This window comes from Ciconia boyciana, chromosome 6 (genome assembly GCF_034638445.1).
Source record: "Ciconia boyciana chromosome 6, ASM3463844v1, whole genome shotgun sequence".
NCBI lineage: Eukaryota > Metazoa > Chordata > Aves > Ciconiiformes > Ciconiidae > Ciconia > Ciconia boyciana.
The window spans coordinates 51,674,365-51,908,283 of record NC_132939.1 but is presented as its reverse complement, the minus strand read 5'-3'; the positions used below and the strand labels follow the sequence as shown (position 1 = coordinate 51,908,283).

Genomic DNA, 233,919 nt, shown 5'->3' with positions numbered 1-233,919 from the left:
CCGTGCTGGTGCAATGGCTGCTGCGGCAGATTAACTTACCACTCACCTGTTTGCATATCACTTGCTTTGCTACTTGGAATAGAAACTGAAGATGGTTGTTTCTGAATGAAGCAGATTTCACTATTGATAAAGGAAACAGGAAGACTGGACTGCTTGTCAGTATCTGGTTTGGTTGTTTTGGAGAGTGAGAAATTGTTTTTATTAACATCACTGGTTGCTGTTCTGTTCCTTGTAATCTCTGTACATACCAGGTGTTACCTCCTGAGAACAGCAGGTTAAACCCCTGGGAAGTGCCAGAGAGAAAGGTTTGGTGGCTCTAGAGACATCACGCAGCTGCAGTGCCCTGCACTTGCTTATCAGCGTATGCTCCTGCCTTGGGTGGTCAAACTAAAGTACGATGCTGGAGTTTCCCATACCTCCCTGAAGTACAGTTTTGTGGTTTTTCCCCTTTTACATTAATTTTTAGGTTTCAAATACTCAAATACAAATACTACAATACAGAGGTGGAAAAATTGAGGGAGCTCTAAAATATGTTTGAAGACCAACGTTAACAAGTGGCATCTCAATTTCTACTCTGCACCGGTTCTGCCTGATAATAGGTCTCACCATTTTTTTAAAAGATGGAATAAATAACAATTTCCCTTTCCTCCTTTCCTTTCTTCCTATATTCCCTTTAACATTCATTTTCCATTGCTATTTCTCCTTCCCCTAGGCTGTGGCCTGGGACTGCTACCTTTCACTGGTGCTCAGGCACAGAGGAACAGTAGCAGTGCACCAAAGGGTGTTATTGGGGTGTCTTGTTGGTTAGAAGCTGTGCTGTCACTGCACTGAGACAGCTTGCATTAGGTGCTACAAATGAAACTCCTGGACCTAATTTTTATTTATGCTGATGCTCCAGTACTCTTGTTCGTACTCCTTGCACACATCATTGCTGAGAAAAAAGTAGCCCTTTTTTCCCTCGCTCTCTGATGGAGCCATTTGTACGTGAATTATGAAACGTTATCAGGTGAGCTGCATCATTCTATAACTACTATTGCATAGCTATAAATGATGTAGAAATGTACAGAAGTGCAGAGAAACAGGACCCTGGAGTCATTCTGCAGCTAAGCCTAAATGAAAAAGGTGTAGGTGTCTTAGAGATGGGGTCGATCAGGGATAAAATGATAGCTTGGGTTTTGCTTGCAGGTTTTTGTTTTGTGGTCAGCCCTAAGACATCTAAGCACCTTTTTCTTTCATCACATTAATCTTTACTTCAGATGACCAAAAGCCCCACTTTGCTTTGTAAATAAACAGAATCCTACCTTTGAAAACAAGAGCAGTGATGACAAAACTGTAGGCTTTAAAGATAAGAGACTGGTTTGTTACAGAGCAAAGTAACAATAGCGGGCTTTTGTCCATCTGAAGTAAACATTGATGTAGTTATGCTTGTGCCCATCACTCACATAAATCTGCGCAGAAATAAGTCTTTACGTTGCAGATCACAGCTGCCAACTGCTCCTAAGTTTGTTACTTCTGAAGCATTCAGATTTGTAATGGCGTCGTGACTACCTTGTTCTGCTATCGCTTGTGCCAAGACCTGAGTGTATCACCAAGTAAAAGGTGATGAGACAAAAAAAACCAAACCCAACCAACCAACCAAAAACCAAACCAAACCCCGAACCCTGGGAAAACAAACAAAGCTTGCACTGTCAGTGATGTGCGTCAGGCTTGCATATCAAGCTGCTTAAACAACTTATGTTGACTGGAGCTGACTGCTGACTTGCTTATGGGGCTGACTGCTCCAGCTGCTAGCATACTGGAGTGCATGATCTTCTGGTTCTTTACCAGAAATTTCACTTGGGATCCAAGAAATGTTCACAGTTATGGTTTATTCAGACAGATGCTTTCTTTGTGAAAGGCCTGTTTCAATGAATTTATTTACTCTTTTAAGCTCCATCTACCCAGAAAAAATGTCATTGATGTCAGACAGCTCATCAACAGGAAATATGGTCAAGGAACTGTTTTTGTTTATTTTGGTGTTACTCATACTACAGGAAATGACTGTGTCATTATTTGCATCTTTCTGTGAGGTGATGTCACGATGACTTTCACCACTGTGGTGTTTAGTTTCTTTTTTATTTGTGGAATTTAAATGTGAAATTCTTATTAATCTTTAATCAGACTCATGTTGACCACAAGACAAAGTTTTCGTGTGATCTTTTTTTATGACATGCAAGTTATACAGTGTAGTGAGAGGTAGGGAAGAAAAACCCCTAAATTCCTTTATTGACCAAGATTGGAGAACTCAGACTGGAGGGCTTCAAGCATGGGTGAAGTCCTGGCTGAGGAGCAAAGAGGCTTTATACTTGGATACATCTAACCACGCTCTTTAGTTTTCTAACCAGTCTCTCTGTGTTAAAATTGTTCATACAATAGAAACAATAGTTCCCTAGGTGCATCCTGTCCTTCAGCTCCGTGGGGTAAGGAATAGAGAGGGAATTTCCTTTGAAAGGAAAGGGCTTTGATTACTTGTTATTGAGGACAAACCATCCCTGCACTGTACTGAATCAGCCCTGTGGGTGTCTTTTCAACAAGACAAGCTCTGATGGATGGATGCAAAATCCTTACATTATCTTACCAGAGCACTCAAGCTGCAGGCCAGATCTACAAGACAGCCAGCTGAGTGCAGCAGACCTGCACAGCCACATGTACATGGCTGAAATAAATCCTAGTCTGCTGTCACTCTCAACAAGTGTAATTTATTATTGCGGCCAAGGCAGCCAGGAAAGTGCCTTTTGCTTTTTTTGGGAATTATGTTCTGCACTGCAATGCTGATGACAGTGCCAGAAATGTTGCTTTTGTTTGGCTTTCTCTAGAGTTTTTTTGAGATCCCTGCCCCCCCCCCCCAAAAAAAAAAAAAAAAGTTCATACTTCACAAGTGAAGCAGTGGTCTATGTCTATTGGAGCTACTTACAGCTGCAATCAGTCATCTAGCTTACAGAATCAATAGTCTTTGGTAGACACTCATGAACCACAGGGGAGGCAGGTGGTAGCAGTTGTATGTATGAACTGTAACCACTTGGGTTTGCCCTTGGAGAAAGCAGATTAAGACCAGCCCTAAGAGGTATTTGAGGACAGGCTTTATCTGATTCCTAAGGCTTCTTATAGTTCCTCACCTACAGCAAGACAACATAACTTCTTGGCATTTCCTCAGAACCTGTTGAGCTCATTCTGCAGTAATGTGAATGCCAGGTAATAGCTGTACTCTGATTAGACAAAGAAATTTGGGCTGATTTTGTGCAATGCATGTGTAACTTCAATTTAAACTTTAATCATAACACAGACCCAACTTTTCTCCATTTGCTGTATGAGATGCCTGATGTGTGTCTTCTACTAGACAGTCCTAGTCATCAATCAGTACCTAACTCGATCTTTTTTCAAAATCAAAGCTTGATGCAGAATGCTATGCCAAGGTTGTCATTAAGGCAAGAAATTGAACTGTGTATTTTAGTGTTGTGCAGTTTGAAAATTGTTGCAGTCTTCACTTTCCAGAAATAGGACAAGTAGGTTGTCATGGACAAGTAGGATTAAACAGCTCAAGAGCTGCGTAAAAAAACCCAAAAAACAAAAACCACCAAAACAAGAGCTGTGTATTAAACAGCTCAAGAGCTGCCATATACAGTAGCTAGAGATAAATGTCCTTTTCAGAAAGCTGACTGGTTAGGTAAAGACTGAGAGCAGCTAATACTGCAAAACAGCTCTTTATACCTGTTGGTACAACAAATAAGACAATTGACTTCATAGTTGAGGGCTGAAGAAGGAATGATCATCTACCAGCTCCAAAAGAAATTCTTATGTTTGGAAAGTTGCCTGTCCACACTCATTCCTTATTTCACCCTAGGTAGTGCAAGGAAAAGGAAATTCTTATGTTCTACAGTTACTGTAAAAGGAAGAAAGTTGATTATAAGAACTTTGTGCCTCAATGAGATTTAACATCAAACAATGCCCTCTTCCAGGACGGACAAACAGTTCCATCTCTGCTCTGCAGATAAGTGGTATACCATGTTTTGATGTGGGTAAGTTGAATTCTTGCAGACTAGAAAATCTTGCATCTTTATAGCAGGACCACAACTGCACTAGCAATGAATTTATTTATTATAAATAAAAACCAATAAATATTTCATAACTTACTATTACAGTTTACTAAAAATATACACCTAATTTTAATATTCTCAAAAGTTAGTTCTGAGTTATACAATTATAGACAAAATGTACAAAATTTTTTTGGTAACTGACACTTTGCCCTTTAGAGTCTACATTAATATAGAGATTAATTAATGCCCAATTAACAAGATCTTGCTAGAGAGATTTTAGCAGTATTTAAACAGAAATAAACTGAAAATAAAACAAATAATTTACTACTATTTAACAAGTGGCAGTTCTCCACAGAACTAGCTCTATCCCTGAACAGCTAAGTTTTGGCTACTATTACGAATAGTCATGTGAGATCTGAAGGGCCTCTGCAAAGCTTTCCTCAAGATCATTAAGTTCCTTGTTGGCTTCCAAATCACTGGCACAAGTAATCAAGTTTACAGTTGCCTCACACGAGGGTGAAGCGTCTGGGTCTTCTTCAGATTTCACACAAGAATCAGACTCTGTCCCAGCATCCATCATTTCAGCAACGTCTTCTGAAAAGTGATCCTTGCTCTGTGTCTCCTTTGAACTTTCCCTGCATACTGACGATTCACATTTGTTTGGTTTCTTTAATGATAAGTCCATGGTCCCAAAGAGTTCTTCACTTTTTGTAGCTTTTCTTTGCCTCTGACTTTTACTGGTAAACTCAAGCTCTTCCATGGTATCAAACTCTTGCAGGTCCAGTGAGTCAAAGGCTTCCCAGCCTGCGTGGATTTGTTCCGCACTGCTGCCCGGGCTGCAGCCGAGGTCTGCTTTCAGTACATCCAACAAGTGGCGCATTTTGCTCTAGGGGGTGAGAAGAAAGGGGTGACACTTCTCCAGCCCAACAGCACCTATCTTCCCAGAACTCAGGGCTTAATTCTGATGTAAGGAAAGACAGGCTGCTTGCAATCAAGTGACTAAATTATACAGCAAGTGTCACCAAACTAGGTTGACTATTGTCCCTTTTTTGTGACTGTGCCTGTGACTCCTGATCTACCATGATCCATGAGTCTGCAAATCTCATTTATGGAGAGAGATGCTCCCCACTGAGCATTCTGGTTACCCTTATCTGCAAATATAACAGTGCATTTCCACTGTACTTCGGAAACATTGCTGAGGTCATATGAAGAGAGGGAGAATATTATAGGGGCAGCACCTACCTCATCCAAACGGTTCTTATTTTCTTGTATATGACACTCAAATAGTTGTTCCAGCACTCTACAAATGAACAATTAAATGATTTCACAGGAAGAAAACCAACTTTTAACAGATCTACATAAATTAATGACTGTAGTTTTTTATTTTCATTTCTTAGCTGAATGGGACCACTAAGATTGTGACAGAGCATAATTGAAACAAAGAGGGCTACCTGGAGTTGGCATCCCACTGGACATGTGCTCAGCAGGCAGACCCAGCTTTGGGCAGTGGATGGTAACCATGGGGCAAGTTGTAGCACAACTCTGGGTGTGTTTGATCTGTTGGGTCTTTGTGGTGGGAGAAACCACCAGTCCAGTGGTGGTTCTACTGGCATGCTGAAGTATCCAAAATCTCTTAGGTGCACCATAGTGGCTGATATGCACAAGTGTAAATAAAGGGAAGGAATAAAATCCAGCTTCAGAAAAAAAAAAATCCAGAGAAAAGTCCTCAGCCCTGAGAGCTCTCTTCCATTGCTTAAGCAGGATAAGAAAAAATTTCAGCGCAGAGGAAGTGTTCTGTGACAACTAAGGCACACAGTCACTGGAATAGATTTTCCAGAAGGTCAAGTGAATTTAATCTAAGCTTACATGAGAAATTATTAAAAAAAAAAAAAATTAGTGCAAGAAGGGTTTTAGGGGAAGACAACATCACTGTAAACAAGAACCAGAGGGAGACTGCTCTTGAAATTTCTCAAAGATTAATTTTTTGATGTAGTGTATTTAACATTCTCATTGATAGCCTTGACATGAGAAAAAAAATGAGAGTGCACAGAATAGAAAAACAGCTGGGAACATTATCAACCCAGAGGAAGATCAGAATATAATGCTGAAATTAGACTGCCTTGAAAATGGAATTACAAAAATGGGTTAAAATTCTGTATCAGAAATACTGTAGGGGTTTTTTTGCTATAAACAGAGTTCTTTATCAGAAAGAACTGGTATGGAAAATAATTTGGGAGTACTACTCAAATACATGAATTGTATCATAACTTATTGTTTAATTGTTGAAAAAGATCTGATTTAGCAACTGGTGAACCCTTATCTAAAACAGTATGTAATCCAGACAGCCCATGTTGGAGATTGAATTCATATTAGAACAGGAACAAGGACAGAAGGGGATGGAGGACCTGTTATGTGAAACATTAGTAACTTGGTTTATTTAGCAAAACAGATGTTGCAGAGTAAAATTATTTCTTCTTAGCATTACTCTACCTAGGGTTCCAGGTCAGTTTCTTACAGAGGCTTTATCTCATGGTACATAGCAGCAGATTGAAGTAGATGACCCACAGGTCTTTCCTAGTTCCCCTTTCTTACATAAAGCAAAAAAAAGAAAAGGAAACAAAAGTAAGGGGTAACTGTGTTATCTATATAGTCTTAAAGGCAAAGAAATTATTACTAAACACTACCTCCCCTTCTTACAGAGTCCATGTATTTCTGACACAGCATTACAAATTTGAAAACAACTGTAACCTACCTGTTAGAAAATAGCCCAAGGCTAAGAATTTCATTTGTTACATCTTCAATGAAAGCTAAATATAAAAGCTCTTCTTCTCTGCAGGGAGAATAGAAAACCCCGTGTTAAATGTTTTAAAATAGAGACACATATTACACAATGTAGTAGGTCCAATCACCTTTATGGGAAATGCCATTAAGAAGATTGTATAGTTCTTGGCACCACCTGCTATTTTTCAAAAAGGTAATTCTAACAGGACAAACTAAGCCTTACATTCAATTTGAATAATAATAAAAAACCCTGTGTAAAATATCAGACTGTTAGAAAGGTAACTATGGTGCTTCGTGTTTATGCTAACTTTCTGTTGTGGTATAAACTAGCACAGAGATCCCGAGTGAGGAAATCAGCAAATCTTGGAAAGTGTTCAGAACCTGCTTCACACTCAAGAAGAAAGGGGTGCTAACTGGGAAGAAAGTGTAAAATTGCAGTTTGATGCTCTGAGTAAAGGCTTCCAAAGGAGCTTCTAGAGAATCTGAAAATTGCTGAAAATTGTAGTCCTCACTGGAAGCTCAGAAAAATGTAAGTGCTTATTTGACAGCTTCCATTCCTTTCAAACAACAACTCTTTGATGTACAAAATCCTTGTTAGTGTGAGATGTGGCTTTCACCTCTTTGATCAAATTTCTCTCTATTTTAATACCTCTTAAAGCCTTGTTGATGCCAATTGCTATAAATGGGAGACACTCCAAAAGTTGAGAGTTCTGTTTGGAAAATAGCACAAAAGAAAACCCCAAAAGAAAAGATTTCAGTGCTGTTTCTCTTTCATAGCATCTTTGTAAATATCCCAAAGTATCCAATCAAGCTCTATCAAATCATCCTCCAGTCTTAGTAAACAGAAAATAAAAAATGGGATACATATTGCATGACTTTCATTATGTAAAATTAATCATCCAGCCTGAAGAACGTAATTTTCGTTCCTTCTGTAGTCAAGGAAGATATCTATAGCTGATCCTGGATACCTATATTACATCCTTAAAGTTAGGCAAGAACAAGCCTGTTCTAAAGCACAAAGAATTAAATGACTTTCCCAAGGTCACACAACAAACCATTGGTAGTTTCTGAATATAACTCAAACCTCTTCTAATTCTCATCAAATGTCAGAGCAGAAATGTGGTAAGAATGCCCTTCAACTTGATATGTTATTTTGCTAACATTTGCTTCTGAGATTACAGTCCATAAAAGAACTGGAAATGTTTAAAATATAGCCACTGGACAAGAAGAGAAGTCTATCTTTCTTCTGAAGTTATAATAAATTTTCTTCATTTTTAGATTCACATGGAAATTTAAGTATCATATAACAATTCATAGTCATGTCACTTTACTGTAAATTGCGAACAACAGTTTATTCTAAGTCCTCATTTACTGTTTCAAGTTCATCAGTTTTGAAGAAGAGTTTCTAGTTTAATGTTGCAAACTAGCAGAAAAATAGTTTAAGCATACTTACTCAGCCTCAATAGTCCTCCTTGCTGAAGACTGCTGAGAATACAATGATGTCTCTCTAATCAGAAAATCAGAAGGTAAGGAGGAGAACAACATTCTAAAACCCCTTTATACTGCCTTGCCTCTTGCTTTCTTCTGGAGCCATGCTGTGCCATTATCCTGCTTCCTCTTGGAAAAAAACCCACCAGAACACCCCCAAACCCTGCTCCAGTAGCAAAATCCACTGCTTACATTGAAGCCTGAAAGACTATGGTTCAAGAGTATTAGAACACCTCACTAGGTGCAGTGGTCTAACACCTCAATGTTACTTCAGATGCTGTACAGACCTCCACTATCCACGAAAGTGGTTTTTTTACTCACAGTACAATTTTTTCCTCAGGTAAAAAAAGCCTTTGTATGAAAAGGACAGAGAGCAAATCAGTGAGTCATGCATGATACTTAGGTCAGCAATGAGGAGAATCAGCTGGGAGCCCTTGCGTTCTGGCCTGATTTCCAACACTGTTCTTGTATTGTAGACAATATTCTAAATCTCAGTGTTACATTTTCAGAAAAAAATGTGGGAAATGCCTCTGGTCTGCAGTTCTCACAGATCATAGATTCAAAAGGCTGTATGTCTAGAGACCCTTTTTCCTGAAAGGAAATACCAGTTGGAATACCAATCTAGTATTTAGTTGTAGTACAGTATAAGAAATATATAGTCCATAAGCTCAGATGTATGCTTGGATGTACAGAACTAACAGCTGTATTAACGTGTCATCACTCTCACTCCTGACAAAAATACTTATATATTTCAGAGCTCTCTTTCTTAATTGGCTTCCCAGTGGAACTTTATCATAAATCACTTTATCAGAAAATAATGACTTTTGAATTTGGGAAAGGCCATTGATCTAAAAAACCCAACCAAACAAAAGTCCTGTGAGAAGAGACTTAGAAATGGTAGTGAAGGCTTACGGCCTAAGAAGCAGGTGTATAGAAAGCAAGAAGGAATACTTCAAATATTGCTTCCTGCTGTAAATCAGGCACCTTAGGAAGGAGTACGGAAAAGCAGCTATTCCTCTCTCAGGCTCATCCACTGTATATCTTCTGTCTTCAGCCTACAACACAGAAATAAAATCTTTATTATCAGTGTAAATGCACAGCAAATTTTACCATTAAAAGGAACCTAATAACTATCTGTGATTAAGCAGCCCTACAAATGTTACGTCTTTCTTTTCTGAGAAACTTTCTTTTCTGGTAAACTGAGACATATGGCAGCAAAGGGTCATCAGCTTTGACATCCAAAATTTTAGTCCGGGACAACAGGACATGTGGAACATTCCTCCCCTGACAAGTACGTCAAAGATGAATTCTCTAAAAGCCAGAGGGGGTCGATGTCACCAACAGGAGTAAAATCTGGCATGCAAAAACAGGAACCAGCACTCTAAATCACATCTCTTGAGCTGCTTGCACAAAACTGATGGAAAGTAAAGTTGCTGACTGCCTGCATTTTAAATTATAACACTCTGAAAGGGCCACTGTAAAGCTACATGACTTACTGTTGTCACTTTTACAACAGCCAAAGAAAAAGTCAGATATGACAGTTTTGAAATGAAATCAGAAGTTCTGTGTGGAACTGGAGTGAAGCCTTCTGAATAATCATTTAACATTTTCTTAATGAGGTCAGCTGCAGATGCAGATCAATTCAGGTGGTCTCTGTACTTTCAGTAAAGCTATAAATCCATATTCTCTCTCACCCCTCTTCTCCAATAAATAAAGCATAATTATTTGCCTTATTAAGCTAGAGATGTGAAGAATCTGACCCTGTAGCCTTTATTCAGGAAGAAAGTCCATAGTTATTCAGGTACTTCTGTTATCTTTGACAGGGCTATTTGTTTAAGGACTTGTCTGTACAGATGCTACAAGATAAAGCACAAAGTAAGAACCTAACTTCTGATCAAAGTCTTCCATCCAAATAGTAGTACAAATTGAGACAAAATAACTTCAGATTTGAAGTCTTAAGAAATATTTCAGGTCTTTTGCCTGCTTCCCTCTGCCTTCCAAAGATGCTGGTATTCCATTTCATCTTTCAAATTTAATAATCTTAAACCACCACACACTAAGGCAATTTCTGAAAGACCAAATAACCAAAAAACTAAGTTCAACTGTCACAAACACTTAGCAATTCAAATCAAAATGATGGATGCAAACTTTTCTGTGACTACGACAGGAAAATACTAGGAGCTGGTAGAATTTGAAGTAAGTGGTGTGATTTTTCATTAAAGCATTCCAGATACATTCAGCAAGACAGAAAGCAAACAGTATCAAAGAAAACTTCACCACCCACTGGTTTGGGTGCTTCCTCAGATGAAGGGACTCCTTGGTTCCAATTCTTCTGTTGAGAGCTTTTTGGAATATGTCATCCAATGTAAAAATGAAGAGAAAAAATCCTTGAAAAAGAAGTACCCTGTTCTGCTGAAAAATAATGTACCAATTATCTATGTCCTTAACAGATATTTAAATGATAGTGCACTGGTAAAAACTGTTGAAAAAAAATATTAAAATTTTGTAATATCCTAAGGTCTCTTCACATGCCTCAATATTTTTTCTTATTGTTTCCACTCATTCTTCTGAAACTCTCTCTCCTCTACCAAACTAAGTCATCTCATGACAATAAAGAAAATGAAACTTAAATCAGTTGTACACTGCTGTGGCAGACATGAAGTATATACTCCAAAATGACAGTGAAGGGTGTGGTGGTAAGAGTACCCAGATGACTGATAGATGTATTACCTTCAATGTAATCTTCTGCTGTTCAGTCATAACATTTCCCTCAGATGCTTTGTCTGCAGATGGAAAGCTACAAAATTTAGACATGTATTAGATTTCCAAGAAGGCTACTTTCAAAATATGCAGGATGAGAATACCAGTGCCACTGTGGAAATTTCCCATCAATCTAAATGGGACCTAGTACTAAAATGTCTCTGACAGTTTAGAAAATTTCTGCCAGACTTTCATCCACATAATAAAACTAAGTTATAGTTCATTTTGAAGGATGACAACGGTCATACGTAGGTGATCCAAATCCATTATTTGGCTGCATATTTACAGGGGATAGCTAAATTATCCAAAATAATTGTTCAGAATTGAGAATGGAGATGATCCTATACATTAAAAGTGCACCAGGAAAACTGCACCATGACCTACAGCCAGAAAAATCAACAGTTGCAATATGGAGCCAAGGCTACCATAATTCCAGTCTTATGAAATTCCTACTTTGTTCTAGGACAAAAACAGATTTAGACATGCAGGCACTCAGAACACAAAAGAGAAAAGATTTCTCTTTATGAGGTAGTATCAGTAAAAACAAAACTAAATCAGAACGGTTTATTTTGCTAAGGAGGAGTTCAATGCAAGAGAAGGACATAATTTTCTTAAAAATATTTCATATAGGATACATCTGAAGGCATTTAAATTAAATGATAGAAAGATAGAAAGACGATGAGCTGCATTCAAGAGTTTAAAAAAAAAGGATCTTTGCATGATGTATTAATTAACGAATTGGAAAATATGAGACTACAGGGGCAGCAGTGGGGAACTACTTGCATGCTTATAGTGGTTAATTCTTTAGAAGACAGAAAGCACAACTATACACCAGAAAGAGCAAAGAAAAGAGAGAGGGAATTACTATCCCCAGCAAAGGTGAGATCCCACAGTTTGGATTTAGTGGCACTTTGTATCCAACTTGTATAGATGAAACCAATTGCTCCAGAGAGAAGGCAACAAAATATGCCAGTGAAAAAAGGAAAATCACATTCTGTCCTAGCTTTTGCTACAGCATAGTTAGAATAATTTCAGAATAATTATTCTGGTTTTATGCAAATGTAAATGAGAGCAAAACATGTTGCTTTTATGAAGCTAGTGTTACGATAACATCTAAATTCCACAGTTTCAAAATAAAGTTTCAATCTCTGTACCTGATCACATCAGTCTGCGTTTGAGCTTCCACATGCTGCTTGCAGTGATTTTTCCTTTTCCTTCGAGCAGGAGTATAATACCTGTACTCTGACAGGAAAGATTTAGCATCTGATATTAAGGTGCGTGGAGTAAAAGGTTTTCGGCTATCAGTAAAGAACTCAGAGTGCCTGTCTAGAAGATCCCCATTGTATACTTTGGAGTTGCTTCCTTGACACCTCTGGGAATGACTAATGCTCACAAAACTATCAGTGGAGCAACTGCATGAAAGTCCAGAGTGTTTTCTTGGTGTACTTGATGTACTGACACTTGAGTTTGAGTTAGATGCGTTAGATGTATTCCGAGAATCTTTTCTGGCATATTTTACTGGACTGGAGCGAACCAAGCCATGCTCTCTGTAAGGAGACAGCGCTCTTGATAGGTATGGTGCCTGCCGAGCACAGGGGAAGTAACCGTCTTTGTCTTCTGCTTCCAAGAAACTCTAGAAAAAATTTAAACAAGACTTGATTGCTTTGCAAGTTACCAGCTTTGCTCAAGCTGGTACTCCCAGCTATTATTGTTACCAACTTGGATGTATTTTCTATGTAAAAACTTTCCATTTTTGTAAAATTAAACTGGTTTCAGAGCAGCCCCAGTGCTAAGAGATTTTAAAACCTAGTCATTGGAAATAAGAAAGTAAAAAGAAAATGGTTTGCTTCAGTAGCAAAAATTGGTGCTTTGTTCCAGAATACTGATGGCTACATCAAACAGAGTTTTAATCATTTTAGTCCAAAGGCTCAATACATTTTTAAAAGTCAAGGAATCACTGCATTGAGGCAAATTATTTTGTCTGGGTATGCTCTGTTCATACCACCTGGGCAAGGTAAGGTAGACATTACCCATAATTAGCCTACTGACTAGTTCATAGTACATATTCTCTTCAAGTGTGGGGTTGTTGCCTCTCTCTCTCCAAATCCTATTAGCTTCAAAGCATATCACACACTGGCTATCTTTATAAGATGTATATTCTGTAAGGGGCACCACTCACTGATTCAACTTAGACCAACATGGAAAATACTGTAATGTGGTTTAAGACACAGAATATGAAAACTATAACTAACGGTTTATTCCATGTGTGACCCTTTTCTTCCTGTGGGAGCTGCACATCTTTAGTAGGGCTGTACAAACACAGGATATTACCTTGTGTAATGGCATTCTGCTCCATCAGAAATGTCCTAATTGCTATGAGAATACAAACAATCATAATGTCTTCCAGCAGACACAGTCAAGTTTCTATCCTGTTCTCCTTTAGGTTTCTCAACCCAGCAGGTACACATGCAGCTGTGAAACTTTCCCTCTAACATGACAGAAAGCCAACACTGCAGGTAGTTAGCTTACTACAGTTAAACAGGACAGGTAACAATGTGCTGAGTTTATGAATAGATATACTTGATTTCAGGTGATGGTAGAGGAATGGTATTACTGCTCCTGCTTCTTAACCGTTCAAGATATTAGAGTTTAAAAATGTACTTCAATTCTCAGAAGCAAACTCATATTCAATGTTACTTTAAAAGGATACAGTCAAAAGGCTACTAGTTAGATAACAAACAGAGACAAATCAGTAGTACATGGAGGTATGGCTAAGGTAAGATGTAGACAGTGTGTGGTTCAGGTAAAATTATGGTCAGCTAACTCACTCCTCACCAAAAGCAGCACAATATAAGTCTATTTTATCTACAGGCTGAAGTCCAGGTGTCAACTTTAGTTAGTAGGAATGCCTAATTGCGGTATTCAGTAACCATCTATTTTGTATATAATCTAGCCAAACAAATCTCATTGATGTGGAGGACAATCAAAACAAAATGGGAAACCTTACAGCAAAAGCTTATCTATGTGTTTCTTCTTTTTCTCTTTGAGATCTGTAAGGTTATTTTTAAGTCTTGAGTAAGTTAAAAAGTTAGTGAAGTGAAGCACTGCAACAAATATTAGGAGTAGTTAATAAGGAGGAAGCCAAGTACACCAGAGACTAGTGATGACCATGAAAGTAAATCTGTACTATGGAAGGCATGGGGAATTTTCCAAAACATTCCATTTTAGAAGGGCTGAGTCTTACCAGAAACATCATTTTAATGCCAGGGATAAGAAAACAGTTGATAACCTAAAATCAAAATTTGAAAACTAAGTCTATCATTGAGAAAGGTTAAAGAATGAATTATTTGGAAAGACCACGCTATTTTTTCTGCTTTCTAAAAAAAAAAAAACCAAACCCTTAATGCTTAAAAATTCAACATTGTTCCTGAATTGTATTATGACACTGTGGCAAAGACAAGTAAGACAAACACAACTAAATCTAAGTGACATTTTAAGCTTTTTTTTTTTGTCAAATGAGAAAAAAATTCTATTGAATTTTCCTATTTCTGTCAGAGAGAATTTTGAAAAATTTGCAACTTCAAAGCATAAGTACCTGGACAGGGTACATGTACTAGTAAACGTGCTTTACACTATGTCTGAAAAGTTACGAAGCATCTTCGCAAGACAGCTGTTGTATATTCTTTTCCTACTTAGGATACAGCCACCCACTGAATAGTCTGTCAGTCAGTCAGTGAAAAGGATGTACAACATTTTACAGTCTCCAAGGACAGCCATATTGCAGAATTAGAATATTAAACCAGAAGCCTAACAGCAAACAAAATTTTGTATAAACTAACTTATTTCATCCACGTGTATAACTATTTATGCAATTCAAGTTCTGTTACACACAACTGTATGATGGAGATGATTCACATTGTGTGTACTCAGACTACCTAGCAGTACAACTCCCACAGACAGTGCTTGCACCTAGGTCCTGCAACAGTGAGGGAGACAAGCTGAGGATAATGCTATTCTGGAAATCTCATTTCCATACTGTGCAATCAGTGTAATACAAGGCAAAATAACAGCTAAAATAAGACGACATCTGAGAAAACTCAATTCAAAACCAACAGCTAACAAACCCAAATTAAGTCAGTTTTAACTAACTAGCCAGACTTTTAAAAATAATTATTTTACTTTCCTTACCCTCAGACAGTTCATATAGCTCCATATCAACAGCAACTAAGTGCTGCAAGATTTAAGAGAATGTATACAAGTAGAGGTGTTTCCTAAGAAGAAAATTCAATTTCTAACACCAATTAAGGACCAGATTTTTAACAAACCTGAAGTTTAGGTTCAGACAGGCTAACACAGAGATTAACTTGATGTAGCTCCACCATCTGAACAAAGAACAGGAAGGTAAGGAGAGACCTGTACATGCCATAAAGCTCTGCAGTGAAAAAGGGAAGAAAGGGAAGCTGATTTCTATATGTGTTCCATTCATCTCTATTATGCTTCTATCAAACAAGTAAAAACTATTAAGAAGCATTACATGACTGAAGTCACTGAAGGAATAGCTTCCCTATAGAAAGCCTAAGAGTGGATCCAGTATGATATGACTTAAACATATGCTGTGATATGCATTTATTTACGACATACAACCCTAACTGCCAGTTGAGAAGATTCACTGATTCACCCAGCAGCCCATCCTGATCTTATAATTTAATCCATTTGGAAATTATTTTGAGACACAATGAAGCATGGATTCAGTGGATTTCCAGTGGTGCTTCATTGCCTGAGCACAATATAAACCTGGAGAAAATCTTCAGGAACACTTCACTTTTTGAAAATAATCAGATGATTAAGATGTGGATTGAAGGTTGGCTGTGTGATTTTCCCCACCAGTAAGTGACAATGGACTGAATGTCAACAAAACCAGCAAAATCAACTGTAAAAGAAAGTACCTGTGGGAATTCTGCAAGATAATCAATACTTGTTGCAAGACTTTTGAAGTCTCCTACTGGGGGACATAGGGAAGGGGAAAAAAACAAACAACCAAACCTGGAAATCCTTATACATTTGTTGAAAATTCATGACATTGTAACCTACTAATATATAGTATAGGATAGTAATATATTACTAGTAAACTAGTAATATATACTGTAGTATATTAACCTATGTAATTCATAGTATAGCTTGTAAATATACACAGATTTTCTATCTTATCATTCAAATCCTAAAAAAGGTGTTCTTAAAAGTTCTAAGCAATATGACTCTTGCTGTATAAATGCTGCATTTTCTCATAACACTACTACTGTTATTGCTTTGAATCTACACTATTCCATTTTTTCCCTTTCAGAACCACTTAATATTTTACATTAAAACTCAAGATGATGAATGTAGCATTTACTACATGCCACAAAATGTATTTAGAGGACTACTAAAAAGTGCAGATAGTTTACCATCAAAATTAAGTCACAGATCACACTGCTGTCATACCACATATTTTCTTCAGAACAATTCCACACAATTTTCTCCCACATCAGTAAGACCTATCTATGCTATTCCAGTACCCCAAAATGTCCATAGTTGCTGATGCCTAAGGCAAAGAGGTATTTTAGTTAGCTGAGCCAAAATAAGCCTTTCTTGATGGTGTCTCACCAGAGCCAACTTTATTTTACTACTACAGCATAATTAAATGCTGAACTGATAACATGCAGTAACAATGCCACACAAATGCCTGTGTTAGCAAGCAGTATCATAAGGCTTACCAGTGTGATTGTTTGCATATAAAGTACTTGCAGTGGTAGCTCAGCACGGTAGAAAACAGATAAGACTGGAAAGTTTCAGAATCCACCTATATAGATGTTTTGAAAAACTAATTCCATACCCTTCAGTTTGTATTATAAACAGCTTAATTTTTCTTGTATACTTTTTACTCTCAGTGATTAAAACAGTTCATGGAGCTGCAATATAAATCAGATTGTAGAAGCATTTGTGAACATATGATGACTGGTGCCCTGCAATATAAAAAAAAATTAATAATAATAATTAAAAAAAATATATATTAAGTGATACTAGCCAATTACACAACTACACCTCATCAAAGCCACATGTTCTATTCCTTGGAAGCAGTTGAGCTGATCCTAAAACAAGACAAAGGTACAGGGTAAATGTGGCCATATCCTAAATTTAAGTATTCCTTATTTATAAGGAAGCTTAGGGCAGTTCTTTTCTTTTCCTCCTCAAATGTATCATAAGTAGAACAGACCAAGTAGCTAAGGTAGTGACTAGATAGAACTGCAAACCCAAGCCGTATTTGTGTCAGTCTTGAGATGTACTCATTCAAGTACTCAGAAAGAAGAATGTCTTTTGAAGCCCTTATCCTGGGGTAAACCTTTACTGCCCAAACAGGTAGGCAGTTCAGCCTTCAGATACACAAAGAAACAATATCAGGAACAAGGAACTATGTTGGTGACTTAAAAAAGATTTTAAGGAGTGTCAGAGAATGCTGTTTGTCTGCAATTTGTCACCAAGCTTTCAGAAAATTATTTGTATACCTGTGTTGGTATAAGCAAGTTAACTGTAAGCAAGTATGTTCACTTTCTTCTCTAACCTGTACCTATAAAAACATCAGATGGGAAAAAAAAAAAGAAGACAAAAACGTGCCTACAAATATGCAGTAACACACTGATTGAAAGATATTTAGCTCTATTCTTCAGATACAGTTTAAAAAAAAATTATTCCACGGAAGTATGACAACTTTGGACATTAGCACTATCAAGAACTATAACTAATGTAATTTGGAGTCAAGAATCTCGACACCTATCTTGCTTACCAATATATCTTCCTGTTATATTGATTCAACCAACTGTAATTTGTTTGGAAAGATACAAATTTACTCGATACATTTCAGGATTAATAACCCCCTTAAAAAGGTTTCATAAATTATATATTTATACTTCAATTTTGGTAGTCACAAAACTGGGGTAAATGGAGTATTACTTGCAGCAAGCCTGTATAGAGAGGACCCCTGAATCTTCACAAACTCTGTGGAAAAGAAAGTTCAGTAAAAATGTACCGAAGCATACCGCTGTCATCTCATGGGCCAGAGAAGTAACACAGAAAAAGAATCCAGATTTCTCTCTAAGTTACTTTTACTTTCTAAAAGAAGTTTAGTTTCTCAACTCAAAAGCCACTGAGGTATCAGCTGCCTTATGAAAAACAAACGTTGAAAAGAAAGCTTGCTAAATCTATTTTCACACAAAAAGTCCAAAGGCACTTCTCACTGGGGTCACTGAAGTTACACCAAGATGAATTTAAGTCTTGAAATGAACTTGTTCTTGTATGAAAAGGTCTTCCAATACAATAGTTCATCTACCATCATAAAATGAGATGAGAGAGACACTTTATGAACTGCACTGTCAAGATACAGAAGCTGCAATTTTGTAATAAATGAGCATCTAATTCTTTTAACTTGAGACAGCTCCATTTATAAGCCACTTTAATATTGCTCTAAGTGGGCTGAACACCTGCTCTCCGCTGCCTGGACAGAGCAAAGGTCTCCTGTAGTAAGCGACAGGCTGCCTTTACAGTTGCTGCTCTCATAACCCCCTTGTATGTCATCTGTTCATTTCATTACACACTTCAATAATTAGTTACTAATTGAGAAAGGCAAGAGAGAAAATTCACACATATTTGTGAACAAATAAGACCTGTATGAATATAACCAGTTTGCACAGTGGCATCAATAATAACCATTTTTCTCATTCAAAACCATGTTCCTGTTACAATCTTTCCTTGTGTGTGTGTGTGTGGTATTCACTTGTATAATGTGCTATGTCCCTACTTTCATCAAACACTGTGATGTTATTAATAAGGGGTATTACTGAATGTGCATATGGAAATGTATTAATTCAAACAACCAGCAGGAGAGGTGATTGTCACTATGAGGCCTGAAAGGAAATCTGTACTCAACATTCCTGATGAAAACATCTTTCTTTGATGCTCAGAACGTTCTTCTGCTTTCTTTAGTCAGTTACATCTCTCATTCTGACAGAACTAATTCAAGCACAATACGTCTTCAGACTGTTAATATCATAACAGTATAATAAATCTTTAAATATAAAGCATTTGAGTAGGCAATTCACACAGCCATGCATGTGTGCTGCATACAAAATTAACAAGAGAGATTAGAAACAGTTAATGGTGTTTCCTAATCTATATTTCACATGCACAAGCAGATGGTCATAACTATCATTCTTAAGAAATCAAAGTCTCAAAAAACAGGCTGAAAGGAATCTTGAAATGTCAAGGTAATTGCAACCATACTTCAAACAGTTAAGAGAAAAAATTTACCCTCCTATGGAGCAGCCTTCTTCCAACTGACTTTTGGCATGGGTTAATTTCTTTAAAAAATTTCATTAGCAGCCAGAAATGGCTATTAAAAGGATTATCTGAACATGGGATATGAAATACCAAGTCTTGCTCAAATCAGAGATTTTACTCATGGCCAGCTCAATTCAGTTTTTCTTGCTTCAGAGGTAAGTCATATTGAGCTTCATGCAATTTGACCTGCTGAATCACTCAGTGTGCTGGTTTTGGCTGGGACAGAGTTAATTTTCTTTATAGTAGCTAGTATGGGGCTATGTTTTGGATTTGTGCTGAAAACAGTGTTGATAATACAGAGATGTTTTAGTTGTTGCTGCACCAGTCAAGGACTTTTCAGCTTCCCATGCTCTGCCAGGTGCACAAGAAGCTGGGAGGGGACACAGCTGGGACAGCTGACCCCAACTGATCAAAGGGATATTCCATACCATATGGCGTCATGCTCAGCATATAAAGCTGGGGGAAGAAGAAGGAAGGGGGGGATGCTCAGAGTTACGGCATTTTGTCTTCCCAAGTAACTGTTGCCCGTGATGGAGCCCTGCTTTCCTGGAGATGGCTGAACACCTGCCTGCCCATGGGAAGTAGTGAGTGAATTCCTTGTTTTGCTTTGCTTGTGTGCGCGGCTTTTGCTTTCCCTATTAAACTGCCTTTATCTCAACCCAGGAGTTTTCTCACTTTTACTCTTCCGATTCTCTCCCCCAACCCACCAGGGGGAGTGAGCGAGCGGCTGTGTGGGGCTTAGTTGCCGGCTGGGGCTAAACCACAGCACTCAGATGAATGTTTAAAAATCACATCAGCGTTGCACAGAAAAATAAAAATTAAAAATCTAAGGATTTCACTAGCATATAGCTTTCCATCCCTGGCAGCAGTTGGAAAGACTACGTGGTAGTGGCACTCTATGCGTAGACGTCATGGTATTTTCCAGACTCTGTCAAACAGCCTTTTCTATTGTGAGAAAACTTAAAGTAATTAATTAAAGAAGGAGTATATATAAGTAATTTGCTGCCAGATAAATGAGTGGATACGCACAAATGTGCTTCTTATTCATCCTCAAGCTTTTCTTTCTGAATAAGTCTCTAAATACTTGCTTAAAAATTACATATTCATAAAGACACACAAACACGAAGTTAGCAGCCCTTTCAGCTTGTGTATCTGTAGTTTATCATCCTCTTTTGATTAACTTTCACACATGGTGTCAACCATCATTATTACGCTACATGGAAAGAGAGGGGCAGAAAAGTACAGCTGTCCCCAGGACATCTTACGCTTTCCCTGCCCCTCTACTTGACTGAGGGAGATAAACTACTGCCCTTGAAGTAATTTAGTTGCCAGCGATCCCATCCAAAGACTGCTCCATTGTGCCAATTGAAAATGAGCCTACTCCTTAGCTTCTCACTTAGGTCTTCTGCTAAATGTAGAGAAATGCATTACACACCATAAACATCTATCACGTCGTAAACCACAGCTCTAGATGGAATATTTTTATCTCTGTGATCAAAATACTCTCTTTGATTACAATCACTGATTATTTCAAAAAGTCAGTAATGAAATCTAGGTAACCACAACAGAAATAACTTTCTCAGTTCATTACATATCATAGCAGATTCTCACATTACAGTAACTTTACATTTATAACTAGATATAACAGATAAAGAATTCACTGCTCTTGTGCATTTAAACTCTTGTACAAAACACTCAAAGAGCAGGCCACTCAGGTTCAAGACACATTGTAGCTATTCAGTTTCATAGTCAGCTCAGTGTATAATAAAACACACTAACTAAATCACAGAGGTTTCAAGCAATGTATAACATATTATATAATTTAGAGGAATTATTTTTACTTCTTTTTGGTTTTACCACACACAAAGCACAGTCTCAACTGAAAACAGTTTCTGTGCTCTATTGCGGCATTAAATAATAATAAATGCAGCTACATGAAAAATGAAAATGATGGAAAAAAGGCACCAGACTTAGCAGAATGCATAAAAAGTGAATGCTAATGAATGAAGCCTTTTGAAAATAGAAAAAGTCAGGTGCATACTTCAAAGCTGGTTAGCATGTATTTAGCCTATAATCTAGTCAGACATTGACCTTGTCAGAGTTACAAGGGTTATTATATTTTTATATACATATATATGTATGTTACTCTTAAATCGATATACATTTTACAAGAGCCACATTTTATTAGGCAAGAAATTATGCATTATGCAAGTAATTTCTTTAACTTTTGTATTCTTACATTTAAATGTAACAGTGGCAAAGCCAGGAGAACTCTACTTGTCTCTTTTTCTTACACTCCTTCTCTAATGTAAGATGCTTATTAAGCACAGGACCACATTCTGCTCTTGCCATTACCTCCTTGGAAACCTGGAGTATTCCAAGGTTGACTGCTTTAAATTTGTGCTGAATCTCATCCCAACCCAGGAATATCCTAATTCAACAAAACAATTTTTGGAGCAGTTCCCAAATAGAGGATGTATAATCAGCTTTTTCCTAATGGCAACAGTGACAGTAATAATATGATTACTATGTGGCAAAAATCCTCTACATTATCATATGCTTTAATAGGCATCCTTAGAATTTGTTTTCCAGCTGTCACCTATAGATATATCTGATGGCTAGAGAAATACAACCAGAATGGCTAACTCATCCTCACAATACATTAGAGGACATCTAATCATTGTAGTAGAAGAATCCTCCCTCGACATATAAACAAGCATACGAAATCAATGTATATTTTGGCAAATGAAGTAAAGTTTAAATAGGGCTTCATTTTAAGCACAAAAATATGACAGCCCAATTACTTCCACTGCCTACCGTTCTACCAGAAGGCTCACTTACAGATTTTCACTTCTTACTGACTCAGTGGTGCTCTTATTTATACTACAGTGAAACATATTTTGTAAATCCAGTAATCAATGATTTGACTAACAAAGTGCCAAACAGTATTTTAGTGAAGATTACTCTTTGCATTTGTAAAGGTAAAAAAAAAAAAAAGAAAAAAAACTAGAGGCAAAAGAAGTATTATAGCCAAAAATTACTTTTTATGTGTAGTTAAACATTAATTTTGGGGGGTCTTCCAACATCACTTTCTAAAATATACTTTTCAGTTGATAGTTTGAAATTCAGACTCAGACAGTTTGTTGAATTATACCCTGAGGCTAGCAAACATAAGGAAAGCTGCAGTTTCTGTTGGCATGATACAGACTACACTTTCAAGACAAATGTTGGTGGGAAGGTACCTGTAAGTAATCAGGAGAACTGGGACAGACATTATTTTAGAACGACCTTGTTTTGCAAAAGATTAAAACAAAGGGAAAAAGCAACAGTCTGTTATAATGTTATATTAAACACCACAAGTGCATCCTTTCATTTTAAAACTGAGAATTTATGCAGTAATTAGAGATACATTTTAAGCACACTTTACTTGGTTTCGCGATGAAATAATTTAAGGAACTTCTGCCCCCTGTTTGCAGAAAATAACATGGAAGGACAAAAATGGTATTAATAAAATTAAAATTTGGATTTTAAATATGATGTTTCCTCCCTTTTCTTATGCATGCCTGTGCTTTCATCCATAACGAAGAGCCATGTACTGAATTTCAAAACATTATTTCTCTGCACTGCAATAAGGTCACACTCAGACTGCCTGCTGCAGAAACCAGTCACAGAAAGAAACTAATGGTGAGTTTTCCGTACTACTTGGAAATGTTCTCCAGCTCTATGGATATTTAAACAACATATGAAGCATTTGCTGTTATTAAAATCAACAGAGTTAAAACATCATTCTGTTTTAAGTTGCAACTGCTCCTTTACAGTGATGAACAAGAGAATGTAATTTATTAGGCTATTTATTTATTTATTATTTGGATTGGAAATATACACCACATATCTGGATGAAATGCCAGCCAAAATAAGTGAACCTATGTATATAGACAGAAAAAGCACTTATTTTGATGGCTTAAGTACTATTTTCACTTTCAATAACTGCAATTTGAGCATGTAGTATACTGTTAGATATGAAATGTATTTCCAAAGTAGGACTTCGGATACAGAAAAAAAATAGCAGATTCTCAATTCTTCTGCTAGGAAGGTTAGTGGTAACTAGAGTTCTGCCTTAGGAAGTGGTAGAAAGCTCTGGAGTGACAGAGAGGACATGGGAATTTCAGCTGAGATGAAAGTGAGACAATTCAAGGGTAACTAGAGCTTGAATTTACTACAAGTACTCTTTATCCAGATACCTGCCATCTTTGTCAGAAGGCCGAGACGTGCATTTGGTGTTGGGCACATGCCAGGAAGACTCTTGTCTATTTTCTGCTGCTTGAAATATGCCAGCCCTCCCTCTAGAGCTGCTGCACAGCAGTGATCAGCTGTTATTATGGGAGGCAACTAGACTATGATATCTACTAAACAAAATTAAAATATCTACCTTTCCAAAAGAGGATGGCAGCAGCCTTCCACTCTCTCTTGAGCTGGATCGGGAGGCAGTTTTACCCACACTCATTTCCTCTTCACACCTGGCTATCTTCTTTTTCAGTTTCTCTCTTCTTTGCTGGTCAGCAACTTAGGGAAGAGACAAAGTGTGTCAGATCCAAACTGAAATATTATTTTTTTTTGTCCTAAGTGATTTGAAAACATCATAGGGGTTTCCAATTGCTCAGCAAAGTCAGACTATTGAGATACCTTCCACTTCCAACACATCCTCTACTCTTAGAAGAAAAATATTAAGACTATGCTGGTAGCTGAAGCTGTATCTTAGCTGAAGCTGTACCTTAGCTTCCCTGAATTATTCTCACCTCAACTAATAGACCACTATGCAGGAATTCCAAGATCAGTATTGCTAACAGAGCACTCTGCTCAAAAACTCACAAGTTTGCTCTCATTTTTTTTTACAGATAGAACTCCTTTGACTGTACTCTCATCCAGTATTTCAGCAAAAAAACATGGTTACTGGTAGTAAATTTTACATGTAAAGAAATCCATGCTCACACCATGGAAAAATAGCGAGTAGTCTCCCAAGTACAGAAATCCATAGCAAAACAAGCATGTTCGTGTCAAGAACATAAAAAGTGGAGGCAAACACTGTGAAAGGGCCACTATCAGATCAGGAGGGGAAATTGTTATCAGTCTACATTGGTCTGCAATCCAAGACCTCATTCACAGTGTCCATGCAGCACAGAAGATGAGTTAGGTATCTGTGCCATCAGATAAAGAGAGGAGCCCAAAAGATGGGTAAATTTTCTGTGTTCGAGTTTGCTATCAGTCACCTACATCTGATATCTTGCATAATACAGTCCAAAGTTTTTGTATATTGTGAGCACCCAGGTGCCACAGATGAAGTTCACAAAGCTGAAAAATCCAGATGAGGCTGATGAAAAACATTAATAATTTCATTTCCAAATGGGAAAGAAGAGGGTTTATATAAGCAAGCACACTTTTGAAGTCTGTATACACAATGAAACCTATTTTAACTCTTGACTACATTTCTCATTCACTTAACACAGACCCAAGTGTATGAATGGTTTGTTTGATACAGACACACAGACAGAAAGGCCTCTGCAGATTTCTTCTTCGGTTTCATAATGTATTTATATCATACTCTGGTAGACCCCGATCTTCACACACACTACTATACTTAACGCATGGAAATGTAAATAACTTCGTAGATTGGTGTGGTACATTCTTCTAGACAGCTGAGAACTACAGAAATCTGAGGACATTTAATTAACCTTTAAAATACATTCATCTGTGTACATCAACCCTACAGACATGTTAATCTCTAGGAATTATTTAAGTACTTTTAAGTTCATTTTATTAAACATTTTAGTCCCCTTTTAAACTAGAAATTATTCTTTCAGATGCAAAATCCTTGCTCTCATTCCTCAGGGAAATCCCTCTTTCTCTTTCTTTCAATTCTTACAATTGATATGTAAAATACAAAGTAATTTTTTTTATGGCTGCTGATTTATTCAGCATATTCCATTAGAGTACTTACAATATGAAGTTGCTTTTATTACTGGAAAAACATTAACTGAAGTCACGATACACTAAATTCTACAACTCTGAATTAAAAACATGCCTTGTAACAGAAGGAAAAAATATACTGTACCATTAAATAATTAAAACTCAATATTTTTCTACTACACTAAATTATTATTATGTGGCTATTCTAAATTACTATTATTTCTAATTGTGTTTGTCTTAAAAGTTACAGACGAGCACTCAAAATTAGCTACAGGTCAGAAGGAATATATGTTTGAGATGAATAATTACTCACATGGGGCCAACAGAGTGTGTCTGTGCGTGCACATGCATGGAAGCTGTAAAAACTCAAGTCTTGCCTACTGCTCAGGTAAAATGGTGATGGCTAAAATTAGTGTTGAATAAATATCTAGGGAAACAATGAATGACAGAGCTCTACAAAGCAAAAATGCAAATCATACAGAAGTATGGGTGTCTCATTTTGTAAGTGCGAGTAGATGCCTGAAACACAAATTTCCGTACACTCAAGTGCTTGGGTTGAAAGTGAGTTTGCCTAAGACAACAGAGGCTTAATCACTTTACTGCAAGTTCTACCTGCATACCATGGCTTAACAGGAGTTTCTGGGCAAAGTACAAAGCAGTGTGAATATTATTGCAAAACTGAATTCTTGTGTTGTCCTTATTCTGCTCTTTACAGGATAAAGTCTGAGATTTAACATACATGGACAGACTCTGCCTTTACTACTGGCATTCAAAGCTATAAAAGCCAACTACTACAAACCTCCTCCAGGACTGTGTGCTACGACTCTTCTCAGCCAAAGCACAGCTTGTGCCCATGAGTAGAGAAAGAAAGAACAGTAAGTGTGGCAGCTAAGGCTATCTTTGTATGTCATAATGACCCATTGGGACTACTGTCTTTGCCTCGCACCAGTCATATAGTAAGCTTAGCTCAGCTAATCCATTAAGTGTGTTCCAAAAGCTATAAAGTCACTCAGGTGTACTGAAAGGCAGAGCAGACATATGCAAAACAGAACAGCAGAAAATCCCAGCAGTGTACCCATCTTGTTGCCAAATTAGGGAATTTTCAGGATAGATCGGCTGTAAAAGCTAGGAACTGTGAAACCCGTAAAGCAAGAGATAAGAAATCCTCCTTGAAAAGAGTTAATGTAGATGTAAACAGACAGCTAGATCTAAGTTAGGATAGTCCTGAGGCAGTCAGCAAGTAACACAGTCAAGGCTACTGGTACAGACACAAAAACACGTATGCTGCCTACCTCCCCTTTCTTCATATATCCTTTCTCCAAGCAGGGACTGGAGAATCCAGTCTTTCCATTTGACTTTAGCCAGACAGAAAACGGTATCATACAAATTGCCTGAACCTTTGAGGCACTAATTACAATATTACAACTGATGGGTGCTGAAGATACTTAAGGCTGCCATACATAACCACTTGTCCTGCAGCTGTGAAAGAAAGAATTTATAAACGCAGAAAGAATGAGACCAGCATTCAAGAAGAAACATCCAGTTTTAAAAGGGAGATTTATCTGTTAATTGGAAAGGTTGCTCACTGTTGAAGATATCTTCTGCTTCAAATCAATCACAGATATAGCTTCTTTAGTTTTCAGTGAGGATAATAAACTAAATTTGACAAGACTGCCTGTGGAATACTGTCATAGACTAGTGGGAAGTAAACATTCACTGCATTTGTTAACAGATACTTAATGATTTCCCTGCAAGTAGCTTTTACTGTACATCAGCTCCAGACATGTATCACATTTGTAGAGTTAAATATGGGAAAAGTTCAAGACAATAAGTATCTTGTGACAAATAAAAGAAAAAAAGAAAACCACTGGGGTTTTTTAATCTCTAAAAAGGGAAAACTAAATGTTTAGGAAGAAAAAAATACAGTCTATAGATCCAAATAACATGAGTCCCTTTTAAAGCCTTATTAGAGACTTTGAGATTAATTATATCTCATTAACTGCTGTGCTCAAAACCACCACAAAGATTTCTAGTATAGTAAAGAGAAAATGTATTAGAATAGAAACAAAGTAGTGATTTTTATATATCAGATAAATTCAGAGTCTGCAAAACTAAATTCCATAACTTACTGCACCCACCCCATGAATCTGTTCTCTTAATTCTGTTGTCAATGAGAGGAAGCACAAGACAGACAAAGAATTTTAGAAGTTAAACTGTAGCATTCTCCATAAAGAGCTACCTATAAAATGCTGATCAATCTGTCATAGAAGTAACACTTTTGCCTAGGCGAATACCCTTTTCGCAAAGAGTACACCACACTTCCAAAGCAGAGATCACATTGTTATATTTCCCTGTTAGAATCCTCCCTCTATAGGCTTGATTCTTTTTTCCTTAAGCCTAGGCTGCAGCAGTATTTCTAGACACGTGCTTAGAGTTATAAAACAAATGTCATAAACCTGGAAGAAACAAAATAATCATACATACCACACTCCTAAGCAGCTTGAAAGCTCTGCACTTATAAGGACAGTATGATTTGGAATGCCAGTGGTTGTCCTTTGCTCTGAATTTCCAATCTCTAAATTTATCATATGTCACATCGCAGTACAATTGGCAGTTAACCTTCAAGTTACTTCGTTTTTGATGTTAATAATCCATGGCAGACAATGAAACATTAAGTTAGATTTAAATTGAGTTCAGCTTGCAGAATTTCAAAATAATTGTCCAAAACTGAGCATTTCTCCATTGTGTTTTTATATCAGCTATTTTTGCAGTAACACACTTATGGTTATTATTTCCCTTATGAATTCTCTTAGATAAACAATGCAAACATCAACCTCATTTCTGCTGAGCTTGAAGTGCCTGCAGTGACCGTAATTAAAATGTTCAGCATATCAGCTGGTGATATACTTCTGCAAGCAAGCTCTTCCTTCTGTAAGAATTTTTACTATCATCTTCCTAGCTCTACACAAATCCCCAATACACCATGATTTAAGCACCTGGGGTGAGATCTCATCAAATGCAAACTGAATTTTGCTATTGGGTGTGAAGTTCAGGTTTCTCATAAGTCTAAATCTAACTTTCTTGACACAGAAATTTTAATTTTCATAACTCTGAGACGATTCTGCACTCCTTCTTCACATCCATTATCAGTAGCACTGTTTCATCAAATAAGGGAGGAATTGCCATAAAAAAAGGTGACAAAGGATTTATTAAGGGCTTGATACTACAGCCTTGCTTGTATCAAACAGAAAATAACGTTTGTATCAGGGTATGTACTTCAGAAATGTGATACTGATTGACAAAGCTACTCATGGCAAAATTTGGCCATTGCTAAAGCCTGGAAATAAAGCCTAACAGTGAGACATGAATCCTTCAAAGGAATTTCACGAGAGGCTAGAAGCACAGGATTATCCTAAATCCATCCACTTCTGATCCTCATATGGGGTCCTCATCCGACAGACATCTTGTAAATACTTCTGTCAGCCATATGAAGAATACAGCAGCCTGTACACAGCCTACTACACAGAAATTGTGAAATGCTGCACCAATGCTGACGAAAACTTCTGAGCCTGCTCAGATAAACCTCCATTCGTGTACCCTAGACAGAGGTCCATCTGGCTTCCAGGTGGGCTTGGACAGTGGATTTTGTCTCAGGGTACCACTGGGGCAGCCCCAAAGGACAATTTAAACATACTGTACTGAGCTAATGCTGAGAATAAGTGGAAAGCATAATTTTATTCCTGTTCTGTGGTATGCTATAGCTATTTTGTGATCCTCAGTAATAGTGGAAAATGATATAAAAACAACAATCCCCCCAGTGGACAGATGGTAAAGATGGGCAAATTCAGTTAAAAATCAGGGACACATTTTCAACAATAATGATGATTAACTACCGATACAATTACAAAAGGAATTTGTTTTCTCTATTTCTTGACCTGTAAAGGTCAAGACTGCAGGCCTTTCTCGTTTATGTGCTTTATTTACCATATTCAGTATGGTTGTTGAGTTCCATATTAGCACAACTGGATGAAATTTTTGGTGTGTTTAACTCATGATGTCAGACTAGATGATCAAATGTCTTTTTGCAACTACAAATTCTGTGAAAAATGTATTTTTGATGCACTGAATACCTATCTAAAATTAATTACCTCTCATAAAAAAAGAAAACCTTTCTGTAGAAGAAACTTTAAAGTAAATAACTTCTGCAAAAAGAAAGTAAAATTACTACAGTTAAAAGTACAGGTTCATAAAGATTTTTTACACAGTGGGTTTTCCTGCTCTCAAAAAATTCAGACTTGATAAATATACTAGAGCATCTTCCCAAAGACATACTTGAACTCTGAAAACGCACATGTTAGAATTAGCTGAATGTTTGACTTTAAAGAACTTATATTAGTTGCTTATAACTTTCACTTTCAGAAATGCATATGTAAGGACAAGACTCAACAGAAAAGTTAAGAATAAAAAGATGGGGAGATTTTGTGAAAGCTTCCTGTAAAATAGCAGCAACAACAAAATACATAAGACAGTTTTTCATAGATTTCTGCTTTTCATAGCATAAAGGGTAGACAGATATAACGTAAATATGTGATCACATGAAAAATTAAAATTTAAACACAGAATTATATAAGAATATATATTTCTTGATATTTCTACTTGAACCTAACCCCCTAAAAAGTAAAAAACCAACATTACTGATCAGTCTGAATTGTTGTCCCTCCTCATCTCTCAAACACTCCCCCCCCCCCCGCCCCCCAAGTATTCAAGTTCCATCAGGCTAAAATAGATTTCTCGTGGGTAACTTCTCAGAATACTTTTTTTTTTCTTCTTCTCCCCCCCTCCCAGTATCAAAGAGACCTGCATTCCCAAGCACACTAATCACTGGGTTCAGGCTGTACTGTCAATATGCCCTGTGGAAAAACCTCTGGCTGAAAAGTTAGTACTGTTAGAAACCAGGCATATGTAGCAGCAGCTGTCTTACTTGGCATAGCTTTTGTCAAGTTTTCTGGCACAAATTCCACAACCACAGACTTCTAATGGCCACTGGTATCAATCAACATGCTTGGACTAATTCTGAACATAGAAGTTTCACATTTCAAGAAGTTTCACATTTTAACAACTATTTTAAGTCAATAAGGCTGATCTAATACACAAGAACATGCTCAGTGCTAGCCCAGTGGCATGGCAGCTTGCCTACTTTGCTGCCAGCTAAGATACCAGGAAAAGAACAGTGGAAACTAAACCCACTTTAAGGACAGAACGCATTCAGTTGGCCAGGGAGAATGCCAACTACAGTATCATGTTTAATTCTTAAACACTAATGACTGATTCATGGCAACAACCCCGAAGGGAAATACTCACCTGCTATTTTAGCGGTACATGAAGCACATTTTCAGGGGATGTTTTTTAACACTATCTGCAGGAATTCTGTTTTGTAACTCTATGCTATTAATAAATCTTAGCATTTCAAACTGAAAATTTACCCCCCTTCCCAAATCTCTTTGGAAATAGAAGGGGAACAGAAACCTTATTTGGGATGCAATAAGTAATAAGACAAATACAAAAAGAAAAACATAGTAATATGCTTCAGGTGAGGCAATGACAGGCACAGAACTACTGCAAGAATAAAGCTGTAAAGCCCTCAACTATAGAGGTTCCCCTGATATTCAGTCATATTGATGTTGCAACTGTGCCTGGACCAATTGTGTGTCCCATCTCCAGCAAGAAAAGAGAAATTGGTTTGAAAATATTCTAAAAATCCTTTTCTCTTACTCAGTATGTATGTACTCCTCAGTACATTTTCAATACTCTTACTGCCTGAGCTACTGGCTGTCATCTCCACATAATCTGTTTCATAAAAGACAGAGGACGAAAAACTATTCTCCAGTGGATTGCCGGAGACACTACAAATGACACCTTGCACTGAGCTTAACACCTAAACACGTAACACTTAGTTGCGCTATTATTACAGTACAGATATCTGTAGTTCTTGATGAACAATACATAGAACAGTAGGAAAAAAACCCCAACAACTCTAATTTTAGGTATGAAATAAATTGAAATAATTTTCAATTTGTTCTAAACATCTAGAGTTTATAAGAATAGTGCAGATACTGGACAAGGGATGCCTGAGTAGTCTTAACGTTAAATATCTTGAAAGCAGACAGACCAATAATGAAGAGTTTGAAAGCAGATGTGCTCCATGGAATTATGACTTTGCTAACTCTGCACAAATTTCAGCCTGTGTGGCAGAGCTTCTTATCTGTTTATAAAGTGATCTCAGTCAGGTGACAAAACATATGAAGAAAGCAGGTCAGAAAAAAATATCTGTTACATGCACACCTTGAGTATAGATATTAATCCTCAAAGATTTTTATTAAGAAAGGATAATCTTAAGTATCTGGTAGAAATGCATACATGAAATCCTGGACCTACTGCAGCTGAGACACTTTTGCTGTTGATCATCAAGAAACAACAATTTCAACTATGGTATCTAAAACCCTTATATTCCACCATCCAAAATTTGCCTTTTAAAACTGGAATTACCAGGATAAATACTTTCAAGTAAATTCAGTTCTAATCCTGACAGTGTTTGAATTGGACATCTGGAAAAAATCTTTTAGCTACGTAGATATTGCAACATTGGAACAGGTTACTCAGGTTGCAGAATCTCCATCCCTGGAGGTTTCCAAGACTTGGCTGACTGATCTAGTGTTGGCAGAAGTCCCATCTTGAGCAGGAAGCTCAAGGAGGACTAAATGACCGCCAAAGGTCCCTTACAACCAACATTTCTGTGATTCCATGAAGGCAGGTACGTGACAGAAGTTGAGCTTCAAAAACATTAGGAGAAATAATGCATACAGACTGAGCTGTTAAAGAAGAAATCACTGGACAGGAAATCTATGAATCGGTGTCTCTCATCTCTATCAGGTAGAAAGACCCTCTTCTGATATGGTAAACAGAACCAGCAAGCAAGCTATATAACTTCTAGCCTTGCGTCTGAGGCAAGTACTGAACTCCAGTGAAATCAGATGTTGCAACATTTCTCTCGCTCTTGCAGAAAAAAAAAAAAGGGAATCTTCTACTGCAAAAAAAGTGTTTGTAGCGTTTTATGCAGACAATTTAAGATGAAAGTGTAATTGGGAACATTTTTCAGCATTGCAAAGTAAAAACACCACGTTAAGGAATAGTCTAATAAAAATATATTGTTTACATAACTTTGCTTTATTACTTTGCTTTCTATCTTTCACTCAGCACTCTCATTTTTATTAGAGAACATGAAGCACCTCACAAAATAAAACCTGAAAACTGGGGAAGAGACATAATACTGTCTCGAGAAGCCACTTTTAGGGGAAAAAAAAATACATTATTTATTGCTTTGTTAAACAGATTTTTAAAAATGGCAAATTCATTGTCACTTTATAATTGCACAATTCCTCTCAGTGCACAACATCAAGCAAACAAAGTATATTTTAGAACTTAGCTAAATCTAAGGATAAAAAGCTCTAACCACGCTTGATACTCAGCTCTGGGAGACCAAGAAGTAAGTCCAACATTTCTTCCAAATGAATCCTGTGCTACTGACTAGCATCCCGATCCTTGAGCTATGATGCTCAACTTCACTTTATGAGCTAGCTCTATTTTGGGAATATAATAAATTTCAACTAAGTAACAATTAGCACTCCCAAGTCTTAAGCTAGAATAACAGTACGTAAATTGAGGAATTTTTTTTGTAATCAAAGGCTTTATTTTTTTTTACCTAGCTTTAAAGTTTTTTTCCTTTGTGAACAGGAAACATCTTCTAGGGCTGTGTTGGTTGTATGCATGTTCTAGTAAGATAAAACACAGCAGCAGCTTTTTCCAGCCCAGTTTGAAAATAGGTGAAAGAGCAATTTAGCGAGGATTTAGTGTACCAATTTTATCAAACAGATGGGTAAAAACAAAAGCAGCAACAAAGGTGAAATGCTTCCGTCACACCCTGTATAGGAGATTAATGTTCTGTCTGTGACCAGGACAGAGTTACATAGTCAGACATCGCTCTGAGTAAGATGAACTGAAAGAGAAACATATTGCACAAAGCCTTGCTATCTGAAATGGAAATTTCCTCGCTACAGAGCACACCTGCTAGTGTCATGACAATTATCTGTTAAGGTTAAGGCACTGTCGCTGTCTCCCAAAATGAACTCATTATTCAGGGAAACTCATTCTGGTGTGAAACACATAAGCTATCAGCTCGAAGCATTTTATCTGTAAAGACAACAGACTCTAAAATAAATGGGCATTTGTCGGTGTTGAGAAAGACCCAAGACCTGAAAAGGTATGGAAGAATAATTATTAATTAGGGAACCTAAGAAAGATTCTAGCAGATGCAAAAAGAAAAGCTACATGAGGGTTTTATTACACAAACACGTAGGTGTAAATTTTCTTCTTACACCAACCCTGTATGTTCATGCTTGTTTCAAAGCAAATCTTGGTAGAGCTGGAGCATGAGAAGAAAGACTTTTTTCAAATGTCTCTGCAGAACAGGTGATCTGAAATTGCTACTGCAATCTGCAGACTCTAGATATCCCTGCAATACTGTTGCTGCTTGTGCTGCACCTTTTGAAAGCAGGAAGAGGCAAGCCCACATGCAGCATCTTTGATCCTGGTGCAGCTTGTTGCTTAATTCAGTCTCAACCCATTATGCAGAAGTACTGAAAAAATTTTTAATTAAATTAAGTCTTTCTGCCAAAAGGATGACTGATTTCCTGCATCAGTTCTAGTTACTCTGATCATTTTACAAGGCAGTATCACTCTGGTTTGACTGGATTTGAGACTAACCACAAAGTATTCTGTCCTCAGAAGATTTATCTTTCCATCCTAAAAGAATACTTTATTTTTTTCCAGTACCTCAGCAGTTGTAACTAAATATGGAATTAGAGAAAAAAGAACTTTCTCTAATTGCATTAGTGAAAAAGACAGATAGATAACAGAAATATACCTTTGTTATTTTAACAAACAGCTGCTATTTATCCCCTTTGACTAATACACTTCATTTAGTATTCCATAAATCAATGATTTTGAAGTATTGCTCTTCAGCTAGCACTATGAAATAAGTCTACAGTACTGATATCTTTAAACAGTGTTAAGAAATGAGACAACTCCCAGAAAAAGTAACTGCAGTTTAATCCAGGCTGTGAGGCTGTGCACTTGTTACTGGGTCTGTTTTCTGCGACATGGAATGAGAAGTTTCAGTCCCGGTCCCCAGGTGCCCACATTCCCCAAATTCCTCTTGACCTTGCACCAGTAAGCTCTCTTCTTGAAAGTTCAAGCTCACATCACATCAGAAGAAAGGAGAGAGAAAATGCTGAAATTCCCCTTACATGCTGCATTAACTGTGTGGATGAAAAGAATCCTAAGCAAAATAATTGTGATCCTAAGCACAACTAATCACTAACAGACTAGGTCCATCTCACTAGCATTACATTCTTGTAAGAAGATTCTTACAAACAGCTGGAGCAGTATATGAAAAGCTGAAGAAACAAGCAGATACATGGATGCTTTATTAAGGGTTATATTCTATTGTAACTCTTCTGTTCCTCTGGCTCCTTTGTTTTGTTAAGTTAATTTTACAGAAGCTTTTGCAGAATTAACGTATCACAAATACTTACGTTTGATGCTGGTCAACCTACTTTTGGGCACTGAACAGTCTACAGCTGCTGAAAATAAGAAAAAAAAAGCGAGTGATTCAATATTTACTTAGTATTTGTGGTGGCTAGAAAAAAGTAGCAATAAAACAACACAGAACAAAGACTAATTTAATTAGAACACAGCAATTTTTCTCTTTTTAAAGAGAAAAAGCATTTTCTTTTTAAAGCATTTTTAAAAATATGCTAGTTACTGTATATTTAAAAAGTATTAGATTGATATTAATACAGTCAGAGAATTTTCCAGATAAACATGTTAAAGGAAAAAATATATTTGAAGGAAGAATTATAATTTAAATTAAGATTCTTTACAAAAGGTTTCTATACACTTTGTGCTGATGGCATTTAACTTCACATCTGAAGATACTGAGTATGTTACATGGTAGAGAGATGACAGTATATTTGTGAGCATGGACTCTGGCAAAATCTAAAGCCCCAGTGAACCTCTCTTTAAAGCAGACATTAAGAAAAGGAGGGATGATGAAAAGAATCAGCAGAACCACCTCCAAAACCCTATCAGAAAAAGAGCATAAAGTGTTTTGGGAGGCATTCAAAAAACATTTATCTCGTAAATCATATCCTGCAAACTTTTATGCATTTAGTTTAAATACTCAGGACATCCTGCCAAGCCCTACCATTAATACCTCTAGGACTGAGATCCCCAAGACAAGTTTATGCCATGAAGAATGAAAATATGCTGTTAACTGTAAACACCATTAACAACTACCTACAAACTTTTCTTAGTTCTGTGCATGATATTAATTTTTTAAACACAGTACTTCATACTTCTTATATGACCTTAAAAAAATAACTTTGGCTGTAATACACTTTGTCTTCAGTTATAGCACTGATATTGTCAGTTCATAGTGGAGTAAACACACTTTTCTAAATCTGAAAAATTTTTGATCAGGATCTCACCATAATTAAGAAACATACAAACATGTACAAGTTCAACAGGCTTTTAAGTTTCAGATTTCATAATATTTGTCTTTTGATAAATATAACTACCTTCTAACATTAAAATATGTGAAAAAAATCATATACGTATTTAGTGCTCAATAATACAGATTAGTAACATGCTTTTCTCATTTGCAAACACACAGGGCAATTTTCAAAGTCCTTATAACTACCTAGTGCGATTGATTGAAATATGAACAAAAGATAATGAACATTTTTAAATAAAAAAAAAGAAAAAGACAGAGTGGTCTGAGTTTAACTGAAAATGTTCTGCATTCATTCCTAAAATAAACTCTGTATGCTTGCTATTGTGACTATCTCCATGATTTTCCGTTCAGCATATTATTTCATAATTCATTATTTCATCAAAAGCAGAATGAAGAGAATACAGCACAAAGTACCCTAAAATTAAAGTAGTATCTTTGGTAGCACTTAATGAAAATGTTTTCATACAAAACATCCCATTCCAATAATACAAAAGTATTATTAAGTAGCAGCCATGTCTCCTTGCTGACATCAGTCTGAGTATGAAACAGGAAGAAAACTACACTTCCTACAGTCCAATTCATTCCCTCCTGATATGAGCCTATTTTGAAAGAATGAGCTAAATCTGGGGGTAGAAAGTTCATTCATATATGCACATTTTTACCTTTGGCTGAAAGGATTTTGTTATAATGAAACACCATGTGATCTCTGATCAGGTACTGGCTAGTTAGACTTCGGGAGGAGTCAATGCAGAAAGCTGTAAGATTAGAATATGTTTAAACATTATAAAGGCAGGCACAAGAATACTAAAATTTTAAACAGTTATTAACTGCAATTCAAAGACACAAACTTTAAATTACTGTGTGTTTAACCTCTTTGCCCAATGGCAGTCATTTTTCTTTAGTAGCTACTATCACATGAAATCATCCTGTCTCCTTTGGGTTTTTTTCCCCACTGAGCCATTAACTCAATAAATAGCTACAGAAGTGGCTGAAGTTGGACTATGAAAACATCAGCATGGAAACTTCCTGTTTCTCCATTCCATGCTCGTTTGAAAAAAGCGTCTGAGGTGGCAGTATGGCACAGAAACGTACACTAGCTCATGTAAACTACTGACTGTAAAGGAGTATGTTTAACCTCAAGGGTTCTTTAAAGCAGTAGCCATACTTATATTCCAGCTAATATAGATGTGACATCTATATATGTTTGGATATCTTGCTAACTGTTTCTAGCTAGCAGTAGAGTCAAGGCAAAACTCCTCAAAAGTATTTTCAGTAATGCATACTAAATGTAAATACTATTAAACTTGACCAATTGAGCTCAATGCAAAAGTTTTAATTATAAAAACATTTTACTCATAAAATCAATTAATTCACATACAAGAAACAATGCTAACCTTCTGGTGAAAGCACATGTGTTACTTACCATTACTCTTAGTACTTAAGTGTCCTTTAAACGGACTTGCTGGACCACATCTGGGAATGCCAACAGCTGGGTATTCACTCACTTTAATAAAGTGTCAAACAAAACAAAACAAATGTTAGAAAAAAGAAAACATGTATTTTGACAGACAAGATAAAGTAGAGAATCTTTTCCCAAGGAACTCATGAATGACTAGTGGACCTTTTTCGTAGAGGAAAAAAAGTCATATTTAAACACTATACTATTACTGAAGTACAACAGAGTAGTTAAGTAACTTAACCTAAACACCAAGATACAATGGTAGTACTTTCACTGGTTCAGGGAGCTGAACAGTGAAATAAAACATTAGATTACTTCAGTTTGAACTTTACATTGGTCATTAAACTACACAGAGATATGGCCACAGTTTCATACCTATGCTAACCTCCCATTTGTTTTAAAGTTTTATTGATCGAATTTTATCATTACGTCAAATGACTAGTGTGAAAAATATTCTGTACATAGACAACAATTGTGGTTAGTATTATACTAAAATGCAAGTTTAATAGATTGAAGAAATTATGCTTGTGGGAAAATAATCCTATCAATGAGAACACGCTATTTCAAAAATCTAGTGTTAATGTAAGAGGAATTTGGTTTGCCATTCAATCTTCTGGCAGTTCGATAGACTGATAACTCTACAGACAAGTGTAGATGCTGACAAACCTTAAAACAACCAGTTGTTCTAAAAAATTAAGGAATGTGAATCAAAAGCTCTACATCTCATGAAAAATAAATGCTATAAAGTCAGGCTCACAACCACTGTGTGTTACGCAACCTACGATTTAAAAATCTGCACCTGAATTAATTAAGAATCTGCACCATTTTGTCATGGTTTAACCCAAGCCGGCAACTAAGCCCCACACAGCTGCTTGCTCACTCCTCCCCGGTGGGATGGGGGAGAGAATCAGAAGAGTAAAAGTGAGAAAACTCATGGGTTGAGATAAAGACAGTTTAATAAGTAAAGCAAAAGCTGCACACACAAGCAAAACAAAGCAAGGAATTAATTCATTACTTCCCATGGGCAGGAAGGTTTTCAGTCACCTCCAGGAAAGCAGGGCTCCATCATGCGCAACAGTTACTTGGGAAGACAAAACGCCGTAACTCTGAGCATCCCCCCCTTCCTTCTTCTTCCCCCAGCTTTATGTGCTGAGCATGATGTCCTATGGTATGGAACATCCCTGTGGTCAGTTGGGGTCAGCTGTCCCAGCTGTGCCCCCTCCCAGCTTCTTGTGCATTCCCAGCCTCCTCACTGGTGGGGTGGGGTGGGGTGAGAAGCAGAAAAGGCCTTGACGCTGTGTAAGCACTGCTCAGCAACAACGAAAACATCTCTGTATTATCAACACTGTTTTCAGCACAAATCCAAAACATAGCCCCATACTAGCTATTGTGAAGAAAATTAACTCTACCCCAGCCAAAACCAGCACACATTTTTAGAGCAAATTTTAACAGGAGATATCCTATTATTACAAATACTAGTGTATACAAAGCATTCCTTTAAGGTTTCCAAGACTCTGCTTAAAATGTAAAGCAGAACAAACAAGATTTCTTTAACAGAGCAAATATACCACGCTTACTTAACATCAATTATAAAGCCGTGCAGCCAATTTCTACAAATTCATAATTACTATGAAGCTCCATATGGTCTTCCCATTCCCATCCTACTTATCTGTCAGTTCAAGAGTCTGCAATTGCCATGTAAGTGTTTCCTATCAATTGGAGGCACTACAGCTCTAGGGCAGTAACTCTACTGCTCTACACTTACTGGCCACCTCCAGCTTTCCACCCTTCATCGGAAGAAGCAGCAAGCTGGACCTACCCAAGATGAGTGGGAATCTCTTCTCAGTGGCCTTCAGCTGGGTCAACAAAGGCAGACTTAATTACAAACTGACTGCTGGGTGCAAGAAGCCATGCCACACATGTTAAAAGCCCCTTAATTCTACCTCTCATGGCTTCTTACCTCCTGCATGCCCAGTGCCTGGCTTTCCAGGTTGGTTTTTTTTTTTTTTTCTATTTCACACTATTATATAATGACTGTTAGAGTACTATTGCAATTATGTATGTAACTACTACATTCTGTAGCTCTACTTTAAGTACAACAGCATGTTGCACAAGATGGTTAACACAGTGTCTGACTATTAATTAGTAGAGATTGCAGCAAAACAAATGGTTCCTTTAATAATGTTTTAATATAATTTCCCCAAAGGCCTTATAAAAAGACCATATAAATTTCAAGTGACTAGGATTAGTTGGGGAAGCAACAAAATGTGTCTTGAGAAAATAAATAAAAATCATTAGCATATGTGGAAATTTGCAGAGTACTTTCTTGGGACCCTGTTGTGAAATTATACTAAATCTGGATCAAAAAACTCAATCCCCACTCTTACGAAGCCCAACAAATATCAAGGCAATTTTGAATTCGTATGAGGATTTCACACTTAGAAAAGCTAGCCTTTATATAGTATGGGCTTCTGCAGCTTTACAGTATTAGAGGGAGTGTCTGCAATAATAGTGCTCCCACTATTCTTTGCTGTGAAGTTGCCACACCAGCAGCAGGAAAGGGACAAGAAAAAAAAAAAAAAATTAAAGTGCTACTGTAGATTTTTTCAACCCTGTCCTGCAATTGTTTTATCTTTATAGTGTTTTCTTTAGAGCCAAAGAACAACATTCCTGCTCATCTGTATCAATTTCAAATGGCTCATTTTAAATTCCCCTCGTGGTACAATTCTTCCTAATCTCTATTTGTGATTCAAACATACATAGGGACAAACAATGCTAAATTATTTTAAAAATATTAACATTCCAAACATACAGCAAGAATTTATTAGATTTAGAATTACTATCTCCGTTTCAAATCTTTGTCAATAATGGCCGCCTTTCTTGTTTAAGTATTATATTTCTCTATCATATACTATCACATATGAGTAATATTCAGTGTCTAGCTGGATACCCACCCTGAAACTCATGACTTCCTGAAGTTACAATGCTCATGTGTTTAAAGAATGCAAGTTTTTGGGAGGACTTGAATGTTAGATCCTAATATTTTAGCAGATAAAAGTTTGTCCTAATGATAAAAAAAAAGTACACACCAGAAATCTAGATTACAGCAGATACCTGAGAATCAGAAGGGTTTCATTCAAAGTTGCTCAAAATAACCTAAATATTCCAGTATTTTCTGTATTTCACAGCTAAGTTATAATTCCAGAAGCAGACACATACTGTTAGATAAATGCTTACAAGACCACCTCTAACTCATTTTTATGTGACAGAGTCATAGAGGGGTAAGCACGGGCATCTCAAAAATGCAGAGACATCAACAACTACAGTTGATTCTCTTCAGGTAAGCTAAATGCCTTTGCCCTGAGTTAAAGATGATCAGAGATGCTCAGAAACCTGTTGCATTTACTGTCTTCAGCTGGAGATGCATCCGTTCAGCACTATTAACCAGACTATTTTGAAATGTTCACTTGCTTTGCAGCTTTGCATCACCAGCAGATGGCACATCGATAAACTCTAACGAAAGAACTAGTTTCCCCTTTACAATTAATCTGTATCAGGCTGGGGCGGGGGAAGTCAGGCCTGCCTCCCCCCATATCCTGCATCATTATTTCATAGGCGAGAAAACCTGTCAGAAAGGGTCAGGAGGGAGAAATGTTTCCTCTGCCTATTTTGATTATGGACACAGGGACAGCGCAGAGATCACCCCAACCCTCACAGAACCACCCAAATTGCAGAAGTCCCAAAGGCACTGGAAACACAACACCAGTTGTCAAGAGGTCACGGTCTTTGCGCAGGCACTCACATCCCCTGTGCTATCTTCCCAGACCTCAGTTCCTCCTGCATGCTGTAACTCCTGTGCCACTGCAGAAAGGTTTCAGGTCCTCGATCCAACCAAATGGGTTTCCAACCCAACTCCTGCTAACTGCAGGATCACAACCATACTTAGTCCTTTCACAGGTATCTCTGAACCCCCCTAGGAAATACCTAGGCCATTACAATATTGAACCATTTTCCAGGAAGTGGAGGACCTTGAATAAAAGTGTTTCTGACTGCTTAGATTTTAGGATACCCTTGAAATGTCAGGGTTGCAGCCCCACTAGCACCTGGACCTGTCGAAAGCTTTCATGCCATTAACAAATGATATTGTCTTGCTGTTTAGGACATTTCCTTGCCGGGCAAAAGTTTATGCTGAACAACTTTTTTTTTTAATATCTACTTGGATTCTGGGGGCTCTATCCTGGCAAATCGTATATTTTATTGTAGCTTCAATTAAAGAATAGAACAGTCTTTAACTTAAAAATACTTCCATAAACAGCAGAACTTGTGATAAAGGCTTCCTATGGTCCTCCCATGGTATCCAATGGTGCTTGTTCCTACATCTCTGACTCTCGTGCCAAATAAAGGGACTGAGATATTTTTGTAACCTGTTCATCAATGAGAGCATTTGAGGCTCGCTCTCTGTGAACCACCTGTTTTCACAAAACACATAGAAAGTTTATCACAGAAAAAGGGTCAAAGACACTAATTTGGCTGAAATAATGCTTAGCACTACTGAAAACAGAAGAGGCAAAGAATAATAGCAAGTAATCCTTTGGTTTTTTAGGATCCCAGGCTGTTTCCCATAGACGTCCCCTCAAATGTATTGTTTCCACACTGAATTCAACTTATGATATCCTCCCTGTATCTTCTGAAACTCAAAACCACTTTTTATAGTGTCACATATTTACAATGAAGATGTACGTTGCTAACGTCAGAGGAGAAACTGGAGGATTTGGTATGTGGAGGATACCTGATGTATTTTACTGTTTCTACAGGACAACTGAAGTGAGGTAGAAAGTGTTAATGTTCAAATGTTTCACAAGTATAATTTCAGGTTGTCTACTGACTTGAACACGTCTGTCTTTGTTTAGATTCAGTCTGTGTTTTCAAAGTTATCCACAGAATAGCAGAAACTAAACTTAAATTGAAGGCTTAAGCATGTGAAGAGAATTTTAAAGGAGAAGGGGATTTTTAGCAAATTACATAGTAACCAAATATAAACCCGACAAAAGGACGATAACTACAAAGTAGAATAATTAGAACACCTGGATAGCTACGGGAGTGACGGAAGCTGTACTAGTTTAGGACTGTGAGCAGAGTGAAAGTAATATGCATTTAGGCTACTTCGCCTCTTTTTTCAAAACCATGCATGTGAGAGAGAATTTTTTCAGTGAAAAATTTTCTACTGATTTTGATGGTTCTTAAATAATAAATTATTTCAGAATAGGAGCACTTGTCTGAACTGGACTTCGCAGAACTGATCCCAGTACTTGCAGTACTAGAGCAGCTTTTGCAACAATTAAGTTTCCTGGCTCAAATGCACACTTTCTACTTCTTACAATAAAAAACTTCCAGTCACAAATTTAAGGTCTATGTAAATGTATTTCCAGAACTGGACTTGAAACTCTTCAAGATAATTTCATTTGATTTAAGAAATTATTTTCTGAGATTTAAACCTCAGAAACTGAGATGTATAATGGACTCCTATCTTTGATATACTATACATGTAACTATGTGATCTAAACATATATTTCCTCAAAGATGTAAGTGGACTGTCCACACTGAATATAAAACCAGGATTCTCACGCTGTGTGTTCTCCTGAAGTACAGACAGCAAACAAATTAAACATTTCTAAAAATTAATTAGATCTTTTAGTTCCTTATTAATGCTTCTATTTGCTTGTTGTAGGCTTTCCCTGCAAGTGTGTGACACTACATAACAGAAGAATAAAAAATTAAAAAAAACCTTTCTCTATAATTCTTTCCAGCTGGTACCTAAGGTAAGTAATGATTATATTATTCCAAAGAGATTTTTAAGATATTTTGTTTAAATTATCTTTTCATTTTCATTCAAAATGCATGATATCTTTATTTCTAATGTTACAGTCTTAAAAATTATGGAAATTGGTGGTTTCTATTTGTTACTTTGTTTCCTAATTGTTAGTGGATATGCAGAATTTATGGAAATTATTTTTCTACAAAGCCATTTCAGATTTGGAACGTGAATATGTACTGGAAAGAAGCCCAGTCTTTCATTACAACGTTCTCATAGGAAGGATTTTGAACACAAGTATTAGACTTGCTATTTTTACAACAAACCTGCACTTCAGACATTGCAAATCAAAAATACTGAAAAAAAAAAAAATCTTTCAGGTTACCCTTACCCACCAAGACTTGTTATTTAAAAGATAATCCATAAAAAATAGAGAGACCTTAGGTGGGATATTTGATATAGGCATCTAAATCCAGCACTACAAGCCACAAAACCTCCACTTCACTGTGTAGAGATGTATGAACACTGTATTTTCCCAAGAGCAGCTCCTAGACCTTAGCTTGGGTTCAAACAACCCACAGCCCCAGGCAGATGTAGACCTCAGGTCTCCCCAGCTGTCCCAGAGGAATGTGCTCATCACTCAGCCAAGGCACCAACCCTTTTGTGCACATTTTTGGTGGTGGCTCCAGGACTCTTGCATTCTCAGAGGCACAGTGGCCACCTCTTAGCTAGGAATGTAGGAAGCACCTCTGCCTATAAAGGACTAGAATTGCAGCATTTGCATGAGATGCAGGGATTTGATCTCTCTGAGACTGATAAGGACACTCAACCCACGTTGACAAATTGCAAACGCTATCCAGTGCACTAATTTATGAAGGTTTGGTGCTGTTGCCTCTTCCACCTTCCACCACCAGCTCCTTTTCTTCTTCTCTTCTTCCCTAATCCCTCAATGCTCTAAACCAAAAATAGTGAGACACCTTCGTCCAAGTGGGTAATTCAGGCAACTACATGCAGAAGGGGGTTTGTGCTGTGAATTTAATAGAAGTCAAGGATGCTCTATCACTACCACCCTTGTTCTACTGACTAGTTTAGTGATTTTTTTCAGTGGGCTTCCCGCTATGAATTAATTCTTCTAACTCTGTACACACTACCAGTACACTACAGCACTAATGCTGTACACATGCTGAGGAGGAAACAGAAGTGGTTTAAATAATCTCTGTGAAATCCTAAATGACTTAGGAGTAGTGATGGAAACATCTTCAAGCATCTAATCTAACACATCTGAAAAGGTCATACTTAAAGGAATGAAATTAGGACCTGAAATATAGGTTCCTCCCTTTTTGATACTATGAGAATTTTTAAATCAAAGTATCCATTAACTCTTCATGCCACAGAAATAATTGTGCATACAAATACAACACAGAAATACACATAGTAAACACTGCTATCTCAAAGTAAATTAAGAGATTAACTTGAAAATCCACACTGGATTTAACCTTAATTTATTTAAATAAGAAGTAATTACTATCTCTCTTTTATATTTGCATGATGATATACTTTAATTATTTAAAAAAAAGAATAGGATGCTCTATTAGTAGTACTACTACTAAGGCTTGCTTTCCTACTGATGTGGCTTACGTCTTCCTACTATACTCCCTAAACTCCTTTCAATTTCCCCAGTTTGCTGCCTTTTCCTTACCTGCAGTCTTCCCCCTCACTCTAACATCCCCTACTTGCTCAGCTGTGGCTGATGAGGTGCTACAGGTGTTTTAGTTGGTCATCTAGTTTAAGCTTCTCTGGTTGCTTATCCTTGGCTGACTAGTCGCTCATCCTCTAGTTGCGTATGTGGGAATGGACAAAGCACAGAATGACTTTCTCTAAAAAAATGTATGTTAATTTGTTGGGTTCTCTCTTACACGGCCACTGACATTTGTACCACTATGACTCCTACTTCTTACTCACAGCTGGGTGAAGTTGGCTAATAGATGCAGAACTGGAAAGAGGAAAAAGCTGGCAGAAAGCAGTGACCCACCCACAGACTCCTTCTTTAGAAGAGGTTAAAACATGGCAAGTCTCCACCGCTTTTGTGCAGCATCTATGCAGTCACAAGAGAATTTCAAACATGACTTTAGATTTAGCTGGTTACTGAATGCACTGATAGTGTTCCATTTTATTTGAAAGTTACAGCGGGGCAAAACTGAGCGCTTCATAATCACACCTGTATTTTTTGCCTGTTCACACAAGCAAAACAGAAGCCTCTTGGACCCATTTCTGGTTTCAGTGATAAAACTCCCATCAATTCTGAGAGTACAAAGGCGTAGATGTGAAGCCGGCTTTAACAGAATCACATTTAAGATTTATTATGAAATGGCAGAATACACCAGAGGACAAAACATAGTTGTTATTTTCTAAATTTTCTGAAGCAAAACTTTATGAATAAAGCCCCAAGAAGCTACAATATCCCAATTCTGAAATAAAGTCCTCAATGTCCCATTTGAATTTTGCATGTGATCATTTGTGTCCAATGCAAAATATGACAGTGATACAATGTATCACTCTCTGACATATGCACCATGCATAATCTTCTAAGCCATTAATTAGATGGGTGCTATTTATACACTTACTATGCTGGATTACACAAAAGCTCTTCTTTACACCTGCTCCTAATGCCTAAGAGTTAGGTCTCTCAGTCCTTTACAACTAATAATCTAATAGTATTCTGCATAAATGCAAACCGTTCAACCAAAATTGTATTTCAGTTTAAAGATTCAAAAATCTAATGAAATAGTTGTATACAGTAGCCTTAAAATGTGCCAATTGAGTCATATTTGATGAAGTAATTCTTGAAAAACATTTGTTACAATTTTCCTAGCTACAGGCTTCACATGATCAATAAAGGAGGTTTTGGATGCAGGTTATTGCTCTGTTCATACTCCAAAAGCAGAAACAAACGGCTGTGTCTGCCAGCAGCACATTTTGTGATACAAACTGCAGGCAGAAGCAAACGAACTTAAGTCAGTCCCATCATCATTTGCTCAGGAAGCACCTCTAGAGTTAGCAGTGGCACCAGCAGTTCCCAATTTTCTAGAAGGGTGTGTGAGGGATGGTGTTCCAGAAGTGACTGTATGCTACTTCTGAGTGATATGTGTACAACTACGAATACTTATATGACACTTTAGAAACTTCTGGCTTAAAAGGTTACTAACCTGAGTTCACTGGATAGTTGTGCCTTTGCAAGATGGCACAGTGTAACCCAGGAGCATGCGCTACCATGTGCTGTAACAATTCTCCGGTGGGAATGGTGCTATTATTCAAGGGTACTAGAACACTAGCTCACAAGCACGTCTCCTACACGACAAATGTACGTGCTGGCTTCTACTGCTACAAGAAACTAAACATTATGTCATCCCATGAACATGCATTTTGAAGGTGTTTCAATATCTAGTGTCAAACCAACCAACTTATAAAATATACGTATATGCCTAAATGTATAGACCCAGTATATTTAGATTCTTCTATACGTATTGAAAAAAATCTTTTGTTAGTATAATCTGTCCCTACAAGGAAGGCCCCCCCCCTTAGTGTTATTAAATTCCACCCTCTCATATTTCTAACTGAAAATATATTAGCAAAACTCTACTGCACAGCTGGCCTCACCCAGAATGGAGAGCAGAGAAACCTTGATCCACTGTGCTTCAGAGAAAGCTGCAGGATATAATCTGGAGCAAAATAGCTAGTAGGGTTAATGATTTTAATCCTGTTTACTTCAGCACATATTTCACTTGAAACATGCAAGAAATCTTCAGTGAAATGGGACCAATCAGGTACTTAAGTCCTATCACAAATTTAAATTATTTGCTGAACAGAGATGGGATTAGTCACATTAAGTGACTAAAACTCACTTAATGGCCTATTTTACTAATGGTCAAATTAAGGATAGGTTTAAGTGATTTGCTGAGCCAAGGTTTTAATTTGGTAAAAAGTTAAGGACAGTTATTAACATTTCCCAACTTCAGCTAAAATGTACTATTATGTTTCAAATATAACTTCTAAACACCCTTCCTTCTTTGAAAATATAAACAGATTATTTTTCAACTTCCCTGCTGGTCAAAGGCAACTTCAGCTTCTGAAAAATTAAATTGGTATTACCAAGCTAATGCTTGAGTTTAAAAAACTGTTTGTTCAAGCAACAAATGAAGGAATACGAAGAAAAAAATGCAGCTTGGAAGTCACAGATGTGTGTTAACACCCTTCCAGCTCCAGTCAGATTTGTGCAAGGATTTCTTGCAATGCAGGAAAAATCTAAATAAGATGGTGTTGTCTGTAAATATGTGAAGTATTTTAATTTTGTTTTAGAATCTTTGAAGCCTGTGCAAACTGCCTAAACATAACATGCAGCAATGATGATGACTTCCCCATCATTGTAACATAGAAGTGACACAAATGCATGTCACTGATTAACAATAAGCATACAATTTCATTGCTGTTCAGGTATGTGCCAATCACTGGCTGTGGGAATTAAACAGCCCAGTGCAGAAGACTGGATCTAAACAACAAAGCTGGTTTAGAATACAGTATTCAGATTATTTGAGGTCATACTATAAATCTGTGACTATATTAACCGACTCCTGAAATTATTACAGTAAATAACTTGGAGGTTTATACCTAGAATTAGGCAAAACCATAAATTATTAATTCTTCAATATTTTTATGGGGGGAAAATATCAGCCTTATTTGAACTTTGAAAAGACCTAAATGCAAGTCCTATATAGTCCAATATATTAAAAAAAAATTTTTTTCTTTTTGCTCAGTATTCCCACTAGACAAAACAGAAACCCTGATACAAAACCAGTATAAAATTTTAGTTCTTTCTTTACAATGACAAGGCCAGGTCTGAAGAACAAACTCTGCATGAAGTACACTAGGACATGAAACAGGGTATCCCACCTCTTCTGCATTAATGTTCTGGATAGACAGTGCGTGGATACAACTGTCTTACAGAGAAACGAAAAATATGATGTGTTCTGCCTCTTTCATAAGCTGTCTGCAAGCAATCCAATGGCTGTTCTGCCAAGTTTGTTCAGGCACACAGATTTCTAGGTTAGCTCACCGTAAGGAATTAGGATCTCTGGCTGGGCTAATCCCTGTTGTCTGTAAGGATTCTTCCTGTGTGTCTGTGAAACTAGACGTTGGGCTGTCCATTCACATACTACTGACTCTATGATAACCTCCTATGCAGACAAGCAGTAGCTTCCCATGTAAACAGACACACATTCATTCTTTCCTACTTTTGAATTAATTTTTTTTTTTAAACAGGAGTCAGTCAAGCAAAGCTTGCTGCAACCTGAATGAAATTTAGATCTTGCATCCTATTTATTCTCATTTTATGGTCAACAGACAATAAGCATGCTTTCTGATTGTCTATAAAAATATTTTGAGAATCAAAAATAAGAATAGTCAGAAAAAGGATAAATTTGTAATAAAATTGCCTTCACACTACACAAGTAAGGATAAAAATTGGATGCACAAGATAGTACTTTTTGCTCTGAATTTCATATTCCCATGTAGTATTAGATTTCATGTTCAAACTACTTTGAACTACTACTACTTTGATATCAGACATCTTCTGGAGTGACATCCGTCACTATTGCCGAAGACTGGAACTGACACCAAGATGCAACATGAAAGCACAACATTACCTCAGAAGATCTGACCTTATGCAGCTATGTACGATTTTGACATTGCAATGCAGCACTGAATAATTCCTACCATTGTTTTATATTATGCATGTCATCCAGTTCAAAATATTTTAGGTATTTTCCAAGAGCCAGAGCTGGCTTGTGCAAACATTTTTTCATGTTTATGCCTTTTTTATCATGAATGACAAATGCCACTAAGATTGTTCATAGGAATGGAGCACAAGAGCAGCCCACGGCCGGTTAAGTCTGGGTAAGGAATCACTTTATAAGAGCTTCAAAGCTTTTGAGTCTTTTATTTTTCAACTACACTTGCATTAAAATCCCACCAAACCAAAAAACTTGGATCTACATCCAAACGCCATGAAAGTGATGTTCTACACACAGGGTAAAATCCACTATAATCCATGAATACCAGCTTTGGAGAAGAAAAACGTTGACTCCAAACAGTACAGAAATTTAGGCCTCGAAAACAAAGCGGCTGATACTGGCAGCCTGAAACATTCACCACAGCTGCACTAAATGCCGTTAAAATACATATGCACACTTGTGATGATGACTGTAAGCTGGACAATTTAAAGCCACGTTTCTAGGAGGATTATAACCTCTCAGGGGTTGTATGTGTAACCCTTCATATCCCCAGCTGTCAAGCCTTGCTCACTGGGGGCAAGCGCCTGCACTTGGCGGTTGTCACGGCCGCACGGGTGGCACAGCAGCGCTGCCCCACAGCCCGGCCCCGGGCCCAGCTCCCCACGCGTGACAAACAGGTCGCACGGCTAAGGGCAGCCGCGTGTGAGAGGGGCAAGCCCCGAGCCCCACTCAGCGCCGGCTGCAAGAGCCACGCAGCCCCGGGGCAGGCTCCGTGCCCGGCTCCGTGCCCGGCCCCCCGCGCAGCGGAGCCGCCATGCCCGCCATCACACGCCGACGGGGAAAGGGGAGGCACCGCCCGCCCCCAGCCCCGGGCGGGAGACGGGGAGAGGGGCCGCGCCCGGCAGGGACGGGGGAGGCCGGGCGGTAGTGCGCCCCGCCGGCAGGCAGCCCGCGCCCCGCCGCCTCCCGCGCCCCCCGCTCGGCCGCGGAGCCGCCACCGAGCCCCCCGCACCTTGGCTCCGCCTGCTGCCGCTCTCCATCCTCAGCCCCATGCTCCCGGCCGGGCCCGCAGGGGCGGCGCAGGCCGGCGCTCGGCTCGGCGGCAACGGCGGTTCGTTCCCCGCTGCGGGCGGGCGGGCGGGGCGGGGCGGGGCGCTGGGCCTGGCCCGCCGCGGCCTGGCTCGGCCGCCTCCGGCGTTGCCATGGCCACGGGAGCGCGGCGCCGGTCTGGGAGGCCTGCGCCCCGCGGCCCCAGCCCGCAGCCTCCGGGCCTCGCCGTGAGGGGTGCCCGCTCTTGGCAGCCCCAGCCCCGGGTTGGCAGGGTGGAGGGGGCACAGGGCGCTGCGGGTGCCCCCTCGCCCCTCGGACTCGGCCCCAAGATGTCTCTTCAAGCGGTGCATTGCAGCCAAGCGAAAGTTTTGCCTCATCAGTGAAAGGTGCCCTAATTATTTAAGCCTTTTTCTTGTAACTTGACAGGAATTCGAAGAATAGTGGATGCCAGGGAGTGATTCAAGGCAAATTGCTCATATTTCAGAGAAGCAAATGATGAATCGAGAGCCTAGAGCATTCCCAGTGCATTACACTGAAGAAATTCATTCTCAGTATCTTTCAGAATAAACAGCACCTTAGAAATGAACCACAAAATTAAACTTTTGAGAAGCAGCATTTGATGCCATCACTGATGAATGTAATCATGCTGATGTGTTGGATTTTAACTTTCTGAAGAAACGATAGGCTCGTATTTACTTTTTGTCAGGCAGGTTGCTATTTTCCTTAACGTGAAATCTCCGACGATTTTTGCAAGAAAACCCTTTGTGTGTACATTTTGTGTGAAGCTTTTTCTCACTGATCTGCCAGTGGTGCTGCAGTCACCTCCATAGCCAGACACCTCAAAAAAGGCTACGCGTCATCCCAGCTGGAGGGACTTTCCCCTTCACCATCTAGAAATTATTATTAATTATAGGCTAAATACAGTTTTTTATGTGATTTGCTACCCTTCCTTACATGCTAGGAAAAATAGTTTGAATGCAGTTCAAAATCATAGCAAAATCAAGGGGATGGTATTTTAAAACAGTTTTTCTTCCTTATTTCTGCCTCATTCAAAGCTCCCAGTAAGTCACACAAACATTCATGCTGGATGAAACCTGTAGTTTATCTAACTACCTGTAGTTTTATAAACTACCTGTAGTTTATCTGCCCCAGAGGGCAGACTTTGGCCTGTTTAGGAGGCTGGTCAAGAGAGTCCCCTGGGAGGCAGCCCTAAAGGGCAAAGGAGTCCAGGAAGGCTGGACATTCTTTAAGGAGGAAGTCCTAAAGGCACAAGAGCGGGCTGTCCCCAGGTGCCGAAAGACAAGCCGGCAGGGAAGAAGACCGGCCTGGCTGACTAGAGAGCTCTGGCTCGAACTCAGGAAAAAGAGGAGAGTCTACAACCTCTGGAAGAAGGGGCAGGCAACTCAGGAGGACTACAAAGGTGTAGCAAGGCTGTGCAGGGAGAAAATTAGAAGGGCCAAAGCTGAGCTAGAGCTCAGTCTGGCTGCTGCTGTAAAAGACAACAAAAAATACTTCTTCAAATACATTAGCAGCAAAAGGAGAGCTAAGGAGAATCTGCAGTCCCTAGTAGATGGGGGAGGGAACACAGTGATCAAGGATGAGGAAAAGGCTGAGGTACTTAATGCCTTCTTTGCCTCAGTCTTTAATAGCAGGGCCAATTGTTCTCTGGGTACCCAGCCCCCCGAGTCAGAAGATAGGGACGGGGACCAGAATGGAGCCCCCATAATCCAGGGGGAAATGGTTAGTGACCTGCTGCACCACTTAGACACTCACAAATCTATGGGACTTGATGAGATCCACCCGAGAGTACTGAAGGAACTGGCAGATGTGCTCACCAAGCCCCTTTCCATCATTTACCAGCAGTCCTGGCTAACTGGGGAGGTCCCTGCTGACTGGAGATTAGCTAATGTGACACCCATCTTCAAGAAGAGCCAGAAGGAGGACCCGGGGAACTACAGGCCTGTCAGCCTGACCTTGGTACCGGGGAAGCTGATGGAGCAGATCATCCTGAGTACTATCACACGGCATGTAGAGGATAACCAAGGGATCAAGCCCAGCCAGCATGGGTTCAGGAAAGGCAGGTCCTGCTTGACCAACCTGATCTCCTTCTATGACAAGGTGACCCACCTAGTGGATGAGGGAAAGGCTGTGGATGTTGTCTACCTAGACTTCAGTAAAGCCTTTGACACAGTTTCCCACAGCATTCTCCTGGAGAAACTGGCTGCTCATGGCTTGGACAGGTGTACTCTTCGCTGGGTAAAAAACTGGCTGGATGGCCGGGCCCAAAGAGTGGTGGTGAATGGAGTTTACTCCAGTTGGCAGCCGGTCACAAGCGGTGTTCCCCAGGGCTCTGTGTTGGGCCCAGTTCTGTTTAATATCTTTATCAATGATCTGGATGAAGGGATCGAGTGCACCCTCAGTAAGTTTGCAGATGACACCAAGTTGTGTGGGAGTGTTGATCTGCCTGAGGGTAGGAAGGCTCTGCAGAGGGACCTGGACAGGCTGGATCAATGGGCCGAGGTCAATTGTATGAGGTTTAACAAGGCCAAGTGGAAGGTCCTGCACTTGGGCCACAGCAACCCCATGCAATGCTACAGGCTTGGGGAAGAGTGGCTGGAAAGCTGCCTGGCAGAGAAGGACCTGGGGGTGTTGGTTGATGGCCGCCTGAATATGAGCCAGCAGTGTGCCCAGGTGGCCAAGAAAGCCAATGGCATCCTGGCTTGTATCAAAAATAGTGTGGCCAGCAGGAGTAGGGAAGTGATCGTGCCCCTGTACTCAGCACTGGTGAGGCCACACCTCGAATACTGTGTTCAGTTTTGGGCCCCCCAGTACAAGAGAGACATTGAGGTGCTGGAGTGTGTCCAGAGAAGGGCAATGAAGCTGGTGAAGGGTCTAGAGCACAAGTCTTATGAGGAGCGGCTGAGGGAACTGGGGTTGTTTAGCCTGGAGAAAAGGAGGCTGAGGGGAGCCCTTATCGCTCTCTACAAGCTACCTGAAAGGAGGTTGTAGAGAGGTGGGGGTTGGTCTCTTCTCCCAGGTAACAAGTGATAGGACAAGAGGAAATGGCCTCAAGTTGTACCAGGGGAGGTTTAGACTGGATATTAGGAAATTTTACTTCACTGAAAGAGTTATCAAGCATTGGAACAGGCTGCCCAGGGAAGTGGTTGAGTCACCATCCCTGGAGGTATTTAAAAGACGTTTGGATGAGGTGCTTAGGGACATGGTATAGTGGTGGTCTTGGCAGTGTTAGGTTTACGGTTGGACTTGATGATCTTAAAGGTCTTTTCCAACCTAAACGTTTCTGTGATTCTGTGGTTCTGTCATGGACAGTATTTATTCTCCTCACTCCTCCACACAAAACCTACAGATCCAGAAAGCCCCAAATCCAGCAGGTTTGTTTTTTTTTTTCTCTGAAGCAGATTTTTGATTGCGTGTGAAATTAGAGAATTGGGGAAAGGGCTTCAGGAAATTAGTTACCATAGTTCTTGTGTTTCAGGGTCTCTGGTTTAGACTTTGCTATAATCCAGATAGTTAAATCTGTAGATTGTAGAGGTAGAGATAGTCTTAAAACAGTTTCAATTTCAGATACCTGAAGATACTAGAGAGAATATAAGTGCATGAGATTCTCACCGCTACGTCGTATCCTAACCGTTAGCTGTAATACTCTCTATTGGCTGCAGAGATCATGCTACAGAAAACACTTCTCTCTATTTTCTCTTTTTTTTTCTTTAAATGAGCTGCTCATAGTAATATTTTAAAATAATTTTTAAATACTTTTTTTGTTTCATTATCTGAATTTTGAATTTCAGGTTCCCGAATTCTCAGTGTGCGGTACCCAACATGCAGTAAGTAGGCTGTTCTGTCCGACCCAAATGATGGATTTCTCATAGTCTCCTCTCTATTGTTCCTGTACTTTTTTCCACCATGTAGATAATTAAAACACCCAAATGTAAGTGAGCGTTTTTAGAAACATATCACAACTATTCCCCTGGTTTCTAGGCAACGCTGAGGGAATATAGCGATTTCCACTAGTTCCCTCTTAATCAGCAGCCACAGCATCCTAGGGATGTCCTGGCTCTGAAATTTTTGAGCTCCAGTGGCAACACATACCAAAATTTTATGCATTTCTAATTGCTCTGACTTATGGCCCTTTGGCCTTTGGCTCCCTTTGGTCTGTGAGAGTATATATATTTTAAGTGTAATTAAAAAGTAACCCAGATGTATAGCCATGTGCTAACACATTAAGTACTGTGACATGTACTAAATAAAAATAAGCCTTAGCAAAAATTGAATCAGTCATGGACTTTGATCCATCCAAACAAGTACAGAAATAAATAACACAGATCACTGCAGAGAGGCTACCATTGTCGAAGAAGCGATAACATGACAAAACCTGTGAGATGTGTCCTTTCCCAATCTGAAAAGAGGAAACACAGCACTGAATGTTGTTGGCTGTCTTTTTCAGCAGGGCATTTTCCCTTTTTCCTTGGAATGCATTACAACAGAACATGGTTTTAAAACACACCTACACTGGGTGGGAATGAAAGCAGCAGGAATATATTATGAGAGTCACATTCGCCAGTGTAGATGGGCATCTATCCCTACCCTGACATGGACTACAGAACTATCGCCTTCTTGTCTACTCCCTCTGCCCTGTGTATCATCCGATGTAGACACCTAACTGCTGTGGAAATGTGCAGTTAATAGTATTCAGCAACAAAACAGCATTTTAAAGCCCAGGGTAGTGTTTATTTTTGTGGAAGAAATGAAGTCATTAGAGAAAAAGATTTCAGAAAAGGGAAATACCCCATATGATGCCCACTTTCTTTTGCATGCTTAGCCCAGAGACAGGACAAGTTTCCTCTGAAAAAGGCTGCGTATCTGGCAGGACCTCAAATAGTTACCTGCTCACTTGGCACAGAGATCTGTTCATAATGTCACAACTCTGCATTTGTAGGATTTGGATTTATTGGAAAAAACAGTTTGTATGTACACTGGAAAATTCAAATCTGCAGTTTTTTGGAGAGTCTTTGCTTATTGCAAGCCATTGATTTTCTTTTATGCTTGCTTTTCCTTACAGAAGTCTATCAAAGTAAGCCTACATATGCAGGCAGGAAACATCCCAACAACCAGATCTGCACACCATATTCACAGAGTATTCTAAGAAAGCCCTAAATTCGTCACACTGTGTACTTTATGATGGAAATAAATCTCCCGGGTTTACTTGAATTTTTATTTGGCATCAGTGCCCTTTCTCAGTGCGGGTTTGTCACCTGCCTGTGGCTCGGGGTGTCAGTGTTCCAAGCCCCTCGCTGCTGCTCACAGCAGGCTGCAGCTGACTTGCAGCAATCCCCAGCCGGTGCATTCAGACCATTAACCTTGCAATCCGTTCCTCTACGACTGGAGAAAAAAATGTTTCCCTGAAAGATCAGAGGAGGCAGTGCTTTCTAAATGCATTTAAACAGGCTGTCTGAGGAGGTTTTTTTGCTAATTACTTAGGAAATTCTTGTGTCGAACAATTGGAGTAGCTCTCATGCAGCTGGTGTGAGGGGAAAAAAGAAAAGACGTATAATTACTGAAATAGGTTTTTTTTTTAAAAAAATAAAAGCATACTTTTCTGGGAGGAATGGCAGGTTCTTTTCTGCCTCATGCTTGCTGCATGTTCCTTGGTCATATGGTTCTTTGAGTTATTTAAAATCATGTACAGTCTTGAAATATCGTTGCAACTTTCTAAATGATAGAAAGTTATGTGTTCTGGCAGGGCTGAAGACTCTTTCCCTTTCTTCATGGCAATGCATTTAGTTGTTTTGTTATTGTCTGAACGGCAGCAGTAGTCAGAAATTCTTGTAAAGCTCGGGGTCCAGTGGGAAAGATGATGCAGAAACAATTCAGAGGAGATGGTCCATGTCTTAGAAACTGCAGTTTCTAATATCCTGTAAATTAGAATGCAATACAGGAGCTAACTTAAAGTAGGAGGGAATGTGATAAGGAAGATGAGGGGAACTATAGGAATATATAATGACATAAGGTTTCTATGAACACAGTGTTAAACCACCATACTATTTATCAGCTTAGAAGAAGAAGTCTCCCCTGCAGTATGAGTAACTACTACCAAAACCCCTTCCGGAAGCTGCTGTGCAGGTGTACTCTGTACAACAATTCTTTCTCTTCATATCTATATAGAGTCTTATAATGCATTTATCCCTGTGATACAAGAGTATTTTTAAATGTGGCAAGGAAAAAACCTCTATAAATTGTGTAAGATGTTATTCTTGACTATAATGTAAAACCTAGTAGCTGGAGTGACTCAAGATCTGCTTATATTTATTCTTACACTGTGTCATTTTCTGTTTATCTGCTGTTCCCATGAAAGTTTGCAGACAGGAAGCTTGTATGTGAAAAACTGTCCTTTATTAGGGCTGACTGCTTGAGGGCTGTTCTTTTCTCGTTACTTTACTTGAACTATTAGGTTTTAAAGAATGCAGACTGCAGTAACTAATGGAATAATTGGAATTTTAAAGGGAAAAAACTATGTAAATGTCATAACTCAGTTGTCTAGACCATAAGAAATGCTTTATTTTCTAATAGATTTACCTGTTGTGCCACATGGAAATGCTTACTCATAGTAATTAAAGAGAACAGGATGAAAACACATTTGTAATATTTCAGTCAATATCAGAAAATTAGGACTCAGATTAGACATATATAAATGATACAACTCCATTAAATCCAGTGAAGCTATTCCTGCTTAGGCTGAGATGGATCGTCTATGTCTACCCAGCCCATGGCAGGCAGACAGAAGAATGTCAGTGTGGCATTTTCTGTGGCACATCTACCTTCTACACAGCTACTACAGGATGCTCAGGCTTGCTTAGCAGTGTATTAATCCATGCACATGCTTGAACAAATGGGATCCTATGTGCTGAAGAGAGTTCCTTCAGCTTTGCCAAGGTCAAGAAAAGGAATTCTCAAGGTCAGCTTTAGAATTGCCTACAAAAGACAATACAGATATACTGTGATTTTCCACAGCACTTTGATACATTTTCAGTATCTGAGTGAACGTCAAATACAGTTTTACTAGAAATAGGCTGAAATTCCTGACTGGAAGAGTTTGGGGTACTTTAAAAAGGTACTGTAATGACATGGCCTGTATGTTTATGCGTACTGGAAGATGAAGAAAACGGACTGAGAAAATCTCTTGCATGCCGTGTTTTGTAAGTAATAGCAGTTTCAGTCACGTTAACCACTTGTAAGTATGTGTGAAGGAAAGCAATGGGCAAGAAAATGGCAGGAATCAAAATGGAGTGTGTCAAGTTTAACTGTTGCAATGAAATCCTCTAAGAGTAATTTTTCTGTGGAATCATTTCATTAATACTAAAAAAAAAAATCTTAGGAAGAATTGCCATAAGTACTTTCTGTTACATTGTCTAGGACTTCCCTTCAGCTAAAAGTTATATTCCAAGGAAAACATCTGCTACTTACTAAATTTGTATGTTGTTACTGACATCATAAGAATTCAGGAATATCCATATTCAGATTTAGACAGAACCTGAATTTTACTATTTTAAAATTTAGTATAAAACCTTTTTTTTCCCCTTTCCATTAACACATTACATGCATCAGAAAAGAAAGGGACTTCAGTTTGATGGATGTTTTACAGGCCCAAGAGTCAGGATGCTCAGGGTCTGTTTATAGCTTTATCAGTGACTTGCATGACCTTGCGTACACCAATTCGGGTGCCTGAGTAGGTTGCAGTCTAAATCACCTTAATGTAATTCATAGTTGATAGTAAAAATGGAGACACTTAGAGTTAGTGCACTTGTCTGCATTTTTGGAATGAGTCTTTTTGCACTGTGCTTATCATTGATAGAAACAGAAATTACATCTATCCTTTGAATAATAAATATCAAAACTGCAGATTACATGATATGGATGATATGGATATTATTCTAAACACAGAATAATATTTATCCCTAATCTAATGTCACAGAAGCCAGTAGGGCCAGTGATTTTTAATATTAAACATGAATATCTGTAATGCAGTATAGCAATTCCACAGAAGATTAGAAGGGGTTGATTTTACTCTCAGTAAGCAAATCAGTTATACAATGTAGAAATAAAGGAAAATAGGACTAGGACAGGGAGAAGTCTTAGGTGTTATAATGGTTTCTTTAATGACAGACAACATCATCATATAAGTCTCTTCCATAAGCTGTTCAATTGCTGTCTTAAAAGTTGTATGCTTTTATTCTTGCAGCCCTCTTTAAAAGTTTGCTCAAAAATTCAATTCCTTAGATGGCTAGAAACCTTTAAATTCATGATCAGTGTGTACTCAGTTAATGTTGTACCAGTATTAGTCTCATGCTCTTCTATTCACTTTTCAGAAGTTAGGATTCCCATTCCCCCAGTTCATGTGTTTCTTCATATGTTCTAGTAAAATCCGTGCTAGAAACGTTTCCTGATTAATATGAATTTTATTTTCCAAGACTTCCCATGTTCAGTTAATATTCCCATATCTGTTTCCTCCTGTGTCATCTACTGTTCATAATAACAATTCTTCTTTGTCCTCCGATGCATGCCTTTGCACTTGGTGCTGCTAATACGAATTGTGTTCTAATCTGTACCACACAAATTTGCAGTATTAATAAATACTTTCCAAATTATAATCTGTTCCTTCTCAGTACTGGCAATACCTTCCAATTTCTGTCATTCCCACATCCCATACGTTATAAATATGCACAATTAGCTATTTTACAAAAGGTACTGTGAAACTATCAAAAGTCTTCAAAGATTGGTCTTCCAGGATCATCACTAGTAACCCCTCTCCAATCCTTGTAGTTTACCTATCAAGAAAACCTGTTTTGTCTCCCTTTTAGCTAAGTGCAACTCAGAACCTCTCAGGTTCTATTTGGTTAAAAAAACCTATTGGGTTTTATTGTATTTACTAATTACTTCCACATGCCCTTGGTTTTGCTTTCTTTAAAATATATCCTTGAAGAGTGTTGAGGTCAAACCTGAAGAGTGTTGAGGTGAACACAAGGCTCCCTGTAAGACCATTGTCTTTAGATTTGCAGATATAGAGATATGTTTTCCTTGTTGCTTTGGAAATGACTGAAGAAAAATTGGTTCTTTTAGTAAAAGTCAAGACAGTAGCAAAAATCTTTGATTTACAAAGTACAAATGGGGATGGGGGTAGTTCAGCCACATCAATTCTGCTGCTTTTTCTTTGTGTGTAAGAAAAAATGACTGTCATTTCATTTGCTGAAAGTAGAGCTAGACTGCCTTTTTTTTTGGCTATTGATAATTTTCTTTTCATTTGAAGATTTCACTGGCCATTTCTTTTGGATCTCAGTAGGTTCTGAGGATTACATTATTGGTAACTAGCTCATGTTTGCTGTGTTGTGGCTGCTGCAGTGTTACTGATCTGAAAAATTGTTTCTCCAAAATAATGAAACGTATAGCTATATTGGTTTACTTTTGTCAGTTCCCATGGCAGCCTCTCCAGCTCTAAAGATGCTATGGGCTGTCAGACTGTTGTGTAACCAATGTTTGAATCAGCTGGATTTCCTGTGTGTGAATCAGAAACAACTACTAACAAAAGGGAGTTGACTGCCTTTTATTACTAACCCCTGATTAATGAATAATGAATGTCATGGTAGAGGATAAAGTAGGCCAAAAATAGATGTTTGTTTTAATGACATCATTCCTAAAGCCAAAACGGAAATATTAATTTTGGAAAATTTTGTGACAAACAGCCACAATGTTGGAGAATTTTCATGCACAAAGCACCTATTCACTGTATCTCAAAACTTGTTGTTTTGTGTTTGTTGCATAAAAGAAGAAAAAAAACCTACTTGTTTAAATATCCATCCCAAATCAGAGTGAAGCAGAACCAAACCAAGTCCTATCTGCCATGATGATGCCACACCTCTGAAGCAGAAAAAACCAGAAATATCACCTCATTTGTTTTAGAATTTGTCACAGTTTAAGTGAGTACTGATTTCAGTGCTTCAGTGAATTTCCTACAAGAAATGGGGAAATAATAGGATCCAAGCTTTTCTGTAGTTTGCTTTGAATGTATGTCTTTACCCAGTTATAGGAGAAACAAAACACATTAAGATGTTGAAAGGCATGGAAGATAATGCAAAAAAAGTTCACTTCGTAGTTAAATAAAGTTGCAATGATCTTTAATGAACATATCTGTGTTTCATTTAGTTTTGGCCACTGCTTCTCAAGACAGTGGAATGAAGATCGAAAAGACAAAGAGAATTATGGGAGTGAGAAAAAGGAAGTTGACATACAAGGACAAATTGACAGGTATAGATTTCCGTGATTACACATAATGAAAAATTAAAGAGCCTTTGTGATTTATTCTTTTTGGACTGTTACAAAATCAAGAATGAGATATTTATTATAATTAAAGGATGATGCTGTATTGCCAGAAAGTAATATGAAATGCTGATTTATAACCCAAATAGCCAGCATGTATAATTTATAGACGTTGTGGTAATTGAGAGGGAGGGTGGTTTTATGCAAAGATTTTGTATGGAATAAACTGCTGGAAGAAGAGGTATATTTTTACCAAGCAAAATGATAGTAGCAGATGTGTATATGTCTTGATTCTTATATTATTTCTTTAACAACAATATTTTTCAGTATAGCAGTCTCGGTTCTTATGTCATAAAATTACCCTTTTTTTCTGATTAAGTGGTTGGGCTTTGGAAAATCTCATTTTCATTTTTCACTGTATTCAGGATTCTCGTGAAATTGGATGAGATGCTAGACCATTCTGTATACCAATCACCTCATCTGTAAATGGCCATAATAATATTTATTCTAAAAGGTTTCCATGATTCACTTTTGCTAGTAGAGTGTTTTCAGATACTCAGCTGGAAGATCCTAAGGAAAATAGAATTATCTGTATTATGTTTCTCCTTGAAAAATCTAGTACAGCCATTGACAAAGGCAAGTTATTGATCTATGTAGCAAGGACCTGTAATAGCAAACTTCCATGCCTGTTTATATATTTAGTGGTGTCTAACGTTAGGAGAGTCAAATTTCTGTCAACATTTTTATAACCATAGCTGCTCTGAGTTCCAACTTGGCATTCAGAAAACTTGCACCATAAATGCACACTTTTGCACCACTTCTGAACTCTACAATGGAGTCCATTTTTACCATTCTCTGTGCAGACAGCTAATTATGATGGTGACAGAGCCTTCATTCATTCCATCGCCTTCCTTTACTCAAAATGCTTGCCAACATAGTTCTATGCTAAATTCTTTTCTACTTTAATTCCACTAGCGTGGTTACAGTACTGATGGATTTGGTGGTGTGTGCTTAAAAGGAGATCCATGAGATATTTAGGTGCCTAACTGCCATTGACTCAATCAGAGTTGCTTGCCTAAATACCTTTGGGAACTTGTGCTATAGTCATTTATAACTATGGATCAGGACTAATTGGTTTGGATCCTGAATTCTTGAATGGTCAACTGGAGATGTTTTAAAGGGGCATCATTTTCTCAGAGTGAATACTCAGCACTGTCTGAAAACTGTTTTTTTCAAGGTGTCTTCAGCTAGGGATGGAAATCACTTGTCACTTTTGAAAGCTTGGTTTGACAGCTGCTGTAATAAAACAGTCACCAATCCCCAATACTCTTTAGTATTTCAAAGAAGTGTTCTAAATGAGGGGGAGGTCTTTCCCTGAATAGACAGCCTTGTGAAACTATTTCTTTGTGACAATAAAAAAAGAAAAAAAAGAAAAAACCCCAGAGTGCTTATCTGAGTTGTACATGCATTTTGTAATACAAGTAATTTTGATCTGACTGTTCAACAGCCGTGTTAAGTCTCTGGGAACTAGAGATTACCTGCATCGCATTATTTTGTATAGTAAGGAAGCAGATTAGAACTACTAAATGGCGTCTTTATGGACAAATACAATGTAAAGATGTAAAAGATATATAGTGGTTTATATTTTTCCTTTTAAACAGAAGATCCCAAGACTTTTCTATGTATTACATACAGAAGTAACTGCAGCTGTTTTAGGTCTGTAAGGATGCATCCTTGAATTACTCCATAAAAGGCTAAAATAATGTGTGCATTGAAAATGTAAATGGATAAAGGAGGCTGCTTGTAGACACGCTGCAATTGTTAGCTTAGGAAGTTAATGTACATTACATTTTTCCATTCTTCAATATAAAGATATGTTATCTCAGTAGAATTCCCAACTCACATAATCTCTTCATTGCCGTTATATTCCCAGACTACATATAGTCCAGACTACATATAGTCTATAATTATATATGGTGACACATTTCTTTTCATGGGTAGCAGAATGAAATGCATGTCACCTGTTGGTCTGTAGGCTTTAGCAGATCTGCTAACTGTGAGAAGCCACTGCCTATGGGTTGATTCACAGTGAGCTTCTCACTTTGCTGAGAGTATGCCATGTGTGAATAACACTGCAGTTTCTTGCCATGCTGCATCTAAACTGTTGTAATTCCCCTGCATCTTCTCCCACAAAATACTATGAAACAGTTAATGAAATGGAGAATATGTTCATCAGGGTAGTTGTTGTAGAAGATGATGTACTAGGATGAATCTAGTATTTTAATTGCTTTCTTTTTTACCAAGTCCACTAGATTCTACTCACGGGGTTGTATTTGTGTTTCTTGTTCATGACTATATATGTATGTGCATGTACCATTTGTGTAGAAACTCGAATTGAGATGTACCTGCTGTTAGGCTACGCATCTTCAGAAATGCAGGAATAGCTTTTTCCTTGATAGTATGTTAAGACATGCAGTCATGAGCTGTTTTCCTGATTGTTATTATAGTGCCTGGCACACTGTTCCTGTAATTAATATTAATGTTTTCTAATTTACACTCAGAACATAGCCCCTACTCTTCCTACAACAGAATAATAATTTATTGATTTGATTTTGCTTGAAATATCATCCTATTTCAAAGTCATTTTCCCCCAAGGGATCCAGCACTGAAGGTTCCAGTGGTGTGCAGATACAGAGACCCAGGCAATTCAGAGTGTTAGCCTTTCAAACAATGGCTAAACTACTGGTTGCAAAAGTTCTACATCTGTGTGGCTGAAAAGACGCATGTCCTGGGCTACAAAGTCGAGGGAAGGTGGCGGAGAGTGCTGGCAGTGAAACTGAACAGGAAGCCTCATCTCATTCCTTATTCCACAGCTCCATACTAAATACCATTGCTTTCATATTTTGGGAACAGCTTCTTACTACCCGAGCCATGTGAGAAATATGTTACCTAATTTACAAAGTAGTAAAGCTCTTCTAAGTACTGTAAAAGTGATGATGATTAATGCAAGAGTTGTAGTCAGCCCTTTAAATGCTCAGTATAGCTTCTTTCTTCCCCTGCTGTTCAGAGTAGAAAAGAAATAGGCACGACTGAAAGCTATAGGAGGACTGGTCACAGTGAAGGGTGCCTGTGCAGACTGTTCCTCCCTACTTTAACTATTCTATAGCTGCATTAATCCCAGCATTTAATAGGCTGCTGAGATGATATACTGCATTGAAAAACACTGAAAGGAACAGCTGCAGTTAGTGGCATACTTGATTCTAAGAAATGATGAAAGTTTTCAGTAAAATGGGTGGTAAGACAATGCTTCTGGGACCAGTATAAATGTCTTTGGTGTGTATGGCCCCTGACCTTGCCGTACTGGCAGATAAGGCTGCTGTCATGTCTGTGGAAAGTAAGGTCAGAGTACAGGATAAGCATTCTTCCATGTAGCTGAATTAATTCTACTAGTCCTGCAGATTAAGAAGGAAATAGTCAGGCTATGCAGCAATACAGAAAATAATCTGAAGTCTTGCCCAAGATGCCTGCATGTTCTAAGTACAAAGCTTTGTAAGTGTATTTCTTACACCTGAAGGCATTAAACAAAAAAACATTAGAGTGACAAGCATATACATAAAACCATTTTATTTAGCTCTATTTTCCTTGATCTGCTCAAGTAGTGCAATTTTATACTACTCCTTGAATGACTCCTATATGTGCAGGTGTGATTTAATATATTTCTGTAGTGCATTAAAAACTTCCACTCATTTACCCCCCATTCTGCCTTCAAGCTAAAGAGTTTGTGTCCCACCCATTTATCCTTACACTTTTCACGTCAAGGCCATCTATTCTCCAATCCTTCATTTGTATCACAGGCTTTGGGGTTTTCCCGTTCCCTTTTTACCTCGTCACTAGCATGGTTGCCCTCACTTCTGTCAGTAAGTTTCTGATATTGACTGCCCTTCATCCGCTGCTCCTCATTTTCCCTCTCCGGATATTTTGTGTGCTACTCTTACCCTGTGCCTGCTGCTACGTTCTTTTACAAAGTCTGCATTGTCACTGCATTGACACTGCATTGCCTTGGCAGGCCAAACTCACATGGGGCCAGGAAGCTCATGCACCAGGGAGGCTCATATCCATGTTTTCTTGCATCGCTTGTGTCTCCCATACAGTCAGCCCCAGGGGTCCGCCCAGAGCCCCGGTGCCAGTGGGGCCGGCGGGTAAATGGGCAGGCGGGTAGCAGAGGGCTGCCCGCCCCCTCGTAACTGTCCAGGGTCCTGAAAGCCGCCAGCAGCCTGGGCTGACTTCTGCGTGTACCCTTCCTTTCGTTAGCTGTGTGAATGTCAAAGAAACATAGGTATCTCCGAAAGCTAACCCCCAAATTTCCTGTTTAATATAGAGGAAAGTTATCAACCTACTAAGGGAAAGCATCTAGTAAGAAATCTTAAAAAAATGTCGTGAGGAAAGACAACAGTACTGCTATAAAATGAATTTGGTGGCTTGTTTTTATTAATCAGGCTTGCTATTTTTGTCAGATATCAGCCTCTGATCTTATGACGATTCTTCAGGGACATCATGGAAAAACTAAGAGCCAGATTGTAATTCTCCCATGACTATGATTCAGGAGTAATTGTACTGAAGTCAAATTAAACTAATGTGAAACAGATGTAAGTGGGTTCAGACAGAGACTCAATACTGTGCAGCTTGAGTTAATACTTTTTTACATGGCAGATCTTTTAAAAAAAAATTCCTACATTATACTATTACACTAATAATGTGCATGTACTGTACTTTTTCAGATAGAATAAAAATGTGAGGTAACTACTCCACTGTAGTCCTTGCTGGCTGTACAAAGGGATTGATATAACAGGTGTCTGAAAGCTGGAGTCTGGCTAATGAGGAGTGGTTACCAGAAAAGAACTGAGGATGAAGAAGATGATTACAAACTGTGAACCAGGTACCCCTCCTCCTGTTCTGGCATTTAGAGGGTGGATGCTTAAAGTGGGTCTGAGGATATGAATGATGTGTTAGGATATGAGAGGCACGATCCATAGTGTATTCTGTTTAGTGTCACTGGCCAAAAGAACCTGCAGACAGGTTGTGGTAACTCAAACAGGTCAGATCTGAGAAGATACCATCCTGGCAAAGGTGTAGTTGCCTCAGGTAGACTCACTGATTTCATTGAAACCATTTCTGCCAATAAGTAAGTTTTCTGTTCTGTGGATTCATCCCTGAATGAATGAAGATGCAGCATGGCATGCTACAACTTAAAAAGTGCTGAGAAACTGCATGCAGTAGAAGAAAATAAAAATAGTAAGTTGCTTTTCCTTGCACAGTACATAGTAGTCCTGATTCTTAGTTAACTTCCTGATTCCTAACTACACTAAAGATTCTGAAAACCATCTGAAAAAAAGATGTTCAGGTTATCCTAGAGAGAAGGCTTTAAATGTCCTCCTAGACAGAAGGCTTCCTAGAGAATAAAGAAGTTATAAAAGGATTCTGCACTGGATCCTGTCCAAATCTATACTACTGAAGGATGGGTCAATGGTATATAAAGAACAGGATGCACTTCACTTGGGTTATTCTCTGGCTCTCTTGGTCTGACTGCAAATAACAGCAGTCCTGTGGCAATAAACTGAATGAAGAATGATCTTCACAATCAGAAATACCAGATTTCAAACAACCATATAGTTAACCATAAACTGAATATTAATATACGCAGATGAGCATATTGCAAAGTGATGACACAAAGACTGTCTAGACTTCCATCTAACCATGTCTCATCTCTTCAGTGGAACATACAAGTTACAGATGATTTCTATCTACTATTGATGCATTTTTCCGTTCCTGCTCACTGGATTTAAGTAGATATAAGAACTATTTATTCATCTCTTTGCTATGGCTTTCTTTGAGTTACATCAGAATGGCTTCTAAATCACTCATGCCATATTACTAATGAATAGTAAAAGGGCACTTAGCCTTTTATTTCTCTTTCAATGAGATTGCTTGTAATAGAAAGCCTCTTGTCTATTGTGTTGTGACTGTCACAGGCCCAGTCCTGTAAGGCGCCAATTCTCAACTAACACCAACTATAAGGACCTTAAGTCTGAATAATGAGCCCTAAATGAAAAGGCAGACTAGTTTGATAAACTACTGATATAAAGTCGAGTCCTGAAAATTCTTATGCAGGTACTAAAGTAGATTAATCATGCTATATTTAGGTTTTTGTCTTGGTGGTCTTTCATTTAAATATTAAACATTACTGAATCCACTTAGCTTATAAAAGTTGACAGAGTAACAGCTTGAAACACTGTAGCTTCAAGGCACCAGTTCTCCCTATCATGAGAATTCGACATCACTGAGGGGTGAAAGGCCTTTTATTTGCATAAGATAATAGTTACGTTTCTATGCAACAGCTGTGCTGTCAGTGAAAGATGTGCTCATTGTGCCAAATCCATCTCTGGAGTAACCCCATTGATTTTAAATGAGTTACTTTGGGAATAAATTGGCCCACTAGATAAAACTGCAGGTCTGAGGCATCAAAATAATTGAGCAAGATTTCCATGATCATAACATGGTAAAAAATTGCAAAACAATTACATGATGTCATGCATTTATGTACCTGACAGATCACAATTGAGTTGCCACAAGGTTTTTAAACCATATAGCTAGAGCAAATGTTTATGTAGAGCTTACAAACACCTTTTGGTAATATGGGAACATTAAGAGGATACAAGAAACAGGAATATGGTATTGTGTCATTATTATCTACTTAGTGTTACTGTAAGTCAAACAAATATGAGACATCTCTCTAAGATCAGTTTAATAATAAAGGATTCATATGGCCACATGAAAATTCCTCTTCTGTAGACAGTAACAATCAGGATCTGTTTCTGGAACTACCTGAAGGTTTCACCTCTAGACTATAGACTTCCTGCATACGTTAGCAGGAATTTAATGCTGTTGGCCTTTCAGTAGCCTGTTTGAGTTTGGTGATCTTAGGTGAGTTCTCAGTGGACAGATGTCTGTGGCACAATACCCACCTCATCAGTTAACTGCTGATAGTTATGGCACAAAGACAAAGTAGTGCTTGGGTTAGGGTGGTTGAGCTCCAAATCACAATTGAGTAATATATGTCTATATTAGTTTTTCCCAGTGATGTACAAGGAAGATGCCAATAAACAGGCAACTGTTTTGAATGCTGAGGAAAAGTTATATACATGCATATATAGATGATATATTGGTGTGTATAGATATATAAGTAGTTCTTCATTGATACATATTTGATAAGTGATCTTTTGGGGGGTTCAGAAGCCTTCTTTGAAGTCTTTTTGGTTAGTAGAATAATGAAAAGATTTCCCAATCATGATTCAAGTGATCGCACAGCACAATTAGCAAACCCTACCCTCACTTTTGTTTCTATTCAGTTTGCAGAAGTAACGTCAACAGGAATCCCAAAGCCTGTTCAGAATGCATCGTGGTTTGCTTGCAAAGGAAATACCTTGTGCTCCTGATGTCATCATTGCAATCATCTCAAATTCAAGTCTGACTGAGAGGGCTCATTATCATTCTCACCATGTCCTCCCTTAGAGCAGCCTCTCCCGCCTCCTCCTGTACAGCACAAAACAAGAGCCACAGGGGTGCTTGGATTAGGCAAAGGAGAGAAACCCAGCACCTCCCCCCAAGAAAACTTGCTGCACTACTTCCATCTAATTCCTTCAAACTACATACTGCTTTACAGGACCGTGCACACCACCACCAAATGAAAGTGTGGATTCACAAATATTGATTTCCCCTTCCCGTTTAGGGTTGAACAAAGACTGGGGACAAGCATGGATGTGTGTATTTATTTAGCTTCTGAATGCGGATATGAAAAGAGTGTGCCAGCCTCCACAGTAAGATTTTCCTGAGGAGAGCCACACATTTCAGACTGCTTTTTTGTTCACCAGGGCAGATTTCTCCCTTTCATCTTACAAAGTTAACTAACATCTGAGCAACAGATAGGAAGGCAAGACAGAGAGGGTGGTTGAGCAAAAAGAAGTACGGGGCAAAAAGCAGGGGACAAATTGTCTCAGGCACTGAGTTTAGATCACAACCACATTTCCTGAAAATTCGGAAGGTCCTAGCTATGGACCTCAGGACTGATTCTGTCTCTGACCCATGGCCCATGTGAATTTGTGGATCTGTCCTCCAAACCATCCCCAGCCAACGATCCCCTTCACACAAGGAGTTGATTTCCACTGTGGAAGAGAGGAGGCAGGACAGGGTTAACCTCGCACAGTCTTCCTTCAGGCCCCCAGAGGGGCTGGGGTTTTGTTTTCCTGGCTAAGGCAGGGGAGCTGGGGCATGTATTGTAACTGGAACTGGAGACCTTTCTGGTGTTACCAGCCTGTTTGGGGTTTGAGGGAAAGCCTGGAGCAGGAGGGAGAGGAGGGAGAATGCAGACTTGGAAAGCAGCGAGTGTCTGGTAATGGCACAAGGTAACGCCAAGTGGCCTCCATTTCCCCGAAGCCCCCTGAGAGCGTAGGGGGGCTCCGAGGCCTCCAGCCTCCCTCCCAGCCCGCCTGCCCCCTCCCCGCAGCCTGGCCGCGACTGTCGGCTCTGCCGCGCCAGCCTTTCCTTGACGCCAGGTGTCTATCCCTGTCCAGAGCGCGGAGAGGAGCGGGGAGAGAAAGGGGAGCAGGAGTCCCCTGGCTTTCGGGGTGCCCGGTCCTGGTCCCCCAGAGCCTGCGGGGGCTCGGACGATCCCCTGCCCTTCCCCTCCCCCTGCGCTGCAGAGGCTCTGGATGCTGCCGTACTCCTGCCATGTGCTGCCGCCGCCGCTACTGCTGCTCGTAGCTTAGTCGAGCGTGTCTCCGGCTGCAAACTCCGCCAAACAAGCCTGCATCCTCCTCCAGGGAAGGATACCCAGTAAGTACCAGCCGGAGCCTGCCCCCTCCCTAGGGCACCCCGCCACCGCCTCTTACAAAGGGACTCGCAGCCTCTTCCCCTCGCTTCCTCTCCCCACCCCCTTTTTAAGCCAGTGCAGAGAGGGGCTCCGTGAATTCCCTCCAAAGCTATAGGGTGGCTCCCTCCTCCTCCTCCTCCTCCTCCTCCTCCTTCTCTTCCTGCTCCGGCTCTCCTCGGCGAGCCAGGCTGCTGCTGCATTCAGCCGGGGTGGTCCCCAGCCTCGCCCCAGCCATGCCGCTGCGGCTCACCCCCCACGGCTGACTTTTGTTACCCCTCTAGTGCCTGGGGCTGAACTGAGGTGGGCTCATTTTTTTGGGTGGCTGAGGCTAGAGAGTGTGTGTACGTGTGGGAGGTGTCCCTGGGGGTGTGGGGAGGCTGGCTGACTCCCCGATCCTTGCAAGCCTGCGGGCTCGCCAGCCCGGGTGCCCCTTCAGGTGGGCGCAGCAAAGAGGCCGGGCTGCAGCGGGGACCCCGCCACCCTGACATCTGCAGGTGGACTGGGCGAGCCAGCTGCGGGAGCCTCCCCAGGAGCCAGCAGCACCCTGGACCCGCTGCCCATCTCAGCCTGCTTCGTTCCCGCTCCCTCCCAGACCCTCTCCGGTCCTCACTCCATCCCTTCTCCCCTCTCTCTGCTGGGGTGCCTGCACCCCTCCTCACCTCGCTGGTACAAACCCCTCCACTCCACTCCCGTCCCCGCCCCTCCCCACCTTCTTTGATTTATTTGTGTATTTCTTTCCTTGGCAACCACCAGTTCCTCTCAGTCAAACAGCACAGGCTCCCTATAATTTGAAATTAATTTGTTTGACTGCAGCATTGAGACAGGAAGGTTGGGAATTTATTTTAATTCTTTTTCCTCCCTGTGCAAAAAGGAAGCGATGAAATTTCCAATCGAGACTCCAAGAAAACAGGTCAACTGGGATCCTCAAGGTTGGTGATTCTCTATTACTATCATTACTATAATAATAACAATTATTATTCCTTGTGTCTAGTGGCTTGTAGGAGACTATTTGACTCCAAATGGGAGGAGACGTTGGATGCTTGTCTGCTTCCCATGTGCACTGCTCAGTCTTTCTTGCTCAATCCTTGCAGTGTGTTAGAAAATGCTCCTCAGATGTGGGGTTGGGTGGGTGTGTGGGTAAAACCTCTTCTAGGTGTGAGTTTTATAGTTCTATATTTGATATCTCTCTTCCCTCTCCTCCCCTCCCTTTTTCTTGAGTATTTCCATGGCAAACTTGCCTGGGATGGCAGTGATCTCTGCCTCACAGCATTGTTTGTTTTATCTGTGGCTCCTTTGTTGTTTCTAGTGATCATTGTCTCTGCTAAATGGGTGGTACAGGAGTGGACACAGATGTGACTGCTTGCTCAAGGCTCCTCGATGGCAAATGTTTGTTGGCAAGCAACTGGAGCAAAATGCTGCTGCAATATAACTCGTAGTGTGGACGGTATAAAAAGACCCATTAAATAATGAAGCCCAAAGGGACCTTTAGACACTTTAGTCTGTCCTGTTAGCAAATGATCAGCCCAAGTGGATAGTTTGATAAACTCTATGGTTAGGTTTGGAGTCTGTCTTGGGGAGTGTGTTTGTGTGATGGTGGAAGGAGATTTACGCCAGTGCAGTGGTTTTCAATAAAACGATCCAAGTGGTGTTTTAAAATAAACCATAATGAAATGCTCTCCTTTCCTGGCATGGGGAGGAGGTTCATATGCAACCTACAGAAGAAGTGACTGAAAAAAACCCTACTGGTAATTTGTATACTGGTGTGTCATATTTCCGTGCATTGGTACAGGAGCAGAGCAACTTGAAGCCATATGCTCAGGTCTGCAGCAGAACTGCTGGCAGCCAGTTGCTGTACAGCAGTGCTTGCAGGAAGTATGAAGTGATAGCACGGGCTTTGATTATTCACCTTTATTCCGCAGGTTTGGTTTTAGTGGTCAATTTGTCATCCTCCGTGCCCTCAAGTCTACAAAATGAAATGTTAGAAACAGTTTCTCATGGTGTAGAAGGAATACAACAGAACAGACATCTTTCTGCTGAGCAGATCTGATGTGCTGTTTGAATAGTATACACAATTAAGCTTTAGTTTAAGCCTTACTACATCTTTAATTAGGTGAAGGCTGAAATCGACACATCAGCGTCCTCTGCCCTCAGCTTCACAACGAACACATGGATAGTAGCGCTAACAGAGATTTGATTATTTTAATAACAGTATATTCCTTATCCTAGGGTCAAAATTCTGTGTGGTGAAAACTTGCTCTTCCCAGGTGCTTTTCTGAATCTGTGTTTGCTGTTGCTTCATTTTAATTCATTTTATGTATTTCAAAATGCCTTTTAATGCAAAAAGCCCTTTCCTCCCTTCTCCTGACAAGGCACACAGGAGGCTGTACTGATGGCATTCTATATGCAGCTCCTTTTCTTGGCAATCAGCTTTAAAGCATATGGATCCAACAGGTGGCTGGTCACAATTTACTAATGTGTCCAAAACCATAGAATACCGTAACAGGTAAAAGACCTCAAACCCAGCAGGTTTCCTCTCTGCCAAGCGGAATCCCTGCTAAGGACCACATAATCCTAGCTGTATTTCCCCTCAGTGTATTGACTTCATTAGCCAGGCAGCAAGGATGCTAATGTATAGCCAGGAAGGAAGCAGAAAATGTTAATTTCTAATTCTACAAGGGACTCAGGAAATAGATAAGATTTGGTGGAATGGAAAAAGGCAAATTGGTAAGGAAAAGTTGTCTGAGGCCCAATCCTTTAACCAATAGAGGAACAGTGCAATGACATTGTACTCACATAGTCCCACTGAAGAATTAGTGATGTGGGTAGAAGACAAGGTAGATCAGAGTTCCATTCTTTTTGAAATGAAAATATATTTATGCAGATATAAATGTTAGCAAAGATCTACACAAAATCACTTAGAGCCCTAAAATGAATTTGATTTACAGTCGCATATGTAGTCTGTTCTCTGCATGTACATGTGAAGAATGATGTTATGTTTTGCATCCTATGTGATATCCTTGGAGTTAAGAACTGAAGTAGCTTTTCTCAGATACAAAGATCAACATGTAGAAAGCTGGTGGTGCAAGGATACAAAGAGTCCTAAGTATTAAAAGCAGAGCTCATGTCCAGTTAATGTTCACACACAAATACCAGGCTCATTTCAGTACATATTGCATGATTGTGTCCTGTTCTGGTCATCAGACAGAGAACGTGCAGTTTCCACAGTTTTGTCTAGTAGGAATTGTGCTAACTTGTGCTAACAGTTCTTGAAATATATCAACTGATGTTCCTGGCAAGCAAGCTAGCAGTCCAATGATGACAGCAATGGTATCTCAAAGATTGTTTAGATCTGATTATTCCAGGCAATATTTTCTAGAAACTGTACACATTTCTAAAGGCTAGGGCCCTTGTTGTGGAGATATGGCTGGCTTGGGACTAATAATGCTCCTGGTTTGAACCCAGGTCAGAATGATAGTCATTGAAATGAATTAATGCTCAAGCTCCATAATGCTGACTGAACTATAAATATTTACATAGATAAATAGATTAGAGTCTGCTGGTAGCTTTCATCTGGCATAAAACTGGTATTCTTAGTTCACATCAGCAAAGAACAATATACCATAGAAAGACTTTGTGGAGAGAACAGGTTTAAAAGAATAGAATTGACATGAGGGATGGTGTCTGACAGACAGCTAATGGGAGGCTGATTTCTCAGCCATTAAACTGGAACGAATGGGGCATGGAGACTGAACTGTGCTTTTATCCTGTTGTGTAGTATCTTCACTTGTCTTGGGTATAGAGTATATCTGTGTGTTCCCTGTAAATGCTGAGTGTGTTTTCTAGATAAACCAAATATTTCATAAACCAGGAAGTATATATGGTCCAAATTCCTCCAGTGAAGTCCCCTACTATCCCAGGCAATCAAACTATATAATCCCATTAACAAACAGATCAAACTCCATCCCAAAAGTCACTGGGACTTGTCCCTAACAATCCAATGTGAAATATGTCCTAGAATCTTATATATATTGATTAAAAAACATACTATTCATATACAGTGAGTGAATGGGGTAAGAAATGAGTAAAAGACCCAAGCAGCCACCTCAAGAATATTTTAGGGAGAGCTGGACACATTGAGTAGGGGTACAGGATCTCACACTACCTGGCCTTACATTTTAAAAAACAAGCCTGCCATTTTGTTACTGGTGGAATCAGCCTGGATATACACAATCATAAAACGTTTGATCTACCTATCACTGATTTTTGCTTCTCCCATTTGGTGCAATTCAGGCAAAGCAATAACTGAAATGAGTGAAAGACCATATTTCTGGTTTCATACCTCATACAACTTCCCATCTATACTTTTCAGAATATAAGATTGGGTTTATAGCAGCATATGAAGACATTAATTCTTGTAATTGTTGTTCTCATCTCTCCTCTTTCCTGCATTCCTCCTGCTGTTTATTACACCCACCTGTTGTCCATGCTTAAATTGGCTAATAATCTCTTTGCATATATATTTTTATACAGTACCTAAAACACAGTGGGCCCCTCATCCTGAGACATCTGGATGTTACAGCAATATCCACTTTTTTTCCTATGAATTATCTGTGTAAAATTGCTGTTTCTTTGTAGAAAAGAAGGATAGATGAGACTGTTTCCAATATGCTCAGAAATTGTCTGCAAGCATGACTGTCTTGCAGGGTGACAGTGAGATGTCTTTTCCAAGGGAAGGATGTCTATCTTGGTGATGCTCTTAGTAGGCAGAAAATGGAGTTCAGTCTTGTTCCATCCTTTGTGCCTGCAGTTTTTTGCTATCATTGCAGTGATATGGATTGTCAAAGCCTTTTGAATTTCCAGGTAGATGTTTATCTCTACACTGACCTTTTGGAACTCTGAAGTTTTGATACAAGTTCCCACGTCCTTTCACAAAGTCATCGTTTGTGTAGGATGGCTTTCTGCAGTTTGGAACCCTAAAATCGTGCATTTATTATCATCCTCACATTTAGCATGGGAGTTAGTGGTCTGTGGGGAATTCAAGCTGTGGTTGAGAGTCTGGAGTTCCTCTTCAAATTTTGCCACTGACTTACTGTTTAACCTTCAGTAAGCCACTTACTCTTTCTTTTCCTCCCTTTTTCCTTGACTGCAAAATGGGAATATTAATACTTACCTAATGCACAAGGGTGTTGTGAAATATAATTAACTTGTTTAGAGCAATCTAAGATCTGCTATTGAAGGAAGAGCATATGTATTGCAATCAAATGCTAAAACAATTAAGAGGGAGCAAAACAGCCTGTCATCATACACAGATCACATCCGTTAAGAAATAAGGTTATCTCTGTGCTTTACAGCTAGAGGAAACTAGGATTACTTGTACTTCTTTACAGACACTGAAGACTCAATTAAGTTTCCCATTAGAGAAGTTTCCCCAGAACATGAGTTCCCTCAGCTGCTGCTCCAGAGGGGCTCAAGTCTTCCATAGGTCCTGTGTCAACTGCCATGGGATTTCTCACCTGACACCTCAAGCAGCACTGGACACGTATATGTGGGACAACTGAGCTGAGTCTCAAATGTCTTCATGCAGGTATCAGGATTGGATCATCCCTCGATGACTGTTGGAAAAATCTTCAGCATCAGCTACTCAGTATAAATTAAACTGATGCTGCCTTCTGAGTGTTACAGACTGCTGCAGTTCCTGCTTTTTCTGTCCTTTCATTCAAAGAGACTAATGCAGAAGGCAAACTTGATTATAAAGGCATAGATGAGTAGAATGAGGGTGTTCATTTCTGCCCTCTGTTTTCAAGAAGACGTATGAAAAGAAGTGGGGTGCAACTGTGAGTTAGATAATGTCTTTCTACAGTAGTAAGTCAGTTCTTAGTAGCTCAGTGTATGAAGACTGCTATGGAAAGCTGTAATGTGTAAAAAAGTAGCTCTAATCCCAGCAAATGACCCATGGTCAGCAAGGTACTGACAATGTGCTACTTGTATGACAAAATCATATTGGCTACCGACCCATCTGGTGGACCAAGACTCTGCTGTGCCTAATAAGCATGGGTTGCAGAACAACTGTAAATAGTTTATTTTAAAGAGAGATTTGAAGGAGAATAGAAATTGGATAAACAAGAGGACACTCCTGGCAGTGCATGGTGTAGGTGCAATAGTGCCAAATACAGTAAGGTGGAAAATTTGAAGATTTTGGAAAACACATAAAAGAGAATGAAGAAATCAGAACTTTACTAAAGGCTATGTGGAGCCTGCAGGGGAGGCAGATGAATACTGTGGACCCTAATGCGGTAAGAGATAGGAAGATATGTCTGAATTAGCAGGAGAGGAAGAAAGACAGCAGAAAGCTGTTAGTTTCATCATTGTTGTCTTTAGGATGCCCCGGAAATGGAAGAACTAAGGATTCAGAAAAGTAAAATTAGTAATAAGAAAGTGGCAGAGTGAAAGACTGGACAGCAGCTTTCTTATTAATAGTGAGGAAAGACTGAACTCTAGTCAAGGTAAGAAAGATGAAGGGTAGGGTATCATTAAGATGTCATCTGTACTGTGAGAAAAAGGGAATGAAAAGAATCAAAAGCAATATGAAGCTGTAAGTCTAAGACAGGGAGAGCAGTAGAATTGTCAGCAATGGGAGAGGTTGAGACAGAATTAGTATTTCAGTGAAGAATACCAATGCTATTTTTTGCCACATCGGTACAAGAGTAATCCATTAATAGACTTTTGGACTGAAAAGCCCCTTGGGCAACTCTTGAAAACTGATGCTACCTGAAGTGATGGAGTTTGCTTTTGGGAGAAAGATATATGATATCAGTTGTAAGTGGGTAGGTTTTGGTTCACTTTTTGGTGTTTATGTGGATTTCTGTAGCTAGTGTGTGGACTCTATCAGCTTCAGACAGGAGAGTGCATATATATGGTGATACAGTTTAATTCTTACTCTCTTGATCTAATCCAGAGCTAGGACTTTTACCACTCGCTACAGTGTGAGCAACACGAGATTCTTCATTTTAAAAGTATCAGAATTGTGTTGTCCCCACAGGCTTTACTGAGTTAAAAGTAAAGGAGTGCCTGGAATTACTGGGAGAACAGGGGCCCTAGTTGTTGTATTGTAAATAGGGTAAGTACCTGGAGTGAAATGGGGAGGGAACAATAAAGAGGTCAAGATAAGAAAGGAGTAACAAACATACTAGTATTCAACAGGTAGAGTATTACAGAATTCAGTGTGATAGGAATGCCTAACCTTTATTTTGTAATAATCTCAGTGTAATAGCAAAAGCCAAAGCAGAGAATATAAAAGCTGAACAGTTGTCTGTTTTTTATAGAATTTCTATGTAAAAGAAGTGACATTCAGCAAAAGGCTAAATACTACCTTTTTAAATACCTTTTTCATAGGAATGCCTCTGTTTCTTGTTTTCTGTAAGAAACTGAAAATATCCTGGGACCTGGCCTTTGTCAGATGGAGGCTGCTTATATTCTAGTTCCCAAGGCATTGGTTATACTTCTATTGTTAGTGTTTATAAAGCATGTGTATGAAAAACATTTTACCTATAATGGAAAATGTGCTCTAAGATGAACCCACTGACTTTCATAAATAACATGCCATGCAGTTCTCACTGGTTACCCCAATGAGGTAAAACAACAAGTGAGAACAGCACATATCAAATACCCTTTTACTTCAGGGTGGTAGTACCAATCCTTTTTAGTCCATGAACCATTATTATTCTCCCAACATACTTTCTGGGCTGCTTTTCACAGTTACAATCAAACGTTAACTCAGATTATTTAAACAAAATGACATTTCAAAAGTGAACTATGAATCTCTTACCATGTTAATGAATCACAGAATTTAGGGGATATTTCCTAGGTCTGGGAATGCTGAGACAAGGAATTCAGACTTCATCATTTTCTTTAACTGCTAATACAAATTTTATGCTTTTAGAAATCTTATTATTGGCAAAGTGTCCCAAATGCATGTATTATTATGTGTTATTCAGATGTCACAAAATACAAGCATAGGAGATCACTGATAAGATTTTGAGGTTAGAGTGGAAATTTCAATGTGGATATATCTCAGTGTTGGAAGTGGAAATGAAAGCCAGTAAAGTGATAGAATCTGTTACCAAAACTTGTATAGAGGGAAAAAAAGGTGGAAGAGAATACACAAGCCTGACTTCATTTTATTTTTCTGTTTTTAAAATGGAAGTGGAACATCCTGCTGAAAACTAGAGTTGTGACAAGGGGCATGACATATAAAATATACAAAAGGTATTGAAACTTGTTGCACTTAGGATCTGGAGTCCTGAATATGGGTAGTGATCAGCTGCAAAGTCTGGGAGTGGGTTCAATTTTTTTTAAAAGTCCAGACATAGTTAGGTCTAGCATTTTGTTTGAGTTTGCTATTTGAAATTTTAGAGGACATTTGAAAAGAAATAAAGACTTAACAAGGAGAGACAAAGGAAAGCTGCTTCAGGTAATGTAGATTACAAAAGAAAGGACCCAAAGTGTGACAGGGTCAGATCTGCTGCCAGAGGTGTAGAAAATGCAGAATGAAAAGAGTGTACCTGTGGTAAGGCTGAAAATGCTCTGAAAAAAAAATGGGTGGACACGAAGACAAGTTTGACTGCCTCCAACTAGAATTATCTGTTTTCAAGCACATGATGTTCATTCTACCTTTTAGAAGTAAGCATGTAACCTAGGGCATATTTAAAAAAAAAAAAGAAGTATCTTTATGTTCTCTGTTGGTTCCTCAGGCATGTATCAGGGTCCTCCTCTATGAGCAAAACTAAAGCACAGTATAAATAATCTTATGGACATATTACAAAATATCTTCATCGCATGAAGTAAGTAACTTTAATAGATGATGATCAGTTTATTTGGCTAGTCCTTCATTGGAGAAACATGCTTACGTTTCTTCCATTTGTTCCTCAATTCTGCCCCCAAAGAGATGCATTCAATAGATCTTTAACAGTTCTCTGTCTTTCTGATAACCCATAGATTATGCATGACTGTGTGACCATTGTTTGCTGAAGACAATAGACTGTTTAACTAGTAAGGGATAACAAAAGTTCACACCCTAAAAACCATCTTCTTACAAAGCAATACAAGTTATTTTGGTATCACTATCCTACAGGATCATCACAGTGCTTTAAGGATCAGGCTTGGAGTACCTAGATTTGTTAGAGCCATATGTTCATATCTCAGCAGGACTGACTCATCTTTTCTTCCCTAGGAAGAAAAAACAGCATGATACTGACTTTACTGGATGAGGATTTGGATTTTGGCACCTTAAACTTGTGCCACTGAGATTCTTAAGATTCAGTGATATGCTGTTAAAGGGTGCTTGGATTATTTCTCTCTTACTCGATACTGTAGTATAATAGTACTGGCATGATTTGAAAACAAATACACACTGACAGCTTGTCCGGGGCTTTTATCCTGTCAAATTTCAGCTTTTCATTTTAAAGAAACAAAAGGCAGTCACTAGCTACTATGTGTGAAAAACCTCAATGATGAAAGAATTGTAAAAGAAATGGTACTACAGAAACTCCCAGCTGAAATGAAGGAAGTAGCTCACACATCTCAAAGACATTCCTCTCGGTTAACTCAGATCCATCACTGGTTACTTAAATGTTAAGACTGCTAAGTTTGGATTGCACAAGAAAGGGTCATGCAGAGAGACCTTGGGTAGCAGCAATCATGACAGCTACAGAAACAGCACCAGAGCCACCTCTTCATGATGCTACAGCCACCATACTAATTTGCCCTCATGAGAAGCAGAGTTCATTACTGGATTACAATGATATACTGACGTGTAACCTTGTGACCTGAATTTCTCATTGCTACCAGGCATTATTTGTTCATTCAGTTTTCTAAAAATAGGCATCTGCTGCCATTTAAGGGACTGTAAGGCAGCTGAGACATTTGCATAGGCCTGCTATATATGATAATGGACCTAAGGGAGACCTCTGCCCTTCTGGAGCAACAGCTTAAGGCCAATTAGGATATCCTAGGACCTCTCATTTGGTAGTGTATGATATGGATAGGCAACTGAATTACGCCATTTGAGTGTGACTTAGTTGGAGAATAAAACACCTAAATATGGGTAGGTATCCAAAATGCAGAGGTATTCTAAGTTTCTAAGGTCCTGCTGTGGTTAGGGGAGATATAGTCAAATATGGTTAACGGAGCCTGGAGAACTTCCGGTAGATGTTTGGTTTAGGGTCAGCAGAATCACTCTCCAGGCTGCACTGACCAATTTGACTACATCTGTATTGCCTCTAATGGGATGTGTTCCAAATTAGAGCAAAGGAAAGAAATGAGACAAGGGTTGTTCCTGCTCATATTTTGAACTTCAGCTTAAGTGGCTTTGGGAAGCTTCTCACTAGGAGGATTTAGTGCAGGTATATGCCACCTTTTCCTGGTGGATTCATTCTCAATTTGTGCATGTTTGGGGGTTACAAGAAGTTACACCGCCATGGATAGTGCGGCTCTGCTGAAAGTTATAAAATACTACTTTGAGCTTGGCATTATTAGCAGTGATTTCATTTGCTTTCACCAGCTCTGAGTGCAGGAGAATGAGTTCATGTCCACCTGCTATATACTGTGCAGGCATATTTTTGCTTAGGTGAAGCTTAATTGTGGGCAAAACTGATTAGAGGGCCACAGCTATCTCTTTTGTAAGTCTGATCTGTGAATGCATGTAGCTACATGTCAGGGATGCAGTATGGCAACACTGTTGAAGTACTGTGAGATGTTAGAAGCCATACCATATCAGCAGATGCCATACTTGTGTAGCTATAAAGTTTTATCATAGTTCAAATTACAACTCTATTTCTACAGTATTATCTGAATAGAAGCTGAGCATGAGATAAGAAAATTCTTGTGTAATTCAGTTGTTGTACCAGACTCCTTATCATCTAAGATACCCTAAATTATATATAGCAAACTGCAAGCCAGCTTTGCGCAGCCAGAATGAGCCTGGCATTGACCTGGAGCTCTGTGTGCCCGACCAGCCTCCCAGTGACACTGTTCATCTGTTCTGTTTATTATATACTGCCATGAGCAGCATAATGGGTCTGAAGTCTCTTTAACCTACTTCGTTTTGCTTACCTGAGCTCTCTTTGACTCACAGTCACTTTTTAATAATTGTCTTACATGCAGGCTGGACAGGGAAATCATTCTGATTGTGGCATCTTTACTGATGCAACTTACACACCAAAAGTGTAAAAGAAAAACATATATATTATAAAGAATTTAGAATAAGAGAAAATGAAAATGGGTATGCTGAACAAGTGCATTTCAAACAGCAACTTTATCTTCCTTGTGAAAGATCTTTTCTGCACAGAGTAATTTTGTAATAGCTATCTTATATTATATGTATTCTTTGTCCTGTTCCAGAATAGGTTTTCAAAGTATTGAAAAGCCTTCGTTCACTTTAAGTAAGACTGTTACTGTGTATAAGAACTTAAGACCACTAAATAGGCTGGATCCTCAGGATATGCAAATAGTATAGCTCCAGTGAACTGAAATATAGCCCAATTGATGTGCTTCTTACAAGATTTCTGACCATTACCCCATGATGAAAGATTCACTTTTATTGCTGTTGCCCAGAAACTTTGAGAAATTGTCACTTAATTGAAGTGGTGGATCATTAATTAGATTTGCTTGAATTAAAAATATTTTTCTGTAGATTCTAATCATTAGCCAGATTGGGGAAGACACCACTAGACTGATGCAGAAATTCTTACTTCTTCTTTTTGCAGAGGAGCATTAGTATGAGCTCTTTAGGTATGGTCAGTAATGCACAGATACATCCGTAAGGATGCCCCAAGAAATCTTTGAAGGGGAACAATTAGTACTGACTCTATTCTTATTCTGGGGTTAGAGGTTATATTTTATGGCTTTACTCATATGTAAAAGATCTGTTCCTGTTCCTTGGCTATTAACCTAAGAGAGTCCTGCAGGAGATATTGTACTGCCCCAGCTGAGCAATGTATTGGCATCTTACAGTTCCTGTCTATACTATAGTCAGTGGTGCTGCTAGAGTCCCCTTCACATGACTGAGGTGATCAAGAGATTCCTTCAGTCCACTGTCAGGCTGTACCCCAGCAGCCAGCCAGCATCGATCACATTTCACATGTAGATTAGATAGCTTCCTGCTTGGAAGGCCAGCATGAATCTTTGCTTTGTTGTTTGTCTCCTCCACTTGCTTGTCTTACTACTAGGTTTCTGTCAATAAGAATGTTCTTCCCTTTGTACACAAGCCTTCTTATGCTCAGTTGCAAGACTTAGGTTTCCTTCACTGGTTGGTCTGACCATGAGACCATTGGCTAAATTTCTTTTGTGAGTCCTTGGGACAGGATATCTGGAAGATCCCAGTCCAGCTGTTCTAGCAGAAGGACACCAGCTAAAACCCTGACCCTACATCATCCTGTGAGCACTTCGAAGCAGAACACCTTGAACTCCTGTAGTGAGAGATTCAGACTCTTCCTAAATGTTACTGGAAACCTGGGACACTTCCTGGTGAGGAAAAGTAATCAACTTGTTTCACCCAACGGCATGTCATGGTGAAATGGAATTTTTTTAATTAGTCTTTAAAAAGAAGATTATGGATAAGCATCATCATCCCTGCTTCAACCTGTCTGTTTTTCATCGAAAGGTGAAGTCTGCAGAGAACCAGAGAGCAGCTATTTATTCCTTGGTGCTTGTACTCGAGGCTTGTGACATACTGACAAGAAAGCAGTTTTTCTATATATTACCTAATAAGGAAAACAATGGTATGTTCATCTCTTCTGAAAGGAACTCTTTTTCACAAAGTCATCTCTATACCCCAAGATCTTGAGCCAAAAGCACTTACTTCCTATTTGGCTCTTGATAGAGCAGAGACCTGCATGAACTAGAACTTCCAATTTTAGCAAAAGCAAGAAATACTGATCTAATGCTAGGGAAACAGGTTTTAGCAGCGATCTATTGGTTTTAGGCTTATTTCAGAAAGGGAAACAGGAGAATTTTTCTTGGGTTTCTCTGTACTCAGTTTCTCTATAAATAGCTTCATAAACCTGATGATAGCACTGCTGCCAGTGAGTGTGTTGGAACAAACATAGTCACCAATCTTGAAGCAAGAGGGCTCCTTATTTGGGACTTGCCCCTGTCAATCACTTCTAATCTCCCCTCAACTCTTCCTGCTCCTCACTGTAATGCTCTTCTACTCTATTTTCCACTTTCCAATACCTGAAGTTCATTGATGAGTCCTGTCACATGTGAACATGTGCTTGGCTCCTTGCTCTGGGCTCAAGTGTCAGAGGCAACGGGGAGGGTAGCTGAGTGCCGAGAAGAGGAACTGAGCAGGGAGTTACGGGTATGCTGCCTCCCACGCTGCCAGCACGGTTGGAGAGAAGTGAGGGACAAGAGCAGATGGATGGATTTGGAGAAGGGCAGGGTGGAAGAGAGGTCAGGAGAGAGAGAAAGCAAAGCAAGGGACACAAAATTCGAACTGCCCTCCAGCAGTGTACTATCTCACTCCAGCACAAGACAAATCTCCCTCAAGTATTCGTCTGGACTTGGCAGCTCTGTAAGTAATGCTACGAATGGTGTCAGTAGCAGTGCATCTTCATGTTAATGCCAATAAGTGTTAGCTAGGAACCCCCGAGGACTGCTGTCCTGAAGCCAAACCAGAAAGAAAAAAACAAAGATGCTTTCAGCTGTTCCTGGAGTTCACGTCCTGCCTTAGCACATCCATTCTTTCAACCAGTGAGCTGTCATGTATGCCTTAGAAAAGTGCAGTGCCTGGGAGAGGGAGGAGGGAGGGGAAAGTGTCCCAGCATCCCATGACCGTGACTTTTGCAGAGAGTTTTTTAATGTCAGTGAATAAGTTCTGGCTGATACCTGCGCAAGCCAGCCTTGGGCTTCCTGTTGTTTCCCTGCCATTTGCATAGCCTCAGTAGGCAGGAGCTCTAAGGCTGTGTTTGCAAGAGAGTAACTCTTGGGCAGTCCATTTTAGGTTTGTGGGCAGGCTCCGACTGCAGTTCTGACAGCAGAGAGGCTGGGTCAGAATCTGGAAGTTCTTGTAAATAATCAGCAAAAGCAGCTTACACATGGGTATCATATTTTTCCTTTATAACCAAGAAAAGAAAGGAGTCTGATTTATGGTTGTCTATTAATCTTGTAACAGACAGACCAGCATTTGGTCATGTATAGTGGAAAAGAGCATGTCCCCTAAAAGAACCTGAAGATTTGCTAATACACCGATGACAAATCATTGTACCTGCTTGATGCACGTATGACAAAGACCTTGTTTTAATCAACTTTCAAAATTACTCTTGAATTTAATTAATTTGCTAACATCTCTGTGGCAGTGTTTACATGAGACAAACTGTGAACACATACAGTATTGTTTTTCCTCAGTGTTGCAGGGGTTTATCTATTATTTGTGAAATGCTTTGAGATATTTAAATAATCACAAAAGATTATTACAGACTTGGCACAACTGATGCAAAGAGGAATATTGATGTGTTTGACTATCTTACACAGAAGGGGAGGGAAAGGATTCCAAGAGCATTTTCCTGCTGTGAGTCAGGACTAGAATGTCAAGATTAATGATTTTGAATTTTTTTTTTTTTATACCCTTAACATTTCACCAGTTTATTTACACATCCTGGATGAAGAATACAAGCCTACAACATTAGGCTGTTTTTCTTTGTTACCCTTCACTGATAGCTTTTCTTCTTGGGTCCATAGGGATATGCAGGGCACAGATTGAAAACACTGACCTAAATGATTTCTGGCAGATGATTTTATGCCCTGTTCTTAGATATTTCCAATGAAGGAGGTTTCAATATCTCGATGGCTGTTCCCATGCTTAGCTATCCTTGTAGCTAGACTTTTTCCTAATATATAATCCCCTACTTCCTTGGTACAGGTTAATCAGTTATTTCTCGCCCTATTCTTAAGGGATCTAGGGACGAATTCGTCACTGTCTTCAGTTAGGCAGTGTCTTATTTTCATTTGTGAGACTACAGTTCACATTTAGTCCAAACAGCATTTTCATTTATACTAAGAGAATACATTGGAAAGTTGTAATGAAAATCAAAGTGAGATGTTGAAAAGATGACTGTGTCACATCTGAATATGTGGTGGAGTTTGATTTACTGTGGTTCAAACCAAGATCAGAGATCAGTCAAAACTGATTGAAGGAAGAGACTGATATTTCCCATATTCTTTAAATACAGATCCAGTGTTTGCCTCCTGTAGTTTGCTAACTCATTCTCTCCTATATTCCTGTACTGTTAACACTCAGTTACAATGAAGCATGTCAGTATTTAGTCACCATTCAATATTTTGGTGATAAGTGAAGCGGAGAAAGATGTTGAATAGAGCAGCCTTTTCTGTGCCATTCAGAGTTTGCTTCCCTTTTCTATTAGCCTGAAGAAAGAAAAACATATCTTCATCTTCACTGGTTGCTAACTATATGCAGTCATATGAAAGGTTGTGCAGAAGCCAAAAATGGACATAAAGAAATAAGGTACAGATGTCCAAAATAGGAGTGGCTTTTTTGGATAGGTCTTAAAACAGTCTGGGAGCAGGAGAGCAGATTTCTACTCCAGCCTTGTCATTTATTGTGTGATCTTGGTTAAGCAATTTTTTTTTTTTGTCTAGGCTATACCTACACAGTTGTATTCGGTGAGAGTTAAACGCTGCTGTCTGAGCTAGGCCAACCCAAGGAAACTGTGAACTTGAACCTATCTGGTACAGCACTGTTTTGAACAAAAAATGTCCTGCTAAGTGGCTAGCCCTATAAAGAGAAGCTTAGCACTATGCTAACAAAGCTACCCAGCTTTTCTTGGCTTGAACCAGGTTTCTGTGCAAATATTAATGAAAGTTGGATCAGTCTGCAAGGAGCCTAAAAATATTTTTGAATTCGTCACATGAAAGATTAAGGAAAATTATTGTTGTCCAGCATCAGATTTTTCCAGAATGATTTGAAAGACAGTGATATATGGTAATTATTACTATTTGTAATATATTCAAGGCAGTGACACTTGTGTTCTAAACACTGGTGATGTTAGGGCCCTTGTTCTGAAGAGTTTATTCTTTATGAAATAAATAATTATAATATGTAACTATTAATAAGGACATAGAAAAAAAACTGATTTAGGATTGGATTTGTTGGCATAGTGAGATTTTCTGTTTTTTATGTGGTTAAGGGCACTGAGATTTTAGTCCTGCAGACTTTTTATTTTCCTAAGCAGCCTTTGTGAGTTTTTCCTTTCCCTGCTTTGAAAGCTCCTTGTGAGATGGATGCTTGAACTGCCATTCTTCTGTGCTTTAAAGAATTTACAATTAGAAATGGCAGCGCCTTTCAGAAATACAATAAGTATAAAAATGGCATTCAGACCCTCCTCTCTCTCTCACTATACTTTATTGACTAAAATTAAATTAGCTTGTACATACTTCTTTTCTATCTCTTTAGGGAGACTAGGTTCAGAATTGCTACAGTGAAATGATAGAATACGAGAGAGTACCAGCCTCACAAAATCTGCTGAAAACAAAGGGACATGGCATAGCTCAGGGGAATGGTAATTGCATAGACTTTTTAACCTTTTACACACTTGTTAAACTAATCACAACTAGATTAATAAGTAATCCAACCAGTCAAGTTTACCTAGCTCCCAATTTCTAGCCATTTAACATTTGCAAGTGGATTGTGATTTTCTAGTATTTTTTAAAATTGTCAGTCAGAGATATCACATTGTATTGCTACTTTTCCTTGATTGGTTAAGAGTGTATGTACTTCCTGCCAGCATGAAATATTTAATGAATTTGACATTTAGCTTTATGTGAAAATGTATGCTGCTAACATCCATTTTCTTAAATGTGTACAGAAAATGAGTTAAATAAAATGCTTATGTGTGGGAAGGAAAAATGAGAATGAAAGATGATAAAAAGTGAAAAAATCAAATCCACTGAACAAGACAAATGAATGTCTTTGTTCCATATTGACCCAGCTCCAGTAGAGAGCGACAAAAAGGCATTATTGTTGGAAGGCTGCTTGCTCTCTCTGTAGCTAACTCCTGTTCATCACTGTAGTTTAAGTCCTGTTCTGTACATTGATATTCTTAGGGCATGATTGTAATGGACTGATGACTTTTTCACCAAAATCCATATGCACTCCATGACTGGTTAGACTCAGAGGAAAAACAGTGCTGAACAATGCAGTCTGAGTTGTGTCCTCACCTTTATTGCCCCTGTGCAAACTGTCTGTGGTGGGTTGACCTTGGCTGGCTGCCAGATGCCCACCCAGCCACTCTCTCACTCCTCCTCAACAGGAGAGGGCGAGAAAATAAGATGGAAAAATTAGTGGGTCGAGATAAAGACAGGAAGTTCACTTGTAATTACCATCATGGGCAAACCAGACTCGACTTGGGGAAAATTAATTTAATTTATTGCCAATTAAAATATATTTGGATGGTGAGAAACAAACACAAAGGTTAAAATACCTTCCCCCTCCTTTATTTTTTTCCTAGGCCCAACTTCACTCCTTCATTCCTGACTCCTCTTCCTCCTCCCCACCCCACATGGTGCAGGAGGGATGGGGAATGGGGGGCTGTGCTGAGTTCATAACAGTTCCTCTAGGCTGCACCTTCCTCCTCACACTTCCCTTGCTCCTTCCCAGCATGGGTCCTTCCTATGGGCTGCAGTCCTTTAGGATAAACATTCTCCAGCATGGTCTCTCCGCGGGCAGCAGTCCTTCAGGAAATATGAACCTTCTCTGGTCTGGGGGTCCTCCATGTGCTGCAGTGTGGGTATCTGCTCTGGTGTGGTCCTCTCCATGGGCTACAGGGAAATACCTGCTCCACCGTGGTCTCTTCCAAAACTCACACAGGCTGCAGGAGAATATCTCCTACAGCTCCTGGAGCACCTCTTTCTCCTTCACTGACCGTGGTGTCTTCAGGATTGTTTCTCACACTTTTTTTCATCATGCCTCACTGCCTGCACAACATTTTTCCCATTCTTAACTATGCTTTCACAGAGGTGCTGCCAGCTTCACTGATGGGCTTAGCTGTGTCCTGTGGTGGGTCTGTTGGAGTCAGCAGGAACTGGCTGTGTCCGGCATGGGGCAGCCCCTCACCTTCTCCCACAGAGACCATCACTGTAGCCACCCCGCTACCAACACCTCCTGCTACCAACACCTTGCCACCTAAAACAAATACACTGTCATGGAGACCAGATAGCCAGGTACTTGGTTTCAGTCAGGCACTTGCTGCACAACTAAATGGAAGCAGTGATCCTCTGGTAGTATGGACAGTAGAAAATGGAGAAGATTCCCACAAGATTTGTCCTTTGGAAGAAACTGCTATCAAATAGGAGCATCAGTGTCCTTCAGTGGAAGGCAAGATTAATTCTGATGACTTACTGCATAACTAAGTTTCTCGTCTGCCACTAAAGAAGCTCTCCAGGAACAGAGAAAAGGCTTAAGTTCCCCTTGGTTCTTCTGATCTCCAGTGCACTGGCATCACCACTCTGTGAAGAGTCTCATGGTTGGGAAGCTCTTTTTACAGAAAGAGAGGCCTTAACTCAGACCACACTGATTTCTTAATTTCTACTATGTTCCAATTTAGGCTGTTTAAGATTTTTTATTTTTGCCTAAACTGTAGTTTTCTAATGAAGAAGAACGAAAGCCACATTATAAAACAGTGGTGTTTTTTTGTTTTCTCCTAACAACTGCATTCCAAATCAATTAAGCAGTTGGGGTATTCCAAGAGCTATTAATTAGTATGTTTCAATTATAACTGATGAAGCAGAATTATGTAGATTTTTTTGGAAACTTACCGAGAATCATAATTTTAAGCACTAGCTGGGAATATATGACAAATGATACAAAAATTGCAGAAGCCTTTTTATATGACATTTTCCCCAACGCTGCTGCCAGGGATGGCAAAGCAATGGTTAGACATAATTCCCTCTCGTACATATTACTGACATTTCTCTCCCCACCAACAGAGACAACTCAATATATGAACTTTTACTCTATTTCACTGGCATTATCCTATAATAGGAAGCAAACAGTGACTTTATTCGTTACGCAGTTCTGTAACCTAACCTACTCCTCCCTTCTCCCTGCCCCACTCTGGGAAAGGAGCAATTGGGAGCAATCAGTGCTACTTTCTTTCTAACAGTACATTCAATCTTTTTGGTTTAATGTATGTTGCCCTTTCTGCCTTTACCTGTCTCTCTTTCCTTACTTTGTTGAATGCCTTGCCACTGATGACTGCATTTGCAGCAGACTGCTGAGATGTTGCTGAAGTCAGCAGCACTAATACTGCATTAGACAATCCACTTCAGGGAAAACAGTGTTAGATTTAACCAGTGGGGTACTGCTGCGGTGAAAAGCTTTATGCTTGGAGGCACTCTGTGCATTTTCCAAACAAACAATACGTCAAGCTTTGCTTTCACAAACAGTAAATGTAATAGTAATGCTTCTCACTTCAATGGCAGTTTGCAGCAAAATGCTGTACAAACAGTAGGGTGAAATTCCCCTTGTGTGGCAGGCTCGCAGTGACTTTCACTGCTCAAGTCGTGTGGTTGAACACCTTGGGGATATGCAGAGGGACCGGGGCCAAACCGATGTAAAACGTCAGCACTGGGAGCAGTTTTCTTGATCCATGGCTGTATGGATCCTGTGGTCCCTAGACAGCAGTGCTTATTATTATGCCTCAATCCAGAACAACAGCCCCAGGGATACTAGTGTTCTGCCCCATATATAATCGTAGCCTGCAGGCAGGATTTTGTCTTCCATTTCTTGATCACAGCTGAAATGTCACCTGTTAATTAGCCCACATCATGCAAAGATGCTGCACAAACACAAAGGCAGACACAATCATTGTCTACTGGGATTTTTGCTCTGAAAGCCAGACTTTCTAAACCAGCATCAGATTTTTGAGTGCTCAGTGTCCAACATTCATTGTGTTGGTTAAATGGGTGCTCTCTACTTTACAAAACCTGTTAAAAAACCACAACAGATAGAGATGAAGAATGGGGGTGGGGAGGGGGCTGGAACAGCAACCAAAGCAGGTAGTGGAAATGATTAGCCATGTCCTCATAATGCAAAATTTTAATGGCTTGATGATTTTTTCATTACACATGGACAGAAACTTCCAGGTTTCATTACTTCCGTCATGCATATAGCAACCACCCGCTTCCTGTCGGACACACAAATTCTCTTCATCCATAAACCCGCATGCATTTTCTGTTTGTGACATATTCATGAGAAGTTCATGTAGCTGGTAGCTTAATACACTGATTGCCTCAGCCCTTCTCTAACATACCTCTTATCCTTGCTCTGACTTCCAGGCACAGACCTGCTATCTTAACCCAAGCAGCCAGTAGCTGAAATCACTTTAGCGAGTCTGTGGGAAGGTTGTGAGATTGTAAGCAAATGGTAGATACCCATATCCCCCAGGAACTTCTGTTTGGAGATGAGCCAGAGCCTTGGAGTGCAGGATCATATGTTATCCACTGGTGGGCTGCTCATTTTTCTGCCTTTCCACACTGTTCAATCAGGAAGCCTTTTGATGTTCAGTGTCTGTCCATTTGAGAAGAGGGGTGGGGGGGAACACAAACAACTAAAATACTCTGTCCAGTGAAAATGAAATAAGTGAGGCTCCTGCTAGGACGCTAAAACAATCATGGGCAGTGGAGTCTCTTCATCCCCCAGTCCTTTACGATCCATTTTAGAGAAGGTAGATCCACCTACTTTTAGTGACGGGTTCAGGGAAGCTGTAGTGGGCTTGGCTAGCATGTCACAGACATTTCTGAGGCTTGGTGCTCCAGTTCTCTGTTCTGCAACTTCATACACTTGACAAAATATCGTATTTCTAAATTACTTCAGGAGGGAATGCTGGCTTATTAAGTAGTGCTACAGGAAGGATGTGCAAGTGCTGATAACTCAATGTAGGATCTTGTGAAAGCTGTAGGGAGGGTGATTTGCTCATGAATTTTCTCAGTGAAACTGGACTGCATGTTAAGATTACTTTATAATTTGAACTAAACTTCTAGTTTTAAGGCGAAGATAAGGAAGACTCCATGGGAAATTTTGAGTGCTTGACTATGTAAATGTTTGAAGAAAGCATAATTTCCTTTCTTTAAAAAAACCTCCCATCATATTATGAGGATTTTGGGGAAACATACTGGTACGTGCCTTCAGATGCACATCAAAGAACCTTTTTACTTGAGCTGAAAGTACTTTGTTGTCTCCCTTGGATGGACCCACTAAAATGAGAGATGAAATGTCCAGTTTCATTTTTGATCAACTCATGTATTAAACTTAAAGCCAGCTGCTGGGTTTATGAATGCATAAGTATATATGCCTCAATCTAATTCTGTGCTGAATTGTGTGAAAGCAACACCTGCATCAGATGTGTCAAGAATACTCTATTATACTCTCATTAAAATGTACATACATTCCTGTGTGCTCATTTAACACCGGAACATGGAAGAAAATAAAGTACTAAATAAGACACTCCATTAAACCTGACTTACATTTTTTCACAGATAAAAATTGTGACAGCAGTACCACAGAAGAGGGTATGTTAATTTAAAGAAATTGTATTTGGTTTAAACCAGTTGAGAAACTCTCCTCTAAAACCAGGTTTCTTCGGTATCTCCTATGTTCTTGGCACATTGGGTAAGATAGTTGCCAGGATATAGGTCAGTGTGGCAAAGCCATGCTTAACGTTTTCATAGTCAAAAGCCAGTTGAGCATCCTCTCAGCATTTTGGCTCTTATTTGAAGCTGTCCTTCTGAGGTGGCTGTACTTTGAACCTCTCTGTCTGGAGATTTTCCCTTTAAATTAGAACTATTTTCACAGTCATAACAGGTTATCTAGCTCACCCTGCTGCTGTAAAGCAGGGCCAACTATACCTAAACATTTCTGGCAGAAATTAGTCTAACCTGTTCTTAGAAACATCAGTCTCCTAAAGCAAAGCATACCTGCAGTAATAAAGGACAATTTTTAACCTGAAGCAATGTCTTATGGTTTCAATAGCTCCAATGTTTTGCATTACAGCGTTTTGCTTTAGATTAGAATATTTCAGTTGGAAGGAACCTACAACGGTCATCTAGTCCAACTGCCAACTGCTTAAGTTGGGTTAAGCTTTGCCCCAGTCTTCTTGATGGTCAGTGAGTGAGAGTTTTGATTCCTTAATTGTCACCAATATTAGCAGAAATCTCAGGTATTTAAGCTCCTCACATATCAATGGGAGGCCTGGCTGTACTGTTCATCAGTACATCAAGTGCAGGTAGTGTGGTACTCTTGGAGGTGAACAACTGTACAGATCCCAACATTTTAATTTGACTTGTAACATCAATATCTTCAGTTACTTTATTTTGAAGCTTATCCAAACAAACAGGAATTCACCTTTCTTTCCCCACCGGCATCCTCTTACTGGGGTAAGGCCTGTGTTGAACCACTGGTGTGTTCCTTTGAGGTTACCTGTCTACTAATTTAGTGCATGCATGTGAATGGAGATTCATCATTGCTTTCAGTGAGGCAGATTAAGTCTTCTTTCATATGATTTAACAAACAGACATGGATGATACTCTGTTCTGGGAAAAGCCTGTTCTAACAGCAGCTTGTTTTGAAAAAACATGGATAAATAAAGCAGGGATTGTTCTGCATTTATTGTAAACATATCATCTTCTCCTTTGCCCTACATTTGTCCTAAACTATAGTCTAAACTATCTCTATAAAGCCAAGAAATTATGTAGTCCTTCATTTTCTTAAACTGTGTATCTCTGCACATTGTTGAATTGCCACTGTAGTCCATCCTTTGATTTTAGTAAAACTACTTGTTAAACTTCTGGAAGTTTATATAGCTTTTATGTTCATATGTTTGTTCAAAAATTGTACAGACATGGATTCTTACAGGACACTTGTGTTAGAAAAGTAAGCACTATTTTATCTTTTTCTAGTTGGTGAAACTGTGGTTTAAAGGTGAATGGTAGCACTTTTCTGAGAGCACAGGTTCATGGAGCCAGAGTTCCAATTAGAAATCGGGAATTCTGACTTCTTACCATGTGCTCAAGGCACTAACCCCACTCTCTTGTTGTGAAGAGTGAGATAGCTGCTAGACGGAGTATCTACACTGGTTTTCCAATACCTCACTGCTGCTTAAAATCTACCCTGAAACATCTCTGGGGTATTGACTGCCATTGTGCCTTCTGCATCAGCCTTGTAAGAAGATCGTCTCTGTTATACATCAGTTGCTCAACTAGCTGCTTTAGTAGAGTGTCCCTGTGTATTAATTTATATCATATAAAATACTTTAGTATCAACATTTCTACATACACTTAGGGTAGCTATTACTAATAGCAGAAAATGAAAGACTTTGACACAGTTCTTCTTAGGAAAAGTGTTATCTTTTATTTTAGAGATAAGCAAGCTGAGCACAGTAATCCATTGAGCTGTTTAAGTGACACAATATTTATAAGAACCCTACCCTTAACTTCCCATCTTGTTCTTAAATCAGTACAACACATTTTCCTTTGAAGACAGAATCAAACAGTCCATGATTTTACTGTAAAGCTGTTATTAACACTTTGCCAGAAATATGATTTGAATAAGAAACAACATTTATACTAGCAGAGAGGAAAAGAAAACTCACAAAAGCTGTTCTAACTCTACCATCTCTTGACTTTCTTCCTCTTGACTTATCATTTGTGAGATATCAAAGTCAGGCATCTCTCTCTATTGAAAGGCTCACCCAACCTACACTGGACTATGCCAGTCATGGTAAGGTGGATAGCTGTTTCAAAAAATTGTAGCATGCCGTTTCTGTCATATGAATTCTGCTCTCTTCTTACCGTGTGAGCCTCGAATCCTGAGAATATTTTGCTGAGTAATCTCAAGTGTGCAAAATCAGGCCTCAAGCTTGCAGATTTTGTGTTGATTCACAATATACACAGAAGTTATGGGGTCTAAGTAATGTAAATTGATTTAATTCCATGGAATCCATGGAAGTTATGTTACACTGATTTACATCAGCTGAGACACTTCTGGGAATACTCAAATTTATTTAGATCAGTAAGGAGACGTTGTGACTCAGATTTAAGATATTTGCCTATAGAGCAAGGGAGGTTCTAACTGCTTCACACAACCTCTCTATTTTGCGTTTCTTCTGAATAATTCCCTGATATTTCCTGCTGGAACTCACTGTATCTATTACAATAATCCTTTCCTTTCAGAAGATGTAGAGAATGAAATAATTGATCTCTTTTACAAAAAAAGTGACTTCTTTCTAATACTGTCACTCTTGTTCCTATTGTCACCTTAAGTTCTTAGAACTTATGTAAAATATATGTCAAGGTAATAGACAGTATCCTTTTAAGTTTGATGTCACTCCATCCTGGCTGGTAAGCGTTGGGAACCATAATGACCTCTTGATGGTCAAACTGAGCATCTGTGCCACAGGGTGTCGCAAAATGGAGATACACACAAAGGGGATCAACCACAGAGGCTTTCCCTCTGATTCTGGATCCTTTCTAATCTATTTAGTATCTGGAGCCTCCAAGTCACATGTGAAAAGAAATATTAACTGTAAGTGTAAAGCAACTATAGATTTCTGTAGTTTATTGGTTAGCAAGTAAGCTAGAAGCTCTGTCCTCGATGCAATGCTTCAGAGATGTATCGCTTCTAGGAAAACATGACTGTAGTAAACAGCTGAGTTCTTAAATTATTCTGTATCGTAAAATGATTTCTATTGGGAAAGAGTAGTAGTCCACTTCAAACTCAAGGTGTAATCACGTTGTATGTTCAAATTGTATAGAATCAGTTTACGGTGCCACTCTGATCAGATGTTGTAAATCCTTCTGCTTTAATTTCTCAGCAAAACAGCAAAGGCACTTTGGGAATAAGTTCAGAGAATGCAGCTAAAGTGACTGTATTTTAACTGTAATCTGATTTAGGTCTGCTATGAAATAAATCAATCCAGTTTCAAAGAAATTACAGGCCAGTGACAGCTACACCATGGTAAGATTACAGCAGGGATTTGGTTTAAAATGAATCCAGCATCTTTAAAGCCTGCCTGTGGTACCATTATACCAGTGGATGCTGAAGAACCTGGCCTCATCCTGCCATTGCTAACATTGGCAACAGAGAGTGGGGAAGTGTGATGCTGAGACACCTGAGTTATTTGGAGGCGAGCCAGCTTTGATTCGGATGCCTTGGTAGCTTGACATAATGGTTGGGCTAATAAGTCTGGCTGGTAGTCAGTGCTTATTAGCTCTGATGTACTGCTAAGGTCACTTGGGCTATACAGTGTCTTAGTCCCAAGCTGGGAGGTCCATCATTGTGCTTGGCATGTGAGTGACTTTGACCTCAGATATCTAGTATGCTTTGGCTGAAGAATGATTTATGCTAAAATTTGTGAAGCTTCCAGGCTTTAAAAAACATTTTCAGAAGTGATGGTTTTGTGGATCCATGTAAATAATATGGGCCTGCTTATGTTGGTGAGCCAAACAGCATTGTGGTTTGCAAAGCATTTTGTGTTTCTGTCAATACCAGGCCAGGCAGTGATCACTGATCTTTAACAGTTCAATTTCCTAGCACTATTAATACTATTAGTATTATGATTTAAGGACATAAATCACTGCCAGGGTCCCTCACCAAACACCACTTTGTGTAATTTATATCCTAACTAGTCAAAGTTTTCATGTTCTTATTGGATAAATGGTTTTCTGCATCCTTCTGAAATTTTTGCATATGCAGCTGGCCTAGAGGGTGAAGTTCTAGAGGGTGAAGTTCTAGTTCTAGAGGGTGAAGCAAACCCTTGAGGTGGCTTGTGTATGGATGGACAAAACACACATGGAGCCTTCCAGATGAGAAGAATCGCATCTATGTGAATAACATGGTTTATGTGAGAGTCTTGAAAATAGTATTTAGGAAAGTTGTATACGAAGATCAAGGTCATACCCTTAGGGTATTTGATTTTGAATAAGATTTTTTTACTTTGTGTTTCAGTGGCTGTTCCCTCACCAGTGCCAGCTTGTGAACCTGAGCCCAAAACTAACGGGCATTACCCACCTCCACGACTCTCCGTTTCCTCCCGAGCCACTGTTGTTGCTACCATGGAAGCCCCTTCTCAAGGCCTGCAGACAGTCATGAAGTGGAAAACAGTGGTGGCCATCTTTGTTGTGGTGGTAGTTTACCTCGTGACGGGAGGACTTGTCTTCCGTGCCCTGGAGCAGCCCTTCGAAAGTAGGCAGAAGAACACAATCGCGGTAGAGAAGGCTGACTTTCTTCGGGAGCACGTTTGTGTAACCCAGCTAGAGCTGGAGACGCTGATTCAGGTAGGCCACGTGAAGAAGACAGTACTTCTTGGAAGTTAGGAAAAACAACTTGGTGGTTCGTTGATCAGCTGGGCTGGTGGGGAAACAAAATTGTTCACAGAGCCCTCGCAATGAGCAGTGTGAAGAGCAGGCTCTTTCCTAGTCATTTTAAAATCTGGGAAACAGAAACTATGTCTCCAAAACATTGTAAACAGCGGTTAAATGTATTCACTAGAATAATGAAAAATGTGTGCAAAGAAAATCAGAACTTAATATCTGGAAGAAATTTTTGTGGGAGGCGACAGATTTGCAAGATGTTTGCCCATCATTTCTGTAAATTTTCAAATGATATTAAGTTCATAATTCTTCCTCCAAAATTAAACACAGCAACCAGGAGAGCAAACAGAAAATGATAGCTGGGAATTTTGAAATAAATATTCATCCAAGAATTCTGAACTTACTGGTTGTCGTGGTTTAACCCCAGCTAGCAACTAAGCACCACACAGCCATTCGCTTGCTCCCCCCTGGTGGGAAGGGGGAGAGAATTGGAAGAGTAAATAAAAGTGAGAAAACTTGTGGGTTGAGATAAAGACAGTCCCAGCTGTGTCCCCTCCCAACTCCTTGTGCACCCCCAGCGTCCTCGCTGGTGGGGTGGTGTGAGAAGCAGAAAAGGCCTTGACTCTGTGTAAGCACTGCTCAGCAATAACGAAAACATCCCTGAATTATCAATGCTGTTTTCAGCACAAATCCAAAACATAGCCTCATACTAGCTACTGTGAAGAAAATTAACTCTATCCCACCCAAACCCAGCACACTGGTATATTAATGTACAGGTTTACTGTTGTGAATTTTAGCTAAATGAATGATGATGAAGTATACAATTAAAAATAGAAAACAATTGGCATTTAAGAACTACAGAATTTTTAGTCTGGTCTAGTATGCAAAGCTTTAGAATCAGTTTTGAAGGAAATAAATACAAAGTATGTAGGCATAAGTGCAAAAATGGAATAACATGCAGGAAAGGTCTATCAAGGGTAGTTATCTTTCATTGATTAAAACTCTAGACAAAGAAAGTATTATGGATCTTACAAGACTTCAGTATAGTATCTTCTAGGATCCCATGCAGAAACCTATCAGTTAGCCTGGAGAAAACAGAGATCAAATAAGTAATGTGAGATACCTAACGATATATTCCGAAGTTGAACTTCAGCCTCATATTTCAGAGCTGAATTTGCATCTGAGCCTTTGAAGAGCACAATGTGTTTCCCTCTGGGGTGTTGCACCAGAGCTCTGTACACAGAGAAAGTACACAGAGCTATCCCCTGGATTTTCGTGTCCATCCACCCAACTGTGTTATAAAACCTTTCTGTAAGTGAATCAAATTTATAAGCTTAGTATTTCTTTTAAGAAGCTGTTCCAGTATCTCATTGCTGTGATGGAAAAAGCATTCTCCTACTTTTCAGCCCCAACTTGTTCCGTTTCTTTGTAGTTGGTCTTCCACAGACAACATCCCATTGCTTAATTGATTCCTCTCCCTTGCCCACACGTGTAGACAGCAATGCTCTTCTGCCTCTCCTAAGCAAAACAAATTCTTTCTGTTTCTTTGAAGACAGATGTGGGCTCTCCCTGCTTGTGCTCTATGTTCACAGAAGACAGGCCAGTTCTGAGTCAGAAGCTGTGTACCTGTACCTTTGGGCAGCCTGGTACTGTAGCTAAGAAGCCAAACCTGCTTTAGCAGGAAGCGGTATTGTGCTGATGTGACTATACAGCTTTTGGATCAGGGCTGGCTTGGATCACAACCTTCATCTGTCTGCAAAAGACAGGTGAACATGTTTGGTTGGCAGGGTGAATTCTGTTCAGGGATATTGGTTCAGATGTGTTTCTCATGGCAGTGTTGCAGAGATCTGTATTTCCCTCAACTCCTTATGATGTGTGCTGGCTGATTAAAGGATTTTTTAAAAATACTAAAAGCAAGAAGTTTGTATTCCCTTGATGGGAACGTCACTATTAAAAGATATGCAAAATGCTTTCTTTTCTAACAGAAACCAGAACACATAATAGGTGCAACAAGCAAAGCACCTCAACAGGATGGTAGACTCCTGCATACTGACTGCAGTACAAAGATTTCTAAATAGCCCCTATTCTCTATCCTAAGCTATGTACCAACTTTAATTCTTTATTTTACACAATATTTTTCCTTCTTTCACCTCAAAAGTGGTGACACTAAAATAAAAACCAGGCATACTGTGTCATTAGAAGGCAGATATTCTGAACAAGCCTTATCTCCTGAGATTTCAGGATGTCCTCAGGCATTACACTGGGTAACTGCAAATCATTTTGCAAAGGTAAATTAAATGGGTTTAGCAGCTTAGCATGTGAATGTCTTAAGGCCAAGTGATGTGAAATATTGAAACAGATTTGTCAATAAAGAACAAGTTCCTTTGGATTCTTCTGTATGTTTGGGGGTGAAACTGGCTCCAGGGGTGTAGTTGGGTATGCTGATACAGAAAACTCTGATTGTAACTGACTTGCACAGAAGAACAGTGAACTACTGCTTGAAGATAATGTCAAGGGGTTAATGTTGTGCTTTCATGCCTTTGTGTTGATGATCTCAAAAGTGACATCTCCCTAGCTGGCACAATGCATTTCTGCATTGCACCAAATGCTGCATCTGCCTTTACAACTGTGATTTCAGACTGATGTGGCAACCTCCATGGGTCCTGGCTGCTGTGCTGTGTGCAGTCAGCACCTGGCTACCGCTAAGGGAGCTATTTATAATTAGTGTTATTTGACTACCTGAAAGCCTTTAGATGAACACAGATCATACTCTCCAGAATGACTGTGTTGATTCACCTCTGTGCTTTGGGGAATATGGAAAAAATACAAAAAGAGACCTTAGAATGGGCTTGTATCCTTTTACTCTGAGGGTGACTCTGGAACAACCTTTTAAGGAGAAGAGGAAAGGAGTGTCATGGTCTTTACAACGCTAATGATGGCAAAATTTATCCCTTTGCCTAAATTTCAATCTTTCAAAGGATTCTCCTTTGGAAAACCTATAAGGAAGATGTACATCACTGTATGAGGAAGCTGTTAAAATTTAGTGTGGATGAGACATCCTCTCCAACTTGATTTCCAATAACCCATTGCAAATATTAGCACTGGTAGCACAAATGTGAACTGCTGAGTCCAGACTGTGAAGTTCATTCATAGACTTTAGAAGTAATATAGTGATGAAAACAGCATAAATTCCTAAGAAGATTCAAAGTATTTTAAATTTGTATTTATCTCTTGGGTTTTGGTGCAAGTCTGTCTAACACTAACACAATGACAGATAATTTATATTATCTTAACAATAGCAAGTATTTCACAGTGCAGTCTATATTGTCCAAAGCCACCTGAAGTGGAAGTTCTTAACTGTACATTTTTAAAGCCCATTTCTGCTTCTGAAGACACTTGTTGCAGTGAAGCAAGTTCATTATTTAATGCTTTATGTGATCTACAACGTGGCACAATGGTGAATACCAGAATAAGAAAATGACAAAATTGCTCTATCTCGACACTTCCAAGTTTTCAGAGTTAGAGAGAAATGAAATATAGAATATGCTAAAAGACGATGAAACTTAGGTGCTTCGAGTACATGTAGCTGTATTGTACCCATTTGAACAAATAGCAGAAGGCAGCAGGACTCAAGTGACTGAACATACAGTTGCAAAGAAAAATAACATTGGTAGTCACACCTGCTGACATATTACAAAACTTTTTTTTTGTTCTTATATGTCATAGCACAAGTTTATTAATAGCTGGGGTCAAAAAGAAGTCATCTTGCCTTTGCAATAACAGACACTTAGAGTGTATAATGGGGAGGTTATGCCTCTCAGAAAGATCACATGTTATCTATCATTAGGAGAGGCAGGTGGGAAGGCCATCAATGTGTTTTGGCAAAGTAATTCCTATGGACCTGATAAGGGTATTCATACTCTGTTTCTATGTAGCCTGTGCACCGCGTATGAGTAAAAACTTTTGTAATGAGCCCTGCTTTCATAATGAGCCCTGCACAATGACGTAAGATAGAGTGGCTTGCTACTGTAAGAAGTTGCTTAGGTTATTGGTGGGCTGCTTTCTTCTTCCTTTTCCTTCAGGGTTTAATTTAGGAGTGTGAGTGATTATAGTTTAAAAAAAAATCACCCACCTGGGAACTAAGTCATATTATCAATGTCCACTAATGACTACAGCAACTCATTAGAGTTAGCCTGTAAGCTGAAAAGGAAGCAGCACTGGAAATAAGCTAGTCAGGCTTTACTGGCTAATTATGTTAGTAAGAGTTCATATTTTGGATAGCCACTTTTGATTAGTGTTCTGAACTACTTTTGCCCTGAAGGTAAGCAAGAAATGGAATATGCTGTAAAGATGTTTCAGTTTTCAGCTGCTTGATAGGTTCACTAGTGTCATAAGCCAGCTTGTCTTTTCAGGCTGTTTCCTTGTAAAATGAAGAGAACTTGGATGGCTTTCATGTGCTAGAAGAAAGCTCTTGATGGAGCAAAAAAAAAAGTATTTTGAGTTAACTATGGGGAAGACTTGCCTGTTGCTGAAGACAGGAAAAGACTATTTGAACTGTGAAGAAAAACAATGGTAAATACCTGATTATTGAATCTTCTGCCTCTGCCTCCGGAGGTTTTCTTCTATATGTCCCAACTTCCCTTCTGTCCCTGATCTTTATTTTACCTTATTCCCCTTAAAAGGATATGAAAAAAGAATTCAGATCGCTTGGGTCCTGTCTAAGTTGGTGCAGACACCCTGGTTTGTAACTTCAGTCCAGAGACACTCCAGTTGTATAGGAGACAGACTGAGCCTAGGATGCTGCAGAAGCCTGCAGCTGTCTTGTAGCTATGTTGCTTCCAGAACTTAGCTAAGAATTTTTCAGGGAGCTACGCCCTCTGGACTTAGATCTCTGTGCGTGTCCCTTGTTGAATGCTGTAGGTCTGCCCTCAGACACAGTGCATGCATGACAATCAAATCACTGTAAATGTAGGTAGCTCACTATCTGGCTGATTGTCACCTAAGACCTCTATGGGATAGGCAGAAATATTTAAGGGGTGGGCTTTCAAAGCTTATTACTTTTGATTATACCTGAACAAAAATTGCTGGCCTTGGTTCTTCGAAAATGCTGTTGTAGAAAAGTGAATAAATGGGAATTTATAATGAGGATCCCTTAATCACTGTGTGAGGGGTGGTGAGAATAAGTAGAGAGGTAGGGAGTATAGAGAAAAGTTATTAAGGAATTAGTCTTTAAAAGCTGCTTGCTAATGAGAAGCATCCTAATAATCACAATAGAGAAACATCAGAGCTTGAAAGGCAATTGAAACAACTTTTTGTATGCTTGATAGGAATCTGCTTGGAAAATAATTGTAGAGGGAGATAATCATTATTGGATTAGCATGATCCGTGGAGAGGAATTAATGGAACTAGAAAAAAGATGACAATAATTTTCTTTTCTTTTCTTAACAAATTCCTATCCTTGGTTACACATAGGGTACATCCTTTAAGTAGCTCAGCACTCAAGAAGGGTATTATGCTTGTCCTTGGAAAAGATTTGTTTTCTTCATGCTTGGGATCTTACTGGAGAAATTAAAGAAACATGAACAAGTGGGCCAGATAAAAGCCCTTCTTCCCAGAGAAACCAGAAACAGTCTGTTTGTTCCTGTCTCCTCATCAGCTGCACTAGCTCCCAGCTATCTTGTTGCCTATGGGCATAACTCTCGACTTTTTCTTGATGTAATTGTCTTAATTAGTGGTCAAGGTACCTAAAACAGTGAAGGCTGGCATGTACTCACTCACGCACCAAGGAGGATCAGATATGTGAGTATCCAGGCACAGTGAGGACCAGGGGACAGGGAGCTGGCATCTGTGGACCTCACCACTGCCAGCCAGGGAGCATGGCTGGCCAGGGACAGCCAGGGGCATCCCCCAGCCCAGACTGTCAGGTACCTCCCTGGGGACGGGGATGGGCTGAGGCTGGGCCGGGACATCAGCCCAAGGGTCAGCTCTTGACACTTGGTGAGACAAGTCAGTGTTCACTATACCTTTCTTTGAACTTTGAGTCCTATATGTTAACAACTAGGCGGCCCAGGGTGGGCCCATGCCTCATAGCCTTTAAATATTGCTGCCTGAATATCAACAGGTGAAATTGATAAAGGCTATTCCAGATTGAGATTGAGTCTGGATTGCACTCTCTTTGGGAATACAGGGTTCAGTTGTCCCAGTATCACCACATATGCTGGGCTTTTGCTGTGGGATTTGCCTTCAGTCCCATGCAGATTCACCAGACCATGTCTTTTTGGTTACAGAAGGACTGTAGTGTGTGGATACCAAAGGGGCCAAGAGTAAAATAGTCATCTATACAATGATAGGGAACAAAACTGAAAATTGTGATCAGAAATATATGTTTTTAAAAAAATAATGTTGAGTACTTGGATTTACTTTGGTAGTTTTTTCATTTCTCTCACTCCTATCTGCCTATCGGCTTTAGGACACATCCATTACTTGAACAGCAAGAAAGACAATTTCAGCCCTTTGAGGTATTCCAAGTTATTGCCTTCCCTGAATGGGTGGCATTTCAAAAGATAAATTACCATATATTAATAATTATTCATTAAAGAAGAATGCTTTTTGAATTCATAAAAAGTCTTGAAAAAATGTTGTGCACTGTGCATGTAACTGCTCTTGAGAAGGAAGAAGGGATCAGTGAAGGAGTAAGTGTGAAACAGCTGTGGGTACTTTGATGATCTGTTACTTTTGATGACACTTCAACTATAAAAATACCTGAAACTACTAGTTTAAAGTGTCTTAAATGTGGAAGGTTTGCCAACAGAGTGGTTAGCACTCTGGAAATTGGTTCTTTCCCTACTCCAAGATAACCTGAGGATGCAGCTCTTCAGGTCATGCTGCAAAGCTATCTGAAGGTTCACAGATGGGAAACTGTTGTAAAATTTCATGGTCTGTGTGAACTGGGAAAGTCTTGCCAGTGGTAGTGTCCTTGTTTGAGTTTTGTGTCTGTCTTCATCTAGCAGGATACTTCTGTGTAGGTGGACTTGTGGTGGTGGTAGTAAGGCATCCTTTATTCATCGCATGACCTGAAATTGCATATTTAAGTGCTTCTAACTGCAGGGCTGCTCTCCTCTTACTGCTCCCTTTCTGTACTCCATGGCTCTATGCAAAATACTTTGTGTTAAGAGATAGCATTGGGATAGTTGGATATTTAGAAATGAATGATGTCAGTCAAGCTTTAAAGAAAAAGTGAATTTGTTCTGGATGAGAAGGGAGCCTGAGAAGCTCAAAGCTGCCTAAGGCAACGGGACACTCCTTCACTTCAGGATTTAGTGCTTGGCCCTAATAGACTTGCTAAACTGTGTAAACTCAAATGTGATTAAAGTGTTGTAATTGGCTCCCTGACATTCACACACTCAAGGGGAAGGCAAGCGGCATTCCTTGGCAGAAGTAATGTGCCAGGGTAGCTGACAGTGTGTCATGGCCTATTTAAACAGGCAACCTGTCTGTTATGCTGATTTACGCTCTTCTGGGTAAACAAAGAAATGATCTCTGCTTTCACACCACCTGCAATATGCCAGCAATTGGTACAGAAGTCCTTTCAAAGGGTTTGGTCCTAAACACTTCCTTTCTCTATATCCCTGTTTCTTGAGTTATGGACAGGTGCTGAGGAACCCTGGCTTTCTGCCTACATGAAATGCAACCAGTTCAGTCTGGAGCTTGCTCATGCTGTAATTTCACAATCAGCTTAGCCTGGCATGTAGCAGCTCTGTTAAAAAAGGCTGTCCCGTACTGATCTCTTTAGATATACCTGGCCGCTGTTCTTGCCCATGCACCTCTTCTCCCACTCTTTTCCCTTTTTGTGGGGCAATGTCATGAATAACTAAAAACTGCGGAGCAGATTAGCTGAAACTAGCCCAAGGAAAAAAATGTGTTAGAGGAACATTTGTGACGATTAAGTCAGTTGGAAATATAGACAAAAATGAGTGAGGAAAAGTGCAAAATGGAAGAGGAAGAAAAGAAAAAATGTGATAAATGAGCCATCAGAGGGAAGAGGTGAATGAGGACAAAAGTGTATCATGAAAGCTAGGGATAGAAGAGGTGCTAAATGGTGTTAAAAGTCACTGCTAAAAGGTTATAGAGAAGATCAGGAGAGGAATCATAGACATGAACAGCTGAGAAGTGGGGCAATGGTAAAATAGAATGGTTAACCTTGCTTTGCACACGGACTGTATAGAAAAAGGTGAAATAAAAATTCACAGTGACAATTCATAGATCATAAGTCAGAAGGAAAAGAGAAGTCATAAAAGAAATGGAATAAGAAAAGTCAAAACAAACTTGTATTGATAGGTGGGAATTCTGTGTTGAACAAAGTTAAAGAAAGAGAGGATGTAAGAGGCAGCACTTTGCCTCTCCTGTTGAGCCCAGCAATAAGTTCAGTGAAATAACCAAGGCTAAAGGCTGGTGGTAAGATTTAGGAGGAGGAGCAAATATCAGAGTGAGACAGAAAGGGAAGACCTGGCAGTAGCGTGAGTAGCATGATAACAGCAACATGAAGTGGGGATGGAACAGAACGGGATAAAGGCAAAGAGCTGGAAATGGTAAGAGACAGAAAGAGAGAAGCTTGGTTCCTTTGCATTGGTTTTATGGAAATTAATCTCAGTTGGGAACATGTGGGAAGGAGAGGTTTACTTGGAAAGGCAGTCATTTTAGCTGCTGTTCCAGAGTGAGGTCTGAATTTCTCTATGATGGGCAATAGATTGCATGAGATCTACAAGCAACTAGAGAATATGTACCAAAGGGCATCTCAAAAGTGAACTTAGAGCAATTCAGCTGAATGTGCCAGATGCTGATGAAAGATTCATTTCTGTGCTTTGGAGGCTGTCGTGGTTTAACCCCAGCCAGCAACTAAGCACCACACAGCTGCTCGCTCATTCCCCCCGGTGGGATGGGGGACAGCATCAGAAGAGTAAAAGTGAGAAAACTCATGGGTTGAGATAAAGACAGTTTAATAAGTAAAGCAAAAGCCGCACACACAAGCAAAGCAAAAGAAGGAATTCATTCACTCCTTCCCATCGGCAGGCAGGTGTTCAGCCACCTCCAGGAAAGCAGGGCTCCATCATGCATAAAGGTTACTTGAGAAGACAAAATGCCAAAACTCCAAATGTCCTCCCCTTCCTTCTTCTTCCCCCAGCTTTATATGCTGAGCATGACGTCATATGGTATGGGATATCCCTTTGGTCAGTGGGGTCAGCTGTCCCAGCTGTGTCCCCTCCCAGCTTTTTGTGCACCCCCAGCCTCCTCACTGGTGGGGCTGCGTGAGAAGCAGAAAAGGCCTTAACTCTGTGTAAACACTGCTCAGCAATAACAAAAACATCCTTGAATTATCAACACTGTTTCCAGCACAAATCCAAAACATAGCCCCATACCAGCTACTGTGAAGAAAATCAACGCTATCCCAGCCAAAACCAGCACATTCTCCACCCCTTATTCCTTACCATTTCTGTCATGCTCAGGTACCACACTATCCAATACATCCTCATTAACCACCATCCCCCTTCCCATCCTTCGATATAATATACAGATATCATTCCCTTATTCTATGGACCACCCCTGTGAAATGTCCTTAAAATGTCCATAAATGTCCACAAAATGTCCATTGAATTCATTTAGTCCATGACTTTGGGCTCCATCTGTTCTGGTGGTCACTCAGGACAGGAGAGGTGATGTGTTGCATGGAGTTACTGGGCACCAAAGCCAGCTCAGGTCGGGTCACTGCTGCACTTGCATTGCATCTTGTAAGGCTTGTCCTCCATTGGTTCAGGTGGTTCCTGCTATAGTGATTCCTATAACATGCATTTCAAATCCTGGGTTACAACAATTTAAAGGTATTTCCATTACAGTCTCCACCCCTGGCCCTTTTGGACCAGACTATCAGGTTTAACATTGCAATGAACTCCTCCCCTTGCCCCTGCTCCGGCTTGGACTTATCCACAGACTGCAGTCCCTTAGGGGTGTACCTGCTCCAAGTGGAGCCTTATCTATGAGCCACAGTCTCTCCAGGGGTATACCTGCTGCGGCGTAGACTTATCCACAGCCACAGTCACTTTGAGGTGCACCTGTTCCAGCGTGGCCTTCTCCATGGGCCACAATGCCTTCAGAGATATATCTGCTCCAGCATGGCCTTACCCACAGCCACAGTCCCTTCAGAAGTAAACCTGCTCCAACATGGTCTTACCCATGGCTGCAGTCCCTCCAGGGCTGTTCCTGCTCTGTCATGGGCTTATCCATGGCCACATGCTTTGAAGAGCTCCAGCATGACCTCATGCGCAGCCACTGATGCTTCAAGGTGTACCTTCTCCATTGTGGACTTATCCTTGGGCCACAATCCCTTCAGAGGTATAGCTGCTGTGGCACAGACATAACCATCGCCACAGAAAATTTGAGAAGCCAGAAGTGCTCCCCAAGCCACTTTCAGTCATTTATCAGCAGTCCTGGCTAACTGGGGAGGTCCCAGTTGACTGGAAGTTAACAAATGTGGTGCCCATCTACAAGAAGCGCTGGAAGGAGGCTCCGGGGAACTACAGGCCTGTCAGTCTGACCTCAGTGCAGGGGAAGGTTATGGAGCAGGTCATCTTGAGTGCCATCACGCGGCATGTACAGGACAACCAGGTGATCAGGCCCAGTCAGCATGGGTTTATGAAAGGCAGGTCCTGCTTGTCTAACCTGATCTCCTTCTATGACAAGGTGACCCACCTAGTGGATGAGGGAAAGGCTGTGCATGTTGTCTAGCTAGGCTTTAGTAAAGCCTTTGACACGGTTTCCCACAGCATTCTCCTGGAGAAACTGGCTGCTCATGGCTTGGACGGGTGTGCTCTTTGCTGGGTAAAAAACTGGCTGGATGGCCAAGCCTAAAGACTGGTGGTGCATGGAGTTAAATCTAGTTGGTAGCCGGTCACAGGTGATGTTCCCCAGGGTTCAGTACTGGGGCCAGTTCTGTTTAACATCTTTATCAATGACCTGGACAAGGGGATCGAGTGCACCCTCAGTAAGTTTGCAGATGACACCAAGTTGGGCAGGAGTGTTGATCTGCTTGAGGGTAGGAAGGCTCTGCAGAGGGATCTGGATAGGCTGGATCGGTGGGCTGAGGCCAACTGTATGAGGTCCAACAAGGCAAAGTGCTGGGTCCTGCACTTGGGTCACAGCAACCCCGTGCAACACTACAGGCTTGGGGAAGAGTGGCTGGAAAGCTGCCTGGTGGAAAAGGACCTGGGAGTGTTGGTTGACAGCCGGCTGAACATGAGCCGGCAGTGTGCCCAGGTGGCCAAGAAGGCCAATAGTATCCTGGCTTGTATCAGAAATAGTGTGGCCAGCAGGACTAGGGAAGTGGTCGTCCCCCTGTACGCAGCACTGGTGAGGCTGCACCTTGAATACTGTGTTCAGTTTTGGGCCCCTCACTACCAGAAGGACATTGAGGTGCTGGAGCGTGTCCAGAGAAGGGCAACGAAGCTGGTGAAGGGTCTAGAGCACAAGTCTGATGAGGAGCGGCTGAGGGAACTGGGGTTGTTTAGCCTGGAGAAAAGGAGGCTGAGGGGATCCCTTGTCGCTCTCTACAACTACCTGAAAGGAGGTTGTAGAGAGGTGGATGTGGGTCTCTTCTCTCAAGTAAGAAGCGATAGGACAAGAGGAAATGGTCTCAGGTTGTGCCAGGGGAGGTTTAGATTGGGTATCAGGAAAAATTTCTTCACCAAAAGGGTTGTGAAGCATTGGAACAGGCTGCGCAGGGAAGTGGTTGAGTCACCATCCCTGGAGGTATTTAAAAGATGTGCAGATGTGGTGCTTAGGGACATGGTTTAGTGGTGGACTTGGCAGTGCTAGGTTAACGGTTGGACTTGATGATCTTAGAGGTCTTTTCCAACCTAAAGGATTCTATGATTCTATGATTCTATGAGATGTACCTGCTCCGGTATGGGCTTATCCACGTCCACAGATGCTTCAGGGTGTCCTGCTCCTGTGTGAACTCATCCACACATCACAGTCCCTTCAACTTGAGTTCACACTGGAGTTCCAGCCTGTCCAGTAGAGCAGCACAGAAACAGCAGTGATGCCCTGGCCATCTGCCAGCCCAGGCAAGTCGCCATTGCTCTTATCAAAATGTTCCCAGTCACAGCAGAGTGAGATGATAAGCAGCAAAAGCAAAAAGCAGCCTTTAATGAGCACTAGACTCTAATACACAGTAAGGCAATCAAACCCCATGGCAAGCACAGAAGCCTCCCAGTTAGTAGCTAAACAACAGTAACAGCTATAAATTTGATCTAGCACATTGCAATCAAATCTGTCTTTATCTCGAACCCTTCAAGCCCTACACTGGGTGCCAAAAAGGACTGTCATGGCTTAACCCCAGCTGGCAACTAAGCCCCACACAGCCACTCACTCACTCCCCCTTGGTGGGATGGGGGAGAGATTCAGAAGAGTAAAAGTGAGAAAACTCGTGGGTTGCAATAAAGACAGTTTAATAGGGAAAGCAAAAGCCGCGCACACAAGCAAAGCAAAAGAAGGAATTCATTCATTACTTCCCATGGGCGGGCAGGTGTTCAGCCATCTCCAGGAAAGCAGGGCCCCATCATGCGTAACCATTACTTGAGAAGAAAAATGCCATCACTCCAAGCGTTCCCCCCCCACTTCCTTCTTCTTCCCCCAGCTTTATACCCTGAGCATGATGCCATATGGTGTGAAAAATCCCTTTGGTCAGTGGGGTCAGCTGTCCCAGCTGTGTCCCCTCCCAGCTTCTTGTGCACCCCCAGCCTCCTCACTGGTGGGGTTGCGTGAGAAGCAGAAAAGGCCTTGACGCTGTGTAAACACTGCTCAGCAATGGCTAAAACATCCCTAATTATCAACACTGTTTCCAGCACAAATCTAAAACATAGCCCCATACTAGCTACTGTGAAGAAAATTAACTCTATCCCAGCCAAAACCAGCACCGAGGCTGATGTATTTAGTTCTATCTTCCTTTGGACTGTGAAGCTGCAATGAAAGGCAAACGTGTATGTCCCCATGATACAATATGGTGCGTTTTTAGAAATTCCCAAGCAAACATTCAGCAGGCTGATATGTCTGCCTGGTTTGATTCAGTGCTGTGTGAGATATAGGACAGTGACCTGGAAGCAGTACAGCTACCTCAGCTTCTGTTCTGGATTTAGCTCATTCAAGCACTATCTGGGAGTCTCCGTACCATGTTATATTTGTGGACATGTGATCATGTCCAGTGTGGCAACTGGGAAGTCCTAGCTGATCACAAAGTTGTTTCATGATATTTCCATAGCTATCCTATTTGTTAATTTCAAAAGGGATATATATATCCTATTTTTTCTTTAGTTAGCATAAAATATAAATAACTTAATCAATTATTAATTGTCTGGGGATTAAAATCCTTGGCTGACTAGCTTCAGTTGACTTCACGAACATTATTTGTATTTACCACCCTTCTTGCTGCTTCTAACATCAGCTGCTCCCATTGGGGAATTTTTCCTTTGGCAGTTATTGCTACAAGAACGATATTTATGGATCTCTTTATGGTGTCGGTCCTCTAGTTCTCAATTGCTTTGTATCTTTTGTCATTTGTCTATGCATTGTATCTTTCTTCCACCTTAATAGCTATTTAGATCAGTCATATATTCAAATCTTGTGTACAGAGGATGCTACTATACTTTGAGCAGGTGTTAAAAAGTTTAAATCTAAGCTGTTCCCATGGTCCTAGAAATTTCCCTTTGGAGCCTATACCGACTTGCATAGGATATGGTAAGGCATGCACAAGGCTGATTTGTTGTCTCTTTCTTTGCAGCATGCTATTGATGCTGATAATGCAGGGGTCAGTCCCATAGGAAATTCCTCTAACAACAGCAGTCATTGGGACCTTGGAAGTGCCTTTTTCTTTGCTGGAACAGTCATCACAACAATAGGTATGTTTATTGTTTATCTTTTAAAATACATAGTCACACTGAGACCTGGTTAATGAAATAAATTTGAGGAAGGTAGATCACAAAGAAATAAAGTGGCTGAACTCTATTTCTCAGTTCTCAGAAGGCATGACTCTGGTATGTGTCAAGGGCATTGAGCCTCTGGGTCAATATCAGAAGCTGTTTACACAGTTAGGCTAGAATAGCAATGCTGAACTGAAAACAAGTAGCACTGATGTAGCTAAGGCTTTATAACCCTGTTCTTGATGTAGATGCAGGTGATCTTAACTTTCACTAAAATGATAAAGAACCAGTACCCAATGAAATAACTATTCTATGGTTGCTAGGAATTTGTATTTTAATATTATAGATGAATTTACCCATAAGGGTAACTTTCTTCCTAAGTACAATTTTGGCTTATGCTCTGAAGTTTGATATAAATAATTCTTCTCATACCTTGCTCCTTGTAACTGTAAATGTATTCACATAAGTATCACATCCTTTTTAAAATCCTTTCTCGCTTTCATACTAATAATTGGAAGGAATTTAACTAATTGTACATTGTGTAAAAAAACCCAGCATTTTTTTTCCATTCTAGAATTTGTGGCCTTGAAATATTGACACATTTCTCTGTGTTAGATGAAGGGTATATTGAACTGCTCCATTTACTTTTCTTGAACCACTAATTTCAGTAAGTTCATTATTCAGGCCCTTATCATCTGTCCCCCTATACATTGTGTCCAATGTATTTAGCCTCTTGATCTCTGAATGCTGGCCTTAGATATGCGAAGGTTTTTATCCTCTCCTCTGTGAGCCAGTTCCTCTCTTCAACTAATCTGAGCATCACATAACCCTTCATTAAAGTGTGAGAATCTGACTGAATTCTGAAAGTTTTTTGTGTAGGTAATACAACAACCAAAAAAAAATCCTGTGGCAGTTACAAGATTTGCTGTGGTGATCATCTCAAATAGTGGAGTCTGTGCCTTTGGCTCTGCCTTTTCTTTGTTGTCAGAGTGAGGGTGAAAGAGCGATTGTATAGAGCATACTCCTCCCTGTGTTCCTCTATATACTAAGCTACATTACCATGTATTTTTAATGGTAGCATAAAACCAGTGGGCAGCGAGAAAGAAAACATTTCTGAATCAAATGTAAGAAAACCCTCCCTTAATATTTGTTTACTCAATAGACCCAAGTGACAAGCTTTTAAATTACTCATTGAAATAAATGCCACTATGTAGGCATGGATTATGTAGGCATATTCATTGACATCTGCTATTTAAATAACTTATTGAAAAGAGCTTGGATTTTTGCCATATTTGCTTTAAATTCTCCATGAATGAGGCTGCGTAAAGTCTACATATTGTGTCTGGGCATGAAAATGATTTTATTTTATCCACCAGAGCCCTGTTAGAGCTCCTCTTAGGCCGACACTCAACAGACTACCTGGTCAACGTCAGCCCGCTGGCCTGCGGAGCCTGGATTTTCTTGGACTTTTAGGAGAAATCTGTCATCACAGATGCAGCCATGAAAAGGACTGTGGGTTAGGGGCAGGCAGTACTGTGTGTCAGCATAGTCCTTTCACCATCGTACGACAGAGAGATATATCCAATGCCAGTGTCACAAACCTAACAGGATTAGGACCTGGGAGCCCAGCCTTAATTCCCAAGGACCAGGAGGAATTGCTGTAGATGAAGAAGACAGTCTCTTAGATCTCCATCTCTCTGGATGCTCTGTGTTTCCACTTTATTTCACCAGTGATTTGTGATTGTGTGATCATTGTTAATATTTAAATAATTATGTATAGTCAGAATACAAATGTCTATAACATTTCAATAAAGATACCTGATCTTAAATAGAAAGGTGCAAATATTACTGCTACAATTCTTGTTTTTTCTCTTTAACATTAACATTTTAACAGAAATACTATAGCTACTGGAGTCATAATGCTCTACATGGATTCCTAAGGTTAAATTCACATGGGTAGTGTGGGGAAGGGAAGAAGTGCCTGAACAAACTGTGGTGACTACATGTAGTTTACTGCATAGGACAGGTGGAGAGCTGCCTTTCTGCCAGTATCAGATGTTCCCAATATTTTATCTGGAGTTACAAGGCTGGGAATTGAAACCAAACATGCCCAAACATACTTGGGCCAAAATGAGAGTTTTCACTCAGGATATGCAGCTGGATAATTATGTCTTGGTCAGAACCTGTCATCTTTTCAACAGCCCCAGGTTACCCTAACAGAGGATGGAAGGAAGGCATGTATGCACCTTTATTACAGCATCAATAATGATTTTTAAATATAAATGGAGTAGGATCTTCAGAGGGAAGGCTTAAAAACTTCCTTGTTAAAAGCTATTAAAAAACCTCATGAAATACAAATGTTAGGCTCTTTATTGTCAAACTGAAAGGGGAACTGAATAAAGAGTTCAAGGGCAGATTCACATAGTGTGGGTACAGTTTGGAGGCCATAGTGTAACTAGTCTGTGATGAGGGGCTGAGGAAATTATGAGCTAACCACTGAAAATGAGCCTTGTCAGGTGAATCACACTCCTGTCAGGAAGTCATTGGCACAGCCCAAGAGGAGCAGCAGCACGCAGGCACCAGGCCAGCATGGAGGGATTTTTGTGCCACAATAAGTCAAGCTAGATTAATTAATCAAACAACCTTAGATAGGACCTGAATCTATAGAAAATATGGGTAACTGAGGCTACAAGAAGAACTAAATCACAGGGGGTAGCTCATGTGGGAAACGACATCATGCCATGGAAAGTCTGTAAACAGGAATTACATGTGGAACAAAGGTATGCTTGCAGAAACAGCAGTTTTTCTAAACCCATTAGTTTTTCTAAAAAGCCATGTATAAGTTCTGAGAGTCTGACAATTGTATTTCTCCTCAGGGTACGGGAACATTGCTCCAAGCACTGTTGGAGGCAAGGTTTTCTGCATCTTGTATGCCATCTTTGGGATTCCACTGTTTGGCTTCTTGCTGGCTGGGATTGGAGACCAACTTGGAACCATCTTTGGGAAGGGTATCGCAAGAGTGGAAAAGGTTTTCAGAGTAAGTTCACTGTCAGTTTTTTGCTTGTGTTGTATTACTTGCTTTTAATTCTGTTGCTATTACCTGCAGTCCTTTTTACATGTTGGGCACCATGAAACATTTACATGTCTAGTTGAGATGATGCTTAACGTCCTTAGGGGCCTCTGTAGTCAGTGGAGAGAAATAAACTTCTCTAGATGGTGATGCAGGGGTTATAGATCAGCCTCTGAACATCCTTCTTGAGGCTGTCTCTGGGGAATGTATCTCCTAAGCTAGGTTCCTTACAAGGACTGGCTGTAAAACAGCCTTCAAAAGACCTCAGGTTGCTTTGGACATGTACGTCCATTCACTGAAAACAGAGAGAAGGTAGTGTAACTTCTGGAGGAACAGGGGTGCAGAGTAGGTCCTGACTATGTTACTAGTAAAGCCTAAAAGACTTGGAAAGCAGGGTTACTGGAGTGAATGTGAACTTGGGAATAGAGATAGCTGAGTGATATGCTTTCACTGCAAGAGGACAGATGTGTTGGAGTAGATCTGCAGCTGCAAAAACTGGTATAATGCCACTGACTGGAATCGCCTTCATGGTATTTACCTGTCCCACCTACCATGGATACATCCTACACTAGATTTCTCTACAGACTTTCTCATATGTGATTTCCATTCATTTTGCCAGTACTTTCTTGTGGTGGGTTGACCCTGGCTGGATGCCAGGTGCCCACCAAAGCTTCTCTATCACTCCCCTCCTCAGCTGGACAGGGGAGAGAAAATATAATAAAAAGCTCATGGGTCGAGGTAAGGGCAGGGAGAGATCATTCACCAATTACTGTCATGGGCAAAACAGATTCAACTTGGGGAAATTAGTTTAATTTATTACCAATCAAATCAGACTATGGTAATGAGAAAATAAAAACTAAATCTTAAAACACCTCCTCCCCACCCCTGCCTTCTTCCCAGGCTCAACTTCACTCCCAATTTCTCTCCCTCCTCCCCCGCAGTGGCACAGAGGGATGGGGAATGGGGGTTGTGGTCAGTTCATCACACGTTGTCTCTGCCGCTCCTTCCTCCTCAGGGGAGGACTCCTCACACTCTTCCCTCACACACTGCTCCAGCGTGGGGTCCCTCCCACGGGAGACAGTCCTCCATGAACTTCTCCAACGTGAGTCCTTCCCATGGGCTGTAGTTCTTCACGAACAGCTCCAGCGTGGGTCCCTTCCACAGGGTGCAGTCCTTCAGGAACAGACTGCTCCAGCGTGGGTCCCCCACGGGGTCACAAGTCCTGCCAGCAAACCTGCTCCAGCATGGGCTCCTCTTTCTCCACGGGTCCACAGGTCCTGCCAGGAGCCTGCTCCAGCGTGGGCTTCCCATGGGGTCACAGGCTCCTTTGGGCACATCCACCTGCTCCGGCGTGGGGTCCTCCATGGGCTGCAGGTAGATATCTGCTCCATCGCTAACCTCCATGGGCTGCAGGGGGACAGCCTGCCTCACCGTGGTCTTCACCAGGGGCTGCAGGGGAATCTCTGCCCTGGTGCCTGGAGCACCTCCTCCCCCTCCTTCTTCACTGACCTTGGTGCCTTCAGAGTTGTTCCTCTCACATATTCTCACTCCTCTCTCTGGCTGCTGTTCTGCAGCAGTTTTTTGCCCCTTCTTAAATATGTTATCCCAGAGGCGCTACCACTGTCGCTGATTGGCTTAGCCCTGGCCAGCGGCAGGTCCGTCTTGGAGCTGGTGGCATTGGTTCTATTGGGCATAGGGGAAGCTGCTAGCAGCTTCTCACAGAAGCCACCACTGTACCACCCCTGCTACCAAACCTTGCCATGCAAACCCAATACACCTCTGTTTTTGAATCCATATCACTGTAAGCAATTCTTTTGCAAGCAGTGCCGCAGGCCTGGCAAATGCTGTTTTGCTAATTTGCCGATGGCTCACTTCAGGGATTCTCTCTTCTAGAAGCAGAACTTCTAGAAGTGACCTGTGTGATGCTTCCCTTGGAGGCAGCGTAACTGGAGGTAAGTCTTTCCAGGGACAGAGTGGATGAGAAGCTGTCCAAGCTGGTTAGTTTAATAGGCTTCTATTTCTAAAACATTCCCACAGATGAGAGCAAATTACTTTCAACTGTTTTTGAAAGGAAGTAATTGAGTATTAGACTGGAGTATGAGCAATTTCCCTTTTGATTAAACTACAGTGAAGTGTCCCAGACCAGCCATAAGGAGTATCTCTCAGGCTAAATATCAAAAAAGGTGACTAGTGATTATGGGTGAGTAAGCATGTACATGCCTGACTGGAGAGCACTTGAAAATGGCCTACATTTGCATGAAATGAAAATAAGGTTATTGAAAGGTGGCTCAGGTTGGGCCTGCAAAAACAGAAGTAGCTAAGATCCCTAATTTCTTTTTTACCTAGCTTCTTATTATACCTTCTTCACTTCAAAGGAATCTCTGAACCTTCCAGCCTGCTTCTGCCCAAGAAAAACTACCATCTCAAAGTCATGATATGAACTGAGAGTCAGAAAATCTTTGATTAATTGTCAGCTGTAGTATTGGCTTTCTGGGTGACGTAGGCAAGACCATTAAACTGTCAGCATGATAGTTTATGAGTAAAATAATACATGGTCTACTTGAAGTATTTTAAGATTCACAGATGAATGCTGATACTAACGTTTCATACAGAATATAGCCCTTTGGCACATAATAGGAGTTCTTTTGTTATTCAAGGTACTCCTTCCTTTTCTTGAGTTAATGCAGTTGCTTGTTGTTTATGACCATCTAAAATATTTCTTTTCCTCCTTGGTATTTTGCCAGCTTCCAAAGCAATTTAGAGATCTGTGGTCCCCTTGTTTAGCGAAGATGTATGTTTATTCCTTTTATTTTGATTCTCAGAAATCCATTATATCTGTTCTTTTGTGATTTGGTGGATGGGGTTATACATAATTTCCTTCAATATTCCTAGCAATGAGGTTCAACTATTTGAAATATTCCTGATATAGTTTACAATTTACATGCATCTTAGTAACTGGTCTTAATATCAGTGGTTTCACTTCATATGTTTATTTACATAACATTTGACATATTATATATGATCATTAATATATTAAACATAATGTATACTTTATATTGTTACCTAATGCAGAATATAATAATAATTATAATTTTAGTAATTATTTAATTTATGATCACATTGTGTTTACATTGTTAGGCTCCATAAATGTTTGGACCTGATCAGATGAATCCACAAGTGGAGTAACAGTTCTTGATTTAATCCTGAGCAGTGAACAAAATTTAGTTCAATGTTTCTTACTCTTGTTTCTTACTTTGTAACTGTCTCCATAATGAACTCAAATTCAGCATGTTTGTGGGTGTAAAGCAACCTGCTACAACCTTTAAAGAGAGGACATAAAAATTAGGAGAACAGTTAGGGGGAAACTAAAAGGAACAAACATAGGCTAAAAAGACACTGAAAAGCATAATAAAATGTTGGGTGGTGTGCCTCACAAATCTTTTGGAGCTAGCTGAGGGATCACTGAGTGTGTATCAATGATCTAGTGATATAAAAAATTGAATTTCCAGAAAGCTTTTGTCAAATTTTCTCATCAAAGGCTATAAGGAAATGAAGCTGTGATGAGGTAAGAGAGAAGGTCTCTCACGTCAGTACATGTTTAGAGGGTAAATGGAGATTAGAAATAGATGGTAGCATTATCGGTGTGATTCTACTGGAGTCCTTGCTGGGATATTACTGTTTTAACAGAGATGGCCTGGAATGGTTCAGACAAGAAGATGAATATGCAGGTGATGTTGTCTGCAAATTGTCTCTAGATGTTTCAGGATAGCTAAAATGGAAACTGCAAAATGATGATAAGATGATAAATGGAATCCAGTGTTGGTGATACAAAATAGTGCACATTTCTTAAGTTTGAGGAAAGAAATCCTCATATATTCATACAGGGATAGCATCAAATTTCACTACTCCAAAAGGGACCTGGGATTACTATGGATGGTTGTCTGAAAATAACACTGCAAAACTTAGCAGCAATTAAAAAGGGAAAAAAGAGTGTCAGCAAAGGAGTTGAAAACCAAAAGACCATTCTACCACTGCACAAATCCATGGTACACTTGCACCATGAATATCACATGCAGTTCTAATAATCCCATTTTGAAAAGCAATTAACAGAAATAAAAATCTGTGCTAGGGCTGCCCCCACAGGCCTTGTAGCTGAGTCTCTAAGATGGCATTCGCAGCTACCTGTATTATTTGCCTTTTAGTGGGTCCTCAAGGGCAATTTGGGACAGTCCAGCTTGTACCCTAGGGGAAGAGAATGGGAAGAAACTTTGCATGTGTCCTGGACATTATAATATACCAAGTTTCCATGTGCATACACCTCAACACTCTGCTTCTGTCTGTCTCCAGTTGCCTCTGTTTATCTCGTTCACCGTTAGGGATGTTACACGGCTGGTGTCAGGGCAGCCAAGAGTTCCTGAAATCCTTGCAACTTTGTCATCTTCTGTACAGGTGGATGGGATTTGAAGGCAACTTGATCTTGCATTGTGGTTAGGATCATTTTTGAAGCTAGGTAAGAGGCAGCATGCATACACTGGCAGGTGGGAAGGAGAGGAAGGTTTCTTTGTCAGCACAGCAGTCTTTTCACCCAACGCATTTTCTTAACAGGTCTCTTGCTCCATCCAACTGTAACTGTGAGCATGGAGCCCATGCCACGCAAGAGACAGCTTGCCCCTGGCATCCCCTGGCATAGCTGGAAAGATGAAAGGAGGATTCCTCCCAGAGGAGTTGTGCTAGTGCCTTTCTGCTAGCTCTGACATGACCTGTGCGGAGCCCCACCAAACCTACATTAATTAGCAGCACAAATTAAAGCCTAAGAATGCCACATTCAGCTATTGCAGTGATCAGCCCACGCACTCTGTGGGAATTTTAAGAACAATTTGAACTCCATAAAGGGGGAAAGAGATCTGCTTTTATCAAATACACACTACCCCCACAGTATTGACAGAGTATTTCAGCAGAGGAGCTGGACACATGCCACTGCCTATCTTGTAATCCAAAGTGTTGACACTATTTCAGTGTGTAGATAACCAGGAAAACAACTATTCATTTGTGACTAGGTAGGGCTGGAAGTATTTCATTGCAAAATAATGCTTTGTAGAAACAGGAACTTTTCATGTACCAGGAAAGGGAGGCACTGGCAGAGTGACACTGCCTGGGATACGAGGAGGTATCCCAAACACCACACATTGGCTAGTCTATGCCATCTGTCCTACTGGAGTAATTGTGTTTGGTACAAGTAAATAAACATCAACCAGGTCAGAGACGTAAATGAAAGCGTCCCCCACGCAAGCCGTACCTACTCAGCGACTGATTATTCCTATATGTCCCATCTTCAATAATCTGGGGCAGAACCTGGCTACTAGTCTGTTCTCACACGCACACAAGTGTGATCCCTCAAATAATGGATATGTACAGGGTCACCAGATTCACTATATGCACTGGTCACAAGCATTCAATATCTGGGTTCAGTGATGAATCGGTTCTCCCAGCCCATGAGAAAACCATGTACACACTCAAAATCTAATTAAAAAGTTGATAATTCTTATAAATAATTTTTACCTGGCAAAGCTTTCCAGACACTACAGAAATGAAATATGCATTCCAAGGTGACATAAAAATCATAAAAGTAGTATTGTTATCTTACATATGTGAGGGATCTTATGAATGACCTGAGACTGTTTCTATAATAAACAGCAGAACAAACCCCATTCTTTTGGCTTGCTCTGTACACACAGAGTCTGCAAGCATCTAAAGATAGAAAGGAAAGCAATCCATAGGCAGAGTGCACAGTTACAGAATGCAACAGCTGTCATTATCATAAGTTAAATATAGGCTAAATTCAGATAGTCTTTATTCAAACCTTGTAATGAGTGTTTAGATTCTCATTGGAAGTAGATGGGATGAGCATAACCTGACAGATCTTCCCTCATCTTGCAGTTCCGTACAGATGCAGGCATTCAGCCTGGGCAGAGCATACTTCTGAGAGCACTCCAGGATTTTCTGGCTTCTAAGGTGGAGCCACTGTGAGCAGTTCCTGGACTTGGTTACTGCTTTCACTCCTCTGGCTTACAGCATGACGCTGAGGACAGGTCTGGCAACACAGCTGGTAGGGTGTGAATAAAAATACAGGGATCTGAGCAAGCAGCCAGAGACATGGATGGTGGCAAGGCTGCACCCCTGAAGCTCATGTCTCAAGAAAATACACTATGTGCAGAAATGCAATGCCTTTGTAAACAACTCACACTTCACTGAACCAGGGACTTGTCAGAACAGACACATCTGCTACCTGTCTTTCAGGTTTTCAGCTTAGAGAACCTGTTTGCCCATTGATCTCTTGAGAAATGGTTTGCTCTAGATTTGAGAGACTTGTAAGTGTTATGAGAATGATATACACATTTTTTTCTTTTTCTAAAAGACAGCGGTAGGCATTACCTTAAACTTGAAACAGTCCTAAGGCAAGTAGTTCTTAGTTGGAGGACGGGGCTGGGGCTGGGGCAGGAGTAAGAGAAGTCCCACTGAGCTGGTGGAAAACTTTCTTTTAGCAACTGCCAAAGCTCTACCTTTCCTAAACTGTGTTGTTTGTCTTTCTGAATACATCAGATCTACCCTAGCTACTCTTTCTCTTAGATATTCAACTTCTTTTTAGAGATTTTTGGCTTCTCTGATCTCTTTTGTTACTATACAAGTGACAGGAATTGTCTTTACAAATTATCTGAAAATGAATGGAAAACAGATCCTGGGAAAGAAACTATGTACAAGAGGGAAACTGTGCAGAGGAGGAACACTTAAAAACACAGTCTTTTTCCTTTGTCTCCCCTCTGTCCATCCATTTGCTCCATTATCTCTCCCCTTGCTCTCTCTCCTCCTTTTCTTTCCCTTGGCTCACATCAAACCTGTAGCATTATACCTGACACCAGTGTGGGACTGGTGAGCGAGTTCTCAGCAAAGTTTGCTGTTCAAAGAAGTTGTTCAAGGTTTCCTGGAAGTACCACCTTTACCCCTTCTTCCCTAGGGTAATGCCATAGCCCAGGGACACCATCTGCTTCCTGTCAGGCAGCCCCCACCCTGCGCTTTCTCTTCCAGCCCCATATCAGCATCGATTCTTCTCATTTTTGGCTGAGGAATCAAACTTTCACATGAGATCATTCCCAAAGCCAGAAATTCAAATGCAGATCACTGCTTAGGCAAACCAGTGAAATAATTCTGTATTTGCACTCTTGTTACTGAATTCAAAATCTGGGACATGGTTAATAGATAAATGTATTATAACCTAAGTAAGTGATACATTAGCTAGTAAGATCCTATTTGTTGTTCTGAATATATGACCTGACACCTGCATTTCTGAGTAGATTAAGTTAATGGAAGACTGATGGTGAAGTTGCCACTTCCTGACATCTAATCAAAATATACCAAAAATCAACACAATCTCTTTTATTTTGTTTTATTGCATTTCATTACTAGCCAGCATCAGTGTGTTATTACATCAGTTGCTAAAAACCCACTGAGGATATTAACACCCTATCTTTTCTTTTTTAATATAGTGTTATTCATTCTGATTTTCTGTAAGGAAAAAAGCTACAATTTTTTTTTTAAACTCACTCAAGAAATTCCACAGGGGAATGGTCCAGCACAATGATCAGTCTGCCGTCTGCTGGCATCCTGTCTCTGGACAGAGCTGTCAGGACGGGGTGTGAAATTCAACCTACTGGTGAATAATACGTACACAGTATTATTCCAAAATTATACAAGATTTATGAGCTGAAATTTCAGTGTTCAGAGCTTATCCTAACAATTTGCTGGGTCATTTCCACCAAAACAAAATGGCTGAGAAATATAAAAAATCAGTCACCAGAAAGGAATCCTGCATTTCCATAAACTAGTAAGCATTTCTTATTGTTGCCGTAAAGACAGTAGATCTAATTACATGCTGTTATTGGTTATTAGCACTTTGATACCATAGAAGCCAGCCAGGAACAGGGCCTCAGTGTACTAAAACTCTGTGGAAACACTGATTTTAAGCAGTGTTTTTAAATGGACAGGAAAATATATAGGCAGAGAAAAGGATGCAAGAGTAGCAAATGGCAGGTTGGTTGTGAAGCAGAAAGTTTTGGAGGGAAGAAGCCAGCTGGAAACTCAAGATGGAGTGAGGCTGAGAGGTTGGAAGAAGTGGTTAGGGATGACAAAAATTAAATGAAGCTGATGTGAAGATACTGCTAGAAGAATGGGAAAGTAGGAGCAAACGGCCACTGGCTCAGGAGGACTACAAGGATGTTGTGAGGTTATGCAGGGAGAAAATTAGAAGGGCCAAAGCCCAACTAGAACTTAATCTGGCTACTGCCATAAAAGACAAAAAAAAATATTTCTATAAATACATTAGCAACAAAAGGAGGGCTAAGGAGAATCACCATCCTTTACTGGATGTGGGGGGAAACATAGTGAGAAAAGATGAGGAAAAGGCTGAGGTACTTAATGCCTTGTTTGCCTCAGTCTTTAACAGTAAGACCAGTTGTTCTCTGGGTACCCATCCCCCTGAGCTGGAAGACAAGGATGGGGAACAGAATGAAGCCCCCATAATCCAAAGGGAAATGGTTAGTGACCTGCTACACCACTTGGGCACACACAGGTCTATGGGGCTGGATGGGATCCACCCAAGGGTGCTGAGGGAGCTGGTGGAAGTGCTCACCAAGTCATTTTCAATCCTTCATCAGCAATCCTGGCTAACAGGGGAGGTCCCAGTTGACTGGAAGTTAACAAATGTGGTGCCCATCTACAAGAAGCGCTGGAAGGAGGCTCCGGGGAACTACAGGCCTGTCAGTCTGACCTCAGTGCAGGGGAAGGTTATGGAGCAGGTCATCTTGAGTGCCATCACGCGGCATGTACAGGACAACCAGGTGATCAGGCCCAGTCAGCATGGGTTTATGAAAGGCAGGTCCTGCTTGTCTAACCTGATCTCCTTCTATGACAAGGTGACCCGCTTAGCGGATGAGGGAAAGGCTGTGCATGTTGTCTAGCTAGGCTTTAGTAAAGCCTTTGACACGGTTTCCCACAGCATTCTCCTGGAGAAACTGGCTGCTCATGGCTTGGACGGGTGTGCTCTTTGCTGGGTAAAAAACTGGCTGGATGGCCAAGCCTAAAGACTGGTGGTGCATGGAGTTAAATCTAGTTGGTAGCCGGTCACAGGTGATGTTCCCCAGGGTTCAGTACTGGGGCCAGTTCTGTTTAACATCTTTATCAATGACCTGGACAAGGGGATCGAGTGCACCCTCAGTAAGTTTGCAGATGACACCAAGCTGGGCAGGAGTGTTGATCTGCTTGAGGGTAGGAAGGCTCTGCAGAGGGGTCTGGACAGGCTGGATCGGTGGGCTGAGGCCAACTGTATGAGGTCCAACAAGGCGAAGTGCTGGGTCCTGCACTTGGGTCACAACAACCCCGTGCAACACTACAGGCTTGGGGAAGAGTGGCTGGAAAGCTGCCTGGTGGAAAAGGACCTGGGAGTGTTGGTTGACAGCCGGCTGAACATGAGCCGGCAGTGTGCCCAGGTGGCCAAGAAGGCCAATAGTATCCTGGCTTGTATCAGAAATAGTGTGGCCAGCAGGACTAGGGAAGTGGTCGTCCCCCTGTACGCAGCACTGGTGAGGCTGCACCTCGAATACTGTGTTCAGTTTTGGGCCCCTCACTACCAGAAGGACATTGAGGTGCTGGAGCGTGTCCAGAGAAGGGCAACGAAGCTGGTGAAGGGTCTGGAGCACAAGTCTTATGAGGAGCGGCTGAGGGAACTGGGGTTGTTTAGCCTGGAGAAAAGGAGGCTGAGGGGATCCCTTGTCGCTCTCTACAAGCTACCTGAAAGGAGGTTGTAGAGAGGTGGATGTGGGTCTCTTCTCTCAAGTAAGAAGCGATAGGACAAGAGGAAATGGTCTCAGGTTGTGCCAGGGGAGGTTTAGATTGGGTATCAGGAAAAATTTCTTCACCAAAAGGGTTGTGAAGCATTGGAACAGGCTGCGCAGGGAAGTGGTTGAGTCACCATCCCTGGAGGTATTTAAAAGATGTGCAGATGTGGTGCTTAGGGACATGGTTTAGTGGTGGACTTGGCAGTGCTAGGTTAACGGTTGGACTTGATGATCTTAGAGGTCTTTTCCAACCTAAAGGATTCTATGATTCTATGATTCTATGATTCTATGGCAGAGTAAATTTTCCCTCATAATTCCCATAATTCCCTTTCTCCAGGAAAAGTAACGTTTCATATGAACTTGGTAAGTTACCTGCAGGAAAACTTTGAGGAAGAGATGATGCAAATGCTTTCCTCATATACAAGTTCACCTTGTTACAGAAAGACCAAAGGTGATGTAGCCTTGGACAGAAACATTATGCAGAGGATAGAGTATGCTGACTTGAAACATTTTTCATTTGATTCCTGTGATTCTGTGCCTCTCTCACTAGTTGGTAATTTGGTTCTTTGAAGCTGCTTCTGTTTTGCTCCCCATGCAGCAGAATAACTTGCTCAGGAAAAAAATAATCTGTGTGGTGAGAGCTTGTACAGATAAAAAGACGTTTTAGAGCACTGATTTACAAACCCAGAACAAATGGATATAAACAATCTCAGCTTACTATCTGTTCTTTTGCCTGTAGCACCTTAAAGGTCCATCTGAGAGTCACAGTTCCCTGAGCAAGGTTAAAAAAGGGGTGCTTGTAGGTCAATGAAGGATTGGTTTACATGTGTAGATACTTATCTGGTGTTTATTTCAAGTAGGTATGCACCTGAATGTACATTTCAAATCTGAGCATCCTGAAATTTAGGGGTGATTTAAAACAAAACCTAGACCCAGATCTGAATTTTGCAGTTAGTTAACATTAAGTTTATGGATACATGCATAGCCGAATACTAACAGAAGAGATCTGCAAGCAAAGTGTTATCCTTCATAATCCTCATGAAGCATATTTGGCTAAAAATGGACTTCACAACATCAGAAGAATAAAAAATCTACATACACTCTAGTGCTTGTCAGCAAGACATCCAGAGTGCCTTATGAATCTGGAAAGTATTTTAATTTCATTTTCAGTTCCTCTGTTTTAAATCTGATGACATGCTTTTTGCAAATTAGCTGATGATAAAAGTGAAATTAAGGAATGCAGGTACTGTAAGAATCCAGAAATTGCAGCAACTGCGTAGGCTCTATACAAAGAGCATGGCAGAAAGAGCAGCTTGGAAGACCAATACGCAGCAGCTAGCATACTGAGCATGGACACACCAGAGTCAGCAAATGCTCTGCCTCTGTTTGTTTCAGCTTGTCTTCCTCATCAAACTTTACTTAGACCAAAAGTAACTGTCTTTAAAAACACAGTCAGTGCTGAGATGTTAGACTCTTGGGAATCATTTGTCTCTAGCAATTTAAGGCTGATGTGCTCTCCTCAGGAAAAAAGACTTCAGCACAATGACTTTTTAAGCACATGGAAATTCAAACAGTGTATCTCCCACCACACTGGAGTGGGTTGTGAACCACTACTGATGGGTGCACTCCTCCCTCCATCCTCTTGAAAACGACTTTCACTATGCAGAAAACAATAGGGTGCGCTGAGGAAGCCTGTATCAATCCTTTCAAAAATATTGTCTGACAACTGTTTAAGTCAACATGCATGACCATTCCTGAAATCCAGGACTTCATTGTCAAGATGCGTGCTGCAGGTTGGAAAACTGGGTGCATTGTCCTCTAGTTCATCAGTAACATATCTGTTACAAAGAGGACTGTTAGTCTCTCTGTACTCTACAAATGTATTCGTCTCTCTGCTCCTTCCTGCCTGGACTCCTTCAATGCCCTTCTTAACAAGAGTTGTTCTGATTGCTTTTCTTGGATGTAAAGCAGTCCAGACCCAGGGCCATCTGGACACTTCACTGTAGTACGTCTAGCAATGGCAGAAGTGTGACTGTAGACTCTTACAAAGTTGAACTGGAGGATGAAAGGCAGGAGTGGTAAATTTACAATACCTGTCTCTGAAATACTTTTCTCCTTGAGATACTGCAGGCTACATCTTTTTTTATGTTTCTAATCGGTGCTTTAATTATGGTGATGGAAAGATAGCAGGAAGTTTTATTTTTGCCTTTGATCATCAACTGCTTTAGTAGTCCTCGTGCTCCAGTGACAACAGAAGATACAGGCAAATGATAATCCTATAGGTGAACTAAACAACTAATGGTGCGGGCTATGACTTCATTACATGCAGTGACTCTTCATCCACCAGAGCCAAATTTGTCTCTGAATTCTATTTTAGGTTCAACCACTGGCTTGTGGTATGGTCTTGAATATGTTGGTTTTACTCTTTGCATCACTTTCCCCCTCCATTACATTTCAGCTGTGGGAAAGTATCTTTTTCTGCACAGTGCTGAGATAGTATGCTAGTACTAAAAAATTCATGACAAAATCTATGGATCCCAGCTTTTGGCATTTTATTTCCTCTAACGGGGTATTTAATTCAGTTAGTGATGCTTACAACTAATCTGCTTCAGGGAAAGTAACTTAAGTGCAGCAAACCTTTTGCTGATTTGTTCTTATCCACTGGTCTTTGTTGCTGAGTATAAGTTTAGAGTCTAAAGCTTATGTGGGCTGGCTGTGGAGCACATCTTTCTTTAATCCTGCAAGACAATAACCTCTTGCAAATTGGCTTGTAATTTAAGGGTTATATTAACCTGAACAGTTACATTCAGATCATGACATCTCTGAAAGATCTTTTAAACATTTTGGTTTTATCAACAATGTCTGTTAGGCCTGTAAAGGCTTGCAAGAAGTATAGCATCAGCCTGAGGCAACTTCAAAGAGAGGATCATGAAGGTCTTGAAGTGAGTCTCTCTCTAAGGAGAGCCCCAGGAGGTGTTGAGCCTTGTGGTAGTTGAAGGGCATTCCTGGGGTTGCTAGAAAGAGAAGGCAGCAGGTCTAAGAAGGGAGAACGTGTCAACACCAGGAAGAGATAATAATTGCTCCAATTTTAGAATCAAATCAGTCTCGCTAAAAAGATGATAGTATAAACAGAGGAGGAAAGACTATTCTAAAATCAGGCTTTAAAACTAGCTTAAATCCAGAGTATAGTGTTATCTGGAAATCTCACGTCAGCTCCAGTGCACCAAAACTGAAACCTATATGCATTGAAGTCCATCCCCAAAGTAATTATCACTGGTATTACTGTAACACCTCTTTCTGTGAGTGTTAGGCACTGCACTGTGCAGAAGTTGACTACAGGACACTTCAGAGGAAATCTTGTACTGTTTTGCCTGCTTATGTGAGGCCTTTTAATATCTTCGTTATTTTTTTCTTCATTATTTAAAATTATTAGAGGTTCAAATATTCAATAGCTCTTACTGGAGTCATACTCTTGTCACTGAACTGTAGTGCTCATAATATTTTACAGCTCTTAAAAACACAATATTGTACAAAAACTAGTCAGGAATCCATGATTAATATAAAAGCTTTATTTATAACTGTTCAGGTATCTATCTGTATTACAGTAAATTGTAATAGTTCATTTTTCATTTGGGCAGCAATTTTCATTACATTGCTTTCTGATTGTGGATAGACTGCAGCTATTGTAGTATATGAACCCAAGATCCTCTGTTATCTTCAGTGTTTTTCTTCATCTACTTTATCTTTTTTTGTAGGGTGCCTAATATTTTAGCACCTATTTGAATGTTTACACAGAATTAATTAATAAACCAAAGACAGATGTATTAGGCAATTAGTGGCTAAAAAAATGACTTAAGTGCAAGGTAAGGGAGTATTTGAAAATTGACACTGTGTAGAAGGATTTCCAAACCCTTTTATGGATGATGGATCTATCTGTTGCATGATGATTTGTCATCCTTAAGAAGAACATAAAAACAGTAGAGTAATGATGAAGTAAGTTTTCAGGAAGGGGTTTTCTCGCACTGTTAATTTGAATGTACTCAGGCTTTTTTTAATGTACATCAGGGATTATCTCTGGAATATGATTTCTGTCCTTTTGCCAGCTATTGTTCCCTCTATCTGTTGCTTTTCTGTTTTCTATGGTGAAAAAAGATGAGCACTATTTCTTTTCAATATCAAAGCCCAATCTTTGCCACCTCTCATTCGGTTTGACACCAGGTTAGTATTCAGAATGATCTCAGTATAAGCAGTGGCAAGGAGTTGCATTTTCATGCGCAGCCTCAATCCCAATTTTCTTATTAAAGAAGTGAGTTAAACAGTCCTTTGTGGTTTGAAATGTTCAGGAACCACTGTTCTAAAGGGTAAAACTATACCTGCCTGCCTCCTGCTAAAGTTAGTATTAGTCACATAACTTTTAATTGCAATGAAGTGCACTGGAAATAAACCCTGTGAGTCTCAATCAATTATCTCTCATGAAACACAAGACAAACAGGAGCTGAAAGCATGATTAAGAGTTTACTGAGCAGCTAGGGTTTCTTAGATACTCTGTATGAAGCTTAAAAAACAAGATACTTCAGTGGATGCTGCTGATTAATGCCAAAGAACATGTGAACTTTTCAACCATCAGCCTGAAAGTTAAACTCTCTCCTAAGCGCCAATAGTGAATATCCTCCTTTTGTTATTGCCTTAAGGTTTGGTCATATGGCTGTGGAAACTTGTCTGTGTCCCTGACAGTGCAGTGCTGAAATACCAAATCCTATGATGTGCCAGGGTTTTGATGCAGGAGTTGCCATCCCTGAAAACCTGATTTATATCTGTCTGGTTTAACCTGGCAGGCAGCTAAACACCACACAGCCGTTCACTTGCTTCCCTGACAGTGGGATGGGGGAGAGAATCGAAAAAACCAAAGGTAAAACTTGTGGGTTGAGATAAAGACAATTTAATAGGACAGAAAAGAAAGGGAAAATAATAATAATGATAAAAGAATATACAAAACAAGTGATGCACAATGCAATTGCTCACCACCCACTGACCGATGCCCAGCCAGTTCCCAAGAAGTGGACCCCCGAGCAGCGGACCCATGGCCAGCTTTTTCCCTAGTTTATATGGGAGCATGATGTCACATGGTCTGGAATATCCCTTTGGTCAGTTTGGGTCATCTGTCCTAGCCATGTCCTCTCCCAGCTTCTTGTGCAGCCCCAGCCTACTCGCTGGTGGAGTGGGGTGAGAAGCAGAAAAGGCCTCGACTCTGTGTAAGCACTGCTCAGCAGTAACTAAAACATCAGTGTGTTATTGCATTATTCTCGTACTAAATCCAAGACACAGCACTATACCAGCTACTAGGAAGAAAATTAACTCTATCCCAGCCAAAACCGGGACAATATCCTAAAGAAAATCCTAACCTCAAGATTGTTTAAGTTTGCAATATAGGGAATAAAGGAAAAGTAAGACAGAAATGCAACTGCAACATGAAATCACTCATAATTCAGTGATTGTTGATCCTCCCTCTCCCCCAACAAATACGTAGAGCCATTCTAGTTAGTGTTCTTCAGAATATCCTCCAAACCATCTGTGGGCAATCTTGGGGGAAGCACCAGAGACTGAGTGTGAGGCGGGTGATGGATCCTGAAAGGCAATAGATAGAAATTACTTCATGGGGGTGCCTGTACACAGCGCCTCATCCCAGGCATGAGGACTGTGCTACCTTTTCACTTAAGAGGTGCTACTTCAAGGTTATGAAAAGGCTGGATGGAGGTGGTGAATTCAGTGTTATGTTGCTTTATGATTGTGTCCCTGTACTCAGCACTGGTGAGGCCACACCTCGAATACTGTGTTCAGTTTTGGGCCCCTCACTACCAGAAGGACATTGAGGTGCTGGAGCGTGTCCAGAGAAGGGCAACGAAGCTGGTGAAGGGTCTGGAGCACAAGTCTTATGAGGAGCAGCTGAGGGAACTGGGGTTGTTTAGCCTGGAGAAAAGGAGGCTGAGGGGAGACCTCATCGCTCTCTACAACTACCTGAAAGGAGGTTGTAGAGAGGTGGGGGTTGGTCTCTTCTCCCAGGTAACAAGTGATAGGATGAGAGGAAGTGGCCTCAAGTTGTGCCAGGGGAGGTTTAGACTGGATATTAGGAAATTTTACTTCACTGAAAGAGTTATCAAGCATTGGAACAGGCTGCACAGGGAAGTGGTTGAGTCGCCATCCCTGGAGGTATTTAAAAGACGTTTGGATGAGGTGCTTAGGGACATGGTATAGTGGTGGTCTTGGTAGTGTTAGGATAACGGTTGGACTTGATGATCTTAGAGGTCTTTTCCAACCTATACAATTCTGTGATTCTGTGATTCTGTGATTTTATGTACTCAACCTTCAACTTTCAGGACTGGCAAGCTGTCGTATTAATCACACTACTGTAATTTACATGTTCATATTTTTCCTCGGCACATACACGTGTCATTGTGGCAATAAGAACTGTTTTGAGCCATGGGACAAAGTATTTGATGCACCCTTTACCCTACACCAGACCTTTCCTTTTGAAGGTGTTCCCTGCCCTCCTTTTACCTTTGCAGGTAAGCAGTGGCAGCTCCTGCAGAATGTTGGAGAAGGCTGGGAGGAGCAGGGGGAGAGTTGTGGCGTGGAGGGACACTTCTAGGGGTGAGACATTTTCCACTCTTTCCACGTTTTTGCCCGGGGGGAGCTGCTCTGTCTTCCTCCTTTTACTTTCCTTCCAGTTTTCTGGGATCTGTATCCCACTTAGAGTAAAATTCACTCCCTGTGGGCTAGTTACCTGAGAGAATGCTCTTTGGTTACTTGGCTAATCACAAATAGTGTTTTTCTCTAGAAAGACTGCAATATTGCAATCTTTATAGTGTTAATATCTATAAGAAATCTCATGGTAAATACAAAATATGCTTTGGAGGCTTCTGCAAGAATTTCTTGCAGAGAATGATGTGTGGTATTGTACCTGAGAAGGGCAAGGGAAGGCTGCTTAGCTAGTTATTCCAAACTAAACAGAAACTGAAAACTGCAGTCTAGAAACAGATACAAGAAGTCTAGCCTGAAGATCTACTCCCTGTTTCAAAAGGTCACTGTTTAACCTTTCAATATCTAGTTCAACAAAGTATCCACTCTAGCGGTGTGAATGCTGATGTTACATTCCTAATCACTAGGGAAATGTTCTGAAAACACAACAGTATGAAGTAATCTGGATGTTTTATTCTGATGTAGAGGAAGAAAAAAGAACAAAAAAACCCAGAACAAAAAATGAAAGCCCAAACAGAGCTAAAAAAGGGAATATTTAATTTCTCCACCCTGCTAAGAGGAGATATTTCTAACATGAAGTTCAATTTTCTTTTTCTTGCTAAGTCTTTGAAAGTGGTCATGCCATGCAATGGATAACTAGATCTCTCATTGATCTAGCTACACTAATTGTCTTTCTCTGTCTCAGTGCATTTCTTAATTAGATGCTGAGCATATACTCATAAATCTAGCCTTGCTGCTGTGTGGCACTTTTCTCTGCACCATCATAACTGCATTTTATTTTTCCCCCTGAATTGCACTGATGAACAAGATGAAAGCATTGACTCAACACTGATCAAAATCAGGGTTACCAGGAATGGTGAAGCAAAATCCATTCAGGTACAGGGAAGTGATGTGGAACAACCATTATTAAGCCATTCCTGCACTCCCTGGGAGAGGGGAGTATAGGTGTAACTCAGAAGGGAGTTGAAGGAAGGAAGGAAGGAGCAATATGTTCCAAATTCGGCCTCTGTGAGCACCCTTTGAAATTGCCTGAGTCTGTGCCATGAACCTCTGTTGTCCTTTACCTGCTTCAATGTCTGAGAAAAGCATATATATACATGGATCCCTCTTATTCAACATTTATTTCTTCTTGGGCTGAATACAGCTCGGCCAGAACAGAGGTTTGGGTTCATTATTGTTATTTTGTTTCTTCAGTAGCATAATAAGCATTGTGCAAAAATTAGTTGGTGCATATCAGAAAGCCCTGGGTGTGCTTTCTAGAGAGAGGAAGAAGATTGGAAAGAGGTATATCAAGCCTAGAAAATTTCCGAGCCAGTGTTTCTGTATTTTCATAGCACAGTATCAGTACTCACATTATGACTGCAGCAAAATCCATGCCTAGAGATTTGCAAAAATAAGATTAGAGAAAGGTGCTGCTCTGTGAGAAGCTTGCTGCATATTCCATCTGGGTCTAGACAAACACACTGCAGAAGTGTGGTTTTATGAGGAAAAACAGCAATGTAAAAAAAATCCTTCTTTACTCTGACCCGTGCCCCACATGTGTTCAGGATTGTCTCTCCCAAGCTTAGTAACAAATGTGAGTGCTTACAGCTTTTTGTATCTGTCTCCCCTATGGTACTTACTACAGTTAAGAAATAGGGGATGGATTTTACATCTTCTTGTGCAGCAATAGCAGCGTTCTTTATAAAACATGAGAATTAAAATAGCACTAAGGCACCAAGAGAGCTGGTTAGACAGTAGGGGAAGCCTGTCTCTAGTGGAATGTTTCAAACCACTGCTCTTAACCCGTGGAGGTGTCTGAAATGTTGTATACATTTTAAAATATATTATTTAGAATTCTGTTGCTATGCTTTCAAGGGGTGTTGCCTTCTTCATTGATGTGATGAGTAGGCCCTGGCTGGCAGCGAGCACCCACACAGCCTCTTGTTCACTCCCCTCCTCGCAGTGGGATGGGGAGAAAACAGAAAGAACAGGAGTGAGAAAACTCATGGGTCAAAATGAAGACAGCAAAATCACTTACCGAGTACTGTCACAGGCAAAACAGACTTGACTTGTGGAATTTAACTTAATTTATTGCCAATTAGCATAAATATTTAATTACTGAGTTGAGTGTTTGGAAACAAAAAAAGACAAACATTCAAAATGCCTTTCCTCCCCCTTTTCCAGGCTCAGTTTCACTCCCAGGCTCACTTCACTCCAGATACCTCTCCTCCGCCTATGTTACCGCCGCAGGTCACACTCAGTCCCTCCAGTGCAGCAGCGAGTGGCACAGGGGTTGGGGTCAGGACACAGTGGTTTCTCTCTGCTGGTCCTTCTTTCTCAACCCTTTTCCTCTGGTCCTTCACTGGTCCTCCATGGGCTGCAGTCCCTCCAGGGAAGTACCTGCTCTGCCAGGGAGCACCTCCCGCTTCTCTGACCTTGTTATTCTCTCATTCCCTCCTCTATTCCCTCCTCCCCTGCCTGTCCAGCATTTCTGCCCTTTCTTAAATACACTTTCCCAGAGGTGCCACCATCTTGTCTGAGGGGCTCAGCAGTGCCCTGTGGTGGGTCCATTGGAGCCAGCTAGAACTGGCTGTGTTCAGAGAACACAGAAGAACAAAAGATTGTTATATTGTTCGTAGATGTTATCTCTAAGCCAGTGATATTTAAAATACATTTTGTTTCAGTCTCATTTTGAATGTGAAGGAGCTAGGACAAGTTAGAAAGAAATCCACAGTGACAGGTATAGGCAGAAGTGAGGCTGATGCGACCATACTGCTGATCACCAAGGAGCTCTGTGAGCCCAGTGTTGTGCCAGTCTTTCTGTAGAGGCTGTTGAGATGGGCTTTGCACCTTACTGAGATATGTGTCAGGCTCTGGACCAGGGCTGGCTTGCGTTTAACTGAGCTGAAAGGCAAGCAGTGTGAACCTATGACTATGTGCACTGTCTATGCTAGCCTGGCAAAAATGTTTTGACTAAGGACATACCTAACATTTGTGGCAGAGAAAAAAATAGAACCGATATATGTGATATTCTGTTTTATGCTTTGACTACAAAGACTGGCTTTCCTTTTGTTAAAATATTTTGATCTGGAGGAAGTGATTTAGAAGACAAGCTGTTTAATTAGTGCATGGGCAGAGACAATCTGTTCCAAGAATAGTTGGCAGCATGGGAGAGGGCATGAAGTTAAGAGTAGGTGAAAGGGACAAAAGAAATGCTAAAGAAATGTGTTTTCTTTGGAGGAGTGCTCCAAAACACAGAGCTTTGTGGAGAGATGAGGACAGCATGTTCCATGTAGGCACATTATACCAGCACTAAAAATATGACATTGGTCATCTAGACAAAAAGGTAAACAACTGGCTTGGAGTCTTGGGGATATTTGTCAGGAATTCAGAAAAGAAAATGTTTGGAAGATGGAGGAACCATCTGAGCTCACTGTGAAGCAGCAAATGTTCCAGTGCTATTTTTGGTTGAGTAGTACTGTATATTGGGGGAGTTTCTGTGAAATGGGAGGTGACACTATAAAATCTTGGAATAAGCATATTTGAAATATACTATTCATGGAAATATATATGTTCCATATATTTAGCATTTAGTCTAGTCTGATAAATGGCTGTAGCATCTTTTGATCCCATACTTAATTCTCTTACTTCCTTTTCGAAGGAATGTGTATCATCCCTGTGGTCTTGGCTTGGGAGCTTAAGAACCTTGTTTGGTCCTTTTGTTGTCAACAGTCAGGGCAGAAAAATTGTGCCTGGGTTAATCCACCTGAAAAGGGCAGGAGCCATAGAAGAATCCAGTTCATCAGCTTTGATCTACAGGACCAGAGAGACAGAAAAGAAGGGAAAAAAAAAAAAAAAAGGGTTTTCTTTTAACTCCTGAAATTATCGGATAAGACCAAAACCTGTAAGACCCCTCTGTGTGTAATAGAAAATAAGGAAAAAGAGAGGTCACAATTATTGATGGAAAAGATGCATAAGAACTAAATTCCACTGATAAGGGTGTTTTCATGAGAATGTCTGTCTTCACCCCTCTTGGCACTGGAGCAGGTTGACAGTAGGTTGTTTGAATTAAGATGAGCAAGATGTCAGTGATGTTGCCTGTTTAGCACTTAGCCACCTTAAGAGTAAAACCAGCACCTTCATTAGTAAATGGAAATGACCCCTTATAGGTGGTATATCACAGAAGACTCTCCATTCTTTTCTTAGATTCCTCCTTTAATCTTTTCCAGATAAGCTCTAGGTGGATTTAAATTGAAGTCTCTCTCATTAGCAGGCACTAATTTATTTATATTTGATGAATGTCTTACAAATTATCTGCTTCATCAATGTGGAGAAAACTTGTTGGTAAAACAAAACGAAAAAAAAAAGTAGTAAACATCTCTCTTAAAAGTGTTTTCATTTTACCTCAGCAGCTATGAGATGAACTACTTTTCCTGGAGAAAGGGTCTCTCTTACTGTTTCATTCTGACACCTCAGAAAATTCTGTATTTATGCCACAAAATGGGCTCAGAGGGTGTGTTAGCCTGGCTGGAGTTGCTCAGCTATTTGCCAGTGTTTGGCTCTAGGTTGCAAATACTATTTAAAAGAGAAGTTTGTATGAACCTTTTCAGATTTCTCAACCTTTAGTGTTTTTATATATATATATATATATTTCTTTTAATAATGAGTTGGTGCTAATCTAGTCTCGTCTTGATACAGCTATGCCAAAACTGGAATGTAAAGGCTGCGTTTCCTTATTCCTGAGAACCTGGGCAGCACAAAATAATGTTCTTTGTAGTAAAATAGCAAGGCCGACTCCATCTGCAAAAAATCCCATGCAAACCAACCTTTTTGTAATGTGTGATTACTATAATGTACATATTCCATGACATTTATGCCTTAGCATTTTTTGGATCTATAGCACTTATGCTCTACTGTGAATGTCCTCTGAATGCACGTCTAACTGTAAAAAGCCCCCCCTTTTCACTTGTAACCTGAATTTCATGTGTTGTTGTCCATTAAGTAACTCTATTTCTGAGTCTTGCTTTTGTGCTCTTTTCAGTAGCTCTAAAAATGCTGTGCCTGATTCACCATTGCTTTCTGACTTCATTTGTACCAGTGGAAGAGTAAGAAAAAATAGACCCTCAGCTGCTCCGCTTTTGTGTGAGTGACTGAGGTGCACAATAACCATGAGTCAGGCCTTTCTGCAGATCCTCTCATTAACGTCATTACCATTTTTACTTAAAAAAAATAAGCACCTTTGGCTGAATTTATCACTCATGAACAAGTGATGTCCTGAACATTTGCTACTGATTTGCAGGCCATTCTTTCCACTCCTGTTTATACCATGAGACAAGACAATCCTGACACATACTGAAATGCATTTTAATGTTGCTCTATGCGGACTGGAGGAAGGATTACTATGCATAACTTTGCTTTACTAGTGGTGCTTGGCAGCTCCAAAGTACTTTTTGTCCAAGGATTCCCAGTACTCTACAGCACTGCACGTGCCTCCTAACTTCCGCTGTAGCAGGGTGTCTGCTATTTCATTTTTACGTATCAGGAAACTGAAGCATTTAGTAGAAGTGAACAAGTCACCTTGGCCAAACTAGTAAATAAACAACAATTTGATTAAATCCTCGTCCTCCATGAGAAAAAGCAAGTGTGCCAATCTAAGACACCATGTAACATCCATGTGATCTGTTGCTTTCCCTTCACCACACATACAGTAAGTCTGAAATCCTGCCATTGTGAATGTGTGTCCATACCTCTTAAAGAAGCTAGATCATCCTTTAGTATTTTAGCAAATCGCTCAAATGACTCTCCAGAATAAGAGGAAATAAGAAGTCAAGTCAGGTTTTATATTCTTGTGTTGTTTTTCTCCTTGGTACTTCAGTGGCAGTTTTTTCCATGTCTTGTATTCGATTAATCTTATTTATGGCATTATGTTACTAATCCTATTTAACTGTTTCTGTTCAGCCAGACACAGAAAACAATGCGCAAACACAAAAAGAAAAAAATTAAGAGTAGGGATCATCTCAAACAATTTCAGAACTGAGAGTATTTATGAAACATGGCATATTTATGCTGCTACCTGGGTTCAAAATGCAGAGCATCCCAGATCAGATGAATGCCTAATGAGGGTCTGACATTGCACCTCTAAAAGAAATGCTCATGCTTTAGTGGAAGCAGTAGTACTGCTCACAAGCTGGTTAGATATTAACCAGTTCAGGCAATATCCCTTCTGTATATTATAAAGATAACTTCTGAGACCTTATTTCCTGTCTAGGCAATGTCCTAATCTGAAATGAGATCTCATTTCTGGTTAAGGGAGATGCTTGATTTGGAAAACTAATTTGGAAATATGTGACTTCCAGTGACCTCCACATTCCTTTTCCAGGATAAATACAGAATTTACACTGCCACTGTAATTAACCCACAGTAAGATTTCTAGTAATTTCCAGGTTTCTCCTGAAACTCTATTGAATTTTGAGTTTATTTACAGTAGATAAAATCTGAAATAAATCTGCCAGTCAGTTGTGTTACTCCAGACTTGCATCAATATTACTAGAAACAAAATCTAAGTCTAGATTAAATAAACTGAGCGTTTATATCATCTGGGAGTGTAGAATGTTGTGATTACACTGCTCATATTTGTATTCCATTTATAGCAGCCAGTAACACACATACTCTTTGTTCAAGAGCTTTCCAGTGTGGATTTACGTAGGTAATTTTGTCTCAGGTTGTTTGGTATTTGACATAAATCCTTTATTTCTGGAGTAAACCGATAATATAGCTATCTATTTTTGAAACGGAGATTTAATCTTCATGTTTGTGAATGAAAGCTGGAAGTCCTGAGTCTATAAAACCCAAAGTATGAATTATTTCTACATAAAATCTCAGGTTTTTAGAGGAAAAAAAGGGTTTATTTTCATGTTAGTCTTGGTCTTGCTTGTTGAATGCATTGTGCTGGTGAGGCAATGTGGGTGTACATATACGTGTATGGAGGTGTGAATGTGCACTTTTTCTTACATATTGAACCTGAACTGGAATGTACTGGAGCCTTTCTGAAGCTCAGGACTGCTTTCCCAGGCTGTGGTTCTGGTAGGTTAGTAACTGCATAGTGCATGGAAAATGGGAATCACAGTTTTCTGGGGCCAGACATAGAGGTTCACTGTTACCCGGGCAGGGCTCTCACTGACAGGGAGGGAGGGTTGTATTCCACCTAATAAGCTCACAAAAGGCAGAAAGAGACATACCAGATGACACCAGCATGATCAGTCTGCCATTCACAAGGTATACAGTCCCAGAAATCCACTCAAAAATATATTTTTCTTTTGTTATTTCATTTTTCTAGAAAAAGCAAGTAAGTCAAACAAAGATCCGGGTGATCTCTACCATCCTCTTCATCCTGGCAGGCTGCATTGTCTTTGTGACCATTCCTGCAGTTATCTTCAAACACATCGAGGGATGGACAGCCTTGGAGTCCATCTACTTTGTGGTTGTCACTCTGACTACTGTTGGCTTCGGTGACTTTGTAGCAGGTGAGCAGCTTCGAGCCTAGGTGCTGTGCACAAGGGCCTTGGCTCTTAGAATTTGTTTTCTGGTGTAGTGAGGAGGCTTTTCACAATGTATTATATTCCAGTGAAATGATGCCAGGTGTTTCTGTTGGGGTTACTGTGCAATAGGACACCAGGTTGATTTAAGATCCAGGTGCCTTGCCATCTGCAGATTGCAAGCTTTCAGCAGCGTAGATAACGGGAGCCTGGGAAGTCCTGATTATCCTTTATCATGCAATGAATTATGCATAAGTCAAATGACTTTCCCATTGAATTCAAGATTTGTATTCATCCATTAGGGCTCAATCTGAGGCTGACTGCAGAAGCAAGTAGCCAAAACGATGAATGGATGAAGCTTTTACAATGTAGGGCTGAGCCATTCTGAAGAGCTGCAGCACTTCAGAAACTGCATTTTGTTCTCTAGCCTTGTCAGAAGTCTTGACATTGCAGTTGCCCTGTTAAGGAAAACTCATGTAGGAAGAGAAGAACTAATGGGGTATGCATCTCTGTGCTAGGAGGATACTCTCCAAGATTAATACAGTGCTAGCAGGAACTATAAATATCCATCCTTGTCAGTTTCCAAAGAGGGAGTCAAGATTGTTGGCTGGAGAGATGAGAGATTCTTTTTTTCACACAACTGCTTCACTAACGAAGAGGTGGTTGAAATAAGTGGAATTTTTTTTCCCATTAGTGCATGACCTCTACTCCTCATTCCTGTTAGTGGTCCTAATTAAAGGCATTAAGATGCCTGTGTTACAAACAGCCATATTATGCTACTGTTTTGTTACTTCCTATAAATCAGTGAAATATGAATGAGTTAAAAACATCAAATGAAACCACAGGGATATATAAAGTTTTCTTTGCTGAAGAGCTGCAGACAAGTCTTTTGGTAGAGAAGACTCTAATCCTCCTTTTTTATGACATAGTGGTATAGAAGACATGAATTATTGAGGAAAAAAAGGCACTGAACAAAGAGAGCCCCATATATGAAAAGAAGTGTTTTACGAGTATTCAGATACAGAAGTGATTGTATAAGCCTGGTCCATTTTAACCACTTAAATGCAGAGAAGCTCACTGATGTTGTGTCTTTGTGGTATCACAATGTGAAATAAAAAGAATTCACAATATTTTTCTTAAGCATATCACACTTTGGTATTGTTCTCTTTAATAATATAATAGTAAAAAAGCTCTGAATATTAAATTAAATTGTTCTATATCCAACATGATTAGAGGAATATAATCCACAGCTGGGTGGCTACTAACAACCAGGACTTTTCAAAAATCAAATGGAGGACCCTGAATGAGAAAACTTCAGAGGCGATCTCATGAGAAGAGTTTAAGGCAGGTGATCACCAGGAGATTTGGGTTTTATTTCTGGTTTCAAGACAGATTTTCTGTCACTTTTATTTTCTGTCACTTTAATCTCTCAGTATCTCTGTCCCTTCAACATCAAATCAAAAATACTACATCGTATTGGGTAAAACAGCATCAGTGGATCTGTGCTGTTTTATTCCACCTAGAACATGTCCCAGCTCATGGCAAACTGGGAAAGTTTTTGTCCTACTGTTGGAGATACAATTGTGGATGGAGCCTGAAAAAACAGAATAACCAATAGGCTGAAAAAAGTGGTCGCATGCTTTCTCAGTCGCCAGATTACTCCATAAGATAGACCTAGACAATCTGTTTCATAGCAAGCTTCCTCAGGGACATGTATGATCAGAAGAGCCTCGTTGTACCATAGCAACAGCAGCCCCCACCTCCCGTTGTTTCACACTCTTAAAGACTGGAAAAAAGAGAGTGATTCATGCAGTCTATGGGGAGAGATTAACATCAAAACCACTATTTGGGTCCCTGCCAATTCTCAAATGTCTGACCTTCCATGGGGATGTTTGAACACCGTACGTACGCTCCTACTGAGTCTGGATAAAATTAAAGAGTCATAGGAATGTCTCAGATTGCAGAAAGCTCAGGGAGAAATGCTGAACTGTGTTTTCTGGTGATCTGAAAGGGGAAAATCCTAAAATCTCTCTGTAGTCATACAGAGGTACAGGTTGGTGTCTAGCTCTTGTCTAACCAAGGCTGGAGTCCAGGAAATACGCAGTCCTCTGCCTGAGTCCCCCAGTAGGCTTGCTCTTCAGGCAGATGTTTACACAGGTACCACCAAGGTGGTGTTTGTTCACCTGAACTGAGGGATAGGGCTGTGCCCATGGGGCTGTGCAGACTCTTTGCCGCTTGCTCTCTTCAGGTCAGGGCTGTGCCTGCCTCTCACTGGCTGTCATTCTTGCAGTGCACATAGCACTGTGATAGGACTGGGAGTCTCAAAAGTGAGGTTGTGGTTGCTTTCTTTTGGAAAAGTTTATTCTATTCTGTGGTAGGCAGCAGCCTCGCTGATACTGCACTTATTTTAGGCTCTTCGTAGTCCATTAGATTTGCTGAATGTCTCGCATACTCGTTTTACCAGCTCATCCTGAATCTTGCATGAAGACCATACAGGATATTTGTTGCTTCATTTGATCCATATCTCCTCTCAAGTCACTGGCCAGAGAATGCACCCCTATAACTGATACCCAAGAAGACAGTATATCCTTATTATCAGGGCTGATGCACGGTTGGGTTCCCATCAGATATCCTGATTTGGAGGGGAAGACAAAGCTACTTTTCTTTTGCCTGCACATAGGTCTCTCAATCCGGTAGATAAAACCAAAAAAAATCTGGAAACTCTATAGCCTGAGGGGGTTGAACTGTAAAATTTCTCGACTACCAGGCTGCAGGCAGTTCAGAATAAGGAAGACTAGCTGTATTAAACTGTTTTCTTGGAAATGTGTTCATGCTGTTGCAAGTACTATCAAAGCAGGAATTTCAGACTTGCTTCAGAGTATGAGCAATATAAAGAAAAGTGTTTACTAGGTACTCTGGCAGGTCACATAGCAGCAGAACAATAGGTAATTTTGAAGAGTCTTAAATTAAGAACAGACTGTGTTCCTCCCATCTGACAGGCTTCTCGTCTATTATTAGAACTACAGTGGTGTGGGCAAGAGTCAAGAAATACTTTCAGGAATTTATCAGAATTGCAGATATTTTTTCATAATTTTGGCATCTCATGATTCCTAAGCATAAGTATATGCTTATTGCAGGAGGAAATGCTGACATCCATTACCGGGAGTGGTATAAACCCTTAGTGTGGTTCTGGATCCTTGTTGGCCTTGCCTATTTTGCTGCTGTCCTGAGTATGATTGGAGACTGGTTAAGAGTCCTGTCCAAGAAGACAAAAGAAGAGGTATGACTAGTAATTTCTCAGTGGTTTGTCATTTTATAAAAGAGAGCTTTAAGTGCCTGATTCCTGCTTGTCTGAAAAAGGATGCTCCTCTGCATGACCAATGCTCAATATTCCCCATGGTTTACTCCACTGGCTGCCTTTGGTATCCAGTTAGCTCCAATCTTTAGCTCCTTCACAAAGGGAGGAAAAAAGGCAACTGAAGCAACCTAGGTTGTTACATGTCTATCAGTACTACCGAATACACAGAACACATCAGTAGGATTGCAGTTATGGAATAAGAGAGGCCAGCCTTGACTCAAACTAGCTACAAAATTGTGATTATAATTTCAGCACTCTCTCTCTAAAAATTGGAGATGCATGGATTTTGAAGACATTAGTTGGGTCTCTTGTTATGAAACAAGAATCTGCCTTTAAAGCAGGGTTTTATATTGAGTTTTCCCACCTTTCCCTATGCCAGGGAATATGGTTCTGAATAAAGATTTAGATTCAGGCCCCTTACTGAGAACGATATTATTAAAAATTGAAGAAACTGAGTAGTCAGCATCAGGGAGAACATGATTAAATTCACTCGGAATGTGCCCTCTGTGATTCAAAGACAGTATTGCTAATGCTTCACTCAAATAAGGGTGGAGAATAGAAGGCGATTGCCATGACTCCAGAGCTGAAGCCTATTGTGGAGGATGTTAATAATATAATTTCAATTTTTAAGGCAACCTCCTCCTGCATTACTAGCAAAGCTAATCTGGCAGGGTTAGTCAAAGAGCAAGCATAGACAAAGTTTGGCAGAGGGGTAGTGCTGTTTATCATTTATGAAGGCTTCTGCACTACCTGAGGCCCGGTGCATCCCCTGTGCATCTCCATCAAAAAAGGGGGCTTCACAGAGACTTTGGCTGTCAGGCTGATCATCAGCAGGCACCTATAGGTGGGAATCTGATCTCTCATGGTGGATGTGAGATGCCCGCTGCCAGAAGTAATACAGTTCTAAATGGACACCTGCTCATCTGGTCTGAGGAACAGAAGATGACTTCCTTGTGGATCACTGAATGCAGAAACTGAGTTCTGGCTACAGCAGCCCATGCAAACCATTGACCTTGATGGGCTCCTGCAGACATCGTACTCCTGAATCTGTTCTCCTTTAGCTGAACTTTGGAAAAGGCCTGTGTTGACTGAGATATTGCTTGGTCATTTATCTTCTTTTTTCTCATTTCGGGAGAAACATTTATTCAATACAGCAGCCATGTAGGTGCTTCATTCTTAGCCATTATTCTGCTCTCAGGTGCAAAGGAGTAAAACAGAGCAAAACACTGGGACGTTTAAGGACATGCTCGTGATGCCCACACAGAATATGTGTTGAAAACTCCTCCAGCTGGCTTGAGAGGGTGGTATTTGGACAGCTATGCAATGGAAACATCCATTAAGGACAGCAAAATTTGTCCCTGAGAATGGGCCCTAGACTGGATCAGTCAGAGGTCCATGAGAAATTAGCTAATAGGCATTTCCAATGTTAATTGCTCTGTGGCTCTGTGGCACTGAACAGAACCTTCAGTGGGACTGAACAGCTCCATCCATGAGTAATACAGGAAAATACATTACTGTATTGCTGCACTGGTTGTTGTGCTGTTCTGAAGCATATGGGTATAACTATATGTGATTAATTTTGTCCACTCCTGACTATCTACTGCAGATTATAAGTCAGGAATTTTGTTCTTAACCAAGGAGGGATTAGCACAAACACCTCCCATCACGTAACACAGCTATAAAATGTGTGGGGTGGCAAAATGTGAAACAGGCAGACAAGTTATATGCCACATAAGCCATTAGCTAGTCACTAGTTGGTGTGTTTAGAACTTGCCTAGTATAACCACTTTGCTGCTGAAGTTTGGGTCCAGAAGGATGCACTGGAGCTGGGACCAGTCTCCGATTTTATGCCAGAGAAGAAAGTGCTTGCGCTGCTTTCTATAGGAAAGACTGTCGCTTCATTTTGCTTTTTCTTTTTTTTTTTATTCCATTTCTCTTTCTTGTTGTAAAGGTTGGAGAAATAAAAGCCCATGCAGCGGAGTGGAAAGCGAATGTGACGGCTGAGTTCAGAGAGACACGGAGGCGGCTGAGCGTGGAGATCCACGACAAACTTCAGCGGGCAGCCACCATCCGGAGCATGGAGCGCAGGCGCCTGGGCTTGGACCAGCGAGCCCACTCCTTAGACATGCTCTCTCCAGAGAAGCGCTCTGTCTTTACTGCCTTGGAAACAGGACGCTTCAAGGCCTCATCTCAGGAAAGCATCAACAACAGGCCTAACAACCTGCGCCTTAAAGGGTCAGACCAGCTCAACAAGCACGGGCAGGGGGCATCCGAGGACAACATCATTAACAAGTTTGGATCGTCTGCTAAGATGACCAAAAGGAAAAACAAAGACCTCAAAAAGACCATCCCTGAGGATGTGCGTAAAATTTACGAGACCTTCCGAAACTACTCCTTGGATGAAGAAAAAAAGGAAGAGGAGACGGAGAAGATGTGTAATTCTGAGAACTCTTCTAGCACTGCAGTCCTGACCAACTGCATCCAGCAGCACTCAGACCTGGAGAATGGAGTGATCCCCAATGAAACCAAAGAAAGGGAACATGAAAACAAAGCATTACTTGAAGACAGAAATTAAATGTAGAATATGCTTGACTTGAATTAACAATGTTAGTGTTTTTATATACGGATATATATTGAGACACGTGCCTTATACAGACTCCTTATTCAGTCTGAATTATATAGCATCGAAGAATATTTCACTGTGCCATAAAGACTCAAGCTTGCTCTGCCAAAACAAATCAGGAACACAGCACTGCAGAATGGCAACAGAAAGCTACACACGTGGAAACTTCAGCCTGTATAAGATTACCAGGGCAAGACACAAAGGAAGAGATTGAACCATGGCAATGTCACCAGAGTGCTCCTACCATGGCATACTATTAGACAAAGGGCAGCTATGCAAGAAGAGCCTTTCACAGGAATGAAAAAGAGCATATCTTTGTAATGGAGTATGCATCCATAAAGCCTGCCCTTGGTGATTAAAAAGAGAAGAAATGATTGGAGTGAACTAGAAACTTTCAGTAAGGCTTAGTTTACGTTTTGGCACGTGATCCAAGCTAGATTTTTTTTTTTCCATTTTTGAATCAGATGCATTATCTTTCTAAATTCCAAGAGAATGTCCATGGACATAGCCACCAGCTGGGTGCTGGTTGGAAAAATCAACACAGACATATTTAAGGGTCGGATTGCTCTTTTCATTAAAAAAAAAAAGAAAAAAAACTCTGTGGGTATTTATCTTAACCAGTGACAAAAAAAAAAAAAAGGAAAAGAAACAAATGGATTTTTTCTTGTGTAGGAAATATTCAATGTAAAGTCACAGCAAGAAAGTGCATATGAAGAAAATGCAACATCTTGTGCTATGTTGTTTAAAAGAAGAGAAACATTAATTTAATGATATTTGGCTAGGTGTATAAAACAGTGGGCCAATTTTTTTTTTAAAAGAATTTCTCATTCACACTTTCTACCACTGAAAAAAACCCTTCAATTTTAATGCTGTAAGACTATGAAGACAGAAGGAAAGCTATAGTTTTTGCATGTCAGCAAACTGCTGTTCTCTGTAGCTGAATCTGAATTTTTAAAAATAGACATAAAAGCATATACGCTATTCAAATGAGGGCCAGGGCAACCATAGAATCTCAGGGCTCTCTGCCCCTTTTCTGGGTTTGGGTTTAGACATAAGCTGCAGTCATAACCTCAGAAAAAAAAACAAAAAAGAAATTTAGGAAAAGAAGATGAGAAAAATATGGTGGTAATTTTTAAGTGCTTATAGCTTTAAGTGCCATTAATGCTGTCATATTTTGTAACTTTTTAAACAAGTATTTTGAATTATTTGTTTTATTTCCTTTCAGGTACTATCTTTGTTTGACATTTGCTATCTCTTTTCTTGGTAAAATCTAAACATGAGCTCTCTGCATTTCTAGACTAAAGTGAAATGTAACCAAACTGTGGGCATTTTTAAAAAATCTTTTGTGGTGTCTGGACATATGGATATAAGAAATACAAATGTCCCTAGACTTCACAGTAAATATTCAAAGAAAAGGCTGCAAAATAATTAATGGGAACTGCAAAACACTAAATTTTTGTAGCCTCAGCCTGTGGGCTACTGTGTTTGCCATTGCAAGTAGAAGATTTTTGCATGCTGGAAATGAGATGCACATGATTGCACCAGCGATGCTTTCCCTGCGTCTTCACAAAATCCTAAATATTCCTGCAATTCAAACTGTAGGCTTATAAGTAAAATAAGCATGGATGTAGATGGCAGAGACATACCAACTCGTACAAGCTAGTCAAACATACAGACTCACAGGTCATACAGACACAGACTTTTGGAATTTCATGCCCATGTCTACATATACAAAAATGCACGCTTCTTTTTCTGTGATAGTTTCTGAGATTTTATGCACAACGAGCCAACTCAAAATCTAACTGGTCACCAGAATACATGATTGCAATGGCTATGAATAGAAGCATGGCAATGCAAATGCAAATTCTGAGTATGCATATTTGCATATCTAATTGACTCTGCGTGATTTGCAGGAGTGAGCCACATTCCACTAGTGCAGAGGAGGAAAGAAGTTCTTAGTATGTTCTGTCTGCTGGTTCACTTCACTTGAAATATCATATCATCCTTCTAATTTCATTATCTGTCTGAAAATTAAGGATGACAAAACAACGTTTGAAAAATTTCAGATCATTTGGGATTGCTTTAACTCAGTAAAATTCAAAAGAAATTGAATTCTGCTTAGTTCACCAATGAATCTCTTCAGGTGCAGGGCTGCGCTCTGGCTTTAGCTTACTAGAGGCAGGGCAGTAAGCCCAGTCCCCAGGGAAGCTTTCATCTAACTCAAGAGCTGCCGTGGCTCCTGGAGGCTTTTGTGCCACGGAGCCCTGTGCTTGGCTTCACAATGACGCAGACAGCAGCTTGTGGCCATCCTCAGATCCTGTCCTCCTCAAGCCACAGGCAGACACCAGCAAGATGCAGGTCTGTTCAAGCATCGGAGTCCTTTAGCCCTCCTGTTGCTCCTGGTTTTGGGCAGGCCTGGGATGAAGTTCAGCCCTGAGTGCCACACGTGAGCAAATCTTCTGAAGCCTCACTCAGAAATACAGTGAATCGTGTTGTGTTAATTCTGTAGTGCCAGGATGGACGAAGCATACCTGGATGTACTAAGATTCTATGCTATGCAGATCTGGGGTTTTACTGGGGTCTGGTGGGAAGTTAGGAGTGAAAGCTACAATTTAGCTTTGCATTTGAATTCCAGAAAAGGTTCAGAAGTGCTCAGACATGCTATTTGGGTCCTGGGAATTAAAGTACTGCCTGGTTACACCATCCTGCGCTTTGCTTGTATGAAGGATCAGGCACACAAAAGCATCTCATCTGACTCTGAAAGCATGCAATACATACAGAGTGTGCTAACAGTTCTCCTTGGTTACCAAATGCCAAAACCAGCATCACACATGCCGTGTTATTTGTTCCTCAACTGAGTTGTTCTCGCAAGAAATGCTTGCCTGTAATGGAAAAGTCCTGCACAGATGCACATGCAGCTGTAAGGGTATGGGAGATGCATTTCCTGTATGTGAAATATAAGGCTTAGTCATAGCCAGAGCATTTCTGCTGATTAGGGTCAGGGAAAGCAAAAGTTTGTCTTGTAGGACTTGTCAGTGTGAGCAGGGAGTTGGACAGTGGGCGTATCATGGAAAACAGGTCAACATGGACAAAGTGACTGAGGCAGCAAAGTTTGGTGGCCAAATTCAGAACTGTTTGCTCTGATGCGATAGAAGGACAATGAAATCTTGGCATATTTTTAATCTCTAAACTTTCTGAGTTCTCAGTCTGTCCTCTGTCCAGATTCTAGCTGATGGTGTGTGTGTCTCACCCTAGTTTCTGCCTGGCCATGCCATGCAGGAGTCCCTGGCTGACATTTTATCAGCTGCGTCTTCAGCAGCTCCTGGTTTGGGATATGATAGTTTCAGGGACAAAGGGTGATGCTGAATAAACTCCCAGTGAGACACTGAACAGAGTGTTTGATGACCTTTTACATGAAAGCAAAATGCTCTCTTTCATTCCTCTCCAGTTCTGTGTCTGTGAAACTGGTTGAGAAAGCTGCCACTCTGCTACTGGAGTAAATATTTTCTCCTATATGACTGCCTATTAAATACCTCAATATACATAATTTTTATTATAATATGGGAAGTGCAAATGGTGTATTGCATAGGGGGCCAGACAGAAATGTCTGACACCTAAAGTGATATTTTAATGTCCTGAATTGCTTCTCCCCTTGTAAAGGGGAATTGCTTCTCCCCTTGGTTTTAGTTGTATGCAACAGCTTGGGAGAGAATCTCAGTTCCAACATCAAGTGGTTTTATGGCTAAGATTCTCATCACTTGGCATTTAATAATACTTATTAAAAACTTGTGGTGTTATTTCTAGTGAGGCTGTTCCACCATTATTGAAAGTTTTAGCAAAAGGTAGTCTGAACCATATCCAAACCACCTTGCTCTAAATTACACCTTTTCACAGCAGCCTGAAAATAAAAAGTCAAACAAAAGGGTGACTTACTGACTTCAACTCTCAGATCCTGCCCTGAGCACAACATGACTTGACATGGGAATTGGGACCTGAAAGAACAAAGGAAACATGGATTTTCTGTAGCCGCAGCCCTCACACATAGAGGACGACTCAGCTTCTGTTTTCCTACAGCTTTCAGCTCTGCAGTCCCACTTTCTACTGTCTTGTGTAGGAGAATTCTGGCATGCTCCTTTGGGGACCCTCCTGAGCCATTCACTATCACTGAACTTGTGCATATTTTGCATGAGTGGTTTTGAAAAGATTTGTAACTTCATCCATGTGGCAGTCTGTGAATTTAATTAGCCTTTAATAGGGAACATTATTTCTAATAAATGTTATTAGAAATAATAGTAAATAAAAACCCCAGTGATTTATATTCATGAAATCTGATTTTGGTTGTTGCTGTGAAATTATACATCATCTGAGCTTCTCCTGTCTGGCTTTATGATGTCTCTAGTACAAGTCTGCTTCTTCCAAAGCCATTAATGGGCTATGCCAGAGGCTTTCTGCAAAATTCTCTAACCCACAATAAATGAAAGCATGTCTGTGAGTTCAGGGTGTTAAAACCCCTGTCCGTAAAAAACCTGCATTTTCCTGAAGAATTTCTGCTTATGCTGTATATGGGCTGTTTGTTTGCCAGCTTTGGTTTTCTCAGGGGCTTATTTGTGTTGCCAGGTTGCATGATGTCTGCTAGTCTCACTTTTCCCATCATCCACTAAAAATAAATAACAGGCAAAGACCAAGCTTTATGTTATGTTGCATACTAACCTAGAACAAGAAGTCTTCTACTAAAGAGAAATTTGAAAGGTGACTGGGAACTGCTTCAGTCCTCCCTGTACATTTATTTGTTCTGAACTATGTTTTGTCTAATCTAAGGCCAAAATCTGCCCCCATCAAGTCAGTGTGATAAAATGGAACTAGCTAGTTATTTTTAAGCTTTTTAGAGCAAAGACCTGCTGTTTTAACTCATCTCTACTGTGCCATTTACACTAACTGTGATGGCATTATATCAATACTAAATACAAATAAGCTCAGCTTCAGAAACAGTTCCCTAGGCAATTAAATATCAATGAAAACACAAAGCAAATCAACACAAATCTATGAAACTCAAATAAAGGCTTGTAGATTAATGTATGAAACTAGTTGCCTGAAATATATCAGCAAAAAAATGCAGATCTGAAAATTCCTTTAGGTTGCCTAATTCTTCCCGAGGTCCCCATCTCCTGTACTACCAGTAGCAGTTACTCTCCTTAATACCATTGCTGAGCTGGACTATATTTTTTTCCTCCTGCCAGTGCAACTGAAGTACATAATGATGTTAGACCCTGTTGACTCATGCTGTTGCAATCAAACACTGAGGAAGCAGTTGCGAAAGCTAATTTGGGGGTGTCTGGATGTACCCAGCACATGCTCTGTGAGCTGGATCATGCTGGGTTGAGAAGGTCACTCTCAAGGCAGGTCTTATCCACAACACTGGTGAGTTCTCAGGAAACAGTTGAAAAAAGGCCCCACGGAAACACATGCACATGCCCACCCTTCACACGGCACATGTAATCGGTTCTTGCACACAGATTTAGTGGTGATGCCTCCCCACTCCAGGAGGTAGATGTGAACTTCTGTGCTCCCTCATCGCTGGTTGCAGGTCACGTCTGAGCTGAGCCTTAGCACCAGGACATACCAGTGCTGCTGCTTTCGGGGGAAAGCGGACATTTCTCTAGCAGGTGGCCTTTTGAGGCAAACAGGATCTGCTTTCCTTGGCTGAACTCCTTGAGAGCAAATCACAGGCAGGTGAAATTTGGCATGTGAGAGAGAATACTTTAGTGTCCTAAATATATTCCACCCACACACTCTTTTTTCCTTGTGAGAGCTGGGTGCTTAAAGAGGAAAGCTTACAGTGCCTATTGTGAGATGTAAGTCAAACATACCAGCTTTCAGCTTACCATTTAGCAGTTTCTCAGATCCTGGAGTCATGTAGTAGCTATAATTAGAAAAAGGCAGGATTTGTATCTGGATCACAGCTTTCCAACAATTTAAATTTATTCAGAACAGTGTTTCGATGTAGTTTTAGACTGATTTTTTTTCCAAGTTCTAATAGAATTTGATCTGGACCTTCTGGACAGGGCTGAGAAACCATTATTAGTAATTTTCAGTCTTGCATTTGAAAAAGAACTTCCTTAAAATTTGGGGAAATATTTCAGTGGGATGCTGATCTACTATTTTTCCTGATCAACTTCAAATTATAGTGTAAGCAATCAGTAAATCCACTTGCAAGGATGTTCTGTCTACTCTCTTGTCTCTGTCCCTCTTTCTCTCTCTCTGTAAGATTTTATGGTGCTTTAGAAAGGCATTTTCAGAAAAGGGACAATTTCGTAAATGTCATTACCAGGGTACAGAGCAGAATGTGCTTGTACCATCTTGATAAGTTTTGCTGCTATTGTCTTTATTTTATGATGTAATGTTTTACAAAGATGGAAAAAAAATCGCAACAAAGACCTTCTGGATGATGAAAACTCTTCTCCTGTTGTTTTTTTCTCTCTCTGTTGTCCTGTCATCCAGCAAGGGCAGAGGAGCTGTAACTAATCTTCCCTTTTGCATATCCCTGTGGAAAACAGTGCATTGCTGGTAATCTCACTGTTGCCAGATCTTTCTGCTTGTTTTTGCCCCTCCTACCTTTTCTCTTTGGTTGACAATCCAGATTGCAGTGTTTTCTGGGTCTCTAATTTGGGAAGCAGTGGTGCTGGGCTGGCTTTAAAAGAAAGGCACAAACTTCCAGCCATACATCTACATGTACTGAGCCGTGCTTCTGCATCTGGTGACCAGTCAGTAGGGAAGCTAAAAGCAGAGCTTCGAGGAGGCTCCGTCTCTCTTTCCTAGTCTCTCTCCATAGAAATTATTTGCCTGGATGTCTGGAAGAAGTTACTAATGCATAGAGAAGGGAGGAGTTGAAGCTTTTTGATCTTGGGAAGCACAGACAAGGTTGGGGTTGTCTTTTACTGTGAATTCTTTTGTTTTTTTGCAGCTTTTTTGGTGTCTTCATGTTGACTACCTTCTATGTGAGGCCTCAGTTTCCCCTGCTGCCTTGTTGTTTTTCCATCAACTTGGGAAACTGCAACACAGGCTGGTCATAGTGCACTCACAGAGGGTGCAAACTCTTGAACTACGGTTCCTTTGTCAGCAAATGGGGGTGACAAAAAATTCCTGCAAGCACGGTTGATACTTCTGTACAGTGTATATAGACACCCTGCATGGCTGAGCCTTCCCTTGACTTTGAGGAAAAAAAAATAGAAAAAAGCCTTCTCTGGACTGAGCAAAAAAATCTCCCCTGTTTTTGTGCTACTCTTTATATGCTGTTTATGCTACACAGTCCATACTGGTTCTTGCTACTTGTTGTGTGTTAATTGTGTAAATCAAGACATATTTCTCCAAAGCCCACTCCCTATTCCTAAATTATCTCTCTTCCCCTATGAGCATGTGTCTCTTCATTGGACCCGCTTTGGCTACTCTGTATCATTCTTGGTTTTTCTTGCAAAAATGGTTATTTGCATTTTCTAGTTTATGCACATTCTCATTCTGCTTGTTCACTTGATTTCTGTTTCCAGGGCATGACCTTATCTAGCTACAGCTGTTTGCTCTGATTTTGTGAGCTATTGCCTGGGATATACAGAAGGCTACTTTGTTTTTTAGAGTCCTCCAGCAAGCTGGTTTATCTAGCCAGCTGACCCAAGTAATTGTTCCTAGAGGTGACTGAGAAAGACAATGAAAAAAAAAGCAAGAGGGTGGATGTGTGACAAGTTGTGAAATACTTTTTTTTCGCTCCAAAATCTGTATGCAGGATGCTAAGGGTTGCACTAATATTCTTGCTGAAATGTGATTTTCTCAGTATAGTCTGCTGCATTTTGCACAACACTATTTTTGAAACAAATTGCTACATGGTAGAAAAAAGATTAAAATTGCATTAAAAAATAATAAATTTAGGACTAACATACTAAAACTGAATAGCACAGGAAGGAGGATCCCCCAGAGATTTCACAGCACAATGCTTGGGCTGGCAGGTGTCAAGCTGCTTTCTGGCAAAGCTTCAGATCATTTCCACGGAGGACACTGGAGACTTTCCCCACTGGAGGAGAATGCCTCTGGGTCATCCCTTCCTTCCCTTCTGGCACAAGGTGCTGATGTTTTTCTTGATGCTGCTCATTTTATGGTGCCATTTCTTGGGCAGAGACCCCTGCTCTCTCTTGGAAAAATGTCATTACTGAACCAAATTTAAACAGGAGGGATGGACACCATAGGTTTGACTTGAAGCAGTTAGCTAAATGGACCTGTGCTGCTATTTCCTGCTAAGTATATGACTAGGAAGAATAAAGCAGTAAAATAAGGTTGTATTACGTTCCAGGGCATGTTGGGACGGTGAATCTTGGTCATGCGCATGAAGAACTTGTTTGTGATATCCACTCTATTAAACTGAACCGTAATGTGCCAAATAGGTTAATTGGTGGGGGTCCAAAACTGCAGTTCTTCTCTCTCATTTAGAACCATGAGAATCACTTTAAAAAAAGAAGAGTGTAAAATGAGCAACATAGTCCTACTTTTTAGCAGAAATCTGAATATTTCTTGAGGTGTAGAATTGACTTTCATGTTCAACCAAAAGCAGGAAAAACATGAATATTGTAATCCCTGGGAAAAGAAAGAAAAACAAACAAACAAACAAACAAATACCCAGACCAAAACCTTTTCCCTAAGCCACTATCTCACTGAACATATCCGGACTTCTGTGCATTTCATGCTTTTGCAGGTGGCATCAATGAAAATAAAGACGTGCACACTGCATTTTGCTCTTGTTAACCTTTCAGAGCTAATCCAGCAAGGAGAAAGTCAGCTGGCTATTAATCCCTTGTATGCACTATGTACAGATCTAACAATTACAAGTTAATTGCTTCCCCTTGCATGAATATCTGGACAGAAAAAGAGACACAGAAAATTCCACAAAGGACAGAGCTTGGCCTGCAAATCTCTTCTTCCTATGAGGATTTGTGGGAAAGAAAGTATCCAGCATGTTCCAGAGCACAAGCTGGGAAAGCAAGGATTGAAAAACAAACAAAACAGCACGTAAACTGAGGCTGTTTTGCAAAGAGTCATTAAAGACAGACAGGAACCTCATGAGGTCATTTTTATGATGTCATGTTACAGACCTGGGGATGACTTTAAGACGTTGCAGCATGAAAAACAAGAACTCCGGCAATCATTGCCACATCTGTTAAAGTGTGTTGAGACGTTGGAGCCAGGCTAAGCAATACTTCTCCACAGTGTGAATACAGCAGCAGGCTTTTGAGGGATTAAGCACAAACAAATGATGACTGCGTGTTTTGTTACAAGGGAAATAAGCACTATCGGAGTAACAACGTGATTTCCAGTGAGCCTTAGGTGCAGAAAGATACAAGTTGTGCTGTCAGATTTACCCTGAAGTGTTTAATCCTCCAGCTGGGGGGGTCTCAAAGACAACAGCCTACTCAACTGTTTAGCCCAGACTCTTTCCTAGAGTAGGTCCATCTTGAGGGGAATGCATGCTGTGCTGTGAAGCCAATTATATTGGTTTATTTCCATTTCTCATTCTGATGTAGCTCAGTTTGATAAACTAAACATAATTTGTCAGGTTAAAAAAAAGTAACAAAAAACCCCTTATAGGCTGCAATTGTCACTTTTTTCCCTTGAACCCCTTCTGCACAGCTGCTTGCTGAGAATGATTTATAACAAATAGCACAGTCTTGCTGTTTGAGGGAAGGTGTATGACTGGATTTCTCATGGGAAGGAAAAGAGAAGGAATCCCCCTGAAGTCCAATCTTGTCTTAAAATAAACTGGAAAATAGAATTTTTACTATCTCACCCTGCAAATATTAATTCCTTTTTAGCAGGAAGTTATTTTTTCTTTCACAGCTTAACAAGAGCTTTAAATGAGTAATTAAATTTCTACTTTTCATCGCTTAAGTTTCTTGCCTTGCTAAGTCTGCTCTGGTCTATTAAAATAGGTGGTTTCCTCTCTATAGACTGGACCTCCCTCACTCAGGCTGAGCACTAATAAATTAGCCATGCCCACTTGCAATCCTGCATGAAGCAATCTGATCTCATTAGCTCTTATTTGGCAGTTCCCAAACAAGCCAATTTAATGCAACAGCAAAACAGGTTCAGGCTGTGCTTGGCAATTTCTCTTGCCCGTCATCGGTCACACATCCCTCCCTGGGTTTCCTATTCCTCCTTGTCTGTTCCTCATTAACACCCCTAGTAAGGGGCCCATCTACAGCACATTTAATCCAAGCTCTCTGCAAGGTAGTTGCTGATGTATGTTTTTTCATGTACGAGGGGAAGATGTGAAGGCCAAGAAAACCGAGGTGCTTTATAGAAATATGATGGTGACTATCATATCTGTGGCCCTGAGGCTGTTTGTTTTAAGCAATGACCCTCTCAGCCACTGTGTGGATCTCTGCATATTGGTCTGGACAGAGTTATCTATCTGTTATTAACATGTATAGTAGATTCTTATTGAGCATCCAGATTATGGGAAAATGAGTACACTGGGGATGCCCTCAGGTGCTGAAAAGTTTCAAAGAAATACAGTCTTACATGTCCAAAAATGTAGCTCAATGAGAGGAAATAGTTAAGTCTTTTCCTCTCTGTGTGTGCTGGTATTGCTTAGTTATTTAGTCAGTTTACTGGTCAGTTTGTACTAAGAATTAAAAGGACACCTACAGGTGCTTATGGACTGAGAAAAAGAGCTTTGTTTAACAGCTCTGCGAGCTTTGGAAAGGAAAACAGACTTGTAGAGAGAACGTGCAGACTCTTTGGAGGAGGTTTTCATGTCCATTAATGTGATCATTAATAGCTTGTGTCACAATCAATATATATCCGGAGTGCAGAAGGTCAGAAAACATTGGTTGAAATGTCAACCTGTTAAGCAGTAAACTCAGATACGTCAGTGTCCCTTGGCTAGGCAAAGATTTGAATGTGTTATTGGGTATGAAACAGGCGGATGCTAGGACACTGCGGTGCCAACGTTAAATGAGAAATAGTGCAGAGAGGACAGATGTGGGGTTTCTTCTTCTACTGTGTTGGGGGGCCTTCTTTGGCATCTCTGCTCCATTTGCAGAGCAGAAATACTCACTTTGTTTCTGAGTATTTTAATGACCATAATGACCAAAGTCTTACCCTTTTTTTTCATTGTAACAAAAATTCTATTGTATCTTGACAGGTACTAGGAATAGTTTTCCAGAGAGGCAAACTCTGCTAAACAATAAGTTGATGAACAGACTGGAAAAGAGATGAAATCTTGGTAAAACTGAAGCTCAGAATTACTGATCTTTCAGTTCAAAGGTAAACTCTGGAAGGCAAAAAAGTAATTTGGGGGTCAAACCACAATGAAGTATTATCTTCTGAGTGAAATACCAAAGCAGTAAAAAACTCCAGCCAAATTAAATTTGCATTAAATATCTTTCTTTTCAACCTGAACCAAAATGTCACATTTCCATATAAAATTAACTTTTCCCTGAAAGTTAAAGGAACCATCTATTACTTCAAATGAAATAAATTTGGCTTACAAAGTGAAAAAACACTTTTTCTTCTTTTTTCTTTTTTTTTTTTCTTCCAGATGAAATAAATCAACATATTATTCAACTGAATTTGGTTTGTCAAATCAAATGAGAAAAGTCAAATGGTTTAGCCAGCAGGAGGCATATATGGTTCAAGTAGGAGAAGGCTGCTTCTTTCCTGTTGTACACCAAATCTCTGAGCAGCTCTGAAGCCTGCTCTCACCAGTACGTATTTAACAAAATCACTAAAAATGATAAGCTAGTGTTTGGGAAATTTAGTCTTTTCCCAATAAGAGTTTAATGTAATGATCCAATCTTCATGTGAGCAGCCAATGCTAACGTAAGGGCACATATGAAATCTTAATAATTTAAATTATTTTGGTAGCATAGTAAATTCTACCTGATTATTAACTTCAGCTCTGGGCAGAGGATGTTTTCTTCCTTGAGGTATTTGTTTCAGCTTAATATTTAATGTACTGCATTGTATTTTAATAGTCACAGAATTTCCATGAAGCACTAAGAAGACAGGAAAATGGGAAGTGTAGGACAAATTGTGGTGGTGGTAGTGACATGATGATTAATATTTATTTACATTTTGTGTTTTTTTATTTTTTTTTTGATGGAACACTTCCTTCCCAGATCTCATGTGCCAGGAAGTAAAAATTAATTATTGTCACAAATACCTAGGAAATATCACTATTCCTACTTTATAGCATAGGAAATGAACTATCTGAGGTTACACAGAAACCTGCGTCTGAGCCAGGGTTTTAACTCTGTCTCACTATTATGTGCTCTAGTAGCAGGCCAGCCTTCCTCTCTTGATTATAGCATGACTTTCTCACAGGCACAACTTTCCCTATAAATAAACTGCTAGATTAAACTTTGATGGTGTTCCATGTACTATTCTTGTTTTTTAAAATTCATTGTTAAATTTGTAGTCAGGCACTCACAAAACTAGGAAATGCCAGAATTAAGATTGTCCAAGCACCTTAATTCCTCTTATGCCTGCTTTATGAGACAATCTTTGATTTATGTCATCACATACTTGTCATGGCGTTTCTGTCTCATGCCACGTGTTCTGCGCTGTGCTCAGTTATCGAGTATTTTACATTTTCTTTCTTGTTCACTGTATAAACCCTGGCCTTTTTTACTGCAAACTGTTCCACCCACGCTCTGTGGATTGATATTTTCTCTTGGGCTTCTTGGTCGCATTAATCACTAGCGTATCTGGAATGATTCACAAGTATTAACTGCTCTTCTGTGGTGCTACAGGGAGGTAAGGCAGTGGTATTCCTCCACTCTGACAGAAGGGAGGATGAAGCACAAAGTGTCTTTCCATTAATGCTATGGATTCAGTCTGAGGAGTTGGGAACCTGAGATTTTACTCTAGTATTACGTAGCACTTCAGACTTTGGGATATAAGGATACAGCTGTTTATCAAATCAGCCCCAGAGGTAAGCATCCAGAAAATGAGGATGAAACAGATTCTGACCCGCTTAGAAAATCCTGGTTATGTGACTTGTTCAGCATTTCCAAGCAGAGATAAAAGAAAGAATCCAGCTTTCTATCATGGCATTTAATTTCCTAAACTAAGAGAACTCTTGCAGCTTCTGCATCAGAGATTCTGAAGACAATAGTCCTCTTTACTGCATGGTGCTGAGTCATCCCTTTTGACTATTGTGTGGCCCAAATAAGATGCATCTCTCTTGCAAGTTTGGAGAAGGTTGTGCCATGTTCCTTTCTCTTCCATTTCTAATTTTCTCAAGTCCTCTATCTCCTTATAGTGGCTCCTTCTCTTACTTAAGGGTGAGGAGCAATACTTCCAGTCTACAATCTGGAATACTACAGTCTTTTCCTGCTTTTAAGAGTAAGCTTTCTTCTGTTCCTTAAATCAGGGCACTTTTCCTATGGAAGGAAGGAGAAAGGTCTCTATATCACATCCTGAAAGGACACGAGTGTTTTCATGAAATTCTGAGCAAAATGCTTGAGGAATGAGATTTGAGACTTACCCTTTCCTTCATTCTACACGGAAGCTAGTTTTAGGTTAGGCATCAAAAATTTTAGATATTATAGCACCAACCTTTTAGACACCACAGAGAGTTACTGGATTTATCCTGAAGTTCTTTCCAAGCTCCAAGAAGAACTTCAGATAAAAAGGCCTGAGCATCTTGACCCACGTCAGAGCAATGGGACAAGAGGAATATCAGTGCCTAAAGACACTAATCCATCAGTGAGAAGGAAATACAGCATAGTTTACAAAAAATTGCTTTCCTCTCTCACTTGAAAAACAGTAGCACAATGCAAATATTTCCCTGGAATAAGAGTGGACTTCTGGTGTGTATTATGAGCATCCAGCCTTTTTGTGCCCTGGCTGTATTGCATACTGCTGCTTTGTTTTCAAGTTGGGAGGAAAAGTAACACATACATAGATAAGACCATGAATGTCTCAGAAAATGCTTCATGCATGCAGTTCAATTTAAATCCTTGTATAATATCTTAAATTTGCAGTAGATGGTGCATTATTAATGGAATGCAAAAAGCTCCATAAGCCCATCATGTTTGCTAGTTAATCAAAAGCTCAATTAAAAAAAAAGGCCAACTTCCAGTTGAAATATTTAGGAAGTTATGGGATTTCAGATTTCTAAAAGAATATTAAAGTGAGCATCTACATGCAGCCATGAAGATCAGCTTCAGAAATGGCACAGTTTGCACTCCTCTCTTCAAGCAGAACTTTCTTTTTGGCTTTGCAACTAGAAAGCAGCATGATTTCTTTTTTTTTTTTTTTCTTCCCAAAAATGTTTCACAAATTGCTCATGGACTTTGAGTTACTCTTTGAGCAAAGGTAGAAATTATGGCTCAGTTTTAGAAATGACTGTTGAACTCCCTTCCACACGTTCAATGCACTGAGCCCTCACATTTCTTAACATTCTGCCTCCACCTCTGTTCCTCCACCACTTCCATCTTTTCATGACTACCCCTTTGTGTCCTGCAAAGGCTAGTAGAACTGATGAAGTAACTGAGAAGCAAGGGAGTAGTTAGCAAAAGAGGTCCTGAAATAGGACCCTTCTCCAGAAAGTCCTACTACACAAGTGTCCAGTCTCTTTTTTGCCAACACTTTTCTCTTTTGTCCTGCCAAGTGCAATATTTTTTGCAATACTCTTTCTTTTTTTTTTCCTAAGTCTTTGCAAATATCAGATGTTACCAATGCAGAGTGAAAGTACTCCTTTCAGCTTGTGCCATCTGGTGAACCTGACACTTAGAAGCTGAGGGATCTATTGGTTTTGATATAAGACCTTAATTTCTCATGGTCAGTTGCCCTGGCAAGCTGGAAAGAACATGAGCTTCTGGCAGAAGAAAGGATTACAGCAAGGTATGAGAAGTGCCCTTCCAAGTCAATGTCACTCTGGAACTAGGCAGTGGGCTCTTCAGTGCACTCCTGTATCTCTTCTGCTGCTGCTCTCCTGTCCTGAGCAAATGCTTATGGAACAATCCTGCAGGAAGTGGGGAGCCTCATGTTTGTCTCCCATGCTGTCCTTTTATACACAGTTGTGCTGGTTTTGGCTGGGACAGAGTTAGTAGCATAGTAGTTACTTCATAGTAGCGAGTTTTGGACACGACAACAGTTTAGACCTTTCTAGGTAGTACACCTCCCTCTAAGCTTGATATTTAAAGACCTCCTGAAAGCCCCTTCTATCAACTAGACCTAGCAATCTTCATCCTTCCCAGAGAAGTCCTTTATGACCATACACCCTTATGGCAACAGCTCTACTTTGAGCAGCAGCATCCTTTTGTTTTTTTCTCCCTCCCTTTATTGTAGTTATTTGATAAGCTCAGATGGACTTAACCCAATAGCTTTTCTGCTGTTTCATTCTACAAAGGAAGAAAAAATTGCATTGAGGTCCTGTGGAAGCTATCTTTCTCTTCCAAATCAATTCCAATCACAGATCTCAGTGAGAACTGGATTTGGTTTGCACTTCTGTAATCTGCAGTAAAAACTTTACAGCAACATTTTGCTTTGAAACTGGAAATCTACTACTTGGCCACACCTGTTTATACTTAATTGTATTTCCTTCTACTAGTACATAATTAATTCTAAATAAGTGACAATCTGTGTTTTTTCTTTAGTGCACCTCTTCTTTTATGGGCTGTGATTAGTTCTGCTTTTGTTGTGTGTTTTGTTTTCTTTTGTTTTGTTTTGTTTTTTTTAATAACCATAAAAATGCCCCAGTCCATCTTCTGGTGACCCTGTAGAAAATATTGCTTTTAACATGGCTGTTGCAGACTGGCATCTTGAAGTCTTTGATCTGGAGCATCACGCCATTCAATAGCCATAGTGAAGGTCTGTTTTTTAAAGCTCTATCAGCCTTAAGAGGCTGTTACCTCTTCCAGCTGAGACTTCTGTGATGGCTGAGCCACTCCATTGATCACAGTGAGGTTCAAGTAAAATACAGAAGAAAACTGAGTCCAGTTCACTCTCACTTGGTCGCATTAATAGTGCTGGGCTAACAGGAAGAAGAAGCAGAAGGTATTTAGTTTTGGCACTGCTTTGCTATGGCTTTGAATACACACCACAAAGTGGTCAAGTTCAATTACCAGTTTTATATAGCAACTTTTCAGAGTACAACCACACCATCAGCCTAATGTTTATCGGCTGCTTTTGAGATCGAGTCACTTATGGATCGATTTAGTCCTTTTAGGTGCAAAAATCTCGTTCTCTAAAATGAAGAGGGTGGAACGTCACACATCAGCTGTACAATTGCAAGAGAAAAATGTAAGGCTCATCCTGTAACTTTCTAAGGTCTATTACAGGTATTGTAACTTAAAAGATTTGAAATTAAAAAATAATTGCATTTTTGCCCAGCTCCAACAGACTGTGTTTTGAAAACCTTTATTTCTGAATCCAGTAGACTATTAATCATGGAACAGAAAGAAGGCTTTGCCAAACAGTTCTGATTTATGTTCCAGTTAGAAATTTCTATACAGTAAATGTTCAGTTCAATTTCAAACTGAGGAAATGGCTTGGGCATAGTATTATCAAAGGACATTTCAATCATTTATGAACAACACGGAGGAAGCAGAGGAGTAAATCTCTTTGGAATTTTACTTCTTGTATAAATTGCTTAAGTTTAATGTAGGGATTTGTGGACCTCTGTGAACAAAGAGGAATGGAGAAATGGAAATTCACCCTTCAGTCCCATCAGGAAATATTCTGATTTACAGCCATAAATTGCAAAGACATCGAAGCAGCATTTTCAAAGACCTCTTTATGCACTGCATTTTCATGTTTAGCTGATGACTGAGCATGGCAGAGCCAGTGTGACGCTTGTCAGGAACAGGGACTGGTCAGTAGTGGGGACCTGTATCTCCTTGCTGCCTCATGTGGGCCTTATCCTTAGATCAAAGACTTATGCTTCCATTTGCTGACTCAGACTATTTAATTTATACTGTATAAAAAGAGCAATTGAAAGAGCCCCATTCTAGAAAACTGAATGGCCAGGATATTTCTTTTCTGGAAAATGGGGAGGATGAGGGATAAAATTCCTTCCAGGTATATCCCGTAGCTGAGATTAGTTCTGTAAGCAGTGAAGCCCTGAATATACATCCATCCTCCTTGTGTTTTGTGGGAAAAAAATTGGCAGGGACATGTACTTCCAGATGAATCTTCATCTCTATTTTTCCCCCTAGAGCAGCGAGGTCTCTCCGGGACCTGAAACAGGATATCTAAACATTAGAAGAGAGAGGATTTTTCAGATGCTTGCTTGTCCTTGGTGTGACTAATGATTCATCGAATCTTCAGGGATTTGGCAATGAAGTTGGGACCGCTAGTACCTGTGTATTTTCTCTTTGCTGCTTTTGACAAGACTCCAGCTGCAGTGTCTTTTGACTCAACATCTTTTACTGCAAGAACTGAAAGGAGAGCCACAGCAACTTTGCTTACCTGCTTATGTCAGGAGTCAGATCAATTTAAACTGGAAAGAGGGCATGTTCTTGCATAGCATGGGCTAGAACAGGTCCTGCAGTCACTGGGGAAAATCCTACCAACCAGGTAGCTCTCTCCAAGGCCCAGCATTCACAGATCTTTCTTATTCCTTCTCCTGACAGCACTGTACTCATTTCACTGAAGGGTTTAGAGGTAGGAATGGTGATAGGAAAACACATATTTCAAAATGAGAAATTTAAATATGGATTTTTAATTAAGTTTCAGAAAATATTCCTGTGGGGTTAACAGATAAGGACTGGGGAAAAAGAAAAACAGTTGATAGACTTTACTACGTATAGAATGAAATATTTGAAACAAATCTTCTTCTTTTCAAGAAGTGAGGTCCTGGAGTACTAGGTAAAGACTAGCTCCTGTACTCTTAGGTGTGTAAATCCAAAATTACACTGCTGGATTTACATAGCAGTGTAAGTATACAGTGTTGTGTCTTGGATAAGGATGGGGACTTCGTTTCAATATGGCAATATGTCTCTGAGGACCCTTGCTAATGGTAATACATAAATAAAATAGGGCTGCACATGTCCAGTCTCATCAATACATGTTATCATGCCATGCCACTTCAATGAGATTATCTGTTTATATATGCATTAAAGGGGAGCAAAAAATGTTTAACTTGCTTCAGTGAGTTGTAAGCAGAAGGAGAATAGATAATAGCTGAGGGTTTGGAGCGCACTGCATCATATAATATCTCATTCAGGAAATCTTCTGAATTATTGATTACATTTTTCTTTTCTTTTTTTCATTTTGCCAGTCACCACATTCATGTTAGCCAGCCATAGTCTTCTGAGGTTATCTGCATTAATTTACAAGTGGCTTCTAACTGTCACGCTAGTTCAAAGTGGGATGTGCCCTCTTTTTCTGAGATCATCAGCAGCCACTATGGAGTGATTAATCTGGATTCCTGTCTGCCGCAGAATGGCTTGACAATACCTCCTTTCTGTTGTCTCCTAAGCAGGTATAAAGGCAACAAAGGCCTTTGGTTAATGAAAGGAACCAAATTCAAATATGTCATTTAGAGGTGTTCACATCTGCCTCTTTCAACCAGACCCACGAGGCTGCCTGTCTCCCTCCCCCTCTTGGGACTTCATACATTTTTACTGAAGATTAACTTCAAAAATGGCTTGTGCTGTTTCATCCAGAGGGATGTACTGTCACTGTGCCTGGCAGGTGCTGACTGTCTGTCACGGGGACCAAAGTATCCAGAAAGTGAGGTCTGAAGGTAGTAAGAATCCAGGAGAGAGGGGATGAGCTGTCCCCTTTGAACGTGGACTCCAGCATACCACCTGGGACCAGCTGTCCTTTGTGGCAATGCTATTGTGCATGCTGGATGCTTTGTGATAAAGTCGTTTTAGGCAAACACGGAGATGACAAACCTGCTCTGCCCTCCATTGCTTAGTGCTGTACGTGGCTGCCTGGTACTCCCTCCACTCTGCAGTGGTGATCAGCTGTGGCTCTGAAGCGTGAGATTCCCCAACGCTGAAGAAATAAATGCTGGCTTCCTTCTAAGCTCAAGGGACCCACAGGAAAGGGAGAGAGACACGAAATTGTCTCTGCAGAATTGTCACTGGCTCCTTGAGGTCTCAGTGTTCAGCTAGATGGTTTAGTGATTCCTGACGAGCCTGCAGATAATTCAAAGGACTACTGGAATCCATGTCGCTTGGTCTCTCGCTTACTTATTCTAATACATTTCAGTCTTCACTGTACAGTAAATACACAACTAGCAGATGGTAGGAAAGCAGAATCTACTCACCAAGATGAGATGATAATTTCTGCATGAATATGCCCTTGCATGTGCTGGGGTGGTTCTGAGCTTTATTGCCAGCCCTTGGCGAGAGCGGTCCTGGGTGGCTGCTGTGCCATGCCATGTGGTGCCTGCTCAGTGTTCCTCCTCTGTCCCTTCTTGGGGTGGCAGCTCCTCCCCACTGCAGGCTGGTCCCACCTGCCCTTTCCATGCTATGTCCTCATGACTCCCACGATGAGGAGGGAGAGGATATCGGATGCTCTTCTAGTCACTGAAAAACACCTCTTTTTTCAGTGTGGGGAAAACTGCAGCCGTTGTCTGGACTCGTCAGAAGCACAGCAATGAAGCTATTGTTCCTTGGATCTTACATTGTAGAGTACTTATCTCCTTTTAATACAGCTTTTGCACTATCCTGTTATCAGAGGAAAATCTCTACACGTGTCAGATTGTGTGGATTTCATACACAAGCTTTTGATGTTATTTCATGTTGTTCATGATATATTTCCTTTAAAATAAGCCACTGGGAACTTCTTATTATCTCCCTTTATTGTTTTCTCAGATAAGACAGAGATGAAATTCCTTCTCTGATCATCTGAAACCTTGCTAGAGCTCAGCATCACTTATTTAAGGATTTCTAAATTACTTAGCCCACCAGCTGATGGACAAAAGCATTTTGCCTCAGGCTCCCAAACCATCTCTGCAAAGTATGTTCTGCTCCTCACTCCTAATTACATCACAGCTAATTGCAGTGCCTGGTGCTGCATAAAGTGCAGCTGGGGAGAGCTGCCACCTGCTCCCAGGGAAGGTCACTGATCACCAAACTCATGTGTGGACGGAGACCCTGCTGGGGTTAGAAGGGGAGGGAGTATTGCCAGGATACACTTGTGGGCATCCTTGTGGGTAAAACCTGTTGTGCTGCTGACAGTCATCACCCCTTTAATTCACAAGCCCATGGAAGAGGGAGAGCCTAAGTATCACAAGGCAATATTGACAAGGTTTTCTACTCCAGGAGAGGAGTGAAAGTCTTTCTCAGGCATTTAGTGGAGTCCCTCAGAGAGCAGACTGACTTGTGAGTGATGAGCATCTATCAAATATTTGCTCCACAGTCAAAGGGACTGGTGCAGTTTAAGCTGTCCCATCACAGAAGATAACTAATACCGAGGTAGCAGGGTTAGCACTTCAAATCAAGTTGCATGCTTTGCCTGCTAAAAACTATGAAGACTGAATTAACAAAAACTCATCTGGGAAATCCAACCCACAACGTTCAGCTGAGGAGATCCAACTACTACCAAGTGTCTCAGACCCACTGCAGCAGCACAGAGCATTCATGCCAGCTGTGGATGTGCTGTTGTATTTGCTCTCCCCAAAGACGCTGTGCCTGCATCAGCTTGGGTGGTCGATCTGATACACTCCAGTCTAGTCGGGGTGCTCCTCATTCAGTTTGGAGAGGAAGGGGAGAGTGGCCTTGAAGCGGCTCTTCTCATTATCTGGGTTAGAAAGAGCTGTGTGCTAGGGAAGCGGACGAGCATGTGAGATGCCTCTAGCTCTGCGTGGTACGAGGTTCAAGTGCCCTGGACTAAACTATTTCCAGCACAGCTATTTACAGCAGTGATGGCACTGGTAGGAACAAAACCAATGCATCTCAACAGGAGAAGAGAGATTTTTCACACTTCAGTAAAAAAACTAATTAACCTCTTTACTGTATTGCACCCAGTACACTGCTAGTCTGGCACCTAAATTCTGTACCAGAAGTCTTTGGAGATAGGTTGAAAATCCCAGTGGTCTTACATTGCTCTGTGTTTGAGCTTCCAGGTCTCCATGCACAGGGAAGCAAAGCTGTGCCTGCACCCTGCTGCTCAGGGCAAGTACATGGAGCTCACTCAAGCCACTCCTGCTCCAGCCAGCACTCAGGACTTCATCCACTGAGTGATAACGCTACAGTGATGTCTCCACTTGAGAAAATCAGCATTAATCACTGTGATAGCCCCTGGGGAAACCACGTGGCTGAAGTTGAGTGAGGACTGGAGAACAACAGGATGGTAAATTACAAAGTTCTCCAGGGAGCTGAGCAGCTTCTCTGCCTGAGCAGCCTGCCATAATGGGCTCTTACTTTGCTAATCTTCACTCTCTGGTGTTTTTCAGGCTGTTCCCTGACTGAGATTAAGACAGAGCTACAGCATTCACCCCCAAAGTGGAGTGAATGTAGGTGGATATGGGAGGGAAACCTGCTGTTCTCTCCTCTGCACTAGCTCCCCCACCTGCCACTCAGCATGGAGTTTGCAATCAAAAGAAGAAAAGAGGGAGTGCTGCACATTGCACAAACTAAGGCCATCGTCCCCAGGGGCAGAAGTTTGCTTAGTTATTCAGTCCCTTGCCTGAGCATCGTGCTACGTCCAAACAGTTGAAATAAGCTTGGCAAGACCCAAGTGGTTAGTAATGGTGTGCAGTCCTCAGAGGTTCAATCCAAGGAAAAACAAAATTGCACACCACTACTAGGAAGCTAGTTGACTATTTGAGGATCATAGAGCATTTTAGAAATGCCCTTTAGCTCTCCATACCAAGTAAGACTATTGTTGTGCTGGGCCAGACGAGGTGTCTATTTTGGCTTTATGTCTCACTAAACTCCCTGTTACATTTTACATGACAGTACCATGAGATACAGAGGTAGGAGTGGAACATATACCAAATCCTCCTCCTCCTGCTTGCTCCTTCTCCTCCGCCTCCCTGTTCAAACTACCAGACAATATAGCTCCACGTTTTCCCTTTCCCACTGAGACCTCCTGGCTGATTATTACTATTAGCAAAGCAGCCTGACTATACTTTTCTCCTCCTTGCTGCATTTTAGCAAAGGTCACCAGTGTTAATAATTGAAGCAATCATTTATATTACTACTTATCATCCAGATGGCTCAAGGCACTAGTGTGAAATACAATAGAAAACAATTTAAAATAAGTTAGTTCCTTGCTAGATTTAACAAAGAAACATTTTGACTGTGATGCCAGAAATAGCAGGAGCTGGAACTTTGGAAGGTAACTCAGTGATGGTGAACCTTCTAGTGCTAAAAAATATGGCAGAAGCAATTTCAGGACGGCTAGGCATCCCTGTAGCAGATTCATACTAGCTAGCACAAGTAAATAGGAGCAGACCTAGAAAGTGGGGGTGAGAGGGCTGTTACAGACCCAGAAGACTATGTATATACACCAGCTGATTGGTGCTAAGAAGGAGAACAACTCCAGCCCTGGAAATCTGCACTCTGCTTTCAAAGCTGTGTGGGAGTGCATGCAGTTGCATTGTCCCTGCTCTTGTTACCTGTGCTACAAGGTGAGAGCAGCAGGATATGTATCCCTGCTGCCGCGCACCTGCAGCCATGCGTGTAGACATGCTCAGGCAGGCCTAAATTTCCATGTGTCTTGCACAAGCTTGTTATGAAGACACATTCCCTTATTCTCTATTATAATGACCTATGGGATCAATTTTTAGTACATATATTTCTTTTTCCTCAGCCAAAATTTTATCAGGGTTAGATACAGCTTGTTCCTTGGGAAATGAAACAAATTATGAGAGCAGATAAATATGCTGCTCTGTGGAAATTGTCTTCCCTGTGGGAAGCTCTCTCTGCTTGTGACCCCATCTGAAGCCGGATAATATAAAAAACATAAAATGCACTTCAAATCTCAGCCTCCATCACTCTGGACTGCCATACATATCTAAAACTTCTGGTTCTATTGTTTATGTTAGGTCTTGCCCAAACTCTGAAGGAGCTGCCTGCTCTGAACAGACTCCAGCCTGGAAAGCCTGTGGTGGCTGAATGACAGTCCTCAGAGCCATGCATTAACCGTGGCACTGGGTAAATCTGGGTGCAATTCCTTGCCTTGCCACAGCTTTGTTTGCTTTACTTTTTCATGCCTCTGACTTCCATTGGGGCGTTATGGATAGCAAGATACTACAAGGAGAGGGATGGTATAAGAGCGTAAGATGGCTGAAAGGTGGGGAACTGAGGTGGGGGATTCATTTCAAGTTTGGGATATCTGTGATTAGAAGCCTTCATCAGGTGAGAGTTTAGACACCCAGCTCATGTTCCACGCTACAGGGACTACTGAGGTGAGAAGTCAATAGGCGTCTACTTAGGTCTTGGTGATATGAATTGCTCTGTTGCTGGTGTTTGCTGGGTATCCAATGGCCATAACGTGTTTAGTGCTCCAGTAGACACCTAAAGATAGGTGTCCCGATTGGGACCCCCTGCCTGAGACTTCACATCCCATCAAGGCTGGCTCAGCAGGCTGCCCCTTGCCAGCTATGGTGGAGTTTCACACCAGGCAGCTCTCCCGTGTGCTCTCCAAAACCAGGGTGTGTGGCCAGGCCCTCGCTCATCAAGGGATGGCCGTGGTAGGCCTGAGCACTCCTTTCCAATCCCACTATGTTGCTCACACGTGCAAAAGGAGGAGGAAGGGCAGGGCTGCCTGACCTCAGGGAGCCAGGCTCACTGCACTTACGCAGGGCTGAGAAGGGCAGGGCTTGTAGCCACGCTTCCTCTGCAGCCCACGCACCTCCTGGCTTGGCTGCAAGCGCATCGCGCTGGCGCTTCCTCTGGGGCAGGCAGGAGGAGACCTTCATTTGCTTACGCAGTATTTAGCTCTGACAGCACTAGCTGCCCTCCTTTCCTCCCCTGCAAAGGTGCACAGGGCTGCCTGCTGGTCCAGGGGAAGGAAAGATGTCAAGGGCAGGATCAGCTCGTTGCTTCTTTGCTCCCCTTGTGTGAATTAAAGACATTTCTTTCCCTGTTCTCTTTTCACTGTTTTTTTTTCCTCCTCAAAACATTCAGGAGTTCTTTTATCACAGTCCTCAAATGTTTTCTGTGTATGGGTGGTGTGGAGTAGAAAGGGCATATGGGGGTGGGAAAATCAGATAGAACTATGAGCTGGGAGTGGTGGCAGGACAGAAGGAAGGGTGCCCATATGTGGGTTAGCATGCTACATGAGATAAGTGGGGAGGTACAAAGCTGGTAAGGCTGCAAGATAGTTATAATTTGTCTGGTTGAAAAGGTGACATCTGAGAAGCTATTACAGTACAAAGGACTCATCCTGTAGGGTGTGGGTGTTTATGGTTGAGTGTTTTTTCCAGAGGGGATGGTGATTTCACAACTGTGTTCTGCAATCACCTGTGCACAAGAGATTAGAAGTTATGAGGGATTTGAGTTCTAGTGCCATGAGCAGAGATAAAAGGCTGGTCTCTTTGAAATGTTAAATACTGGCATGTTCATCCTCCCTGGACATGGAGGTGATGGAGAAAAGTCATGATCACCTGTTTTGAAAATGAAGTTAATATTACAACTGGAGTCCAGACAGGTCTAATGGCTGAAATGCAAAAACTCCCAATATATAATAAATGGACTTTTCAAAACATGGTGAATACTTGAATTTGGGAGATAAAACTCTACTCTACAGGTAGCTGTATTATAAAAGAAAAAAACCCTCCAAACTTGTCCCAAGAGAATTGTGGAAATGTAATATACTCTTGCTTTATTGGCAGAGGGAACCCATTATGGAGGAAATCTGTGTACTGAAACAATCTTTCTTAAAAATTCAGTCAAGGGTAGAAGAATTCTGCTTAAATATGATCATTACAGCAAGGAAATGCTATTTGTATTTGGTTTTAGTTTAAACCAATTAAGAAAAAAACTTTTATGCTTGAAGTTACGTACATATCACCCATTTTCTTCAGATTACCTGCCCAAAGGAATTTATGGGCCTACAGCTTCAGATTCATGTTCACAGCTGTGACATTCAAGGTTTTTTTTGTCTCATGACTGCTAAACAGCTTCTTTAAAGATTTGGACTTATTTTTGCTAGTCCCCAGGCAGTTATTAACCCACTTCCAAGCATCTTCTGTTTGTCAAAGTTGAAGTGCTGTGCTTGATCCCAGATATGAGCTGGGGACCAAAGCAAAAGAAATCAATGTCTCTTTTCCTCCCAAGTATCCCATAGAACTGATTTTATGAGAAACTTATGGAAAATGTTAATCATTGAAAACGCTCAATTGAAATACTGTAAAGCCAATATTGCGTTAAAGAAATGCTCAAGGTAGTATCACGTACACACTTAACACATGAAGATAAGCATCATCATCCTGGAATCCTTATAAGCTTTACAACATTGCAAAATGCTAGTATGTGTCCAGGCCACTAGTGCTGAACCTCACCTAAGCTGTTGGGCTTGCTAAGTTGAGAGGTAGCAAGGGCAGGAGCCTCAGCATGACTGGCCATGGGTCCAGGGCCACAGGAATGCTGTGCCTGGGCACGGCCCATCTTTATTGCCTGACCACTAATGGGGAGCTTCATCATTACAGGTGTAAATAGGTGTAACTAAATTATCAAAGTGTTGATAAGCAAACTAGTTCTAACCTTCAGGCTTATTTTTGTATCTGTGGTTACCTAAGCTAGTCAGATCTCATTCTGGGATCCCTTCTAACCTGTAGGTGAGGGGATCTAATGTTAGGTAACTTCCAGTGCTTCCTCTTGCTTGTGAATATTTCCCTTCCTCTCAGGTCAAAAGGAGATGATAAAGCTTAAGCTAAGAGTCTTATTAAGCCTTAGTTTATAAAGCAGCCTAAAAAAAGAGACTTTAAAAAGTCTGTCAGTGCTACATAGCCTGTAGCATTTCCTACTCATTATTTGTATTATTAGGAGCAGCACTCTGCTAGATAAGTGCTGCACAAAGCACTAGCCTGTGACCTGGGCTCCTAATTTCTGCCAAAAGTGTAGAGCAGGTGGAGAATAAGTGCAGACCCCAGAGGGTTTTTTTTCTGCTAATACTATTCAGGGTATCTCTTCACATTACAGGCATAGTCTGTTTAGGCAAGAAGGTATCTGTTCTATACCAAGCTGGATCTATGCTGGGAAACTTAAATTTCATAGGTTGTGAGAACTGTAAATCTATGTCATGATGCAGGAAAATCGAACAGACCAACACAAGTCTTCCCATAACAATTTGTTCATAATAGCCCTGAAGTCTTCTTCAGTTAATGGAAGGCAGACAGGACAATTTGGCTGATTTTCTTCATGTTTTGATGTTGAATCCTTCCAATGCAATTGAAATCTTCTTTTTGCCTCTGTCACCTAAAAATTACCAAACTGAGATTTGGTAATTAAACTAAAAAATTTACTGAGATCTATCAAATATCTTTTGGCTTTCCCAAGTCTGAACATTACCTTCGAGAGTTTGCAGAATGAGAGGCCATTCTATATTTTATTAATCTGCAAAGTCTAGCAGTATTTGCCCATCCCTTGCTTTTCATTTCTTCTCCAGCCATCAAGGGTCCTTCAGTTGGAAGGTGAAGGTGAAGCAAATAACACCCCTTCCACACTTCTCTCAAACCTTAATAGGTTAAAAAAGCAAGAAGCAGGAAGCTAAGGACCCTCCCAGGCCCACTGCTATGAAATCACTTCTAATTTACACTGTCGTTTGTTGCATTCATCTGAGAGCCTTTCTGTGGCAAGTTCAGCCTCATTATTCTCTGGATTGGAGAACTAATGGGGTAGAAGTGCAGATAAAATTTATCCAGCTTCAGCCTCAACTATGGAGCATCAAATACTATTTCATAATAATGCATGCAAACTGCCAGCCTACTGAAACCAAAGCACAAGAAAAATTGCACTAAATTCACAGTAAAAACATGTGACTAACCACTACAGTGGTTAGCCAAAGGGGTATGGAGAGGAAGGATTGACTCATGCTAGGCTTTCTTGTAATGCTTCTTGAGGGGAAGAACAGAGCTAGGGCAAGATACCCCCAGTGCTTCCTCTTTGGAGGGAATACTGACCTTTCCGAGACCCATTAGCCATCGCTTTTCCCTGGGAAGCCTTGAACTTGAGTCTCTCTCCCCAGAATGAAAGACTACATCCCAACAGTCTTTGGCTTTCCAGACCCAAATGGACAAAGTTCTTATAAAAGAGATTCTTAGACTTACAGAATGATTCCCTTAAAAAAAAAAAAAAAAAAAAGGTGGACTGAGAATGATAAATTTTGATAGCTATATGATTTGTCTAGAACCATGCTGGTCAACGGAAGAAAGAAACAAAGTAGGGAGGCTTTGGCCTCAAAAGAAGGACCAAGTTCCTGTATAAGCAGAATTAGATGGAGTTCTAACTGGAGCTCACCTACATAAAATGGCAGATAGTGCACTTGGTACACTAAGAAGAACAATTTTTGCTCTAAACTGTGGACTTGCCAATTTGAAGAATAGGAGAAAAGTCTGGATGCATGGGTTGACTGGATGATGATTAAGAAATGTTCAGCTGGTTCATCTCTGAAAAGGAATTTTAGCTGATGTGAACCTGCTTTTAGCATTCAGTAGGCTTTGATTTGGAATACTGTATATTGCTGTCAAAAAAGGGATTTAAATTAGAATAGATGCAAGTAAATCAACTAGGATGATTTGGGGAACCTGATACTTGAAACAAACCCTGGTTTGTCTAGCCTAATTAGTCAGAGAGAGGGTTAGAACGAGTTGTTGTAAGTATATTTCAGGGACAAGATGGGGTGATGGAAGGAGAATAATGTTTAAAGAAGGAAAAGCATTCAAGTTGTGCCATAGATGATGAATCTGACTGATGCGGAAAAAAATACATGATGGAAGTTATTTGTATTTTCTACAGTCAGTTCCTTTGTGTAAACTTCTCCCAGAATACTAACCTTTCTGACCTGAGAACCATGTGTGTGCTTTGTGTCTCTTGGTGCTTGGGGACTTCAATATACAGCTTGATTTATAATAGCAACAACTTAATTAGAGACCCATGACATCAGCTGTGGCATTGATGTCTCCTTATCACTTCCTGTGGCACATCATAGCTGTGATTTTTTTGGTCTTTACCACTGTCGTGGTTTTGGAATATCACCAGAGGAGGTGATGCATGCTGAGGAGGCCCCACTTTACAATAAACTATAAAGAAAATTAATTCTGTCCCAGCCAAAACCAGCACACCACGGATCTTATACAATCATAGAATCATAGAATCATTAAGGTTGGAAAAGACCTCTAGGATCATCTAGTCCAACCGTCAACCCAACACCTCCATGCGTACTAAACCATGTCCTGAAGGGCCACGTCTACACGTTTTTTGAACTCCTCCAGGGATGGTGACTCCACTACCTCTCTGGGCAGCCTGTTCCAATGCTTCACAACCCTTTTGGTGAAGAAATTTTTCCTAATATCCAGCCTAAACCTCCCCTGGCACAACTTGAGGCAATTCTGTCTCATCCTATTGCTAGTTACCTGGGAGAAGAGACCAACACCCACCTCTCTACAACCTCCTTTCAGGTAGCTGTAGAGAGCGATAAGGGCTCCCCTCAGCCTCCTTTTCTCCAGACTAAACAACCCCAGTTCCCTCAGCCGCTCCTCATCAGACTTGTGCTCCAGACCCTTCACCAGCTTCGTTGCCCTTCTCTGGACACGCTCCAGCACCTCAATGTCTCTCTTGTAGTGAGGGGCCCAAAACTGAACACAGTATTCAAGGTGCAGCCTCACCAGTGCCGAGTACAGGGGCACGATCACTTCCCTAGTCCTGCTGGCCACGCTATTTCTGATACAAGCCAGGATGCCATTGGCTTTCTTGGCCACCTGGGCACACTGCCGGCTCATGTTCAGCCGGCTGTCAACCAGCACCCCCAGGTCCTTTTCCACCAGGCAGCTTTCCAGCCACTCTTCCCCAAATCTGTACTGTTGCATGGGGTTGTTGTGACCGAAGTGCAGGACCCGGCACCTGGCCTTGTTAAACCTCATGCAATTGACCTTGGCCCATCAATGCAGGCTGTCCAGATCCCTCCACAGAGCTTTCCTACCCTCGAGCAGATCAACACTCCTGCCCAATTTGGTTTCATCTGCAAACTTACTGAGGGTGCACCCAATCCCCTCATCCAGATCATTAATAAAGATATTAAACAGAACTGGCCCCAGCACAGAGCCCTGGGGAACACCGCTTGTGACTGGCCGCCAACTGGATTTAACTCCATTCACCACCGCTCTTTGGGCCCTGCCATCCAGCCAGTTTTTTACCCAGTGAAGAGTACACCCGTCCAAGCCATGAGCCGCCAGCTTCTCTAGGAGAATGCTGTGGGAGACAGTGTCAAAGGCTTTACTTAAGTCCTAGTAGATAACATCTACAGCCTTTCCCTCATCCCCTAGGCAGGTCACGTGGTCGTAGAAGGAGATCAGGTTGGTCAAACAGGACCTGCTTTTCATGAACCCATGCTGGCTGGGCCTGATCCCCTAGTTGGCCTGCACATGCCTGTTGAGTGCACTCAAGATGAACTGCTCCATAATTTTCCCCAGTACCGAGGTCAGGCTGACAGGCCTGTAGTTCCCCAGATCCTCCTTCCGGCCCTTCTTCTAGATGGGTGTCACATTGTCAAGCCTCCAGTCGTCTGGGACCTCCCCTGTTAACCAGGACTGCTGATAAATGATGGAGAGTGGGTTGGCAAGCTCCTCCACCAGCTCCCTCAGTACTCTCGGGTGGACCCCATTCAGCCCCATAGCCTTGTGAGTGTCCAGGTGGTGTAGCGGGTCGTTAACTGCTTCCTCCTCGATTATGGGGGGTTTATTGTGCTCTCTGCCCCTGTCTTCCAGCTCAGGGGGCTGAATACCCTGGGGATAACTGGTCTGACTATTAAAGACTGAGGCAAAGAAGGCATTAAGTACCTCAGCCTTCTCCTCATCCTTGGTGGCAATGTTCCCCCCCTGCATCCAATAAAGGAGGGAAATTCTCCTTGGCTCTCTTTTTGTTGTTAATGTATTAGTAAAAACATTTTTTATTATCTCTTACAACAGTGTCCAGATTGAGTTCTAGCTGGGCTTTTGCCTTTCTAATTTTCTCTCTGCATGACTTGACAAGATCCCCGTACTCTTCCTGAGTTGCCTGCCCCTTCTTCCAAAAGTGGTAAACTGTCCTTTTTTTCCTGAGTCCTAGCAAAAGCTCCATGTTCAGCCAGGCCAGTTGTCTTCCCTGCCGGTTCGTCTTATGGCACATGGGGACAGCCTGCTCCTGCACCTTTAAGACTTCCTCCTTGAAGAATGCCCAGCCTTCCTGGACCCCTTTACCCTTCAGGACTGTCTCCAAAGGGACTCTCTCAACCAGTGTCCTGAACAGGCCAAAGTCTGCCCTCTGGAATCCATGGTAGTGGTTTTGCTCACCCCTCTCCTTACTTCTCCATGAATCGAGAACTGTATGGTATCATGGTCACTAAGCCCAAGACAGCCTCCAACCACCACATCTCCCACCAGTCCTTCTCTGTTTGTAAACAACAGGTCAAGCGAGGCACCTTCCCTGGTAGGCTCACTTACCAGCTGTGCCAGGACGCTACCTTCCACACATTCCAGGAACCTCCTAGACTGTTTTCCTCTCTGCTGTGTTGTATTTCCAGCAGACATCTGGTAAGTTGAAGTCCCCCATGAGAACAAGGGCTAGTGATTGTGAGACTTCTGCTGGCTGTTTATAAAATGTTTCATCTGTCTCTTCATCCTGGTTGGGTGGTCTGCAACAGACACCCAGCAGGATATCTGCCTTGTTGGCTTTCCCCCTCATCCTTACCCATAAGCACTCGACCTTATCATCATAATCGCCGACTTCTACACAATTGAAATACTCCCTAACATACAGAGCCACCCCACCGCCTCTCCTTCCTTGCCTATCCCTTCTGAAGAGCTTATAGCCATCTTAATTTTGTTGAAGGTGCTGGGAAGTGGCTTGTGCTGTTTGGTGGAATATGTTGCAGACTTCCCCTTGATGCTCCTCAAGTAGATTTGTATGTAGCACATGGTAGCCTAAGAGGGCATCAGGCTGGGTGTGATTCCTAGTCCTGTGCTCTCAGTAAAACTTCTGACATACAAGCCAGATCTGAGGAGCCCTTGAGGAAGTGGGCAGAAATATATTTCCTTGATAGAAGCAGCCTACTCCTGCCCATCCTTTTTCCAAGCTGTTCCCCAGATCCAAATAGGGATTGGGCTGCCAGCAGGAATAGATATATGCAGAACTAGTATTTCTTATGTATATAATAAATTACATAAAAACCAATTTATGATATTTTTGTGGATTAATGTGTATGTAGAAGTTTCCAAAGTCAGGCCTTGGTATCATTTCCCCCCAAATTCATCAAGTGGTTCCATAGATGACCGTTATATTGCAGAGCTAACAATAATTTTGACCAAATTGTTATGAAACAAGTGCTTGAAAGACCACAGTCAAAAAACAAACAAAAAACCCCACTCCCCAAGGCTTTCCTGAATGGTGATTCATTTCTATATTTACTTTGATGAGCATGTATTCTGCTTTTGATAATGATCAGGAAAAGGAGATTTTGGGGGGAATTACTTATTTTGTGGAGATAATGACTCATCTATTCATCTAAGCTGGCAGTTAATTCCCAGGAAGTGGACCCATAGTACTTAAACAGTAGTCATATAAAATTTTAATTAAAATTATTTTGGGAAACATAATTCAACATGAGTGACTTGGAATATGCTACCTTTAGCTCAAGTCCAGCTGAACTGCATTCTAAAGATTCATTTGAAAAGTCCTGTTATAAGCACGTGTTCCTGGCATACCCACAAAGCCACAGATTTGTTATTGTGGCTGACATTTTCATAAATTTACAAGCTTAGGGCAAACAGGTACAGCCAGTTTCAGTATGATGTAAAAGCTCAAATACAGGTTACGCTTGTTTAACTCAACCAACAGGAACTGCATGTATAGACACTCCTGCAATGACCTTGCTAATACTCTTCTGTGTCATGTATGGCTTTTTAGCTGTACCAAAAGCACCATGTTAAATTTATATTTTGAGGTGATATGGTAAAGGAGTCTTTGTCTTAAGTGGTGGACGTTACATAGCAGTTCTTGAAAACTGCTTCTGAAGTTTGTGTAGTTTTTATGGATACATGTCTTTTTTTTTCCATGAAGCCTATTTTGCTCACCTTTGAAAGGAAAGTTTCTAGAAGTAGGATGCTGATTCTTTTTCCCTTCTTCAAAAAGTTTGTTCTTTGTTGCTTGTACAGTTTCTTTTTTTCCCCAAAAAAAGAAGTGGACATCATACCCCATTGCTCTTTACATAAGCGCCTTTCTTCTCCACTTCTCATATGATGTTACATTGTTCACAACCCAGAAAAAATGGGTGGAACAGAGGGATATCGTTGCAGAACGGAGAAGAAAGTTTAATCCCAGATCAGCTCCGGATGACCAGTGTGCTGACACAAGCTTGATTTAGAAGGGCACTACAGCAACTATAGCTATTTTTGTCTGAACAGGAAGCAGAGAAGGAGACAGCCAAAAACTAACACAGAGAGTAGTGAAATCCCCTCTAGTATTGACCTGCTTAGGTCAAAGATTGCTTTATTTCTGAGAACAGGGACTGTTGCTTCCTGTTCTAAGATTTTTTGCATTTAGTTGCAGGGAAGGATAGGCTGTCCGCCTGTATTGGGTTTGCGTGGCAAGGTTTTGGTAGTGGGGGGGGCTACAGGGGTAGCTTCTGTGAGAAGGTGCCAGAAGCTTCTCCTATGTCCAAGGCTGAGCCAACCAGCGACAGTGGTAGCGCCTCTGTGATATACTTAAGAAGGGGAAAAATAACCTGCTGGGAAACAGTAGCTGGTGGAGAGAAGTGAGAATATGTGAGAGGAACAACTCTGCAGGCACCAAGGTCAGTGAATAAGGAGGGGGAGGAGGTGCTCCAGGCACCAGGGCAGAGATTCCCCTGCAGCCCCTGGTGAAGACCATGGTGATGCAGGTTGTCCCCCTGCAGCCCATGGAGGTCCATGGTGGAGCAGATATCCACCTGCAGCCTATGGAGGACCCCACACCAGAGCAGGCAGATGTGCCTGAAGGAGGCTGCAGCCCTGTGGGAAGCCCATGCTGGAGCAGGCTCCTGGCAGGACCTGTGGACCCGTGGAGAGAGAGGAGCCCACGCTGGAGCAGGCTCCTGGGAGGACTTGTGACCCCATGGCGGACCCACGCTGGAGCAGTCTGTTCCTGAAGGACTGTACCCCGTGGAAGGGACCCACGCTGGAGCTGTTCATGAAGAACTACAGCCCTTGGGAAGGACTCACGTTGGAGAAGTTCATGGAGGACTGTCTCCCGTGGGAGGGACCCCATGCTGGAGCAGGGGAAGAGTGTGAGGAGTCCTCCCCTGAGGAGGAAGGAGCGGCAGAGACAACATGTGATGAACTGACTGCAACCCCCATTCCCCATCCCCCTGCGCTGCTGGAGGGGAGGAGGAGAGAAATCGGGAGTGAAGCTGAGCCTGGGAAGAAGGGAGAGGTGGGGAGAAGGTGTTTTAAGATTTAGTTTTTTATTTTCTCATTACCTTACTCTGATTTGATTGGTAATAAATTAAACTAATTTCCCCAAGTTGAATCTGTTTTGCCCATGATGGTAATTGGTGAGTGATCTCTCCCTGTCCTTACCTCGACCCATGAGCTTTTTATTATATTTTCTCTCCCCTGTCCAGCTGAGGAGGGGAGTGATAGAGCGGCTTTGGTGGGCACCTGGTGTCCAGCCAGGGTCAACCCACCACACCAGTGCGACCACTTCACTGGGTAAAGGAGCAGGTTACTTATCTTCTTTCTCTACGCACTATTACTTGCTGGCTTTCGGTCATCAAGGTCCCAAATTGAGCACAAGTGTAGCAAGCAAGGTTGTTCACATAAGTCTGAGTGATCAGAGACTGTTTAATGAGCTCTGCTAATTTTTATCCTTTAGAAACTATTTCAGATGCATCTAAGTCAACATCTAAAGAGGCTAAAAAAATCCCCCTTAAGATCGATGAGGAATGCTACCGTCTTATGGTAAACATTTTAAACCCCCACAAAATTAAAAGGTAAATACAGGTCAAACATGCTGCATTTTCCTAAAGCTCAGGTTTTCTATCAAACAATTCAGATTGTAAAATTTTAAACAGCCTTCTATGAGCTGCTTTATTCATCTGGATTGGAAGCAGAAACCAAGATTTCTCACTCTCATAAGACTAGAAATAAAGGATCTTCTGCTCTCCAAAGTGCAGTACTCACTGGGCTGTCTGCTTATTTGTGCCCATATATATCAATCCTAAAATGGGCATGTGTTTTATAATTTGTATGCACGCGATGAGATATGAATTTATTTAGAACGACATTCTTATTCGATGTTGCTCACATATGTGGTCAGCAGTTTTCAACTCAGAGCTCTAGCTGAGAAGGTGCATCTCACTACAACTAAAAAAATGTGAACAAAAAAAGGACTGGAACAATGTCAGAACTGTAGAAAGCATTAAAGATAAATGTCAGTGTAATAGTCTTGAATATCTGCTGGCAGGTAACAGTGACTTTAATGGAACTTTGATATAAAGGAAGGTTATGATGATTCTTGCCTGATTTTTCTTTTCTCCTAGCCAGAAGCAGCAAATGAAAAATGAAGTTTCTCAGCCCTATTAACCATTGATCTTTGTGGGTTGTGGAGACATATTTTGCCATGCTGTTTCAGTTGCAATCCTAAACCAACAGTTTGTTCCATTGATAAAAACAATTCTAGAATTAGGTAAAACTAACAGTTTAAAAAAATGCACAATATATATTTCAAGGTTCCTTTTTGCCTTAATTTCTTTTTGAAAAATAATTAATCTGTCAGGTAAAAGAAGCAAGTAGTTGTCTATGGCAATAGCTAGCTCTTTGACAGCTTCTTGAGCTGTGTTCCTCATCAATCACTGAACAGTGACAGTCTGGCCACTGTTGTTCCCCCAGTAACCCCATTTCTCTGCAGTACTTTATAATAGAGCTCCATGTTTCAGATGGATGGTTTGATAATAAATACTGCAGTGATGCTTAGATTATTCCTAAATTTTCTCTTTCTCTGAACAAAGGATTCCAGATTTTCAGCCAACAGCTTTTTCTGAAAACAGATACTGCTATCTCTTCCCCCTGCTTTCTTTTCATGGTTGTAACTTTAGCTGAGACTGTACAGGAAAGAAGGAAAGAAAATTTATCTTAAAATCTTTTTTTTTTTTATGACTGCTTCCACGTGACAGCTTTCTTTTGCTATGACCGCTTATTCCAAGATGCTTTCTGGGTTCTTTAGATCAGCACAATCTGCTGCGCAAGCAATAAAATTTGCAGCAATGGCAGGAAACACAAGAGAAGCTGTGTTTCAAAGCGATATGAACCCGAGTCATGTATTTTGTAGGACAGCAGTGATTGCAAATGTCCTCTGATGCTGAACATATTTGAATCTCATTTTTTATTAGTGCCTTTTTTACATGCAGTCTTCTCTGTGTTTAGCTTTTCAATGAAGGCTTCTGACATCTTCTCCTACGTTTCACCTTTTCTGGCTTGTTCTAACCCCATCAAAAGATAGCTATTTCAGCAGGCCACAGTATCGATGTGGCAGATGTGTACAGCATGGTTATTCACTACCTCACCCTTCAGAGCTCTGCCTGGAGAGCACTGGGCAAGCCTGCTTTGATAGGTTTGCTGTTGGTTTGAATGTGTGCAAATACTTCTGCGAGGGCCAAGTTGCAGAGAATTTGGATACACTGACAGCAAGTTTATAGACACTTATGTTCCTGTCTTTCCACAGTGATGTTCAAACCTCAAAAGCTCCCCGTTTACACATCAAAAAATGGATACATACTGTGTGAAGGGACAATTTTCATGTGAATAATAATCATTGTTTTACAAGTCATGCTGCTTTTGTTTGAAGGATTTAATTCTGTGACAACCAGAAGGAAATGAAGGAAAGACAGGAGAATATTCCTAAATATCTATAGCTAGCAGAAAAAGATAAAAGATCAAGGAGATTTCAGTGACATTTCATATTGAGATAGCTTATGAAATTAAATAGACTGCTTATTGTTGTTTATAATTCTTTCTAAATACCTGCCTCTAACCTGTAACTTACTGCTCATGTCTGTAACATGCTTGTAAGATACTTTGTGGTTAATCCTTATGAATGGAACTGTGCTACAAGACGTCACTAAGATTTAGAAACACCAGCCGACATGGGCAGATTCTTAAACATAGACTGAACACAGGAAAAATATATTAGTAAAATTTTTACTTAAATTGCAGGTGTTTCCAGGATACATAAATATGGGAAACGAGAAGTGCCCACAATCTCACTCTTACCATTTTTGGGTGAAAGATCATTGAGAAATGATCAGTGTTTCTGGTGTCAGTGGCTACCTCAGGTACATCGTGCTGTTCTGCTCTGGCTGGCTGTGAATTACAGCGATACTCATCCATGATTTTAATGAGTATTCTGTATTTGTAGCAGGAAATACTGTTTCATTTTGGTTGTCCGTTGAGGACTTTCCTCTTCAGTACCAAAGCTGATTTGTATTGACAGGGTATATTTGCTCTTTCAGCAAGGTGGGGCCTGGCTTACTGCTGGAGAACACATGTAGTGGTCAAAGTAGGAAAGCAACTATATGTATGAAAGTCTTTCAACAGTACTTAAGGATCAGTACATTGCTGAACAGAGGGGTTTTTGCACGTTTACAAATTTTAAATGTAAGCATACATTCTTAATATTTTGCAGAATTAAATACTACAGCAACTTTTCCCAGCTATCCAGAATATAAAAATATGCTTACCTATATCATATGCTCCTCTGCCCTTACAGTATCTGACAGCAGCTCCTTTAGGTGTAGTGAAATATCTGAGGGTAAATGCTGACTTTCTAATGGAAAACACTGCAAATGAAATAGCTATTGCCATGAAGTTATTCCTCAGTGTAAAAAAATTAATGAATGACTTTCGTTTCTCTGCTCATAATAAATCGGTGGATTTCATTATAGCATCGATTCCCATGCCTCTCCCCAACCCCTAATAATTGTATTCAAAGTCTCCCAGCAGAAACCATATGAGAGGGAATACTGTTTTGTCTTGCCAGCTTGCAGTGTTGGGGCACTGGAGACAGAACTTTAATAAATGTGTGGTTAAGTTCATGATTTAAACATCATTTAATTGGTCAGGATGTTATATTTTGAAGTCCTCTCTAATGCCATTTGATTGCAGTAGTGTGCCAGGTAAATTAAAACAAACAAAAAACCCCAAAGGTATCTCATTATGGCAAATCATAGTTCCCTCTGGATCACGTAAATAAGTTAATATACTACTGTATGCTTCCAGAAGTATTTATTAGCAGTTTACTTTCAACATGTTCTTCAGTGAGCTGTTTCTTTTACTAGCCAGCTGTTTAATTATATAATCTCTGTATGTCAGCAAATGATATCTCGTGTCACTTAAAATGTTAATGGGAAGCGCAAGTCTGATACATCTGTTTCAATTGGCATGAGTGTAGCAAAAATCCCATACTGTGCTGGTAGGTTCCTTCACACAACTGTTCCCACTTTTTTAGCGCAAACAAACTGTACTAATTTAAAAAATTTGCTATTATAACATTCAATTTAGATGAATCATAAAATTGCAGCTTTGAAATAGAATGGAATTGATGTAGAATAAAAATAACTTGGGTTGGGTACTCTGTGAACCCTAGATGGTGTTGGAAGCTGTATCTACACTGCCTTAGAAAATGCTGCCTGTGCCTGGACTTGAGTTTGCAAGCCGTGCACAAGTGTTGTATCCACCATCCACCTTGAGTTTGCTGCTTGTTCCACTCAACATTATTAATCGTGTGCCCTTCCTGGGACTTGGTCATGCCTCATGTGCCTGCTTTGAATAAAGCTGATTGCTGTCTGTCTCTCTCCAACAGACCTGATAAAACAGACTGTCGTGGTTTAGCCCCAGCTGGCAACTAAGCACCACACAGCCACTCGCTCACTTCCCCCTGGTGAGATGGGGGAGAGAATCGGAAGAGCAAAAGTAAGAAAACTCGAGGGTTGAGATAAAGACAGTTTAATAAGGAAAGCAAAAGCCGCGCACGCAAGCAAAGCAAAGCAAGGAATTCCTTCACTACTTCCAATGGGCAGGCAGGTGTTCAGCCATCTCCAGGAAAGCAGGGCTCCATCACGCGTAATGGTTACTTGGGGAGACAAAACGCCATCACTCTGAAGGTTCCCCCTTCCTTCTTCTTCCCCAGCTTTATATACTGAGCATGACGTCACGTGGTATGGAATAGCCTTTTGGTCAGTTTGGATCAACTATCCTGGCTGTGTCCCCTCCCAACTTCTTGTGCACCTGGCAGAGCATGGGAAGCTGAAAAGTCCTTGACTAGTGCAGCAACAACTAAAACATCTCTGTATTATCAACCCTGTTCTCAGCACAAATCCAAAACACAGCCCCATACCAGCCACTATAAAGAAAATTAACTCTATCTCAGCTGAAACCAGGACACAGGCTATCAACCATGTCCACTCTGAGGTTGTCTCCACTGCACTGCAGCCACTGCTGGCAGATGGGTACAGCCTCTCACAGGGATGGAGGGGCCCATCTCAGGGGCCTGTGTGAAACAGGAGGCCCCACAGTGAGCAACTCCTCAACTCCTATCCCGCCTTTCCTTCTAGTAGGTATGGCAGATATCTTCCTGGGAAGCAATTTCTTTCATCTACCAGTAGCTGCCTGAACTTTGACTGAGTCCAGTCTCTCCTCTAGAAAGTTTTGGTTTTGGAGACTGTCAGCATCTACTGAAAGGACCCTCTTTTCCACTCTAGCATTCCACTCTAGTGACACAGACAGAAAACTTCTGGATGAGGTAGGTCATGCTCAATGCCAGGTACCTGCCCTGCAGATACAGCATTTTGCACGTCTGTCGCAATTGCCTCAATTATAGGTTTCCCACAAAAAGGATGAATCCAAAACAATTGGTAGAAGGGGCAACCAAATTCCAAAAAACTCACTTTACTGTTTTAAGCACACTTTGCACAGCTGGATTCAATCTGGAAATGGTGGTGGGGCTGGGGGGCGAGGGGCACAATGTCCAGAGTTTGTTGACATATGCTGACTGGCTTGAGTTTGGAACAACATCTTTTCTCCAAATCAACTGACTGCATAACTTGTCTGCAAACTTCACTGTCAATTATGCATTGTATTGATACTTTGTTACTAAATCAAGCTACCTCTTAATTTACTAGGTGACTATTTTACTACTTTATTGTGGTCTATGTGATGCCTGAAGTCATTATCATTAATGCCTTTTTAATAAAATCAAACACTCCCTCTATGAACTGTTCCCACGAAGCGCTAGTTTTTTGTTTTGAATAATTTAGTTTTGCAATATCCAGCCTTATACTATGAGACACTTATTCACCTACTTTCAGTGAACAATACAAGACCAAAGCTTTTCCCTTCCCTTCCCTTCCCTTCCCTTCCCTTCCCTTCCCTTCCCTTCCCTTCCCTTCCCTTCCCTTCCCTTCCCTTCCCTTCCCTTCCCTTCCCTTCCCTTCCTTTCCCTTCCCTTCCCTTCATTTCGCTTCTCTAAAATACTGACATAAAAGTAAGCTTTGCCCTGAAATTCCCTACTTGCATTATCGTAATTCTTCTGCACATTAGGGCAAATATTATAATAGTTAACCTGTTTCTGCTTTTCAACATCATGCAGTGGTGGTATCTTTGATTTAGTGGAATGCTTGTCTGGCTTCCATTGCCCATCCAAACTAGTTTCTTGCTTGTACTCTCAGAGAGAGAATTGGAATCACGTTGATGACTTCCTAAGGTGCAAAAATATATGGCAGACAACGGACAGTTATTTAACTTGTACTGAGGAAAAGAACTACTAGTGGTAACGATGCTGGTCATAGGAATTTTAGCAGATGAGGATTCCTGTAACATACAAGGACCTATAACTGATAGCCAACCTTGTACCACCTAATTCCCTGTCAAGTGTAAATGTAACGATGATTTGAAGGACACACACACAAAAAGTACTCAACACCTGATGAATCAAAACAGTTCTTGGGCTTTCCTGACAAAGGAAACTATAGAGGCAGTGACAGGAGAAGGATATCTTTGGGGCTATATACCTTCTTTACATTGCTGTCAAAAGAAAACAAAATGAGCAATAGAAACCATGAATCTAAACTTGTTGCATGACTAAAGCAGTTGGGTCATGAATAAAGCTGTTATGAGACTCCACATACCAAACTGCCAACATTTAGTAGAAGGCTGAACTGTGTTCCTAACAAATATTAAAAGCACAAATGTACAGTTGCCAAATATGTCTGGCTTGCAAAGTTCATTCTGTTTTATTCTTGCTGTTTTGTCCCCATCCTGCCCACTCACATCCCCTGTCATCAGTAATCCATCTGGTGTCTAGAATGATGACAATTCTGTATGACTTCTGAGATAACAAAATCTTGATTAATAGGAAGATTATTGTGAGAATTTCTGTTATAGAAGACCACTTGAAACAGCTTGAAGATAGTCACTTGAGAACCTCCTCGGTGCTGGGCAAATGGAGAACTCAAGAATCTACCCAAGGGAAATTGAGATACTTTTTGATCTACAAATGGGTATATTGAAAAAGCAGTTTTTCCCTTGCTCACTTCATCAAAACCTGAGTTCCGGCTTCCATAATTTCATTTTGTCCTCAATGAGAGTGTGAGATGCTTCTGTCTTCCTCCATTTTTGTATGATACTTTGCAGATTTGGTGCTTTATTGGTGTTCAGAGACTGAACTGTGGACAGAATGGTTGAGATGAACAGTCCTAATGGCATGGTCCATTAGGCAGGGCAGTATTCTGATGGAAATTAATTTCAAGAGAATTAAAGGTCATTAAAGAACAGTAAGCATGCAGGAAATCCCTTTACTGGCTGCTACTGCACAACTGGATATAGACAGGCAATCCATGGAAAGCAAAATCAAAACCAGTGTCTTGAATCCATGAAGTCCAGTATCTTGAAATCATGAAGTATACTTGCCTGAAGTCAGAAAGCAGTGAACTGAAAGCTATGTTTATTTTAAGGCAGACATGCAAGGTGAGTTTGGCGAAGCAAAGAGGAGTTTCACCTTCAGTTCTGAATGGAAGTGTCACACAAAATTTCTGTTTAGACAAGATGTACCAGATTCAGGTAATGAAAGACCCTGAAGAAAGTCCACATTAATGTGTTGACTTTATGAATGAATCGTGCAGTATGTTTCAAAGGTACATTAAACACAAATAGTCTGTGACAGGCACATTAAACTGTTCATGTGTGTTCTCACCACAGAAAACAAAGCACAGCCAGTGGCTGGGTGATCCTGTAAAAGCTTTTCTTTTGGCTATAGGTCTTTTTATTAAACCTCTTTTCTTGGTGGAAGAGACCAGTAGAAAAAGAATTTGGATAATTTCTATTTACAAAGATTAGGCACTTACATATTTTTTTTTCTGTGCTAATTTTTCTGTTTTAGATCTGATCTACCCCTCCCACTGTTGCCTCCAAATTAATTTTGTAGTCTTACAGCAAAAACATTGATATTGAAGAAACATTTTCCCTGCAGCCATTTTGAGACTGGCTTACAGAGATACCTCATGAATGAGTGCATGAGAAGAGTCTGTGTAAGAGGACCAGGAGTAAAAATGGCTCCTGCTCCATGCCATGCAAGCTGTGTGACGCTATGAAGTTCCTGTATGCAATGGAGGAAACATGATTTTCACTGAATAACAATTTGAGGAGTGCCACTTTTCCTGAATTGTTGACTGACAGATTGCAAAGTCTTGGATCTGTTAATTATTAGATTTGTGAGTTTCCTTACTGGATAATCCTCAGGCTGCAATTGATGTGTAACGCTTCAATTTATGTGTAACACACTAAATAAGCAGCTGAGTGTGTGAGGTTAGTTACGGGAGTCATGTTCTGCCCTTACGTACCTACCATGAGATTTATAGTATAGCTTGCCATAGAGTGCAAGCAAAAGCAGCAATATATGAAATATTTCCTTGGAGAATACTTGGGCTAATAGTGATCTTTTCACACGTTACAAATGCTACTAAAGGCCAAGACTGCAGCCTGTCCAAAGGAGTGTTTGTCACCAAAAAGTCTCTAGCTAATAGTAGGTATATGTAAACCACCAAATTAAAACAGAACTGGATTATTTGATGCAAATACTTAAACGTGATCTTTTCTCTTCCTTTCTCTCATCCCACCTACAGTAGAGCAGGGAAATGTTCTGCCTCAGTGATCACACGAAAATTATTACAGTAAACACAGCTGCAGTGTGCATGCTATGTGATCAGAAACCTGTGAAGGATGGGGGCCAGATCCTCCTAGACCCTCAGTGTCAAAGACCCTTGAAATCAGGGCCTCCATTTCTCTTGCAAGAATATTATTTCTTGCCACCCTCACTTTTGGAGTCTATGAAGGTCATGACAGAAATCAAGCTGGATGGTTCTTCCACATCTGTAACGGCAGGGGATGCTGCGAAATGTGGTCCCTCAAAACCCTGAGTTTCATGCTGGACCCATTTTTAGATGGTTTGGAGTTAGGATGAACAGCCACATGACCCAACATCAGGCAGGCTGTGAGCAAGGAGAGAAATGTTTGAGCCTGCAAGGGGAAATCTGAGGAATAACATAGTCATTAGAGTGGGAGCTTGCTCCAGGCATTGAGCTTGTTATTCGTGCTTATGCAGGGGACAGACATGTCCATGGGTGCACCCATGTTTGTGTGAAAAAATGCAAGAGATATTAGGTGCAACAATCTTTGGTCAAAACCAAGGCCCTCATACTTCAGTATCACCTTATACCTTGGGAATGGTGGGGCCCACCACTACCAGAGCTTCATAAACCTCAAGTTTAAAATCCTGAAGTCTTGTTTCTCTCCTGTGCTATGTGGTGATGACACACAGGCTAGTACCTAACCATGTCACATCAAGACACCCAAGCATAACGTGCCTGCACAATACCCTCAGCGGGATCCCCATTGGCCAAAAGGCTTTCGAGTCATCACTGGCTAGAAGTAACCTCTTACTGAGCCAAATGCTATATAACAGCTTACAGTACAGGCAGGTTATAACCTCAGGCTGCAATGGCTATAACAGCTATGATGTGATCTGAAATGATCTAGCTCAAGTTTAACTTAATTTTTAATCCATCACCCTTGCACCATACTAAGGCATTTGTTTTGTGGTGTTTTAGAGGGGAAGCTGCTGACATCTGACTCACCGTTTCCTGCAGCGTGTAGGTGTTTCTTGGAGCTCCATCAAACAGTGACCCATCCCGATGTTGCTCACCATGTGAGCTGCCTCTGAATCACAGCCGTGGCATCAGAGTACTGCCTAAAGCTGGAACATCAAGGCTATTCATATAGAATAACAAAATGGGTATCATCTACTAGCTAAATGCACCTACTGTATGTCTCCTACTTTGTAATATTTTTGCTTTGTTTTTGCACGTTGAAAATAAAGGATGGAATTTAATTTCTGGTAGGGCCAGGGTCATTGCAGTGGAGTTGGACTAAAATGAAAATGGCCCCAAAGATTTGATTCACTGGCTGCAAAACTGAATAGCAGAAGGATTAAATAAATTGCAGAAGGCAAACAAAGCTCTCCCTGCCCATCACTAAAAGTTAAAAGCATTACAATAAGTAACATGGTTGTCATGGTGACTGAGTGTTTGTTTATGGTAAAATACATCAGGCAAAGCTGAAATGTTTTTAATTTAAAGCTCGGATGACAGGGAACTGAGTAGTGTAAGCAAGAGCAGAAATATATTTTTGGTAGATATATGCAAGTATATTTTTTTTTCCTATGAAAATTCCCATCACTGCTTAATGCTTTTCCTGCCCCCTTCCTATCTTCATTCAAGTTCTGAATATGTTTGTCTTCTGCCAGTGCAAGGAGCCAGCAAGATAGGTTAAAAGGAAGATGGAAATGGGCGCTACTCATAGGCAGACTCTTGGTAGTAAACAGACAATAGGCCCTCTTATAGCAATGTTTTAAAGAGAAGAATAATTCTTAAATGTGAGTGCTGCACTATACATTCTGTGGTCCTGGCACCTGCAAATACATAAGCACTCAGCTGAATAATCTGCAGCATAGCACTAGTTCAGCATTTTTTTTCTCCTGAAATTGTCAGATGACTCAATTGTCTGGGCTCCATAGACTAAAAGTCAGTTTTCTTTGCCTAAAAATAGCAGTCATTAAAAAAAAAGTTAATGAAATATTCTATTTGCCTCTATTTAAATCGAGGGGAAAATCCTGTTAAGGGAGGAAGTGTCTGATAGAGTAGAAGATAGTTTGCCACATGATTACAAATTAGTTGCATGTAAATTACTCTTGTTAAGCTGTAATAGGCCCTACTTCTGCAAGGAGCTTTATGAAACCATTGGGGTGAAGCTGACCACTTGAATTTGATAGCAAATTTCCCAGTGACTTCAGCGCCTCTGGGCTCAGTCAAAGACTAACGAATAACAGCATCCTCACCTACAGCTATGATTAGTTCCAGATAGTATCTCACGTCCATGGCAAAATATCCAATGGACGTTAGTAGGAGATTTTCATGAGGTCTGGGACACAGAGGTCAATTATTTAAGTGCTGGAAGCAGGGAATTTGCAGAAAGCCTAAAGATCATCATAGACATCACCTTGTCTCTCCTTCTCTCTGTCTCTGTTTAAGGGCAATGAATATGATAAATGGAGATGAATATATGTCTGTAATATTTGTCTGTAATGACTGCTCGTTTACAGGGGGCTTTTTGGTGGTAGTAGTAGGAAAATCAATTTTATTTTGCATTTAATGATATTTTTAGCAACATACCACTTTATGTTTTATGATTTTAAACAAGCTGGTAAAAAATTAGCTAGTAACAATCGTTATAGATTAATAGTCAGAGGTAAATCTAATTGAAATTAGTAGAAAGACATGTATTAACTTTAACAGGCATGAGATCAAGACTTTAATGGTACATGACATGAGCTAGGTACCTTTTGAAGATGTCACTTCAGAATAAAAGAGGAAAAATGTTTAAAGTTCTCTTTCTGTAAGAGAGGAAAAGATGTGGGTTTAGGTTAAAGCTGAAAAACCTATCAATCAGATGACTTTGCTAAATCATTTCATTTGTCAGATAATCAGATTTGCAGATTCCTATATAGATTACCAAACTAGTAATTGTTTTCATGGCATTATTAGTAACCACAGCATTATTGTTTACAAATTGCATAAGATGAAAATAAATATAAGGGATACGGGAAGCCACTTAATCCACTGGGCTAAGAAGCAGTAAGAATGATTCTGTCAAAAATGCTTGAATACAGAAGTATCAACATTTTATAGAGGGTTTTTCCCCCTATTTTTAAGAGGAATAAAATCCACCACTTTCCTGGGTCCCCTTAGATACCTTTTTAGCAATGCATTGGTTTTCTGAAAGGAGAGCTGGGTGAAACATTTACCATGAAAGTAGCTTTTGGATGAAATTTCCATCTCCCCACTTCATAATGCTTCTGCAAAATAGTATCAATTTCATGTTTATTGAATTTTCACAAAAACAGTCCTTAGGCATGGGTGAAACTGAAGAGTGAATTTTATTGTTTGGCCTAAGCAGATATGTTAAATCAATGTAGCTCAAATTATTTCAATAGTTCTATATTACTTGCAACCCAAAGCGTGTGCCTTTTAAAACAGTTGAAAGTTCCTCAAGGTCTCCATTTTGCAAAGTGCAACATCTTTGAGATGCAAAACTGGGAAGTGATATGCAATTAGATTAAGGCTAAAATTCATCCAAATTAGAATACTTGACTGGTGAAGCCTTGGTTTCAGTGAGAGCTGCAAGTATTCAGCCTTTGGGAAGTGAGCAAGGAGACCTGTGTAAGCATTTGTATCCAGAAAACTTTTGAGATGGCTTTCTTGGGAGGTGACACAGAAATCAACAGACCTGAGACCTAATACTAGTTCTACTACTGGCTACCTGTAGTACAGGCAGCACAGATACAGGTAAACATGGTAAACAGCACAGACATCTGCTTTCTTCCACTGGCCTTACTCTTGAAGCAGAAGAAATACTTGCAGTAATGAAAAGTTCATTCTTTCATCTTGGTCCTAATAGTAATGAGTGATGCCATGGGCTCTGTCATGAGGATATTTGGTCTCCTAGAAGGTGGACTGAGATCCCCTCACCCATCTCTTATAGTCCATAAAACCTTCTATTGGACTGGGCAGGAGTTGCATGCACATTTTTGGGAGCACTATGGTTCATTTTTTCTATCCTTTATAAGTTTCCTCTCATGTTCATCACTGTAATATTTGAGCATATTATCCACCTCCCAGTCAGGCACCAGTGGCAGCACTGTGGAGAAAAGAAAAGGTCACATAAACATAACTTCCTTTGTGTTTTGCTGCATTTAAAGCTGCTATTTTGTTCTTACCATTTAATTTCATTATAGAATTCAGATCTGAAACACTAGCCTGAGAGTTTCCACTGGAGTGTGCTAAAAGGGTATCTGATTTCCTGTCTGTTTCACCCGCCTGCTTTATAACTGTTCAACAGAAACAGAAAATTAAGGATACAGATTTTCAGCACAATGGCAGGGAGAAAGCTAAAACACTAAATGTGCTGAGGCTTCTTTGCTTATGTGAAATCAGGCATGTCCCTGCCTTTCGGCATGGGCTGGGGTCTGGAGCAGCTGCGAGTCACCTGCTCAACCTCCAGCCCCACACAATTACTTACCCTGCACAGCTGGTGCTAACATGTTGTGATGGAAGGGTCACAGGTGAAATAGGAGACCTTTTTTTCCTAATCCAGGGTAAATCACCTTTCCAATAACATATGGGCACAACCTTCAGAAAATACAGAAGTGATGACATGACACACAATTCATTCAAATAAGCGCTTGTTTTCTGAGAAGTATGAATACTGCACCTCTGTTGGAGCCCAGCTGGAGTTCTGGACACTCGTGAAAATCAGGCTTTTTATGCCTAAAGATCAACCACAAACCAAACCCAGGCATACTGGGCACAAATGCTGCTTTGTAGAGAAATGAAAAAAATAGGCTGGAATTTTGACAACTCATGAATGAGATTTTTCTTTTGATAGAATTCTGGTCTTCAGTAATTTTTGTTGGTGGTTTTCTGCCTCAGACCAAAATTAAGGATGATTTTAGTTAAGCTTGACTAGATGTCTTCTGGCTACTCTCTGGAAAGGCAAGTAAGCCCTAAAAAGTGTTAGCATGTGTACAAACAAAATTCTAAACACTAAAAAATCTCCCACTAGCACCAGATAGCCTTTGTTCAAACACTTTTTTTTTCTTGATGAGTTTTTGCTGTGTTAAGAAATCATCCCTTAGCCTTTTTATTCTGAAGAATACTGGTCCAGAAAGGCATAGTATTTCTCAGTAATTTCAGAATGTTTGAGCTCTTCAGTATCTTTAATGTATTCTTTTGGCAGCAGTTAACGCTTAGGTGAGTCCCATTTTCCTATTTATTGGAGTATTATACAGTTCTGAATAATCCTTTCATAATACTAAATGTTACAGCACAGGGCGTTTCATAATCTTGTGTGGTGTTTATCTGTACCTAGACAGTCCCAGACCATCTGCCAGGATTGCTTTTCCTTGATTATGGATCAGAACAATTATAGTGACAATGAATAATTATTTTCCATGATAAACCAGGAGGTGGATGACTCAAAAGACTAGTAATGCCTAGAAAACAAGCCTTTGACTTCCAGTTCACTGGTTCAAATACAGCTTGAGCCACGATGGACCAGAAATCAGGCCCAACTAATTCTTGGGGTACTATATGGAATAAGCTTGCTCATATTATTTTGGCTGTTGTGTCACTTTATGAGAAAGCGTGGAAGAATGAAGAGCCAACAACATCAGGACAGATTCAAAATCAAGTTAAGGTAGAGAAAACAATCTGAGCAAGGATTATGTATACCTATCTCTGTCCATCATTTGCTCTCTCCTGTTCTTTAACTGAATGTATTAACATGCTGGGGCATGGAATGATATGCAACTCACCATCAGACAAATATATACCAAGATCTCCCCCAACCCTGCAAATTATGACATTTTACTGAGTAAGAACAGATTTAGGTGTTTTTATTAGATATCTTAGCAGAAAGGTTGTGAAAATAGTAGGACATGGAGAGTGGACTCTCCATTATAGTGAGTTAAAGCTGCCCTGAGCCTGCACTTGTCCTGGAAGATGGGCAGACTAGAATGTAGTCCTAACGTGGGCACGCAAAAGTGCCTTTACCCTGAGCTCTCCACACCTGTGAGAGCTGCAGAAAGAAAAGAGCTGTGAATATAGCTGGCTGGAGTTGCAGTGTTGCTGCAGGGGGAAAGCACTGGACTGGGAAAACGCCTGCCTTGGCGGGAAGGGTTGCCTGATATGCTCTATATGCTCTCTTTATGTCCTTTTTTTTTTTTTTTTTTTCCTTTTTTTCCTTCCTTTAAGACGAACAGGCAGGACCGATGGGCCGAGGCCAATTGTGTGAAGTTTAACAAGGCCAAGTGCTGGGTCCTGCACTTGGGTCACAACAACCCCATGCAACGCTACAGGCTTGGGGAAGAGTGGCTGGAAAGCTGCCAGGCAGAAAAGGACCTGGGGGTGCTGGTTGACAGCTGGCTGAACATGAGCCCAGGTGGCCAAGAAAGCCATCAGCATCCTGGCTTGTATCAGGAATAGTGTGGCCAGCAGGAGTAGAGAAGTGATCATGCCTCTGTACTCAGCACTGGTGAGGCCGCACCTCAAATACTGTGTTCAGTTTTGGGCCCCTAAGTACAAGACAGACATTGAGGTGCTGGAGCGTGTCCAGAGAAGGGCAACGAAGCTGATGAAGGGTCTGGAGAACAAGTCTTATGAAGAGCGGCTGAGGGAACTGGGATTGTTTAGTCTGGAGAAGCAGAGGCTCTGACCTTATCGCTCTCTACAACTACCTGAAAGGAGGTTGTAGCGAGGTGGGTGTCAGTCTCTTCTCCCAAGTAAGAAGCGATAGGACAAGAGGAAATGGCCTCAAGTTGCATCAGGAGAGGTTTAGATTGGATACTAGGAAAAATTTCTTTACTGAAAGGGTGGCCAAGCATTGGAACAGGCTGCCCAGAGAGGTGGTGGAGTCACCATCCCTGGAGGAGTTCAAAAAACATGTACATGTGGCACTTTGGGATATGGTTTAGTAGGCATGGCGGTGTTGGATTGATGGTTGGACTAGATGATCTTCGAGGTCTTTTCCAACCTTAATGATTCTATGATTCTAAGATAATATTGTTAAGTCAATGGATTCACTTGCCTAAGACAAAGTCAAGGCAGAAAATTGAGGTTTGTTTTCCTTGCGTTTCTGAGCAGATGCTCCAGCTGGCATTTTATTAGTGATCCCTTTAAAATTGAACCCAACCCTTGTTGCTGTCAATCAGTGGTTGGCAGAAAGATTACAATAATAAAATTAAACATCTAGCTCCATGGCAGTAATATGAGGCATCAAGAAAAGGACTGGTCCTAGTGGCCATGGAAAAATGTCCAGTATTTCAGTGTCTCTCCTGGCACACATGGGAACTAGGCAACCAGGCTGAGACTGCATTTGCTCAGGACCATTCGCAAAGCAGCTGAAATACAAGCATAATAGAAGAGGCAGTGGGAAATTAGTCCTTGCAAATGGTTATGAAAATAATAACTATTTATACACTTAATGTATAAGCTTTCATCTGCATGTCTCAAATGCTTTTATAAACATCAATGAATTAAGTTTCAATGCACCCTTGTGAGATATTTTACTCCCATTTTTCTCCTATAATTAATGTATAAATAAATGCACAGGGAGCTAAGTGATTTGGCAATAGGAGCTGTAGGTTTACGTGATACAATATAAAAATAAGGCCTAATGGTCCCAGCTCTCTGCACCACAGCCATTAGATCCTTGGGCTTCCAAGGGCATCAGCTAATACACTCAGGGCTTGTCATATTGTTCAGCTGCCCTTCTCATAAAGGATGGGAATAAATAAGGGAAATTACTAGAATTTCTGTGCAACAATTACATATTACAGTCCCATCGATTAGCTGATGGCTAGCTGGGTGCATTTGTTTTCCTGGTTACTTAAAGAGATGTTTCCCCATGCATGATGATCTCTCTCCCCTATTAAAAATACAGGCAGAGATACACCTCTGAAATTAAGAACTATGCAAAGGTTAGAGGGAATTATTATATATAATGACCAGCAATATCAACAGGGAGTATGAGATTTATACTGAAAGAGATTTATACTGAACTCCTTTCTTCTTGAATTCTCACTGGCTCCAATAGATTTCAGGTTTTGAATAGCTACAGAAAAGATAGGATGTCTCTTTATTGATCTAGCAAACAGGACAAGTTCTTATTCTTTGAAAAAATTAACTCTGAGTAAAAACAAAATGAGCTGTCTTCCTGTAATCAAACTCTTTTTTCCCTTTAATGATTGCTGTGTATGTAAGGAAACTGTTACATCTTCTGGTTTTGATTTTTGGTTCAAAGCTCTGGTTCACTTACAGGTGCTTTCCCCATCCTTTTGAATCATTTTGTAGAGAAGACTTTGAAAACAAGCTAAAAACCAGCTGGAGCAAATAACTGGCTTTGGTAAAAGCAAAAATGCTGCTATCTTTTTCACTTTTTTTTTTTTAATTCAAACTTCAAAAGATCTTTTTCATATAAAAGCGGGTTTAAAAAATTGGTAATTTTACAGAGAGAGAAATGTGCTTTGTCTGTGGTTTCCTTTGTTCCCTCTACTGTTGAAGGTTTTGTACTTTATCACCTTACCTGCTGCAGTTCAGAGTTGCTGTCTCTCCAGAACAGCTCTTTGAAAGAGAGGTCTGATTCTCCATGCCCTTACTCTAGCCTTAACTCTCCTGCTGTTTCCCTGATTTCAGGAGAGTACTCCTGATTTACATCACTGGGGAAGGAGGAGTGGCTGGAAATCACAGCAGGGGGTTAGAGGTATGTCGGGCAGCTCAGGAGCCCTTAACAACAGCTCTGCATCTCACTTACAACTTTCACTTTCTGCTTGATTCTGGACTTCAGTCCTAAGCACGTAGAGCCTATCTTTAGTGTGTAGATAATTAACAACAAGCACTGACTTCTGTATGAGAGGGACAAAGCCCAGCCTTCTGCACGGGTAGCTTTGGTTACAGTACATGGGGAGAGAGAAATTCCAACATGCACAGTTTGCATTGCACTGGCTTTCTCTCTTCTTCCTTCTAGACAGGCAGGGATGATGTTAATAATTTTAACTTTATTTTTCTTCAGTTCCACTTTCAAAATATTAGCTGCTCCTACCCCCCTAAAAGCTTTATCAAACCTATAGACATACAGAAATCTGCTTCTAGAAATGTGAGATGTGTTTTGGGGGAGATTGTCAAAAGCATATAAAGATTTAGGAGCACAAATTATTGGTCTTTTGAAATGTTTGTCTCCTGTTTTAACCCTTTATACCTACACATCTGATGGTTTTATACAAGGCAGTACTTTTGTTTCAGTTTCTTCATAGCTTGGCAGACTGGCCACCGAGAGAGCTGTCAGTCAGCTTAGATGACAGCACATATAGCAGACTTGTTAGTGCATTTGAAACTGAGACCCATCCCAGATCTTTCATATATTAATCTTTTTCCACTCCTTTACTCACTCATGCCACTGAATGCTTGCCTTGACTCTCTCTTCTTCATCTGTGAGAGCCACTGTCATGGGTACAAGGCTTAAAACATAAGCTCTTAGCTTGCTGTGTTAAGTGATGTATTAGTAAGCAGGATTTACTTGACAAGATATACCCTCATTACATGTTTACCTGGAGAGAAAGGTTGGACTCACATCATTCTTCTTTGAATACCCCCAGTGCAGATCCCTCAGTTACCATGTCTCTGTATTTCTATCTGCTTCTCTGCACTGAAATATCCTCTCAAAGGTAGTTGTGTCACTTGGTGGAAAAGCTGTCATTCAGGGAGAAACTGGGGGATGGACAATGAAGGACTTCAACCATTCAAAGTCAGCTTACCTTCATAATTTCTACAAACTGAACTAGTTCTGAATTAAAGTAGCCTTGTGAATTGTTTGCGTTGTAGGTAAGTAGCACCACGGCATTGCTTGAACGTACTCCTTCAGTCAAGTAAATTAGCCTGAATACAGAGCACTTCCCAACATGGGTCACAGGTTTTCCAGATATACGCCAGACAAATAAACTTTATTCCAGGGGAGACTCCTATTTAATTGTATATTAATAAAATACACCTTCAGCGCTGACCCGGATAAACAGTGCCCAGCACTGCCTGCAGGGTAATTAGGCTTTATATGATACTGTGCATAAACTGATGAAGTTTTCTAATTAGTACATTTCATACACACAATTAGAAATATAATGTGAACCTGAAAAAGAAACCAATTGAAAAATTCTTCTTGTGGCTGGAGCTTCGTGGGAAGTTTTCTCCAGCTCAGACTGGCAGTAGCTGGCCAGTCCATGCTTCACATCTTCATGGTTTCCTCCATAGCTGCGTAGGATGGGATCACAGCCTTGGATCTCTTTTCTCTTACAGTTTCCCTGCTAGGGAAAGGATGTGGGGCATTAACAATGTCCTTGAGTTCACCTGCTTTCTCCATCTTTTTTTTGTAGTTGCGTCTGTGGGTATTTTATTAAAGGTTTAAGGTTGTTAGAGGGGTTTGGGGAAATGTCTTATGGTGTGTGGGAGTAAGGGGGAATAGGTACTCCATGGATATTTCTGTGCCTCCCACTGCGCAGTCAAGTTTTTCGAGCTCGTATATTCTCTTCTGGTCTTACATTTCTACTGTCCCAGTATCTTTTTAATTGACATGGAAAGGTTTTCACATGTTTATGTGTCACAGAAAGCTTTTTTTGAAAGTAGAGCTTTTAAAGGGCTTTCAGGAGTCTGAAAGGGAGAAAACAAACAGAAAAGGGAATGTGAATGGCGAAATGTACAGCCAAAGCAATTTTAGCAGGCACAAGCCTTTCTGAGATGCCATGGTACAAGGGAAGCTTGTGTTAAAATAAAGTGCCGTGGGTAATAAAGAAAGCGGCAATTTCTCAATTCATTGTAGGAACTGGACTTCCAAGGAAGTGAAGTAATTGAAATCAGACACTATTAGCCAGAAGGGAAAGCATAAATCACTAGCTGGAGGAAAATGAAATGACAAATGGATGGGAGTGCTGGGGAACAGGCACTAGTACAGCTAAAATGACAACAACAACAAAAGGTAAAATCTACTGCTGTTCTACAGAGCCAAGTTTTGTGGGTGGAGAGAAATAAGATATCCTGGTTTACTTATTTTTAATAATTTGGACAGCTGATTTCTGACTACACACTTGCTACTTTTATTTTGCTAGTGGTTACTCACAATTGTGGACAGAACATGGAGAACATATTTGGAAAGTCTCTTCTGATGTCAGTGGAGTTTCTTGGATTTGATAGGCAATGTGTATACCTGCATAACCACCAGTATTTTCTGTACATGTAATCATTTAATTCTGTTGAAGACAGTGGCCATTTTGTGTGCTCCAGACTTACATCTATACTTCAAGCTGGGACTCTTTTTCATGGAAACTGGACTCCAGACTTTTTGGCTGCTTTTAATCTGAAATAATTTCAGTTTAGATTGCAAAATGCCTTTTATGACAAGGAAACATGAAGCAAGAGAAGGCAAACTTCTCCTCGAAGGTAATTCTCACCTACAGACGGCAGTATTTGAACGTAAATCTGTAAATCTGACATGCCGTAGTTGTTTCACCAAAAAAACCCAAATCCCAAAACCAACAATATCCTTACATTTAAAGGGCATTACTTAGATACGGAAAGGCTGACCTGACACAGCACAGCACTTTCTACTAAAAGTTTTTTTTTCTCTGACATGTTTTAAACACAATGTCACATAAAAGTAAATACTTAACCTTTTGTCTCCTTCACAGAAGCCTGCATAAAGCATTTAGCATATACTTCAAAATCCTTTACTGTGCAGATTCTCCTGAATCTCAGGTGAATATCCCACTTAATTCACAGCCAGCAATCTTACTGGGGAAACCAGCTCATCTACGCTTTGGACCTCTGACTTCTGCTGTAACTATTCAATCTGTCTTTCTGTTTGTGTATGTGACATTTTCTGCCCTTTCATTCATTCCAAATAGGTTTTCTCTTTAACCTTGTGGTACCAAAACATTTCATTGTATTTGAAAGTAATGGCATTTGGTAATTGGCGATGAACCAAGTGGTAAAGGGCACCTCCAGTAATTCACTTGAATGCTGTGTGGAAGCTGAAATAATTTGATTCTTTAGTGAAGGAGTATGAGCATACTAACAGTATCTTCCAAGCCATTAGTGTAAAGAGGCTGATAGCAGGCTGCCTTGGCTCTGCACTTTCCCTTTCACTGCTTTAGTTAAAATTAATAATCAACACCTATTGATAAGGAGGATAAGTAGTAAAGGTTTAAAAGGGTTTGGAAGGATTTTTCATAGCTGTTTTTGTTGGCTAGGTTATATAGTAACATTACCGTAACTCTACATTTCAATATTTAATTAAAAATAGTCAGGAGTTTTTAAGGTTATGAATAATTTTCTGTCTATGTATTTGAAAGTTCAAAATGTTTCAAACGATGAAATTGTATTTTCTGGCCAATCCTAAGTATTATCTGTATGCCCACATAGCAGAGGAAGAAAATGAAGCATAAATATACATCTGTGTGTGGATATGAGTGGATACAAAAGGTAGCGTGTACAAGCATCCTTGTGGATTAAAAGGCAATGTAAGCCATGGGGCTGCGTACAGGGCTGAGAGTTAGAAATTAAAAAGAATATGATGCTTGAACAAAATTACTGAAATAATGATTGACCATATGACCTTACATGAATAGTGTGTCTTAAGTTTCTCCTTTTTCAAAATGGAAATGATGAATTCATTCTGTGGAGCATTTTGAGGGCTTTAAATATTTGTTCCAGGCAAGGAGGGACAGGCAGAACAGGGAGTCTTGCTAGCTGCTATTATTTTCTTCTGTTGATATAAAAATGTAAAAATTCATTTTGACCAATTCTATAATTTTTAAGTTAGTCTTGTTCACCTTAGTAGGCATTATTATCTAATCATTATCAAAACACAAGCTAACTGTATGTATTTTGTTAAGTTACAGGTGAGAATTATTTGCCTAAACAGAAAAAGAAGGGAGTAAGGAGAGAGGCACAGGTACGTGAAGTGACTTGCATACTGATCTGGCTGAGAATCCCCACCAGAAATAGAAGAGCTTTCTAGATATATATTTTGGTATGTAGTGCTTTTTTTTGGTCTACTATTTCTCATTCAGAACAATTCTTACTCATTTGCATGTCATTATACAATGCTGATGGGCTTCTTTGTGACAAGAATTGCGTAAGTCTGCAGGTTCAGCAGTAGTTCAGCTACACAGATAGATGTTTGTTCATTCTTAATGGCATTAGTTTGGGTGACATTTGGCTTTCAGTGCACATTATTCATGCTCAATTATGGTGCAACAGATAACGAATTGGAAGACACAGTCACATCCGTGTTCCTGAATGAAGAGTCATTGTGTCATGCTTATAAAGACTGAAGTGTCATCCAACTGAATTAATTATAACAATCTGTTTTCCAATTCAGTTTGGCAATTATTCCCTTTTCAGAATAATCAGCTTTGATTTTGTTTACAGATTTTGTACAAACTTTGCAACAGACCCATAACCATGTCACCAATTCACTGCCTCTTCGAGGGTATAGGGAGACAGCTGTGCAACTGTGGAGGTTACAGCAGCACTGAGCCTGGAGGGGGGGTTTCCATTCTCTGCCATTGCCTGAGAGCATCAGGGCAAGTTGTCTCGTCCCAGTCGGTGGGTTGCGAGAAGGGTGAATCTTTTCGATTCCCCGATGGTTTGTGTACCGACAAAAGCCGATCTCTGCTCGGCAGAGCCGCGTGGTCGGTAGAGTCACGACAATGACTCAGAGGAACAGGCTGGCCAGCAACTTTATTAACTGGCGAATTCCACAAACAGACAAACTTAACGAACTGGCGAGCTTAACGAACGAACACAGGCGATTTAGCAATGGAGCTATTTTCCGGGCAACCCGTCGCAATTTTTTCCAAACTTGCATATATATTGGAAGAGCAGAGGGAGAGAGAAGCGAGAAAAGGAAAGGAAAAGAGAGGAGGAAAGACAAAGAAAAAGTAACACCACCCTTGGATCCCGCGATGACGATGACAGACGTGGCAATCCTCCAATGGTGGGCGCTTCCCGGGGGGGCAGGGGGCATGTCTTTTATAAGCTATAAATATAAATATCAGTATAAATATAAATATGACAGTATATCAGTCATAGTAATCAGATGCTTCTTTCTGTGTCCTAATAGATGAATTATGAGGAGAAAGTGCTTTGAATACAAGGAGAGATGTTGTCTTGCCAGCATATGTCCCTTTGCTATATGTTGTTGAAGTACCTTTACAAAAGGCAGGTCTCTCTCTGTGCCAGTGTGTCATCAAGAGCAATCTCAAAGCAAAGAAGGTCCCTTACTAGCTAGGTTCCTACCACAGAGCGGACTTTCTCTGATGGCTCAGCCAAAAACTGTGTCTTGGGTTTGCTTAATCAGCAAGCGCTGTTAATTGCCAGCAATGGGAAAGCACAGGGAGATTCAGAGCCCTCCCTTCAGCGCTGTAAGAGAAGAAAAGATTTTTACAGGTGAAGGAACAGCATGAACTGCTGCAGAAGTGATTCCTTTAATGATTCATGGATCTAATTATTATTGTTATTAATGATGATACAGTGCTCAGAGCCATTAGTACAAATCTTAAATAAATGCAGGGCAAGCACTTTTTTTATAGCCTGGAATTACACAGTCTAAGGCATGTTCATAACTAGAAAGCTGCATTATAAAAATATGCATTATGATTTTTATATCAGTTAATTCCGATGAATTTGTCTCATTTCTGGATTTGCTTATAAATCTTAATTAGCCACTGTGGAATTGAAAGCAAATAAGAGATTACAGGAAACAAAATAAAAGGTATAGATAAAATCTGTTAAATTATGAGTTCTGTCACTTATCAAGAATAATAAATTAATTCACTTTAGGTCTACCACAGCCATAGTATGAAAGCACATTTTAGTCCTGGTTTTCAATATTCAGAGCAAGTTGGCTTTGTATTTGCATGGAAGCAAGGACCTAAGAATGTAGATTCTTATGGAGATGCCACCAATATGTATGTGACGTCCCACCTGGGGGGAGAGAGAAGTAAAATCATGACGCTGAATATGTCACGTGAAGGGCGTGAATCTGGCGTGTGGCTAAGGGAAAAGAGGTGGCCTTCCCACTGAGTCATGAGATTCAGAAAGGACCCCCTTGCTTTCTAAACTCCTTCTCAGAGAGGAGTCTAGGTGCGGCTGGATCCAGTCTTAGTCTCAGACTTGGTCAACAGTTTATGTCTAAGGGTTATGAGGATGATAAGGGTAGCAACACGTCAGAGTCAGCGTTTGCCTGCCAGGTCCCTCTCCACACCACTTGGGAGTGACTCAGATTTGCCAATTCCCTCAGACTAAATTAAGGTGAAACGACACCAAACAATCAGTTAGGCACTTTATTTATGGTAGAAGCAACTTGAACATGGAATGCATCAACTTGAAAAAATTGGAAAGCATAAAGGGGTTGGCAATGGAGGGATCTTATTGGAACATTTATAAGAAGGAAAGGAAAGGGAGGGGGAGGAAAAGGAAAGAGAGAGAGAGGGAGAGATAGAGATATCACCACCCTTGGATCCTGCGGCAATGATGATGATGATGATGGGCGTGGCAATCCTCCGGTGATGGGCGCACGCCTGGTTCCTTGGGGGCGTGTCTTTTATACTCTAGTCCCTGCCTCTGGTTACGCCCCTTGAGGGCTTATGTGGTTCTTGTCCTAGAAAGTTCTCAATCTTCTGCACAGGCACCGGGAGGGGGTGATGTGGTCTCAAGGGGTCTCGCGGGTGGTCGTAAGCCCCTTCCTCAGATAAACCCTGTGTGACCTCTGGCCATATACGGTATGTCCTTGTGTAAGGTACATCAGAACACGGAACTGCGTGGCTTCTGACACGCTCTCCCCATCCTGTGCTAGCCCCCATCCTGTGCTAGCCGACTCCTGCTGTAGCCATGCAAACCACAACTCGCCTCGCCACAATGCTTGAGACATTAACTCTTTCAGTCTCTCACACCACCCTGTGGCTCAAACATTGCCTATATCATCTTCGTCCACGGTGGAGACTTTCACATAATGGATAGAGGATAGAGAAGATAGAGAAGACAAAGTTCACAAAATCATACATTTTACAATGGCAAGGCCAACCATCAAAAATAAGAACTTGCCCCAACCGGTAAGTCCCAGTGAACTTAAGAGAGAGGCAACCCAGGATTTAGGGTTCCAGCCATCAAACCAGTCTTTTGGTTGCATTGCTTGGAAAAGCTCTCCGGTCTGCTCCGATACCTCTTTCATCTTTTTCTGTGCTTCTTCCATGGTGGTAGTTGCGTTGTGTATGGTGAGACAACATTCTCCATCAGTAAGATTTAACATTCCACTTACACATTGTTCTTTTAACAATAACATATCCAAAGCTAGTCTGTTCTACAAAGTCATTTTAGACACTTGTTGAATTTGTACATTCATTTCCCCAAAAGCATAATTCATCCAATTGCTTAGGACATGTACTTGCCAGGTCAAATTTTCTAAAATTGGTGCCTTTTAAGAGTCACATACAGGGTAAATATACTCTCCAACATCAGAGATGTTGTCATGCCCCAGATATAATAATCGGGTACTCGTATTCCATGCACCACCCACTTAGGTCACACCTTGGGCCCATCACTTGCTCGGCGCCTTCTGATTTGATGAGGCATTGAGAAATCAAACACTCTAGAAGGGCACATAGTGGGAATTCCTATTCCACATTGTAATCCAGCATGTTTTTTCACATTAAGATGGGAATATATTTTACCATCCGAACATCCCTATAATGTTCCTTGTGGGGCCGGGTACAATGCTGTATTACATTGATAATAATCGTCTCTGGGTACCCAGGTACCCTGTAGGTCCCTATTCCACACCTTTTGATGTTCCGGACCATGGCTTGTAGGGATACTGCATCTAATTGCAGTTCTTCCCATCCTCCAGGTTCTGTTACATCTGTTGTCTAAATTTTGGAAACCTTGGTATGGGTATCCCCAGCAAGTACACATATCCCGTATAAAAGTTCAAAGTTCAGGGATGTACCATGTCTCAATAGGATTTCTTGCACCAATGGTGCAATTTAAGATTGTGGTACAGTTCATTAACTGGGAGTATTCAGGGGAGGGGATTTCAACATTTTCCTCATCAATGGGATGACCAGGATTGGGGTCTCCATACCACATACATTTGATAGACCAGGCCCACTCATATCTGCTTCTGTTAATTTTATCAGGAATTTGTATACACCATATAGGAGACCATTTAACTGTATAGGGGTGCTCAAAAGGTTCCATTTCAGGGGGTGGCAGCCAATAAGGGATTTGGGTACACGATATCCTGTGGGGATTCTCACAGTGAGTTTGGCTCCACCATTTACCTGACATGTTGTGTATATCCATCAAATCCTCAGGACAGGGAGATACTGGTAATATAAACGCAGCTCCCAACATGGGAGTTACCAGCTCACTCACATTCCCTCTGTAACATATTTTGTACCAAAGATCGGTCCAGTTTGCCAGGGAAATTTGGTAAAATGCATCCTGATTCACTCTCCAGGCCTCATCAAGAACGAAATCATTGTTATATTGACTCTCAAATGGGGTTCTTACTCTGCCCCAAGTACAGTTGGCAATACAGTTCTTAATGACTGTATTTAACTTACTCTCCAATAACTTGGAGAGATTAAGATTAATAATAGAAAAGTCAATACCTGCTCCTGAAGACTTGGGAATCTGAACACAAATCTGTTTCCTGTCGGCAACTATGCCATTATGGTTAGCCACATCTGTCCAGAGGGCCGACATTTGAGCTCCCGTGTCTACTAAGAAGGTGATGGGAGTTTTGAAGGGACCCAGAGGAAAAGTGATCGACAAATCCCCCTTAGCAGTTTCTGTGAGCCTCCTTAAGTGGACCCACCGGCCATCCCCTGGCTCACTTACTGGGGACGGCAGAGGGAGTTTCCTGACTCAGGACCTTTCAAATCAATTAACTCAGCCTCCAGGGGAGCGGATGGGGTTGTCATCCCGTGTTCCCGGGATCAGAGGGAAAGATCCTCAGGTTTTGAGGGAGACGGGGTTCCCTTTATCTTGTCCTAACCTTTCACCAAACTTTCCAAGTTGGGAGTGGGTAACCTGTCCATCACCTCTCAGAGGATCCCTTTCAAGATGCCCTCTGCCCATAATGGATACCTTCTATTATCGGGCGGTTGCGTCAGCTTTGCCGGGGGGGGGGTGAGAATTGCGCATGGGAACAGCTTTTGTTCCCCCATTCCCTTCCACCCTCCTGAGGTCCGCCTTGGATTTAGTCTCTGCCTGGCTGGTAAATGCCATTGGCCTCCTGTAATTGATTAATTCCTCTGCTACTTCCTTCATGTCATCTCCAGGGGACCTCCCCTTCTCTGGGGTTGGGGTGTTCTCAATCGATCCTGTAGTTGCACCACATATAATTTCAAGGCATCGGGTACTCCCCTTATAAGAGGGTGAAGCCTTTTGGGGTCCGCCACATATTGCATAGGGGAGGATTGCTGCGGAACCAGTAATCGGTTGTACATTAACAGAGAGACGCACAGTTTTCTGTACGTTCTCTAAAATATGATCTGCTGTAAGTGTCTTAATTGAGAAAGGGTCTCCCCTCTCCATAGGATCTAATCTGCCTGCCCAATATGCTACTCTTTGGGTCAGGGACCAGGGCTCTCTATTATCGTTTGTGGTTATAAAAACTCCTGGTCCCCAATACCCTCTTGTCTCATCCTCACTCAGCAAGATACGGTCACCCCAAGTAACAGACACTCTCTGTACATATTCAGTTTCCTTCTCTCGGGGTCCCTGGGAATATTTTTCCTGAATTTTAGCCAAATCAGGAGGGGAATAGGGAAGAGTACAGGTGGTAATTTGCTGAGCTCCTCCTGGACCACCATCTACAGTCTTGGTCTTAATTAGAGGTCACATTTTAGCTTCCTCCTTTCCAGGAGAAGGTATTTTTTTAACATGTTCTAAGTCTTTAAGAGGGTATAACAATTCTGACTCTTTTCCCCCATCAGAGATCACATCCATATTTTCTACGCCGATTTGGGAACGGGTTTCGTCTAGTTACCCCCTTAATATCATTTCCTGCTCCAAAGCCTCTGTCAAAGTGGTGTGTAGCCTCTGGTTAGTTGCCTGCTCGGCAGCAAGCTGATCAGAGACACTCCTTTTCTCATCCTCTAGTTGTTCCTGTAAAGCCTTCACTAGATCTTGAAGGGATTTTATTGCCTCCCCCTCTGCTTGTCGCGACACATGTTTATCCCATTGTGCTGCCACCAAGGCAGCTCCTAAGACCCCACAAACCAACGCCTTTCCCTTTCCAAGCTTCAACCTTTGTTCCTTAGCCAGAGTGAAAATTCTGTCCGCTACAGCTTGCAGGTCATGCCAATTATTATGGGCCCGAGTCATACCAGGGGGAGAAGGTTGGGCATTATAGCCCTCTAATCTCTCCAAGAGAGTGGTACAGTCTACAATCAGGCCACCCAGGGAGGCCATAATGAGTATACAATTAAAGGGATCAGATCCCTTGTTAGTCCTCTGAGGACTATCTCCCCTTGTGTATGACTCCTCTCAGAGAGGGGCTGCAGTAAAGGCCTGGTCCCAGTGATCACTTTAATACCACGAGGGAATCCTGTCCATGACACCAGTTCAATATGTCACATCCCACCTGGTCGTAAGCCCCTTCCTCAGATAAACCCTGTGTGACCTCTGGCCATATGCGGTACGTCCTTGTGTAAGGTACATCAGAACATGGAACTGCGTGGCTTCTGACACGCTCTCCACATCCCGTGCTAGCCGACCTCTGCCGTCACCATGCAAATCGCAACTCGCCTCGCCACAATGTTTGAGACATTAACTCTTTCAGTCTCTCACAATATATAAGGCAAGGAAGCTGTGGGTTTGGCAATGTCCTGCGTCCTCTGAAGTTAGATGGGCAAGTGTCTTAAAAATCATTTGCTTATGTAAAATGCAGACCAGCTTTGCCACTTTCAGCACTAAAGTGTTATATGCACCACCAAGTAAATATACAGTAACTGCTTCCTTTGAAAGTTTTGGGGTATTGAATGGGGAAAATCCCATCACCAATGAAGAGATCAGCAAAGTAACTGAAGAAATGTTCATCCTCAACAGAACTGGAAACCATGCGCCATATTCTGGGCACCTATCTGGATACCAGCACACACCCCACTCCTCACATCCAGTGGAAACAACCAGTCTAAGAGAAAACTTAACAGCCCAAGGGGAACCAGCAGCTGCCAGTACTGCCGGACAAATGGAAACTCAGAGAATGAGTGAGAGGCCTGGAGACCCCTCGTGCTCTTTGATTCTGAAACGACTCAGCCCCCCTGGATGTTAGCCTGTAACGTATTACAAAAAATACCCCGTAGCTCTAAAAGAATCTGTTTCTCCTGCTATCTCCTATTATAAATAGTCATAGTTATAGATCGCTCATTGCACATAGCGAGCTTCATGTTCTTTTTTTTTCCCTGTCCTTGGTATTGAGTTACTGAATTTCAGCAGCAGTGGCTGTAGCTGCGATACTGAGGGAGCAGCAGGAATGAAACTTCTCCAAGGCACAGCCTGTTCTCCCCTTTATGTTGCACAGAGCAGATAAAACATACTCCCGTGCTAGCTGTGCAGGAGAAGGGACAGCTTTAGCTCCTACAGCCATCCTAGAAAAATCTCTGCTTGCATTCAGGATAAGTGGTGAGAATTCAGTGACTCAAGGGCCAGCACAGCCTATCCTGCTTATCTAGTTTGAAGCCTTGTATGCAGAATATTTACTGGAAGAAGGGGATTATAGAGTTTTTGAAACCATCATTTCCATCATTTTAGAGACTCCAAGTGACAGTGCTGCTGCCTAGGGAACTTACCAATGTTTAAAGACCTCTGCCACAAGGAAACTTGGCCTTTTTTACATGTGACTGTCAAACCGCACCTTCTAAGCCACTTGGTCCTGCGATGCCTTTCTGGCTAGCCAGGCAGAGAAGCTGCCTCCTGTCACACACACATTTTCAATGTCTAAACGCTTAAGGAAGTGATCAAATTGCTCCTCATCTTTCTTTTTTGGGTAATCAAGTATATTGAATCCTTGTGACATGCAATATAGTTTTCTAGCCCCGGGATAATTTTTGTGAAATTTAGACTGTGCAGCAGAAAACAATTCGCATCTTTTAAAACTTGACACGCAGTTAAGGTTTTAACAAGCAGCACAGAGATGCTTCTTTCCTATTGTGGGCTCATCTGTGCTTCACTACTAGTAAATTAAAATCTCTCTGTTCACTGGTGTATTGCCAAAATGTCATAGCTGTTGAACATCCCATTTATTTAGCTTTACTGTTGCTCATTAGACTTGCTCTCTCTAGGAATTACTCTGCCATAGTTAGCGGTACTAACAAAGATCTGGATTACACCTCATATATCGATTTCCAGTCAAACCAAGAGGAAATGCATTATTTCACAGGTATGCCTTCTCTTGTGTTACTAATACAGACTTAGGCTTTAGCCTTTTTTACCTGAAAGGTCAGTAATTTAGTAATGTCAGCTAGTTGGCTCTTTTCTTATTAACTAATTTGTATAACAAAGGGCAGCTATATCCGGAATGGTTATTATGGAATATATGTTATGCCCATCTGTTACAGTAGGATATCGAGAGCCTAGAGAAGATGATTCATAATTCTGAGGCAATGTCCTATGGATAGCATAGAGCATGGTGGCAGATGGAAAAAGATGGATCCGAGCAGATGGATCGGGGTGTGGTTCATGCCGCACATACTGGTTTACACTGGGGCAGAACACCGGGGCTAATTTCTTGCCAGCAGGAACAGCCTGCAATGTGGCACTTGGAGCTATCACCAGCAATTACCAAAATAATTCAGCTGAGAAGGCAGGCATGCTCACAGCACTGTGTATCCCGGCCCAACCACTGGCAGCGCAGCTGCACAGAATAGCCAAGGGCAGTATTTTACTTCCAGAATAGTATGCCAGAGTGACAAACTATGTAACATGTTCAGGTATGACTGCTGATGGTGTCTAGGTTTATTTTGGATTGACTGATAGGGCTTCCCAGATGCCCACAGTTACTAGTCAAAAAAGTCATTCTCCAGCGACAGTGAGGTGACAAGCACATTGATGGCAGAATGTACTGTACCCTATCATCTACTGAAATGGTGATTAGTACAGGAATGCCAGAATTTGCATGAAGAATGCAGCTCTTGGTAATGCTAAAGATTACGCTTAGATTTGCAATAGTGTTTTCAAAACAATGTAGTAATACTTGGGATACTCCAAAAAAGCAACTAACCAAATAAAACCTTCAGCAATGATATTGTTTTGGAAAAGTGTATCACACTGATTAAATGCTATTTTCTATTTAAAATTTGAACTTGCTGTTACTAATATCACAAGCGCTACTCATTCTACGAAATAGGATGTAGCCCAGATCTCACCAAAGTCGCTAGGAATCCTTCCTCACAGTCTGACAGGAGCTAGCTTATGCCTTTTGTACACTGACACTGATTGTGGGAAGGAAGTTGCTCCATAAAAAAAACATTACAAGCTGAGACAAGATGATGAGAAAGACAAATAAGTAATATACCTTACTACAGTTATCATTAATCACTTCTCTAACCTGATTTCTGTTCAATTCACAAATTGCACTAAGTTGGGGTTTGAGAAGGGAAAATTCCCAATGTACCCTCTGCAGGGGGTTTCAGGTAAAATTCAGTTCTGGGTAATGGTGTAAGTTTCCAGTAAGCCCACTTAATTGAGTCTTTCCACTTAGAACTGCATTTTCTTGCTTTCCTTTGATCTGCAGGTGGGAACTATCAGAACTCATCAAGTATATTTTAATCAATAGTGGGGTTTGGCAGTACAAATATGTGAATGGTCATTTCAACAGCCTTCTGGAGCCCTGTGAGGTTATTTCTGCACCACCGTATCTACCTGCAAAGAGACAGGTTGAGGGAAGAGAGAAATATATTTGAAATATGCCAAAAAGATACCTGTGCCCAAAGGATGTCCGCAGAAGCCTGTGTTGGGGCCCAAGGGTACACTATGATTTAAGAGGCGTAAGTCTGGGACGGGGCTTGTGCATGTTTGACACCTCTCTCCCTAATGTGCACAGAAAGAGCTCACACGTTGCGCCTTCCTCAGTGAAGGTAGCAAGAGCCCGCTTCTGTGAGGTCTCAAGTGTCTGTCGGGAGCTCAGCAGCCTCTGTTCCCCTTAGCACCATGTTGTCTTGGATCCTGCTCTTCAAAGCTTCTGGATAAGCTATAATTAATGACTTAACAGGATTTCAAGGACCTCTCAGGATCTTGGCAAACGGACTTCAGCTGGAGTCTCAGATGCTCAGAACCGCTCAGAATCGGCTTGTAATGAAAAACAGCGTTGTAAAATAGGCTATATTTAATAACTTCACACACTACCAACAATAGTATAAGGTTCAAGAGAAGCTCTGAAAGCAGGAGGCAGACACATGTTGGTTGTATAGTCACATTTTGTACCTTCCTCCCTCTCCTTTCCCTTCAAGAGGATTTTTATAGCTACATTTCCCATTCTGTACCTTCTTCCTTTATGCCTATACCATAATCCCCATTGCCCCGAGCTGAAGAAATCAGCTGTCTAGCAGCCTTGTCTATTTTAGGAAATCTAATGATTTACCTATAAACAGAAAGGCACATGTCTGCAAAGTTCATCATAGTAAGCCTTGTGCTTCTAATAAAATATTGATTTCCTCTCATCCAATAATTTATGTCTTCAATTGGCTTGATCGGGCACCCTGCTATTTTTTCACAAGATACAGCAATCACCAAGGGAGTTAAGGTCATTTTAGAATAAGAATGTGCTGTTGTTTTTTTTTTAAAGATAGTATATTCATATGCAGCTTTGAACAGAGTGTTACTACAGATAGATGAATCCCTGCAAGGCAAGGACTGTTGCCATACCCAAGGGAAACACAATTTTATTTTTACACTTAGCTAAATTAATTTATTGAATTGGTTAAAAATTGGTTATAGTTAAAGGTCACTATGTACACATAATTTCTAATAGCTGCAACTTTTTATGTGAAATCTCAAGTGCAATAGAAAAATGAAAGCCAGGTTGAAGACAATGGGGTTCTCCCATTCTGTGCTGAGAAGAAGACTTCTTCAATACCCTCTTTATAAGAATCTTCGTGGTTTAGCACCTCATACTAAACTTAATATTTTTCCACAAATGGCTGATAGCAAGGAAGAAATACAATTATCTCAGGACAAAGAGGTCATTTTCAGAGCTCTGTATTGTCTGCTTGGCATCAGTTTTCTATAATACTTGATATTAGCATGACATATATAACATGTATATAATTGGACTACTCGCTGCACTGTATTCAGACTCTGATCTTATTTATATCTTTTCTATAGGAGGTTTATATCCACATGTGGTGACTGACCAGCACAGCCATAGCCTTTTTTTACCATCTGGTGCAGTCACTGGTAATGCAAATGCTATTGGCAGCAGCAGTTCACTAACAATGAATATAGAAGAAAAACGAGTATTTAGGAAAGAATGGCTATTAAAATCTATGTTTTTATATTCATTAGAAAATAGAGACTGTGCTGGTGACCTGTGTTTAAGATGGCATAATACTGGTTAGGTAGGGGTGGCCACGCGATACAGGATCTATCTTGTCATGGTTTCCCATAATTCAGGAAAGGGAATTTTCTTGGCTACGGTGATTCTCTGCAAAGCCATTTTCCAGCAGTCATAGGGTCTGTGACTGTGCATGTATACCTGCACGTATGCTGCTCCCCTACTGACTGCATGCAGCACGTCCTCAAGGAGAAGTGATGTCCGACACAAGAAGAGAGCAAAACAACATCCCAGAATGACAGGATGATAGGAGAGGGGACAGTGTAGACATAGTGACACTGGCCCAGCAGATAAGCCTCTACCTTAATTGAAAGTCCTGTATGTTGCTTAGTATGAATGGCAAGTACAGCTATTGCTAATGCTAATTACATAAACAGACAGCTCTGCACAGGATCAGGCCTCCATCTTCTTTTAGTATCTGTTTCATTTGATCATGTTCCCACAAGACCAGAAATTTCAGATATTTACTGACAAAACTTTCTGGCACATATTTTCTCATTCTGTTTTGAATGGCATAGGGTGAAAATGATTGGGATGTCTGTTCTTCTTTTGGTGAATTACACAACCACTTGTTCTTGAAAAAAGATTGTGTTAGTAGGAAATGATAATGACAGTAATAACAACAATAATAATAACTGTGTTGCTGGGAGCTATTGAGAACATTACCAAAATGTATTCTGAGATTAAAAACTAAACCTGGTTCCAACACTTCAAAGCGTCTTGCAGTTACAGAGTCTGAAGCTGAAATCGTATTTTCTTGCTAAGGATTTATATTCCCAGAAGCTGAATGTACTGCTGGTCCTCCTGACCCATTATTGATTAGATCTATTTTTGTTGCTGATAAGTGTTGTTGGCATTGTTTACAACTACAGACCATGATAGAGTCAATACTAATTGAGACGAGAGCATGCATCCTCTTGGCATTCAGCTCTGGCACAAATTACTATTCCTAGATTGCAAAAGGGAAGGATGAAGGACATTTTTCAAGGTTCTTGAAAGGGAAGTATAAATAGAATAACTCAAAAAGCCTCCATTTCCTTGTTTTAATTCTTGATTTCCTTACTTTGTCTGATGATGTGAAAATGGGTTTAGTCTGCGGGTAGGAATGACAAAGCAATAAAACAAAATAGTGTGTGCATTTTTAAAGCAATGGCACGCTTTACGTAAAAACACAAATACCCACAAGGAGCAGATGCATTAAAAGGATCTGAGGACACACAAACGTGTGGGATACTGAACAGGGGGTTGTAGCTGGATGATTGCCTCCTCTTTCTCTTGTTTATTGTACTGGCTAGGGGAAATACTGAGTTTCAAGTTCTTTTATTCTCAGAAGACTTTGGTAACTTTAATTAAAGGAAGCTTTAGATAAGAGTGGTAACAGACTATATACATACAAATCAATTCTGGAAATTTCTGTGTGTTTCTGGTGGTGCTCTGAGACCCTCTGACAAAAACTGTAGGCTGAGTATTCAATACTAGCAATGGGATCTAGAGCTAGAGCAAACACATCTTTCATCTTTGCTACCTACGTTCTCTCCTGTCATCAAAGAACAAGTTCTGTCATGGCTCAGACAAGTGCTGTCACGACTCGATATCTGAAATCACAGCGTGGAAGCAGAACAGGTTAGTTGCAGATGTCACTGATGTGTCGACAGATGAAGCACCCTCAGAAATGGCAGCTACCAAGCCTTTCCAAAGCTTCCTGTGAATGTCCTCACTACTCACCCTAGGAAGTTTTTCAGCTGTGTGTGCAGTGCCATCCATGTGTCCATCCCACAGCAGCCTGGCTGTCCTTGTAACTGTGCTTCCTTGGCATGCTGCACTTAGAGGATAAGCAAGCAATGATGTGCTGACTCCTGAGGGAGCTGGAAAGGCTTTTTGTGGATCTTCCATCAAGCTCCATGGTCAACAGCTCAGAGAACTTTTAATTAGGTATAGCTCATCTAATCCTTTGAGCACCTCATTGCAATGCTTGCATATCTATGAAAACATTTCAAAGCAAATAAATACATTTAATACTTTCCTCGTTGCTACTCATATCTGGGAATATGAAGAAAATTTCTCAACAATGAAAGCTGATTATAGATTAGCCAACTTAATGATAGAAATTTCTTCATGAGGAACTTTTGAAATGAGACTAATGAAAAGACAGTGGGGAACAATTCTGTAGGAGAAGGGGATGATGGAGTCATGTCATTATTAATTAGTGCTATTGTAACTCAAGTTCTGAAATGTGGATATTTACTTTTATTTTTAAGAGTCTAGCTGTAGATTTCATACTTATGTGTTAGAAAAGCTTTATTGACTCCTTAATTAGGTTTTCAATTTATTAATGGGGTTTTTGCCAGTGAATTAGGTTATGCATAATTAACTTGTACTGGTATCCTCCGATCCTCATTCATGGCTGAATCTCTAAAACATGGTTTCATTTGGTACCCTAGCTTTTATTAAATGTCTTTTACCTTAACTATCACTTCAATGATGGATTTCCTAAAAATAGCTTGTGAACTATATATCAGTCTTTGCTGAGTTAACAAGACTGGTGGAAGACTCTCAGCCCAAGAAAATTACACTCAGTAGATGGTGCAGGACAAAGAAATTTATTTTTTTATGTTACTAACACAAACCCATCTAATTCTCTGGCAATTCTTTTTTTTCTGCCTTTCATTGCACAGAGGAAAAAGCATCCTATTTTAAATAGATAGTTGTTATTCCTGCCCAACATAGCACCCTACAGTTATTCATACTGTGTTTATTCCCATATAATTATTAATATGATGTAAGGGGTCAGCAAGATTCTTTTCATTATCCTTCCCAAATGAGAGCAAAATGAATGAGGAGTGAGCTACCAAGAGCTAAAGCAGTGCATGGGAGAACAGTATGGTGCTAAAAAGTTAAGGATCTGTCCTGCTGGCCCTCTGAGGATGCATATGACAATTTTCCAGTGAGTGTGCACCAAGCAGAGTGCTGAGTGACACCTAGCATTTACAAGTTGGAAGCTTTCCTGAAATAAAAGCCTGATGTGAGCGGATGGAAAGAGCCAGAGCTCCTCACAGCAGCAACAGGAGACTTTACTATCCAAAGGCTAGCTTCATAACAGATGTAAAGCTGCCTGGCTCCACTGAAAATATATTCTCCTTATGCCCAAAATTCTTCATTTTAATTTAAATATGAAAGCAGATTGAGAGCTTTAGGTGGGTTTCCTGGCAGACCACAAAATTGATTGAATAATCTTTTTTCTAGTTAAACAGAAAAGCAAAAAATTTACCTTAATGTTTTGTCTCAAATGGGAATGTTTCATTGTGGCTTTGAGTTTTAAAATAGTAACATCTCCAAAATATTAGCAAATTTTGTAAGGAGAACACTCTTTCAAATAATCTGGCATGCTTGTTTTAGAAAATGCCAAAAGAAAGCAGTATTGTTTTTACAAATATTGTCTTCTAAATTATTTGGCTTAAACTGATATGAATTCATAAATGTGTTCTAGTTATCTATTTTTTAAAATAAAGATTGTTTTTCTTTTGCCCATCTCCAAAAAAGAAAACATGTAAGAAACATCAACACTTACATTGCTCAAAAAAAGAATTTCTTTTATTTTTTTTTGTCCATATGTGCATTTATGCTATGAGCTATTCTGCATGATACTTCTCTTTTATCTCGAGGTTGGAGACTTCAAGCAAATGGTGAATTTAAGACTGGTCCATCATTTGAAACATTATATTATCCCAGAGACATCTAGGTATGAGGCTTAGGTATATGCAGGAAAATAGAGGTAAGACCTGTATGCATCCACATGTATCTACAGCCCATCATGGCCTCATGGTCTCCGCATCATAAAAACACTTAGTCCTCTGCATGTCCACCTGGGACAAGAGTTGGGAACTGCATGGGTCATAGATCTTGGCACCATGATTCTGATTTGAAGGCTGATAAAAGGGCATTTTACAGGATCCTTAGCCAGGGAAAACCACTATACCACCAGCGAGACTGCCTTTCCTTGGTATGCAGGTTCTGGTTGCCAGCAGTGTGGTGGGATGTCACCACTGGCACTGCTGATAGTGGTGACTGTGGTTACAACAACAATAACCAAGCTTATCAGAAGTGCAAAGTGCTCTTGCCAGGTTTTGGCGAAAGGCAGCTAGGCCAAACTTGAATCCTTATAACCGAACTGCTACTAACTGGAACTGCCTGAATTCAGAGATGAGCCCACTGACTTTCTGAAAAAGTGCCTCTGAGGGTACGTAGAGGTAGGTGAATGTGGCTACAGGACCTAGGGACATTCCAACCATGAGATGATCACAGGTTTCTCAGAAACCACTTTTCTGAGCTTTTCTGAGCAAAGTTGATTTATCTGGCTACAGTAATTTCTTGAAATTCAACGTGAATTTAGATCACGTCATAGTTTTCTAAGGTAAGGTAAAGACATGACGTTTATTCTAATAAACAACTTTTAATGTTAAAACCACATTTTCTAAGTTACTTCAGTTGTATATTAAGAAGTTCTTCAGAGAAGTAACTAACAGGGACAAAAATAACCCAAATAACAGGAAAAACAAAAAAGGGGGAAAAAACTAGAAGGTTGCAGTAAAAAGGAACCTGGGTTACATGACATCAGTTTATTTTGACACCACATGTGTATGAGATTTCATGGTGATTAGCTCTGGAGTTCATTCAAGCTCTGAGAAAATTCTCCTGAATCCTCCTTGTGGCTGTCACTGTGGTAAATGTGTCCTTTCTGACCCAGCCAAAATACTGATGCCTTAGTGAGCTTTTTTTTCCCCTTCCCCAATAACATGACACTTCCCTGTATTGTGCAGTGGCTCAGGGTTGCTTATGTTAGTAATAAAGATGTGAGGAGGTGAGCAGAGATTATTTTATAAATATTCTTCTAGACATATAAGGGACCAAGGTAGAGCAATATAGAAGAATGAACTTGGGAAAAAGACAAAAGAAAATAAGAGAATGGATGTCAAGGACTAGTGAAATGGAGGCAGAAGGAAAAGGAAGAAGAGGAGCCTAATGCTTCATATTGGATGGACTTGTACAACCTAACATTTAATTTTTTTCTTTGTTAAATTTAATATTTAAATACATATGATTGAACCAGCCAAATGAGAGTTGATGGTGTACTACAGGACATTATTTGCATTTTAGTGGCCAAGTATGTCCTGATGGCAAAAAGACAAGCACATATAGTTCAATGCAAGGTTTATAAGCTTTAATTCCTTGTTTTAGTTGCAGACATTTGGAATAATCTCAGAGTATCACATTATCGAAATGTCACTTTTCATATGAATAACATAACTTGGAATAAAAGCTGAGCACACAGGAGCAAAGTTAATAAATGCTGAGAATTTAATTCATTCCATACTGCTTCCTGAAACACATAAATCACTTCAAAATGAAGACCAAAATTGTTCAGAAAGCTAGCTAATGAATGAATATTTTGACTACTAAGGTTGAGAAGATTCATAGGTGTCACTGAAGTAATGAAAGAAGCTTCTGTATTTGTTCTTTCTGGTCTAAATACACAGAAAGAAGAAAACCATGAATATAGCAAAGGATAAAGGAATATTGATTGTAGTTACAGGGAGAAGAAGGTAGTAGCATCAGCTAAAACTGTAACTGGCCTGGTGTACTGGTTTGGGCTGGGAGAGAGTTCATTTTCTTCTTAGTAGCTTGTATGGGGCTACGTTTTCGATTTGTGCTGAAAACAGTGTTGATAATTAGGGATGTTTCCATTGTTGCTGAGCAGTGCTTACACAGCGTCAAGGCCTTTTCTGCTTCTCACCCCACCCCACCAGTGAGGAGGCTGGGAATGCACAAGAAGCTGGGAGGGGACACAGCTGGGACAGCTGACCCCAACTGACCACAGGGATGTTCCATACCATAGGACGCCATGCTCAGCATATAAAGCTGGGGGAAGAAGAAGGAAGGGGGGGATGCTCAGAGTTTTGCCATTTTGTCTTCTCAAGTAACCATTATGCGTGATGGAGCCCTGCTTTCCTGGAGGTGGCTGAACACCTGCCTGCCGATGGGAAGGAATGAATGAATTCCTGCTTTTGCTTTGCTTGTGCGCGCGGCTTTTGCTTTACCTATTAAACTGTTTTTATCTCAGCCCTTGAGTTTTCTCACTTTTACCCTTCCGATTCTCTCCCCCTTTGCACCAGGGGGAGTGAGCAAGCGGCTGCGTGGGGCTGAGCTGCCGGCTGGGGTTAAACCATGACAGCTGGTAATAGAGTTAACAGGAGAGCAGGCCTAATCCTTCTGGGAAGCAGATATGGTGAGTGTAAAGCACCTGAAAAGCTTTACTCTAATGTCAGCTCCTGGGAGAAAATGGGGAAGAACCGGTACTGCTCAGGACATGAAGCTGGATACTGCAGAGATTAAAGAAGTGATGCGGAAGAACATGTCTCTAGTACGGCAACTGGAAGGTCTGATCATTGACAAAACATGCAGATGAAAATGATTTATTGTACTTCAGGGAAGTGAATGTCTACAAAGAAATAAAAAGGTAAAGCGTGAATCTCTTTGGGGGGGTTATTTAGCAGTACAAAGTGTATTCTGATGCACTTAGAGGCTGAAAACAAGAGAGCTGTAGCCTTGGGAACTCATCTGCTATAAATGCCTGAGGAGAGGAGCTGACCGATCGCAGGATGAGTTTGAACTGATGGTGAAATGTGTGATATATCAAATAGGGTGTTTTGGCAGACATAGGGAAGCATTACAGCAGCTCTGAGTGAGCACTGGTGGTGCCTTGGAACTGGGTGCCAGTCCCAAGAACAGAGCTCGGCTAGGATACAAGAAGGAAAAGGCTAGTGGTATGAGTTTGGGAATGAGGGGCTTATCAGGCTAGAGGCTGGAAAAGCCTGCTTTGTTTAGCAATATAGGTCCCTGTTGCTTGTATATGTATGTACATATTTATACTGGAATAAATACTGGGAAGAAAGGAGATGTAATTGAACAAAAAAGTTGCTACAAAGAAAAGTAAGCATAAACTAGCTGTTAATAAATCCAGGCTGGAAAAAAGTTCACAAGGCTCAGTGTTAGGCCTTTTGTTTCGAGCTCTGGGGTCTGATGATTCACAGTGTGACAGCTTGCAGCAGCTCAAGAGAGGCTGAAAGGATCATGATGTCGCACCCCAGCTTCACGGGAACTCGGGCGCGGTGGCCAGCTCAGTTCCCAGACTCCCTTTTCTCCTGTATAAGAATCACATCTTTAAATTAGGATTTTTTTCTGCTTTTCTATGAAGCCTGGCTAAACGGACCAAAATCGCCACCTAGTGAGGACAGTCTCTCAGCTCACTCATTTCAGACAGTATGCTGTAAACACAATTGAGACAATTGCCTCTATGTAACATTTTACTGCATTTCTTTGAGTGCAAATGGTACATAATATTTCACAAGAACAAATCAAGCATTTAAGGAAAAATTAATTTGCTAAGGTGACTGGAAAGCAGGCATTTTCCAGAAAATAATATGCATCCAAGCATAGGGATTCCTACCACCTCTTGCTGCAATCATTAAGGTGCTTACTTTAATGTATTTGCAGTGCATTTACAGGGGTCTTGAGTGAAGGGCCAGACTTAACATCTACACCCGGTGTCTTATGCCTCCTGCACAGGTAGTGCTTCAAAGGGTCTCCGAGTTCTTCATCCTGGTTTCTCTGAATGAGTTGCTAAAAATAAATAAACTGCATAATTGGCTAAAAAACAAGTAAATATCTGGAAGTAGTTTCACTTGTAATATGTCTGTAATGAATTAAAATCAATGCACAACAAAGAGAAGATAAACCTACATGTATCAAGTTAGCAATTTTTTTGCAAAGGCTTCCAGTTAAATTAATTTTGCAGGTTCCTTCGGCTTGACCTGAGTGATTGAACAGGAATTTGTAGTCTGCAAAACTTTTCATAGCTACCGAATCATTCTTGAAGTTTACACTTTTCTGTTATTTCTACCCCGACACCCTTTGTGGGTTGCTTCCTGTTGCAGTGAAGAAATAAACTGAAAATCTGAAAGTTAAGCTTTAAAAAAATGCATAGCAAATCACTGTTAAGATTTTATTTAAAAATAATGACATTTAAAACATACTATATTTTGGATCCTTTTTTTTGCCTCCTACATTTAGGTGTTTGAAATTCACATTGTCAAGACTCTTTGTGCAGTGACAAGAAAAGGTAAGGGAAAATACACAAGAACCTCCAGATACATAAGCTGTGACTTTCAAATAACTACATGAAAAAATTCCGAAGAAATCATGAGTATAAATAAGAGTGAGACAGGAAGAAACAGGTTTTTTTCCTCAAATAATAATTTTTTCCTCTTGACTTTCCTTGGGAGAGATGGAGTTGTGGTGCTTACTGCTGATAAATATTTCTAGATCTTTTTGAAACTGCATATGCCAGGCTTATTTAAAGTCAAGTTTTCAATCTATTAGTGATGTAATAGGGATCAAAAAAACTTCAGGACTGATTTTTTCCTTTCCAAAAGGAGCTAATTTTAAACTGCTAAATGCTATTGCCTAAATTTATTTCCTGCTTTCCACAAAAATAAATCATCTTCCAAGTGTGAACACTAGACTTAGTGATGAAATGTGCTACTCAGAACATGGGGAATTACAACGGCCACAACTTTCAATGCAAGATTAAATGTTGAGTCACTGGCAATGCCTTCAGAATACACTGTAGTATCTTACTAGTTCTATTATATTATGAGGTCCTATGGCAATATGTGGACTGGACTGAGACACTGCATTGTGCACCAACAGCCATACAGATGGGGAAGGAAGACGGGCACTGATCATGTCAAAAGAGGTGTCCAAGAAATTACATCCTGTATTTCACACATTTCTGGCACTAATTCTGTAACAAATGTGAATGCAGTATTGTTTCCCTGTACAACATCTCGATACAAAGCTTTTTCTTAGGTTGGTTACGCTGCCAGACAGTGACATGTGCTCATTCTCTGCATGCCAGCAGGGAGAGCTCACTTCTGCCTGCATGGGGTTACCATGAATATATCGGCAGTCATCGATAGTTCAACCTTTTCTGGGTTTCTCTGCTGCACTGTGTTCTGAGAAGGAGCAGAAACTTTAGTTTACTGAGGACTATTTATTGTGTTGCACTCTATGAGGATAAGCAAAGAAGATGGGTGAAGCCATGTGTTTATTCCCTCATTCTGAGAATACAATGAATCTCAGGAATTGCTTCATAGATATTTGGCATACTTGGAGTTCCTCTTGCCCTCTAAGAATTAGGGCTTGTCGTGGTTTAGCTTCAGGCGGCAACTAAGCACCACACAGCCGCTTGCTCACCCTCTCCCCCCCACCCCGGTGGGATGGGGGAGAGAATTGGAAGAGTAAAAGTGAGAAAACCTGTGAGTTGAGATAAGAACAGTTTAATAATTGGGAAAAAGAGGGGGGGGGAAATATATATTTAATAATAATAATAATAAAAAATTGTAATGAAAAGGAAAACAACAGAAGAGAGAGAGAGGAACAAAACCCAGGGAAAAATAAAACAAGTGATGCAACCGCTCACCACCCGCTGACCGATGCCCAGCCACTCCTCAAGCAGTGATCGCTACCCCCAGTTTATATACTGGGCATGACGTCCTATGGTATGGAATAGCCCTTTGGCCAGTTTGGATCAGCTATCCTGGCTGTGTCCCCTCCCAGCTTCTTGTGCACCTGGCAGAGCATGGGAAGCTGAAAAGTCCTTGGCTAGTGTAAGCACTACTTAGCAACAACTAAAACATCAGTGTGTTATCAACATTATTCTCATACTAAATCCAAACCACAGCACTATACCAGCTACTGGGAAGAAAATTAACTCTATCCCAGCCAAAACCAGGACAGGGCTTTTTACCTTCCTTCCCATTCAAGAGTCCTTGGGTCTCCTAAGGTGAAAAGATACCTCAGAAGATGAGTTGTCATAAGCCAGCCCACTTTGTGAGACCCTGGAGATGTCATATGTGAGACCTGATGCCTCAAACTAGGATACCAGTAGGAACAGCGGGGTGTCGAGGGAAGGAGAGGAGAACAGTGGGGAAGAGCTGTGTCCTGAGGCCATTGGCTGCCTGCTCTCACACCCAGTAATCATCTTTTGTGTGTCTGGATGGACTGCTGAAAGTGAAATGGAAGGGATTCTAAGACCTGTGGAGCCAGGAGGGTGACCTGATGTGGGTGCTGTACTGCTTTGGCTCAGTTTTCCATCTGGCATCTAGAAGTAGTCTGTTCAAGGGAATACGAGGGGAGGACGCATTTTCACTGGAGTTGCCTTTTCCAACCCTACCTTCTTTCTTTGCATCCTTTGGAGTGGAACCGCTAATCTCTGCAACTTCTCCAGAAGAGACAATCTCATCAGTCATGCCTCCTCAGTCTCATCAGTTCATTTCATTTAAGGATGTGAACCTAAGGGACTCTGCCCATGCTGCGTTTACAGGATGAACTGCATTTTCCTCACAGTGTTTCCTCACACATATAATTAAGTATGTGAAACAGAAGACAATGTATGGACCTCTCCTTTAGACTGTAGTTTTCTGGATTTAGTACTTGCCGTGACATCTGCTAAAGTACCAGCTATCAGATGAAGGAAACTGAGGTGACAATTTTTCCAATAGCTCAATATATCCCTGAGATAGGGCTGGGATCAAGATGCAAATAAACTCTGTGCTAAAATGCTCGAAATTTGAAACAAGATTGTTCCTGTGTGTAGTTCTTCGTGCAGGGTTGGAAAAACAGCCATTACTTTGCACATCTGTTGTTAAAAGGGAGGAGGTTTTTAAACAGTGACAAATGACAGGTAAGGTCAAGGTTCTTCAAGAAATCAAAATAAAGTTGCAGCTGGGATGGAATATAGCACAAATTTGGGGATCTTAGGACCAGCTCTTGGGAAAAGCTTGTGAAAGTCGTTGCTTATGATAAATAAACTTCAGTATCTCATCTGAAAGGCAACATGCCTCATCTAGATGATCTGAAGAGCCATAGAGAAAACTGTGATAAGGCATGAGCTGCATCCCTATCTTGTTTACTTTACCAAAACTAAACACAATGTTTATATATATATTTATATGTGATTGAACACTAGTACAGCATCTGGGTGTGCTTTTACCCAATCTGTCACCACCTCAATTGTCCATCCAGCAACAGACCTTGACTTCACTAGGAAAACAAAACAATAGAAAAGAAAAGAATCTTTTGTCCTTTTGTCCCTGGTATTGCATCTTTAACCAAGTAGTTGCTATAGCAATAACGTTTCTCAAAATACTAAATTTAAAGTAACAGCTCCTGAGAGCTACCTCAGCTCTTGTGAGACATCTTCTTTTTTTTTTTTCCCAACTTCTCTTACACTCCATTTAAAGGAGCTGGAAGTCTGTACTCCTGTCACCAAAATACTCAAAGTTAATTTTAAAAACAGAACAAAAAAGGGATTGACCTATTTTCCCACCTTTTTTTTTGCAGGTGTTTCATACCTCCCACTGTTTTAGCATTCCCATTCCACATTAGCACTGTGGTTAGTATATATGTGTGCACTCTGATGTTCAGTGAGAGATGCTATGGGACGTGCATTCTAGCTCTGCTGTACACAGGCCGGATAGAGGCTGCAGGTGATAGGCTCTGCTGACAGTGCCTCTGGGTTGGCACAGATGAGGATCTGACTGTGTCTTGGGCACTGTCTTTGTAATTCACCTCAATCAGGTTTTTTACATGTCATTTGATACAGCCTTTTCTTTACTGTTTTCTGTTTGGGTTTTGTTGTTGTTGTTTTGTTGCTTTGTTTTTTTTCCCAAAGCCCCAGTCCAGAACAGACTTTATGTCTTTCTAGGACATTACAAGATTTAGGCAAAATAGCTTGGTTACTTTTACTTCATAGCTGAGCAGACAAAACCTCCCTGTGTCAGCTTAGGCTAGCAATTTATCAGTAGCACACCCATTGCGGTGCAGCAATAAAAGAAAAACCTTTACGATATGCACGTGGTGTTTTGTTCTCTTTCTTCTTATCAGCGCCGGAGCACCACTTATCAGGTGCTGCCTTGGATAAACAGCACTGGGGAACCTGCGGATGCGGTGGAGCAGGCGGCCTTGGGCAGGGGCAAGCTGCCATCCCGCAGGGCTCTGGGACCACAAGGAGCAGAAGTAAAACCCTGGCAATTGGCAGCACTGGCCTGTGGGTGCAGCAGCTGCCCCTGGCTCCTGCTGAGCTCAGAGCCACGCTTTGCTTTCCTTCCCCACAGCCTTGTTCTGCACGAGCAGATCTGCTGTGGTTGCGCTTGTGCTGGTCCCAAGCACTCTAATAGTACCTCCCATGTTCTCTATGCTGTGTGGAGGCGGGGAGTAAATGAACAAGGTTTGCTACTTTACCACCTTAGAAAATAGAGAACTAGACCAATGATGACACTGATGAAACTGGTAAGTAATATGGAAAGTGGCACATGGCTAAACTATGGCCCAAAGCTCCCTTCTTTACTGGCATTAAATTAAGAGTGACATTGCTGAAGATTGTCACTAGACTAATCAGAATTATTTTAGTAGCGTCATTCTCCGTGAATGGAAACAGGAAGTGGAATATATTGATCTTATAACTCAAATTCACACTTCCCTTCATCTTTCTCAGTGGCTTTGAAGTTAGACGTGTTAGAGACTCAAAAAAAAACCAAAAAAAGGCTAGGCAAGAGTCTCTGTTAGCCTACAATCATGTGAGTCAGGACTGACCCTGCTGACATTAATAAAGCAAAGCTGATGTGTAGCTACATCAGAAAGGAATAATGATCTGCATCATGAATGCGGTGATGCAGGTTGTGGCTAAGGTTCTAGGAAAAACAGATTAAATGAAGTCTGAAATTCCACCAACTAGGTCACCACAGTTCACCGAAAAGCTCCCAACTTACGAAGCTGAGCTATATCTTTGCTGGACTTTTGGCAGATGGATTTTGCTTTAAGTGCATTATTGACATGTAAATTCACCTCTGCTGTTATTACGCTGACAACAATATCATTTGGCACTGACATTTCATACCCCGTGGATACTAACTAAATTACCATCACAGCCCTTTTAATTATCCATATTCTTACTGTATAGATTGGGAAGTGAGATAGGAACTACAATGACTCACTGAGGCCATTACATTAATGCTTTTAGGCATTGTGAGGAACATGGAATTTGAATGCATGCATTTCTTCTTGACATTAAATAGACATTTGGGTTTTATAAACTCTTTTCTGTAAGGAATGTCCTTGTTTTGGGAAGAGTTCCTGTGAATTTGCACTTGTTTTTTGCCTGCAGAGCCATCAGGAATTCTAAGTGGAGTATTCAAAAACAATAATACACAGCATGGATTGGAGCCTGGATGAAGACATTTTAGTTTTCACTATGCCGTTTTTGCATAGTGAAAAGTACCTCTCCTGTAACACTGCAATTTTAAAAAGAACATAGATATTTACTTTCCTATGGTAAATTTGGTCCAGCTGGGACAAACAAATTTGGAGAGAGAATGGAAAAAAGTGTAAATTTTTAGCTATGTAAGAAGAATAAGGTAAATACACACATGATTGAAGTACAGGCCTTTGTAGTTTCTACATCTAAAAGTTTCCTAACTTCTCCAGAGGGTTGTGATTTGAACACATTGACTAAGCATTTCAGAACAATCTAGAGGCATTAGGCACCTAATCACTTTATTATCATAAAGTGATACTATAGTGAACTTTATTATCATAAAGTGATAGGACTCTGAACTTATCTGAGCTTTGTTGTGAAGCCCAGCCTATAGGCCAGCCACGGTCATTGTTTTCCTTTATCTTGAAGTGGATCTTCAGCAATGCAGGGAGGTACTACAGGAAATGATGCTATGAAAAACATCCACACGTACCAATTTAAGCTGGTCCAAGCTATGGCTTTCATGAGTATTGGTGGAATATTAAAAAGTATAAAATCTCAGGGCCAAATTTTGTGGAAATTAAGATCTTTGCACAGGGTCAGGGCCTTAAGTTTACCAACAGAGTCTGCGGTCTCTTCTCCTGCCTCCTTGGGGTTTGGCTGTCTGTGCGGAGGCCAGTGCTGACACGGTGTGGCTGTGCCTGGCCTCGTACCTTCCTGATCCTGGCCTTGCCTTCCTGACTTGGCTTCCTGGCTTGACCTCAGACCTGCCTCATCACTATGGATTTGTCTGGTGGTCACAGAGCTGTTGGCCAACACTGGTTACCATCACTGGACCTGCTCTCTGTGCCTCGCTGGGGTGCTGTGGGACTGCGTGGCTTCTCGGTAAGGATGCTGCCCAGCCTGCCTGGCTGTCACCCTCAGCTCCTGGCTCCCTGCCCCTTGCAGAGCAGCAAGCTCTCACTACTCCCTGATGCACAAGTTAAATTTGACTCAGTTTTGTTGCTTAGTTTTAGTTTTCATTATTCTTTATTCAAAATAAATTTAAAACCCCAATAGAATTAACTTTCCAACCTTTCTGGCATGTGAAAAGTCTAGAAATGAACCACTGAGTTCTTTTTTCCATTAAGTTACAGTGAAGCTTGGTTCTGCTTTTATTCCAGTGCTGCAGTGAAATTTCACATTCTGTTGCTAAACACATAGGTCAGCACAGGAACAAATCTGTGGTGAAGTAACTTGCACTGCTGCTTGCATACTTTTTCCTTCATAATATATAAGAAGGTATTACAGAAAAAAACCCACATCAAAACAAAACAAAATCCAGCAAATGGAAACAAAGAAGGGAAGGGAACATACTTTTTTAGAGAGGAAGGCAACAGCCAGAATAGTGACATACACAGTTCATAGGATCACAGGATAATTCTGGTTGGAAGGGACCTCAGGAAGTCTCTAGTCCAACCTTCTGCTCAAAGGAAGGTCAGCTATGAGGCCAGACCAGGTTGCTCAGGGCTTCATTTAGCTGGGTCTTGAAAATCTGTCAGGATGGAGCAAGCAGAACGTCTTGGTACAACCTGCTCCACTGCTTGGCAGTCCTCATAGTTCAAAAGCTTTTCCTTATATCCGCTCTGATCCTTCTTGCTTCAAGTTATGCACATGATTTCTTGTCCTTCTGCTATGCACTCTTATGAAGAGCTTGGCTCCATCTTCTCAATACCCTCCTTGCAGGTATTGCAAGGCTGCCATTAGGTCCCGCAAAGCCTCCTGTTCTCCAGGCTGAACAAGCCCAGCCTCCTCAGCCTCTCAAGTTCCCCTCTAGGAATGTGAAATTAATTGAAAGTATAAATAGACACAAACAGGAACTCACAAAAACAATGAAAGTGGCTCTTTGTAATGGAGAAATTTGCAATTTACACGCAGAGAGATTTTCTCATAAGAATTTCGATATTGCTTGTGACCACTGTATGCTCATCCTCCAAGTATAATGTCAGACCTAGAGGTGTGCTGAAAAAGTGCTGGTCAAAATCTTTCCACTACACAGACTTGCTAGAGGGGGGATATCTTTATGGAAAGAAAATTTTTTTCCCTATGAAACTGGACAACCACCATAACCAAACATTCTTCCTGGCAACTGAACAAAAGTGAAAAGGTTGTGAGAGGAGAAAAAAAAAGACTTTTCATGGTGTTTTAACTCTTTTCAGAGGGTCGAGTGCCTGCTGCTACCAGGGAACCACACAGCCATTGCAGGGGCCAGTGCAGGAACAGGTCCCTTAATTAACAGCTGTACTTTTGATTTGTGGTAACTTCAACCGTTTCAAAATGTGGGTTCTTTTGCTGCCATTCTTATTGTTTGTTGGTACATTCATGTTCTTTGCTGGTTTGTCAGTATTGCTTGTTGGTTTGTTGTTTGATTGTTTTAAAACTGGCAGACTGAGAGCTCTGGAACCTCTTGCTGAGGCCTCCAGTTGCAGTTAAGTAAATGGATATAAACCTTCTTACTCTATTGACTCTGCAAACGTAACCACACTCCAGATTTCAGTCATAATAAGCAAGGCTAAAGGCTGGTCCTTTAAGTTGTGGAGATGTGAAACCTCACCTTTCAATCCTTCCCTTTCCTCCCTACATATATCAGGAAAAATTTCATCCGAGTTAAACCACCTGTGGCTAGAATTTCATTCTTTACAGGCACTTGAAGTAATGAATCTTCAACTATGTGAAACACCATATTGATATTGTAATGAAACTGCATGACATATGGTTATACATTGGGACACATATTTACCAAAGAAAACAAAAGCTGAAAAGCTTAAGAGCAGGTAAGTACCTGTCCCCATGAGGTAAACAATTTTAAGAAGTGGCTAATCTCAGGGGTATGCTGAAGGAGAACCTGAGTCATTACTGAAACACAGGAACCATCATAGCAGCATAAATTACACCACGAAATTAGAGATAAGATTTACCACCCTACCTCTGTTTGCTCCTTTGTCAATCACTTGACTGATCTCCATGTGTGTGCATGCTTTATTCTCTTCTATCACAGTACTGATTTAAAAAAAAACCAAACCTTTTGGGGTTCCTTCCCAGCTAAGCTTTAGGTTTCTACTAAAACTGGAAAACAAATGACTAGGTTAAGAGGACTTCAGCCTTCCTCCAGCTGAGTGTGTGTATGCCCAGCACGCGGGCTAGCTAGCAAGCTGCGACAGGAGGCAATTCTGGGGGGGTTCCTCAGTAATTCTGTCATTGTGTCATGGTCATCTTTCTTGACTGTGCATTTGTTTGTTGACATTGTTTTATGTACCATGCCTGTTTTAAAGATAATTATGATGCTCCATTGATTTCACTGAACCCATAGTCAGTTCTTATTAGCTCCAGCTACCGGTTTCACTTAGGTTAGTATCTGTGACTTTTAGGGTATTTCCTAGATACAGACTGGGGAATAATTTTTCTTTCTTTCCCCTTTAGGTTATCCAGTTTTGCTTTGAATGTGCTCGCTCAAGCATTTTTGACAGTCTCCGTTTCACAGGAAGTTCTGTAGGTGATCAGTGCACTGCTCTTTGTAGCAGAACTGCACAGAGCACGGTCTTTTGCTTGGTCTCCCTTACACTTTCGTAGGCACAAGCAATACCTGAGCAAATTCAGTATGTCTGTTTGTGCAGTTTCACTCACAAAGCAGTAAAGAATGGGATCAGCAATGCAATTCAAACTTGTTAAGGCCTGTGTGATTCTGTAAACCTTATACATCAACTGCAAAAGCTGTGGGTCAGTGGTGTAAGGTTCTTTGATGCTGCGAATAAGCAATATAACGTGATAAGGAGTGAAGCAAACAATGAAAGTAACTGTGATATTCAGAATAAGTTTCCTCACTTTTTTCTTTTCTTCATCTACTGTGGCTTGATTATACCTCACTACTTGGTAGATTTTATGGTAGCAAAACATGATGATTATGAAAGGGACCAGGTACCCTGAGCATATCCGGAATAAATTTATCTGTGCCTGCCACAATTCCAGGGGGTATTTATCATAGCATAACAGATGATTAGTGGAATTGCAAGGATCGTTGAATACTTCTTTCTTCACCAATATGGCTAAATTCAAGATGCTTTCCAGAATCCAAACAATTATGCTGACCATCAATGAAAATCTTCTTGTGCGCAAGTGCTGGAGCTTCAAGGGGTGAACTAATGCCAGGTACCTGTCAATGGAGATACAAGCAAGGAACGCCGTGCTGGTGTAGAAATTCATATACATAAGGAAGGCAGAAATTTGACAAAGCAAGGCAGAGAGCCTCCAGTTATCGCCATTCCAGGCATAATCAATCCACAGAGGCAGAATCAGAGAGTACAAAAGGTCAGCCAGGGATAGGCTGAAGAGGTAGACTGCTAACTCATTCTTTTTCCTAATCTGAATGCAAAATGCATAGAGTGATATGCAATTGGTGGGAATACTGATCATCATCACAGTGCTGTACACAAATGGAAACAAATACTTATCCAGGGTGTGATCATCATGGCACTTAGTAGTGTTGTTCATTGTCTACCCCAAGTAGTATCTTTGGGCTAATTCCAGCCTGGATGCAATAAAAACCCCTCTGTAGTCTGATGGGTGGTCATCTGTTAGTTCTTCAGGACTTGGTTGGTAAGATTCCAGCCTTCTGTTACCAAAAAGGAAAAATGTCAGCTATAACAACATTTTTGTTTGGTTTTTGTGGGCTTCTTGGTGGGTGTCTTTTTTTAGAAGAAAGAAACAGTGTTGGTAGGAGATCAAAGGTTTTAAATGCTCCTGGAGTTAGGAGTGCATAGGAAGAGGAACCCAAATATCTAAGGTAGTCAAGATCAGTCAGATGCAAGCTTCTACAGCAGAAGTGGGATTAGTTAAGACACTTCCAGAGGGGTAGGGTCCTGCAATCCCTGGTCTCTCTTGTGGGAGAGTCGAAGGAGATCAGAAAGTGCACCACAAGTAACAGAAGTGTACTTTCTATTATTGTGGTGAGCAGAATATGGTTTTGGCCATATGAATATGACAGATTTCTTATCCCCAATAACCTCCTCCCTTCTAAGTCAATGGAGAGACAAGGATAGAAAGCCAGGGATTCAGGTACTGCTAGATGTTGGGATCTGCTCAGAAGAGGAGAATGTGTGGCTGGTATGTCTCCCTATTGCGAATCACTCTCTTGTCTTGTCCTCACACTTCTGGCACTACCAGGGCTGTGGGCATCAACCGCTTCAACATGAAAATACCAGTAAAACCAGAGCCCTGACTAAAGCAGTGGGACTGGAGGAGTTGCATGTGCGAGCCTTAGAAGCACTTAGAAGAGCTGACCTTTAAGTAAGAAAGGGTGTACAACCATAGCTATGAGACAGCTGGTACTCACTGATTATATCACAGCTCTGACACTCAGTAATTCTCTTCTCCAAAGATCTAATTGTTAAGTTCAGGAAACACGAGAATGGGGAATATTTGTTGTGGTCCAGTTCTACTGCCAAATATACTAACTGCTTCAGAGACTGCCTGTGATAACTCATCTGTGGTTTGAGCCTAGACTGAGAGCAGAGGAGGAGAAGAGGTTGTAAAACAAGTAGGTTGCGAGATAACACTGTCTACAACTGTTCCCACACAGGAAACAGCTCAAACTGAAGACAGCTTCGGTGCAGGGATTTTCCCACGTGGTAGGCAAATTCATTCTGCCTTTTATGGGTATGATGCATGCGTGTGTGTAGGTTTGTGGGTTTATCAGAGAAACCCAAGTAGGTTTATTGCCTCTGTTGAGAGATTATATGGATCTCTTTTCCATAAAAAAACCCCTTCATGCATATTCAGAAAAAAAGGAGCAATGACAAAACTAGTCAGAAAGCACATATTTAATTTTACCAGCCACTGCTTTATATGATCTAACTTTTCACATTTAGAGTTAAATTCATTCACAGGCTTGAAAGACAAGGAAAATTCTTGAGAAGGACTTGCCAATTTGGTCCATTGAGCAGCTTTACTTACATGACTAATTAAAAAAAATGCAGTGTCTATATTTAAGACAAACATAAGATGTCTGGTTTTCAGTGTGGTTTAATAAAACCACACAGTAAATAGGACATTGTAAGCTTACCAGTATAGATAAGTGTCACAAACTAAAAATCTAGCTCTAGAAATTGGATCCCAGGGTTTTGCTGACCCACTTCTCACCAAAAACAAAGCAAACATATGCAGACTGACCAGATGAGTAAAAGATAAAATACCTACTTCTTCTTCTAATCACATTTTAGCATCTCTTTTCCTATGACGGGTCTCTTCATGTCTAACAGGGAAATGTGCCCTTTCAGAAGCATGTGTGTAATGTAGCAAGTGTGTGAGGCAGTGTTTACTAGTCGTGTGTCTGAAACTGGAATTCCTTCTCCCTCCGCCACAAACTCTTTCTCCATTGTTAGTCGACTTGTTATATTAGACTCAACATCCTTACAAGCTCCTGACTTGTCTTCATATTACTCAGAACAGCTCCTCTCTACCTTTATCAGCTCTTTCATATCTACTCACAGACCAACATGCCAATTTCTTCATATCACCCACCTTTTTTTCTTCAGCTTTCTCTTTTTAGCTCATAGTTTCTAAAAGTTTTCACCTCTTGATCTCACTGATCATAAGGTAAAACACTTGTCCTTATATTGTATTTGTCTGAATAAACCGCATGTTCTTTAGGGCAAAACCTTGCTTTGCTCTTCTGCTGCCTGCCTTAAGGAACTAATATCCTAAGATATAACTGGCTAATAGCAGGCTGGGACACTGAAGATGGGATTCAAAGAAGAGAGTTGAGACCACGTGAAATTTGCCACCTCAGCAATTTTTTCTGTCTTTCCTGTTCACAGGTCACTGTACCCCATGGTTTTCTTTTATTTTTAACCAGTATCACCAATAGTTTCTATGAACAAAGCCCTGGAGGCTGTCTAAAATTCCCCAGGTAATCCATGTTCCAGCTTTGATGACACATTGATGCTACTTATACGAGGACATGCATTCAATGAGAATAATAACAAGAAGTGTGTCATTCTGGCATGTATTGATGACCTATACTGAAGTGTGTCAAAGAGCCAGCAAAGGAAGTATACCACAATGCATGCTGCAGTTTCTTGCACAGAAACATAAAAGCAGAAAGCACTGATTACAACATATTTCTTTACAGTTACTTGGGGCTTTATCTTGGGGAAGTAGTTCATATCATACTTCCTTGCTTAGATTTCTTCTGATAATTAGGACTATGTAATGCAAAATGATTTGCCTTACCTGAATGCATGATCTGAAGCGTTACCAGGTTTTCTCTCAGCTACTGAGCGTACCTGCTGGTTTTACCCAGGAGGATGGTATTGGCTTACAGCTATCCTAAAACACAATGTTTGATAATTTTTCCCACTGATTGTTAATTTTTTCTAAAAAACTATCGAGGAATTTCTGTTTAATGATATAGTCTAATGGCTTGACTTTCATGGTCCAAACCCACTGTGACTAATTCTGTAGACCTGTGACTTATTTTATAGACTTGTTGTGGTATCAGATGTGTTTCAAATGAAAAAAAAATTCTCAAACAGTGATTTTTTCTTTTAGCCACATGATTCAATGATTCCATGTCCCTGTCTCTTTGTCATTTTGCTACAGAAAACCTGCTGTGTAAGAACTCTGAAAAAAGTCAGTCAGACATAAAATTTAGAGAAATGGACTAGCAAATGCTATGCTTCAAGTAATGTATGCAAACAAGCCTGTAAAGGAACCTTGTGAAAGTTGCTGGAGAAAAGTACTCATTACATACTGTATTTGTATCGATGCATTCCTACAGTACCTTTTTCAGATTCAAGGAGAGCTTTATGTGGTCTCTCCATTTATAACACTTTGAAAGCAACAAAGTAAGTATAAAGTTATACTTCCATAAGCACAAATACAAAATGATATTCCATACTCTTATCTGTAAACAACTTTCTAAGGGAGGAATGGAAGAGTCTTTTTTATTTTTCAGATGAATGAACTCTACTATCATTTGGGAAATTAGGGAAGATGAAGAAGACTGGAAGGATTTTGTATTATTAACAGAAAAGTTTATTCACTAATTAAAAAAAAAATCTTCCATTAGTTAATAAACACCAGTTTAATTTTTGAAACATCTGCAACTGATACATTTTACCTGTTATTTCAAATTCAAGTTCATAAAAGGGCAAGTTGCTGTAAGCAATATTCATTAAAACGTGGTAAGTTTTTGCAAGTACTTTGCTTTTTAGGTAAGTTTCAGGGGAAGAAAATAATGTTGTGTGAGCTAGTGCAGTAGCCGCTGTACTGGTGCTATTGTATATCAGCCATAAGATGGAAGGACAGATGGTATTCTCGATTTCTTTTTTCTCTCAAAGCAATTTCAACAAAGTTGATTGCTTTGTGTTCTCAAAATAAGTTATAGTGCCAAGCTGATTTCCTCAAGTACAAGGACCTTCCATAGCTGGATCTTTTTTCCTAATGAGCAGATCTCAAAACTTAATTCTGAAAAACTTCACATTTTAGGAGAGTTGAAATATGCCTTTCAGTAACATGGACATTTTTGCTTGAAATGAACATTTTTCCTCACGAAATGCTGAATTTCATTGACAGATCTCCATAGGATTCTGTAGAGACTCAAACACGTCTAAAAGAGCTCAGTCTTTTTAACTTTGAGATACACTTTATGGACTGTTTTATAGAGTATAAAAATTCTGTTAACATGAGCAAATAGAAAAAAAAAGTTATGTTTTTTAGGATGTGGGCCATGCAGGCGAGTATTATTTTGCTATATCTTTATGTGCATCGTGTTCTCCTCTATGCATACAGAAAGATGGTCTGCAAAATACTTTCATGTACATAATACTTGGTATTCTAAGAAGCTAGTTTTAGCACAGCTTATTTTTCTGCTAACTTTTAAACATTGTGTATCTTCATATAAATAGCACTGAGTACCTTGTTAGTGCCATAAAATATTAAAAAACAGTAATAGAAGAGCTACTGGAACCCCCTGTGAGGCCTGAGGCATTTTTTACAGTGAAGACAGGACAGCTCAGAATTGTGAAAACTCACCCCCAAATACTGTTCTTCTCCATCCTTCCCCCCTCTCCTAAGCAACAGGTATTTTGATCATGGCAATACCATTACAACAATAAATCAAGCTGGCATGTCTTTCCTAATTCAGTCTTTTGATGTCATTTGCCCTTTTGTCTCATGTTTCACTTCTGCTGGAAGTGAAATACTCCTTCTCCCAAAGCAAACTTTTCCAGCCCCTTTTGTGTCCCTTCTTTTTGTTTTATGATGTCAGAATCACGTTAAGGCAGAGCCACGTTGAAATCTGTACCAGAACATAAGTTGTGTATCTAACTTCTTGGATTTTGAACACTTACCTAGGCAGCCATGTGTCCCCGTGTAGCGGTTTCACTGTGATGCCATTGGTAGCGTAACCCGTGTCTGCTTCTGAGAAGAAAAACTGCTTCATCAGATAAAGCAACAGGAAGCTGCTCTTGGATACACCAATGAGGCAACAGGTCAAATGTCTCTTAATTTTTTTTTTCCTCTTTTTTTTTTTTATTGGTATACCTTGTTAATCTAAACTTACCCATGGGAAAAAAGGCAACATAGTTATGTAGAAGTATGGACAAAGGATGGTACCAACCTTGGTAAATCTAGGAATACTTTTAGTAAGTTTATAAAAGTTTTATTGAAAATATTGCCTAATTACACGAGTGGAGTATATTACAAACCTCTTATCTAGGATACAATACATTCTGCAGAGAAACCACTGTACAGAAATAAAATACTGTGGAATGTATATGCGTTTATTTGTGTTTACTTGTATATGTTCAAAACATAGGGTCTTTTTTTGACTGAAGGACTTGTTACTTGCCTTTCCCAACACATTTATCACAGAATCAAATAATAATCCACCTAAGAAGAGCCCATAAAAATATATCACAATGACTTTAGGAGTTTGTGCAAAAAGAATGAATTATTTTCAGAATTCGTACTACTGTTTCTTTCCATTTGCCTACTGATGGAAGGAAGTTTGTGAACAGTTCTAGTTAACAAAAGATAACAGAATTTTATGCACTGCAACAGGTTGCACATTTATATATTTTTACATAAACTGAATCTGAGGTTGGATGCAGCTTTCACAGGAGTGATTCTTTTAACTGATAATTCTATTCAGTTAGGTGGAAAATTGCTACATGAGCACCATTTCTCTTTTCCCTCTGTGATCAGAATAATTTATTGTGCACTCTGATCTTTTTCTTAAATTCTGTTTGGAACGATTCAATTCTGCTTCTCAGAAACTGAGTACAATTTCACTTTAAATGTACATCTGTTGGGTAACACAAAAACTGGCCTGTTTGATGATTCAGATGATAAGGAGAAATGAAACGGATAACCAAATTTAAAAGCTCTAAAATAGGACATACTGACTTTCTTGAGAAAAATACCAGGCAGCTCTATAATGTTTAACCACTGGATGCAAAGATTTGGTTCCTTCTTTTTTCCAGGCATAGCATAACTTTTTCATCCACAGTTTTTCTACTGATCCACTTGTTATATGAAGCCTAAATTATCAAATCATTCTGTACTTGTGGTCA

General features: G+C 40.5%; 3 protein-coding genes across 7 annotated transcripts; 1 reads left to right on the top strand and 2 right to left on the bottom strand.

Moving 5' to 3' along the window:
* Positions 1 to 4,157: 4,157 nt before the first annotated feature.
* On the bottom strand, positions 4,158 to 50,256 carry SPATA7 (spermatogenesis associated 7). 5 transcript variants are annotated; one of them, XM_072865681.1, is made up of 12 exons: positions 38,570 to 38,824; positions 37,490 to 37,570; positions 36,729 to 36,821; positions 35,087 to 35,134; positions 23,902 to 24,035; positions 12,257 to 12,735; positions 11,073 to 11,139; positions 9,255 to 9,397; positions 8,308 to 8,361; positions 6,826 to 6,903; positions 5,316 to 5,373; positions 4,158 to 4,959 (listed from the first exon to the last, which is right to left on the bottom strand). In XM_072865681.1, the coding sequence occupies exons 1-12, from the start codon at positions 38,592 to 38,594 to the stop codon at positions 4,468 to 4,470; spliced, it is 1,752 nt and encodes a 583-aa protein (XP_072721782.1). In that variant the 5' UTR covers positions 38,595 to 38,824; the 3' UTR covers positions 4,158 to 4,467. The 5 variants fall into 5 exon arrangements, with proteins under 5 accessions (XP_072721782.1, XP_072721781.1, XP_072721785.1 ...); XM_072865680.1 differs by lacking the exon at positions 38,570 to 38,824 and adding an exon at positions 50,136 to 50,256 and having other exon boundaries at positions 4,159 to 4,959; XM_072865684.1 differs by lacking the exon at positions 38,570 to 38,824 and adding an exon at positions 50,136 to 50,256 and having other exon boundaries at positions 4,159 to 4,959; positions 9,327 to 9,397.
* A 20,049-nt stretch (positions 50,257 to 70,305) lies between these two features.
* Positions 70,306 to 142,937, top strand: KCNK10 (potassium two pore domain channel subfamily K member 10). The gene is made up of 7 exons (XM_072865014.1): positions 70,306 to 70,357; positions 95,443 to 95,771; positions 109,636 to 109,753; positions 112,651 to 112,811; positions 136,806 to 136,992; positions 140,142 to 140,284; positions 142,314 to 142,937. The coding sequence occupies exons 1-7, from the start codon at positions 70,306 to 70,308 to the stop codon at positions 142,935 to 142,937; spliced, it is 1,614 nt and encodes a 537-aa protein (XP_072721115.1).
* Positions 142,938 to 226,607: 83,670 nt separating this feature from the next.
* GPR65 (G protein-coupled receptor 65) lies at positions 226,608 to 227,836 on the bottom strand. The gene has a single exon (XM_072864685.1). It carries the CDS (start codon positions 227,834 to 227,836, stop codon positions 226,799 to 226,801), a length of 1,038 nt encoding a protein of 345 aa, XP_072720786.1. The 3' UTR covers positions 226,608 to 226,798.
* Positions 227,837 to 233,919: the final 6,083 nt, after the last annotated feature.

Bases quoted from the DNA above. Each gene is read 5' to 3' on its own strand.
- KCNK10 (XM_072865014.1), top strand. From the start codon at position 70,306: ATGAAATTTCCAATCGAGACTCCAAGAAAACAGGTCAACTGGGATCCT. The intron at 109,754-112,650 runs GTATGTTTATTG...ATTTCTCCTCAG, and splicing joins AACAGTCATCACAACAATAG to GGTACGGGAACATTGCTCCA. The intron at 112,812-136,805 runs GTAAGTTCACTG...TCATTTTTCTAG, and splicing joins GAGTGGAAAAGGTTTTCAGA to AAAAAGCAAGTAAGTCAAAC.
- GPR65 (XM_072864685.1), bottom strand. From the start codon at position 227,836: ATGAACAACACTACTAAGTGCCATGATGATCACACCCTGGATAAGTAT.
- SPATA7 (XM_072865680.1), bottom strand. From the start codon at position 50,175: ATGGGGCTGAGGATGGAGAGCGGCAGCAGGCGGAGCCAAG. The intron at 35,135-36,728 runs GTAAAAATGTGC...TCTTATTTTCAG, and splicing joins CAAAATCCTTTCAGCCAAAG to CAGCTGTAGACTGTTCAGTG. The intron at 24,036-35,086 runs GTAAGTATTTGT...CTCTTCCCTAAG, and splicing joins TAGGTTGACCAGCATCAAAC to TTGCTGACCAGCAAAGAAGA.